At 30.0% G+C, this 203,473-nt stretch overlaps 12 protein-coding genes and 9 long non-coding RNA genes across 56 annotated transcripts; 12 read left to right on the forward strand and 9 right to left on the reverse strand.

Moving 5' to 3' along the window:
* Window positions 1–232: 232 nt before the first annotated feature.
* LOC408889 (large proline-rich protein BAG6) lies at window positions 233–8,013 on the reverse strand. Of its 8 annotated transcripts, none has more exons than XM_026441169.1 (23): window positions 7,866–7,975; window positions 7,695–7,765; window positions 7,534–7,626; window positions 6,728–6,848; window positions 6,439–6,654; window positions 6,073–6,271; window positions 5,877–5,986; window positions 5,584–5,746; window positions 5,362–5,485; window positions 5,077–5,271; window positions 4,771–5,002; window positions 4,557–4,691; window positions 4,269–4,476; window positions 3,907–4,163; window positions 3,682–3,840; window positions 3,408–3,521; window positions 3,223–3,316; window positions 3,003–3,135; window positions 2,565–2,868; window positions 2,319–2,452; window positions 2,025–2,234; window positions 1,855–1,965; window positions 233–1,781 (listed from the first exon to the last, which is right to left on the reverse strand). In XM_026441169.1, the coding sequence occupies exons 3-23, from the start codon at window positions 7,594–7,596 to the stop codon at window positions 1,359–1,361; spliced, it is 3,705 nt and encodes a 1,234-aa protein (XP_026296954.1). In that variant the 5' UTR covers window positions 7,597–7,626; window positions 7,695–7,765; window positions 7,866–7,975; the 3' UTR covers window positions 233–1,358. The 8 variants fall into 8 exon arrangements, with proteins under 8 accessions (XP_026296954.1, XP_006565470.2, XP_003250630.2 ...); XM_006565407.3 differs by having other exon boundaries at window positions 4,557–4,697; window positions 5,083–5,271; window positions 5,877–5,995; XM_003250582.4 differs by having other exon boundaries at window positions 4,557–4,697; window positions 7,866–7,974.
* A 372-nt stretch (window positions 8,014–8,385) lies between these two features.
* On the forward strand, window positions 8,386–11,387 carry LOC102656723. Of its 3 annotated transcripts, none has more exons than XR_410263.3 (3): window positions 8,386–9,186; window positions 9,551–10,141; window positions 10,295–11,387. It is a non-coding gene; the product is annotated as an uncharacterized LOC102656723 (long non-coding RNA). The 3 variants fall into 3 exon arrangements; XR_001703263.2 differs by having other exon boundaries at window positions 9,551–9,884; window positions 9,997–11,387; XR_001703264.2 differs by having other exon boundaries at window positions 8,386–8,871; window positions 8,955–9,186; window positions 9,551–11,387.
* A 1,648-nt stretch (window positions 11,388–13,035) lies between these two features.
* Window positions 13,036–25,884, forward strand: LOC408888 (leucine-rich repeats and immunoglobulin-like domains protein 1). The gene is made up of 8 exons (XM_392419.7): window positions 13,036–14,798; window positions 18,045–18,213; window positions 20,220–20,353; window positions 20,864–21,125; window positions 21,842–22,117; window positions 22,530–22,775; window positions 23,034–23,235; window positions 25,283–25,884. The coding sequence occupies exons 1-8, from the start codon at window positions 14,398–14,400 to the stop codon at window positions 25,498–25,500; spliced, it is 1,908 nt and encodes a 635-aa protein (XP_392419.3). The 5' UTR covers window positions 13,036–14,397; the 3' UTR covers window positions 25,501–25,884.
* LOC107964623 lies at window positions 18,602–21,135 on the reverse strand. Its single transcript, XR_001703470.2, has 3 exons — window positions 21,009–21,135; window positions 20,207–20,403; window positions 18,602–20,085 (listed from the first exon to the last, which is right to left on the reverse strand). It is a non-coding gene; the product is annotated as an uncharacterized LOC107964623 (long non-coding RNA).
* LOC107964622 lies at window positions 21,283–22,314 on the reverse strand. The gene is made up of 3 exons (XR_001703469.2): window positions 22,256–22,314; window positions 21,968–22,147; window positions 21,283–21,597 (listed from the first exon to the last, which is right to left on the reverse strand). It is a non-coding gene; the product is annotated as an uncharacterized LOC107964622 (long non-coding RNA).
* LOC100578675 lies at window positions 22,458–25,318 on the reverse strand. 3 transcript variants are annotated; one of them, XR_003304767.1, is made up of 4 exons: window positions 25,204–25,318; window positions 24,842–24,927; window positions 23,001–23,228; window positions 22,458–22,905 (listed from the first exon to the last, which is right to left on the reverse strand). It is a non-coding gene; the product is annotated as an uncharacterized LOC100578675 (long non-coding RNA). The 3 variants fall into 3 exon arrangements; XR_003304766.1 differs by having other exon boundaries at window positions 25,016–25,276; XR_003304768.1 differs by lacking the exons at window positions 24,842–24,927; window positions 25,204–25,318 and adding an exon at window positions 24,669–24,790.
* A 2,119-nt stretch (window positions 25,885–28,003) lies between the features above and the next one.
* LOC100576836 lies at window positions 28,004–29,461 on the reverse strand. Of its 2 annotated transcripts, none has more exons than XM_026441121.1 (4): window positions 29,147–29,461; window positions 28,580–28,801; window positions 28,272–28,478; window positions 28,004–28,174 (listed from the first exon to the last, which is right to left on the reverse strand). In XM_026441121.1, the coding sequence occupies exons 1-4, from the start codon at window positions 29,283–29,285 to the stop codon at window positions 28,026–28,028; spliced, it is 717 nt and encodes a 238-aa protein (XP_026296906.1). In that variant the 5' UTR covers window positions 29,286–29,461; the 3' UTR covers window positions 28,004–28,025. The 2 variants fall into 2 exon arrangements, with proteins under 2 accessions (XP_026296906.1, XP_026296905.1); XM_026441120.1 differs by having other exon boundaries at window positions 28,004–28,177; window positions 29,147–29,458.
* A 445-nt stretch (window positions 29,462–29,906) lies between these two features.
* Window positions 29,907–33,247, forward strand: LOC725217 (uncharacterized protein PFB0145c). Of its 2 annotated transcripts, none has more exons than XM_006565398.3 (5): window positions 29,907–30,060; window positions 30,324–30,368; window positions 30,693–32,802; window positions 32,908–32,935; window positions 33,073–33,247. In XM_006565398.3, exons 1-5 carry the CDS (start codon window positions 30,007–30,009, stop codon window positions 33,092–33,094), a joined length of 2,259 nt encoding a protein of 752 aa, XP_006565461.1. In that variant the 5' UTR covers window positions 29,907–30,006; the 3' UTR covers window positions 33,095–33,247. The 2 variants fall into 2 exon arrangements, with proteins under 2 accessions (XP_006565461.1, XP_001121093.2); XM_001121093.5 differs by having other exon boundaries at window positions 33,084–33,247.
* On the reverse strand, window positions 33,093–35,749 carry LOC100578546. 3 transcript variants are annotated; one of them, XM_006565399.3, is made up of 6 exons: window positions 35,590–35,749; window positions 35,004–35,183; window positions 34,538–34,760; window positions 33,939–34,435; window positions 33,665–33,856; window positions 33,093–33,600 (listed from the first exon to the last, which is right to left on the reverse strand). In XM_006565399.3, the coding sequence occupies exons 2-6, from the start codon at window positions 35,071–35,073 to the stop codon at window positions 33,347–33,349; spliced, it is 1,236 nt and encodes a 411-aa protein (XP_006565462.1). In that variant the 5' UTR covers window positions 35,074–35,183; window positions 35,590–35,749; the 3' UTR covers window positions 33,093–33,346. The 3 variants fall into 3 exon arrangements, with proteins under 3 accessions (XP_006565462.1, XP_006565464.1, XP_006565463.1); XM_006565401.3 differs by having other exon boundaries at window positions 34,538–34,864; XM_006565400.3 differs by lacking the exon at window positions 35,590–35,749 and having other exon boundaries at window positions 35,004–35,361.
* A 179-nt stretch (window positions 35,750–35,928) lies between these two features.
* Window positions 35,929–37,959, forward strand: LOC725301 (zinc finger protein 888). Its single transcript, XM_001121169.5, has 5 exons — window positions 35,929–36,152; window positions 36,533–36,710; window positions 36,784–36,887; window positions 36,963–37,288; window positions 37,380–37,959. The coding sequence occupies exons 2-5, from the start codon at window positions 36,534–36,536 to the stop codon at window positions 37,829–37,831; spliced, it is 1,059 nt and encodes a 352-aa protein (XP_001121169.2). The 5' UTR covers window positions 35,929–36,152; window position 36,533; the 3' UTR covers window positions 37,832–37,959.
* Window positions 37,960–47,058: 9,099 nt separating this feature from the next.
* LOC413076 (ecdysone-induced protein 78C) lies at window positions 47,059–160,059 on the reverse strand. 5 transcript variants are annotated; one of them, XM_016912743.2, is made up of 8 exons: window positions 159,923–160,059; window positions 155,417–155,499; window positions 68,707–68,831; window positions 51,523–51,664; window positions 48,827–49,224; window positions 48,031–48,330; window positions 47,363–47,759; window positions 47,059–47,235 (listed from the first exon to the last, which is right to left on the reverse strand). In XM_016912743.2, the coding sequence occupies exons 1-7, from the start codon at window positions 160,012–160,014 to the stop codon at window positions 47,367–47,369; spliced, it is 1,533 nt and encodes a 510-aa protein (XP_016768232.2). In that variant the 5' UTR covers window positions 160,015–160,059; the 3' UTR covers window positions 47,059–47,235; window positions 47,363–47,366. The 5 variants fall into 5 exon arrangements, with proteins under 5 accessions (XP_016768232.2, XP_006565459.2, XP_006565460.2 ...); XM_006565396.3 differs by having other exon boundaries at window positions 48,031–48,348; XM_006565397.3 differs by lacking the exons at window positions 155,417–155,499; window positions 159,923–160,059 and adding an exon at window positions 149,274–149,445 and having other exon boundaries at window positions 48,031–48,348.
* Window positions 65,813–67,860, forward strand: LOC102655997. Its single transcript, XR_001703464.2, has 3 exons — window positions 65,813–66,276; window positions 66,854–67,291; window positions 67,383–67,860. It is a non-coding gene; the product is annotated as an uncharacterized LOC102655997 (long non-coding RNA).
* LOC102656019 lies at window positions 78,054–88,031 on the forward strand. The gene is made up of 6 exons (XR_001703463.2): window positions 78,054–78,502; window positions 85,079–85,376; window positions 85,490–85,768; window positions 85,927–85,991; window positions 86,340–86,945; window positions 87,013–88,031. It is a non-coding gene; the product is annotated as an uncharacterized LOC102656019 (long non-coding RNA).
* Window positions 91,124–94,156, forward strand: LOC100578409. 2 transcript variants are annotated; one of them, XR_120246.4, is made up of 5 exons: window positions 91,124–91,786; window positions 91,843–92,109; window positions 92,192–92,534; window positions 92,624–93,139; window positions 93,621–94,156. It is a non-coding gene; the product is annotated as an uncharacterized LOC100578409 (long non-coding RNA). The 2 variants fall into 2 exon arrangements; XR_410258.3 differs by having other exon boundaries at window positions 92,624–93,134.
* Window positions 98,026–99,176, reverse strand: LOC113218820. The gene is made up of 2 exons (XR_003304789.1): window positions 98,928–99,176; window positions 98,026–98,214 (listed from the first exon to the last, which is right to left on the reverse strand). It is a non-coding gene; the product is annotated as an uncharacterized LOC113218820 (long non-coding RNA).
* Window positions 108,421–160,202, forward strand: LOC100578461. Of its 5 annotated transcripts, none has more exons than XR_001703456.2 (5): window positions 108,421–110,402; window positions 110,647–111,852; window positions 112,224–113,689; window positions 137,554–137,665; window positions 141,007–141,668. It is a non-coding gene; the product is annotated as an uncharacterized LOC100578461 (long non-coding RNA). The 5 variants fall into 5 exon arrangements; XR_003304788.1 differs by lacking the exon at window positions 141,007–141,668 and having other exon boundaries at window positions 108,425–110,402; window positions 110,647–111,013; window positions 111,588–111,852; window positions 137,554–138,029; XR_001703457.2 differs by lacking the exon at window positions 137,554–137,665.
* Window positions 160,203–160,508: 306 nt separating this feature from the next.
* LOC100578266 (probable deoxyhypusine synthase) lies at window positions 160,509–166,783 on the reverse strand. Of its 2 annotated transcripts, XM_003250580.4 has the most exons (9): window positions 166,197–166,455; window positions 165,607–165,720; window positions 162,111–162,313; window positions 161,723–161,997; window positions 161,427–161,645; window positions 161,158–161,350; window positions 160,915–161,018; window positions 160,712–160,837; window positions 160,509–160,637 (listed from the first exon to the last, which is right to left on the reverse strand). In XM_003250580.4, the coding sequence occupies exons 3-9, from the start codon at window positions 162,214–162,216 to the stop codon at window positions 160,539–160,541; spliced, it is 1,122 nt and encodes a 373-aa protein (XP_003250628.2). In that variant the 5' UTR covers window positions 162,217–162,313; window positions 165,607–165,720; window positions 166,197–166,455; the 3' UTR covers window positions 160,509–160,538. The 2 variants fall into 2 exon arrangements, with proteins under 2 accessions (XP_003250628.2, XP_006565450.2); XM_006565387.3 differs by lacking the exons at window positions 162,111–162,313; window positions 166,197–166,455 and adding an exon at window positions 166,666–166,783.
* Window positions 166,784–166,888: 105 nt separating this feature from the next.
* Window positions 166,889–172,072, forward strand: LOC413074 (dosage compensation regulator). Of its 2 annotated transcripts, XM_396525.7 has the most exons (9): window positions 166,889–167,225; window positions 167,291–167,783; window positions 168,231–168,277; window positions 168,367–168,608; window positions 168,703–170,344; window positions 170,436–170,803; window positions 170,873–171,142; window positions 171,237–171,482; window positions 171,560–172,072. In XM_396525.7, exons 1-9 carry the CDS (start codon window positions 167,147–167,149, stop codon window positions 171,890–171,892), a joined length of 3,720 nt encoding a protein of 1,239 aa, XP_396525.2. In that variant the 5' UTR covers window positions 166,889–167,146; the 3' UTR covers window positions 171,893–172,072. The 2 variants fall into 2 exon arrangements, with proteins under 2 accessions (XP_396525.2, XP_006565452.1); XM_006565389.1 differs by lacking the exons at window positions 166,889–167,225; window positions 167,291–167,783 and adding an exon at window positions 167,810–168,135.
* Window positions 172,073–172,235: 163 nt separating this feature from the next.
* Window positions 172,236–183,857, forward strand: LOC413073 (JNK-interacting protein 3). Of its 9 annotated transcripts, none has more exons than XM_016912706.2 (20): window positions 172,236–172,630; window positions 173,323–173,640; window positions 173,746–173,917; window positions 174,929–175,339; window positions 175,431–175,625; window positions 175,751–175,786; window positions 176,649–176,666; window positions 176,750–176,807; window positions 176,887–176,943; window positions 177,050–177,385; window positions 177,467–177,646; window positions 178,647–178,694; window positions 179,002–179,203; window positions 179,360–180,234; window positions 180,315–180,534; window positions 180,618–180,903; window positions 181,016–181,213; window positions 181,310–181,399; window positions 181,589–181,649; window positions 182,227–182,428. In XM_016912706.2, the coding sequence occupies exons 2-20, from the start codon at window positions 173,332–173,334 to the stop codon at window positions 182,228–182,230; spliced, it is 3,756 nt and encodes a 1,251-aa protein (XP_016768195.1). In that variant the 5' UTR covers window positions 172,236–172,630; window positions 173,323–173,331; the 3' UTR covers window positions 182,231–182,428. The 9 variants fall into 9 exon arrangements, with proteins under 9 accessions (XP_016768195.1, XP_016768192.1, XP_016768193.2 ...); XM_016912703.2 differs by lacking the exon at window positions 181,589–181,649 and adding an exon at window positions 183,110–183,857 and having other exon boundaries at window positions 172,237–172,630; window positions 182,227–182,317; XM_016912701.2 differs by lacking the exon at window positions 181,589–181,649 and having other exon boundaries at window positions 172,241–172,630; window positions 182,227–183,857.
* Window positions 183,858–187,348: 3,491 nt separating this feature from the next.
* Cat (catalase) lies at window positions 187,349–198,325 on the forward strand. 2 transcript variants are annotated; one of them, XM_026441104.1, is made up of 9 exons: window positions 187,349–187,363; window positions 187,445–187,805; window positions 194,045–194,216; window positions 194,934–195,075; window positions 196,017–196,167; window positions 196,412–196,591; window positions 196,907–197,098; window positions 197,285–197,521; window positions 197,893–198,325. In XM_026441104.1, exons 2-9 carry the CDS (start codon window positions 187,491–187,493, stop codon window positions 198,295–198,297), a joined length of 1,794 nt encoding a protein of 597 aa, XP_026296889.1. In that variant the 5' UTR covers window positions 187,349–187,363; window positions 187,445–187,490; the 3' UTR covers window positions 198,298–198,325.
* Window positions 198,326–201,311: 2,986 nt separating this feature from the next.
* On the forward strand, window positions 201,312–202,840 carry Def1 (defensin 1). Its single transcript, NM_001011616.2, has 3 exons — window positions 201,312–201,448; window positions 202,020–202,200; window positions 202,479–202,840. Exons 1-3 carry the CDS (start codon window positions 201,382–201,384, stop codon window positions 202,516–202,518), a joined length of 288 nt encoding a protein of 95 aa, NP_001011616.2. The 5' UTR covers window positions 201,312–201,381; the 3' UTR covers window positions 202,519–202,840.
* The last annotated feature ends 633 nt before the right edge of the window (window positions 202,841–203,473 follow it).

A 203,473-nucleotide genomic window follows, 5' to 3' on the forward strand; every position in this document is an offset into this window, starting at 1 on the left:
ATAATTTTTTACTTAAATAAATAAAAAGAAATAGAATAAATTTTTTTTAATATTAATTTAATTATAATTTATTTGATATTACATCTACATGAATGAAATCATTAAGATACCATTTATTTAAAACAAATTATATAAAATTGTTAAATTTTATATAAAATTAATTATATAAAATGTTAAATTTTGCCATGATTTTGTTAATATTAATTAATCGATATAAAATTTCAAATTCAAAATCATATTCACGTGAAACTACTTCAATTACTTTATTAACATTATATACGATCTATCAAATATTCATACACGATATTCCTTAACATTAATACGAACGTATAATTTGGAATTATCTATTCTTTGTATTAGGCTATTTGATCTTTTTTCATGTCTAAAATTGATGGATTTCAGTTGTACGGAAATTAAAATAATATTTCATAGATTACCAAATTGTACATAAAATATAATATCTTGATGCGTATAAAAAATCCGCTTTCTAATTATTCAAAATCAAAATCAATTATCTACATAAATTACAAAAAGACACATTACTTGGATAAAGATTATAACGTATTATTCAACAAAGCATGTGGTATAAACTATAGCCTTAGATAATTCGTGATTACATTGGGACGTATTAAATCGCGTCTGATTAATTTCCATTTTTTTAAATACCACAGTGAATGACTCCATATTTGTTTCCTTTTCTTTCTCCTCAAATCGAATATTTAACTACAAGTTAGTACAATTAATATCGATTGATAGTATCATCGATATTAGAAAGATATTTTAATATCGATAACACTTAAAACAGCGCACAATATGCATAGGTCGCAAGATAATACATATTATCACCTGTATAATATCTATACAGGTGTCATTTGATTAAGAATAATACAGTTCATTTGAATAACAATAATTCTACAGAAAACGCAGTTTAATATGAAAGAAGTATTTTAATTATAGTATCATATCGGGCTCACTCTTGATGCTTAGAGTACAATGGGAGAGAACAAGTGTAGCCAAACTTCAGTAATTTTTAATTATATAGAAACGCATAATGTGTGTATATTAATTATTTAATATATATTCATGTATTAAGAAGTCAATAATATTTTGTAAAACTACATTGAATAAACAAATAGTGTATAATATTATGATACTTGAAAACATCTCAGATTTATCAAAATCATCGCATTGCGTTAAATTAACATATACATAATCATAGTAATATTTGTGGTTATATGTTAAGAATATATCTTTGTATTCCTTGGTCATTGCAATTTCTTACATTTTTTTTAAACACTACCTGGTTTCTCCTTTATAAATACTCTAAGCCATTACGAATTGCTTTCTCCTTGTAATTATTATTTTGGTGGCCTATCTTGATCAGCAAAATATTTTGTTGCATTAGGGAAACGCAAAGGATCTGGAAAATCTGGTGTTCCAAATCTATGTGGATTCAAGCAGTCTCTAATTGCTTGACCAAATGCACGTCTAACACCAGGATCAACAGCTACAGCAATTGCAGCACCTTCAACTTCCTCAACACCTGCTCGAGTTACACCTTCTCTCACTAAACGTTCCATAGACGCCGCTATTGCTGAATGATTGGGAGTAGGACTAACTAATAATCGTGGCTTTTGTTGTTCAATAAGCTTACGTCGTTTAGTAGGTAGTGTACCTAAATAAGCGTCACTAAATGTCGCTACACCACCATTTGTTATTCCTTGCATTTGTAGTTGACGTCGTTGCCTTAATCCATCTCGAGCAATTATTGGTACCCAATCCTAAAATGAAAAGTTTTTTATATTATTCAGCAAAATATAAATTCATGTATTATATAGATAGATATATACTTACTGAAGGTAATGCTTCATGACCTGGGAACGTTTCTGGAATTTCTTCTCTATCTTCGGATAAAGAAGATGCTTCAAAATTTGTTCTTTCTTGTATTGTTTCCGTTTCCATAGGCTAAAATAATAATTTAAAATTTTCATATTCATTCATATGTTATAACATATGTTATATACCTCTACTTCAGATTGTGATTGTGAAGATTGATGTGCTGGGACAGAAGATACCGTTGTTGCTTCAGAAGGTGCATCTTTATATATTAAAAGTGGAAGAATTTCTGAATCTGGAGGCTGTGTAACTCGTAAAGAATAAGTACGAAACTGAACAATAAATATGTTCAGCATCCATCGACTTACTGTTGGACGAATATTTTCCAACATTTCACTCTATTTACAAGATAACATTAATTATTAAGATATAAAATATATATATATATGCGTGTTATTCAATAAGTTATATACGTAACATACCACGAAACGTGATGCAAGTACTTCTAATCCTGCCTGTCCACCACGAATAGAATATCGAAGTACTGCACATAATTGCCTTCCCATATTATTCACAATATTAAAAATTTCTTGTCCGAATCTTGCGTCATCAATATCTAAAACAAGAATATACATTTTTATTTTAAATTTGTGATAAATAAAATTAAAAAAAAAAAAAAATATATATATATATATATATATATATTGACAATATATAAGGTTTCGAACCATTATTAAATACACATTGTAATATATCTTTGATATGACGACGAATTAACGCTTCAACAGTAGCACAAATGTCTACACGTGAACCATTTCTAGTATTAGCATCTTCTTCTGTGCTTAAAAGAGTCTGGAAATGTGGTCTTAATTGTGACAAGAATCGTTCTGTAGCTTGTTCCTGAAGTCTTTCTGTTGGAACATTTGGGAAAGAATATTGAAAGAATTCTTGCAATGGTCTTCTAAGATGAGAAATTGGTTCAGATTGACCAATTCGTAATCTTATTAAATCCACTAATGTCAAATTCTGCACCTGAAAAATGATTTTAAAAAATCAAAAATTGTTTTATAACTTAAAAGACATATTTTATATATATATATATATAATATAAATAATATATAATATATAAATATATAAATTTTATAATAAAAATAATTTTTATTTACCACTAGTACAGATAAATTCACGAGGAAATTTTCTGCACTATAAGAATCTTGAGACGTAAAAAGACTCATTTGAATACCTCTACGTTCTAGTAAATCTGCAAGAGTTAGATCATCTCCAGCAGAATTACCTGTCCTAATAATGAAAAATAATATAATAATTAATTTATTTATTTAATGCATTTATTAATGAATACCAATATACTATAAATAATATACATACCCATTTCCAATAATACCCACGCGAATATTTCCACCAGTACGTATTTGCACCATATTACCATATGGTAAATCGCCCACTTCGGATGAATTAAAATCTAATTATAAAAATAACAAAATAACTATCTTATTTATTCAAAAATACTTACTAGTTAATATTAATACTAATTTGTAATTGATCAATTCTACCTCTTAAAATTTGTTGCCAGTACAATAATGGATCGTTGATCGCATTTGTTTGTGATGTCGTTGATGCTGTAGTATTTGTAGAGCTAGTATTACTAGTAGCACTTGAAGTTGTAGCTGTAATAATATAATATTATATAGAGAGAATATTTTCATCACATTAGTAAATATTATATCACATATAGTAAATCATTTATTTAGAATGAATTGAAATATAATAATAAAAACAATAAAAATTTATTTAAAATATTTTAAAAACATATCAATAGATACTTACTATTAATATTAGTATTGACATTGGATTGTGGTTGACCAACTGTACCTCTTAAAATTTGTTGCCAATACAGTAAAGGATCATCAATTGCATTTGTCTGTGATGTTGTTGATGCTGTAGTATTTGTAGAGCTAGTATTGCTAGTAGTACTTGAAGTCGTGGCTGTAATATAATAATATTATTACGTGGAATAATAATTAATAGATAACAATTATTTAAATTAAATACCTGTTTGTGTTTGAGATTGTGTTTCAGCCGTAGTTTGATTTGTTCGTGTTCCTTGTGACATAGATGTAACAGTACTAGAAGTTGCAGTTGTTGTGCGACGAATATGATGTGAATTGCAAGAAAGGAATGGATCAAAATCAAATGCTTGACCAATACTCATGCCAACACCTAAAGGATGAGTTTGTTGATGAAATACGTGTGGACGTGATGTACTTCTAGTTTGTGTTGCTGTAGTAGGATGAGTACCAACATTGCTTCTAAAAAGTTTATAATATGTATAAGTAAGTTTTTTAATATGATTAAAAACAAATATAAATTAATATTGATGTAACTATCACCGTAAAAAATGATAATATACTTACCGTGCTTGTGTACTTTGTCCAGCATTTGTGTTTCCACTATCAAGTGATGCAACAGTTAATTGACTTACTGTTAAAGGATTTCGGGTTATAATTCTTGTATTAGCCGGACCACCTTGTACCATATGACCAGCAACAGCTTGCATCAAATTTCGTATAAAATCAGGCGGAGGAGCTGAACCCCAGGAAAATGGACCACCACTTGCTCTTCCTATAAGGACAAAAATTAATAAATGAATAAATAATAAATAACGATTCAATATGGATCATAATATTAAATATTAAACTTACCACCATTATTATTATTATTGTTGCTATTGTTATTATTTTCACCAGCTTGATTTTGTTCATTTCCAGGTGTAGCATCTATATTTCCTTCAGGACTGACTTCCATTAATACTTCAACATTGTTTGGTAAATTAAACACTGTACCTGCAATATAATTTTTACTTTCTTATCTTAATAATTAATTTTTTGTAATGTAAAAGTTGATTATTATATGTACCAAATGGAGATTGTGTTGAATCTAATGGTGGTGGTTGTTGTTGTTGTTGTTGTTGTTGCTGTTGCTGTTCAGCTTGTTGTTGAACTCCACCAGATTCGGATTCTTGTTGTTGATTAGAATCCTCAGTATTAGCCTCATTTGTTTCTAATTGTGTAGGTGTACTTGCAGATTCTCCGTTTTCTTCGTTACCATTATTATTATTTGCATTACGTCCGTGTAAGCTAATATGTGCCTAAAGAAACATAATATAGAATAATTTTATTATACAAGGAACAGAATTCAAATATTATTGTCACTCATCCTCACCTCTACCTGGATTGGTATACCGGGCTGCAAAATAGCTGAATGTTGAATAATAATTGGTCTGCATCGCAAATTTCTTGGCGGTGCCTGATTCATATCGACAATTATGTCACTTAAAGCATGGCAAGCATGTGACATATAATGTAAGCATTCACTAACATCATCCACAAATGATTGATTTTCAGTAACAAGTCTTCCCTAAATACAAACATTTTTTTATTTCAAATTATTTCAATTCATTTATTTCAATTCTAAATAAGAAATCATTTATAAATGTTATGTACTTACTCCTGGAGGTAATGAAGGATCATCACGCATAAGTTTACGATAACGTTCTATATGAGGTCGTAATCGAGTTTGAGTATCGAGTAACAATTCCAATAATTCTGCTAATTGTGGTGGTCGCGGAAGTCTAAAAATAATAAATTATAAATTATGTAATAAAACTTTATATTATATGTATTATTATTATTATGCATAATTATTATAAGATAATATAAAGATGCTTACTGTACTGATGATCGTCGATTGGATTGTTCATCATTATTTGATGTAGAACCTTGTTGTTCAGATTGAGCTTGTTGTGATTCTTGTGATTGTTGTGGATCTGATTGATTTTCTTCATTTACAGTCTCATTTGCAGATCTTGATTCACCGTTTTCATCACTATTTCCTATATTTTACATGTAATTTATATTTTTACAATTATTTTATTTTATAATTATATTATTTCATTTTATATATATATAATTGTATACATATTTATATTTCATTTTTTTATTTATATTTTTTTATATACAGACCTCTAAGTAATGTAACATTATTTGCTCCAGCTGCAGATAAGGCAGCTGCTATTGCAGCTGCAGCAGCTTCTGCCAATCGAGCACCACCATTTGTTGCATTTTCATTATTACTGAAAAGACTAAATAATTTATCAATTTATTTTACTATTTTATATATAATAGTTATCAGAGCTATTTCTCTTTTTTTTCTACTTACTATTGTTCTGTATCTAATTCTGATTCCTGCATTAATTGACTTAAAGGTGGTCGATTATTTTCAGATGCAGAAGAATTTACAGGATTTACAGAAGGACTTTCAATTCGATCCATAAGTCGGTCTGCACGTTCAAGCATATGTCTTGCAGCAATTAATCGACCATTAGACAAACTGTTACTAAATTGAGGCACTGGTAATCCTAAAAAAAAAATGCTTAAATAATATAATAGAATTAAAATATTTCATGAAATAAATAATATAAGTAAAATAATTAGAAAATATAAAAGAATTTAGAAATTATGATTTATATATTTAGAGATTATATTTTATATATGTATATATATGTATATATATTAGATATAGTACCATGTCCTTCCACAATTTCAGCTGGTACTGACATTGCACCCAAATACATAGCATTACCATGCATTTGAGCACGTGTAAGCCGATAATGTGTTCTTTGCGGATTTTGCCACACTTGTGATCCTTGATTCTGACCCTGACCTTGACCTCCATCATTTCCACGTTGACCAGGTTGAGGTGGTGCACGTTGTACCAAATGAATTACTTTTCCATTAACATCTTATAAAATAATTTAAATTATTAAAATATTTTACTTTATCATAATTGTATATTAAAATACAACATTTTTTACCATAATCATTTAATTTTTTCTCATCTTGAAGAACTCTACCACAATAAATAAGTCTTTGCGAATCTGCTGGTACTGCCACTGTCTCTGCTATATATTCTTTAAAACCTCGAACAGTAATTTGCTATACGAAACATTTAAATTATTTTTTTTTCATAAAAATTTATTTATTTTTTTTTAATAACAATATAATAATGATAATATGATAATACGATGGAAATTCCAAATTTATTACAAAATGATATTAATATAATATCTTAATATAATTAAACAAAAAAAATTAAGTATATTTCATGATATATAAATGAAATATATATATTAATACATAATTTATATATATATTTAATTATTTAATTAGTTTTTAATTGCTATAAAATTAATTGTATTAATAATATTATGATTATAATTTTATATTTTATAATTAATTATAAATGATTGTATATTTTAAATAAAACATTAATAATATTAATTATAAATATTAAAATAATTAAAAAATTAATGAATAAATTAGAAACTAATGTATATATACATATATTCATTTATATACATATATATATGAATAATAAATCACAAGAATAATTACAGATGTAACCTAAAAAAATATTCAGAAATAAAATAATTAATGAATATATTTAAAAAAATCATATTTGTGATAATCATTTCTAAAATATATAATATATAAAAGTAAAAATATAAATAAAAATATGTTTAATCATTGGGTATGTTATTCAGAATTATGAATATTAATGTTAATTACAAACATACAAGATAGGAATTCATTGTCTGAAGATGAAAAAAAGAATACTTACATCATCTTCTAAGGAGAAAGCATGATTTTGTGAATCCAAAGTCTTTACCGTAAGATCAATCATCGTTAATCCGTCTTCACTGCTACGGTAGAACTAAAATTGAAGGAAATGAATAATATTAGGACGAATGTGCGTAATACCAAATTGTCTTCTACACTCACGCAGGCACGTAGATATAAGTCTGTAAACGACACTTGATTAGTAGCTAGTATCGAAGAGAAATATTCAATATCTAAAATACGAGAAATATAATAATTTTAATGCGAATTGATTACGTAATTAAATTTTAGCATTGCGTTTTTATAGTGCAATCGTTTTTTTAATGAACCTACCGATGAAATTTTATAGCGACGATATGACACGATACACGTTATTTTACCCAGAATTCGCTTCAGCGACACCACAGGCGTTGCCAATATATTGGTTCAATTATTCCCTAGATAGAACAGAATTCAGAATTGATAAAAATCATATTTCTGTTATACGCACATATCTTGAAGTTTCTTTAATATCTACTAGATGACACCAGTAAATTAAACAAACGACGAAATATATGAATTAATTACTTATATCATTGATTTGAATCAATAAATTAATTATTTTTATTTAAAATGAACTTTGTTTATAAATAATATATATTTATAAAAAATTAGAAATAAAATATTATATATCAATGAAAGTTTAAGAATTATATTAGATTAATATAAACATTTGCATTGTTTATAAAATTCTCATGCAATAAATTATATCTTTTAATTAAGATCTATTCAAAATACCTTATATATGTAAATTATCCATTTTACATATTTTTTTTTAAATCATACTTCTTTGCAGATTCTTTATATTTATATTTACATGTTACACTATAAATATAAAAAAAAAATATTCAAACCTTACTTCTTAATTTTTAGCAACTTGAAACTTAAGAAAATAAAGATAAATAAAGAAAAATAAAGAAGCTATCGTTGCAATGTTCAGCTTTATCGACGGAATCTCCCAAATACACGATACAAAATTCACTTTCGATTGCATTATTCCTTAAGGTGTCGCTTTGAAGCACGAAGTCGAATAACAAATATCGAAACATCTGTATCGATCTGTACCAGTAACAGAAATCGATGCATCTTTTCGCGGCCAGATGAAAATAATTTGAGTGCTACCAGCTCGAATATCGAAAGCGAGGCATCAACTCGCCATGGACATCGCGTGATCTGTACGAAGATGAAAAAGAGAAGCAGAAAAGACTCATGGCAGGCCGATCGCATTATTCAGATTAGGGCATCGACTGAGCCACGCGAGTATGCGAGTACACGCGTTTCTTTGTATGCGTATGCACGTGTACGTACTTATATCGGTAGAAGATAATACGGCCGATCGTGCACCGCAGAAGAATGTTAATGGTGCTTCAGTTTTGTATGCAGGAAGTGACGGCGCGTCCCGTCTCATACCGTAGCGGGTCCCGGCGCCCCAGCGTCCGAGCAGAAAAAGGCACAATAAGACCGATAGAACTGAAAAACCAAGAGATTCACGTTGCCGTGTTGGAGGAAGGAAAGAGAGATGCTTCTTTAAATCCCATCATAAAGACACATAGCCAGAGGCTCTCAACATTCTTCAAAAATGACGTTTTTATCATATTTTTCAATTTTATGTTTGGTAAAGTTGATATTTTTTATTCTAATAATGAATATTACATATATTATATATATATACATATATTATTGATAAAATTATATAAATATATATATAAATTGATAAATATAATATATATTTATATTAATACATGATAAATTTATATCAATTATAATTATGATTATTTTATAATTCGAACATTAAAGATTAAATAGTAAAATATATGTAATTAGTAACAGAAATAATTTATGATCATTTGATTACGTAATGTATTTAATTATTATATTAGTATATATATATATATATATTTAAGATCATTAATATTAACGATATCATTATTATTAACGTTTATTGCATTTCTTTATGAAAATATGATATATATTTAAAGAATGAAGACTACTGTATCAATGCAGCGTTAGAAAAACTAAGGCTTACGTCTTGGCCCAATGGAACAAGAAATAAGAGGCGCCAGCCAAAGTTACAGCTTCGTAATGATGTAGTTATCTTGATTTAACATACCTCACAATCTTGTCCGTTAGTACACGCTTAACTTGCTTTACTAGTACGAGCTTTGCCGTTCTTGGCATAGCTTAGTCCATCTATATTTCCTTTACTGCTAATAATAATGATAGGATGAGAAGGAAAGAAAAAGACCATTAACTGAATAAAAAGAAATATGGATGAATGGAAATAGAAAAAAAGGAAAATAGAAGTAGAAACAGGTATCTTAAACAATTCTTAATGATTATCTATACCTATAAGATCAAAATGAACCAAATTATTCATCACGCCTAATATTTAAAACAAATAAAATAATACTATCGTTGTTCTTAGATAAACAGATATCGATTATCAATCGCTGAAATACCTGCTCGATTAATAGTTAATAGCGATTCATCAATCTTCGACGAAGAAGAACGTATACCCTCACACGTATATAAGCACGTACATATACATGGTACAAACACAGATGGAACTGGTATGCTCCACATACTGATTTTAAACGAATCTTACGAAGAATTCGAAATGCCAACTTAGCTTTGACCATCTCACACTATCTTAATGCTTTTATATCCTCTAAACTGCTACTGGCTGCTGCTGTCTCCTTTATCATCCTCTTTCTTCCTTTCAGTCGTTCTTCTTTCACGACAAGAAAACGAGGAGTTCGCGTGCGTGTCTTGAAGCTATGCAACGGGGAGAGAGATCCAGGGAAGCTGGTAGAAGAGATAAACCAATACCGAGGCCGGTAGCGAGCAATGCGTGACACGTTGAACCGTGTGTATACGTGTGTGTTGGCGCCAGGCCGCATTCTCGCATTCGTTAACCAACACATCGCGTTGCTCTCTCTCCTTGCAGCTCGTGCCTTGTTTTCCCTCGCCTCCCTTCTTCCCTCCCCCCTACCTCCACCTTCTCGTACACCACCACTCCACTACCCCTTCCTCCTCTAACCCTTTCAATATTAGGAGCGGTCACGGATCCCAAATTTGCCATCCGTGGGGAGGCGGGACACCGATTTGTCCTCGTCCCGTTTGTACGCTACCGGTGGTGGTACCGTGGCAAGATGACCGGTTTCCATCGTGGTGTACATCGTGGCCGCCAATCGTGTTTTGGAATAAAGCGGTTCTCCTAAAGAGGAGGCTATATATCCAGCTATCGAAATTTATTGTCGATCGACGATTATCAATCGCGATATCATTTCATCCTTGAAACCCGATGACGCATGTTTGTCAACTAACGAAGACTAGTTAATAAAACAAGAACTGTCTTTCAGCTCTTCATCGTATATATTTTATGCATAACTTCTTCTTCCAGTATTTTCTCGTTTATCTTTGTGGTCAAGGCAAGTTCCATACTGTGGAATAGTGTGTGTGTGTGTTTGACAGATAGAGCGACGACGATATATTCATGGAACGTGTTAATGATGCAAGTGAGGCCCAGAAAAATAGGCCCAGAAGTTCCCTTCTTCTTCTTCTTCTCTCATCGAAGAAAATCGCAAATGATACATCGTGTCAATGGAATTCATAGAAAACCGGTCGGTGAAAATACGGGAGGCACGCGGGCCGTCAGATATTTACTGTCGCTTCAATGATCCACGAAGAGATGTCTGATCGTTGAGGTCGGTAATTAATCCGTATTGGTTTACAATGAACGAAAGATAGCATTGAAAGATCATTTATAAATCAATACTGCTTGTAATTCAATAAACGAACAGTATGAATTTCGATTCGAGAGATTTTTCTCATTTTTTATTATTATTAATAAGAAATGTTTTGAATTATTTCAATAAAGATTGATTGATTAAATTGTAACAATTGAAATATTGTACGAATTTAACGAATTAGGGAAGCAAAAAAAAAAAGAAAAGAAATGATACAAGAATAATGTTATCGCCTAACATTAGCAATAACTTATTGTAACAGAGATAATTGCAGGATCGTGAACTGTGTTAAATATCGTGTAAAAGACAAGACACGTGTACCACAACTTGACACGTACTTCGATATAGTCGTGTCAGTCCTTGCTAACTTTTTAACATTTACAAAGATTAGTAGTAGTTGAACAGCAAAAACGATAACGGCGAGGATGAACGAAAAGGAAGAAAAAGGAGACCGAGAACTTCAACGGATTAACATTCCAGTAGCGTTCCTAACTGCTTCGAAATTCATCGCGACAACGCAGGCGATAACATCTATAAGGGGATCAAGAGGACTTTTTTAACAGCTCGCGAAATTGAGTGTGTCAACAAAAATGATACGAGGTATGACAATAAGATAATGATGTGAAACGATGAGAATTAATTTTACTCAATTATATTAATATATTTTAGGTGCATTTTTTTTTTTTTTTATGATTTATTCATGGAAGCAATAAAGAAGAAAATGATGAAAAATGTATATATTATACCGAATCAACTTTTTAGAAATATTCCTATACTTTATTTATTTTGAAATTCATCGTGACAAGTAAAAATGATTACTACTAAGGGTTATAGGTTTCATTGAGAGACCTACCACCGGTAGATACATCGATTAACGATTTTCATATTTCAAACTTGAACGCAACAACAGAGATAATAATAACAAGAAGAAGAAGAAAAAAAAAGAGAGCGATGAAAATGTACAAGTTTCACCGAACCAACATTCCACAAGAGCGTTCTTGGCAGTTCACCTACCTCAAAATCCATCCTCCCTCTCTTCCTCTGGGATACCTATGGCGCTTAGCCATGCTTTCTAAAATGCGATTCGATGGAAAGGGTGATACCGATCTCGTTCTCGGTCATTGACAAATTTGTCAGCATAAAAGAAAAGAGGAAAGAAGAAACAAAAATAGAGCGTATTCACATTAGTGATGATAAAAAAGCGTATCGTATTAACGCATCGCAATTAAACGCCTCTTAACGCTTACATGTAATTTTAATAAGTACGTCGTGTATAAATTTGCATATGGGCACATGGAATGTAATAAGCACCTGGAATTAATGTTATCGCCGTTACGAAGTAGCCGGGGGATTAAGAACGTCCACTATCTAGATGAGAGAATGACCAAGAGTGTGTTATGGACCAAAGAGAGATAAAGATAAAAAAAAAAAGAAAGAAAAAAAAAAAGAAGAAAAAAAAAAAAGAAACTTGAAAATATGTAATTCGAGTAAAGATAACGCGTTTACATCGCGTTCAAAATGTTTCATAGTATCAATTGTTTATTAGGTCCGACTGTCGATCGTACGTATCATTTACTAGCTACTACAAGATAGAGGAAGAAAGAGCACGAGGAAGAGAGAGAGAGGTAAGATATCAACGAGCAGAAGAGAAGGAGAGAGGATGAGAAAGGGAGAGGGAGAGAAAGAGTGAAAAGAAAGATAGGGATCCACGAGCGAATTATCTGGTATTTTCTTTCAGCCTACGAACCCTGAAGCGGCTAAGCAAAGGTCAAAAGTTGAGCAATGCTCTTCTTATCGGTGCAAACACGCCTTTGCATATGCAGCGCGCCAGCATTGAGAGATTGACGATGCTTCTTGCTGTCTCGCAAGTGAGAAACAGTGCAGTGGATCTTCTTTCTTAAACGAAATCGATATACTTCGCGATACTCATGGAACGAGTCGAAAGAATCTTTCCATTATCGATATCGTTGAATATCTATCGGGAGGATTCACGAGGATATCGCCTATTCCCTAGACTCCTCTATCGAAGTTGGAAGTTCGAGACCAAGGAAGTACGTTTCGTGCACGTCTCGCGTGTGGAGAAACTTCCGGTTGGCGAAACAATTCAAGCGACAAATTCATCAGCGGTGAACGGTAACCGATAAAAAGATAGGGAAAACGAAAAGAAAGAAGGCGAAAGAAGAGGGAATCGACTCGGTGTACGCACATAATGTACGAGTCCTGAGAGGAGTTGGAGTCCCTCCCGGAGGCGCGGCGCCGCGCCGCGCCACGGCACGACGTTGTGACTATAAGTAAGTCTCGCGCGGCGCGCCGCGGCTTAATGCCGTTGCCGCGTTCGTGGCGCCAAGAGGAGGGCCCATTGGCGACGATAAGCCTCCTTCGTGTCCGGCACGAACGAGAAAAAGAAAGAGAGAAAAACGGAGATAGATACACAGCAGCCAGCTTTCACCCGCGTTTCAGCAGTGAATATATATACCCCGTCGGGGTGTGGATCGCGACAGTGTAGATAATACGTAGCTGTCAGTCGTATCCGGCCAGTGTCAGTCTAGAGTTGGTATCTAACGGTGAACAAGAGAGTGACCAAGAGAGTCGTGTGTCGTTTGTGTGCCATTCGATAACATTTACCCCGGAGGGAGAAAGAAAAAAAGAAACAACCCTTATTGTCTTCTATTCTTTCCTTCGATCCCATCCCAATGATCTCTCCAATTGTTCGATCCAAATTTGAGTTTTGAATGAATATCGATATCGATCCCTTTTAGAACTCGTGTCGCTTTTATTTTACAAGTGTGAGCAAACGCTCTTCGTTAAAAAATTATCTTATAATATTGTGTCGTGTTGCTTGGATATCGATATATATATATATATATAAGATAATAAGACGCGGTGTGAGTGTGGAATACATAGGGTAGTGAGACGGGTGGAGAGGGATCGGTAAGAAGGTGGTTGGTCATCAAAGGGGGTGCGCATGGTCCCTGCGGACAGGGGAAGGATCACCTGTGTGCGGACGAGCGCGGACCTTTCTACTGGCCCGTTTGGATGGTGGATCAGCGTGGCCGTATTTTGACGTTCGTACCACCATGTCAGGGCTGCTGTACACGCTTTTAGGGTTGGCGGCTAGCACGAGCCTCCATTGTGCCGTCCGCCGCGAGATAAGCCCGTGCACCTGCCGACAGGAAGAGTTCTCCAGTTCCGTTATCAACCCGGGCCAGTCCGCCGCTGCTGCAGCGGCTGCGGCGGTCGCCACCGCAACCGCCAACAACGCCGGCCACCATGGAGGGCATGGAGAACGGATCGAGGTCGTGTGCGAGAAAATGGACTCTTTCGAGCAAGTGGCGGGGGCGTTAAGGGGCAAATTCACCGCTGAACAACAGATTACGTTACGTGTCGCGCATTCGAATCTCAGGGATATATCGCGGCACGATTTTAAAGAGCTGCGGATGTCCATCACGAAACTCGAGTTGAATCACGATCGACTAGGGTGAGTGTGTAAGTTTACCTGCATCGAACGGGAGCTATTTTTTTTTTGTATTTATCAGTTTTATACATATATATTGGAGTAAGGAAATTTTTCTGAAGGGACGAATCGTCTTCGTTTCGTTCTTCGTGCGTTCTGTGTATTTCTTTCCAATTATTCTAATCGCTTCTTTTTTTTTTTTTTCTTATCCCAATGTTGTGAAATTTTTTTTTTTTCACTCACGTTTTATCATTGAAGGAATGTTTGAATGTTTTCCCTTTCAGAAGCACGTTGTGTGACTTAAGTTTAAAACAAGTATAACGAATGATAGTATGAATTCATTTTTGCTCTGGCTGAGCGACCTCGCGGTTTCAAGGTATCTTCCTCGATATGTGAAAGACGTAAAAATCATGGAAATTCCTCGAGCTCTTCCATTGTGGACGAAGAAAATCGTGTGACGCCGATAATGACCCGTGGATAAATGATATCAGGCCACGTTTACGTCTAACAACGCGTTTACAGTGATCGAGCAATGATCACGTTCCTAGAAACTTCTATTTTTATTCGTTTATTCTTTTTTCCTCTTCTTTTTTTTTTTTTTTCTATCCAATTTATTCCTCGCGAGAATAATTTCGGGTGAAAAATTTCAGTCCCGAGATGGATCCCGAGTTGTAAAAAAATTTCTGACAATGTACGCGTATTGAAAGTTTTATCACACTATCAATAAGAAATTCTATTTTATATAAATTTATTAATCGAAAAATTTTAAATTTTATTATAGTTATCGACTTCGCGCATCCGTGTTTAACGTGTCGTCTGACCACATCCCTGCTTGTCTGACCATAAAGTTCCTTAATCACTTACGAAATGTCATCACAACTTTCTGTAAAGTATAAAGTATAAACGAATTGTAAGCGTGAAAAGAAAGAAATTCAAGGAACGCGCGTATAGAAAGGATAACAGAAAATTTATGACATTTATGTATTTGTCATTCGAAACTCATAAAAAAAACACGTTTACAAATGTATCGTATACATTATCGATACAAGCGGCAATCTGTTCACAAAAGGTCACCGTTTGATGTTGCGAATAAAGACATTTATATAAAGGCAACAAAGAAACAGATTCTAGATTCCGATAATATTATTTTTATACGTGAAAAATTTTTTCACGATTAAATTTAATTGGAAAAATTCTGTTCGAATCGTTCGAACAGAATGAAATGTAAAAAAAATATTTCATAAAAATCATAACGCGTTTTGCAATTATAAATAACCGCAAAATGTCCTTCAATTTACAATACATTAATTCTAATGCACGTGTTGTATACGTTGGGTATAATTACTATATAATCTTTGTCCTCATTTATCTTTGAAAGATATTATTCGCTTATACATTATATTTTATATTCTGTTCAGATAAAATATTAAATAATACGTCGATAATTAGGCGAGAAATTAAAAATTTTTCAATATATCCTCAAAAATTCTCACATTGTAATAATTCTCTGAATTAACGTATCAAATTTTTATAATAAGATCCGAAGAAACAATGGAACAAAGATTATAAAGGTGATATTCGTGTCTTTGTTCACTCTCAGTCCTTGAGAGAGAAAAAAAAAGAAAAAAAATAATTGCTTTACAGAAAAAAAAACAAAAATAATGTATTTATTATACATCACACAACCGATGAGAGATTTCATCGATCGTTAATTATCGTCAATTTAATCATCGATTAAGAATAAATGTATGAAAAATCGCGAGAATTTCTTTGTCTCTAGTTAATATGCAAATATCGTCCTTTTGTCTCTTCAAATGGGCACGAACGAACGAGCAACTGGTCTTCCTTGATTGTCCTGATACTTGGCCAGATGAGAAAAAAAAAAAAAAAACGAAAGTTCACGTCGGACGAACAATCATCAATCGTGGTCGTTCCTCGCGAAAGATAGAAAAAGAGGCAGAGCTATGGGCGCGAGAATGAAATCTTAATCGTGCCTGACCTCTTCGAATGAGTTATCAAGAAGAAGAAGCCCTGCGCTTATCGTCTTGGAATAATTAAATAACGAAATGCTGTGAGCCAACATTATGTGAATAATTGAACGATAATGACCGTGTCTCATCTTGGCTTTACAGTTAAAATTTTTCACTGGTCCACTCCGTTTTAAACTTGCATATCTTGATAAAGATTTATACAATTCCAGAAGCCAGTGATTGTGTTTGGCAATTTCGATTGTTTGAAAAAAAAAAAAAAGAAATTTTTAAAAATAGAAACGCAGATACGTTAGATATTTCTTTTTTTGATTAAATTTTTATGTTTAATCCCTGATATTTAATATAAATCGTTTATTCTTTCTAGGAATAGATGCTTTATTTTTTTGAAATATAATGATAAAATATAACGAGATATGATATAGATATCGTAAGTCAAGTATTTTTTATAAAACTAAAATATTTTTTCGTACGTTATTTTTTCTATAATTTTAATATAGTTTCGTGAAAATAATATATATTGTATAAAAGTTGTATCGTATAAGGAAAGATATGAGTTTTCTAGAACAACTAAAAAAAATTATAATTTATCGGAAGGGTTTTTATAACTTAATGATTCACGATGAAAATTTGTCGAAATACAAACGCTTTGATAATCGTTGTTATAGCTTGTATTTAATACAACAATCCTTTTCCTTAATTCGACTATCAAGGAAAAATATAAGCCCATTTTGTTGATCCGTGACTAGGACAATAAGCGATAACTTTAGCTTCACTTTAGATAATTGAGAATTGATTGTATATCGCTTGTTAGTTATGTGTTTTCAAGGGCCATCATATGTTGTTCGCTTTCTGTTCGCCTACGTACGTAAGAAGATAACGCATTATCGACAAATGATATTCCAAATTTCTGGAGATGGACGAGAAAATTTTTATTCTTCAAACAAATTTTAAGATATTAATCTTATAAGTTATTTCGATAGAACGTAAATTTCTACTTCCATTCAAGAAAATAACAAAGAATCTGAGTTAATAATTCTTGCGGATAAATTTATTATTTCATCTCGATCAATGAAATTTCTCATTCGATTATGATAAACGTTTCCCTCAATCGAATTGCGGTGCGATGCGTGTGCCTTGTGTAAATATCTGAATTAAATTATCTCCCCGATTATGTACGATTTTGATGCGAAAAATATGATCTTGCGAGCATAAATAAAAGAAGTTTATTTACAATAGAGTTCTATTTACAATAGAATTAAAGAGATTCCATGTTTTGTAGGTTCGTAGATGGCGAAGTTTTTGCGGGGTTGGGAAGAACGCAATATCTTAGTCTCGCGGATAACGAGGTACCGTCGATACCAAGGCATATACTGTCTCATCTATCTTTACTGAGGACCCTAGATCTCAGCAGAAATCGGATAAATCGTATAGACTCGGATGACTTTAAGGTATGCATGCGTATACTAATAAGATACATTTCATCATTCGCCTATTAATTTTCTTCCTCCCGAGTGAATATATAAATGTGCACGAGACACGTGTTCAGAAGAATCAAGAAGTTTTTCTTCGTGCACTTCTGCGATGTGCATAAGAACTTTGAATCATATATATATATACCGTATAGTGTTCAATCGATCATTTATGCGCAAATATTAAACGCGACGTTTCAGATTCCCTGATGCATCGATCACGGTATTTTGCAAAAATACGTTGTTTCAATAATTATCTGAGAATAATTTTTTTCTCGATATCTTGCGTGTAAAATGCTCGTAGGAAAATGTGAATGGGGAAGGATATGTATATATATAATGGAAAAATATCATCACCCGGTAGTGATAATCATCAAAATAGTTTATAAACAGGAAGAAAATAAATTATAAATATACGTCATAATATGTGATCAATATACGAGAGTTGACGTAACCTTTTTTGACCGTTTCAATATTTCTGCAAAGATATGCATTTATCGAGCCGATTAAGCCTGATCTGATTCGAGCGCCGAATGATCGAGCGTTTGCGAGCATAATTCATCGTAGCATGATATTCCTGTTCACAAGGAAAATTTCTCGTATATTATTATTATTATTATTTTTAATATGATACAACGAAAGAGATATTAAAATAAATAAATTATAAATTATACAAAAAATCGTTTCAGATCGTTGAACATTTACGTGATGTTATACATAGAATCCGATCGAAAATATTTTTTTTTGATTTCTATTCGTTTATTTTTATTTTTATTTTTTTTTTCTTTTCTTACTTTTTTTCATTGTAACGAAATCAATAGGATAATTTCTTTTCTTTTAAACACGTTTTGCACACACTATGCGCGACTTCACGATATATATTTGTAACCTGCGTATGAACGAACAATTCATACTCGAAGAGAGGAAGACAGCTAGTAGAGCTTGGTGGGGTTTCCCTGGCGCTTGTCGCGCACGTGACTGGCCACGTGCACAGAATTGTCCGTCAATCGTTCCCCAGACGAATCGTACTACTTGTGAGAATTTTTTTCCTTTTTTTTTTTCACGGTTGCCTCGTGTGATTTATCGCACGTTTCATGAAACGAAAAAAATAGATAAATAAATAAAAAAATAGGAAATGTAAAAAACTGTGTGCAAACTTTTTTTTTTTTTTTTACTACTATTTTTCAATTTTAAGAAGAACAATTTCAAACATATTTAGAGAATCGTGTTAAACACGTATATACGTACGTATGTTTTATACGACGCGTTTGCTCGTAAAGTTAAATCAATTATTATTCGTATTTTTTATGCAAGAGAATAAAAAGAATTCATAACGTTCATCATGATTCTAAAGTAACCGAGACACGCTAAATTCTCTGCTTATTCATGCACTTTATAGTGAATTAAATATCTCTGAATATTCTATTAAATATGTATGTAAATAAGAGAAAAACAGATAAATTTGATGTAACAATAAATTCGCCTATGTGACGAATTATCAGAAGAAAAATGTTTATCGCGTGACAGCCGTAAACAGATGTTGATTCGAATCGATCGTTTCAATAAATGCGAACAACAACATTTTAAACTCTTCCGTTGCATCATGAACTTTTTTAGTACAGTTCAAAAAATTTTCGCTATATGTTGCTTCAGTAAGCCATTATAATATTTATCATGCAACGCCATTCTTGATTAAACGTCGCACATCCTCGTATTTAATCGAGTTTGTCGATACGGCTAAATATTATCTGTTCAAATCATCTTTCATCTCTTCCTTTCCTTCTTGCTTCTCTCTCTCTGTCTCTCTCTCTCGCTCGCTCGCTCGTTCGCTCGCTCTCTCGTTCTCACGCACTGTTTTCATATAAATCAAACGATCAAATTTTATATGAAATAACATATATACGAATAAAAAAATCTATACAATCAAATCCTTCCAATATGTGTATTTTCAAAATTCATTTTCTTTTTTTACCTATGATTTTCAGTACAATCCGACATTACAACATCTTCTTCTGGCCGGAAATGCAATTTCAGAAATGGTGCCAGGCTCGTTACCACCGTTAGTGAAGCACTTACACGTTGGCCGCAATCATTTACAAAGCCTGAATCGAACCTTACGGTACGGACACTTTCTTGATTACCGAAAATTTACGTCCATTCACGAACCACCTAGAATGTATCGGACATCCTGTTTACAATTCCGACAGTGGACTCTTAATTGGCTCTATTCATCGTTGATGCAAAGAACCAAGCTCCTTGGGACTCGGCCGAATGATTAAGCAAACGTGCACGCGTATTATATGCAAAGGAGAGAACAATTAAGCTTGCGATCTAGTCACATATTTGAGATTATGTACAATTTTTAAGAATTTAAGAATTTTCTTTTTTTTTCTCTCTCTCCATCTTTTCTTCTTCTTCTTCTTCTTTTTTTTTTTTAATTGATCAATGGAGAGAGAAAAATAATAATTAATAAGAAAATGAATGATAGAAGAAAAATTAAGAAATATATCCATATTTGATGAAAGCAAGTAACGATTTGTTTTCTCTTTTTTTTCTTTTTTTTTTTTTTTTGGAGCGAATTTTATCGGAACGTGAGGTTCGCCATGCACGTGGCTTAATCTTGTTTCAGAGATTTGAATCAGTTGGAGTGGTTGCTAATTAACGCCAACGAGCTCTCGTCTCTGGATGGCGAGCTACCGTCTTCTGGCCATAATCTGAAGATGCTCTACGCCGTGGACAATAAATTAACTCACTTGCCGGTGGAATTTCGTTACCTGCATCGTTTGGAAAGTTTGTATCTTCAACACAATAAGATCCGCAGTTTGGATGGTACGCTACAAAAGGCACGTCGACTGAAATTTCTCGAACTTTCGCACAACGATCTGCAAGAGGTAATTAATCATGATCAATAATAAAAATACCCTTATAGTTTATTTTTATAATATATCGGAACAAATAATTATTATTTATACGCTTTAAGTATTTTTTTTCTTCCCTCAAAAATATGAGAAATATATTATTCCGTTTAAAACATTATTTAAAAAAATATAAATAGTTTATATTAGTTTATTAAACTATAATTTAATTTAATAAATATCGTTATCTATATGATGTTTATATCGAAGCAATAGCGGTTTATAAAACATGTAGATATCCATATGAAGTGCAAGTGCACGATCGCGATGTATGATAACGCGTGGAGGCGTTCGTTCAATGTTCCGTGCATTAAGTCAATTACTACATCCTAATGTAATTATTATGTCGTGCGCTTCCGTTTCGCGGATTAAATTTTTATTGCAATGGACGGCTGGTATTCGATGGTCTTCTTCGCCATTCGACGTTTGATAGGCATCTTTCGATCGTCTAGAAAGATTTCACATTTAACAAATTAATATAATTTCTCTTCTAATAATAATTCTAAATATTGATATGATTTTCCGAACCGAATAAATTGTTTTATTTCCAAAGTGAAATATATATTTAAAAATAAAATTTGAATTTAAAAAATATATAAATAAAATATATAATAATGTGTATATGGTAATAAGATGATAAATAGAAGAAATATTATCAAAGATAATATTATAAGTAAAATATTTTTTCTCAGTTAACGGAAGAGGATTTCATAGAAGCTGAAATGTTAGAGGATTTAGAGCTTGGCCACAATTCTCTAAAATCGTTGGATAGCGCGGGTGATAATGGCGACGGAAATGGGGGCAACAGTGTCCTTTACCCTCTTAGATCGCTCAAGTGTTTAAATTTGACGCACAACGAGCTTCGTGAATTTTCATTCGCGTCACTTCGTGGTCTGCGCGAGTTACGAATGCTTGATCTCTCGAACAACAGAATCGCGCGGCTCCATAGAGGAAGAACGCCATCAGAGGTACTTTGAGATAGATATATTTTCAAATTTCTATAGAGGGACATTCGATAATTTTTTATTTGTAATATGATTATTATTCTAAAAAAATAGAATCGAAATTGAACTTTGAAGAATTAATTATCGACACTTCTTGCTTACCAATATATTTATGTGTTGAATTATTTAAATATTTTATTGGATATTTTATTTTCATCAAATATATGTGAATGAATTTAATAGAATAATATTTTTTCAAATGAATCAAATATTTATATTGCAAATAAAAAATATTATTACTTATTATTTTTAAGATAAATCCAATATCTGTAAAAAAAATATATTTTAATGTACTTGGTTGAAAATTTTAATCAAATATAAAGAATTATTCAAAATATATATATAACTTTATATCCTGGTTGACTTGTTTTTACAGAATTTAGTGGAAGAGGAAGGAGATGAAACGGCAGGCGGAAATATTCAAGATATGCGACTTCAGCATAACGAGCTACGAAGCTTGGATGGTTCCTTGTTTCTTGGAATGAAGGAATTGCAGAGGTTGAATCTAAGTCATAATGCTTTAGGACCAACAATTGGTCAACGCGATCTACGAGGTCTTGATGGTCTAAAAGTACTCGATCTTTCTCATAATGAGCTCACCACTCTTGAAGATACATCAGAGGTACAATAATATGCATGAAATTAATTCACACACGTATTTTTATCAATTATAATTGTATAGTTTCATCACAATATTTGATTTATTCATTATTATTGAACACATATTGAAATGTTAAAGAATTAAATTTTTCCTACAAATCAATGATTAATTAAAAAACCATGTAATATGTACAAATCTCAAAATAGATGTGTAATAATATCTTTTTTGAAAAGGTTTCCTTATTACCACATTTTATAATCATGATATTTCTGTTTATAGACGTGGCTTCCTTCTCTGGAAGAATTGAACGCATCACATAATCGTTTAGTAACGTTATCCGAAAGAGACTTTCGTGGATTTCCCGTTCTCTGCTGGGCAGACGTGAGCGCGAATCGGATACGTATTCTGATGCCGGAACTCGTGGCAAATACACGGTGTACTGTTCACGGAGTGCCAGATGTGCTTCGTATATATCTGCAAGGTAAGCTCAAATTATTATCAGTATTATTATAGCATATTATCTATATGGTATAATATATGAATATTATACTATTGATGAAAACTTGAATAAATTTGTTTAGCCTTAATTTTATCTCTTTTTTTTACACATCTAATATAAAATTTAAAATAAGTTATTAGAGGTGACATATAAAAGTCACGTGAGTTCATAAAATTTAAAATAAACAGAATTATTTGATTATTTTATTATTTGATTAATTATTTCTTATATCATTTCATTAATAAAATAATTAATATAACAATATTTAAATTTTATTTAATATAAATATAGTATATAAAATAAAAAAATTATTTTTTTTAAATAAAAAATCGCATTATTTTTAAAATGCTTATTTGTAAATTAATAATAACATACAAAGAGAGAAAAGAAAAAGAAAATAAAAATAAAAAAACTTTTTTTATAAATAAGAAAAACTTTTATATACTTTTCTTTTTTATAAATATCTATTGAATTTGGAATAAATTTTTCTTTCAATAAATGAATATCTGCAATATAGTTTGGGAAATTTTATTATATTATTAAAATATTAAATTTTTCTTTTTGATTGTTTTTAAATTTAAATTTGACAAGTGAATATCTTCCAATTAAATTATTGCAATTAGACATTATTTTATGAAATACATTATAATAAATTTAATTTTAATTTTTTTTTAATACAAAAGCTGTTAAATTATTTTCTTAATTATATTTAGCATTTGCAATTGATTTAATAGGAAGTTAATGTTTCGTTTAATAAATAAATATTGATAGATTATAATTCAGAATTTTTTAAATTGCGCAATAAAAAACGATAAACACAGGTGTACATGACTTCATACATTTTAGGAATATCATTTTGTCGAATAAAAATTTTTTTATCGTTTGTTCTTATTTTCCATAAAACATGGAAATTTTTAGTAAATTTATAATCATATTAAACAAAATTGAAAATTTTTCGACTAATTCCAATTCTTAAAATTGAATGATATTAAATAATTCTGTTGACTAAAGCTGATACAATCGGTAAAAAAAATATGTATTTAAACACGATATAAAGAATAAATAATAAAAAATAATAAAGAATAATTTTAATATTGATGTGCTATAAGATCGAAAGAGAAAACAAGCAATGCTTATAATATTCTTAATAACGTATTATGCGCAAATACGCGTAATCGTCTGGTTCGTACAACGTGGAGTCATCCGATCGTACGATATGAACGGTCATTCGATTTCGTTTTCCACCCTCACAAAAGGATAACGTCTTTGTGGAACGCAGACGCGTTGAATGGGCGCCAGTGCGTAATTAATAAACACATCGTTAAATGTCGCGAGGCCAACCGATGGAAGAAGAAACGAGACAGAATGAGGGAACGGGTCATGAGAGTGGTCGGTGTCGGCAGAAAATAAATTACTGCTTGATAATAACGTGGCTCCATTTGGCTCCCAAGCTGTACATTATTTTGTTATAAGTTACATTTTATAATGATAACCTCCGTCGTGGCGCCATCTCGTATTATTTATTGTATACCAAAGATGGATTGTTAACTGTTATTTATTGTTAAACATATACAAGTTTTCGTGGTACCGTTATCACGTTCAATTCTGTTATTTCAGTTAACTTTGTTATTTCTCTTGTTCGGACATTTTCATTGAAGTTTTCTTCTTCATAATCTGCAAATGAACGATATGATAATTCTATTGTTCCTTTTATTATTATGTTTTCGAATTTGTGACACATGATCAAATCATATATATGTACATTTATGAAATTTTTGAAATCCTAAATTCATCATCATGATGCAAATATGCATTTTCTATATCATGATATATTAAATCTGGAATAATTTTTTCAATAAGACTTAAGGAACTATTATGATGTCATAATTGTACGATGATTTTTACTGCTTCAAAAATTCACTCCAGACAGACTCATATCTAGCTTCTTACTTATCTTGTCTTGCTGACGATACATCATAAAAAAAAGAAGAGTTTCCCCTTGCGATATTCCGATGTTTTTTGCTTACAGATAATCCGGTGTTGTGTGATCCTGGACTCGCAGACCTGACCGTGGCTTTCGAAGTTAATCACGCGAAAGTTTATGGTGTTGCCAATAATTGTCCGACTACCGTGGCGACTCCTACCGAACAAACGTCGCCACTTCCGCCATTACCACCGACGCTGTTGTTAGCTGCCGCTGCAGCTGCTTCCGGAGGAAATGTTTCTTTCGCCGCGACACTTGAGTAGTTCATTATAAAATAAAATAATAATTTTAAGATGTGATCAATCGATAGAGAAAGTTTGAATGAAAACGAAGAAAAACGAAGGATTGAGAAGAAGAATTCTTCGATTCATAGTTATTCGTTTGTGTGAAGCTATGCAATATCTACACACGAATAGACACATGTGAGAAACGATAATGTTAAAAGTTCGTTTTATTGGTATTCATTGTGATAAACTAAAAGTGTGTGGAAATGGGCGGTGTAAATCTTGGTGTAACTTCGTTCCCCTTCACGTTCGACAGACGTTTTAGTTCGTTTAATCTAATCCGCTTGCGTGAATTTCTTGGAAGCATGCAAATGAAAAAAAAAATGTTGTATAATAATAATAATAATAATAGAATAATACATACATACACATATATACACAAACAGACATTCATTAACATCATGACATCATAAAAAATTTCATATGCGACTAATCTCATAATCGACAACTGACAATCGTTCGCGATCAGACGTCGGTCTCTAATCGATAGATGTGTTACTACATTTGTTATATGTAGTTATTAAGTAACGAGAAATATATATTTATTTTAGTGAATTTCGATCACATATCATATAGTTCGCACAGAACAATTCCCTATGTGTTCGATATAGAAAAAAAACATTATATATTTGTTTAAACCGAAACAAGAACAACGAGATCATTTTTATCGACAAACAGTTTATCGTTTCTGTTTTTTAATTATAATTATAATTATTAATATGACATTATTACGTTGTAAATAGTCATTAATTTCGTTACTTCTTATACACCCTATTAACACTAGAGCTCGACGTTTCTTCGAATGTTTCACTTCGAATTCCAATTTGCATCTATTGTTTAAAAATTTCATCTATTTTATCTTTTAATATGTTAAAATAATTATATATGTATGTAGTATAAAAAAAACTGCGCTATAGAAACGATATAAATAATTAATAAGAGTACTCAAAGCTCTCGAGATCGATTAACAAATTAATCTTTTAATTGAACTCGAAATCATTATTAATCATCCATACTTCAAAGTATTATCCATAACGCTTATGTGACATACTGTGTATCATTTTTTGTGTTGCTTTAGATTATTCATTAATGACGTCGGTTAATATGTCTAATATCTAGTGTACAATTATATTGTGTAAGATAATATATAGAATTTCCAAAATAATATTTGCACATTTATATTATATTATATTATATTATATTATATTATATTATTATATTATATTATATTATATTATATTATATTATGTTAATAATGAATTTTTAAATTAAATATAATAGATAAAAATTTGTGCACAGGTATTAATCGTATCAAAACCGATAGACAACGTGAATACGGCTAGTATACATCATAATAGTGCATCAATTCCCATCGTCGACGTTTCGATCTTTAATTAAATTCTTGAATGATCGAGTAAATGAACGATCGAGCAGGTCAATAGTGTAAGTGAAATCTGTTAACTTACGTTGTGTATGCGATATGGACTGATTGGCAGTGGGCGATCAATTGACTCTCTCGTTAACTCGTGCCAATAGGGATGAATTGTTATCAACGTGCTGCTACGCATACATAATCAATTGGCCCTTTCCATGTACGAGTAAGACGCGTAAATATTTCGTACGTAGTTATGTTAATATACGAATTAATGTAAAGTATGATAAGCGAAAGATTCAAATTTTCGCAAGATATTAGATGAACTTGAATAAGTAAATTTTTATCATTCAAGATTGTTTGAATAATCAGAACAACAGTGATGTAAATTAATGAATTGAAATATATCTAATATTTTCAAATAAAAATAAAAATTTTAAAAATAAAATTTTTAGAATTTTTCTAATACAAATAAAAAATAATATCTTCCAAAATTTATTCAGACTGTTACATTTCATTCATTATTGTTCATTTTATTCATTATCAAAAGATATTAATATCGATTGCTAATTTTAAAATTGAAACAATTTATCAACCAAATATTTTTTAAATAAAATCAATTTTAAAAAGAAGGAGAAAAAATTAAGTTTAAATCAAGTTAGTTAATAAATAACAATCTAACAAAATTAACAATTCAGCATACATATATAATATTATAGATGCTATGTACACAAATAAAAATCAAATAGAGACTTTTTTATAATTTTAGAATTTAAATTACTGTGATTAGCAATTTATTGTTTTTATAAGAACATAATATATTAAGACATGATATAATGGCACAATATTCATAATAATATCAGAAATATTGTAATTACTAATAATTGAACATTTTAATAAGATCGTATTAATGTTAAATTTTGTAATATATAGTATTGGAAGTTTTTTATATATAATAAAACTATTCAGATATTAATTCTTGTTGTAAAATTTATTAATTTGTATTAATTTTATTATATTATAGTTTTATTAAAACAGTGCTATAAAATAATTAACTACATAAAAAACATTAAAAAATATTAATTATTTAAACAAATATTATTTATTTACTAATATATCTAAGATTTTAGTTTTACTTTATATTTAAATAATACTGAAGAAAAATATGCCTAAGTTTACAAAGAAATGCAATTATATTTGAAATTTCTACTTGCTTAGAAAAATCAATAATTTCTTTAAAATCTGTTAAATGTTCAGTTTTAAGTGTGGGATGAATTTCTTCTACTGAAATATATAAAATTATTTATGTATACATATTAATTATTAACTATTAATTCATATTATAAATTTATAATTTTTAGAAACAAATATGTCATACCTTTCCATTGATCATTATGATTAAGTAATAGTACAAAATATTCATCTTTTATATTAGTATCATTTATAAAAAAAGATACTTTAATTTGTTCTTGTTCTTTGTTATTGATTAAACGTATTCGAAAATCTAAATATTGTTTATAAGTTTGACAAGCACATTTAATACTTTTCCATTTTAATAACTTTTCTTCTTTTCTTTTCTTTGATTCTAAAATAATATATCAAAAGTTGCAATATTGTAAAATTATATATATATATATATTATATTATATTATATTATATTATATTATATCTAATTATAGAAAATACCTTCATTTAATTCAACAATTTCAATAGATAAACTATTTCTTCTTGATTTTGTTTTGTTAACTTCTTCTTCTAAATTTTTTTGTTCTTCTATTATATTGGCAATTTTTTTATCTACGATTTTTTGTTGTAAATCTGTTGCATCTATCTCAGATTTTAAACTTTCCACTTCCTGTTGTAATTCTGATATTTTATTATCATTTTGTGTTCTTTTCTCAATAAATTCTAAAAAAAAAAGGAATAGAGAAATATTATTATTATCAAATTATTATTTATTATATATTAGACAAATTATTTACTTTTAAAAATTTAATAAGAAAAAATAAATCTATGATACATACATTTTTATATTTATTACATTACAAACAGATTAAAAAAAAATATTTTTTTATTACATCTCTAATATGTTTTTTGTATTTTTTTTTTATGAGATAAAATGAATCGATTATTATGTTAATATATATAATATATTTATTATATAAATAAATAAATAATATATACATACATAATATACACACCACACACACACACACACCACACACACACACACACACACACACATATACATACCAATTTTATACGTAGTTGCATCTTCAACTTTAGCGGCAATTTTTGTTTGAATATTAGAATAATATGATTTTAATTTTTGTATTATACTAAAATCTCTATTCTGAAGAATATGTGCGATATCAATATTAAAATCTTCCATTATTAATATGTGATTTTTATGTCTGTTTTAATGTATGAAATTAAAATACATTTTAACGTACAATACTTAGCGTAGCCATTTAAGTTTTGAAGTAACAGTGTTACCACTAAACTGGACTACCACTAAATGTTACTAATACTTATAACCTTAAACTTAAAAATTATTCTGAAATATTCTTCATGTTTAAATAGTGAAATATTATAAAATTGTCTATTTCAAAATATTTTTATTCAATTTCTAAAATAAAATCTAATAATTTTTAACTATATATATAATGAATGAATTACATTATATATCTTAAAAAAAAAGAATGATAATGCGGCAAATTTAAATTTCAAAATCAATTAAATATTAAGAAAAAATACGAAAATATAATTTTAACTTTTAAAAACATTTTTAATAATAAACATTTTTAATAATGATTTCTAATATAATATTATTCACTTTTATTTAACGCATATTTTATGTATTTGATTTTCAAAGAAAAGGAAATTAATGAATTATTTGAATTAGATAAAGCGTATAATTTATCAGTCGTAATAATGAATAAATATTATTATCAAATTCTTTTAATGTTTTAATACCACTTTTAATTGTTTTTTATTTATACAGATGCCAATCATACTCTTATCATATATATATAAATTGTTGTCACATTTGAATCACGGCATACATTTTTCTTACTTCATTTAAAGTTTGAGTACAAGCATAAGCATCAAATATGATGTTTAAATTTTTACCAATTTTCATCATCTTCGGCATTACTGCTGTTTTTGTACGTATAATATCCTATTTTATAATACTGTTGAAAATATTTCGAAAATAAATTACTATATAATTTTTTCATTATTTATTTTTAACTTATTTAACATTGCTTATTTAATATTCCAATAATTTTCCATCTTCCAATATATTTTTCGTAATAAATTGTATCATTATTTTAATTAGTAATTTTTATTGTAAATTAATGATTTTCTTTCCTTTTTAAAAAATATTTTTATATTTAGAAATTATTTTTCATAAAATTTATTAATATAGGCATTTACGTTTGATGTAAAGGGTCAATTAAAAAATGTTGTTAAGGTATGTATTAATTAATAATTCTAACGATTTTTATATATAATAAATTATAATAATTAATAATATTGATAAAAATTTAAATTAATTAATATTTTGAATAATAAAATTCATTTTATATTAATATTAGCTTTCTCTTTCTTTACATTAATAATATCATATTTCATTTAAAATATATTTGTTCATTTTTTATATAGAATTTAATAAGAGATCATATATTAAATAAAGTTTTTTAAATAATCGAATATATTTAGTTTTCTTGAACTGATAATAAAATAAAATAAAATGAAAAATTTTTAATATAAATTTTAATGAAAAATCTTGTCACAGCTTGATGACAGCTCTCAAGCAAACTCGCAGGAAGCTAGCAATGCCAGTAATAGTGACAATGACAGTGACAATAATAGTAATAGTGACAATGATAATGACAATGACAGTAATAGTGGAAGCAATGAAAACAATGATGACAACCAAAATTTATCTGATTTTAAGAAAAAAAATTCTCAGCTTACTGATGATTTGGAAAAACTTATAGAATCTGTAGAGGATATATTTGAAAATGAGCTGAGAGAAGTAGCAAACGAATCTACACATATTTGGGAAAGTGTAAAAGACAAACTTAACTCAATCGAAAATAATTCCAAAGCGAATTTTCAAAATATTACTAGTAATATAAAAAATATTCTAAATAATTTTAACAATAAAACCCATAATGTCTTCGAACATGTTAGAGATATTGTACAAAATGAGACAGAAGCATCTAAGAAGGAACTTTTGAAAGCTTACAGAAAATTGAAAAATGATCTATCTAAACTTGAAGCAAACGGAAATAATATCTCGCAAGAAATACGCGAGGAATTTAAAAAATTCTTTGAAGAAACTTATGAAAAATTAAAAAATACTACTCATTCTCTGGAAAATGCGATAAATGAAGCTGAAAATAAAACCAAATATATTTTAAGTGAAGTGAAAAATGTTACATTAAACGAATTACAAAAGATCGAAAAAAAAGTTGCAGAAATATGGCAAGAAACGAAAAAAGATCTTCAATCAATAGGAAAAAATGCAGAAGATATTATAAATAAGATAACAGATTCGATAAAAAATTTGAAAAACGAAACCAATGAACTTCTTCATAAAGTTTCAGAAGCGCTGAATGAAAATATAGAAGAAATCAAACAAAATATTACCAAAATTACAAATGAAGTAAAAGAGATTGTAAACAATACAGTATTTGAGATCAAAGAGGCAGCAAAAAAATTTCGACAAGAAATTGAAGATGATGTTGAAGAAGTCAAAGAAAAAGTGATTGAAGTTATAGATGATTTGAATGAAAAATTATCTCAAATTGCCAATCAAACTGCTAATACTTTAAAAGAAACTGAAGAAATTCTTGAAGAACAATTTGAACAAGCCAAGCAAAATATTTCTCGACTTGTAGATGAAATAAAAGATGATATTTCAAATATTTATCAATATGCGAAGAGTTCTATATTAGATATTATTGACAATGTCAAGAACGATATTAAAAATATTAAATCTAAAAATGGAGTATTCTTACACAATATAACGCAAACGATTGAAAATAATGTGGAACAAGTAAAACAAGAAGTCACGAAAATTGTAATTGGTCTTAAGAATAAAACTCAAGAACAATTACAACATCTTAAAAATAATCTTGATGAACTAAAAGGAGAAGCTTCACAGGCTAAAAAAATTATTAGAGATAAAATAAAAGAAATTATTAAAAATGTTACCAATGTTCTTGATAATTTGGAGCATGACATAAACGATACTTTGGGATATATCCAAAATAAAACTTCCGAGATTATAAACCACGTAACAAATATAATTAAAGAAAAAATACAGAAAATCATACAAGAGTCTGCTCAAGTTGTAGCAGAAGCGACAAATACAATCGAAGACATTAAAGAAAATACAGCCGTTATTTTGAATAATACTTTGACTGAATTAAGGAAAGATGCCAACAATCTTTTAAACAATGTCAAAGAAGATGTTCATAATATAACTAATCAAGTTGAAAATGAAGTTTTTAATGTTCTTAATAATATTAAAAACATTACAAAAAATTCATTAAAAGATATTGAAAATATTACGTCTTCTTCTGAAAAAAATTTAAAAGAAATAATTCATCATATTTCAAAAGATTCTAGATCTATAATAAATAATGTTTTGAATAATGTTCATGATACTATTGATGTCATTCTCAATGATACTAATGATGCTATTGGAAATATAATTAATAATGTCAATAATGTTACTTCTAATATTTTTCATGATGTAAAAGATGCTATACAAAATGGAATAAATGATACGAAAAATAATATAAAAAACATATTTGATGGACTTCAGAATTCAGTTCACAAGGTTTCCGACGCTGTGCATTATTTCAATGATAATGTAAAAAATATACTTATAGGTAATATAAATATTTTACAATAACTATTAAGCAATAACTATTACATATGTCACGTTAAATATTAAAGAAAATGTAAACGAATTTTATAAATAATTTTTGTTATAGGTAATGCAAAGAATTTTAGTCACAGCAAGTAAGTTTAATATGTATTTTCGAATTTTTCAAATAAAATATACGACATAATATTTATATAATATAAAATTATATATCTTATACTAAAATGTAAAATTCCATTTTTGTTTCATAAATATTGTTTATATTTATGTTTAGTTTCCATTTAGGATCTAAATAACAAACACAAGCTAACAGACTACATCATCTTAAATGGAATCAAAGACAGAGGATTGGAAATTATTAAACAAATAAAGTAGTTTTCAAATAAACAGCAGTGAAAAAACAAAATAAGAAATCAACATATTGAAAGTGCATGCTGATTTTGTTTAAGTTAAAAAAAAACATATATGTTATATTAAATATAAATAACTGTTATTTGATATTAATAAAAATAGTTAAATTAAATATAAATCTAATTTAATAAACTAAATTATTGAAACATTATATTAGATTGTGATTCAGATGATTGTATATCATTCCAACAAGCTATTTCTGCCATTTCCAAATTACCATCTTCTGTTAATGTTAAAATTTGTTTTTCAGAATTGTCTTTAAGTTTTATAGCTAAATCTGTGATACCATCAGAATGTGATGCCATCACTGAGGAATGTGTTGGTGTTTCATTAATTTCAACAGGTTGTAAAATACGTACATATATTGGTTGACCAGTTGCAGAAATATTATCTACAATTAAAAAACATTTTATAATAAAATGTTTTCTAATTAAACATGAACCTTAAATTCTTACCAGAAGTTAAAATATTTTGTATTGATAAATTTTCAGAATTTGATAATCTTATTATAGGAATATTTTCATTACGATTTGAAATTTGTGATTCTGAATATGTTTCAATAGTCATAATTGGTACATTTTGTTGTATACTTTTTTCCAAAATTGGAATATCCAGTATAGTTTCATCAATATCTTTCAAAGATGATTCTGAAAGACATTTAGAATATAATTTATTGACCACAGAAGCAAACAATTATAGAATTATAGAAAAGTAAATATTTTAGAAAACCTGTTTGTTTATCTTGAACTCTAGCCTGATCATTTATATGTTCTTTCACATTACAATCATGTGATTCTTGTTGACTTTCATAAAATTGTACACCACATTTATCACAAAATATTTTTTGTTTAATGTGATCTCTAATGTGATGGACCATAAATGAATTATGAAGTGTGGTATATTGACATTTATCACATTGCAACCAAATATTACTTTTTTTATGTTTGGGCTTTTCAGTAATATTTGAAGATAAAATAACATCTTTCCTATTTTGATAAGTAGTTACAGTTTGACTGTTACATTTTGTTATCTGTGGTGGTTGAGAACGCTTTTGTTTCTCACTATTACCAAGAAGTTCTCCTTTTTCCAAAGAATATTTTTGCTCCAAAAATCTCAAAACATTATCACGTACATTACACATTTCAACATCAAGTCTATCAAGTGTATTAATAAGATTAGCACAACTTCGACAAATTACATCATCTTCTGATATTACTACCATATATCTATATTTTCATATAAAAAGGATAATTATAATACATTTAATTTAAATACAATGATACTGAAATGTGTATAATGCTCACATAATAACTGCAATAAAATACTACCTTTCACCAACTAATTCTCCAAGTTTTTCTATTACTCTAGTTCTTGATATTTGTGTTCTACATGTAGCCAAAGAATAATGACGTCCTTGAATCTTTGCATCACATACAAAACATTGTAACTCTTCCAAAAGTTTTGAATTATTATAGTCATTACCAGTATCAGAAACAGTTACATTTGTGCAATTGTTGGTAATATCTTCAGAACAAATATCATGTCGTTGTCCTATTGACAACATTGAAGTTATATTTGCCATTGGACTAATGACAATAATTTTTTTTAATAGGAATCAAGGTTAGGATACAAAATAGGATATATAAGGTGTATAACTGCAAAAAATAATACAAAATAAAGAATATATAATTTTGTATTATAAATATTACACTGTACTTTTCTTTCCCATATTTTATAATAATATGATAAGATTAATATATCAATATAATATAATTTTTTTCACAAGATTATTACCACAGTATAAGATCATATAGCTAAAATATATTTTATGCCATCTTGTGAAGATTGATGAAAATAAATACATAAATTATGAATCTATATATATATATGAAATACTCAGAATAATAAATATAAGGTAGTATAACAATAAACTATAGCACTTTCTTGTTTAGGGACCAACATTGCTAGAATTCCCTAAAATAGAGAAAAAATAATAAAAACTACTATAGATGAAATATAAGCTAGATTTAACATTTAATGCGATTTTGTGTTCTATGTTTTGAAATATCAATTGTGCAAATCAAAGTTTGATATGTCTTCTATGATTTAGAATAGTTAATATTGAAATTATACTTATTATTTAATCAATTACATTAAAAGTTGATGCAATCAAATATATTAAAAAAATCGAAGAAGACATATCTTTCAAAAATAAGTTTATCTTACGTAAAGATTATTTTAATTTGAATTTCTTATATTTATTTTTATACATTCAATATAGAAATTAAATTTATATAAATATAAAATATATATAACATAAATATATCATTATATAATAAATATACAAAAATAAAATATATAACACGTAACATATACTTACAATATATAAAAATATGAATCGAAAAATATATGAATCGAATATTCTATTAAGATTTTAATTGATAAGTTAGATAAAGGAGATAATAAAATTAGATATCAAAGTCACCACACCTAAATTTTATAGAGCAAGTACAAATAAAAAAAACAAATAGTAAAAAAAAGAACAGAGATAGAATAAAAATTATGGAATCAGATTATGAGAGAACATTAATAAAACTAATATAGACAAGAAAAAAAATAGAAAAAATAGAATTGATAATCAGCGCCATCTCTTGTGTGCTAAAAACATCTGTTCAAAAACAAAGTGTAAAATAGAATAAGAATTAAAAATCAGTATCATTTCTATAATGATATTTAGAAAGATATTTCTATTTATAATATTATATCGCATCATTATATTATCAGTTTTTAAATTCTCACTCAATGATTCTAATCTATTTTTTCATTATTATTGTATTTCATTTATATTTTCTAAATATTTTTTTCTTATTTCTGGCAACCCTGCTTATGATCTCTAGAATCTATTATTATTTAGTGCCATTTTCAATATTAGAAATTTATAAAGTAAGACTGTATACAGATAAACTTTTTTGTATATATATATTTGTACATGCTAAATAATAAAAAAATAATATTTCAATTATTTTTTATAAAAATAAAAGAATAAAATATATGAAATTTTATCATTTGATATTATTTATTTATTATAGTAATGAATTTAAGTTAAAATAATAAAAGAAAATAAATAATAAAAGAAAATTTTTATGATATAAGATAAAATTTATAACATAAATATAACTATATAAACATAAAAATATATATTTATACATAATTGAATACAACAAACAAATATTACTATGAATAATTTCTATGATTAAAATAAAAATTAAAAAAAATTTTGTGTACAATAATTTGTATGTTTTAAAGGAAATAATTTAATGCAGGATGGGACGTAATAAAGATTCAGAAACAGATAGTGTTTTATCTGAATTTGAAAGTGAGGTAAAAAACATTAAAACTACAGAAAGAGAAAAACCATATAAATGTAGTTTTGTTGGATGCAACTTGGCTTTTTATAGACCATCCAGATTACAAAGGCATATTAGATTTCATACTGGAGAAGTAATATTAATATTTTAAGATTTAGATTATTTTAATAATTTAATTTAAATAACTATGATTCATTTATTTTTAGAAAAATTATAAATGTAATTATCCAGGATGTGATAAAGCCTATACTAATAATTGTCACTTAAAACGTCATATGAAGAGCCATAGTATACAAAAGGCATTATATAAGTAAATATATCTATCTTATTAGCTTTATTGTTTTACATTTGAATTTTTGATATATTATTATATTTTCTATTTAAGGTGTCCAGAATGCTCATTATATATTAGTAATCGAGATAATTTGAAACGTCATTATAAAAGAATTCATGACAGATTGACTTGTAAAAAATGTAATGAAACTTTTACAAAAAAATATCAATTGAAGATACATATGACAACACAACATTTAGTTTCATATAAGTGCAATGAGTGTGATAAAAATTTTACAAATTTAACAAAATTTAAAAGACATGAATCAACTCATAAGAAAAATGATAAACAATATTTATGCAATATGCCTGAATGTAATGAAGTTTTTAAAAAATGGTTGCTTCTTTGTGCTCATATAAAAACTCAGCATGTACGTGGTAAGTATTTATATTTTTTATACATAATTTAATTTGAAAAAAATATTTAATTGCAACTAAATATAATATATTTTTTAAAAATATATTTTAGATCACAAATGCAAGGATTGTGATAAAATATTTTTGACCAAACGACACTTAAAAATTCATTCAAAAGTTCATATGGAAAATAGATCTGTTTTATCTTGTCCATATGAAAAATGTCCGCGAGTTTATTATTTTAATTGCAATTTAAAACAGCATATACGAACTTATCATTTAGGAGAAAAATATGAGTGTGATATATGTAAAATAAAGATTGTAAATAAAAAAAGATTAGCTGAACATATTCAGAAATTACACATGTCAGAAAAAAGAATAAAACAATCAAAAAAATTGCGCAAAAAACGAAAAGATGCTGGATTACCTAAAAAAAGTATGGTATCCAAATTAATTGGAATTAATTTATCACCAGAAATGGAAAAGATGATATTAGAAAGAAAAAAAGATATAATATATGAACAATTTAAAATGGTACCAAATGATGATTTAGATTGTGATTAATTTTTTTAATAAAACAAAAAATTATTTATGTATTATGTATTAAATTATTGATTTGTAGTATTTTTATTATTTAACACAGTAGACTTTTTTAATGTATCAATATACCAATAAATCTTAGATAAAATTAGCTGCAATACTAAAATATTGAAATATATCTTTTTCAAAGCTATGGAATCTTATATAGAATCCTGAAGCCTCAATTTGAAAAATAAAATAATTTTTTAGTACTTTTTCTTTTGAATTCACAGAAATTGATTAGCATTTTTTTTTTCTTATTATATCTATTATATCTATATATCTATATATCTAATTTTATTTTAAGAGAATAAAAATATTTTTATAAAGACTGAATTCTTCATAATTATAAAATTTTTTAAAAAATATTTTATATTTTTACTTATAACATAAATATTCTATTTAATGAATAACATGAGAATAAATATATGTATCAAAACTTAGTAGCAATAAGCTAAAGTTAAATTTTAGTTGTGAATCTACAAAAAAGCTATAAATGCCAAAAAAGTCTTTCAATTTATAATTATAAAATAATATATATATATTTTAGTATTTTAATAAAGTTATTTGTTGAAAATATTGAATATATTCAAACATATTTTATATATAATTGTAATTAATATAAATCTATTAATCTATTAATATTAAAATTATTTTTTAATTTTCATTTTATAATATAATTATTCATTATTTTTATTTATAATATTTCTTGTTTTTATTTTATAACTAATAAATTATATTCATATTATTCATTTATAAAAAATTATTTATAATAATTTAAAAATTTTTCATAAAATAATTTTAATTTATATTCTAAATTTAAGTATAGTATTTGTAATTCATTTTATTTTGTGCCATTAATCATAATTTCAAATTTAATTTCTCATTTAATTTAAATATGATATAGTTCATATATAGTAAAATTATTTTTATTTATTTGTTTTTTTACTTAATTATATTAAATAAAAAATTATAATTGGCACAAACATAATAAAAAAATATATTTTATGTAAATATAAACGCAAGAAAACATTCCATTGTTAAGATTATAAAATTAAATTTTTATATATCAATTATTATATAAAATAGTTTAATGCATATTCCAAGCAATGGATACTCATATTATCCGAATAAAACTAATATTCCTAATAATAATATTTAAAATTATATTAAATAATTACTGATTTGGATATAAATTATATTCTTATTTAAAAAATATTCCTTAAATATTTTTTGTTTATTATGTTAAATTCCTGTTTATCTAGTTTTGTAAATAATTTTACATTTCGAAAGCTAAAATAACTCAGGTACTTATTCAGGTAACAAATATTACTTTACACATTTGTATTATATGTATTTTATATCCGGATAGTATGAATATCTAAATATGAATGAATACTCGTATTAGTCCGCTTATGCTATGAAAGCACGCATAGAAAATATAAAACATTGTGATACAAAAAATATTTTTAACTATTAATACTAGAAAAGAAATTAACAGAATATCAATTAATACAATTTTATGGAAATATTTTGACAATAATTACATTTAGTAGTAACTTTCATAATATTATATCTTATTTTTTTGTATATCTTTCCGTTGACACATTTTACAAAAGATATTTCGAGTAATTCTAACCTCTAAAACAATTTTAAATAATTATATTCAGATAATCGTATAAAAAATCGAAATAATTGATAAATTATTAAGATAATTGCACAAATGATTAATAATTTAATATTTCATTTTTTTATAACAAATGAGCAAAAATATAAAAGAAGCAATATAATTATAAATATCAACAATTAGGAAACTTGATGTTTTCTAATTGCCTCCTATGAATATTATATATCTAACATAAAAAATTTTAATTCATTTATAGTATTATTCTATTAGCAATGTTTACTAAAAAATATGCGCTTGATTTTTAGTTAATAATAATAAACTTATTATACTTTACGTTAATTTCAGTCTGATCGTTTTGACTTACTTTGTTTACTGCAAAACGATCTTAACATGATTATCGATCTTGTTATCGCGATAATTGTCGATTGAACCATTTGAGTGCAGAATTATTTTATATGTATTTAAAGTTAAAATTTTAAATAGAAAAGAGAGTTTTAGGAATTAGGATTGAAGGATTTAAGATAGAAAGAAATGTTGCCTTTATTTTTTAACACTATTTAAAAAGTTTATTAATTGATACTGATCAAATAACAGTGAATCACGAACAATTTTGTCAATAAAAAGACAACTGCCGGACGTGCGATATTGCTTAATTGCATTCAACAATTGTTTTATATTGGTAGAAATATGAGAAGCATATCGTGCTTTTCGTATTTTTGTCCAAGTATCGAGGAATGCAATCATGATTATTTGCACTCAAATGGTCAAGCATTCTACCGTTGACAAATTTCGTCCATATATTTTAACTCTCTGCGATTTAATCCATTTTTTATCGCGATTCATTGCAAAACAATTTTATGAGACGAACTATCGGCAGCGTGAATTTTGGATAAAATTAATTTCTAGAAGTTTTACAAAAATACGGTTGATATGCGCACATTTGCAAAGAGCTAAAATGGACAAACTTTTGTCTTACAGGAAAAAATATAAAATATTAATCGATTATTGTGACGGTATGTATTATAAAGATATACATATTTTGTTTCCTTATTTTCTTGCGCATTTATTAGAACGAAATGCATTGCGATAGCATAATTGTTTTCCATTGAATTTCCTTGATATCAAAATTTCAGATAACATAATTGCAATAGATTCAAATTATTATTTCATACGTTTCAATTCTTATTTCAGATAATTATTTTATTTTTTTCATTGCTTTCCCTATTCGTCATGATTTTTTAATTTGAATTAGTTTAAATTGCGTATTTTATTATACTTAATTTTATTTTACAAATCAAATATCATATATAATTTTCTCAAAATTATTATTTATACATCTAATATTTCGCATTAATATAATATTTGTCTGAACATAAGCGTGTATTAATTGTAATGATAAATTAATTCATCTAATAGGAAATAGGGAAAACACATTATATTGGAAATGTATTAATTTAATGGATTGAATCGTTATTTGGATTGGTGAATATATTCTGAAATATTAGAAATCATTCGAATATCGGATGAAATGATATTGATGCGATTAAGTACCAGCATGAGTGAAGCATTATATAAAACAAAAAATATATTTAATAAATATCCATGAATGAATTAGAAATACAACATTGGATATATGATGGAATCAAGCAACGACAATAATAACGTATTTATTGAATATGTATAATATTAAATTTATTTTATGTATTTTTACTTGGAATTATTCACAGTAGAGTAGTAAGATTAGTATCTTTTTTTTTTAATTAGAAAAATATTTTTTTATATTTTTGTTTGATAATAATTATATTTTGAATTAAAACAAAATTTTTTTAAAAATATATATTGCATTAATATTTTGACCATAAATCAATTAAACATCTTACAATAACATAAAAATAATTGAAATCATTCTTTTTTAGGAACAAAGATATTGAATATTGCTATATTTTAAGTAATCTTTTTAAACAATTCGTTGTTTTATAACAAAATAATATTACGTATTATTGTCGTATGTTGATTAAATAAATCAACGTTTCCCAATCTATAAATTTTACAGATATTTTGCAAAAAGTTCTCTTTTATAGAAATGTTCTTTTTATTTTTAAATCAATTTTCAATAATCGAGGCTTTCTTTATATTATATACATTTTTTTTTAAACAACTTTATTCTATAATATTATATCTTCATACGCTTTAGAACGAACAAAATATATTTTCATGATCATAATTGTTATTATAATAGCGAGAGAATCACACACATCAAATATTACCATATCAAGTTAATTGAAAATGACTGGGAAACGTTGTATAGAAAAAAGTATTATTGAAGTTTACAAGTTATATTCCCTGTTCAGTATCGATCGTCAGACATCATTATACTGATTGTCTGTATTATTTGAGACCATTCAAAGTCTGTGTGTGTTACGACGAAAACGACAAATTTTTATATCTTTTTATATCTGTATGCATTCATATTATTACCAAAATATGTTGTATGTTGTATGTCATGCAATTTAAATACATAAGTACGGCAGGAAAGAGTACATGTTGCGTATGAGGTTAAACGCGTAGTAAACGCGAAATGAGTGAATTTGAGCGTATCATTGCGCATGCGTTGTTAAGACACGTGATGGAGGGATTACTATGTTTTATGCAGAGAGAGAGAGAGAGAGAGAGAGAGAGAGAGAGAGAGAGAGAGAGAGAGAGAGAGAGAGGCAAGGAGGGAGTGATTAACAAATAAATATAATTAAACGTACATCGCGCGCCAGAGCGTGCACGTATTAAACCTAATTTCTAACAAATCGATATCTTTTTTATAAAACAATTAAAATGAAACATTTGTACTTTAGCAGTATAGAGCAGTCGTTTTGTCGTACTTATTTATCTTAATATCATTATCGTCGTTTATATTATTTTATACATATATATGTAATATTATATTTTTTTTGCTTTTAAAGAACAATTCCCGCCTCACTTGGCACGCCATCATCCATCGTTATCATTATATTAATCACTTCGATATATTGTATATATCGATTGTTTTATAAATCATAAATCAATGAAAAAAAAATTGAGGATCTTATATCGAATATAAAATGATTATGAATAATTTAACCAATATACAATATATACATATTATTGAGAAGATATTTTTTTAATTTACCATTTTTTTATTATCTGTTTTGTTAGGAATTCTGTATAATATTTAATTTCAGAAATATATTTATTTTAGAATCATAAGAAATATTTAGTTCCTGTTTCATGATTTATAAAACATTCAATATAAATATAATATGCAGTCAATATCTCGCCTATATAAAAAAGAAGAGTATGTATAATATATGTGATACAGCGTACGCAAGATGTACGCTTGAGCACAACTTATCTATAAATATACAATCATAGAATCAATATCAAACAAAATCATGATTATTGCAGAGTCCTGTTTTACGGGCGGAATATACTATATATATATTTATAATATATATATATACATAGCATATATATATACAATATATGCTATATATATTTTTATCTCTTAAAAAAAAATTAAAAGGACCGCCATTTTTTTTTTGTTTGTAGCGTTTCCCAATATTTATATGCAAAAATACGAAACAAATTCATAACTTGGCGCAACGCTCATGTAAATATGAGTATCAATGATATCAAAATAATAAAATAATAATAATAATAACCATATTGAATACGATTAGTTTGAATAATATTAATAATAATGGTACAATGATTACGTAACGATTCCCACAGTATATGTACAGATATTATAGCACCATGACCGAAATCTCAAGGTTAAAAAATAGCATTACACGAGATTAAAGATGAAACGAAAATGGATTAAGAGGAAAAAGTGTAAAAGGGAAAAAAAGTGATCTTGCGCTTCGGTCGGAACACGAGATGAAGGGAAGAAGAAAAAGGGATGTTATATTTTAGCTTAAATGATATAACTTCGTAATTATCATTCTTATTGTTTTGATTATGCCAGTCAATCACTTTCCTATTCAATCTTACTAAAATAGTTGAGCGAATTAGGAAAGAAAATACAAGATACAAGAATGAATGAGCATGTGGAGTTATTTTTCACGTACGAATATAATACATTTTTAAATATTTAATGACATTGAACGATTGATGTTGAATTACTATTGCTTAACGAAGATGATTGACTTGCGCGATTGAATAATAGTTATATTATGTTAATATTGTTATTTAAGTATTTGGCCGTTTCAATTAACGTGTTCCAACAACGTTTACGAGAATATTATTATGTCATACGATTGCTAACTCGGCGAATAAGTCGTGGGGACTAGAAATTTTGAAAAAAAAAAAAAAACGAACGAACAAATCGCAATTCAAATATCACAGGAGGAAAATGTCGCAACTTTTTATCTCTTTTTTCATTTTCATTTTTAGATTAATATAGATAATTAGGATAACCACTAGAATCAAATTACAGAATTTTTTTTTTCGAACATGAAAATTTTCATATATATATATATATATATATATATATACTTATAAAAATCAAATCATTTAATATATATATTGTTGTATCAAATGATTTGATCTTTTCACATTTTATTGAAATTTTCCTCCTTTATGTGTCTCACGACGAAGAGGATAAAATTAATAATTTAAAATATATTCGAAATGACTCGCTGCATATGCTTTTTCTTCTATTATGTCTTTTGGCGCAGATCTTTTTTGGTAGATTGTAAGTGAACCAAGAGAAATATTTGGTTGTTGATTTTTTATCGAAGGAATTAGAATTAGAATAAAAAAAAAAAGATGTGTTGAATTGTGTACACGTATATACGTATGCTCATGTGCGTGGATGTACACATATGTATAATATAATTTCTTTGCTTTAATAGATTGAAAAATGGCCTACCACTTGTAGGTCTACGCTCGTTCGACATAATGCATTTAATAACTATTCTTCTTGCATATAGATTTATAATCTTTATATATATATTTTTTTTAATATATATAGACTCATATTTATATTATATTAAACGATGATATTCCTTCTTTGTTCAATATATTAATTAGGTATGATATGTTTATTCACAACATGATGTGAGCGCTTAGAGTTGGAATTTTTCCGTCCTTCTAGTATCATGAAGATAGTCTTTTTTCATATTTTCTTTCATTTTTTTTAGTGACAGTGATATACCGACGATATATTATATTTAATTTAAGTACGACGCTAGATAAAACATTAATTTCTCTAATAGATAAACTTACATTTTTTTCATTTCTCACAATGAATATGTAATATATACAGTAGCGGTTAAAAAAATTAAAAAACGATATTTTCGTATATTTGTGTAATTATATCTTTAACGCTAGATCTTGACATTATGTTTATATGACTGATTTATAAAATTCTCATACTGATATGTAAACGTTCGTTTATTTGTAAAATTATTATGAAATAGAAACTATTGAGATAAAATTTTAAAAATAATATGATTAATAATAATTTTACAAAATACAAAATTTATAAATCAATTTTTACTATATTTGTTTTTTTATTAGAATAGATAATTATAAAAATAATAAAAATGAAAATGAAAATTGAAGATATTAAATATTTAATATAGAAATAAAAATATATATAATACAATTATATAATATAAATTAATGTACAGATAAAAATTAATATAATTAAACCAAAAAAGGATTTAAAATTTCAGATCTTAAGAAAATTTTAAAAGAAAAATCATCAATTGATAAAAAATATTATATCTCAAATTCAGAAATAAATATATTTGATTATTTGACTATATAAAAAGTTATAAATAAATTTATATAGTTTTTTAATTTCTTATTTTTTAAATAAATTGTTGTGTTCTTTAAATAAAATATATGTTTTCTCATTCTTATATGTATGTTATACTATAATTATTAATTTTATTTTTTTCAGATAATCTATATTTTCATATATTGATTCTTTTTATAAAATATAATTTCTCCTTAATAAATTATAGTACTTTGTAATGTATAACTCTGTAAATTTTTTTTATCCACTACTGTATATATACATATATATATATATATGTATATTAATTACATATTGATACACATTACATGCTAGTCATTGTCAGAGAATTATTAGTATTCAAGAGTTCGAAGATTCAAACATGCTCACTTCAGGATTTCGTTAACAATTAATAAACGATTTTCAACCGTAGGTCAATAACAAATATAATAACAATTTAACACAACAAATACATTGAATACATAACGTTCAATTCTTTCTTTTCTCTTCTTCTTCTTTTTTTTTTTTTTCGTTACGCAAAGATATTATTCACTAAAAATCTCATATCGACAATTTGAGAAATTTTAACAAAAAAACAGCTTCATTTATTATTTTTAATTTTCGTGGAATACCCTGAAGCGATGCAACAATATCTATAAAGGTAATTCACTATACTACTTGTCAAGTAATAAAAATAGAGATTGCATAGATTGAGATTCGTAGCGGATGCATCTAAAGAGATACGTCCTATAAAGATTTCCTTTTGAGCTTTTTATATAGCGTGAAACTTTTTAATTTGTATATGTATATAAGTGTGAAGTATCAGTTTTTTGTACGCGCATGCATTTGTCCATATTTTAGCTACAAAGGACGTGTATCTTTTGCATGTACGTTACAAGCATATTTATTTATTTGTGTGATCGCATAAACGTGCAGCTATCCGTTGAATCTTTAAAGACGGAAACAGTATTTTTGAATGGATTGTATGAAAAAAATACGATATTATATTTTCGATATGTCTAAGTTCAATGTTGCATTATATCTATACGTCTAGTATTTGTGAAATTTCGAACAGTTTTCGACAGATCGCTGCACACTGTTTACTCGTCTTTTTAAATATTCGTATTTAATTTTTTATTTAATCGAGATTTCGAAAGATTCGCTTGAAAATTATTTAACTGGATAAATCGTAATAATAAACGTGCCTGTAAATTGATCACGATTTTGTGCTATTTTTTTACGGCGTGACGCGTATTCGATCACTACGTCACATTATTGCAATCAACGATATGCGCGAAATTTGCATGATACGAAACTTGATTCCCTTCCTTACCGGTTGAGTATTTAAATGCTTTCGTTGGAACAGTGATATTATACACATAGTAAATGATACAAATTTGTTCTGCTTTATTTGAAACTTAGTTTGCACTCTTTATTTACCATTGCACAATTTAGAACAATGGAAGGAGGACTTGCCTTTTATAATTATTTTTAAAGAAAGTATTTTTCTTTCTAAATCTAGTAACTTTTTAAAAGTTATCCATTCACATTGTATTTCCTCCAATACACAATTATCGATCGATTCAATCGTCGATTATCTGCATTGTAAAAATCATTCCTTGTCGATCGAATAAACTTTCTCTTTTTCTTATATCGTCTCAAGAGTGTGTTTCGATTAAGTAATCTATATCTTTCACCTCGAAACGATTCATCTTCCAGCCTGTACGTCAATCAAGCGAGAAGCACACGATAATTGATAATAATAGTGAAATTAAAACGCGATATCGTGCCTAATCGCAACAATCCTTCTTTTCCAAACAAACCGAGCGTCCTCTTGTCATCGTACCGTTGTGCATCACCGCCATCGAGTGGAAATAAATCGTTCTCGAGGTCCGAGCTGCGTTTGTGCGATGAACGCCGGTAATTAAAAAAATTCTTCCGGCAGGGCCGTTCTCGTCGAATTAACTCGATGTACTCTGAAACATTCTTCAAACGCGATCTTATCATTAACATTTTTATTGTCTACATTGTCAGATTGAATTGCAAATCATAGAATAAATATATGAAAATGAAAGCATGGATTTATGAGGCGCAAGAAAAATTATATAATCACCTCTTCACTGAAGATCTTCTTCACACTTGGGAATGTCGAATATCTCAGCAAACAAGGGTGGTAATTTGAGCTTGGTCCAGTTCCTTCTGAACCAGTCGAGAAGATTCGCATGTCTGGCACCCAAGGCCCTTAATTCTGGTATCCTTTGTGAAACGCTCGAGACACCGGAACACCCGCCCGCGGAGGTAGCCTCACCGGAAACTGTATGGTTCCTTAATGCTTGCACCTTCAATGCCTCCAGAAGGCGATCCTGAAGCCTCTGTACCGCTTTCACATCATTCAGGCCTGGCCTTTCGCTCAGAAGAACGGCACCAGAGAAAAGTCCCAACTCGGTATCCGACAGTTGGTGAGCGTTTAAGGCCGATGTAAATTGCATCAAAGCAGATACAAAATCTGGCTGTTTTGTTTCATATCGATCAATTAATGGATTTCGATAATTAATAACTTTAATATGAAAAAGAGTATCGAAAAGTTTCTAATATAAATATTTGACATATATATATGAATATGAGATTCCAATTCAATTTGAAATTTATTTTTAAATACTGTTCTTTAAATAATTTATATTAGAAATAAAATAACGTATGTACAATTTTTTTCACATCCAATTATCATTAATTCTAACCTACGTGATCACGTGAAAGTGATAAGCGATGAATAATTCTTACCTCGTACATCAATTCCATTTGTTGCCTAGTGATATAAGTACCATCCTCGAATGTCATCGAACTGTCGGTGGTCATCTTTGAGATATGGCTTAGCCAGACCTCAAAGAAACCAACTTTAATCAGGATTAGTTGATCATCCTGCGAAAGATCGCAAAATCCAGGGACCTTTTTGGCAAATTCCACCACCCTTTGAACCGACGGTGTTATCCTGGTGGCAAATTGTTGCCAAAGCCAGATCCTTTGCGACTCAACTGTTTCTGCTGTCGAGGATGCCGCCTCTGGATCCTCTGGGCTGGCGGGCTGCGAAGAAGTACTCGCCTAATCAGCAGGATTATAAAAGAAACAGGCGTTGCTGCCAGTTCCAATTCCATCGTGTCATTCTAATGTTAACCAAATAATTAGAAGCGGATACGACAATGACTGAACTTGGACCAACTTCTTACTAAAGTAAGAAAAAGGATTTTATTGAAATATTTTTATCCAATCTTTGTATTTATTTGACATATCTATCTTGAAATTCTTTTGTATAAGTAACTCCTTCACTTGATTTATATTGAAATTCTACATCAGGAATTTTATATTTCTATAAAAATTAATACAAAAGTCGTATCCCCGTTAATCAGTTCAATAAAATAATCAAAAATTAACTTTAAAATAATAATCTATCATAATATTCATAATATTTATATCATTCGCTCGATCGATATTATATCACGTAATTTCTCTACGAATCGTATCCACCGCTAACGTGATCGTGCCTCCTCCAATTTTTCTATCGAATTTTCGGTAAACTCACCGGTATTATCATCGGTTTCCGGACGATACCCCTCGTTGATTCCTCGGTGAAACCGCAGTGAGCGTGGTGCGCCTGAGAAACTTGAAGTATCACATCGTAAACCGCCAACTGTTTCACATCCGCGTCTGATTGATCCGCCTCTACCACTGCAGCCGGTGGTACACACGGTATAGCGTTTTGAGCTTGGCTGTTGTTGTTATTGTTCTGGCTGCTGGTGTTGTTGTTGTTGTTGTTGTTGTTGTTGTTATTGTTAGTGGTGTTGTTATTGTTATTGTTTCCACCAGTTGGGGATGTGAGCTGCTGTACACCGGTGGTGGTGGTCGTTGTCGTGGTGGTCGGTACCGTGTCTTCGGGGCCACGTTCCCTTGAACGTTTCGGCACCCTGCCGTATCGAACGGCTGGAATGAAAAAAAAAAGGAATGGAGTTTAATCGTTTATTGTCAAAGTGTCGTTCTATACATCATTCGTCGTATCAAAGTAATCGTTCCTTAAAAGGATGCTTTCAAGGGTGGAGAAATATAGGTTTCTATATAGGCGATTGATTTGTAAAGGATTTAAAATGAAATTGTCGAACTTTTACGGAACAGAAATTTTAAAATAGATATCAGTATTGATTTTCAAAGCCGCTGGCTTTAGGGTGTAGAATGTAATCGTTAATATTTCAGACGGATTTTAAAATATCATTATTGACTTTTTTAAAGACGGTAGTTTTTTAGATGATCATTGATTTTTAAACTTAGAAAATTAATTAATTCTGAAAAAGAAAAAAAAACGATGAATTGTTAATATCGTGAAATTAGCCATTTCAAATTAACAATTTAAAGTTAAAGTGTTTGAAAAATAAAATGAAAAAATAAATCGAGTGAAATTAAGCAGAGGAGATTGTAAAGTAAAAAATAGGATGTTTGGCATTTTATTCTGGAAGCGTTGAATCAAGAGCAACGTTGATTACCGTATGCATTAGAAGTTTTCATCTCCTGTATTCATTAATCACTTGAAGTTTGAAACACTTCCAAAGTAGTTTCGAATAAATTTCCGGTCTTCTTCGTTACATTTCACAGATAGATTACAAAACGCGCGTAAATGATTGAATGAAGATTTATTTCAGTAATAAATTAATAATAAAATGTATACACGAATGATTAAATTTTTTAATCAGTGGAAAAAATATATAAAACAATATTTCGACCGGAATCGTTTTAATTAACTGACGTATCGTTTAAAAAATATATATATATATGTGTAATTGAAATTTCATTAAAAAAAAAATCATTTTTCGTATTAAATTTGATATTTTCATATTTCACGTTAATTTATGTTGTCCATTCTAACATCTTGTTCCGAAAATGACCATATTTACCAAAGATTAATATTTTACACGATACTCGAGAGAATTACTCCAGACAACAGAGGATGCAGAGGTTTCAGGCAAGCTTTACCCCGGTTACATCCGCTTCTTAAGCGGATCACAAGACTAACAGGGGCTTATTACGATTTTCCCGACAATACGAGCGGGAAGTACGGACGGTTTCCTATTATACACCGCCGCATATTGCACGATGGAACTTTGACATTTAATTATGTACGCAACTTCGTTTCAGTTTACTTTAACTGCTCGACGAACGTCAGAAATTCCGAAAACTGAAAGACTCGCTGGTTATTGCCACTAGATATATGTAAAAGAGTTTTGTGTGATTGCGAATAAATTTAAAAAATCTAAGCAATCTAAGAGAAATGTGAGCAAAATTTAACTTTTTATAACGAAGGAATCAACGAACTTTTGATCTATTTATTTAATTTTTTTGAAAATAATTAAAAATTACTTAGTAAAATTAAAATTTAAATTGCATTAATCTATTGTATTAATTTTGTAACAAAATTATTAAATCTTAATTAATATTAATTTGTATTAAATCATTTAATTTTAGATAATTTTTAATTAATGAAAAAGTAAAATGATATAATTGAAATTGAAAAATTTAATCTTGCGTTATATTAACCCAATAATATTATAATTGATGATTTGAGAGAGTTCATGAACAAGTGAAAATTTTAAAAATATGATATACATAATTATGAATACATAAAAAAAATGATCTTCGAGCAATTATAAAGTTGCTATTGTATTTAAATTAACTTTTTTTTTAACTTCTTTATATTTAAAAATATTTAAAAATTATATTAAAAAATGAGATAATAAATATAAAATAAAATTCCTATTCAATTAACCTACGCACATAATTGATTAGATTTCATTATCATATCTCTTGAATTTAATTGAAATTTATATGTTATAACTCGTATAAATGAATATTTGTTGACTGTTTAAATACGCAATTATATTATTATATGCAGAACATTGATGAATTTGTAGTATATTATATAGTACTACATATTATATATGTAATTATTTGTATAAGCAATGACATTTCAAATTAATTATAGATATATATTAATAATCATAATATAATAACAATTTATTATTTTATTAAAATTACCTTTAAAATTACATTCTATTATTATCTTGTGAAGTATTGAAGACAAGACAAACATCAATTGAACAGAGATAGAAAAATAAAATTATATTTATAAATTATATTATAAAATATATTGTGAATTATATCTTTTGAAATCTTTCAAATATTTTACGTTATTGATGACTTAACAGAAAATATAATTTATAATTGATTACTTACAATCCCTGGACATGCCGACAGCTAGGCACTTCTTGAATCTGCAGTACTGACAGCGGTTCCGACTTATTCTTATGACCAAACAGTTGCCGTCCTTCAGGCACCTGTATTCTATTTGCTTTTGAATGCTTCTCCTAAAGAAACCCTGAAAGGAAAGAAAAAACTTAGCATCAAAATATATTTTACATTATTCAAAACATATTCAAAAAATTTTTTGATTCGATATTATTATCTTAATAGCAATTGATTAAAAATTGAATTGATAATTTAATATAATAATCGAGTTTTCATATAATTTCAATTTCTTTTTTTCATTATTTTTAGTTTAAATTCTATATTTCAGATATAATAAGATATAATATATATATATTATATTTATAAGATAATATATACACAAATAATATATGTACAAATGTTATGATTATTAAATTTTTAATTAATGAAATTTATTCATTTGATCATTTTCAACATTATTTATAATATTGAAATTTATTCATTTTTATCTAGCATAAGTAAAATTTAAATTATTAATTTTTATTTTTATTTTACTAATCTCTTTTATAAAAATTACAATAAAAACAATCCATCAAAATAAAATAGTCATAAGAAAACATAAGGAACGCAATAAAATGATCAAATAATAAAGAAAAAGATATCTTCATAATACAGAAGTAATCTTTAAAACATTTCCCAAGTGACCATCTCTTATTTTTATATCATCCCGCATCGTATAGCATAGGCATCCGAATCGTTCAAAACGAATAGGATTTACCAGTGTACATTGCTTGAAACAGAGAAATCGCGAACGTTCAATTTTCAACCGTAAAGTTTTTCGGATTTCTTAAGGCAATATCACGCGATGAAAAGGGATTTCTCTTTTCTCCAAGAAGACGAAAAGGAGACCGAATCGAGCTATTCGACGGTCGAATGGTCTTTGATGTAAACTTCGTAATCGCTTTGAACTTTCTATCATATCACCAAACGTTAATATTTGTCAGCAATTTTTCTTCTTTCCTTCTTTTGATCGTGTTTGAAGGCGATTATATTGTCAGAATCATTATAATTGAAATCATATCTAACACCTATTACGCAATTATTTAAAAGAAAACAACGATGAGAAAAAAACCGAAACAGAAAATGAAATGACGAATTAAAATCGTTCGATTATTATCGTGCTAAACTTCATATATTTTATATATAAAATCATATATATTTGATAATTTCATAATTTGTTTTCATTTTCATATAATTTTTTTTTCATTAATTTGATAATTTCGATAAATTCGAAGTTGTTACAATGCAATCGAAAAGCCTACCTAACCTAATTTTCCAATTCCTTTTTTTAATCGATTATTGATATAAATTTCACTTACCTTTGTTACTAATTATTTCCAATTATCATGGTAAAAAATGTTTATGACATACTATATATACGTTAAAACGATATTCGATAATTTCGAATGAAAATTTATTGCAATATGATCGAAAAAAATTCACTAACCTATCATAATCCTGATTTCACAATTGCTTTTAATCATTATAAATTTATTTATTTATAAATTCTTGATAAAAATTTTGTCTATTAAATATCTTGTTGAAACACATTTAGCACGTATTTTATATGAAATTGTTAGAATATTCGATAATTTTGAATAAAAGTTTGTTGCAATGCGATCGAAAGAAAACTCTACGAGACATGGGATAACATCGATTTAACTTTCAAGGATACCGAATGCTAGCACGATCGCCGATTAATTCTCTCAGGTCTCAGTCTGGATTTAGGGATCGTAAAAATGTCGTTCGTGGAGAGAAACGATAGGGAAAAAACGAGCTTTCTAAAACGCCAAGATAGTCCCGTACAGCCATTACTGGCGCCACTTCTACTGACTCGACGTCCTTCGTTGATTTACGAGAATCGATTCGTTTATCGCCTTTATGTAAACGTTCGGCAAATAAAGCGTTTGAACAGTCGCAACACGGAAATATAACGCGAATTTATACTATGTTAATTTATCGGGGATTAATCGTGTGCTTTCGAATTGAAGACAGTATATAATTTATTATCTTTGTGCTAAATATATTGATATAGTCATTTTTCTAAAAGTGTGAATAGTTCCTAACCTTTTCAGAATCATGGATTACTTTTGATTATAAGAAAAACTTGCAAAACAATAAAGTGGTTAAAATCATAACGATAGAAATATAAATAATAGGTATGTATATTATTGTTTAGAAAAATTTAGAATATTTATTATTTTTGCTTTAATGTTAATTGTCTTATTTTAAAAGTATTTATTTAAATTGTATCGCAAAAATGGAAAAATGATGAATATATTCATCATATACACAATAATAGGTTAAAATTAAAAAAAACTTTATTTATTATAATGAAATTTTACTTAATACAAAATTAACTGAACTTCAATTGAATCTATATATATTTACTTATCTGTAATCTATTATGGATATTGAATTCAATTAATGTCAATTTTCATTATATAAATTTCATGTAAAATAATAGAATTCTATTGTAATAGAAATTGATATTCAATCTACATTCAATTATCTAGATTCAATTAAGAAAATCAGTTAACGAAATATTAATTAATCCTATGGTTCAATATTTTATATTTTTATCTATTATCAGACAATATATCAGACAAAACTATCATAGCTCGATGTCTTTAATAACGTAAATTATATATTACAACGCAACCACTTAAATATTTTTTCAATAAATAAGGTTCAGGTATATCGTATATATCGTGTATCGTATATAGAATTTTTTTCATACGAAGCAATATAAATTTCTAAGAATATTCTACAAATTCTATCATATTTTCACATCTTTTTCCTTTCAATAAGATACCTTTAAGCCATAAGCCTGATCAACTTCGTATCCTAATACGAGCACACAAAAGCCATTCTCGATGAAAGTACACTTACCATGTAAGTTGCCATGTAAGGTTGCACGATATCTATTCTTATCTAGTTCAGTCATTATCTATTGTAACAAACCATGCATATCCTTATAAAAATGACAATCCACTGGCAATCGCGAAATTTTCGAAAGTTCTCTCTCGCGGAAGTGTTATCGCTATCCACCTTTTCGCGGAGAAAGCGTAAGAGATCAGCAAAAGATCTTACAGACTTCCTAATTCTACGACTGTGCACGTGTAACGGTATTACGAGATCGGGGAAGACCGATATCCTGGAGTCGGGTAACATCGGACTTCAGTTACACCAAGAGAATCTTGCGTAATTAATTTTAAGCCGAGGCCAACGCGGCCTGCAGATTCAGCCTTTGCTTTTCATTTCCGAGTCGATTACCATCCAACTGCATAGGATTTGAATTATGTCGGATTTTTTGCTGACGAATTTTTGAGCTAACGAATTCTGCTTCCTCACAAAAAGAATACGTGTTTCTAAGCCTAATGGAAAAATTAAAAGTAATATCGAAAAAGAATTAGTGAAATAAATTTTCAATTTTTTTAGTTTTTGATCGAGGATGAATAGAATCGTTCGATACATTTTGTAACGTTATTTTAACTATAAATATTGTTATAAATTTTTCAAATTTGAGAATGTAAAATAAAAAAATAGAAATATTTGTATGATTCCAGAATATATCATTATCTATTCATAGATTCAAAGCATAGTTATAAATTTGTTATTTTCCTGTAATTTTTATTTATAATTTTTAAAATGTCATTTAAGAAGACATTTTAAATATTCACGAATTTGCAAAGAAATATTTATCATATCGAATCATTCAATTTAATACTAAATTTAATTATATATTATTCTCATTTAAAAATATAATAAAAGCATATCCATTTATCTTTTCATATTTTAAAATTTTTATCAAATAACGAATATTCAGTTTCGAGTAATTTATCATTCAAAATTAATTTCCTAATTATACAAAGCATAACTTCTTTCCATTATTCAAGTAAAAAAATTCTTTCAATCGATTTCTTGAATAAAGCTACGTTTTAAAACTTTAAATAGAATGGACAAATTCATCGAAATATTTCGTATAAATTTTCCAAACGGAGAGAAAATCACCATTTCGTGATTCTCAAAAGGAAAAAAAAAAAAAAATTAAATAGAATTGTGAAATCGAAACGAGTAATCGAAATTACCTTGTTGAACGACCATCGTTTTCGCGAATTCCATCCTCGAAATCGAATCGTTTCTAACTTAATAGAAGGCACGAGATATTTCTAGGCATTGGATGAATGCATTTTCTCCACCCTCGAAGGGAAAGAAGTCGCAGGAGTATCGATCGTGCAGTAAAATTTTCAAATCGGTGTCGGCAGATATTGAATTATTTTTAGTCTTTCTTTCTTTCTTTCTTTCTTTCTTTCTTGGATTTCTCTAGGTCAATAGAGTAAGGCGTATAATTTAATTTTATATTTTCTATCTTGGTCGAACATTTTTGGATTCGTCGATTTGTTTTTTTTTCTACGAGAATTATCCAAATAATAAAGGATTCAGAATTACTAAACGAGTAAATGATAACGATGTTGATTTGTTGTGTACAGAATTGGATAAAATTTAAGAAAAAAATATTTTAAATTCTTTAAATTTTCTAAATGATTTTTAGACATATTCATTTATGTATATCAATGAATCTCATCGCACAAATGATTTTTTTCGAATGATGGTAGAAGAACGATGAATTTTAATTCTCAGAAATAATGATCGTTTCTGATTTAAAAATATCTAAGAAAAGTATGTTCTTAAAAATTGAAAAACTAATATTTTTAAAAAAAACGAAAGGCGAGGAAAAAGGAAAACTCGAATCTTGCTTGCAAAGCGTTTCGAGTTGACCGAGTTAGAATCGATTGTGACACAGTTGCAAATGAGATTTTCTTTTCTCGTTCTGAAAATATTGACCGAGTTAGCAAGGGATTTTCGTTCGGTTCGTGGATGCCAATGGGCTTTTGGTCGGAGACAATATCGAGGATCGGTATTTCGAGTGTTTGAAAAGTATGTTGAGGTTTGAAATAAATTTATTCGGTTGAATATAGAAGTCGGATATCTTTTTATTATATCTGATATAATATATAGAGATTATATGAAAAAATTTAAATATAAAATTTGTTTTAAAATAATTTTTATTTATATCGAGAATTTAAAAAGAATTAATTTTTTTTCGAAAAATTAATAGATTTTAAAACGATGATAAACGAGGTGGGAATTTTAATCAATTTAAATCATTCCTAACTTCGACATTCTTCAAGCTTTTATATATTTTAAAACGTTAAATTTTTTATCTTTGTAATTTAATTTGTAATTTTGCTTCAATCTTTCAAATCTCCTAAGTTTATAAAATTTTCAAAATCTTTTGAATATCTTAATCTCGTCGAATTCTTTAAATCTTTAATTGAGTTAATAATGTTCAATTATTTAAACATTCTAAATCTTCAGATTTTCTACTTTTGAAATTTTCTCCTAAATTTTTCATTCTTCTCAACTTTCAAAACCATGAAAATATATGAAAATTTGTAATAAATCTGCCAATATTTAAAAGCTTTCAAATTTTTTTAAATCATTAAAAACTTTCTTTAAATCTCAACAAATTATCAAGTATTATAATCTACTATAAATGTTACATGTAACATGATCAACTTGCATTCTCCAATTTTAATTTCTTTTTTCAAGGACATGTTATCTTAGAAAGATAGAAAATTCATTATAATATTTAATGTAATAAGAAGAGGGTTATATTCATATGTGAAGTATAATAAAATAAATTTATCAATATGAAACATGATTTACCATCTCATTTATTTTATCATAGAAAACAATTTTTGTCATCTCTGAGAATTCATGAAATAAGAATCTTTTTTCACGTGTACAAACATAAACACAAAATAGTATTATAACACAAACTATAAAAAGACTTATTTTTTTCATTATTATTTTACATTTATTCATAAAGAGATTAATTGGAAAATATATAACTCTAATTTCAACAGATTCGATAAATTCAAATAAAAATAAACAAGACTTTATCAGTCAAAACAATCACAATTGGACAGATCATATAACACATTTCTTCTCCAAACAATAATGAATATAATATAAATATAAGATTCGCTTGAACGAATTCCTCTTGTCTTCAAGATGTATATTTATTTTTAATTCTCGTTGCACAACAAAAATTCCCTTCATCAACAATATTATCAACATCACCAAACAAAATTTTCAAAAATTGGATAATCCAACTATTACTCTTAACCAACGTTATCTATCTACCGACTTAATTGTAACCAGTGTGTACAATATGCAATATACCGGGTGGTACGCACACGCACATATACGGCTGGAAATTAATCGAGGGGTCGGTCAGAGGTTGTGTTCCGGCATGGGTCGGGATTGACCCCGTTGAGGCGGCCAACAGGACGGCACGTTTAATAAGCGACATATTATGATTAATGCGTACCAAACGAGAAGTAGGAATATACCTCATGACTTGGTGTCCTTTTGTCGTGCTTTATAAAAGGGGATAAACGACTATGAGGGGGGAAGATAATGAATAAAACCTGGATTCATTTATACGATCGATTTATATTCGAAAATGTTGATATATTTATAGATCTTTGGAGAATTCAAGTCGTATTTTTTTTTCTTTAAAAATTATTTACAAATAATGTAATTCTTCTAAAATAAATTTTTAATTAACAAAATTGTTTATATATAATTATACAAATATTGTAAATATTATAGAATTATATCTAATCAAATCATGAAATTGAATAATTATGACCGAGATTGAATAAGGGTTTGTAAAAAGATTGATCGAAATTCATTTATTATAATTTAATTTTGTTTAATTTTGATTTAAATGTTACAAGATAAAATTAGAAGCATAATATCCATTGGAATAAGACATTTTATCGGAAAAAAATCAAGAATGTTAAATAAAAAATGCACTATATTTTTCAAATATCAATTTTTTTTTTATTTTTACTTTATACGAATAAAAACATTATTGAAAAACGGATAATCGTAATGGACCATGAACCGTAAGATCGGAATATCATTCAAAGAGAATCCAATCCAATAAAGAAGCTCGATTGTGCTTGGTCCCTCGCATAAATGGACGCTAAACTGTTTTAACGTTACGCGAAAAATCGATATACGAAACGTTTTCAATGGTAATTTTCACGGAATCCGAAGCTTTTAACCCACCCTTAATTTTCGTGAGCGTGATTTCGAGCGCATGAGCCATTGCTAGTCATTTAGTTTCATTATTCGCCGCACGCCGCGCCACCGGAAATGAAAGTTGAATGGGAATGAATAGATCCGAGTAATTTATTTCGTGGGAATTAATTCGATAAGTTGACGAGCGAAATGTATAACCGACAGATTGAAAATCACGAAATGAAATCGATAGGATGAATGAAAGGTTGAAAAGTTGATTCGATTGGGCTGGTTATCGGCCAATGATTGAGTGTATGTGTATCTTGATTATGCGTTTAATGACACGCGGTGATTGTATTTGTTTGCAAGATGTTTTATGGTTTCGTTTTAAGATAATATAAGATGGATATTTGAATGGATGGATGGATTTTTGCAGATGCAATTAAGAAAATGGTATGGTTAAATATTCTAAAAAATATTTTATTTAAAATATTTGATATATCATTTTCTTTCTTTTAATTTTTTATGAATGAAAATTAAATTAGAATTCTCTATTTTTTTTTCTTTTATTTCCATTACTTTTCATTCTTTATTATCGAGAAATAAATTTAAATTAAAGATGGAGGTAAAAATTACCGATTCGGTTTATACATATCTTATGATTCGTCATTCGTTCATCCAGTTTACTAATTAGATTTAGCTACGAAGCTGGTTTTTTTTTTTATCATTCATTTAATATTTCTATTTTTTAAAATTAGATCGTCCAAATCTTATTCATCGAACATTTGTAATTACATCTCAACCGTAAGATAAAATGTAATTACAATCAATCACGACTTTATATTGTTAATCAAATTTTTAATCCCTCCTTTATAATTATCAATCCAATTTGTACAATTTTTTTGGCGCTCTCAATTTCTCCGCGCTCCATTCCTATCTACGATTCAGATTTCATCGATCCCGCGTTTATTCCCGACGCGATAATTTTATCACGATCGAGAGATTTATTTCTTGCCTTGCTGTCCCTCGAAATTATTAATCGACTATTTCGTCCCCTCTTTCGCTCGTTCACGCGGTGTCCTAATCTCACTTTGATCGTTATTTTAACACAAACGCGCGTTGCACGTGCCCGTGGAAAAATTGTTTTCTTCAATAAAGACTGCGATGCGTTCAAAAAGGGTTGCTTCGTGATGGAAAACGGTGATAAATTTACGTCGTCCAACCTATTATTAGTTAGTTTCGCTTGGGAGAGGAAGGCCAGAGGATGTCGGCTAAGGAGTTTATCCAGAACAAAAACGACATTTTTAAATATTTAACGCGGGCATGCGACGATATACGTGGGAGATGGAATTAAAAATAAGAAGACGCGAGAGAACGTTGTTACATTTTTTTAATCGATTAATTTATTTTATTTTATTTTTCGTTCAATTATTCGATCGATTAATTCTAATCCATCCTTCTTTAAGTAACTTTTATTCGATATTATATAATAGGAAATTTTATTTTTGCGAGAAACAAATTACGATATAGCAAATGAGATAAAAATTATAGACATAGTTGTATAATTTGTATATACAATATTTGATTGTCAATGTTGTTTCATCCATGATCACCTTGAGTTTGCTAATTTCAAAATCAATATCGAATAACGAGAAACATGTTACATGAATATTCCATGTGTTATCTATGATCAATTTTGAAATTTATCGTATTCAAAGAATATTGTACATATATTTATCTAATAAAAAATCAAATTTTTAGTATTTCATACATATATATAGAAATTGTTGAATACATAGACATAAATTTTGTTTCCTACTCTATTCAATTTCAAATATAATTCATATTCATTATAAGTTATATACATAAGAGAAACTTGGAAGCGATCAAGATGAAAGTCGACAATTTTTTTCCAATCTATTCACACGCATGACTTGCAAATCGTATCCATCTGATTAATCGTCTTAAATTGATCCAAATGTGTGAAAGTACGAAAGTTCTGGATAAAAATGTCAAATATACCGAGTGAAACATAAAATTACCATTGATTTGACTGCGAAATAAATTATTTCAGCTAAGAGAAAGAGAAAAGAAACGCCATTTTGACGCGTCCTCTTAATTCCATTGTAATTTTTTCGAATTTTTTCCCTTGAAACTGAATCTCTAGAAATTATTAATTTACAAATTCAAGTATGACACGTCCAATTTTTAATTCATACTGATATAGTCGTTTACATATCGCTTGATTTTTTTTTCTTTTATTCAGACACGAACGTTGAATCGATGCAACTGAACAGACACAAGTGTTTCAAGTGTGCGTTGTCAAAGCTATTTCGGAACACAGACAAGTCATTAATTTACGAGAATTAGAAGATGTTTCTGAGGTCGGAGGAGTATCGACGTATGTACCTAACGTTTTATTTAAACTCTTGATTTTATTCTTGAAACTGATGGATGAAATATTTAAAGAAATATAGAAAAAAAAAAGTAAATCAATAAATTTGTCATTATCGGATTTTTAAAAAAAGTATATTTTTTTAAGATTATTAAAACAGACTTATAAATTCGAAACCATTCATTTTAGGATAATCAATATTTCATTTTTTTGCAAATAATTTTAATATATATATTTTTTTTTATAAATTCGTTTGTAGATACACTTTTAAATTTTTAACACATCCTATTACAATTTTAATATTTTCAATAATATTTTTTTTTAATTTTTAAATATATATACATCCATGAGTATGATAAATATTTCTCTTGTGTAAACTACACTTGTCTATTCGATCCTCATCAACAATTCTTCTATTTCAAAACATCACATTTCATCATATTTCCATCGAAACACTTATGAAAAAAAAAAAAAAAAAAAAGAAGGAATAATTTAATTTAAAATATCATCCTCTTCGCAAACGCATTTATTTATTCGACCACTTTTTCCCCACACCGTTGATACCAAAACAATCAAAGATACGGTTAAAAATGGAGAAATGAAATAAACCAACAGCAGTCGCGTATCAAAAAACAAAAATAAAAAAACAAAGCCAAAACCAAAACCAAAACCAAAAAAAAAACGAGAAGCGAAACGAGAAGAAACAACAGAAACGACGATAAATGACATGGGTTGAAGGGCCCTCTAACCTCGCCACTCCGACAGTGCATCAAAGTAACGAAATAATGGAAGAGGCTGCTAGTACTCGAGCCGTCTGCTCGTTTTACCATGCGAACGTATCGGTTTATTGGCCTATTAACGATGATATTAATTAACGAAAGCGGATCGTAACTGTGCGGATCGACGTCGACGCATATCTGTCGATTGATATCCCGAAACGGGTGGATAGAAAGCGTCCAGTTGTATCCTAAACAACCTATAATACTATTTAGCATTCGATACGGTGGCACGACCTCGTGGTCCGTTGACGGAATCGATATCGTTCCATTCTGTATATCGGTTTATGGCTCCAATAATCGTCCTCGAATACGTACACTTCCGTTCCGTCGTATTTTTAGTTTATCCAATTTTTACGAGCAAGCAATTCGAGAGATTAAACGATTTTTTAGAAATATTGTAAACGGACATATAAATGTGGGATCGCGATATCGGAATCGTGGAAGATTGATTTTTAATTCTTACGCGAGTAATTTTTGATTTATCGATATTCCGTTAATGAAATTCTAAGCTTGAAATGTAGATTAGGAATAAATTTGTTGGATAGGATTATTATTGATCGTTATGAATATGTACAATGGAATATTGGAATATGTATAATGGAATAGAAACGTGTGAATATAATAATATAGGGAAATTGATCTTTAATACGTAAAATTTTCGAAATTAATCTTCAATAATTTTCCGATAATAAAATTCATGAAACGTGAATCAAATGATCGTTTTGATGAAAAGATACATGCTTAAATGATTTAAGTATATGTACGAATAATTTTTTTAAATTTTCAAAATTTCAATACGATGATATACAATTCTGAATGTTTTAAGTTTTAAACGTTTTTTTTTTTTACAATAATACGAATCATCGATTCGTCGATTATGAATGTTTAATAAGATTTTAATTAATTACGATTCCTTTTTTTGGCCGATACAAACAAAATTCCGGTTGCAAAGCAACCCTATTGAATTTATTTGCTCGCGTACACACAAGAGAGCAACACAAATGCACGAATTTTCCACGTTTAAATCACGCGTCACCATTTTCGGTCCGCTTGAATCGAAATTGTAATCGGATCGGGCTTTCCGTCGCATTAGGAAACAATAATAACGATTTTATTTCGACCACCAGTTAATTTCCAAATGGATGCATTATCATTGGGCAACGGTTATTTACGAATTGATTTATACCCACTCGTTTGGTTTATTATTTTGCGACGAATATCGAAATTTTGCGGGACCGATAAAGTATATATTTTTATAAAATAAAAGGAAATCGAAGGAAATAATGATTTTCTAAATGAAATTCTATTAAACTAACTCGTTCGATCGTATAGCTTTATATTAATAAAATATCTATTCTTTCTATCGTGAAAAAAATTCAAGAAGATAATCTTTATACACAATTGAAATATTAATGATAAATAATAAGAAATAGAATAGATAGTTCTAGGATTTTGAATTAAATAGATTTATATTTTATCATAGCTTATCAATCGATTATTAAAATCATCTAATAAATAAAATAAATTTCAAATAAAATCAAATATCATATCTAAATTCTAATATTTAAAAGAAATAATATATTCCTTAATTTTTATCCCAAAAAAACATGATTTGATTTCAAAAATTTAATTTTCATTAAATACACGATATTTCGAAATGAAATTCGTTCAAGAAAAATTTCGTTTAATTTTCTGTTTAATATCGATCAAAAAATTTTTTAGATATATAAACTAAATAAAAAAAAAAAAATATTCCATATAAATCATGTTGAATCATCTTGTTTCAATCTTTATCGTTGATTCATTATAAATCAATTCCAAGTATATCGATTAATCCATCGTAGAATTTCGATGAAGACTAATCGACTAGTAGAACAACGCGTGATAAATCAGGCTTAAAAGGGGCGGCTGACGCTCGATGACCAGTGGTAAGGCTTAAATTTAATCAGACAAGACGAGAATCGTTTATCCCCCTCCCCGCCAAATACCGTTTAACCTTCCGTGATACTAGAAATTGGAAACGCGGTATTAGGCGTGCCAATTCAAAGCGTTCCGGGCTAACTGATTAATTAATTTTCGTTACGCATTTATAATGGGTATTATCACGGGGGAATGATTAAATTATTATTACAACAACGATTCGAGCTCGAGATTAATTCGTTTCGAACGGTTTATCGGAGGTTAAAAAATTTATATTTCACGATGCTTCAATCCATTCGAAATATCGGCGACTGTTAATTAACTGTTGAAGCATGATTTAAAGTTTAAAGTTACACGCATATGTGTACGTGTGCGTTTTCTCGCGAATGGGTTTGCGATAAATGTAAATCAAGCGTTCACAACGATCAATCGTTGCGTGTAACGTGGATATTTTTTGATTTAAAGATTTACGGAGCAGGTTGTTAGATAGATGAGGATAAATGCAGCACAGTAGAAAGGGTCGGTGTATGCTCAGCCACGTTGAATTTTTTTTTTCTTTTTACTTTGAACGTTAGAATAATCGATGACTAATGTGCACATATATATTAGATTGTGATATAGGAAATATATAGTTACACACGAAATATTTTTTATTGATTTTGTTGTATTAATTTTCTCACAATTTTTTTTCCTTTGTATTGTAAATATTTTTACGCGTGGAAATAGTTTTGACGTTGATTAGCCGTTTTATCAAATCCGTTACTCGAAATCGTTCAATCGAAGAAATTGATTCGATAAAAATATGGTACGTTGTAATAGCATAGTTTTTTTTTTTTTGCAGAATCAATTTTTTTTCGTTTGAATTCGCGAATGACGAAACGATAGAACATATTCGCGATTCTTTCATGTTTTTTTTCCATTTATTTCAAATATATTGAGCGCGTTAAATGGCATACGAAGTTTAGTTCGAATTCTATTGCATCGATCTCCAATAGAATCCAACCTATGTAAAAAAAAAAAGTTATTTGAGAATTCATAGAAATGGGAATTTACACTGAATCAATGTTATTATTCATTTTTCTAGGATCTGAACATTTTTATCTATTAATATTTTCTTTTCTGGCAATACGAATAACTACGAAAAATAATAATTAAACAAAAGTAGTAAATATAATTAAAATTTGAACAAAAATGAAGTTAATGAACAATTTTAATATCAAAAAGAAGAAAAAATTATTTGATAAAATTCAAGAACTATAAGAAATTATAAATATTAAATATCAAACTCGTTCAATATTCAATAAATACTTCGTTTTAATTTTTCTTTCGTTTAATAATTTTGACTTCGTTTTTTTATAATTACACATTTTTCTCTAAAACAATTATAAATCATGCAAAAAAAAAAAAAAAATAGCAAAAAAATAGGAAATACGTGAAAAGATGGTTCGTTTTCCGATCAGGAAATTAATTTCACGATATTGGAAACGTGCTTGCACGCTTTTATGTATATCATAATAATCACATTCTTTTTCATAAGTAATAGAATTCTTACGATAATACAAAATTTAATAAATTATTATTTGTTTTAGATTATAAACTAATATACTAATGAATTGTACCTGTACAATAAAATTATTTCACTTGAAAACTCATTATTAAATTAAATAGACTATCTATATAATATATTCAATATCATAATACGACAATCTAATTAGATTAAATAATATAAATACAATAAAATTGTGCAAAATTAACAAGAAAATACACGATCAATATTCAATTATTCTCATAATATTATTCTAATTTTACGTATTTATACGTATTTATACGTATTTATACGTATATCATTTTTCTATGTGAATTTATAACCTAGAATATCTAGCTTGTTTCAGATAAAAATTAAATAGTTTTGACATAAGATAATGTAATTATCTTTTTCTAAATATATATATATTGTATATCTAATATACCTAATTCCAAATATCTTCACAAACAAAATAAATTCGTCACGTCAATTCAATCGATATTATTTTTCAACAAAGTTATAAACTCTGATGTTAAAACTCTTACTAAAAAAATTCCCTCCTTTCAACCTAATTGCACGTACTTATGCATCGATGTTCGCGGCTACCGACAAATTGCACGTATGCTTGCGATCTATGGAGAGTATACCATCTACCAATTCACCGTTAACCATGGCCTTAAGGCTTCCGTGTTTCAATCCGAGCACCTGAGGGGGATGTGCATCTCACGGCAAGATTAAGGCACGTACACATCGCACGATCCCATAAGTGCACTTCCTCACCAGGAGAGACGGTGGTTCCCTCCATGGGGAAATACGAAACGAATCAAGAATTTTGCTGAATCGTTACGCTTTATTCGCCTTTCTCTTCGTTTGTTCTCTATGCCTATGGAAGATTCATCGATGAATTTTCGATGTCTATGTCGATAGAAATTGAAGCTTGTTATTGGTATTATTTATTAGGATTGTCGAGCAATATAGAATAAGTAAGTAGTAAACATTCGATAATAATTTTTGAAAAACTTTTTTTTGTTTATATTTGCCAATGAATTTTTTGAATGCTTTCTTAACGTGGAAAACTTTTGTTCTCTTTTAATTTATTTTTCTGACTGATTGATTATATTCGTCGAAACGAATAATTATTACGTCTTTGTTCAAAGTTTGAAAAGAGGAATGTGAAAGATAATTTGACTAAAGTGTGAATAATTAGGTAAAACGTATTATTGAAAGAATTTGAAATGATCGAGTTAAAACTTTCTTTAAAGCTATTACAAAGTATGAAAGATCCTTGGAATTATTGAACTATCAAGTGACATTGACACTGATTATCACTTAAAGACTTGTCTAAAGTTCTCTTTTATTAGCTCATCAAACCAATTAAAATATTTATGTGAAAAACAACTTTTAAAAAAATTTATGAATATATTCAAGGAAAGATATTTCCATATATGTTCAAAGAATTTTCGTAACAAAATTAATTTTAACATTGAGGATATTAATTTTATTAATATTAAATTATATTATATTATTCCAAATATTTTATATTGTTTTTGTAATTTTTAGCAATATGACACGAAGCTTTCGTCCAAAATATTTGTCATCAACAATTTTAAAGATATTCGAATAAATCGATTTAAATGAAGACCTTGAATAACATAAGTATGTATATATTATCGCTCGATATTTTCAAGTCATTTTTCTTATATACAATAAAACTATGAAATAAGAAAATTACTACTTTACTCTATTTCTTATAGCTTCTTGTTTTTCATGAATTTTTTTTTTAAATTTTATTCTCACATTATTCGTTACATCGTAATTTCGTTGCTTTTTTTATTTATATAATTGATACAATTAAACTATTTATTTTTAACGTAACGAACGTGATAATAATATTATTAAGTGGAAAATGCGAAATCAAAAAAAGGAAAAATATTGGCCGTCTTGAATCTTCGAGTCCACACTTAACGAGAGTGGTTTTTGTCGAAGCGAGTACACTCGGTAAGGTTTCATATAAAATACGAGCGATCATAGGCGTCGTATCGTGGCGGCTATAAATTCGTTTCTCCGTCACGATTTATTGCTCTTTCAGTTCGTTCGAAAGCCGATCGCAATGAGACAGGATCGTTCCTTCGTTTCCGAAACGGAGAATTCATGAAGAAAGGGAGAAAAACTAACGAAAATAAAAATCAAAAATTAAAGAGTCCTAAAATTTCCAAATTTTTTGTTTCAATTTTCAAGACACGAAATTTTCAAATGTAGGTAAAAATTTTGGAAATTCCAAGTTCTTATTTTATAATTTTTTAAATTTAGAGAAAATAAAAATAGGAGAAAATAAGTCAAAAAACAAAAGAAAAAAGAAAGAAGGAATATAAAAATTGAAAGAATAAATATTCTAGTCAAGAAAGGAAGGTACGTAAGTATATATGTATAAAGTATAAAGTGAAAAAGATGGAGAGAGAAAATATGAAAAGAAAATATGAAAAGGATAAAGATAGTAATATTGCAAAAAGAAAATAGAAGGTGAGTAGGAAAAGATTACATCAAAGATGAAATCACATGTTGGTCCAGAAATAAAAAATGAAAGAATGAAAATATGATAGAAAGGATATAATGTAATAAGAAAAAATTGGAACAAAGTTATTGAAAAATGAAAAAAATAAAGATTTAGAAATCATTCTTCAGGAAAAAAAATGATGCATAAATGCAACGTAATAGTAAATAAAAAGAGATAAATAAAATAATAAAAATATAATATTTAATAGAAATTGAGAAAAAGATATGAAAGAAAGAGAAGAGAAGAAAAAGTCAAGAAGTTAAAAGTAACGCAAGAAGAAATAAAAAAAGAAGAGAGGAAAGAAGTTAAAGGAGCGATCGAAAATAATCGATATCAATAATGTGTACAGACTCGATGAGGAAGAAGAATTGTATTTACAATGGCAATAACTTTCTCACAGGAAACGATGCATCGAAGGAGATCTTGCACAAATTGTACTTGGAGATAAAGAAAAGTTTATAGTATATAATTACGTTTCTTGAAATATAGATAGTATAGAAAGTTCTTTGAAAGTATTTCTTCGATTTAATAATAGTCCTACATGATATAGTATATTTGATCTTTCAATAGGATAAGTCTTTGAATCCTCGAATGCAAAAATTATAAAATCTTCCAATTTTTAATCTCGAATTTTTTAAAATAAAGAATTTCTAAATTTCAAACTTTAGATTTTCACATTTTAAAATTAAAAACTTAACGACTTTTAAATTCTTGAAAAAATACTCAAACATCTAAATTTCCAAATTTTCAAAAAACTTAAATCTTCAAATTTCTTTCAAGATTTCAAAGATTAAAAATTTAGACAAATTTTCAAAAATGGTAAAAATTGATTTGAACTCCATTACTTCGTCATACTCACTTTGCAACCCTCGCAACTGGTTACACCGTAATGATAACCGCTCGCTTTGTCACCGCAAACTCTACAGGCCACGAAACTCTTCGCGGGCGTCGAACTGTTCGAATCGGCAGCCGCGTAGTGTTGTTCTGGAAAACAAAATAGTTACATTATGTAACACGATCATCATTCGTGGAATTAAATAAAACGTTTCACCGCAGTACATATCTTTATCTCTTCGTAGAGACGAGAAACTCCTTCGAATAACTTCTGATCGTTGAACCATATACGTGTAAAAACTTAAAATAATTGAATTTAATATATGCAGTTTTAAAATCTTTGAAATATTTTCATTAGAAAATTTCATTGCTGATTTTAAATCGTTAAAAGAAAAATAATTACGCGATCATATTATTTATATTGTATCAACTCATGATTTCTTTATATCTGTATGATTCAATTATTCCTGATGGAAATTTTACCAATTTTTCCACCAACACGCGGATAATGTAACTTTCAATATTTCTCAAACCTCTCAAGAATTCTGACTTTCTTCAACTATGCACAGAATAGATTATACTCCGCCTAAATTATGCACATTAATTTATCACGCAATACCATAACTTAAATATAAGTGCAATTAGAGAACCGTTGATTACCTGTTATTACCAGATAATTTTATCTGAAGACCAAACATTAATTATACGGACCAACGATAATCAATCGAACAAGAAGCAATAAATCTTGCCGCGTTAACATCGTATCTTATTCATTCCGATAATTATTTCGCAGAAATTCGACAAAAATTATATCACCTCTCTCGTTTCGCAATTTTATCTCATCCATCTCCTATATATGTAATCGAATACAGAAGAAAAAAAAAAAGGAAAAGGAGCAATTTTACATCCTCCAATCATCGGTTCGCCACGTTCTCCGACGAAGATCACGTCCAATTGGTCATAAACACGCTTCTCAATTTCGTGTTTCCGCGCGATTATCTTTCGATTCGAGCGAAATGGACGGGATCACGGATCTCGCCGGTGCCTTCCTTCTTTCTAACAATCGAAAAACGAGCACGAAGTGCGTGGACGTAACGGCACCGCCTCTCGATGGAAACGGTCACGCGTACTCAGGATGGGAGAAAGGACGAGGAAAAAAGGACCAGTGTGTCGGGCTCTAGCCAAATAGAGACGAGTTGAAACGGAGATGACAAACAAGATGGAAACAAGTAGAAACGGTTTTTGTATTAATCCTCTGTATGGAGACAGATGACAATGAAGAAATAATTGGAATAGATAATAATAATATTTGTATTATTGTCAGTTATTCTATCTGATTAATTTCATTTGTTTCTATGATGATGTATATTGAATATTGTTTAGATTAATTTCTTGGATTTTGAACAGATATTTCATACATGCAAGAAAAGTGTTAAGGAATCCTTTCATAGATCTAGAATTTCTAGAATCTTTTGATTCATTGTTTTTATTTGTAAAATTTATTTATTTATTTATTTCAAAAGTCTAGAGAATCTCACCTTACACAATATAATCAATTACAAAATATAATCGTATCTCAAAAAAACAAGAGATAGACGAAAAAAGCAGAGCAACGAAAAAAAAGAATGGAAAGAAGAGGAACGACGTCACTCGTCGTGGTTCCATCGACGAGAGGATACACGTCGTCGGTCCACCATGGTGGATCTCTTCCATTCGTCCGACCCGTTGCATCCATAATGCAACGGCGACCGCCACCACAGGAAGGGAAAAGGCTTGCTCCTGCTGGCTGTGCACGCGGTGGTTCGTATAACGGAAAGGCTGCGTCACCGTTACACACGGGGAACACACACACACACCACGGCCGTGGAAAAGAGCAGGCAGGCGAGGAAGGGGAGGAGGGGCGCGCGGGGAGGAGATGGGAGAAGAAAAAGGAAGAGGAAAAAGGCGAAACGGGGCCGTCCGCAAAGGGAGTGCACAGGGAACCGTATAGGAGTAGTCCGGAACATTATAGTGTATACCGTTCGAGTCTCGTGAAATCCTGCCAGAAGATGTCGTTGCGCGGGGGTCAGGGGGTTGGAGAGAGAAGGATGGAAAAGTTGATGGAAGAAATATGGCGGCGGGGAGTGGGATAGGCAAGGAAAAGAGGAGAGCAAGAGCGAGGGGAGTGAGGGGGAGTGGATGGAAGCGTGCAGGTTGATCGTAGTGTGTCTGGAAACGGGGCCCGATCTGTGTATGCGATTTTATGACGGCCGTTAAAGGCTGTCGTCGAGGTTAGGTTAGGTTTGGATATCGATGCCGGCTGCGAGTAGTTTTACGAGATTTTGTTTATTTCGATTTTACGAATGTTTGAACGTGTGTTTGACAAGCTGTAAGGTAATTGATCGTTTTGAAGTGAACGATTCCTTTTTTTCAAAACTGTTCATATATGTGTTTCAATATTGAAAGAAATTTGTTACCACTATCGGAGAAAAGTTTTGTAAATAGTTGGGATATTTCTAGATTTGAAAGTATTTGAACGAATCATTGATATAGTATAGACTTTTTCTCCTAAGATAAGATCTTGTTAAGCTTGGAAATAAGCGTGAAGTAGAAGAATGGTTTCCAAAAGATCTGCTATAAAATCACGCGAGAAATGTACAATCTAAAATATATTTAATGAAGCTTCCAATGAAAAAAGTAGTCTAAATAGAATTAAATTAGAAATCCAAAAGTTTGATTTTCTCATGAAAATAATTAAATTAAAAATGGCTCACGTTTTTTATCAGACCAAGCACGATAAATGATGATTATAAATAATCCGATCAAACAACTCGGGTTATTTTAGACATCTCCGAATTAAATTTTGAAATTTACAAATTAAATTAAAATTAAAACGACGAGAATAATCTTAATATTATTTATTATTCTAGATTTGTTTTCACTTGTTGTCGAAGAACAGAAACACCCTCGAGTTTTAATGAAACCAATTTATATAGTTGAAAGGCCGAACAATCATCCAACTCTGCTAATCAGGGATTTATTCTTAAACGGTGAAACGTACGCGCAAGGTTCGCATGTTCGCACACCGATACATTGTAATTTATCGCAGCCCCGGACGGTCTGTAATTTCCAGGGACGAAGGCGGAAGTGAGCGCGTAATGATGTACACAGCAACTGCTCCACGGTTGAGCCGAAGTTTTTCGGTGCTTCTTCATGGGAATTCGTTAAGGTGTACCGTATTAAACGACGCCTTAAACGGTGGTGCACGAATAAATTTTCCCGCGTTCCAAACTTTTTCTCCCCGACTCTCGTTTCCGTCTTCACGAACACAGACCGAGACTTCCATGTATGCAAATTAGACAGAAAATGATACCGACGTTCTCTTCCATCGTTATTATTATTGTATTTGTACTTTCATCGATTTCTCTCTCTCTCTTTAGCAATCAAATAAGTATATTATCTGATATATTTAATTCGATAATTAAATATTCATTATAAGTAAAATAAAGTATTTGAAAATAAATTATCCAATACGAGTTAATCCAAATATTATTCAAAATAGATAAAATTATATTAATTATTCGAAATAAATCCATTCGTTACAAAATTATATTATTAATAAATATTAAACTCTCCATTATATCTTATTTCTTCGACTCTAAAAAAATATTAAGCACTTTGGCCAATAATTTTTCGCGGATCGCCATCTTGCCCCTCGAGATTTTCACTTCGATGTACCAAGTGAAATATCCTCGGCTATTCGCTGCCACGTACATTGCGTCCATCAATACGAGGTATACTCCCGCGAGGAGAAAGTTGGTTCGACCGAGCGGAATTTATAAGCAGAAATAGAAATTGTGTGCCTCTGTTCTTCTTGTGGAATATCACCGTGGCCCTGTTCGTAAGTGAAATGTTAAGCGGTCTATGATTACGGACAGAATATACGGCCAACTATAAAAGATTTACGCCCGCGATACTCGGTTCGAACTATTCGGTATCTCTCTCTCTCTCTCTCTCTCTCTCTCTCGGCACAGATAGCGAGAAAGTCGAGGCGAAAACGCGAGAACGCGGGGATAAGAAGTTGCATGGATGGATGTATATCGATTGCAACCGCTTCGAGGAGAAGAAACTTATCTTCGATATCTCTTTATTTAACGTGGGACGTTATATAATGGAAGAAACGTGTCTGCGTTTCATATTTTATGACATTTCGTTTAGGAGGAAGAGTTAAGTTTTTCGCGACGCGTAATAATGGGTTATCCATCGGATTGTCATTCTTCCATCGACAATATTTTCCCTGTGTACTATCCGTTTTTATTTCTATTTCTTTTCTATATATTCTTTATACGGTGAGAGGATGAAACAATTAGATTTTAATTATCGAATGTATCGATTGACCACCAATTAAAATAATGTTCATACGAGGAGAAATATGATTGAATAAAAAATATTATGGTAAAAATGAAAAAAATAGAAAATCGGCGGATATACTCATAAGTGAGGAATAATAAAATTGTTATTAAAGCGAAATTAAATCGATTTCGATGCAATTCAAAGCTAATTAATTATTCAATCTATCTCTTTCGTACGGTGTGCGGCAAACAATTTATAATTAAATAATTCGAAACGAAATAAACAACGGATCACCACTCGAAAACCCGACAACTTAGTTAAAGCAAATTGTTTGTCTTCCTTTTCACGTAGCATCTGCGAATCTGGGGGAATCGCTTCGTGTTTTTAACGTCAACAGTTGAAAAACGGAAAACACGAAGCTCCGTTATTCCGTTTCCGTTCTTCTCGAGACAAAAACTTCCACCGATGCAACGGGGACGAGCAAATGTTCTGACTTCTTTCGCAGTTTACCCGCTGTGATTGGATGTAAGGTGAAATTTATCGTTTATTTTACAACGAATAATCTTGGAGAATAACGCTTGGTCGAGCATTGATTGCAATCTCTCGTCTCGAGCTTCTCCAAGCTATCGTGTTTCACTTGTAATAATTGAGAAGATTGTGAAAAAGATGTTCGTGGATGCAATAAGATAAATTTGTCCGTCTCTTAGTTCGTAGTTTCTTGGTTCAAAGTTATAGATTAATGTTATACCTTACCATATCTGTTGATGTTTGGCTATCCATCAAATTTAATTAGAGAAAATAACATTTAAATGACATGTATTATATAAATGAAAATTTAAAATTATTTTTTAATCCAATAATTTTTCAAATTATATAGTTTAATAATTTTTATTTATAGAAAATTTCAAGTTATCCAAGAAACAAATTTGATGTTTATAAATCCTTTATTGTGCATCTATCAAAAAATTAATAATATCAAAATGTATCATCTCAAAATCATTCAAATTGTTTGAATCATCTTTTATTTATGCTTTGTATATTTTTCATTAATTATTAATAACAAAAAAACGAATATATTTATATAAAATATATTTTAGAATGCATTTTTGTATTTCTATATGTTATCATTCTATATAATATATTATGTATATATATTTTTCTATTATAAAAGAAAAATTAAATTTTTTGCTATCTAATATGTATTTGAAAAAAGAAAAAAAAACACGTTTCGAGTTAAAAATTTTTAAAGAGGTGCACTGGTGTCGCGTCATCCAATGATTTTTGTCGATCGTTCAAGCGACAAATATCAGTCCAAGGAGTTTCCCTTTGTCGAAGACGTGATACATTTTCGTGAGAGATACTTATACATATTGAAAAGCGCTTTGAGCCGGGATCCTGTACAAAATCTCGCACGAAAATAAGCCAGAACAAAGTAAACCCTTCTCTGTACTCGCTTCTCTTCTCGCGCTTTCATCCGTCGTTTCATTTTCTCTCCTTATTTCGTTCATGATCTCCGCTTTGCATCCTCAAACTAGGTCGATATGCTACGTATAATCAGGAAACTTCGGTTTTCGAACGAGACTAGTTGTCGTATTTGTATTTTCTGGAAGGAACAAAAAAAGGGGCTTCCTTGTTCACGTTTAGTTGATAGTTAATAAGGATTGAGTTTTGAGCGGAGTTTCGAGTGATCTCTTTTGTAAAAATCCTATATAGAGATTAATTTTAGAAGGAAGAGTTTAACTTTTACAAGATTTTAATCATTTATTACTGATTTCGGCAAAAAATATTATATAATGATGATCTAGCTGGATTAGAACAAAATTAAATGGAATTGATTAATAAAATTATAGAAAATGTAAAGATACTGTCTGGATTTGATAACTTTGATAATAAGATAACTTGGATATTAACTCAATATAAATTTTAATTTTAATATTTTATTTTATTCGTGGATCATTTTTTTTTATAAGATTAAGTAATAAATATTATTAGTTAAAAAGAATAATGGAAAATTATTTATTTACTGATGAATTATTTTATGTAGAATGTATGTAATGCGGCTGGATATTTCTGTGACCAACTGCATATAATTCTTTTATGAAATAAGAGAATGCAGGATGTGGTAGTGGTAGATATTTAGAGAAGACGATAGAGAATGAAATTTAGTGTTTCCAACTTTAGACAAGTACTTTAAATGTGGTATTTTCAAGCAATTTAATCTTAAATTATACTTTTTAATAAAATGAATGAATTTTAATTATTTTTTTAAATATGTAAATATGATATAAATATAATATTGACATAGTAATAATTTGATATTGTCAATATTGAAAGTTATATCAGTATAATATATATGATATAATAATATTAATATAATAATAAATATATACATAAATAAAATTATAAAATAATAAGAAATAAAATAAAAAAGCAATAATAATAAAATAATACTAAATGATTGTACAACAGCATAAAGCGTGGGCATAAGTTTATGATGAAATATCCCGCATAAAGTTCAAAAGTACAAAAGTTGGTCCTTGAATTTGACCTAGTTTTCAAGTTATAACTGTTTTTATGTCTCTGTGCAAACTACTCAGTGATCTTCTTTAAACGGAAAATATTCAAGAGTAAATACAGTATATGACTTTCAACCTCAAATATTTCCATAATTTTAATTAATAAGTGAAAAAAATAACATCTTTTGAAAATAAAATTTTTAGCTTTTTATTATGTAATTTTATAGAATAGCAAGTTTGGAAATAAAAAAGAAAATTCATATAAAATATGATTCATTTTTTAAACATTTGATTGAATTTTTCATATATTTGCATAAATAAAAAACAAATATATATATATGTATTCATATTTAATATAAATATATATATATATATATTTCATATTTTATATGAAAAAATTTTTACTATGAAAATTTTTTATGTCATTGAATAAAGAATATTAAATGTTTAACAATATCATTTATCTTCAAAATATTGTGCATAATTATATTTATGCTTAAGAGAAAAAAGACAATATAAACTTTTTGTTCAAGAAAATGGAAAATCTTGTATATCAAATAGTAATTCTTATCATAAACTCTTAATAATCGAATAACATAATGATTGGACTTTCAAATCAGAATTTTAACTTTGAAAAAAAAAAAAAGAATAAGAAAAGAAATTTCCACATTACGTGATAAATGAACAATCTATCTAATAGTAAATTGTGGAAAATAGAGACACGTGGATCGACAGTGAAGTATAACCGGCGAATAGCAAGAAAGGTAGACAGGATTTCCTGCAGATTAATGCCTCGTTGCATTCTAATTCATTATATAATATTATATTAGATGCAGAAACATAACTTTAATATGTTAAATTCCGATCAGCCTGATATGATTGCACTTTCACATCAGCCTCTAAACTTGTTCGCCATTATACAATTTCATATTACGTGTATCAAGGATTACGTGATTGGAATATCTTATGGGAAATTTCGTTTAATTTTATACCAAAAATGACGATGAAATTAAGAACAATTTAAGAATTTTAAATTTTATCGTTAACAGAATTTAATTTAGAGATATTACATTTAAAAATTAATTCAATAATTGCTAAATTGTAATTAACAAAGAATTATGGTTAGAAAATTACTTTATTATTAACGTTCCAATATTTAAATATGCATTTAACACGAATTATAGAATATTTGACAAAAGATATAATTTTGGATTAAAATAATATTTAACATTAGCGTTACTTTTATATGTTAATAAATATTTTAATATAACATTTATATTTATATCGCTTCAGTGATATTTTTGATGTTTTTTTCGATAATTTTTAGGTTAGGTATATCGAGACAGCGTCGTGCACAACTCATAAATAATCACGTATCAACTAGAATATACATCGAAACTCATCGAACGCGTTAATTACAATCGTTATACATATAAATTAGCTTCTATTGCCTCTTGAAATATTATGGATCATTTCAATCTTCTATAGTTGCACTTGCCATCATTGAAAAACGATCACACCGCGAATTATCGACCGAATAAAATACAAAATACCGTATAATGGCTTCTAGACGAGGATTGCTAACAGCGATTCTTCCTTTCTTGAACAGAAAATAAAACTGCGAAATTATTAATTGGGCGAACTTCAGGTCGGTTTTAAACGTTCAGGTTCGCACGATTTGCTCTGAGCTGAAGTTTGTTTTAATGCATATTCGATGTCGAGCCGAATAGCAAGAGGTCGTCACAGTCGTCGTTCTGGAGTGTAATGGCGATTCGTTCGGCTTGTTTACCAGCGCCGGAAACTGCAGTATTCTTGCATGCTTCCGCTGCTTTCAGTGTCTATGAAACTGCATTCTTGTGAATCAACAACGAGCAACTTTTTGTCGATGTGTTATGTGTTTCTTGAAAAAGTTGCCGATTGCTTCTTCGTGTTTCTGACGTAATAGAAATCAACAGTTGTATGTTGCCTTAGTTTCGTTCAAAACTGTGTATATGAGTATATGTACTAAACACAAATATTTAACTTATCATTAACCTATCACAATAAAAAGATGTATTCATTATTTTGAAACTAATTTGAAATTTTGATTAATGTTGCTTTAGTGTGAACAAAATGTTTTTAAATTGTTTGGTAATATTTGGTGGAAAATATTTGGTTTGTGCAATATTGATCACTTTTGATATTCATGTCTACATTAAAATAAATGAAGTTAAATTGTAAGTTATTGTATTGACGTAAAATTGTAAAATTGTAAAAGAAAAATTTATATAATCCTTTATTTATAATTTATGGATTCAGATTTTCATATCGAGATTTCTATTATGTCATTTATCTACATGAGAAATTATTACTTTTATGTATCTTTTCTGAATCTCATATATTTATAAGTATCTAATATTTTTATTTATTATTTAAAATAAAAAATAATGAAATTTAAATGTAAAAAGTTATTAAAAAAATCTATGTTGCATAAAATATTATGCAACATTGTATTAATAATGAATATCATTTTGTGAAATACTAACGTATCAAATATTTTATTATCACGAAATAATACGAAACGTATTAAATGGATGATGATCTCTATCAATGCTTAAATTAGTTTAATTAAAAATGATAAATATCTTATAAAGATAATATCTATATATAGTTCAATATCCAATTTTCGAAGAATCGCATAAGAAATTTGCATTTTGCTATCATGGTGATATCATAACACGTTCGACGGTCTTAATTATCGTAGAATTCTCGCGACGCGATTATGCAACGAGAAGTGAAAGTCGCTCGATATTTGCGAACACGAAGTGCGGTGCACGCAAGAGATGTCGAGATTTCTCGCAGAAATTCGACCTCGTCGTCCCTTCCCAACACGGCATGTTGGCGGAAATGAAACAAATTGGAATTTCGCCTGTGCATCCGGAAGGAAGCATACTGCCTTTTCGGATTATTAAATGAGACACTGAAATATTCCAGGTTTGGTATATCTTTCATATATTTGATTCATGTTTTAAAATTCTATGTTCCAAGATATTTATATTTATTTTTAATCGATAAACATGAAAGAATATTTAATAAAATTTATCAATTTTGAAGCTAAATATCGATTGGAGAATATTTTCATTTTGTTATTTTTCACAGTGTTTATTAAGGAATTAATGTTTTTCAGATATTTGACAAATAATATTAAAACATTAATATGTCATGTGTTACATTATATATCATTTTTATAAATATTTTTAAATATTAATGAAATAAATTCCATGTCTTATCTTAGATATAAAATACAATATAAAACATATTATTTACGATAACAATTTGATTCTAAATTAATTCACAGATTCAATTTCAATCAGATACAACATATCACTTGTCAATCATAACGTATAAATATACTTTGAACCTGTCATTTTTTGCATAATAAATGTTTTAGATAAAAAATCTTTTTCTACTTCAATTTTCAAATAATAATTTTTACAATTTAATCATTTTTTATGTACTTAATTAATTTTTCAACAAATATTTATAAATATTAAGGATACATATCAAAATATGAAAATCTTATATAATCTTATATAATTTTACATAACCTATACAATTTTGTACAAATTCTTCTTCTGAATCCTCTAAACAATGTTATTCCGAATAAACTACACTACCAACATTATTTGTAGAATGTAATTCTCGAAAGAAAGAATTAGAGGAAGAATACATAAACGAAACGCGTAGACGGAAATGAAACTAAATGAAGCTTCACCTGTGCAACACACATCTAAAAGGGAGCCTTTATAGCACTTACACGCGCTTAAATAACCTCTCTCTTCCTCGTTTTATTTCGTCTGGATACGAGCAAGTCCACGAGACTTATTCGTCGCGTTTCCCGGCACTTAAGAAGTTTATTGCTAGCCACCACGAGGCCGATACGCGATTGGATGTTGGACAATAAAAACGAGCGTTCCCGCGAGCCAGACGTTCCGGAAAACTTCTTTTCCCAACAGGGATGCGGCGATTTCGTTTTTTTCACGCCGTTGTATTTGCTTACGAGCTGCATCGCTTTTCACGAACTCTAGTGGCAGAGTTAGGCATTAACGAGTTGAAAAATTAAAATTTCAAATAGTATTAAAACTTTAAAATGCTCGAATAATATTTATTCGTAGCTATTATAATTGACCATACATTCGACATTATAATTAATCGTTGTGAATAATAAATTATTTGTTAAAAGTAATATTATTCTTAAAGTTAAAATTTAAAATTTTATCCATTTCTATCTAGTGGATTTCTATTTGCGCCTTTTCGCGGTACAATGAATCGTCTTTCATGTTGCACGTTTAACGTTTTTCTCGAGGGATGATTATTACCATCGCCAATCGGTTTGTATAGGAATTGAAATGAAGAAATAAATTTCACGTTGTGGTAATGTAAATATTAATGTTCTATTTTATTGAAACGTTGATATACGTGTCTTCATAAAGATATGATAAGTGTTACAATTTTACTAATGAAAAAAATATTTTATGATATGGATAATTATAGTATCATTTAATGATATTTTTTTAATATCGTGAAATTAATGTCTTGCAGAAAAATACTTTAGAATATGGAGGATTATTGCTTCGATAATAGTTTTGCAATTTTTGAAAATATGAATTAAACGGGTAATAAAAAGATATACAGTTTATTATACAATATATCTCTTAAATTTACTTTTGAATCTTCATAAATCTTTGCATGAAAATTGGTAAATCATAAATTAATATTTTACAGTACTATGTGGACTATTAGAATATTTAAAAAAAGAAAGCAGCTCAATATTTTGTTCGCGTGACAACGAATCTGGATTATCTATGCTCCGTTTCTCATTCGTTGCTTCCATCCTTGGTGATTCGAGCACACTTTTAAAATAGCGCATCGAGCTATTAAACGAAGAGTAGCAATCGCTTTACGGTTAACGAAGTCGCGTTAACGAGCTCTTTCTCTTCTTTTTTTTTTTTTTTTTTTTATTTGCATTGAATGATCGCGAAAATGAAATTCCTTTCTGCGACACGAAGCTCACGTTCGTCTTTTTCCATTGTTACTGGTAAAAATATATTCTTGCATAAATGTTTCAATTATCACGCGTGCTTTCTTCCGTTATGCATCGAAAAGTATTAGCATCCTGAAGAAATATTAGTTATAACTTTTATTACATATTTATTTATAGTACAACTTTTTCTGTAAAAATTTCCTTTATATATATATTCCTATTCCTTTATATATATATAGGAATAGAATACGTTGTAATAAAATACACCTAATTATTTCAATGCAAACACGTTGAAACGTTTAAATTACACGAACGAATTTCGATCGGACAAACGTTGCACGATCCTGAAATTGCAACCAGGCGGAACTCTTAAACAAACTTTGGTAAATGCGCAACATTCTTTGTGCGTTTCGTGCATATTCGAAAGCACAAAGATAGATATGTTGTTTGTTTGCATGTTGCGCTCGCGGCAGCTTTCATATGAACCCGTTCTCCTTCCCTCTGTCTCTTTATTTTTCATACCTTGATGCACCTTTACCAGCCAACCCGCCCCGAGTTTTTCATTTGCTCCGAGCTCCTCCACTTTCCCTTTCCCTCTTCCCACCCTCCCTTTCCTTCACGATCGTTTCCATTCTTATTTGTACTCCTGTATTTTACTTTCATTCTGTCCCACTGATTCGCCCCGACTTTTCACCCCTTTATACCTTTTTTAACGCGCACTTCCGTTTATACGGCCACTTTCCTGCCCTCTTGTTTGTCTCATCATTCGCTTCATCCCCTTCCTTTACCTTTGTGCCATTTTTTCCCCCTCCTCCCCCTCTATCATTTTTATCCTTCCCCTTTGAATCCAATTTTTCACTCTCTACTCTCGAGTTTTACCGATACGTTTCATACGTTTTCTCAAAAAAAAAAATTGATAATTAATTAATCGATCAATTTTTTCCTTATCTCATATCAAACAAATAAAGTAAAGAGTTCTGAGTCTTATATGTTATATGTAGAATATTTGAATCGTGTTAAATGTATAAATTTCAATGATAAACGAATCGAATTACATTGTTTTAAATAATGATCGATCGATCTTTCGTTCCATGGACTAAATCTTTCTTCCATCCCTTCGATCGATCCTCTTTAATTTTTCTCTTGTTTTTTAAATAATGATCGATCGATCTTTCGTTCCAATGCACTAAATCTTTCTTCCATCATCATCCTCTTCATCGATCCTCTTTAATTTTTCTCTTCACCCACACACGCATCGCCCTCGATTTTTGCCAAAATCGCGAACAGATCCGTCGCGCATACGAGATAAGCCACGTTGTCGAATAACACAAAACGGGGACATCGGATACGAAAATCCCCACCCCTCGTGTCGCGCAACGAATGCAATTTGTCGGCACCGTGTTTAATTACAGCCAGAGGATGGTGGCAGGGATGATGAACGCGCGAACACGCTTCTCCCATCAAACTGATCACAGTTCCATCCCGCAGAGGGTTCCTCGCGACAATGTTCAAATATAGGGTACACCAAATCCCTCAACGTTTCGAACGTTTATAGCAATAATAATATTCTGGAGAGGAATATTTTTAAACGATACGTGGCTGAAACACGATTGAACTTTCTCGTGGTATATGTGGTTCAGAATTTAGAATTTTGGAGGAATATTATTTTTAAATGTTTGTTGTTAAATGGTACATGATATATATATATGAAATGGATTAAAACGAATCGTTCGAATGATATGATCGTGTTCTTCTCGTCATTTCATTAATTAAATTCTACTGCATCAATTTGCCACAATTAATTCTTAAATTTGTTCATCTTGCTGCTCGATTCCTCATATTCGTATCTTTAATAATCCGTCGATGGATCACTTCACTCTTCTTTATCGTTGAAATTTCGACGAGCTTTCTTATGAAGAAAGGTTTATCGAGGAATATAAACAAATTGATATGAAATTGTTTAAGATAATTATATGATTCGATTTATATAGTTTTAATAAAGTTTCGATTCGAAATGACAGGGCGACACATAATGGATGAACAACGTCAAAACAGTTCTTACAGAACTGTGACTAATATTGTTGTCATCGATATTCAATAAAAGCGTTTCCATGTTTCGCGCGCTATAATATTCAAAGCGAAATTGGACGGTGGTGATGGAATATGATTCCGGACCTGAATTGTGTGAACTCGATTTCAATGGCAGAGTTGAAAAACTTTTGAGATCCGTTAACTTCGATCGACATCATCGAAATAATTATAATCGTAACAATGGAATTGCTCGGATTATTTCCAATCGTCTTAACTTAATCTTTCCTTCCTTCGGGGGGAAAAAATCTTGTTGTCCTTCTCGGCTATTAATTAAGCGTCAATGGTATCGATAAATTAAGTCCGCGAAATCTGTTATACCGTTAATTAACCGTGCCTTATTTATCTTCATATTTATGATTGTCCACGTTTCTACAGCCCGACAAGTTATTATCGAGTGCTCAAACGTCGAGTTATTTTTTTTGCCGGTGAAATGGTAGTTGAATGAGTTTCTAACGGAAGTACGTGATATTGGAGATTCCACGCTTATTATACTTAATAAGGAGGTAAGAAAAAATCAGCGTGTAATAGGTGAAAATAGTGAAGTTCAAGATGAAATGGTGGAATCTTGAGGAATGTTGTAAAATATATATGATGTTTAAATGTAATTAAGATGTTCCACACGTTTTGAGAGATGTTCCAGGAAAAACAGCTTTTCCAACTGGTATGTGTACGTGTTTAGTAGTGCCAACTATTTGTTATTTTAATATTCATTCGTTTCCTTATTCTGCGTAGCGAAATTTTTCTATTCTTTCAATTATTCTATATAGAATGGGTATGTTTCTTTCTTTCTTTTTCCTTTTTTTTTTTTTTTTTTTTTTTTTGCTATTCATTTTAAAATTTCAAAGATCGGACATTCTTACGTATCGTGTGTAGCTTATTGAAATTATACGAAGAAAAAGGAAAGGAGAAAAAAAATTTAAAGAGTACGAATATCGTGACGATATAAATTCAGATTCAAGCGAGTTATTTTAACTTAATTACTTACTGCGCCAAATATAATTTACAGAGTATCGAATTAAAAAACAAATTATCTCTTTTTTATTAAATATCGGCTTATATAAGTAATGAATTTTCAAAAATATTTTTATTTTTAAAATTTTAAAACATAATAATTCGAGACGCTCCATCCTTTTTCGCGAAGGGACGAATCATCAATATCTCCATTTTGAAACGTTTCAAACGATTTCCAAAAATTATTACATTATTACATCCACGCGCCTATATATATTCGTGTAAACATTTTGCGCGAGGAACCGAAAGCAAATTTTCGCGCGAGTGAAAATGAAACGGGCCGACCGTAAAGTATATTCCATAATCCATCAAAGCGGATGATACACACGCGTCTACGACATTATCCGGGGCCCCGTTTCGGCTTTGTTTCGAAATCAGCCGTGCAGCGAAAACACGGGAGCGTTTGAATAAACGCCGCCACGGCGATATTATCGCGTCGGATGTTATCGATTTCTATCGTTATGCGGGCTCGTTTCCTGTGTATTTATCGGGGAATTTCGCGAGCAGGCTTCGGTGCACGGAATCGCTTTGCCCATTAAGTTCGATCGGGGGGTGGAGGGGGGAAAAAGTTACATTGAAAACGTCCTCTTTCTTCTTCTTCTTCTTCTTATTTTCTTCCTTTGCGAATTACTGGTTTGTAAGTTTGTACAGAACGTTTTCTAGAAAGTGGGACGAACAGTGTTTCTTCTCTGTTATTTCTTCTTTTTATTCTTCTTATTCCCACTTTTTTTTTTTTAGAAGAAAGTTTAATGGAATTTGTTGAGTTATTTTTTTTTAAAGGTTCAAAGTATTGTAGATAGAGAAAATGATATATAAAGTATATATATATATATAGAGAGAGTGAATAAGCGATGGAAATAGATTTTTAAATATTATATTTATTTTATAAAAGTAATTGTAAAAGAATTTATCCTTGGACGAGTTAAATGAACTTTTGCGGAGAAGCTTATATAAATCTTAAGGAAATGTGAACGATTGCAGTTTATAGCAATGTATGTTAAAAATATCTGACGAGGTATTTCGTTTTTCATCTTTGTATGCAAACGTTCCATCTTCCTGTTGAAATTGTATTTACTAGATCACGTAGCACCGATGACCGTAGTATGGCCGTCACGTATTCGCAGTCTTTGGTTTCAATAGATAATACGAAACGTGGAATTAAAATTAATCGTACGAAAATTATTGCCACGTAGAGCGTAGAGATGTAATAGGCAACGTAAAGAATACTTTTTGCATATGCAGGACATTCGATAAAACTGAATTTATGGGAAAAAAATAATAACAGAAATAATGCCATTTGACAAATAAATTAATATACACTTTGTTCTTTGAAAAGTAAAGAATAAAAAAAGAATAAATTTTCTTCTTTGAAAAGTAAAGAATAAATTTGATATTAATCGACATTTTTTTCTTTTTATTTCCAGTTGATTCCTGTCTACATGGAAACCGAGAATTTTCTTCAGAAAGAGGTTTAATAAATACGAATCAGAATAGAAAGAGAAAAACGACGACGTGCTTATTCGCATCCGTAAAATTTCATTTCGAAAATGTATCCTCCTTTTATATACGGAATATTAATAAACGTTCTCTCGTGAGCCAACGTTCCACCTCGAAAATGATAAAATGGAAAATTCCGTCAACGGAGTGTCGTCGTGTATTCAAAGTATATGCTCGAGATACGGACGAGTATCTCGTAAGGATGCTAATTAATTAAGAATCGAGGTAATTAATGGCTTCTGATACAAGTGGCGCCATCTAAGATTTTCATTCACCTGTACATCGCGAATTAATTTCGTCGAGTTTATTTCATTAAATATTACGTCAATTGGTTGTAGATGGGATGCCGGAATATGAATTTCTCAGACCTTGCAGGATTTCCCGCTTTTTATTCGAATTATTTGAAAGCCGTTGCGTTTCTATGGCGGGCTTTTCGAACGAGAGATTCGCTTTATAGAAAGTTCACTTGTGGAAATGTAATTTGGATGGATATAGTACCGTGTGATTCCACGGTAGTGTTAATTAACACGATTGGATGCCACGTGGATGAAATTTAACCAACTTGGATGTCTCGATGATTGCACGTGAACCGAGGAATGAGAAATCTCGATCGATTGGTATATATGTATATATACTTGCCTGTTACACGGCTGGGAATATATTTGCATTTGTGAAAGGATTATTAATACATCTTTCAATTTATATTGATTATTATTAAATAAATGGATATTAATATAAATTGATAAGTTACTTGATAATTTTTTTTTTTTTACAGATAATTCCATAGGATTAAAATTTACAAGGCATAGAAATTGAAAGTTGTGCAAAAGTATACTGAAGGTAATCTTTTTTCATGACAATTGATATAAGATATTTTCTTTTTAACTGAAAAGATGAAAATATTTTATCTATAGCATCTATAGGTAATCACAATTCAGAGGAATTGCAGCTGTCATATTTAAATAACATTTATTTAAAATGTATATAAATCCTCTTACTATTGAATTCAAAAGTCATAACTCTAATCATTCTTAGTTAAACTAATTAAACTATGTTAAAATTTAAAAAATTTTTCTTATTTCCTTATAAAAAAAATTGAATATTTCCAAAGGCGGTTGCAAATCAGAAAGAATTGATACCTATAGAGATTTGTAATATACATTGTATAAAACTTTTGAATAATTTTAGAGTACACACTTCCTTCTTTCCCTCGATAAGAACAAATATGCGATCGTGACTGGAAAACGCGTTCTTGGCGCGAAACGTTATCGTTCGCTCGAATCAACGTGTACACAAGAACCATCAGAGTTTGGCCATTGTCAAGGGGCAACGATGCGTGCTCGCTACGACGCCAGACGTTCCGGAAACGTGGCAAGGATGAAAGGAGAGAGAGAGAGAAAGTTTGGCGAGTCCAAGGAGAAGAGACTCGCCGGTGCACCGGTTCCAGATTTACGTTCGACCCGTAAAAGACACGGGAAACGTGCTCGTGTGTGACCCAGATCGTTAACGAGACGTTTCGTCGATTAAATAATGGGAGCCCATTGCGGATTCGTGAGCGAATAAAATGGTCGAAAGTTGCTCTGAATCGAGGCAAGCGCTTTGCTCGATCCTTTGCTTGATCCTCGTCGAATAGGAAAGTTGTGCACTTTTTTTTTTAAATAATTTATCGTAGAGGTCATTGCAGGGTGAAGAGGAAACGATGATGACGATGATTTCCAGGATATAACTTTCTTTGGAAAGTGTGTTCTATGTTATCTTTTAAGAAAGGTGAAAATTTAGGAATTATTGAAAGGGGTAAGTTTTATTTTATTTTGATTATTTCGATTTTTGATAATGTTGATAAGATTTTGTTTTATTTTAGGTATGAGAGGATGTGTTTTTGCTGTAAAATTTTATGATTAATCCCTGGCCATTCTGATATTTTTGCTATATAAATTTTATCAAATAGTATATGCGGTGTTTGACATGTAATTTATGCCATAATTTTTCCTTCAATTCAGAATATTGATTGAGGATATGTAATCTATCAAATTCAAACTTAAATGTATTAAGATGACTGAAAGGCAATTATGAATTTGCAAGTACGAATACGAATATGTGTGCATGAAAATAATATAGAGAAGAAAGTACATATTAGAAGAGGAATTAGAAAGTGAATGAAAATCATTAACGTTAACGTGAAAAATTATCGTTCACGGGTAAAGATTCGATTTCAAAATTCGATTTCAGGCTATCCAATTACCCGATATAATGTCATAATTGAAGAAACGTGAAACTAAATGATACTCGATAAAGACACAAGAAATATCGTTGTAATAGGCGCGTTAGATTAGTCATGTCTTTCGAATTACAACGTGAAAGGAAACGAATGGTAGATATCATTCAGTCGCGTGTTTATATTTAACGGTACAGGTAATTACGATCAATACAACACCTTATACTTGTACGTTTAACGGTACATGTAATTACGCGCAACAGAAATAGTGCATTCCTACTGTCACAGAAAATACAATAACTTATATAACTTGAATCTCTATAATTCAAAAAATTTTTATAAGACTAAAATTTTCTTTATTCGTATCGTTATACATTATATCATATATCTATAGGAGATTCGTAACAGATATGGACCTATAAAATTTGTGAAATAGATAGCTATCAGCTGATAGGATCAGATAGAGAATTTATGGAATTCGAATCAGATATGAACAAATAACAAATAACTTCTTATATCTGTCATCTATGCTTCATAAATTTCAGTTTACGATGTGTTGTTAAATTATTGAGAGTAATAAACAGAGAAAACTATCTGACAATAATAGCCATAACGTCCATATAAATTTTCTAGATATAAAAAAATATTGAAAATCCATTTTTACGTTAAAAAAATATTCTTAGATTTTTATTTTGAATCAATATATTAAGAGAATTTAATAAGCAATTTTTTATGATAATATAATTATTGTAAATTAATTGTAATTAGTAATTAGATTACATAATTATAAAATAACTTCTTCATTTTATTTGATATTATGATAATCATTATGTCAGAATAAAAACATATTTTCTTGATCATAGTTGATACGATCATCTGGATCATTTATCTTCAAAGTCCTCTAGGCTCAGGATTCTCTTGGTCCCAAAGTCACTGAGATATCAACCTTAATCCTCAGATTAGAGATCAAATAGTGTCAGTGTTCCTGTAGGCCCAGAATTATGCTTAGGATTAATTAATTCAACCCTAGCATTAAAATTAATTTGGATTTTATTTGTGTCAGAGCTTCCCTGTTCTCAGAATTTTCTTTTAGGGTTTTAGTGATCGTATAATCTGAATATTCTAATGACCATAAAATTATCTTTAGTGTTTTTTCTTGTTTTAAGATCTCCCCTTTGACAAGTTAATTTGAGTCCCAAAAATATCTTGGAATATAATTAATTAAATTAATCTTGAGATTAATGCCAATAGATAACTTAAAATATATTATAATAATTTTGAGATTAAGATTACTATAACACTAATTTTGATATTATGAGAATCTCTAATTAAAGTTAAGAAAAATATCTCGTTTTGAATACATATTAATATATTTTCAATAATACAATTATGAATCTATAATAGTTACCAATTATTAAATTATAATTATATAATGAATAATTGTACAAATAAAAAATTTTAATAATGACTACAATTGAATTTTAATCACACGCAAATTAAAAAATTAAAAGATATGAATCACTGGATATATTTACCAAATTTTATTTAAATTTTATTTAATGTATATTTTTATTCGCCAAATATCAAAAATCATATTTATTTTAATTGGAATAGACATTAAATTTAATTCAAAATTTAACATTATTTTAATTAATATCTTTAATATAATATATCTTTAATAAACGCGATGATGATAAAAATATACACATCTAACTATGTTAAAATACAAAGACAAAAATAAATCAAAAAAAGTTTCCATCATAATACGTCAGAAGATATCCAATTTCAAGTAATGAAAAAAAAAGTAATGAATATTCGAATATTCTCGGTATAGATTATTTGACAATTCACCGAATAAAGATTTTAAATTATCACGATACATTTCCGTCCTCACTGTTATTATTATTCGTTCATCCACGTGATTTCATGTTTATCGGTCGTTGTTCTCGGCAGATTAATCATCGCGCATTATATGTACGTATATCGTGTACGTTATCGATCTCTTGACACACATACGACCTGATTTATATTCGGATAACGGTGGAAAAGAATTGGGTCGTGGGATGGGTGAATACGCGAAATCAACGAGCATATCGTTAAGTTCGCGGATTTATCGAGAGAAGAGACGATCTCTCGAGAAACACTGCTTAATTAATTTCAATTTTCGTTCGTGAATAATATCTCGAAAAATAATCGTTGCTATATGGTTAATATTTTTAATTGAGATTTAATTAACGCGAATTGCGTTTTCGATTTGTCGCCATTTTTGCTTGAACGGTTAAATAAAATTGCAAAGTACAATTATAAGAATAAAAAATCTTTGGTTTTTAATTGATTCGTTTTTATCTTTATTATTACTAATATTTTTTTGTTTGTGATTAATTTTTAGAGACTTTGATATTTGTTTTTAATTTTAAAAATGATAATTTCGAAATAAATGAGAATACATCATAATTTCAAAATATATTAACCTATTTAAAATTTTAAAATATATTATTCAATTTTTGGAACTATTTATTTATCTTTCCTTTTTTTATATAATTTAATTAAAAAACTTTCAGGTTATCTACCTTTGCACATAATTTAAATTCTTTGTGTATTACTTAATTAGATATTCAAAGTATTACGCTTTCGTTGGAATTTGCTTCGACAATGAATTCCAATATTCAAGTGCTTAACCTAGTTTCTGAACTGTAACCGTTTTTATTTTCAGATACTGTCTCTGATAAATTTGTCTAATAAGATCTCCTGTATTCAAGTTTATTCCATTACAAATTCATTATGAAGATTTATCTTGATTCAAAAAATAAAACGTTGCTATTATAGTTTATTCGTATCTTTAAATTTTATTTAAAAAAATGAATAATATTAGAAATTTTAAATTATTATATATAAATATTATTAAAATTCATTTATTAAATTTTAATGAAAAAAAACAAAAATATTAAAAATTGTTGATATAACTATAATTTTTGTATTGTACTATCTATATAAAATCAATTTGAAATCAATTAATCAATCAATTTGAATAATTAAAAATATCTGACAACATCCTTTGAAGAAATAAAAATATCAATATCGTAGAAAAGAATTGGACCTGAGTATTAACGAAAAATTATCGTAATAACTGCTTTTAAGAATAATTTTAATTAATAGGATTTAGAATTTCTGTTGTACAGTAAGTAGCTTATTATACAAATGAGACTATTTTTTAATTTAGATATAACGATGATGCAAAATATGCATGTAAATTAACATATAGATTGATTTCGTTAAGAAATGTTAAAAAATGTTAGAAAAGTATTGGATAAAATATTATTTCAAATAATAGATAAATAATATAATTTATTTATAAATAATATAATTTTTATGTCAACAATTACCCAGGTTTACTTATACTTTTTCTTTCTTTATTACAATTAGTATAAATTTGAGATTTAAGTGTTATATAGATGTACAACAGTTTCTTTTGAAGGTTTGAAAAAAAAAGCATATTGAAATAAAAATTAATAAATAAAAAAATATGTAATTCTTATTTGAAAAAAAGAAGTACAAGAAGTAATTTTGTTACATAATTTTATTATTTTTAATTTAATTTATCATAATACGAATTATGAAATTAAACTTTATCAAAATCAAAAAATTTTTAAAGATAAAAAATAAATAATTATTTATAATACAATTAAAAAGTAATATTTAAAGAAGAAACTAAAATTCAAGAGATATATAAAAATAGAAAGATAAAAATAAGCTTTTCAATTTAACAATGTCTTCAAATATTCAAACCTAACCTAAATACTTTCGATTAATACTGCCAATAAATGAAAGAATATTATCCATATTTTCTTCAATAATCAACCAATCAAAACTTTCGCACAGAACAGAAAAAAAATCTCTCAAAATCATAAACGAAGCTATTTGTTAAAGAGTGACAATTTTCAACGAACACAACTCGACAATAAACTAAGAGAGCCGGCCCTGGAATCGGTTGCCTGTTGGAAATACCAGCACGTATCGGCACTAGAGGCACACTCGCACACTGCACTTCTGCATGGCGGAGTACGAACGGACGAACACACAGTCGGCTGGAATACGAATGCTGTGACCCGAGTAAATATATGCGATGCGCGCCGCTTCCTTGTAAACAAGGGCTGCTAAATGCCGTGAAGTGGCTCTCCGACTCGGGTCGAGGCCGCGTTCCAAACTTCTCCGTACAACCGTCGCGTCCTCTACCATCCTGCGAGAACTCTCAAACATTGCGATGCAACTCGAACGAGTTTCCGCTATTGTCAGCTCAACCCTGTAGTCTGTTGCTACTCGCCTGCTAATTTGATTATTCCAACCCGATTCGACGATGTGGTTTCATGGCGCCGGCTGTTTCCTCACCTGACATTCTCCATCGCTTCTCCTTTACGTTGCAGTATGTACTTGACACATGATAAATTTTATCGATTACGATAAGTTGCTATGTTTTAGGTTATGTTGGATCTTCGACGCGATGAATTAAAAGGAACGATAATCGTTTTGTTTGTATAAAATAAAAGAATTAATTTTTCAAATAAGATTCAATTTAAATTAATCTTTTGTTATGTTATAGTAGTGAATCTATGATAAATCCTACGTTGAATTATTATCTTTAAACAATATTAAACCTTCAAAACAATGAATTAAAAAAAAAAACAAAACAACGTTTAAAAGGAACAATAATGGTTTTCTTTGCATAAGAAAGGATTAACATTTTAAGTAAGATTTAGTTTAAGTTAACCTTTCGTTATGTTGTAATATTAGATCTATGATAAATATTATCTACATTAAATTGTTTTAGGTTATATTGGATGTTCGACAAGATGAAAAGAGCAATTTAAAGTTTAAAGTCATCTTTTATTTAATTATATTATTGACGTTGAATTTGATATAGACAACTAAGAAAATAGTTCTAAACTCTTGGCCAGTACAGTACGTCAAAGCAACCGAATTCAAAACAAGATTCCAACAACACGATTCCTATCATTCTCCTGTTTCATCCATCAGCTTCTCAACTTTCTCAATCCCTGAATTGGTTTCTCGCGGGAACAAATCCTCTCTTGGATCTCGTACTTTACTTCAAACTTTGGTCTCTCCACGGTATACCTTTCAACATTATATCATCGATATTTTCAAATCCTAAGGTTATTTAACTTTTATATTTATATTAAAAATATTTAATATCATTCAATTTTAACAATTTCCTAATAATAAAATTGTTTTATTTTTTTAGCGAGTAAGATGAAAAATTAAGTTATTATTAGAAATGAAAGGATATCCTATTGGCATAAAATTTTATTTTATGATCATTTTTCTCTAATAAGAAACAGAACATTCGTTAAAGGACATAGCTAATCTTCACTAAGCCAAAGGGACACCCGAGACAGATTCCATAAGCGTACACAGGCGCGAGTCATAATTTATGGTCACATTTATGCACCTCTTTCGCTTTCCCGATGCACTTTCTACAGACGATCTCTATGCTGCAATGGAGGAGAGACATCGGGTATCTCGTTTTCTTTCTCCTCTCCACATTACCAATTCCCACTTTCTCCTTCTCTGTCTCACGCAGTCTCTCTTATTAACTGTCGTTTCTCTCGTTCCGCCTTTTTCTCTCTTTCCACACGGTGCACTAGGCGCACGTTACGCAATTCCAAAGATATATGGTCGCTTCAGGAATATCTTCGGCCGGTCTCACGCGTGGTACCATTTACTGGGTGGCGATTCTCACTTTTATTCGAGTAGTAAGGTGTAAATCTTTATTCAGAGTGTCTCATTTGAATATTCGTTTATTAAATTATGTTACAAAATCATAAATTTGAACAGAAATTTTTGTTGCCAGATTTTTTGATTTTTTATTCTGAGAAAAAATGATATATAATTTTTCCTGGAATTTAATTCTTAAAATCTGAAATCTTTCCAATATCTGAAACTTTGTAATTTTGTAAGTTATGATAAAAAAAACTGGTACGTGAAGTTCCCTTGAAATTTAAATTTCTAAATTTCTAAATAGATATCCATCTGGAATTTTTATTAATTTTATGTATTAGAAAACTACGATTTAAAACAAAATGCAAAGTTTTTCCATAAAAATATGCTCTAGAAACTTATTTTAAATTTACTAATTTTCTGAAAGATTTATTGGTAGACTTTAACAAAATTCAAATGTTACAATTTTTTTTTATAAGAAAAATATACATGATATAATACTTAATATTTTCTTCTTTTAGCCATCAAATATTTCTAAACAATCTCTATTTTATCTTCTGGAGAAATGAGAAAGTCAAAATATAAAATAATGATTTGAATGTGACGGTATCCTAATCAAAATACGATGGAAGACCAAAGATAAAGACATTCCAATGTCGATTTATTCGTTCGATGTCACAGTCTTTCAAGATGATTATTGGGATGAGATTATATGGACAGTGAACAGGTGTTGTGCAACGAAAACGCGGAAATGCAATGTCGATAAACTCGCCTAAGCGAGAGAGACCCAGACGACCGGCGTCGCCAGACTCTCACTTGCCTTCCCCTATCTCCTCTGCCCGTTTCTCTGGCACGTTACAGAAATACACCGAGAAAATTATGTCACTAATGCGCCTGGATATATCTCTAGGCGTGGAAAAGCCGTTTCGTTGCGTCGTGAGGTTGACTGGAACATCCTGAGCTCAAAAGGCGGTCGCTTCTCCCTATTCCAATGGTCGGTTAAATTTTTTTGCGTTATTCATTTTAACAAAAATATTAATTAGGATACTAAAAAAAGAATTAATATAAAATAAAAATATATTTTTTTTTTATAAAATTGTTATAAATTATAATTTTGTTTTAATTGAGAATATTATTTACTTTTATGGAAAAACTCATAGGGATTTTATTATTAGAATTATTGAAATATTTATAATATATATATATATATATATATATATATATATACCACAAATATGTATATAGATTATTAGATTTAAAATAGTATTATAAAAATAAATAATAATATTTAATCATATTTAGATAAATCTCTATCTAGATAAAAATTAATTTGAAATCAGTCAATTTAATTAATTTTATAATTTTAGTATTAAAGAGTGTTAATACTCTAAATTTATATTGTTTTATCTTTTTTTATTAACATTAAAAAAAAATATTGATTATTATATCTTCAATAAATAAAAATTATGAATTTGAAAATAATATATATATTTTTATGAAGAAAATACTAAAAAAAAGGTAAAAAAATAATAATCATTTATTATGTTATAATATTGTTCATATTATATATTATATTTTTTATAAATTAAAAATGGCAACTGTTAATATTATTACTTTTTATTTTTTAAACATAGGATTATTGGAGATATAATATGTATTGCGTTTTTTTGCATTTAAAATTTCACTTGAATATTTTTTTTCAATCTTAAGAGATAGAAAAAGAAGATATAAAAAGATAATAATATTGGATGGAAGAAATATCAATGCCCATAAAAAAAGCATTGAATGTTTTGTTACAACATAGATATGAAAGTATTAATATGAATTAGAATATATCTTTTGAACAGAATTAGAATATTTTAATAATATTCCAATAATATTTTAATATTCTTGATTTGTGATTATTTATTAAAAAAATTTTTATATAATATAAATAATATTCGAATATCTTGATTTGTCGCTTTTTTTTATTAGAAAACTTGAATTTTTTATTTGAAAATTTTTTGATGAATAAATTATTACAAGATGAAGAAATTATGAAAGTAAAATTTTGTTATTTATATATGTAATTCATACTTTTTTCTTTTTTTTTTCTAAGTCTGAAATAATAAAATTGGTTGCATTCATAAATGCAATGAAATATGAAATTATTTTAATTAAACATACAACGTATTGAAAATTACATAAAATTTTGTACTATAGAAAGCGATATTTTGTACATACAAACATAAAATGGTAAATAATTTCTATAAAATATAATAATATAGATTTTATCCTCTTTTAGTTACAGAAAATAATCATATATCATTAATGCAATGTGTTGAAAGAAAACAATTTTAGAAGAGAAAGCTCTCCGGTCGTTTAGATCATCGTAAAGTCAGAATGAACATTATTGATAAATAAATAATTTCTGGGCTTGTTAATTCTACTAAACATAAACCGTATTACGCACATTAGATTTAAAGGAGAAAGTAGCAAAGTGCCGTACTAATGATGTTAATTTGAATATATATACTTCATTTCTTTCTTTTTGTTTTTATATATTCTATGAACAATAAGACTTAATAGATCTCAAATTCGAATTTAAAACTAATTTTTAACCAATTTAACTATTTTGAATAATTTATATTTTTATTCAATATTTATATATATAATATATATGATATATATAAAAAAATTTTATAAATAATTACTATATAATGAACGATTTCTACTTCTATTTCTTAATATTTCTATTTATATGTTATATATATATATGGAATATTTACTTTTAAAAATATAAAAAATTTACATACTTGTATTAACTTTTATATTAACTACTAACTTTTATGTTTATTTTAGAATCCAAAGATATCCTATGAATTATATTAACACCCCATATATTAAAAACAACTTCTACTTTCTCTCTGAAGCTTTGGAATATAGAAAAAAAAAAAAAAAAGAAAAAAATATTATGATTTTATATTTACATGAAATTCACAGTATATCTTTATTCCCGAAATACAATTTTTTTATCCAACTCAATTTCCATTTTTCAATATTTTCTAAACAACGAGCAGCTTTCGTGTCAAAGAATTTCAAATTCAGTAATTAACACGAACTTCGTGTCTGGTTTCCGCATTTCTCTCTTCAAAAAAAAAAAAAAGAGAAAATAAAAAATAAAAAAACAGAAGAAAAGAAAGAAAAAAAACGAATAAATTAAGAAATCACGCTTTACGCGTCAGCAACATGCACATTTGCATGTTTGAACTTGCTCACCAGTCGCAGGTATTAGTTGCATGTCTGTTTCTTCCCGTTACAATACGCAGAAATATTTTTGCATGCATGCCGCGGTCCGCGGAACACCTCGAGATTTCATAAGCGTTTCCTCGTTAACAAACGCCATATGGATACACAGAGGGAGAAAATGAGAAAAAGAAAAAAAAAAAAAAAAGAAACACGTTTCCCACGATATTTCATCCTTCTGCTTCTGGCATCGATCCATCAGAAAAAAGGTTGGAAACAAATTTTCTTCTATAATGATGTTTTCGCGTATACTATACGTATTTTTCTACGCATCGCGAAAGTTCCTGCACGTCGAAAACCCATGTCGTAAAAGCGTGACTCTCGTGATCGTTCACGGGATCACGCTTATCCACATTTAATGGGAAATCGATAGCATTGAATAAGTTGCGCGTATCTGTGTTTGAATATATCTATGTATGTCGTGAGAGAGCCGAGAATGTTTCGAACACGATCGATGATCGGTGAAATCATAGTACCTAGGTCATTTTGTTGCAGACATTATACATTATGATATCTCATCCTTTTAAAGTTTTTTCTCTGTCATAAAAATAATAGAATTTTCTTGGTTATTCCTTCCTTGATTATTCTTGGTTATATTGATAATTAATAAGAAATATTATTTATTCGATAAACTTTTTTTAATCACACAAACAGTAAATAAAAAAAAAGTCGATTTATATTTTAAATTTAAGATTTTAGAGAATTTATTAGAAAATTACTAAAATAACTATAATTACTAAAATTGAACTATGTCAAATTTACATACCTATGATTTTTTAAATATAAATTAAAAGTTTAAATTAATAATTAAAATCCGTCAATAAATATAACAATTTTTCGCTTATTCATTCATTCTAAGAAACTAAATTACAATATAAATCAAAACTTTCAACTTTATTCAAAATGACATTGGCCATCGCGAGAAGAAGAATTCGTCTAGGGACTTCAAGGCTTGGCCTATGCGCGGGACAAATTGCGCCATGACACAGCCATGCGCGCGAGATATAAATCGTCGTAAACGCGCCCGTTGCCCCGTACTCGCCACTTTAGTTCCGTGCCATTACACGTCCAAGGAACAAAGAGAAAAGTCGATGGAAATGTTTTTTCTTCCCGATGCTAACGGTGAAACCTCTTCTCTAACCACAATTTGCTATGAGCACGAGTCGAATGTATATATATATAAGTTTATGCGTTTTACATTCATGCGAACGAAGTTATGATGATTACATCGGATGAATAGTTGGTGAAAGAAAATCATTTATTATTTATTGCAATTTTCTTCACGATTTTTGTTGTTTTTATTTTCGTATTATCATTGAATTATTTTGGAATTTTAAAACATTCTTTTCATGAAGAAATCAAAAAGGAATATTAAAAACTTCAAAATATGTCTAAAAATTATTTAGAGGGAAATTTTTAAAAAATATATAGCAGCTCAATATTTAATTATTTAAATTAATAATAATATTAATAATATTATTAATATTATAATTAATAATCTTTATTGATAAAATTTCTTTTTTACAACAAATATTAAATTAAATGATAAATTTTATGATGAGTTTTATATTAGTTTATAAAATCTTTAATACAAAAGGAAAAAAAACATAAATAAAATATAAAATATAAGATGCAAAAAGATACGAAGTAGAAAACATGAAATTATTGCAAACGGTCGAACAATAGGAAAATAAATATTAATATCGTAATTGTATAGTCGTGTTCTCCAGAGGTTACGATAATGGAGCTGGGAACTTAGCCTTTATATTTAAGGTGCTCCATCCATTTCCTCCATTAACATACATAAACTCGCCGCTGATCCTTTGAAGACTGCGAATATGATAAGTAATGTTTTTTTATCATCGATGCATTCCAAAAAAATAGTCATCTTTCAAATAAGCAATTTCATTCGTCATACATAATACAAAAGAATACAAAACATATAACAAAATGTAGTTTTTGAATTTGTTTAAGAAATATATCTAGCATTAAATTTTCAATTCTTTCATTTTTATAATAACCGGCTTTAGTTATAAAATTAGAAATCAGATCTAACTATTTTTTTTTCATTTTAATGATACTAGTTTTCTAAATTTGAAAAAACATGTTTAAACTAAATAAAATATTTTTATATTAGAAATAATACAAAACAAATGAAATAGAATTAAAATTTTTTATTTTCAAACTTTTACTCTATCGTATTATTAAGAAATAAAAAATATTTATTTTAAACTTTATATATATATTATTATCAATTATTTTTTAAGAAATAAATTTTACATTTTTTCATAGAAAAAAGGAAAAGCTTTGAGAAATGGATAAAAAAAATATAAGACGAAAGAAAGAGATTATTTGTCAGATTTACCGAGAATCAAAGTTCAAAGTTCGTTGACTAACTATAGTAAGAATGTGAATACAAAGAGAGGTTGATATCGTGACAATACAATGCCAAGGGTGACTGGCTATGAAACGAAACGCACCAAGTGAAACCACAGTAAAGGCCAGAAAAAAAAATCTTAGGACCAAATACACACAACACTTACGAGGTTGGTAACGATCACTTCATGTCATGATTTATGTAGCAACATGGCTGACATCACCCAACAATTCTGCATTCCAAAATAAACGATACTGACGTTGTCCATGGTATAAATATAATAAATATTTCGATTAAAAAAAGAAACAAACAAAATGAAAAATCATGGAAAAGAATTATCCAGATTAGATTCCTAAATAATAAAAGAAAAGAAATATTGTAAAAATAATACGAAAAATAATACAAAATAAATGAAATAAAATATTTAAATTTATATTAACATGTAATATAATAAAATAGAATAGAAGATAACTTAGGAAAAAATTAGAATAAATATAAAAATAATGTGTTATAAAATAAGCAAAAATCTAAATTAATATATAAAAATAATATAAGAAAATTAAAGAAAAAAAAATTGTTATATATTCTTCGATAGAAAAAAAGCTCAAAGATAAATGAAACAAAATATATATAAGATAAAACAAATATAATGAAAAAAATAAAAGTATTTTATAAATCCAAAAAAAAAAATTAAAATACATTCTAATTATATACAAAACAGAACAGAAATTTTAGATACTTCAAAAAAATTAAAAATTAATAAAAAGGAAAAAATCTTTTAAGATAAAAAATTAAGATATATACGAAATATTGTACACATTTCATCCTGACACCTAAATTCTACTTAAAGAATAATCGCAACAATCTTGTAACTATTTCACCATTTATACAAGTAAAAGTATATAAAAACGTACACGACAACCTTCGATTCGAGGCGTTAGAATATCTCGAAGCACTTCAGCACGGTAATTCACGCGGTAAAGCCTCATGTAGGAAGTTACGCAACCAGCTTCTCTCAAGCGTGTCTCGATAAATTACATAATAAATGTCTCATAACTAAATTATGTAAAAGCGAGCGGTACAACGACGCCAAGTGTAAATACCCAACTTTGCGATAAAAAACATTTTCACGTATTCCGATCGTAACCGAACGGAAATGAAGTTGAAACGAAACGAAAACTATCTATCGAATATGGACACCTTTTGCGCCCTCTTCTTGTAAATATTCAAACGAACGACGAATGGGACCAATCAGAATTCGAAACGTGGTTTGAATGTGGGCCATCGAGTACGAATCGACTTTTTTCTCGATTGGTAAACAAGCAAATTCGTACAATTCCGCTTCTAGTTTTTGATCGTTCACGAGTATTTAAACTGATAACGGAAACGGTGAATAAAAAAAAAAAAAAAAGTAGACGAAAAGAAGAAAGGAAAACGGCGGACAAATGGTGATGTTTGTTGAAAAATAAAAGGGAGAAACGAATCGAATTCGACTATTGCGACGTAACTAGCGGAATGAAGCATTGGAGGTTAGGTACAACGAACGAAAGTTGGAATAAGAGAAAGATGAGGACAGAGGATTGAATAGAAGGAAGAGAGATAGATAGTGAAGGCTAATGAATAAAACGAATTATCTGTCGAGAGCAGAGTGTCCCGTTGAAGGAACAAATTGCCACGAATGTGCACGAGAACTAAGTTCTTCGGTCGATGACAAATTACGACAATGCTGGTAAAAAACTGCTAAAACTGGATGAAAAGAAGAGAATTGGAGAATTGAATTCGAATGGCAACAAAGAAGGTTGGATAGGCGTATCCGTCTTGTTTTTCCTTATGCTTTTTTTTCTTGCGGATGACAAAACCAATCCGAATCGCATTTCGGTATTGAATTAAACTACTTCTTTTTTCGCACAAAACAATGTCGAGATTCGACCGAAGAATCCGTTTGAGATTTGCATAACTGTTTCTTGTACTTGTCGGAAGCGGAATTAATCGATTGGTTTAAATCGCTTTCTCGATCGATTGTTGATAAATCGACGAATTTGTAAGCAGATTTTTTTATCGTCGAGAAAAATATTTTCTTTTGAAATGTCATTATTGGTTGAGAGTTTGATATCGAAAGATTATTCGATGGACTATGAAGGTATTAAATCAGCGGTATGTAGTTTAAATTTCGTTCGTTTAAAACCATGTTATTTAATTTTTTTATTTGTTCTTAAAAAATTAATTTAAAATATTTTTCACAAATCAGAGAAAACGTAAAGATAAATCATAGAAAATAATATAAAATAATATAAATTAAATAAAATAAAACTTATATAAATTGAATTTTCAATTATAATATTCAATTAGAATTAAAAAATTTCTATTTCCTGGTTTTTTTTTATTTCAATCATCAGCTAAACTTGTTTTTAGAATTTACTTACAGAATAACAGCTAAGAAATGTAAAACTTTATGCAAAAACTGTACGGGACAATTGTCTAGATAGATGCATCAGACTAATGTTTTTTGTGTGCAGCCGCTTCTCGTTGTCGACGTGAGAAGCGAAGTGCCTTCGACTTCAGGTTCACTGCCATGAGCATTATTACGCAAGAAGAGGCTATGTTCGTTCCTCCTGTTATGTCTTAACCGCACTTAATTAATCACCTAATTGCCGACCTGCCAATTAAACCTCTGGTGTCGGCACGAGTTACATTCGTCGGATCAATTTTCTTTGACTTATGCATATTTTATGGTAGGTTATTCCTAAATATTTATTTGATGAAGAATATGTTTTTGGAAACAAAATGTTGTGTTAAAATCAAATATGCATTTTGCAAACAGAGTAATAATAATTATTTTTTTTATTTATATTTCACATTATAAAATTGAGTTTTTATAAAATAAATATTTTTTTTCCAACGAAGAATTCATTTTATATAATAAAGTATAATTTTTTTTTTAATATTTTATATTGAAAAATCAGAGATAAATATTCCAATATAACAATGTACAATTTTACTGCATGAAGTAATGTCAAAATTGAAATATATTTTTATTCTTAATAAATAAAACTTTTTCTATCATTTGTCTAAAATTTCTAATATTTTTCTATTTAATATATCTTATATCTATATTTATCAAATAGATTTATCTTTATTTCAAACAAATGAATTTATTTCAAAGCGACAAAAAACTCATCAACCAGTAAATATCAATTTCAATTTATAAGCATGAAATTAACTATGTAAACCTACTTACGACAGGAAAAACACCACTTTCGATCAATTGGAAGTGAAATCTCTGTGAGCTAATGGCCAGCAATGAGCAGCGACAATTTTAAACTCGTTAAACGTGAAATGAGAAAAATCCAAATGTCTGGTTTTTAATGCAAATTATAGGAGTAACATTTAACGATGTAAAACAAGAAAAAAATATGGAATGACGGTAATTAAACGACATATAAACTCGACGTATTAAAATCCTTTTACGGTGCAACACATTGGCGAAAATCATGCACACGTAGACATCAAGCAACGTTAGTTTAATCTGAAAGATACCGGAAACTGAAAGTACCGGGTAAATCCCACGTTCGATTCAATGGAGACTTTAGCACGACCTTAAGCCATATACGTAAGTACAACGACCTCTTGCTAATTATTCTCATTAACGGAAAAGCTGGATTCCGTGGTTTCTGGAATGCGAAGGAGAGGTACCTTTTATGTACATCATTAGATGATATACACAATTGTAATAGCTTTTTTTTTTTTTAAAACAATCTACTATAAATTATTTTAGTGAGATAAGATTTTTGTTACAAAATTTATTATAAATGTCAAATTTTCTCCATTTTCTTTAAGATACAATATTTATTTTTCTTTGAATTTATGATAATATACTTCAACATTGTATTTTATGTAAATTTTTTTACCTCGATATTTACTTGGAAAAGATTGAGATACAGATATGAAGAATGTCAAGTTATAATATAGAGAAAATATTTTTAATGCTAATATAAAATAGTATTAAAATTACTAACTTTATTAAGATCAAAATCTATCTTACTATAATGCTAACTTATAAATATTAAAAACTTATAAATGTACAGAATGTCGCTATTCGTTTTCTGATAATAAAATTTTGATTAAAGGTCCGAAGAATTTAAGAATTGAATAATTCAAAGATTTAAGAGATTCAATGATACATAAAATTTTGCACGGTAAGATGAAAAAGTTAAATATCCAAATAAAAGAAAAAAATCAAAGATGTATAATATTTTTTAATCTACTTCATAAAATATTTAATAATTAAAATAATCGATCCAATCATGGATTTGCAGTTTGTATTTCTGTCGCTGAATGAATCTGATATCATGGCACGGCAATTAATTGGAGTCGTTGAGAAGGAGCTCAGGTTATTGCGAGAAGCTGGAACTCCCCCAGGAAAGTATAGCTTCTAGTTAGGTTTAATCTGAAATTCTGGAAAGCACAGTATATTCGCACCGCGTAACGAACCCGCATTAATTAAGTTCCGCTTCCGTCCGCGAACGGAAGTAACGAAGAAAGTTCGGCGGCCAGTTAGTCCTCCCTCTGCAATGCGAATTTCACTACCAAATTTTCGCCTTATACATCAGGTTCTGATTACAATTTTTAAAAAAAAACATATAGATTACTTTAATGTAGATGATCATAAATGATACTTAATATCATACATCATTCAAAATATTTCAAGTAATAAAATTTGTTTATTTAAGTTACAGATAAAATGCAAAAATTCAAAAGTAAAAGGGTACAAGAATCTCATCCAAAGATTTAAGGATTTAAAGATTAACAGATCTCAAGATTCAGAGATTCAAATATTTCAAGATTAAAAAATTGAAAAATTCAGTGATTCAATGATTCATAGATGCAAAAGTTCAGATTTTCAAAGAGTGGTTGCCGAATTTACACTCAGTTTCAGAATTCTATTCAAGAAAAAAAAAAAAAATGAGAAAGGAGAATTAGTCATAATTAAATCTCTCAGTAAATCGAGCAACTTTCGAGTTGCTATCTCAACATTCGTTCATAAACATCAAACTATATACGATGAATATTTTTCAGGTTCAGATCGTCGAACAGTCGATAGTTCAATATTACCATTTCATCAAAACCTCCAACCCGATATTCCGCGTATTCGTCCGGTCTTCGTGATGTTTGCGTGGAATCACGATTTATAGCCATGGATGTAACGTTATTTAACTGAAAAATGTTATTTACGTTCGTACAAAGTAGACGTATACGTACGTTGTTGCTGTTTGTTATCAACGTGCGTCGAAATCTAATATTTGGCCAACGCGTGTATCGCCGCGTTTCTGCGATTGTTCCACATAAAAGTCAGCCAATCTCCAAACAAGTTTTTCCGATTTTTGCGATCGATATCGAAATTTTGAACTTGCCATCTGATAAAAGTTCGAAAAAAATTCTTCGATCAAGGAAATCATTGTGAAAACTATTAAATTTTACGAAATTAAAATTAATCTTATATCTATCTATTTTTATAGATATAGATATAACTTTTTTTTTTAATTTTGGTTTAATTTTACATTCATAGATTTTCATTTTTTTTTATTAAATAAATTCGAGGCGTTGACTTTAAAAAAATATATCATCAGTTTATAAATAGTTGAAAAAAATTTTTAATATAATGAAAATATACAAAGATACTTTCAGTCAAAATATTTCAAAATATCATTTTTGAATGATAGCTAAAATTGAATTATTTTATTTTAAAGATTCTAAAAAATCAAAAGTTATTTCCATATGAAAATCACGCACAAAAGATAACAGTTTATTTTAATTCTTATAAGCACATTTACAAATACAGAAAAACTCTTACATCATTAAAGGATAAAAACTGTAATCTTATTATAACTTATAGTTACCTATAACGTAAGAATACCTGTGAATAAATTACAGTGTAAATCAACGCAATTTAACACAACTTTCATTGCAACTTTCTTCGACTTACATCACTCTTGTTTTCAACAGCTTACGTAAATCTTGTAACTATCCAAGACAAGAAATACGTATTGTATTGCTAATATTTTTAACGTCATAAAATACGATGACGGGTATTATTCCCTTATTTTTTTTTTTTTCCAATATAGGGAAGCAGTATATATATATTTTTTTTTTATAGTAATGGATCATGATTTAAGTGACACAGGAGGACGAACCGTATCTTCGTAATTTAATAGGGGTGGCTATTTTATGGAATTCATGACCTGGAATTTCAAAGGAAAACATATAAGGTTTATCTCGGCAATTTTTCATGGGTAAATGCCCGTGTTGAAAGTTAGAACGAATTGAAGTGTCGTGAAGTAACGATACGAATATTAATGAATATATCACGATATATCGATATACATACATGAAAATTGAATATTTTTCGTTTATTTCGTGTACCAACGATAGGATGAGTATATTCGAAAGAGTATGTTTGAATATGGTATTAAAAAAAAAAAATTCGTGCAAAATAAAATGAATAAAATAATAATAAAAATGACGAAGTAAAAATAATTGATAAAATTTTTATAACTTTCAATAAAAAGTGAAATATTCACTGTCAAAATTGATTGTGACTTATGAAAATATTAAAATATTGCATAATTGATAAAATTTCGTAGCGAGATTTGATTAAACGTTTTACGCAATAAAATGGAAAAAACTTCACATGTTTATAAATGATATTTTCGAGCTTGTTTTTTAATTATTTTTGGTTACTCTATATTACACAATCAAATATTACATAATATATATTGGTCTCGATTTATTTTTATGGGAATTATTATGCACTGATTAATTATTCAAGAAAGGGATTATTATGTTATTTAAATATTAAAATAAAATATATAATTAATAATAATAATTTTTAAAAATAATTTTGGAAAATATATCAGCTTCATTCATTTTGAATAATTATCTAACTTACAATTCTTTTAAAATTAGATATAATTACTTAAGATTATTCGTATATCGTTTAAAATTTCAAAAAATTAATTTTTCCATTCCATTTTTAATTTAAAAAAAAATATTTATAGATTTATAGATTATAAAAAAATTATATTTTCTTTAGACTTAGAATCAAATTTTTTCAGATTCAAACATATTCAAATCTTATATCTTCATTATATTTCTCTAAAAATCCTCCGTATCTTGACAATTAAATCCCCATTTTATCCCCTAATTCGATCTCGATTTAAACGCAAAGTGTTTCCCCTCCCTCCTCGTACCAAATTCCCATACAAAACTCGCGCGTATAAATCCTCCACGGTAAAACCTCCACCTAATCTGGCACAAAGAAACATTCCCGCACGCTCCATCCAACCGACTACAAAAAAAGTAAAAGGAAAGAAAAGAAGAGAAGAGAAAAAAAGAAAGAAAGAAAGAAGAAAGCAAGAAAGCAAGAAAAGAGGGGAAAAAAGAGGCGGACAATTACACGAAACGGGTAGTGGTAATAAGAGAAGCCATTAAGGCACCCACCCCTGCGAATCGCAGATTCCTCGAGCCGGCTCGCGGAACTATTCCACCGGAGAATTTATTCTTAGCAGCCGCCTGTTAGTCCGCGTTTTCCACGATTCCCTCGAAATTCTTCGAGCCTTCGACCTCGTCGAAAACCTTCTCCTCACGGAAAAATTTTTATTCCCTGCCTCACTCGCGTTCCTCTCCTCGATCACGTCCTCCCCCCCTCCCTCCCTCTTTCATTCTCTCCCCCGCTCCGCGCGCGCATTCGAGACCCTGGTCTCGTACCGAGTCAATTACTGGTTACTCGGTTACTCGCCGATGCGTTGTTGCGCCGAAGCGTGGAGATGCCACTCGCGCGGACCCGCGCGCGGACGTTACGTATATAACGCCGGGCCGATACGCCGCGTATCGTAATTCGCAATTTGCCCGAGCATTCACCTTCGAATTCCCGTTACTCGCGTTCCGTATCCGTCGTCCTACACTCGACACCCGGGGCACCGCTCCCGGCGTGCACCATTCGCGAAAACGGCTCGCGTGATCGATGCAGTTTTTCCTTTATTTATTTCCCGTGCTAAGTATCGTGCGCGAGATTTCGAGGGGCGAGAGAGTTAAGGGGTGAATTAAGGGATAAGTGGATGGATGGAAAATCTGCAGCCCAAATCGTGGGTAGCGGAGAGAAATTGAGATTCGATTAAATTTTTTTTCTCGTTTTTTTGTAGAGAGAGAGAGGGAGGATTAAAATAAATATGTGAATTTCGCGATGCGTCAAGAAGCGAAATGGTAGAGGATTTATTATAGAATCTGATAATTATGAAGGTGTTAGGTATATTTCTATCGAATAGAATGGAAATATATTCCATAATTTTAAATTCCTGGTGATTTCATTTTCGATAAAAATTAAATTTCTGATTACTTATTTTATCCGATTCTCCGTTTTAATTGGATCTTGATTGTTCTAATTGTATAAAACGCATAACGATTAATTTATTACAATCTTCCCGAAGTATTCAAATAATTCTTTTTTTTAATTCCGACGAAGAAGATGCTTCAATCTCTCCCATCATTTTAATTAATTTTCTTTACACACGAATCGTCTCGAAATTAAATTTAATTTAGAGACGAGTGAAAAATATCGAAAAAGTCACGTTTCCATAGAAGAGAAAAAAAAAAAAAATAAATAAAACTGAAAATTCGATTGATATATTAGAAATATTCCCCGATAAATCATCTTTAAACGGCAGATATTAAACGTATGCGGTCGCTGATCCTCCCAGGCTATCCTTTTCCGTGTCGCACGATTGTTGCTACTCCCAAGCTGGCAATTAATTCTTACCGACGCCGGCGCTTTGTAATCACCGCTTAATGGACACGCCGCTATTTATCGCCGCCCGGTTTATAATTAAACACCGTCCACGAGCCGATCGGTTGCCTAATGCGAGTAGACGCGGGATGTATTTATTGCCAGCACACGATTCTCTCTCTCTCTCTCTGTTACTCTGAAGCGAAATTTTTGCCGCGTCGCCACGGCCTCCTATTTGTGAAATTATCTCCGATCGTATTGTAACTTTAATCTTGAAAATTCGATCAATTTTTCCTACCTCCTCTTGGGACAGTTTAAAAAGTAATAAGATAAACGTAAGAGTCTATATTGAAAAATTGTTGAAAAATTAAAATGATCGAATTGATGCAAACGTTTAAAAAATTTGAAAAAGTTTTTCAAAGTTTTCGCGTGTAAATTTAACGATAAGGAATTGGAATGTTGCAACGTTATGAGAAAATTGGTTATACGGTTTGGTAACACACGAAGGAATGTGAATTTTATACGTAAGAATCCTTTTGTGTTATATGCGTAGAGTATATCGAATGCATTGTATTAAGCGTTTGATTAATTATACGCTTATACTACTGAAATCGACTCTTGATCTTCTTGTTAGAATTACACTTCTTCTTCTTTTTCTTTTTTTTTTTTAGAAATAGTTTTTATACGTTAAATTAAGGAGAATTAAATGTCTAATTGTGAATTTGGAATTAATATTTTTTTTATATGTATATATAGATAATGTTATCTGTTTTATTTTAAAATATTAATTTTTTATTGAAATGAAAACTGATATTTTTTTATAAAAATAGTAACGAAATTATAATTATTTACATTACTAATGATTAAAAATTTAATCCATCTAGTGTTCTTTAATGTATTATGAAGCTATAAATATATATATTCTGTTCAATCGAATTTCAAGAGTTCAAAATATTGTTAAATCTTTAATTAATTACTTACGAATTTTGTGGGATAAAATTAGTGTTAAAATAAAATTTAAATGAATATGGAAATAGATAAGTAAATTTATATTACGAGAATAACTTGTTGTTGGATCGGAATTTCTAGATTAGTCAATCTAGTGACTTTTTCTTTCTAGAAGGATATTCGATACATTGAACTTTGATTACATAATTCGTAAAATTAAAATATTACGTATCCAGAAATACATATACAAGATTGTACAGATTTTGTGCATAGAATTGTGCACATTATGAAAGATATTATAATGAAACAAACGATAACATTTTGCCATTCTAAGATAAGATATAAAATTTTCAAATGGTGAAATATTTTTTTAGAATTTCGTAACATTTCGAAAGCATAAAACAAAACGGAGAGAAATACACGAGCACGGCAAAGAACATGAAACTTTCCTTGGGAATTGCAACGACATGCACAAGATTGTATAAATTATCGATGTACTTTAACCAACGAGTTGTTCTCAACGCATAGTTTATATAATCCTTAGCATTACACGATGAAGAATAAATTTCTCCTCCAATCTAATCTCGTTTTTTTTTTCTTTTTCTTTTTCTTTTTTTTTTTTTTACACATCTCGACTTTAAATATCAGTATACACTGCTTGATATAAATAGATATGCCCGGTTAGAACATCGTGTTAAGTATCCTCTCACCAAAGAAAGACAAAAACGGGTAGGAAATCACATGGCATTAAGAAAAGCCATTAAGTAGGTTCAGAGAGAAAACCATTTCTCTTTTGACCCCATCGATCTATTCGAACACGCAATCTTAAACATAACCATGTATTTATTTAACTTTCAACGATATAACGACGTTTTCATAGTCACAAAATATCTCACTATTTTTCTAGTAAATGCCGTTAAATGTTGAATTTCATGTGTTGCAAAAAATCTAATTTAATTAGAAAGAAAGAGAAAAAAGAAGGAAAGGGGAAAAAGTATATATTTTTTTTTTTTTTTTTTTCGTTATATTCGTTATAATTTATTCATCCATAGTTTTGATAGAAACTATATTCAAACGCTTCCGCTTGGGCAATCCGGACCTTGCAGTAACATTTAGCTTCGAACGAAGCGAACTTATTATTTATGCAGAGAACTCGATATTACGTTAAGGTTCGAGCTCTCGCTTTTAATGGCGCTATTGTTTGATTCCTTCCAGATACGTGCCTCCCTTTTTTTCTCTCTCTCTTCTCTCGACTCGTGATGAACGTGTTCACTTATCTCTTCCTTCGCGTTATGTAACACCGAAAGGAAAGAATGGTGGGTAACTGAAAAAAAAACCGAGAAAGCGAGAGAGAAGAGTGTTTCGATTCGCCAAACGATGAACCATTTCAGGTTGGTCGAGGAGGATCGATTCTCAGCATAACGAGAGAGCAACTTTCTACTCACGGTATTCGTATAAAGTTCAGCTCCACGTTTGTAATTTGCGGTTTGTTGCGCGCGCAGCAATCAGATCGGTAACGTGGACCGCTAAACGATCTTACCCGAGAAGAGCATCGGCTATTCTCGTCCTTTCGTTTGCGTGAAAACTGAAATGGCGGAACGGCTTTCTAATGTATCACGTGGAAAGAAAGAAATTAGAAGATTATAGTGAATTGCGTTCTCTCGTGTTTTTGTTCTCGAAACAAGAATGGAAATTAAAAATTGTGTTCAGTAAAGAATATACGTGGGACGTAACGAGCGATTTAAAACGATAAAAGAATAATTTTTTTCGAGAGGTTATGTTTGAGATAAGATTGTAACAAGTGATGAATGTAAATGAATGTAAATGAAATCAAGCTCGAATTGTCAAATTGGAAAATATATATATAGATCCATGTGTTGGATAAAACAATATTTTATCCATGGATAAATAAAGGTAAAAATAAATTGATAGTAGACGTATGTATGTCTGTTTGTTCATTGAAACAAAATCTTAATTAATTAAACTTGATTGATTGATTGAATCCACTTTTTTAAACGTATATTTCTATTATTTATCAGTGATTTCTAGTATTTGAACTATTTATGTATCGATTCAATTCAATAAATCTTTATTGTATATAGTAAATGGATTTAATAAGAATTTATTTAATCGAGCACCGATTAAAATTTCGTTTCAGCAAAGTTTCAAAATACTTCGATTTCAATCTCTTTGATCAATCATATACATTTGCATCGATTTATCAGGATTTTATTTTAAAAAAAATAGAGGAAAAATGACAGAGATAGATGACAAATTTCTGCGAGGATTCGATGAATGAACAGTGATATTATTCACGTTACCTCGAGCGTGTCTATATAATTTCTCATTTACACAATGGTGCACGAGCGATGCATTTGCACCGTGTTGCAGCAAATGCAACTCTACTTTAACATATCGATTCACGTACGTCGAAAGTTTCAGAAGGCCACAGCAATACGATTGAACGAGCAAAGCCTCTAAAAGAGACGAGAGAACTTTTACACGAATTTAAACTTTCCATCAAGGTTACGCATATTATTAATTTTTCTAGTAAGGCTTAAACATATTGGTGAAACCGAAAGTATAGATATTTTTATGCATTCATGAGAAATACGAATATACAAAAATGGATATCTTCGAAAGAGTTTATTTTATCGATTCGCAACGAATGTATGATTATTCTCAATGCCATGGTATACCTACACGTGCATAAACTAACAGCCATGAATAAAATAACTTTCATGGTATAATTAAATGTAGATAGATGATATAACAAACACGAACTTTTCCCCTCTCTTCCCCTTTATAACTATACATACAATACGACTAACAACGAATTCTGATACGCATATTTCACATGACTCCCCACTGCATTTCGTATCAAAATAAAAACAAAATTTGATTACATTTAAAGAGAGATGTTATTCTACAACATCAAACGCACAACATTTCCAACTTTTGAACCTCGCAATCAATTACCACGCAACGAGCCTGTCTCATCAATACCATTTACCGCAAAATAAATTTTTCTGTTATGATAAATTTAATTACACTTGCAGTCCAATAGGTGAAATCCAAATTTGTTCGTTTTTTCGATAGAATGAAGAGGATCCCGTCGTTTTGATGAACAACGAACCGATCAAAGGTCGATCCTCGATCGGTGTTAATGAAATTAGCGGGCGATGGCCGAGGGATAAGGCGCTGTGCGGAGCGGAAAACGCGCGGAAGAGTCGGCCCAGCCGGATACCTGATATCGGTATTAACTCGACCATAAAGCATTCCGCAGGCCCCGTCCACAAAGTGATTGCGATTGCGCCTCGGGCATTACAACGCGCAGATTTATGAACAGGGGTTGCCTACGAACGTAAGTCAAATCCCCTCGGGACCCGTTCAACAGAAAATCGTTTGCACATGTGTTGCTCGAGGCACGCATCCCCGAGAAACAGTGCACGGTGTATGCACAGGGTGTCTGTCTTGTTTTAGATTATATATAGAATATTTTATAGTATAGAATATTTTTTAATTTGAAATTTGAAATTTAATATTTTCAATTTTTCTTCCTAAGTTCTATTACACGCCCTTGTATCGCTTGACAAATTTCATTTCTCTTTAGACGAGGATAACATGATGTGTGTGTGTTTATTTATTGATTCGCAGAAATATATTATGTTGCCTCGCGTTTAAATTACATTTCGTTTATACTTAAATTAGTAAATTGAGAATGTTATATTTCAGAAAAATTGGGAAGGAGGTAGGATAAGGGTTTCATTTGAAAGAACGAAGGGAGTAATGATATATGTATATGTAGAAGGGATGTATGTAGGCGATGAAGAATGGTAATGAAGCGGATCTAAAGAGGATCTCAAACGATTCTGCCGGGAGGATTCCGATCCAAATTGCCAGAATCCTTCGAGTCTGGAGGGTGTTGGAGACGTTACAAAATGCGTTCCGCAATGCAGACACCGCGGAACCTTTGTACAGCTCGATGCCAGCTGTGCGGAGTGCCAAGTAAAAACTGAATATTTGTCGCCTTAATATGTCCAATAAATATGCTTCAAATTGTGAGAAAAGACGCGGCAAATGAAAAGCAAGGTATTCGATTCGTATCACACTCAAAATAATTTTAATTAAATAGATGAAGTGGATTTTAATCTCGTCAATAATTATCGTTATTAAAATATTTGCAATATCTTACTTATTCTACAGTCGCCAAATAAAAGCAAAAAAATCACTATACGTTTTCAAAAATTAAAATTTATTCAACCAATAGAAAATTAATATATTTCCGAAAAATCATAGAAAAAAATAAATATATAATACGTAATTATAACAAATAGAATATTTAAACCAAAATATTTAATATCACGGTTTACCTTGCAACAAATAAACACTTTATCTAATTCAAATAGCAAAAAAAAAAAATCAACATTTTCTTTCTATTTCAAAATGACAACAACAGGCAAGAAGAGATTCGAACCAGCATGAAAATAGACAAAACTGCATGCGAAAACTTATTTTACGAAATTTTCGATCAATCGCGAAATAAACTGGAAAGAAAATCGCAACGCAGATTCGAAAAAAAAAAAACAAAAATCACGGAAAAGCAGATTTTCTTCTATTTCACCGCGAATAACAGGAATATCTGGACAATTGGTAGCCCCCGCGGGGGTTAAGCCGCGGCTCGCAATAACCGATCGGCGCACAAATACAATCCCGGCTCTCTCAACCGCCCGTTTCATTTGCAAATATACATACTTCCGCATGCTGGCCGGTAATGGCCGTTCGAAATTGCTCGATCTCAATAAAATGGCCACGAAACTTCGCGAGCACTGTATATAGACCGTGGTGCGCCAATACCAGCGCGGAGAGGGGACGCGTGTGCACCGATACAGGTGAGAGCACACGCACACGCGCACGCGAATATCTCGTTGCAATTTTACAGGGACCCGATCATCCTAGGGAATTTATATTTCTCGTTATCTCTCCCGCGTGCACGCGCATGTGTGCCGCGCATACATCGCAGTGTGCTACTCCGTCGAGACAATTTTCGCGTGGAAAAGTTAACGTTTGCGGCACGCTAACCGAGGAATATTTCATTCTGGAAGATCGTTCGCTTCGTTTCTGGTGTCTTGACTACCTTTGCTTGGAAGACGAATAGGGGACTGAGTGTTGTGTCTCTTGGTCGAAACGAAATTGAGCACGTAAGTTTTCGAGATTTAGGTTAACCAGTTTAAGGTTAACCTAACGGTCGCGTTAAATGATAATCTGCCTGTTTTTATCGTGCAATGGTTTATTGTGGATGCTTATAATTTTTGGAATTTTTAGAATCGTTTTCCTTTTATCATTTATCGAGAATTTTCGATTGAGCACGTTATAAGCACAAAAAGAACGTTATTTTTCGTAACGGTTTGAAGTTCTTTCGAAAACTTGTATCTATCATACGCGACCAACGTTCTAAATCTGATTTTAACTTTTGCTTTTATTTTTTTTGTTATAAATCGAAATGCTTCTTCAAACTTTTTTATCCGGAAAATAATATCGTCGAATCGTCGATAAATCAACTCGTTCCTATTGGATAAAGAAGTAATCTTTACGTTCGAATCTCGAGATCAAATTGATCAAAAGTAGGGAAACTTGTAGGAAAAAAAAAAAAAAAAAAAAAACATGGTTTATCGCGAAATCTTGCAAAGTTTCGTATTTGTACAGGATTACGTGAGAAGTCGTACAGAAAGCGTACATTTGAAAATCAAATTTCTAACTCCGTTTCAAAGAATCTTTCCTTCCAATCCATGAGAAAGCTTCCCTGTGATATCTTCGTGGAAGGTTTGCAAAGATCGAATCATCAGTTTCAGGAATGGAATTACCCAAAAATTTAAGTCAAGGATCAAGGGTATCGAGTTCCATTAACTCTGAAAGCGAAGATTCGTTCGAGATATTAATTAAAAAAATATTTAAATCTTATCATTCGTGCATATATTTGAAGTATTCAATTAAAATTCGATCTTTTATGAACGATATTTATATTTAAAAAAAATGGTACGTATACTTCCCAAATAATAATAGAAATAATACAATTTTTCTTTTCAATTAAATTTCTTTTTTTCTTTTTCCAATTATTAAATTATTCGTATAATTTTTATTTTAATTTAAAAAATACTATATTATATTAAATATAAAAAGAAGAATAGCAAAGTGATGGCTCTTGTGAGATTCTTTGCGATCCAATGTTAATCTTCGGATTTTAAGCGTAACACAACGCCCCTTTTGGTTGCATGCACGACGAATCTCGTCATCGATCGGTCGTACGTATTAACATTCGATCTCCTCTCGATCCGGTCTCTCCCATCTCTCTCTGCTCTTCCTTATCCTCGCTTTTTTCTCTTTTCCCGCGGTGCATTGATCCCAGAGATCGGAGTGTAATTAACTCGTTATATCTATCCTTTGCAACCCAACATTACGTAACGCTTCTATCCTTCCTTCCCTCTTCCTCCTTTCGCCCCCTCCTCCCATTTTAATTTCTCTCCTCCACTTTTTTTTTCAGGATTCATTCTTTCTTTTTCTATCGGATAGGATAGATATACCATGTATTTTTTTTTTCTTTTTTTTACAACTTGTTGTTCTTTCGATTTCACGCGTTTCAAACGAGAAGGTTTTTACGTTTCAGCGATGGGATCGAGTTGATCGCGAGTGAGATTTGAACATTGACGGAAGAAAAGATAGTATCGTAGATAGATTTAGATCTGAAATATTAATTCAGAAGTGAGAAAGAAGTTTTAAATGGGATAACATTGATAGAAAATAGGTTGTATTTTATATAGGTTGTATTAAAAATATTGTCTATTCATTTTGGAATTATATCTTTCAAGTAATTCTTGTAATTGTAATTGTAAAATAACTATATATATATACTTTTCTTTAATTTCTTTAAAAACATGTTATATTATTGGTAAGCAGTTAGAAATGGAAAAGTTAAAATGAAATTAGAGGAAATTTTAATCATTATTCAATAATTCTTTTACGTTTATTGTTTAAAAATTTAATCGAATGTCTTCTCTTTTTTTACGATATTCGAACATTATTTATTTAACAGATTCTAAGTATCGACTTGTATATTATACAAGTAGATAATTCTGAGATTCTACGAGGACGAGATTACTTATTAATAATATTCAAATTTTATGGACTGAATTTTTTTACATTGCATGTACTTTAGATTTATACTGAACTTAATCCTCACACTACTCTTACGGATGAAAGAAAGTTGCCTCGCGTTTTTCCTTTTGCTTTTTTCTAGATAATTCGAGGGGCGGATGTTCTAAATCGAGGAGTTTTTTTTTTTAAGAGGCGAACGACGTTTCTTCCCTTTAACTCGATAACCCTTCGTTTGATCCCTTTCGACACGCTCTGTTGCTTCATAGTTTTTGTTTTGCACCTGATTCACGAAAGAAAGAAGAAACACCGATTATTGTGGACATATCTTGGATCAAAATGTTTTGATCCAAGATATATATTTCTTTAATTTCATACTCTTGATGGATCTTTCGTAAGAGAAAGTGAGAAAAAAATGGAACTTTGATGATGAGATATGGAAGTTTAATCAAGCACGATTACCTTTGAGATATCTTGGGAATATTAGATATTGGAAATTTAGAATATTCAAATTTTAAAAATTGGATATCTTCGAATATTTGAATATTTTAGATTTAATAAGATTTTCAAGAGTTAAACGTAAAAGTGGTCTGAACTGAGGATTGATTCGATCAAGTAATAAAAAAATTTGGTAAATTGAAATTATTGTTTTTTAATATAAATATGAACATTAATTTGGAAACGAATACTTTTATATAATAGTTTTACACCTTTCTCTCTTTCAAATAATCTGATCAAAGACTTAAGAAGGAGAGCAATTCAATTCGAACAAATTACTCGATCGATTAATGCATTTCAACCAGTCACCCTTTCACCTCCTAAAAGCTTTCAATCCAATCTTTTTATATTCGTCCCCTTTCGAGCTCGCAAGCTCGAAAAGAGAGTTCAGATTCGCTGGAAACATTCGATCCCAAGCAATTCCTCCCTCGAAAGGAAACACGAAACAATCGATCGACGAATATAAAATAAATTAATTCCTCCTCTTCGATCAAGACGAGAAAATACGAGATCAATTACTTTCTTTTTTTTTAAAGTTTAAGTTTCTCTCTACTTTTCTACATCTTCAAAAATTCCTATTCCTCCAAACCGCGTCACCGATCAGAATAAATCATCCTCTTCCCATACCGGGCAAACCAGAAAATCCCCATCAACGTGAAAAGAATCCCCCAACGTGGAAAGGAAAAAGAAGAAGAAAAAGAGAGAGAGAAAAAATATCCCCAGATGAACCGGCGCTGAAGAACACGGTGCATTATTCTCGCGTCTCATCTGACGAGGACGCGATAAATCCCGACCCGGTTCCTCCTCCGCTCATCCTCGTCTCTCCTTCAGGTGTTTCCTGCTCGTATCCCCCCGGTTTGTCTATATTTCACCTGGCAGGATTTACGTTTGGTCGCCGCCACCGTCGCCCGGTGTTGTCGTTCGATGACCGGTCTCGCGGTTGCTCGCAGCTGCAGCTGCAGTTTCCTGGATCCCCGGCACCCGAACGATCGGCGGCCATTTCTCTCTCTCTCTTTTTCTTTCCTTCCTTCTCCTTCTCCCTTCATCTCCTCTTCATCTCCTCCATCTTTCCTTCCTTCTCTCTCTCTCTCCTTCTCTCTTCCTCCCCGAGCTCTACGTGTGTCTACGTGCTCCCTCGTACCTACGCAGCAGTACAGGTATGCGCGCACACACCTGGAACACGTAGAACCAGTCCGTGACGTCACGTGAAGGACCCACCGTGAACACGAGATCGTCCTGATTTCCGGGTTCGGCTCCCGGTGCCGGCCACGACGAACGTGCGCCACGACGTCGATTTATTAAATGCACCGCGGCGCGAGGAGGAGGAGGTGGAGGAGGTGGAGGGCTTATATTATTATATATCTTCCCGTTTACACACGGGAGTTAGGTTAGGCTTACACTTGAGTTGGGCTAAAACGCTGTCGCGACGATGACAAAGTCGTTGAGAGGAGGAGGGAGGGAGGGCTACGGTTGAATGGATCACACGAATGGAACACGCGTTCCAGTGCGTTTTATATGGAAGAGGAGAATGAGAGGGAAGGGAAAATTTTTGGAACAATGTTTGAAAGGGATGGGATTGGGAGGAAGGGAGATAGGTTTCGATTTTAAAATGAGTAAAAAGGAAAGGAAAGAGAGAATCGTCGGAGGATCTATTTTTGGAATGGAAATATTAGATTATGGCCGTTGATGGATAGTTACTCGAGGAGAAGGGAGATTTATAAATCTATTGTACGCGGCTTTCTCTTCGCTTCCTCTCGCAAGTTCGAGAGTTTGTAACCAAATACGTGGCGACAAATCAAGTTTCAAATAACCATCATACGTTAAAGTACAATTTCTAATCCTCCGAAGAAATAAATTCCGTTTGCTAAAGATTTTGCCTGAGGCAATATCGGGGAATGATAACCGGTTTTACCCGGAGCCGTGGAGCGAAATTATTAAGTTTGAAATACATGTATTTCGAATTGCTTATTTTTATTTCGCATTCTTCCTTTTTGATTAATTGTGGATGAAATTTTTCTTTTTTAATTTGAAGAGACTCGAGTTTAACAAACTTGAATCGTAATTTATTTATTCATTTTTTTCATTTCGTATTAATATCAATTTCGAAATTTTATCCGTTGAATTGACACGAATTAATGACGACGATTTTTATGAAAATTAATATATCGCGTCGATCAATTTAATCCGATAAAATGTGAGGTAAATATTTAATCATCTCGATCTATGCATTCTTCTTAAGCTTAAGAGGAATTATTTCTAAAATTGTATATAATCGTGTAAACACTGTGTACTTTAGGGATATGGCTAATTTATTTATTATTATTCATACATTCATATATTCGTATTATTAATCTTAATATTATCGTACAAGTGGCGCAGACAGTAGTTCCACTCTCTCTCTCTCTCTCTCTTTCTCTCTGGAATGAGAAAATATTACAAAGAAATTTTATACAGCTCTGACAGCTTTTTAAGCTGAAAGTTCTTTTAAACTTGATATCATTAGTTTAAAAAGGCGCTCATGAATTCTTTATAATCTTGGCTTTCATGCGCGTCATCTTGCTATAGATAGACAGACTCAAACCGAAGAACACTAGTGCTTTATATATTTTACACGCTTTACACGTGTGTACACGTGTGTATGCATCAAGAGATGAATCATGCATGAATTATGATAAAAAAATGTCGTTCATGCCCATACGTACAATAAAATATTTTATTACATAATTATTTCATTAAACGATCGTGATTATCGAGGAAATAGCTTATTTTATGTTTATTACTTATTCCTATAAATCTATAAATAATTTAAGTAATTTAGTTATAAATTCTCAAGTAATTTCTAACATAACTTTTATCTACACAATTTTCCCCCTTCCACTCTTCTCTCTTGATTTCCTTTAATAAAACTTATGATATTATAATTACTCATGAAACACGAAATATTTTTAGAAATTTCCCATCGTATTCTTTAATTCATAATTTTTATACTCGTCTTTTTGATTTCCTTTTATAAAACTCACGATATTATATATATATATATATAAAATTACTTAAAAAAATATGTATATATATATATATAATATTTTTCGTTAGAAATTTCTCGTTAATTTATAAAAATCGTAATCTTTATTTTTTTTCAAAAAGAAAATGAAATTGATACAAATTGATATATCGGACCAATTTCGTCAAATTCGAGAATTACATTCCACATTAAAATTCTCTATCATCGTTACTACTAATATTTTTCGTTAGAAATTTCTCATTAATTTAAAAATCGTAATCTTAATTTTTTTCATAAAATGAAAAAGAAGATGAAATTGATACAAATTGATACAATATCGAACCAATTTCGTCAAATTCGAGAATTACATTCCACATTAAAATTCTCTATCATCGTTACTACTAATATTTTTCGTTAGAAATTTCTCATTAATTTAAAAATCGTAATCTTAATTTTTTTCATAAAATGAAAAAGAAAATGAAATTGATACAAATTGATATATCGGATCAATTTCGTCAAATTCGAGAATTACATTCCACATTAAAATTCTCTATCATCGTTACTACTAATATTTTTCGTTAGAAATTTCTCATTAATTTAAAAATCGTAATCTTAATTTTTTTCATAAAATGAAAAAGAAAATGAAATTGATACAAATTGATACATCGGACCAATTTTCAAATTCGAGAATTACATTCCACATTAAAATTCTCTATCATCGTTACTACTAATATTTTTCGTTAGAAATTTCTCATTAATTTAAAAATCGTAATCTTAATTTTTTTCATAAAATGAAAAAGAAAATGAAATTGATACAAATTGATATATCGGATCAATTTCGTCAAATTCGAGAATTACATTCCACATTAAAATTCTCTATCATCGTTACTACTAATATTTTTCGTTAGAAATTTCTCATTAATTTAAAAATCGTAATCTTAATTTTTTTCATAAAATGAAAAAGAAAATGAAATTGATATAAATTGATATATCGGACCAATTTCGTCAAATTCGAGAATTACATTCCACATTAAAATTCTCCGTATCATCGTTACTACTAATATTTTTCGTTAGAAATTTCTCATTAATTTAAAAATCGTAATCTTAATTTTTTTCATAAAATGAAAAAGAAAATGAAATTGATATAAATTGATATATCGGACCAATTTCGTCAAATTCGAGAATTACATTCCACATTAAAATTCTCCGTATCATCGTTACTGTCGGTGGGCGTAATGCAACACGTTTGTGTTGCGATAAAGTCATAAAGTAGGTTAAATCGATTCGCATTAGAAATCTGGCCATATCATAAACGTGAGTGAATTAACGCGTAAGGAACATAGACGGAAATTGATAAAGCCGATTACGATACGAGTTGTGAATCAATTGAGAATAGAATTCTGTGTCTAAAGACGAGAAATCTGAATAAACACGTGTGAATCGATGAAATCAAACGTCGTATACCGTAAAGAAGAAAAAAAAAGAAAAAGAATTTAATCCCAATATAATTTCCAGATTTCCAGAATATGATAAATTTTAACTTAATTTTAATTTTAAATTTAATAGTTCCATATTCGTGCTCATGTGTAAATATCGTGTTAAAAAAAATAAAAGACATTACGTAAGAATTTTAACGAATAGAAATATTGAAAAATAATTTCAATTTTTTTTTTTATATTTTTTTATATTCCTATAAAAATTATTTCCAAAATCTTTTTTTCGTCAAGATTATCAAATATTCGTAAAATTCAACTTCATACTAATTTGGAACGTTTGTGATACAAAATAAGAGTGCACACAGTTGGTAAGAACGTATTTCCAAGAAATATTAGCATTAATTCCTGAATGTGATCCGATCCGTTATTCGGCAATTACGTTGATTAATCCTCGTTAATTTAACACGGCTCGTAAATCGGGCAGAAAACGCATCTCTTTTCAATTTAGAAGAAACTTTCACGTTCGAAAAATTCGCCATCGCGCCACAAGGCAAACGATAACGTAATAATTTCGCGCCAACCGTCCATGGAATTGCCTTATCTGGTTCCGAGAATAGAAGCGGCTTTATCGACAAAGAGTCGAAAGAACGGAGAGGGGAGGGAAAAAAGAAAAAAAAAAAAAGGCGAGGAGGAAGAAAAGGAGAAACGCGTGTCAGAAGCGGTGGCCAAGCGTTTTGTCACCGTTTTCCATTGTTCACCGGGTGAATTAGGCTGAACGAAGGGAGTAAATGGCTAATTCTAGCGAGCCGTAAAAGCTCGGCTTTATCGCGGAGGGTGAGAAACGGAGGGAAGAGGACACGACGTTCCTTCAAGTTCGAGCTTGAAAGAGGAGATATCGCCCGGGGAAACCGGTGTGGAGAGAGAAATTGTTGGATGTTACGGAGATATGCTATATTTTCAAATATGGAAGAACTTCGTTCATTTTCCCGAATTTGCTCGCCATCTTTTTGATCTTCCTCTTTGGATCGTTACGAAATATTAAATATAACAAATTTTTAGCTTTATAAAATAATATATCTTCGTTTTTACATTCTATTTTCTTCGTTCTTCCTCCTTTTCGAAAAGCGAAAAATTAAAAGAATTAAAGGATTTTTATTAAGTAATGAATTTTGTTAATAATATAATACAAAATTTATTCTTTACAATAATGCTTTCAAATTGTAACAAATTTCAACTATTATTATTCAAGACTTTTAGTAAAAAGTATTCTTTTGCTCAGCACAAAAAATGTATCAAATATAATATATTTTTTCTGAATCAATATTCATCGATTACTTTTCGAATCTTTATGATGGTGTTTCTTAAAAAAAAAAAAAGAAAAAAAATCGTTTAACGTAGAGTTTAAGTTGGAAAGAGTTTCGTGAGGAGGTGTGTTCGGATTTTATCGCGATTTCTTTAATCCAGTAATTGTACGAGGCCTTAAAATTTAGGGTGTTCCCTAGCATGCAGCTGTTTGATAACGCATTATTAATAGACACACGTACACTCCGTATAAAGATAAGTGTTTGCATGCGAAAAGCAAGGGGAAAATAAGGATGGATTTTTTTTTCCCCCTTCTTGAAATACATATATATATATATATATATATATATATATATATAGTCTATGATGAAAGCGAGCTTTTATGTTTTCAAAGTTAAAAACGTTTAACGTTTCTTTACTTACACTTTGAATTATTTAAGAATAGAATTTCAACGACCGAGTTCGAAAAAATTCATTTTAATTCATATGTTATTACGCGAGGTGAAATTTTTATTTCAAGCTCAACATTTTCCACGATAAAAAGAAATAAATTGTTACGAAGTTTCAAATATCTCGAAAATATTATTACTATGATATTATAAGGGGTAAAAATAAAAGTTCAAGCTTCATCTCAAAAATGTGTTTATTTTTAACGGAGATTTCTTCTTTAACTTTTAAAAGATTCGATCGATTTTAATGCAATTAATTGCTTATCTGATTCTTAAAAAAAAATCAATCGATCGTCGGCAATAGATATCTTCCTAGTAATTTTAATCGATATTAATCGATTACCTGATAAATGGAAGGAGATACGGCGGCCAGACTATTTATCTCACGCTTCCACACACAAATCTATTGATCAAACTCTATCTTAGATACACTATCTTAATTGCTTACATGTCCAATTTTCAAAAAAATTAATCGATAGCTAATTCCTCCACCAATTTTAAAAAGATTAATCAATATCCGATATCTGGGAGGGTGGACACGATAACCAGACCCATGTTTACCCCACACGAATTTCCAATACACGAATCTAATATCCAGTTAAGAGTTTTATCTTAAAAATATTCAAATTTTTAAAGAAATTAATCGATGATAACCTAACAGACCTAAAATCTATAAATTTAATCACTTCATTCTTCTTCATTTTAAAAAATTAATTCAAATTCCTCCTTTAAAATCTTTTTCACTTTTTAAAAAATCGACTCAAACTTTTCCTTTTCCTTTCAAAAGATCGATCGATCGTTCGAAGAAGAAGATCTAACGGAGGAGGTTAATCAGCCCCCCTCTCTCCCTATCCTACGCCTCCGCGCACAGATCGACCAATTAAAGGTTTAATCAACGAATTCTATCAAGCCGCTCTCCCGCAGGATGCTATGTCCTATGCCGGTATGGGAAAGTTGTACTTTCTCATCAGCCACCGAAAGAGACGAGACCAGATGAGTCTCGGCCGTGTCGTGCCTCGTACTCGAATTGGCCTTTGCCCGCCAAGTTGCGAGCACCGATGTTAAATGCTCCATACGAGCAACCGGCGCGTGTATCAGATCTCTGCATAAACTGTCGGCCGAACCTCTCCCTCCCTCCCCCTCAGTGCACGCTTTCTAACCTCTGCCATTTCCCATAGATCCACAAGCCAGGCCACACCCACTGTATCCGAGCGACATTAAACGCGTTATGGTGGTTATAGGGAACAAAGAGAAGACCAAGTTGAACGGAGGGAACCTCCTCCTCGAGGAATTCGAAGGTGGACAATTTGCATGCTCGATATTGCTCCAACGATATATAGCACTTCCTATAGTGATATTTGGAACGTTTGGTATTCTTTGTATTGAACGCTATATATATATACGTGCGAGGTATGCATATATTGTAATGAAAAAGTAACGTCGTAGATTTCGAAGGAAAAGTAATAATTCTTTTCAAGCGAAATCTCGTTCTCGTGGAAATCTACTCGAATATTCTGAGTCAAATTCAATTTGAATTAATTCAAAATCAAACTGGAAACTTTTGCAAATGTATATAATATATTCAGAAATTTTTTCTAAAAATATCTATTAGGAAATTTCATAACATTTCATAACAGGGAGAAACGTTGAAATTAAGTTATACAGGGAGGGAAGAAGATTTATTTAATTCGGGAAAATTGTAAGAAAGGACGAGAAAGGAGGCGAGGTCCTTCTACGAAGGAGGAATGGTGAAACGCGGTCCGAAATAACCGTCTAATAATGCAATGCGGAACAAGTTATTCTGGGTAGCCGAGGCCCCCTCACTGGGTTAAGCCGAGTGTTTGCCCGCGTTTTGCTTTGCTTCCTTTTGCCTTAGCAGCATAGATTGGGACAGGCCATGGATCACGGCGTAAGCTCGCAGACGACGCGCAGAGACACTAATCACGCGCCGCACTGCGCACGCGCTCGTTTCGTCGTCGGATTTACAGGGTGTAACGAAACGTACGTGTCGCGTGTCACGTCTCTCGAGAAGTTGTTCCGTCTCTAAATGAAAAAAAGAAAAAGAATTTAAAAGAAAAAGACACTTTAGAGAAGAAAAATCTATATATCTATCGATCGATCGTATTTTTCAAACGGTCGTACTACTTGCTACAGTGATAATGCCGCGCAATTAGCCGGCCTTCGAAAAATTTACTTCGTGCAGATCGATTTACTATTTTCAAAAAAAAAAAAAAAGGAAAAGGAAAAAGATACAACACTTAATAATACAATACTTAAAAACTCTAAGTTTTTAATGATAATAGTGTATGCTATAATTCGAGAGTCTTATCCCTCTCAAAAAGATACGATCCCATCCGCCAAAGATATAAAACTTTCCAATGAGATGGCGCGCGATACCCAACAGCTTTATACACCTTCAATACCAAGATTATTCGTCCATGTAGACACATCTCCTACCACTAGGAAACGTAAGCCTGTCAAATCTCCAATCGTCATCAATGCGGAAATCGCAACGAGCTCTTATAGCAAGTCTTACGGCTCGTCCACGCCATAAACGTAAAATCAACGAACAAACGAACGTGCAACAACGACCACCACGATAGCCCATCTAAAGGCTTTACGATAAACAATTCCCGCCGGTTCGACGCCACGTACGGAACGGTGAAATATTAAACTCTTTCCTGTGAAACTTAAATTGGTATAAACAGGCGAGGAACGAAGATGGTATCTCGCGGGCGAACGCGAGGAGGATTAATTCCGCGTTTTCCTGCCCTGTTATCGAGAGAGATCGAGCCGCGGCTACGCTTCTCGTGGGCGAGCATCGCGTGCAATTCCGCGACGGCACACCGTGTATGAATCCGCGGCCTCGCGTTCAGAGCGTGTGTGGACGCGCGGGCAAAGATAGAAAGCTTTGCACACCTGCACACACCCTTGCTACGTACAGGGAGAAAAAAGAGGAGAGGAGGAGGAGGAGGGAGGGGAAGAGAGAAAGGAGGAATGGAGAGACAAAGAAGAGCGAAGGAGGTGGATGGTCGAAGGGAAGAGGGTTTAAATGGAAAAGGAAGACAGAGAGAAAGAGAGAGAATGCGTTACGTGAGCTTCTCCCGTGAGGAGTAAAAGCGGCAAGTGGCTTCTGCATTAGTACAAGATGATACGCTACTGAAATGTACGTTCCTACGGCGTAGAACGAATGGCAGAAATGGGATACCAGGCGTTTCTTAGATGGATACCTTGATGGATTCGCGTTTCCACCGCCGCTAATGTCCGTGGATACCTTATACGTGAGCGTGCGGATCCGTTGGTGGCGGGCTAGCTACCGGACACTTTAGGCGGAAATCAACGAATCGGTTTAAATCCTTCGCTAATGGCAGAATAAGAAGAGAAGGGAGGAAACGTTGCCACGAACGCGCTGACTAATCGGCCTTAGGCTACGGTTTGACAAGAAACGGGCTCCAATTACGCGAACCGGAAAGCCGTCTTCAAGAATCCCACGTTCCTGGATACCACCGCTCCTATATATCGGAGATATATCGATATATCTCTTCACAAACTTATCGATAAAATTTCATCCAACTTAATTTCAACAAATACGTTTGAACGTGTTTCCATCCAAGTATTCGAGATGCTCGTAAAATCCGTCGCGAAGAATCATTGAGTTCTCTACACGCTTATACGTAACGTGTAATCCACGTCTTCATCGAAGCTGGAACGCCATTCGGTACGACGTTGTTGAAATATTCAGATGGTTCGGTCAGCACATCAAACCCGTTCGTTAATCGACTTCTCAACCTCGTGTATCCTGTAATATTATTTACGACATTTCTTGCGCGTTTCATTCAGACGGTTGTAGCCGGCCCGTCCATCCGTTGGACGGACGTTTGGTTCCGTTTCCGCGTGTTATTTACGACGACGTGTCTCGAGGCGCCACGGGTCATGAAAAAACTCCGCCCCGGCACTTGGAAGTTGGACTGCGCGGCTGGATTGATTTTCTCGATGTACCTTTTCCTGGATCCCTTTACCGGCCGTATCGTTACGTATCGTTTCGGATCGTTTGGCCGTCGAGGAAATCGGCAGAGTCGTGCAGCCATGCCGGTAGAGAAACCGGCCGGGCAATAAGGAGGGATGATGGGACGAAGACGGATGAAGAAGGCAAGAAAGATACGACAGAAAGGGAGTAAAGGAGATGCAAGCTCTTCCGTGTTCGCGCAACCGCTTATGGCTTATACGAGGTGATCGTATATGCATGCCTCGCTGAAAGGCTGCCATGGTAACGCTGTCTCTTTTCTTACGTAACCATATTAAGGCACCTTGCGGCGACTGGGTTCGTTGAAACGTCACGCACAACGACATCCACGTAGCGTTTCTCGTGTTGGCCGATCGAGTTCGCTTTATGGACAATGGGAACTATGCGATTTTCTTTTTTTTTTGATTCTCTCAATCATCCGCGCGAGGCGCCACGATCGCCGTGTCGAAAATGGCCGCTCGCGCGGCTGGTCGTGTCGTGAAAGTTGTGGATTCACTTGTGTTAACAATTACGTAACAAATTGTCGCGCGCACATGTGCGTTAATCTGCGAGATCAGCTCGTTGGCTGTAATAGTCCCGTTGAAGAGATTCGATTAAATAAACGTGGATTAGACTTGCTTTCACGTTAACCTCTTGACACTTTCACTGCACGTGTATTATGCATGGCATGTTTTAAAAGTTGAGTTTCTAAATGGATATATCGTAATATAACATCGAAAAAAAAATTATGATGTGTTGTTTTTCAATATATAAGGAAAACGTATTTCATTTAATTATTTCTCGCAGAAAGATACAATAATAAAATTATAACATGAATAGGAAGCTTTAATTATTTTTTCTCTATTCGACGTTTATTATTACTCGGCGTGTTTATTTTTACGTTGTATTTTGAATGAATTATCGCAAAGGTGAATTAAACTTGTTAATAATCATAGATTAAACTTCAAAGTTATGTATGCAGGTATGTGTTACGTTTAGATGTTATACCCATTTTGTTTAAAGCTGCTGCTATATGCGTTAAACTTGCTGATGCATCGTAACCGCCTAACTAGTTGAACAAACTTTGAATAATTAATCTATCCGCGAGTTTTGAATGTGTTAGTCTTAATGTCAAGCGGATGGAGTTCTTAACACCTTGGGATTTTGTGTTTCAATACCGATTTTGATCCGATATAACGTCATAAGAAATATTTTTTATTAATTTTATTAATCAAAATTTTTCGTTAACCAATCAAAATCTTCTGCTGCTACAATTTTTATATTTCTGTTTAAGATTGATTAATTTTAATGATTGATCAATTCTAATAATAATAGAATAATAAGATATGTTTCTAAATATTTATATATCAGATGCATACAATATCCTTAAATTAAAGTCAATTCAAACAAAATCGGACTAATCGGAATAATGAATTAAAAATATTCAAAGCTATTTTTTAAAAGATCAATTTTTAATCTGATCTTAAAACGCATCATGTAGAATTTTATTTATAATTGTTTCATTCAATACATACGTCATCTTTGTACACCTTTAATTATCAAATTGGATCTGTCAAAAATAACTAATTAAATTTCTTTCAGAGTTGGTACAACAACCTTCCAAACAATTAACTTAATTCTTCGTAACAATTAATTCTGTCCATAAGAAATCGGAAAAGGAAAAAAAAAAGATTCGAACAAATGAAGAAAGATCCATTCGGTTCGATAATAATGTAACGAGTGCATTGGCCAATGACCACGTCACGACAGGTGCATGATTGACCGTTTTGTACCTCTTCTCGACGCAAGCATACCGCGTATCCCAACATTTATCGTTTTCTGCATACGACGCGTTCGATCGTTACGCGAGCAGTTGCCGGCGTATTTAAGCGTTTGTCACGGAAAATGATTAATGGCTGGGGGAATGAGTCATGTGTTTCGGGGGATGTGTCGAAAGTTCTGTTGCATAATGCATGCGCTTCCATCGGTCTTATTGATTGTGATGGAATTTTCATCATTGGGAAAATTATAGTTGATAATATTGTCGCGTAGAAATAAGATGATCAACGATGTGACGACCAAGCAAACGACCATTAACCAAATTTTATTTTCAAAAATTAGCATTATTTGATAAATATAAAGTATTAATATTTTCTCACATTTTTCTGTCAATATATTAAATATAGTTTTGTATCTTCATTTTTCTTTTTTAAGCAATATTAAATTAGTCCAAAATTGGATTACTATTGAATCCACGCGAACACCAGCACATGAAATTAACAGTAGATCCCTAAGCTGCAGCCAAGCGTGACGTATCAAGAATACCTGATTCGAGGACTACGTGATTCGCTTGTTTGGTCTCTTTCGGCCATTGTGTATGACAATTTGAACAAGCACGTCTTCTCTTTTGTATTCCAAACGGTCCATAAAGCCAGCATCGATAACACCACGCACTGAAACGCTTCTATCTATCCCAATTAGGATCGAACTATAATTATGATCGCTGGAGTTTCTTCTTTCGATCCCTCTCGATATAAGAGAAAAATTATATCTCTCCTCCATTTCATATAGCTTTGGGAAAAGAATCACAATGCCGAAATCATGGTTCCCGATTCAAACGCATCCTTTAATGCATCAACGTCCGTCAAAAGGCGGAAGAGTTTGGCGCCCTGCGAAACCGGAGGTCCTCGACCGTCAAAGTAGACAAAGTGAACACGCGCGAAAACCGGTGATTCGCACGTCCCAACGAATGAACGAATCGCTCGAGTCCCCGTGGCTTCTTATTCCACGGTGGTCCTCGCACGGAATCCCGAGTTCAATGCCTCTTTGATGAGCGTTCCCTTCTCCTTCGGCTCCGCGGCCATCGTCGCGAACACAGTCCATCCTTTTCTCCCTACCTATCCGTTCCCATACGATCCATCTATCGACGAATCTGACAGCCATTCGGATTCGGATCGAATTCACGAACGTAATATTTTTGTTTCTTATTTGCATTTCTTTTTTTTTCTTCTTCTTCTCGTCATGTTTGACAGGAATTCGACGCATTTCGGTTTTACGCTGTTCCTTCATCTTTATCGTTTTATTTTCTTTTTTTCGTTAATTTTTCTTCCCGTTGATAGAGAATCACGCGTGCTCGTAGGTGAAACTGCGTCGAATAACTTCCCGTTGATAATCATCGTGAGAGAAGGTGGGGCAAATTTATGTGCGTTGGCTCGAACTGGCTGCGTGCAGGTGGAAAATCAGCGAGTCTCGACGATGCCGTGCATTATATAACACTAAGGCTATTTTCAAGTGTCGAAGAAATTTATACGGGAAATTATTTTTGTCACCAGATGGGAATATCGGCGATCGTTGATGACTGGACTACTCCTTTTTTTTTTTTTCCTATTTAAACGTTTATTTGAATGATTATTAGGAAGATGAGGTAAAATTTATGAGATTCGGGGAAGAAATTGATAAGTAATCGATGTATTGTAGTTATCGTTTGGAAAAGTATTTAGAAAAATTTTCTAAAATTATTTATAACTTTTTCTAGTTAATCCGATTTTATTACGTAATATTGTGTGAAATATTTGTGAAACGAATTCGTCAGATATTTGAAGAACGAAACGATCACTCTAACGAGAATTTATTTGACGAATTTATTTATTCTGAACTTGTCAGAAGGTTAATTGATCAGAAAACTCATCCACTGTGACCAAAGCTTTAATCACAGCTACATGTAACATCTATATTTTAATTGCTTCTTTTACATTACAAATAATATTAAAGATACATAAGCAGCTCATAAAACTGCAATCTACATATAACATTGAAAGCTACCAACCGAATCTTATTTAACAATACCATGTTAAAGAATCATGAAATTATAAAATACATAAATTATATTTCCATAATATAATTAATCTCGGTTCACAGATGTTACAATAAATTTACAAATACATATATATATATATATATATACATATATATTCTGTTGAAAAGTTATTCATTATAAAACACGATGGAAAAACATCAAAAGTGTTTAATTGTGACGAAAGAAATAAGAGATTAATATTAATCGAGCATCGAACGTTAAGCGGAAAATAATTGCCAGTAAATCTTCCCCAATGACGACTTAATTCAAACGGACTTTCTCTTTCGCTTGTGTGATCTTCGACGTGTACAACTTTAGCCCGTAACATCCTGCTAAGATAACGATCAAGATAGAAAGAGAAGGAATTTATGCAAAGGTGTGTTCAAGTGGGTGGAAAATCAGAGCCGGTGGGTGGTAACGGATAATTCATGTTTGTTGTTGGTGGGGAACAACAGGAACCTTTAATTTTTTCGAAGAATCGAACGTGAGAATTAGCTGATAAAAATTAGCAATTTATATACGTAGGAATAAAAGTTTTATATTCAATCTAGAAATTTGATATTTGTTATAATTTTCAATTTAAAAAATGCATATTATATGGCTAAAGTTTTTATCTTTCGAATTAAATAAATCTAAAATTAATTTAAATTTATTTTAGATATAAAGATATAAAATTGCAAATATTGTAATATTTTGAAAATTACGTATTACAATTCATAATGTTTTTTTTTATTAACAAAAATGCTAATTATTGTTAATTATAACTTATATAGGACAAAGGAAAACAGAATTGAAGATGTTGCAGCAAGATACATTCTAAATATATTAATATAATATAATGTCGACGATTCTTTCATCTTTTTTTTTATTTTAAGCACTTGGACGCTTCGGTTAATCCACCTTTTTTTTTTTCTTATTTTCACGAATGTATGTGCTTTCCTGCGAATTGCTGCAATTGTATATTATATTGTATGCATTTCAGTGTGGTTCATCATTCATCACAGTGACGGGAGATTTTCAGAGATTAGAGAAACGCAATTATTACCGTATTACTTTATCACTGAGTAAATCATGTGAAAAAAATCTATTAATTTCCCATCTAGAATTCTATCATAATCTAAGATTTCTTTAGTCTCTTAATATAGTAATTTACTCATCATCAAGCCCATATTTTGAAACATTAACTGAATTATTTATTATTATTTCTTCAAAGTAGTATCTTTTGTTAATTTCTTTCAATTGTAATAATCAATGATAAAAATATTATGTTAATCTAAAGAAATATAATTAATCTAAAATAATACATGTCTATATACATTATAAATATACAATCGTTTAAATCAATGAATTTTGAAAGTACAATAGATTAAAATAATTTTCATTAATAAATACAGAAATAAAATACTTATTAAATTCTTTTGTTTACAAAATTTTTAATTGAATTGGCAAAAATAATGCTCTGAATATTATATCCCTAAGAAATACTCTTGGTTGAAAGAAATCGATGCGTCCAAGATCGTATCGGGCATAAAAACGCACGTGAATTTATAGCGAAAATACATCGATCCACCAGATTTACCATTACGATCTCGCCACGGATTACGACGTCCTTACAAGCCGACGTCTCGCAACCCTCGTTTACTCGCGTTCCATTTCACGAAGGCTCAAAACACCGCCACGAACAGCTGTTTGAAGCTTAAAGGCAAGGTCGCAGCCTTACGTCTGCGTACGCAATGCCGCTCGTTTCAACACGTCGCTGAATGCGTGGTTGTGTGCGCGAGTGCACGTGCGTGCGTGCGTGTGCCCGCGCATTCAAGTACACTCACGTGCAAACACGAGTACGTGACACGTCACGAGTGCAGTGTACTCTACGATAGCATACGTACACAGTTCTTGTCATATATATATATATATAGAAGAATGTTACATTAAAAAACTGAGAAGAGATATACGATATATAGTTTGATTTGCAATAAGTTGTTCAAGAGTGATAATATAATATGGTATTTCTATTCATATATATACGAACATGTATAAATGCGTTAATTTCATTGTACAAGAAGAATTTTTAATAAAAAAATTTACGTTTTTTTTTTTTTCTTAAAAGAAAATACAAATTGTTTCGTGGGTATATATAAAAGTGACGTTTGCACTGTTCGACCCACGTGTGCGCGCGCACATACGCGCCACGTACATACGCTCATGCGCCGTGGAGCTGGATTGTGCGTGCATGGACGCGTTTTACAGTCGCAGGGGAGAGCCACTGTCGTTCCACCGCACATAACTATAGTTATGCAATCCACCAACTTGTATTCATGGTCAAGGCCTGCGTCCTTACCGCTAGATACGTATACTTGCATGCACACACCGACACACACGACGGCCGTGCAAGGAGTTTACGTATGCGGAGAAGAGGGGCGAGGTTGGAGCAGGGGAAAAAATAAGGACCGAACATTATCGAATTCGCACGAGTATAAAATTAAACGAAGCCAATAGGTCGGTATACGAAACCGGATTGTCCAGAAACATTAATGGAACGAGCGTCGAGATTAAAAAATGCGATTCCGTTTGCTCGTTTCAGAAAAAAAAGAAGAAAAGAAAAGAAATGAGTTTCGATCGCTTACCTTAGTCGCTTTTTGCTTAATCTCTCTGATAAACAAACATATAATTTTGCCGATGCCAGGAATGAAATTTGCATAAATGCGAAAATTATATGAAGTAAAACGAGTTCTTTCCTCTAAATGAAAAAAAAAAAATAAAAATAATAAAGATTACTTGCTTAATATAGTTATATCATCTTTTCCCTCCATACGTAAAAACAACAAGCATCATTTTAATAAGTTGTTTGTTTCTGTGTTTAGAATAGAAAATATATAGAGCGAAACGCAAAGTGATGAAGTTTTACTAACAAAGCGTTCACCGATGAACGATATATATACCGAAATAACTAAAAGCATAGTGGGATGGAGATGGAAATATAGGATTGCCGAACGTGGAAGAAAAGGATACGTAGAGGAAACATTCTTTTATCTTTTCACTCGGCGAATGAACGTACATTGTGTTAGTGTGCGCACAGCAAACGCGGTGCGTAGTAAAAGGTAATAGTAATGTATGAAGAAAATGGTAATAATACAGAAATACAGCAATGATTTAATATAACTGAGTTACAGGAAGTGAATATTATTAGCATTTGCTTATAGTGGACATATGCGCGAACATTTATCTTCCTTGTTTCTCATATATTCGTTCGAACGTATGTTCACTGTGTACTTCGATATTTGTAGAGGGAAGTGTATGTACTTCAAGTCCAATATATGTACGTACTTATCTCTATACGCACCTGTATATGTACATATACATGCTTCACGCGACAATGTGCGTAAGTACGTGCAAAAAACAAGTGTACAACAGGCAGAATTACAGCAGGTCAGCAAGAAAGGAAATAATCACTCTTCGCGTGTGTTTAACGCGTTGACGTTTGCGCGTACGCGTATGTGTGAGATGGATATACGTAACATGTGTGATGTAACTTACACAGTGCACTCGAAATGCGCGTGCGATCAAGCCGCGCTTATTTGTGCCCTGAACGAGTTTTGATGCAACGAAATCGCTTCGCGGTAACCACGGTCGCGCCTTTTATCTCATGAATAATGATCCCATTGCAGGAAGAAATCTCTACACTCATGAGAATTCTACACAAAGAGATAGATAGTTCTATCGCGTTTAAACATTATTATTTTGATGTTGTAGAAAAATGGAATACAATTTAGGTTGTGAAAGTTAAAAATCGAATTATAATATAATATTTTTCGAAATTTCAAAGTATTTTAATTTATTTTTTATAATATAACAAAATTTACAAAGAAAATTTTTGTATTTATATAATTCTTTGGATAATATAATTTTATAATTTCGAGATATCAAAGAATTCGCATTAATCAAGAGTGCGACTCTTGCACCAGGAAGTCAGAATGTACGAGTTCGATCAGATACATTTAAAACGACCAATCTTAATCAATTTCCCTTAATTTTACCGTTGCATGACCACTCGTACACTATACATATAGTGGACAGTTCAATGGCGTTGCACTTACCAACGCCAACTCGAATCTCTCTCTCTCCTCTTAAAGGAATCTCTCCTATTTATACCGTCGTGTTATTAGCATTGCCATTAGCCAAGTCTCCCTTTCTTGTAACAAAACCTATCTATAAATAAGTATCTTTTTATAAATTACCGATTAACATGTTATTTAATTATTGATCAGGTTATGAAAATTTATTGAAAATTAATTTTATATATAATATCCTTATAATCAATTTACCCTTGAAATTATACAACATTTTTTTGAACTGAAATATCAATTGCTCTAAACTTTAACTTTACATAATATAATTTCCTTTCTGGAAATATCAGTGATGAATACTAAATCTAATCTTCAAAGTATACACTATTTTTGCAAGAATACTAATTGACAATCTCAAGAATCTCCATCGTTCAAGTTAATTTACTCGAAAAATAATATTCCAGAATTCACTTTGTATTGTCAAGAAGATTGCGCGCAACAGCAATACTAAACAAAGCAACGAATAGCAAATGGATTGCCGGTTTCCGGGCTGACGACTTGCAAGCGAGTCGAGTCGGTTGCAATGAGATTGCTGCATAACGTAATATCGAATAAAATTTTCTTTTCAATTTTAAATCGTGAATCCGTCTATTCAACTGTTATTATCGCACGTGTTATCTTGTTAAAAATGTATTAAAAATATACCTAAAATATTCAATCGATTTACAAGGAGAAAGAGCAAAAAAAAAAGAAAAAAGAAAGAAAGAAAGAAAAAGAAATGGAAAAAGGAGAAACAAGCGATTCGAGACATATCGCGGTTAGGGTTGATGCATGCACTCTACACGTAGCTGTTTCTGACCATTGCTGCACGTGTACCAATCTTGGGTTCACCGCGTATTCTATATGCCATGATTTCATTTTATTCGACGCATATATACAATGAAAAAAAAAGGAAGAGAAAAGGTGCGATGGAAACGCGACTCGATCGCGTTATGCATTGCACACCCGTGCTACACACGCGCGGCTCGCATGCGCGCGCACGTACACATTGACGCACGCGCACACTGGCAGTATCACTTCACTGATGATATACCCTACCGAGAGTTCATTGCTCTTGAGGTGCAACGGAGAACGACGAAGATTCGCTCGAGAATGTTGAAGAGAGAAAAAGCAACGTAGAGGGAGACACAAACTAGCATTGGCGCAATGGAGAGAGAGACAAAAACGAAGACGCACGGAAGACGAAAAGGAACGAGCGAGAGACCGAAGAAAACACTGTCAGGGAGCTCTGAAAAGTCGAAAGAGGAAAACGAGAAAGAGAGAGAGAGAGACGGATCGAGGAGTATTTACCACACGCTTCGATGACTTTTAATAATCCACACGCGATTCCCAGCGCGCCACTCCGAGTCAAGACAACCACTCTCGATGCCTTCGTTTTCTCTGGTTGCACGCACATGTTGTTCGAGAGAAATGGCAAGGCCGGTAGGAAGCGATTGGGTTAAATGTTCGTTCAATGAATATCCGACGGGGTGTATCGTTTTCGTATTTAACCTAACAACATGTTACGCCTTATATCTGTAGCCGATCAACTGCATGCGCTCGCGAGACATCTAGAGAAATCGTGACTGCATACGAACTGCCTCAAGAACATTTCCCTTGCCTGACCGATGATAGTAATCATCGCTAATCAGGAGCCAACTCTTGGACAACTTAGGGAGCCAAGTGCTCGGTATGAAACAATTAAGATCGTGTGTCGGATGATCGCATATAATTTGTAGTAAATTGTTTCTCAAGTTTCGTCGACGACCGAATACCGGGTGCAACATCGAGATCAATTCTAAGTCACGATTCACTTTGAAAGAGAACGAATTATCATAAGAATCAAGATAAATCAAGATCATACCTCGTCTCGATTAAAAAATTGGAAAATATTGGACATGATCGTTCGTCGAACGTACCAACTCGAGCTTGTACCGGACACGTACCGGGTGCAATGTACCTGGATGAGTCACACGGTAACAGCGCACACATTCGCGTACGCACATGCGTCTCCACGCGCGATTCGCGCTCGTGTGCGCGCGCATCTTTTGTCCTTCTCTCTCGCTTTAGGTCGCGGTCGGTGATACTCGTTACTTGCCGCGCGCCAGAAAGAAACGAAGAAACGCTGTAACTCGCGCGCGATACGCGCCACGCAACGAAGACGGAGAACGGAGCAACGAGCAGGATGGAAAATAAAAATCCAATCATTTCGACCGGTTTTGCATCGTGCCGACGAGGATAATGGAATACCGCGTCACTTTTTGCCGGTGCACAGAATATTTTCTCGCGTTAATATCCGCGCATTCTACCCCCACTCTTGGCTTCGTATATGCGCCAGGTACGTATCCAACCATAGTATTACATGCTGTACGCCAAACGTGACTGGCGCCAATGAGGTTAAACGATTTTCAAGTTTTGCGGAAGCGTTAATTTCTATCTACTTCTTTCTTTGTTCCTTCTTCGTATGATTGTCAACTTATTATAAATTAATCTTTTTTTTTTACATACATATGATTGCGAAGTTTAAATGTAAATTAATTATAATTAAAATTCATAGTGGAAACATGATTGGGTGTATATTTTTTTTTTTTTCTTTCGAAAAAGATTATATTATTAATTTTTTCTTTTTAAATAAAACTTCATTAGATTCATCAATCATTTTTCAACTCTAAAAAGTTACTACCTGTTTAACAGGTTCCTTTTTTTCCTCTTTCTATATCGCATTAAAATATTTCCTCTTAACAAATGAAAATTAAAAGTTTCAACGTTAAAATTTATTCTCTCGCCTTCCGATCCGAGATATAATTATAAATAATTAATGTAACAATCCTAATCATGGATTTTTTTAATGCAATTCACCGGCAGTTTAACGAATGGAATAGAAATTTTAAAGACACGCGTTATATAAACGTGTGAAACTGCACAAGTGTCAAAAGTATCTGGTATCTGGTGAGGCTTCGGGGCAAGGAAATGATGCTATAAATCCCTCTCGAATGCGGATAGAAAGTTAAATTTATCCGTAGCAGGAATCAAATTGATCTCGCGGGAATATTATCTTTTTTTTAAGCGTATTAATTACGGATTAATTATTTTTTGCAAATAATTTCAGAATTGTTGATCTGATTTTTTCTTCTTTTTTTTTTACCGTTATTTTCACGCGCGATCATAAAAATGCAACGTCACGATAATATAATCCACCATGAAACGATATACGTCACGGATTCTTGGACGATAATTTTAAAGCACGATTCCGTCTCTTTTCTCACAGAAGAAGAACTGGATTATCAAAGAGACAGGGGACGATTACACACACGCGTGCAAAAAATCCGGAAATGTATCGAAAAGGTGAACGCCATACGAAGACAAGAAACGAGTATCTGGTGAATATAATACATGAATATTAATAAAGCACACACGTTGACTCGACACACGATTCTGACTTGCTTATATTACACTCGGAAGTAACCGGCAATTATTCAAAACCAATGACCACGTTGGGAGAATCTTTTGAACGACCAACCATTTATACGAAAGAATCCAAAACGTTTTGTACAATCGAATATAAAAGAGAATTGTAAATTTTTTCTTTTCTAGTCAAAAAGTTTTCAGTTTTCTTATGAAAATTTTGTCTTCTTGTCTTAACAATTTCTATCAAACAGGATATTCTCCTCTTATATACTTTATTTAAAAAAAAAACATCGTGACTTTTTAAACTTGGATTTTATTACATATACGAAGATTTTACTTTAAAAATTATTAAATATATTCTGTTATACATATATATATTTTTTTTTCTTCAGAAAATATCAAAATTTAAGATCGATCTCCACGAAAATTCATCCATCACGTCTCAATTTAAGGTTTCCATCTACGATAACGGTGTAATCAACACGCGCTGGATCTATTCAAATTTCTCCGAGTATACGAGAAGAAAATAGTTGAAAGTTTCGAGTGGCACGATCAATCACTCTCGAATGCAAAATTACCGACAAAAGGTAGTCGCTATCGATCCTCACCGCGCCACGAATTAATCAAATAATTCGAGAGGCGAGCGACGAAGCGGCGGCGGCGGGGGGGAAAGAGGAAAGAAACGAGAAGGAAGGCGGTCAGAGAAGAAACATCGAGAGACTTTTAAAACGGGGTTGCGTAATCCTTTGGATTTAGTTTACTTTCGTCGGTGTCGATGCCACGCACGTAGCGTGACCGTGGCACTGAACCAGCGGCACGAACTTTCTCGTGGCCTTCGTTCCAGGAAGACGATTTACGTGACACGAGCAGGACGCCAATGACTGCGAACGGTCATCGACGGGGGCCGAGCAACGCCTCTCCCTCTCTCTCTCTCTCTCTCTCTCTCTCTCTCTCTCTCTCTCTCTCTCTCTCTCTCTCTCTCTCTCTCTCTCTCTCTCTCTCTCCCTCTCTCTCTCTCTCCATCAGAGATAGCCGTGAATACAACTCCTCGATTTCGAATTGATTATCGCCGTATAGCCCAAGGGAATCGAGTCCTAGTGAAATGAATTTTTTAAAAACACGGTGACGCAATCTTACGTAATGGTACAAGAATAGAAAAGCTAATATAGAAGCTGAGAACAAACTATTACTTTTCTCTCTTTGCAAAGTATATGATAGATTCCCTTTCTTTTTTTTTTAATCTTATTTTTCCTGATCCTATTTGTTTTTCATTTTTGGAACGAATAGATGATATAATAGCATAAAGATTTTTCGATGAAGAGAAAGGATATTTTCTAATTTTTACAACAGTTTCTAGAACTTGTATAAATTCTTTGTAAAAAGGATCGTAACGAACGAGTTTCATCAATTTTTTCCTTTTCTATGCTTAACAATATCTTTCTTTTCTCCCACAAAAAGTAAATAATATTTAGATTTTACAAATAACATTAAAAATGATTCTATACAATTTTCGGAAATAGTATAAATCTGTATACAATTTCTGTATCCGAAGTGGCATACAATAAGATTCAGTTTACGAATCGATGGGATCGAAGGAGTCCTATATATTTTACATCCCCTTATTCTCTTTAACCCTTTCATTTCTCTTAAGTCAATTTCACAATTATTAATCGGGATGATGGATAGGCACCCACCTCACGTGAAATAACCGAAGGGAAGAAAACTTTCCTGCCTCATAATTCAGCATCGATCAATAAAACTCAATCATTCGACCGACAAATAAACAAGCGGAAAAATAGATCTATCAAAACGAGCAAACATTTAATATCGCCCGTCCCATCCATTCCATCTCCCTCCAAACCTCTCTCTTTCGATTCCTCGTTTTTTTAACTTCCACTAAAACTTCTCTTCTCTCTTCCATCCAGAGGATAAAGACGATTTAAAAAGAGGAGGAGGATGATTAATTCTCTCTAGGAGAAGTTGGTTTCGTTGTTGGGGAAGAGCAACTTTGGCCAACTTTCTTCGAAGCAAAGTTTCGAAAGAAGGGGAGGGGGAGAGAAACCGCGGAGGAGCAACCGTCCGATGCGATACCAAAGGTAAACCGTGCTTTTACTTTAAGGGAGGATCTCCCTTGGAGCCACGGATGACAGGCTCGAAGAAATATTCGCGAGCCTCGAGGAGAGCGCGAGTTATCGACACGAGATGTGACAGAGAGAGAGAGACTTGGAGAGGAAAAGGGAAATTTCTCGCATCGCGCCGCCGTTAACGCGAGCCTCCATCTCAGGGGATAGTCCCGGATAGAATCAGACAAGGGGCAGGCCTTGACCGTTCCCGAGTTTGAAATTCAAAGTTGGATTTTCGGGAATCGTCGAATCTCTCTCTGATCGGCGGACCTTTTAGACGAATGTATAATTTAAACGGGCGGCCTCCATCACGCTTTTTCGACGCTTCTCATGGTCAATGGAAAAGTGGTTGCCTAGCCTGTGTCGATGGTTCTAGAAAATTCGCTTCCTCCACGATTTTTAACGTGACAGTTTTGAATCGATTAAGCGATTTTTCGATATAAAAATAATATTTAATGAATTGTGGATGGCGGATAATGGCACGGTTTTAGAAAATTGGTTTTAGAAAATTTGGAAAACAGAGAATTGCAATTGGATGTTCAATGATTGAATTCTAGAAAAATTTGTGAAAATATTGAACAATTTTACAATTGGATTTTATTAAAAAAGAAAAGTTTATTTAACAGGGATCAAAAATAATATAATAAATTCTTTACTTGCTTTAAATTTAAACGTTTCTGTAAACGTTGATTTTTATTCCATAAAGAAGACGAGAATAGAAACGGATAACTCGTATCGAAATGCCGTGTCACAAACGTGAAATTTCGCCAATTTCGATATCTCGGATGACGGGCAAGAAATTTGAAATCGAAAGATCCAGAGAAACGTATCGTCCCTTTGCAAATGTTTTACATACCAGTTTAACCATCTTCCTCTCTAACATTGCATTATCACAATTTATCTCTAAACCAATCTTCATTATCCTTTTAATCGTTTAATCCCTCGATTAGACCGCGGATCGATATGAAAAACATTGAAACAATTTTCACCCCTACATATAACTTAACTTAAGCCAGTCAAGATCGAAATAACGACTAATCGATTGAATTTTATCGAATCTATCAATCCACATAAACTCGAATAATCGAATTTCAATGCGAATAATTCAAACATCTGTTCCCAACTTTCTCCTCAATCCCTCCTCCTGTTTCATCGAGACATTGATCGATACGATTTTCACATTTTCCCAGGGAACAGATTCGCGGTGGCGAAAGGGCAACGGATCGTCTACGTTGCGCAGTGAAGAGACTCCGAAGAAGAAGAAGAAGAAGAAGAACAAGAAAACATATATATATATATATATATATATATATGAACCGTTCACGAGTGAAATGTCAGCCCTCCATTCTCTTTGTAAATAGGAGGGGTTGGGGGTAGTAGAGTTGGACGGGTAAGAAACCAGTTTTCGATCCGATATTTCCTCCGAACAATGGGGAACGTTGGAAAACTCAATTGAAAGAGAAATCGGTAGGCCGCTGGTAGCGAACCCAAACCTCCGTTGGATTTGTATCGTATATATATATATATATATATATATATATACCTGATAGCATTGTGCTCGCCGCGAGACGAATTGCGAATATTGCCAGATACTCTCGCCGACCTTTCCAATTTGTATCGTAACCTTTAGAGAGGCTTGGGCGAAGGGAGCCGATGGAATCGATGGATAAACAATTCCGAGGAATTGTAAAGCGAGAGAATGATATCGTTGGAACGATTGAAAGTTTCTACTTGAATTAGCCAAACCTCGAAATTTTCTGTAAATCTTCGCCAATTATTGGCTGGGGAATGATTTTGTTATTCGATTCGAGTCTGAAGATTGATGATACGAAAATATATATATCGTATTACAGTTGTGTACAAATACTTGAAATTTAAGAAGAAAATATTTTCCATGTATCACAGTTTCGATAAAGTTCTACAATCTTGTATAGTATCGCTATATTTAAACAAGATCCAAGAATGATAATCTAAATTGCTTTCGATATACGAATCCTCGTTAAAAATCGTAGAAATGAATCAATTAATTTCTTTCCCTTTCGCTTACTGTTCAACGAAACAATCGTATCACTCGACAACTTCTTCTCTCGAACACGATATATGAAAAAAAGAAATCTCCAAAATGAACGATCGCAAATACAGAAAGAAAAGAAGAAAGAAAAAAAATCTGATAAGAGAAAACTGAACGAGAAAGAAAATCCAGCAGGAAGTAAATAATGGTAAAGTAAAAAGTGAAATTAAAGAGATGGAAAAGAAAAGAAAAGAAAAAGAAAAAAACGAAATGAAAAACAAACCTTGCTTAATGACGATGCCAGGGGGCACTTGGACAATCGGTAGGGCGGCGTTCGAGGGATTAACGGGGATGGTGGCCGGTGTTCCGGGCGGTGGCGATGCGCTGGCGCTACCAACGGAGCCTGGATCGCTGAATCCTTGAGTGCTGTTCTCCTCCGGCCCGTCGAAGAAGCTCAGATTGAACTCACTGCCGGCGTCGAACGACACTTCCGGTGTAAGGGTGTCCGGCGCCGGGGCGCTACCCAGACCCGCGCTCAGCGACTGGTCGATTTTGAAAACGTCCATTGTACGAAGAGGAAATGGTGATGATGATGGCGATCGCGCACCTCGCTGAGGTCACCATTCGCGTACCCGACTCTCTACGTGATTCGATTCGCGCCCGGCTCGGATGTCTGATCACTTTCCTTCGTTTACAGATGCGCCCTCTCCTCCCTCGTCTATTTTCTTTTTTCCTTTCTTATCTTATTTCTTTCTATTTCTTCGAAATAAAATATCGAGGAGGGAGGAATATCGATCCAATCGTTCCTTGCTTCCTTCGAATCTCGAGCTCGACTTTAAATCTTAAACCCCTCGTTTAAAGATCGTTTTGATCGCGGAAACTGGGAGAAAGTTGCGAGAGCGGTGGAAAGAAACACACGGTAGCGTGAAGAAAAAAAAAAAAGAAAAAGGAAACAGTCTTCAAAAAAAAAAAAGGAAAAAGGTGTTCACGTGCAGGCTCACTTTCCCGTAAACCGATGGCCACGATGGTTCACACTAATTTAAAGCGGCGCACATCCACGTCGAAATTTCTTCCGTCGAATCGAATGCGAAAAAAAACTTTTCGATTTCCACTCGATTTAACTCGTCGTGTCTTCCCCGAAAACTTCACAAATCGCAAACGATCCTCGACCGCATCCTCGTGCTTTCCCACGAATCGTAGCTCGGCGGCGGCGGTGGCGGCGAGAACGAGGGATAACACGATGACGAAGGAGGCGACGATATCGAAGAAGAGGACGATGACGAGGAGGATGAAGAAGCGTCCGCAAGAAAATCGGCGGTGCTACGGTTTCGCGAAAGCATTCCTCTCCGAGCGGATTCTCAACACTCGAACGGGGGGGTCAGTGGCCGTTACTCTCCTCAGGCCAGATTCTCAATGAAGCTGCCCGCAGCCGACTGACGAACAATTTTGGCACATCCACGGCCAGCGGCCACGCCGGAGCGCGTTTTATCTGTTAATCTCTCTCGCCTTCAAAAGAGACTTGGAGCACATTAGGCGTTGCTCCCGTTCATACTCGATTCTCGTTATTCTCCAGACGCTTGCCGGCCGGCGGGGGCAATGCTTTTCGGTAGCCTTGAGCAGCCTATTATTCAATCTGATACGATTACGGATCGCGGATGCTTTATGAACCTCACCGTGACACGTTTCTATTTTCACCCTTCCGATCCTTATCGACGGACGCCGGTTGGAATCGTGTCGCGACAAATTTCACCGTTTCCAATTGTTTCGTGCCTCGGTATTTATATATATATATATATGTATATGGATGGAAAAAAAGGAAGGATCCAACGATGGAATTTTTTTTTTTTTTCTATTCCTCTCTTCTTCCAATTAGTCGTGATTTTCGTGATTTTTCTCCGCAAATCGGATCGAGCAACAGGCTCCTATTTCCTTTCACACTTAGGGAGGGAATACGATCGATAATCGGTCTGTGTCGAGAGAAAACGCGAAATCGAAAGAATTAGGAAGAGGAGGTGATGGTATGATCCGTTCGTTAATAAGCGTCGAAGAAATTATACGCGGATTTAATTGGAAAGGTTAGTGACTCGCGCGATGCTTCATATTTTTTTTTTCCTCTCTCTTTTCCTTTTTCTCCTCGCGTCGACTGAAAAGCGAAACAGCACCTGGTCGCGATTACGCGAACGAAAAACGTGGAAAAAAAAAGAAGAAAGAAGAAGGAAAGAAATCCACACTTCACTGGCACACCGTGTCACAACAGCAGCATGGGAAGACCCTTCTCTCATTAACTATCTCGCCTGAGGGCTGCGAAAATCCGTGGAAATCCCGATCTTCGAAAGGGTTCAGCATTGTTCGAGAAGACGCGTGGTGTCGTCTTCGTGCGAGGATACGTTCTCATCGACATCGTTATCCCCCCTTCTAGCTTTCCTCTCTTCTAGCTTCCTTCGGATCTTGGAAAAGGAAAACGAGGATTCAACCCATTATTTCTTTTTTATTATTATTATGCGAGATCGAGAGATCGGTCGTTCCTTTCTCTTCCTTCCTCGATCCTTCCTCTCTCTCTCTCTCTGATCTTTTCGTTCGTTGTCACTTTTATTTGCAACTGTGTATATATGTATTTCTTCTTCTCTTTTACTCCTTGCTCGTTCTCTCTCTCTCGTTTTTCTTTTTCAATCGGCCCCCTTCACAATGGAACGTTCTAAGGGGAAAACTTTTTTCGGGTAACGCAAGCACGGCCTTTTCCGCCGATTTTCAGTGGATCCGTGGTCCCCTGGCTTTTCGCGTGATCCATCGCTGAAAAGACAAAATCAAAACGAAACGAAAATCAGAAAAAAAACTAAAAGGGCGTGAACGTGGTTTTGCTCGTTTCGAGAAGCGCGTCGTCCGACAAAAGAGGAAACTTCGTTCCATTCTGTTGTTTCCTCTCTCTGCCCACTGTGTATAAATATAAACTGCGAAGTTCGAGCATGCGCGATCGATCGTTCTACCTTACTAGAAGATCCCCAAGGTGTTTGTGTCTTTGCGAACGCGCGAATCGTGACGGATATTCCGAAGGAACGCGGAGGAACGATCATCTTAAAAAACTTATTCGCGCGAAAACGAAGGCGACCAAAAAAAAAAAGAAAGAAAGAAAGAAAGAAAAGGAAATCGAATCGATCGAATTTGTTCTTTCGATCGATCGATCGTTTTAATCGTCGATATTCGCCGAATATCAAAGGTTTTTTCTCTTTATTCTTATTTCTCTTTTTCTCTCTTTTTTCTTCTTTTCCTCCTCCTCCTCCTCCTCCTCCTCTTCTTCTTTTTCCTCTTCTCTTCTTTCTCTTCTTCTTTTATACTCTTCTACTAGAGGACGTTTTCCGCAAGTGGTAACGGCAAAAGAAAGAGCGAAAAAGTGAAAAAGAGAGAAAGAAAAGTGAATGATGAGAGGCAGGCAGAGATCGGTGGACTTGAAAGAGAGGAAAAGATCCGCGAAAGGGAAAAAGACAAACGAAGCCAAGAGAGGAACACAGAGGAGGAGAGTGAGAAAAAGCGAATGTCATTGCCGTAATCTTCGGACGTTGACTTCCTTCTGGCTCGTCCCTCCTCCTCCTCCTCTCTCCTCCCTCTCATCGCGAACCCCTTCCACCCGCCGCAAACCCTCCCTCCCTCCCTCCCCCCACGCACCTCCCGGCTCCTCCGTTCTCTTTGTCCTCTCCTTCTCACCTGCGCGCTCCTCCTCGCGCGATTCCTCTACTTGGCCTCTCGCTTCCTCCTTCCTTCCCAGCCCCTTCGCCTTTCCTCGCTCCCTCTCTCTCCCTCTCGCGCGCGTTTCGCCCTCCCCCCCTCCCCCCTCGCCGCCGTTTTTCTTCTTTAACCGAGGCTCGTTACGCCGGCTCGTGAGTCTCAAATATTTTCGTAACGATTCGCGCGTCAATGTTTCTCCTCTCCTCGAGTTGGAGAGTTTCTTTTTTTTTCTCTCCCCTCTCCTTCTCCCCCTTTTTTTCTTTTTCTTTAAATAATAAACATCGAATCATCGAGAAAAAAAATCAAGTAGTTGCGAGTCGAGAGACGAAGTATAATATCGGTTTCTTTCTTTCTTTTTCTTTTTCTTTTTCTCGAAACACGGGAGGAGAACGACACGTCGGAGGGACGAGGAGGGACGAAGAAAAAGAAGAAGAAGAAGAAGAGCGTGATGCGAATTTGAAACCGAATTTATATCTGGGATGGGAATAGAGATTTTCAAAACGATTAACCCGTTCTCGAATTGAATTGGCTTTTAGAACGAATTTTCGGGATTACGGATCGTGAATGGTCGGTGTGTGGATCTTGGACCGAGATGGTTCGATACGATGGCGCGTATATTGCGAGATAGATTTTCGGATAAAGTAAATTCAATCCGTGATGTCAGTTTTATCGCGCTTCGTGTTCGAACGAGGCGAGGCGAGGCGACGTCTCTCCTCGTCTCTCGAGAATGACGAAATTAAAAATCGATGGAGAATTAATTTGCAAATGATCGGTCGATATCGTATGTATTTTCGATGCAAATTTTATGTTAGAAAGGAATCTTTTTTTTTTTTTTGGTGAGATGGTAAATCGATAATGGACAAATTCTTCATAATTCTTAGAATTTGGTAAATGGCATTATTTATTAGATTTTTCTTCGTTATAAGAACTTGAAATTTGTGAGCGATTCTGAATTAAAAAGTAGATTATTTCAATCGTGTACACGTTGAGCGAAAAGATTAAGATAGGACGTGTTCGTAAAATAATAAATTCCATGTTTTTTAATAAAAGATTGAAATCTATTAGAAACTGGGATTTATTGAAATAAAGAAGAAACAAACGAATTTATTAACCTTTCCTTCGCTATTTATATCAGAATTAGAAAATTGAATAAAATTAGAATTTAATTATATCATACATTCGTATATTTAATGAGAAATTATATTTAATTAAATGTTTTTGAACTATATTTTTATCATAAAAATTAAACATTTTTATTTTAACTTACTGCTTTTAATTTAATAAATTTGAAAAATGTTTAAATCGTTATTAATTTATCAAAAATTTAAAACCGTTTACATTGTTAACATTTTTCTTTAATTAATACAGATTACGTATAATACATTTGTGCAACAGATGATAAAAAGAAAACTTGTTAAACTGTACATATCATTATTGTATTGTTAACGCAATTTTTCTTTTTTTCAATTTTAATAGACGTGATTTATATCCGACATGACGTAATACTACCATAAAACACAATTTCATTATAATATCTACATTCTAAAAATAAATATAAAAATTTTAAATTCCATTCTATCATTGCACGCACGCTTCACGATATAATAAAATCAATTTCTGATATAAAAATACACACAGATCAAATACCTCTACTATTTTTCAACCAATTCAAACAATTTAAATAGATTTTCCAACGATATCTAAAATGATATCTCTGATTTTCATTTCCAAAAACAAATCGAAACCGAATCGTTCGATTATTTTATATCGTATCGGTTTACATCGATTCGCGAAATTTGTTATATTTTTTTCCCTCTCCAATCGATATCCGTTTATACATCCGTCAATCCACGAGATCAACGAAATCCATCGAATCCGAAACGAAAGCAACGACATCTCACCGGCCGGCCGGTTAACACAAAATTACGACTCCGTTTCCCGCCCACTCTCTCCACGTTGCAACCCGTGTATACATCTCGACAATCGGCTTTTTCCGTATTCCGTATGAAAGAGAAGCCGCGAGAAGAAGAAAGGCGAAAATCACGGTCGCGGAGCGCGGTTTACCGAGGCTATGATTCAAAGTCCCGCGGTGTGCGTGCACGAGAGAGAGAGAGAGAGGGAGGGAGAGAGGCGTACGCGCCGCGGGATATGCATTACCCGCGGCATAATCCGCGGCGAATGATTTATAAATCGAGTGAATCACGATTTGGCACGAAGCAAAAACGGTAATCGCGAATTAACATTTGCATCGAAGGGTTGCCGATGCACGGTAAAGAGGAGTGGGGACGTGCGAGGGAAGTGGGGGGGGGGGGGAAGGGCGAAGGGACGGCGGCGAGGGGAGGGGAGAGGTCGCTCGCTCGCTCGCGCGCGCACACACGACGAAGCCCTTGTCCGACAAATCGGTCGCGTAAAGGCGCGCTTTAAAAAGGGAGAGAGAGAGAGAGAGAGAGAGAGAGAGAGAGAGAAAGAGAGAGAGAGAGAGAAGGCTGGTCCGAATGGCGGTTTCGCGGCCTCGCAGACGGTCATTTGTCTCCTGCAACGCCTGCCTCGGTTCCGCGTTCCATCTGCGTCACAAGTCAGTGCGTTCACCTTGCCTCGAGTTATCAAAATCGGATCCCCGATGCGATAGCCCGTCCACAAGCGTGTATTCTTGGACCTCGATCGTACAGTTGGCCGCAAAAGTATATATATATTGTATATAGCCGATTTTTTAATCGATACGAAAAATTATTGTACCGTCGGTAAAAAAGAAAAATCGATAACGATTTTTACGCGGTATAATTTCATTATTTATCATATAACGGTAACATACGACAGTTTAATTGTTTATTTTTGTAATTGAATGCACGGTGAAAAATCATACGGTTGAAAAGTAAAATAGAGAGAGAGTATATTAGAAATAATACTCAGAAAACTCAGAATATTTTAAAAATCAACTTTACGAGTGCCCGGTACCGGTGAAAAAAAAAACTAATTTTCCAAGTTGAATTATTAATTTTTTCTCTTCTTCGTGTTTTTTTTTTTTTTGTTTTTTTTTAATTGTTTATGCGTGATTCGTTTATTTTTATGGTACTCTTTACGGGCGACTATCATATTTCTTTACTCCGTTGTTAATTTTGATTGGTTGGTGTTTTATCGAGTACTGAATATTCAACAGATTCCTTCCTCAAGTTTAAATATCCCTTTTCGATCCCGAGTTTTCCGCAACCGCGAAAGGGAATTCGAGCGTGACGTAATCTGGCCAAGATGGACTAAAGTAGTCAAGTTTCCTGATGCTTTTTACCCGATTTGAGAATGATATATCGATTAAAAAAAAAGTTCATTCATTTAGAGAAAAAATCGGAATGAAAAAAAAAAGAGATCGCTATCACGCAAGAATTGAAAAAACGCGCGTAACTTCTTCTTCCGTTATCTAAAAATCCTTCTATTCGTTTCATTTTTTTTCACTTTCTTCGATTTATTATACGTAGCAACACTCGTCTTCTTCTTTACGTACATGGTAAATACTTTTTCCCCTCCATTTGCTTTTATTTACACGAAAAGGATTCACACGAAAAATTTGCAAATTTTAAACTTTTAGAGATTGAATCCGAGGCGAAAAAACGCACAACGCCCGATTGCGAAGTTCGCAAGTTTGCAACTTCCTCGGCAATTATCCGAGCGCCGCGCATGCGATTCGATATACGAAAAATAAAAGGCGCGAGAGCCACGCTCGACGAGTTTTACCTGCACGAGACGATGCTGAATACACGCCGGCATCCAGCACGCACGATCTCCTTGCAATCGCGAACAGTTTCGTACGGCGTGGAGCGTCCTCGTCCTTCCAGGATAACAGGACGATGCCACCGTGGTGAGGAGAAGAAACGACGAATCGCCAGAAATCGCGGACCGTGACTTGTTCCGCTTAAAGCCTCGTTCACATCCCACGGACTACTCGCGTGCCTTCATCGGTCATCCAGGGGGAAAAATCAGGTGAGAATCCTCGTTTACGCGCATAACATTACGCGCGACGCGTAATATTTATCCCTTCTTGAAAAATATCCAACTCTCGATATTTCTCGAAAAACTGTTTTCCTCTTCTTCAACCGATGAACACCGATCAACAGAACACCTTCGCGGAAGGAGAGAAACGGGGGAAGGGGGGGAGATCGACGAAATCCACGAAAACACGGAATCGTCGTGTGTCCACTTTAGACGAACTCTGTCCGCCACACTGAAACTGTCACTCGGCCTCCGTAACGATCTCTTTCACTGCGATCATTGTCCCTGCGCGTGGAACCGCGAAGCGAGAAAACAAAAACAACAACAATAACAATAATAACAACGATAACTACGTCAACCTAGGATGACGACGACGACGATGACGACGACGATATTCGACGATAATGGCGTCGCGCGTCGTCATCGAAACCGACCTCCTTCCTCCTCGAACTCGATCGACCTGTTGCGCCGCGGGTATATCGACGATCGGCAAGTGTCTTCCAGTCACCGGCTGGAAGAACGGTGAGAAGTCGGTAAGAAGATCCCACGGTGGTGGTGTGTCCGTGGTGTGGCGCGCGCGAAAAATAATGGGGAAAACGCGGGATCCCCCCACCGATATTCGCGAAACGAGAATATTCGTAAACGAAGGGGGGAGGGGAGGGGAGGGGAGGGGAGGGGAGGGGGCGGGGGATGGAGGCACGAATGGGCGATCGAAAAAAAAAAAAAAAAGGGGGATGGAACCGGTCAAATAGCCGCGAGCTGCCCTGTTACGATCACGTGCGTTTGTCACGAGTCGCGGTGGTGTATACGGAGCCGACTCGCTCGCTCTCGTGCGAGTGCCAAGACCGAGTTCTCTCTGTGTGTTTCTCCGCGCTCTCTGTCTTCGTCTCCGCGAAGACCGGCTCACTCCCTCTCTCTCTCTCTCTCTCTCGCACCCTGCCTGCTTTCTACCTCTTTCTCTTTCTCTTTCTCTCTCTCTCTCCCCGTAGCTCCTCTATTTTCCTTCCAATCCGCCGCACGCACCACGGTGCGGATCCCTCTCGCTCGATCGCGCCCAACTCGCGCTTTCCATCTTTTTCCCGCCCGCGCGCAGCCTCGCGCGCGCGCGCCAGCCAAAGCCTTACCTGAGGTGAGGTAAGTAAAACCGGCGTTCGTTCCGTTGTACGTGTTACGGCATTGCGCGACTCGCCTGACTCGTAGCCCCACGCTCTCCCATTACGCGGGGTTCCGCGGCTCGCTACGGAACCGGGGGAGGGGAATCACGAGCGAGCGAGCGAGCGTGCCGCGAGGGGCGAGGGAGACGGAGAGGTTGACGGTGGAGGAGAAGGAGGAGGTGATGGTAGTGGTGGTAGTGGTGGTGGTGGTAAAGGTGGTGGTACAAAGTGAAGGAAGAGGTGGTAACGATGGTAATGCGGTAACGCAGGGGAAGAGGAGAGGTGGCGCGAGATGGAGGGGGAAGGGTGAGACGAGCGAAAGAGAAAAAGGGAGAAAGGAAGAGGGAGAGAGAGAGAGAAGCGTACGTATGCGGTAGAGGGAAAGTGAGAGAGAAAGAGAGAAGGAAGAATTAAGCGACTGGGTCGGAGGTGAGTTCTGGAAATGGTAGGGGCTTGTGGGGTTTAGGTGCACCAGATGAGGGGAAAGGAAAGAGAGAGAGAGAGAGGAGGCGAAGTTGGTGTAGGTAAGCCGTGTCGTTTGAATCGTCCCGGTGGGGGCAGCGTGGACCGAGGCGAGGGGAGGGGGGCGCACGGTGGAAGAAGCCAGAGTGGGGGATACGAGTGGACCAACTGGGTTCGCCAGCAACCCGCGGTTCATTGACCGAGAAGTGCCGGGAGAGCCGAACGGTCGGCCGTGTGTTCGACCCGCGCTGCTAAAACAGAATTTGTACCGGCACTTTATGCGTCTCATCTACGCGGCTCGCGTGAAACCAACGAAGATGGACGGAACCAGCGACAGTGAAGTCGAAGCGAGGGGAGAGGCGGCGAGAAAACGGCGGAGATAAAGAGTGGGAAACAGGGAAGATTTCGCGATGCACCGCGGGCAATAGTCGACGGGGACCAGGTTTGGAAGGAGATTGTTTCCTCGCCTGACGAGAGAGAGAGAGAGAGAGGGAAGATGGAGAACGCGGTAGCTCGAAGAAATGGGGTTGCAAAAATTTTGGCGGGGAAGGAGGGGCGAGCGTGAAAGAAAGAAGGGTGGGGGAGGCGATGCGCGGCGCGAGCGTCGCGCTCGCGAATTCTGACGATTCAATTAGGCGAGTGCACCTTGAAAGGAGCGATCATTTCCGGCTTCAAAATTGATTTTAATCGGCCCGCTTTCGACAAGAGCGGATAGAAGATCGAATCACGGTAATCACGTACCAATTAGACGAATTAACGATGCTCGTCGATGCTACGTTTTTCAATCGCGGATTCTTTTTCGATAGAAGGATTTACGATTCAAACGTTTCTCCACGAGGAACAACAATCGGAATAGATAGAAGCGGAAAATAATAGATCGAAGACGAGAAACGGCGCATCCTCGACACCACCTCGGGATCTATTATCGTCGATCAAATCGTGACACTGTAATATACTCGCGCTATACGGGAGGGAGAATCTCGTATATGATATACACGGGTGTCGTCGCCCGTCCGTATAACTTGTATATACACATATCGAGCGTGGAAACCGATCGATAGATCGGATTGTTGGGATCGGGCGATGTTATCGTGTATACGGGAACATAAGGAAAGGCAGGGCTCGACGGGATCGACGCGTTACGATCGAGTTAGACGTTGATCGGTTCGATAACTTATCTCCTCTCATTTGCCGGGGCACGCAACGGATAGCCGGCGTGTTTCCCGATCGAATCCGCGGTGCCTCTCGATCGAGGGAACGAAGATGGCCGGTCGGCTCGAGAACGACGGCGACCGGCAACATTTACGAGAAAGAAAGGGATGAAGTTCCCGTGTAAGTAACTAGTCTGTCGACTGCCGGCGACCACACGGCCGCACACTTGTCGGGAAAGGAGATGCGCAACTCGGTGTAATGAACCTGGGAAACCGGTTACATATACGCGCGTGTATATATACAGATCGGTTCGCTCTGTACTTACGTTACATTACGCGGGCTGCTGGTATCCGCGATCGAGCCTATTCCATTGCACACTCGCTCGAGGAGTCGAAAGGATTCCTCCCATCCAATAACTCGATAAGTGTCTCTTTTTGACACGGCCTAATGTGCAAGTTCTTGGAAGAAATGTCGATTATAAATCGCATTGATAAATCGCAAGTGTTTGTGTATTAAATTATGAAAAATTCGCTCTCGTAAGTGTAAAATGAAAATTTGTAGATATATATAGATATATAAGCCTGTTTTCAGTAAATTAATCAACTGAATTGAAAATAGAAAATAAATTTGAAAATATCATTAGAATATACAGTAGTTCACCGTCCAAATGGTCGTCCATTTCACTTTGGGAAAGTCCCTTTGGAAAAATTCCGGGGACAGAAATGGGGCGGAAAAAAAAAAATAAAAGAGAGGCACGTTTGAAATTTCAACTGTTTCTAGCCCGGGTGCAACATTTATTTTCCGGATACGGTCTCCGCATTTTCGTGACGAACATCGAAAGCGCAGGTAATGCAACGGCGCATCCGGCTTGCTCGCTAAATCTATTTTATTCATATTCAATTACCCTCGGCTATGCGCCCGCCCAGTGAAAATAAATTCGCCGCAAATCCCTCGTAACCTACGGGAATAGGGTGGCGAATGATCGCAAACACGCGGAAGAAACTCGCCGAGCGCGAGTTAATCGATATAAAATCCTAAAATATCCCTAGATTAATCCCGAAACAACTCTCTAACGGTTCACGAACGGAATTATTTTCAACCCGTTAGATTTTCTGATAAGCGGTAATTGGATAAAACAAACAAAAAAAAATTAAGAAATAAAATTCTTCGAGAGTAAAACTATCGACAACTCTCTTGAAAAATTGGATACTGCGCGTTCAGAGCGACAATGTTCGACAAGCAGCGTTCGCGGAAAAAAATAAAACTTTCGAGAGCGACACTTGAGAATTTTATTCTCAACCGTGTGTTAAAATGAATTTATATGTAATATAAATAACGCTGATCGAATAATCGCAAAACCCTCCTCGAAATCAATCTACCCTCCAAATTCCTCCAAACGAAAAAATCCCTAAATTAAAAATTCTCGACAATCGTCTCGAATCTTCGTTTCCGGCGAGAAATTCCTTGAATGAACGACGTGTTTCATTGTAAGCAGTAGGAGGGATAGTAGCTCGAGGTAGCGCGGTAGAGGGTGCAGTTTTAACGGGGAAAGGGAAAAACGAAAAGAGAGAGAGAGAGAGAACTAGAGAAAGAAAGAAAAACACCGAGATTCAATTACCGCGGGTCGAAAGCGGCAAGAGCGGAACTTCCGGTCGCCAGAATCTTCCGGTTCGGCATAAAAGGAGGAATAAAGAAAGGGGAGAGAGGGTTGAGAAGAAAGCTCAAGGGGAGAGGTACGTACGTGTCTGGGGGGGTTGGAACAGGAGGAGAGGGAGGGGGAGGAGGGGATTTGGGGGGTTTAGCGCGAAAAGTGGCGGAGAGGTACTGGGATAGCAGAAGAGGTAGGTGGGATTGGTAAGAGGGAGGGTTGAAGAAAACACATAATAGGGTGGGGCGCTTTGCTGCCGCTTTTGAATCGATCCAACGCCGGCTACAGCTGGAGTCTCATCCCACAGCCGGTTCGGCCAGCGGTTCTCATTCTTCAACCCTCCCCCTCCTCTTCGTTTACCTCCATTATCACCGCGAGAAGGATACATCGCACGGAGAGAGAGAGAGAGAGAGAGAGAGAGAGAGAGAGAGAGAGAGAGAGAGGAAGTGCAGTGGAGAGAGATTTCGATTGGATTTGGATTTTAATCGGCTAAGAAGCTAACTAGCAACCGCCTTCACGAGTGGTAAACTGGGTCGTGATACACGTATACGAATCGGGGATGAATCTGTCTATCCGTGTGTGCGTGCGTGCGTGTGTCGAGCACGGATGAACGAGCTTTGAGTACACTCGTTAGACCTCCTCCTCTCCTCTCTCGATTCAAATACACGGATGGTTATTAATCCGTCGTTGTCCTGAGCCTGAAATTCTATAATTCGGGAATCAAGGCTATCGATAAATCAAAATTGTAAATTTATCAAAACTGAGGGGATTTTCCAGGGAATGATATTAACTCACGAACGATCGGTTGATTCCACGGTTCCGGTTCAGGATCGATCTCGAATTTGCTCATCCGTGGCGAGCAAAGACCGTCAAAGAGCGGGGGGTTAAAAATCGAAAAATCTCCTCCGAACGCGATGACGCGAGAATACGAAATTTTGTTCGAAACGTGTGTTGAAAACCTGTGCTCCTCGCTTTCGAGGAACTGGGTAAGCGTTACAGGTGTTATCGATCAATTCCGCGAGTTGCAACAGCTCTACCCCGACAAGTAAACGGCGAGACAAATTTGAAAAAGGGAATTTATACAAATTGAGCCGCGATTATTCTATAAATGCTATAAACGATCCCTCCCTCTAAAATTGTAACTATAATAACTTTCCTCTCCAGGATATTATTCGTATTCCTTGTTGTATAATATATTATCTGAAACCAATATTCCACGAAATACTTCGTCGAGATCGCTAAATACGATAAACGGAATTTAAAACAAACGTTTTCCCTTAAAGAGGCAGTTACTTTCGAACGAACCAAGTTCAACGAAGACTCGCCTTATTCTTTCTTTTTTTTCCTCTCTCTTTTCCTTCTTCACAATAGGTCGCGAGTCGGCGTTCATTTAGCCAGCTCCGCGAAGGAATAACCGGTGGTTTAAATTGGAGCAGGGAGGCTGGGGGATCATATATATAATAAAGACTCACCGTTGTTGTTGCGCAGGATGGAAGCAGGACTCGTTGCCTCGAGAGGGCTGCTGGGTTCTTCCGTGCTTGGCTCCCTCTTCACGCTGAAATGGAAACATCTATTATGTATTCAATCGAATAGAGCGCGGGGGGGGATGGTGTGGAGATCGGTTGAAAGTAGTCCAAGATCGACACGAAAAAAAAGAAAGAAAGAAAGAAAGAAAGAAAGAAAGAAAATCCACGAAACCAAGGCCGTTTCAAGTCCTTCGTTTTTGTCCACGGATGCGTCTATCTTCCTTATCGAGAGCAGAGGGGAGAGATCCTTTGACTACGGCCCTGACTCCATCCGAGCAATCAGGATTGACCCAGTTTTTAGTTCAATTTGCACGTGGAACGCGCGTTTGCCTTAAGCCAACCGAAATGAAAATGGACCGGGAAAAGGAGAAGGGAGAGGGAGAGAAAGTCGAAGATTAACGCAGGGGACCAATTGTCAGGGTCGAATGGACTATTGAAGGGAGGAGATGTAATGGCATGTGATTTTAATGCGATTTTTTCGAGTCGTTTGAGGATGCATTAACGTGGATTAACAATTGTTTTTTCGACGAGTTAAATATAAAGGATTTTGCTCTGTTTTAAATAAATCGAAAGAGCTGTGTTAAAAACGTTTGATCAAGGGAAAATAGTACTGAATTTCTAATACTTTAATCTTCTTGATATTTATCTTAATACACACAGGGTGTGATAAAGTAATTACGTATAATGAAAGATTATTCTACGAAATCTGGGATAACAAACTTAAAAAATTGCAACGATACAATCTAATTCTTTCTTTCTTAAACATCCATTAATTACCACATTTCTCAAACTAATTATTTCTATTGCATTTCGAAAATTTTTACTCGTGCCAAACGATAATTTAAAAAAAATATATCTGCAAGAAAACCGAGAGATTAATATCGATAATGTCGCCAATATCTATCAACTGTCACGAATTAGACGAATTATCTAGATTGGAAAACTCTTGGCGCAAATATTTTCCAGGGGGAACGTCTTTGAGTCTCCCGTTCAAAGAGGATCAGAGTCCATCAATAACCGATAGATCTAAGAGGATGGGACACCGGATCGACACATACACCCCCCCCCCTCCTCCCTGCATTTGGAAAGGGAAGCAGCTCTCCTCTATGAATAGATCTCCTATTTCGGAAGCCGAAGAGTATACGCGTTATCGAGCGTACCAACCAATACCCCCTCCCCTCCTCTGCCGCGACCGCTTTGAGGCGCGACGATGATGACAGAAACCGTGCACGGTTGATGGTGTAGGTGCTGCACTCCTACTATATTCCGAATGTCGTCGATAATAATTGCTCTCCGAGTTTCGAATAGAATGAAGTGGGTCGGACGAAAATATCCGTACCTAAAAGGTGGTTAAATCACGCGTGATCCGAATGCGGGATCCGGGAATGAAGGATGGTGCGTGGACTGTACCAGTCAGTGTGTATATATATATATATATATGTAACGATGTATCATTTCATTATGGAAAATTGAGAATAAAAAAATTGGACAGATAAGAAATTTTTTAAGCGAGTCGATGTATTATTAAATTGATCATCGTTTATCGATTCGAATCGTGAAAGTAATATAAAAATGTCGTACGAGTTGAAAAAGGAAATATCCATGAAATGATTAAATTCTCTCTGATAATTTATATTATGTATAAAATTAGATGAAATGTTTTTTGAAATATAATTATTATCTCCAACGAATTTAAATGTTATTAACGAGTTTAAAAAAATAGATAAAATTGAGATAATAAGAGGCGATATAAGGAGGCGTGTAATGATATATCGTATTTCCCGGTCAAAGATATTGGAGTAGTGCAGGTAACCGATACGAGATATGAAAGAGCGGCGAGGAGGAGAAGCTCTGTCTGGAAAGGAATCGTCTATTGCAAACAACTCTTATTTTTAATCTAGCGCGAAAAGGGAAATGTTTTCGTGTTTTCAAAGTTTTTCACTGGACGGATAAACCTAATTACGCGTTAATGCAAGTTTTTCGCATTTTAATTTCCGCGCGCGCATAAGATTAGAAAGAAGTATTAAGATTAATTTTCACACAACATGTTAAATCAAAGACCTGTTGCGAAACTTGTTAGAACGAAATCTATTATACGCTGCATTTGATGCAAATATATATATATATATATATATATATATATATATATATATATATATATACACGAGAGAGAGAAATAAAGAATTCTTCGTGAATGAATGATCACTGTGAGTAAATCATAAGAGAGGATAATAATGAAACGATTGCTACACTTCGAGAAAGTGGAAAAATAGAGAATCTCTCGCAAGTTCTCCGCTTAGATGCATAGTTAACGGTAATTACTTGTGCCGAAAGTATGCCCGTAAAGGGGGGGAAAAAAAGAAGTTGTTGGAAATACATCGTAAATACATTGAACGGCTTGGAGGGAACTTTCATTTTGAAATAAGGATCGTACGATGAGCAGAGATGGCACGAAAAGATATGGAAATGAATTTTCGTACAACGAAAAGGAAAAAAAAAAAAAGAAATTAGAAACGTGAGAAGGGGAAATGAAAAGTAGATATCAGAGTATAAATCGGAAAATTTATAATTAATACACATGTAAGATGTTTGTAATATCTATTGAATTATATGTGAAATATCGATTGTTCGAATAAAATATATAATTTTTTCGAAACGTTATATATATTTAAACAGAGTATAATTTTATTATAGATAAAGAAGATTAATTTAGACATTAGAATTTAATAAAACTTTTATTTTTTTTTTTTCTTTTTTTTACTTTCTTCGTATTTTTTTTTTTTTTTACATCCATTTATCTCATATCACTTTCAAGAAATGCTATAACGATAATTAAAGAAGATAAGTTGATGACAAAAATAATGAATACACGGTACGTGTACGTTGTGTGTGAAAAAAATAACATGCGTTCATGTGCTCATTGATCCAATCTCGAAGAAGCGCATTCTAATCAACAATATTTCGATTCCCATTTCCCTGACTGAATTGTAGAAATATTGGACGTTGAAAAGGAACGTATAATTTTTATTTTAAAACTCACTTATCCGATCTCTCTTTCGTGCCGGGCACAATGTATTCAATTAAATTTCTTTATTCACGCACTGTAAACCACGAACGAGGTTTTAACGGTTGCTGAGACCTTCTCCACTGCTTAAGTTTAAAAACAATGACCAAAGACGTCGAAATCAACTTGCCCGACCTGCAAAAATTTTACTCAAATTAAAATGTCACATTCATTTCCGTGAATCTTTTCACCGTAACTCGTGCGTCTCGTCAAAACTGGTTATATTCCGCGAACGCATAATAACAGCGATTAATTTCATAAATGAATAGATGGCAATTATAATTTTATGATGAAAAGAAAATAAGAAAAGAGAAACTCGTTAAATTCGTTATACGATACAAAAATTCAAAATATTGGTAAAACAAATTTTCTGGATAAACAAATAAATTGAATAAAAAAAAGGAACTATTGAATCATAATTGTATAAGATTTTAATTTAATCAATTTAATCAATTAATATTACTATATAAATGATCGCAATAATTAAATTTTAATTAGGTTGTCTAATTTATTTAATTTTATATTTTATTAATTTTATTGCTAGGGAGGACTATATTCCAATATCCAATAATTGTTGTATTATAAAAATTAATTAAATAAAGTGAAACGAATGGTAAAAAAAACCATTGAATATTTTTGTTTATATTAAGTAAGAATTCGGAATATATTATGGATTATTTTGTTCATAAATATTGAATTTGACGGGACAGAAAAAATCAATCAACGAGTCTTAGTAATGTTTGACTTTGTATTTTTAAATAGACTGAATAAAAAAACAAGGCTGAATGCGGAGACGAGACGTGATGCTCTTAAAGTTTGCATTATTAAATGATACCTATACAATTGCATTCAATTCCAAAAACATGATATTGTATAAAACACTATCATCTTTCGTAAAAAAAAAACTCTTTAAAAGATTATGTACACGTTTAAAAAATTTCGTGCACTTTATTGAGTTATAAATACAATATAATGATTTCAAAAAACAAAATTTTTTTATATATATGAAACATTATTTTCTTATATTGTTAAATTATATATTAATTTTATACTAAACTTACATGAAAAAATTCGAAGTATGAAAGATAATTTAGTATTTTTAAATATTACCGCCATTATAATATACTTCTTCCAATTGTAATTTCTTTTGTAAATGCATATATATATATATATGTACGTAATTCTCTTAATTCATTTCAAACAGATGAATACATAACCTAATATACTTACATTATACGCTTTACACACTGAATAAATGATATTTTATATTAAATGAGTTATACATTTGGTAACAACTGTTGAACAATTCTTGAATAGTTCTTCGTATGGGATCATTCAAATAGTACTCAACCTAACCTTAAGAAAAACACGAAACTCCGAATTCTTACCTGATAAAAGTCGAATCTGCTGCAGGACTGGAGGGTCTTGGTGAGGAACTTGCAGTGGACGCGGTATTGGTCTCCTCCACGTCCATCATCATTCATACCGACAATGACGGATCAATGCGAACGTTGGAAATTAACGAAGAATTATTTTAACGAGAACAGCAAAATAGGAATTAAAAGGGATATTATATGGAGGATAAGTGATTTTGTCAGACCCGCCAGTCTCTGAATGTCCGATCCCGCGGGGGCAGAAACCATAAAATCGGGAAGCTTGATAAAGGGGTTGGGGGTTGGTTTCATGCGCCCGTCCACGAGCGCGGACTTACGGAAAACAACTGACAAACGATGTTACCCCCACCGTAGATAACCACTATCCGGCGCCTCTAACCCTGCGCCGCAAACACCTGCCGCGCAGGCGCTATATCTTTAAAATATATTTTTTAAACTTTTATATAATTGAAAAAATTTTGCTATTTGATATTATTTGTACGTAATGCAAATTATAAATTAAAAATTTCAACTTAGAAATTACTTATATATATATATTTATATATATATGTATATGCATAGGAAATAAAATATAATCGCATATATTCTTTTTATTTTTATTTAATTCTTTTTAAACATCCGAAATAGTTTTTTCTTTTATTGAATGATAATGTCGAGCAAAAGTTTCTCCTACAAGCAATGGAAACACAAGAGAAGCTTCTGCATATATCTAGAATATTAATGAATATTAATTTAATCTATTTTATTAATTTTGAATAATATGTTTCACAAAAATGTTCTTACTTTAACTGGTTTTGCATCCATTCGAATTTTACCCCATGAAATAGCTTCATCTGGACGAGCACCACTATCACTCCCATCAAATTCTGAAGCTGTATTAATAAATACAGAGTAATCAGCACCATTTCTCTAAAAAATAAATTATTTATTTTAAATTAGTTCATTATTAAAGTTTTTCTATATTTATTTATTTTTTTTTTCTTTACCATAAGATTTGCATTACAAATGTGATGTTTTACAACACCACCTCCAATAATAATCATGCCACTTTTCACAGCTTTCATAGCCATTGTATTTAATCTTCTAAGGTCTGTAATATAATTAGCAATTGAATATATAAATAATATTTATTTAATGAATAAAATAAATCATAAATTATTATATATTAAAAAAAAATAAATCATATATAAAAAATTTGAAATTATTATTTTATAACAATAAGTTAAAACCTGAAATTATATCTATAATTAAGCCTGGATTCCTAAAAGAATGAAAATACATCATATCACCAAGACTCCCATCTGTTAAAGCAGGACTAAACACTGGAATTTTATTTTTCGCAGCCCAATAATATATTGAATCTTCATTATTAATTTTTTCACCAAGTCTTGTTATTACTTTAGATGGTGTCCAAAGTATATCCTATTATAAAAATTATATATTCAAATATTAAATTTGTAAAAAAATAGAATATTAATTTTCTTTTATTAAATCATACTTTTGTTTTCTGTTCAGTTAACATTTCATCTAATATAGGTATGACCCAATCTTCAAACAAACAATAATTATTATTAGGTACTAATAAATTTCCTATTCTATTGATACCGTGTTGTCTAAGACTTTTTCCTTCTAAATGAAAATCTCCTATATATGTTGGTGCTAAGCATTTTATCAAATCTTCTTCTACACCACCTGCTGTAGTTACAATGCAATCAATCTGAATCATAAATGCATAATTAAAGATATTTAAATTATGAATATGATTGAATATGGTTTTCAAATATATTAACTAACCATTTTATGCTGTACAAGAAATCTTATAGTATCTCGAATTCCACACGAAGCCATATTAGATGTATATCCCAAAAATATTGTACATGAAGACTTCCTTTTTATAAATTTATCTTCTTCTAAAGTATCAATTTGATCATCTTCAAGAGGAATATTTCTAGCATTTATCATTTTTTGAATTTCATCCACTGCTAAACCAAAATTACTTGCTTGAAAACCCGAATTTTTATATGTTTCAAATAAAGCATGATAGTTAATTCCTTTATTCCAGTCATATCCTGAAATATATTGATATTATATTATTATTATTTGAAAATTAAATTGTAAATTATATCAATTATTGACTATTCTAAGTTTTTAAATTTCTCATTTTGCAAAAAAATTATACAACCTTTCACAACAGGTGTTCCTATTGGTATAGGAGAACTTTGCATTAGTACAGCATTTTTAACAATTTCTGGAATTTTATCCTGTGAACTTCGTGTATCATCATTCATTTTTATATCAGATTTATTCTATTTTTAAATTAAATTTACATATATATTATCTTCTTTTTGGAATGCTTCTTATATACACATTATAACCTAACATAACCTAATATGAAATCAAAATTTATAATACTATTTATTCACATATAAAAAAAGCAATACTTTTTATAATAAGTTAAGAATTGAATAGTTGTTTAAATATTTATTGTACATAAATTATAATGTTTTAAAAAATTGATTTCCTATATTAATATCAATTCCTACAAAATGCTATGAAAATTTAGAAAAAATAAATACTACATATAAAAATTAGTATTCTTTTTTCTCTGAATGAATTTTTACATTCAATTTACATTTTACAATTACAATCATTATTTAAATTTTCTGTTATGCTGTTGATGATTAATAAATGATTAACTGAGAAATTAAACTATATGAAATAATTCGAAATCGAAATAATTTGTTTTGTTTTAATTCCCATTATTGATATAATTTAATTTTTTAATGGATTTTCAATTAATATAAATTGTTATGCAATAAATTATCTGTCAGATAGAACAATTAAATCTACATTCGTTCTATTAATTTTTTATACTTTAATTAAATTGAGTTATCGGATGTAAACAAAATCATGTGATCTAGAAATCAGGATTATATTCATAATTTTGTTATATAGGAAAATTTTTAATTTAATTGAATTATTTTCGCAATTTTAAGTTTCAAATGATAAAACTTTAAATTTGAATATTTCATCCTAATCATCCAATATTAAATTTATTATAATAGAATGAAAATTATTTTATTAAATTTTATAATAATAGAAAAAAATAAATTAACGAAAAATTATTTATTAATTTTGATAAATAAATATTTATTTATTTTGATATTTCATTTCAATAACATAAGATTATTTTTTTAAAATAAATAATATAAAAAATCATAAATTTTTTAAAACAAATGAATTACATACTTAACAAAATAATTGTAATTGCATATAATTACAAATATTAAACATATATAATATAAAACATTTATAATTTGTGCTCAAATTCATATAGTAAATTTCAAAACTATTAAAGCTAATACACAAGTTACAAATAATTTATTTGATTGTTATAAATTTTCCATATAGAAAGATATTATTAAAATATTATAAAATTTCTATATTAAAATAGAAAAAATTAAACTTGATGATAAAAATAGCTTCTAAATAAAAATATATTTTTATGAAAATATATATCAGTATAACGAAAACTGAAATTTACAATTATAATTATTTTATACCATAATAAGTTTTATTAATATTTTAGTTAGTCAATAACTAAGGTTATATGTATTATATGTATGATATTATTTACTTCCGGTGATTCAATTTGTTAAATGAAATATACTTTGGCAGTAGTTTCAATAAGACAGGTGAGTGGCGTTGTTGTAGATTATGAATTCAAAAGAACAACGGTTAATCGTGTCTCGATGTATGAAGTTTATTTTATTTTCGTAAATAGTGGATGTAACGCGAATTCATTAAAGTTTTTGTTTTAAGTACCAAGCATTATTCTTTCATATACATTTAAAAAAATAATCCAAAAATGGCTGATTTAAGTAAATGGGAACCAAATATACAGAAGACTGTTATAAAACTTAAAAGTACATTGTCTCAATTGCATAAAATATGGGAAGAAATAGGATTCAGCGAAGAAGTACGTGCCACATATTGCGAACAAGCATTTAATCATATAGATGATCTATTTTGCGAGATGGTTTCGGAATCAGAACATAAAAAAGAAACGCTATTAGTTGGTATTAGAGAGTTAATAGAACAAGTTGGTACTTTAGCAAAAGAATTAGGTACTAATGTTATGGTTGCTGGATATGAAGATTTACCTTTAAAAGAAGTAGAACAAGTGCTGCGCACTGATTTACATAAATTACAATATTGTAAGGAACAACGAATAACACATTTAAGAGAATTGCTTACAAAAGAAAGATCCTTATGTAAAATGTTAGGTACTCAGCCAATTAATATAGAAGACAAAGTACCTTCAGAAGAGGAACTTAATAGTTTTAAGCTTTATCTTGATAAACAAGAAGGTGAAAAAAATCGTTTAGAAGTTATTTTTAATGAAATGCGTAGAGCAATTGTTAGAATGATGGATGATTTAGGCATTTCACCATCATCAAATTTTGAAAATTTAGTGTATGAAAATAGTGAAGATTTTGTTTTTACCAGTAATAATATGACCAAATTAAAAGAATTTCGAGATGAACTTAAACATAAAGTAGATACAGCAAAAGAACATGTAGAAGATATTAAGCAAGAATTAATTGCATTATGGAAATATCTGGATGAACCAGAACATATTTGTCAATCATTTCTTAATAGTTACATAGGATATAGTGTAGCAACTATAAATGCATTAAGTACAGAATTAGAACGTTGTAAAGAAAAAAGAAAGCAAAATATTGCCAGATATGTATCACAAGTAAGATCTGAGCTGGTTAAATTATGGGATCTATGTAAATTTAGTGAACAGCAAAGAAGACAATTTATACATTTTAATTCTCATACATATACAGAAGATTTATTAACATTACATGAATTAGAAGTAAAGAGAATTCAAGAATTTTATGAGACTAATAAATCTATATTTGAACTTTTACAAGAACGTGATAATCTATGGACAAAAATGAAAGAATTATTACAACGTGCAAATGATCCAGATCGTTTTTATAATCGTGGTGGTCAATTATTAATGGAAGAAAAGGAACGTAAAACTATTCAAAAAAAATTGCCAAAAATAGAAGAGCAATTAAGAAATTTAATAAAGGATTATGAAAGTATACATGGAGAAGTATTTACTATTAATGGAATGTCAGTAGAAGAATTATTAAAAGAATCATGGGAACATTTAAATGAAGAGAAAGAAACAATAAAGAAAGCTAGAAAAGAAGGAAAAGACAAATCAATAAAGAAAGCAACATTAAGTGCTTCTAAAAAAACTATTTCAAATTCATCCAAAAGAACACCAGGTATATTAAGTACTCGTCGTCATACACCAATTAATTCATCAAAAAGAAAACTTTTATTTAGTCCATCTCCAAATACTTCTGCAAAACGTAGAAATATAAGCATAGGGGGAAGTGGATCTAAAATTAAAAGAAGCAGAAAAATTCCTAAGAAAATATTACATATAAAAAATAGTAATAAAAAAGAAAACTCTATGTCACATAATTCAACTGCTACTGATACAACATATAGTCAATTTAAAGAACATTTAGAAGATAAAAAAGAATTACGTAGTTCTTTATTACCAGAACAAGTATTAACAAATGCAAGTAAATCTAAAATAAAATCCAAACCAGTGCGAACACCTGCTAAGCCATTAAGAAAAAATTTACCATTAACAACTACACCAACAACTCCAAAATTATCACAATCACAATTACATAAATCGCCTCGTAGTCCAAGAATTGCACATTCATCAAGACTTGCTACTGTATCGACACCTTTACCTATAATTTTTTGAAGTAATATAAAATTTTTATTTATATAATTATTAATATAATTGATAAATGAAACTATTAAATATCTTTTAAATATCTTAATTTTATTAATAAACAATATCTTAATTATTAAAAAAATTAAATAACAAATTAAATATTCTAATAGAATTTAATTATTTAATTAAAATAAAATATCCCATAATATTTATGTTCTATTAGAAGGGATAATAATTCATGTTATTTTTCTATGTATATTACTACTTTGTTGGTAATGTCTTTCATGCTTTGATATTAATTGTAATGCATTTTATGCATATATATTCAGTATGAATTACAACATAAAATATTATTGTATACGTTTTAAATTTATCAAATCATAAAATGTTGTAAGTAAATAAACTATCGATTTTCTACATATACAATACAAACATATAATTGTATGATTTCTTTCAAAATATTAAAATTTATTGATTATAATGTTATACCTTATTAACTAAATTGAGTCATCGGAAATGAAAAAATCAATATCGTAATAGATGATTTCAATTATTAGTCGATTAAATGAGGAGACAAGAATCGAAATATTGCATAAAATGTGTCGATGAGCACCGACGACAGTTTTTGCTATTGTTTATTCTTATTAAATTTTTATCTGGAAAGTAATTTATTTACTTGAATTCATATGAGTTTATTATTTGGATATTAATACAGAAAAATTAATAAAAAAATATGTAGATATATAAATACCCGAAACTTCGAACTGTATGAAAAAATGTAATACAGAATTAATGTATTTTTATATATATGGAGAAAGAGTATATTAAAACATTTATATCTATATTATAATTTTTATATCTTGTCTAAGTCTACAATCTTATCTACAATTTATTAAAATATTATTTATAATCCTACATTTAATAAAATGAAAGAAATTTGTGTAAAAAAAAAACTCACTTGGTAGAATAAACATATCGTATACGTATACGTATAACAATAATTTAATTGTACATTATAATTTTTTTTTCATTATTCGAAACTATGATAATATATTGTAATTTAAAATTTTATGATTGGATCGATCCATTAATAGGACAGAAATTAATATCGTTAATAAGTACATTAAAATATTTCGATGATAGAACGATATCGATCGTAATGTAAAATATTAATTTAAATTACAAATATTTATAATAATTACATTTAATTTTACGTTTTATTATTTGAAAGAATGCTATATCTATACATTTATATATATAAATATGTATAAATCGATTTATTCACAAAATCATATGATAGGATGCAAATACTTCCGTTTCCGCTTGACGCCATAGAAGCAGTTGTTTGAGAATTCTCTTTGTATGCAGGTTATATTAATTTTATTGATAAATATTCAGAACTTTATACATTTATTAAAGTGGATAATTAAAATTTCAAAATGGGTGACATAAAATCTTTTTTTCATCAATGGTGTACAAAAAATAGCAAAGAACCACAATTTGATGTGAGACAAACAGGTATTGTAAATAGTTTTGTAAACAATATAAAATTAAAAATTTATTAAAAATTAATAATTTTATAGGGCCGAAACATCGACATCGATTTCTTTGTGAATTGCGAGTACCTGGATTTGATTATGTGGGTGCAGGAAATTCAACTAACAAAAAAGATGCTCAAGGAAATGCAGCTAGAGATTATGTTAATTATTTAGTTCGTACTGGACACGTGAATCCAAATGATGTTCCAAAAGATTCAGGAAATGTTCAATTGAATTTAGGAAATATTAAATCAGAACCTTGTAGTCCAATAAGACCTGTGTTTCAAGATGGAATGGGTCCAAATGATATAGGTCAAGCATATAGAGCTTATAATGAACATGGTCAAAGCAATTATACCTATATTGATAGAATAGCAGATCAGAAAAAAGTTGAGGATGCAGAAGATGTTGATGTAAATTCTAGAATTCATGGAAATTGGACTATAGAAAATGCTAAATCAAAACTTCATCAATTTATGCAAACTAATAAAATTAACACTGATTACAAATATACCCCACTTGGTCCAGATCATACGAGGTATGGATTGTTTCAATGTAGCTGTTTACTTTTACATTGGGTTGGAAATTATTACTACAATATTATGATTGCATTTGAAGTTCCAATTATATTAAAGAACTTGTTTCAAGATGACAAAGCAAATTGCATGAGTGATTTACCATACCATTTGAAATTCCACAAGACCATTTTAGAGTACCCTGTTTATTTACATTTAATGCTGGTACAAGAGAAAAATGTTATTTTCTCTCGTGCACAGATAAAACTGTTTAACCAGAACTTTTATTGAAATGATTCAATAACGGTTTTGGTGCAATCACTCATATAAATTTATTACACTGTACTCCAATGTGGTCTTGGATATTTTCAAATGGTAAGTTGACTTTATGTCATTATAATTTTGTTAGATTTATGTACACAGAAATTTAAAATATGTTTAAAATATTAATAATATAAATTTTTGTATAGGAGTTTCATGGCTGAAATGACATTTTATGTAAAACAACTTGGGAGAAGTATGTTAAATTTTTTAAATAAATATTTATAATTTTTAACAAAAATATTTTAATTTTTAACAAAAAATTTTAATAAAAATAAATTTTAGATATTACTGGTCGTGAAACTGGTTCAAATAAACAAACTGCATCAAAAAGTTGTGCTTTATCTCTTGTTCGACAATTATATCATCTTGGTGTTATTGAGGCATTTAGTGGAACTTTGAAAAAAAATAAGGAAGCAGAACAAATAAAACCATATCCAATTAAAATTTCACCAGATTTGATAAATCAGATAAATGATGTTCTATCATGTTTGAATATAACACCTGTTAAACTGAAATTAAATCAGGTAATTTATTGATTTTTAATGATGACTTCTTGTAAATTTAGAATGCTTTTATTAAATATATTAAATTATAATTTTTATTATATTTATATTATAGCAATTAAATATAAATGAAGGAAATAATCAAGCTAATGTTTCTATCTCTCTATTAACAAATCAAGTGTTAGATGATTTTATTTTATCTGCACCACAACCAGCTGGAGTAGTAAGTTGGTCTCCACCACAACAAAATTGGAATCCATGGACTGGTTGCAATATTGATGAGGGACCATTAGCCATAATGACTTTAGAACAATTGTCAGATGATTTACTACATGAACAACGAGAAAGATTGCAACAAAATGATAATCTTCAAAAAAGTATTAAAGAAAGATCTAGTTTACCAGTTTTCTTAAAAAAGAATGAAATAATGAATGCTATTAATGAAAATTCTATAATTATTATTCGAGGAAATACAGGCTGTGGTAAAACAACTCAAGTATGTCAGTTTATTCTAGATGATTATATTGCATCAGGTCAAGGTGCATTTTGCAATATTGCTATTACACAACCTAGAAGAATATCTGCTGTATCTGTATCTGATCGAGTTGCTTCTGAAAGATGTGAAAATCTAGGACAATCTGTTGGTTATTCTGTAAGATTTGAATCTTGTTTGCCAAGACCTTATGGTAGTATAATGTTCTGTACTGTTGGTGTACTTTTGAGAAAATTAGAAGGTGGTTTAAGAGGTGTATCACATGTTATTGTTGATGAAATTCATGAACGAGACGTTAATTCTGACTTTATTATGGTTGTGCTTCGTGATATGATTCATATGTATCCAGATTTACGAATTATTCTAATGTCGGCTACGATTGATACAACATTATTTAGTAATTATTTTAATAATTGTCCAGTAATAGAAATACCTGGTAGATCATATCCAGTACAGCAATATTTCTTAGAAGATTGTATACAATTAACAAATTTTATACCTCCTATGGATTCTAAAAAACGAAAAAATCGAGATTCAGATGATTTACCAACTGAAGGAGAACCAGAAGAGAACTTGAACAAAATAATTGACCCAGAATATTCTATACAAACAAAAAATGCTATGGCACAACTTTCTGAAAAAGAAATAAGTTTTGAACTTATAGAAGCTTTATTAAAATATATTAATGATCAAAGCATTCCTGGTGCTATATTAATATTTTTACCTGGCTGGAATTTAATATTTGCATTAATGAAACATTTACAACAACATCCCATTTATGGAGGAATAAATTATGTAATTATACCATTGCATTCACAATTACCGAGAGAAGATCAACGTAAAGTTTTTGATCCTGTACCTTCTGGAATAACAAAAATTATTTTAGCAACGAACATTGCTGAAACATCAATAACAATTAATGATGTAGTTTATGTAATAGATTCTTGTAAAGCTAAAATGAAGCTTTTTACTTCTCATAATAATATGACTAATTATGCTACTGTTTGGGCTAGTAAAACAAATTTAGAACAAAGAAAAGGTCGGGCAGGTCGTGTTAGACCAGGATTTTGTTTCCATTTATGTTCCAAAGCACGATTCAATAAAATGGATGAACATATGACTCCAGAAATGTTTAGAACACCTTTACACGAGCTAGCATTGAGCATTAAATTATTAAGACTAGGAAGTATTGGAAAATTCTTATCTAAGGCAATTGAACCACCACCAATAGATGCTGTAATCGAAGCAGAAGTTATATTACGCGGTATATCTTTCATCAAATAACATTTAATCGTTATTAATGTTTAATAATATTATATTTATTAATTTTTTTTCTTTTCAAAATTTTGTTTTAGAAATGAAATGTTTAGATGAAAATAATGAACTAACGCCTCTTGGTAAAATATTGGCTCGATTACCAATAGAGCCTCGTTTAGGCAAAATGATGATTCTTGGTTGTATATTTTGTGTTGGTGATGCACTTTCCACAATGGCTGCAAATAGTACAACATTTCCAGAAGTATATAATATGGGACCTGATGTAAGACGATTATCTGCACAACAAAAATGGTTTGCTGGTGCAAGATATAGCGATCATGTAGCAATGTTACATGCTTTTCAAGCATGGGAAGAAGCTAGAGCTGGTGGAGAATATGCAGAGCAAGCATTTTGTGATTCAAAAAATTTAAGTATGCCCACATTGAGAGTAACATGGGAAGCCAAGGTAAATAATCATAAATAATTACTTTTTTACATCATAAAATAATGTGTCAATAATATATTTTATCTATAGTATCAATTGCAAGCACTTTTGCAAAGTGCTGGATTTCCAGAAGAAACTCTTTGCCCTACACCATTAAATTATCAAGCTGGTGCGGATGTTCGTCTTGACACAATTACTGCATTATTATGTATGGGTCTTTATCCAAATGTTTGCTATCATAAAGAAAAAAGAAAAGTTCTCACTACTGAATCTAAAGCAGCATTGATTCATAAAACATCAGTCAATTGTAGTAATTATGAACAAAATTTTCCATTTCCATTTTTCGTATTTGGTGAAAAAGTAATTGTTTTTCTATTTTAATAGAATATAATTACAATAATATTTATAATAATAATATATCATAGAATAGTGTTAATTTATTATTTATTTTTAGATTCGTACAAGAGCAGTATCTTGTAAACAAATGACTATGGTATCACCTATTCATTTATTACTATTTGGTTCACGAAAAGTTGAATATATTGATAATGTGGTAAAACTAGATAACTGGATCAACTTAGATATGGATCCAATTCATGCAGCAGCAATAGTAGCCTTACGACCTGCATTAGAAAGTCTTGTTGTGAAAGCTGCCAAAGAACCAGAAACTATTTTAGAATTAAGTTCAAACGAACAAAAAGTATTATTTTATAATTTTTTTTTTTGTTTTATCACTTTTCCTCCAAATAATAAAAAATTGCTTCCTTTTTTTTTTAGGTACTAAATGTGATCAAATCATTATGTGGAATGAATGCTTGTCGTTATGAACTAGATCAGATTACAGGTGGTGGTTTCCAATCACGAAGACCACCAAGAGGACATTCAACTGGTTTTCATTTGGATAGCGGTAATCCTTCGAAAATGATGCGCGGAGGTGCTGGTTATCGTGGGAGACCTTATAGTGGAGGTGGTAACAAAGGCGGTTATTCAAGATATGACAATTATGGTGGATACAGAGGCGGTAGTAATAGAGGATATGGAATGAATAATTCACGCGGAAGAAGTGGTGGAAATAGAGGTGGTAGAGGAAGTTTTCGTAGTCGTTATTAATTATAGTTTTAAATGATCTTATTAATGATCTTTAAATGACTGTAATACATTATCTTCTTGAAATGTATAATATTTTTGTTTTTATATTATTTCTTTTAAAATGTTATTACATTTTTAAGTTCAAAAAAAATTTTGTTATCCCTCTAAATAGTACAAATAAAGCCTTAAAAACATTCAAAACTTGGAAGTATTAAATATATATTATCTATGAATGTAGTAGCGTCTTTTTGAAGAATTATTGCGATAATATAGGAATGATTCATTCAAACAGTCTGTATAGATCATACGGGTTAAGGAAACGCTATTACATTATCTAATAAAGCTTTATGGAAATAGAATGAAGACACAGCCATCTAACGGGCATGATGGAAACGGAAAAATAAGTTTTCATCTCTTGTGATTTCATAGGTTTATTTGAGAACACGTCAGGAGCTAACCATACGTCTATAGTATTGGTCGGTATTGAGTGAAAAAAATGGCGAAGGTCTGCGTATAGACGATCGTCAACAGAGTTGACAGAAACTAATGAAATTGGCTAATGTCAAAAGCTACAACGTAATGCATGAAAAATGTATTCTCTAGTCCGCGCCGCCTTGGTGCGTTTCGTATGATCAGGTACAACGTTTTAGTGTTCAAGTGTTCAATCGAGTGAGAAAACAACGAGAGAAAAAAGGAGAAGCAGGAGATCCAGTGGTTGCGAAACGTCACAAATCACAACACGGAACAGGCCACTTCAAGGCAAGACGTTCCACTTTGTTTTCAGAAAAGTTTCTGATATTTAAAAATAGTGATAATACAAATATACCATGGGATTCACCAATTTTTTAATATGAAATCGCAATGACTTAATTTAATTATGTCGTTTTAAAAGTGTATTCTGATTTTGAGTTGTGTATAGTGCAAGGTTATGTGCAGTTATGCGTTTGACATTTGAATTTCTTATAAACATTTATCAAGAATTTTATAGCCGTATTTGGCAACTAAGACATTATAAAATTATGATTAATTTTGAACCATATAAAAATTATGAAATTAATATTTTTTAACCATGTCTTGTTACTTGAATCTTTTTTAACAAAGTTCTTAATTATTATTGAAGTAAAATCGAAGTACTAAAAACTAAGAGTTGAGTGTAACGATCGTTTCTACATTTTTATATTAACATTTTTATATTAATATTGTTTATTCAAATGCGTAATAATAAAAATTTACTTTCTTATGTAGTTGTGCAATGCTGTTTCTGACATGTCATTCTTATCTTATAATATAAACTGCTTATTTGGCAAAATGCCTAAAAAACTACTTTAAGATATAATGTTGTATATTAATGAAAAAGAAAAAATATGAATAGAATTTAAAAGAAAAACTTAGATTATAATAAAAAATATTAAAAAATGTAATAATATTTATTTGAAAATTTTATATTTTAGGTGTAAAAAATGAGTCAAATACAAATGGATCAAGAAACAGTATATGGAACTCATGAGGATAGTCATGTGGTCATGTCAGAAAAAGTACAATCTTTGGCTGGTAGTATTTATCAAGAATTTGAAAAAATGATAGCTCGTTACGATGAAGATGTAGTGAAAGACCTAATGCCCCTCCTAGTCAATGTTCTAGAATGTCTAGATATATCTTATACTGAAAATCAAGAACGTGAAGTTGAATTAGAATTGTTGAGAGAAGATAATGAACAACTTGTTACGCAATATGAAAGAGAAAAACAATTAAGAAAAACATCTGATCAAGTATGATTTCAAATTTTTTAGTATTTTTTAATTTTGATATATCATATGAAATAATATGTAATGTAATTTTTGATGAAAAAATAAACTTTATGATTTTTTGAATAGAAATTATTAGAACTTGAAGATGTAGCAGAAGATGAAAGAAAAGAACTTCTATCAAAAATTGACAGTTTGGAATCAATTGTAAGAATGCTGGAATTGAAGACAAAAAATTCACATGATCACGGTACAAATTATGGCTCTCTCAGTTCATCCCTTCATAGAACATCCCTTTACAGTAGAGTAGAAAGTTTATGTTTTATGTTTATTTATTTATTTGTTTAAAATTATATTGCATCTGGGAAAATATTTGCATGCATATTTCTAAATATTTGTTTTATATTTGATGCTTTATTTATTATTATTTATCATATATTTAACATATGATGTATAATTTATTTTTATTATATTTATATTATATTTAATTTGATGAAAAAAATTTAATAGAATATTTAGATAATTATTTAGAAAATGGATGTTTTTGATTTCGATGATTATTGGATTTTATAACAATCAATACTAAAAACAATTTTTTTCTATATGTATAATTGCTTCAGTCTTAGTTACAATAATCAGATTTACATACAATATTTATCATTACAATTTCATTATCATTGTAACTTGGCCCTATATTTTATTTTAAATTTTATATTTTATTTTCGTATTGTGCAAATTCGTAAGATATACATATGTATAAATTATTTAATGTAATAATAACAATTTTTTATAAATATTTCAAAAAAGCGATAAACAAGCGATAGTTATAAGAAAAAATTGTTTAAAATATTCATATTCAAGAATTATTGAATTTGAAAATAATCTACCCGTTTTTTAAATAATTATTAATATTTGCATTTTGAAATACATAATAAATTTACATATAATAAAAAAATTACATATAATGTATATATAATACATATATAATTACATATATGCATATTTTTTATTTATGAAAAAAATCATTAAAACATTATATAACTAATACAAAATTTAAATATTTTAAATTTCTCTTATGAAATCAAATAATACTCCTATAATAAAAATTTTTTTTGTATTTTTAATATTTAGAAAATTAATAATATATATATATATTTAAAATGAAAATTTATATCTAAGTTTATTTTGAGAATTATATTGAAATCTAGAATATGTTTTATAATATAGAATTATAAATAATATATAATATATAATCTTACAATTATTTGATTATTAGAACAAATATTTAATATTATTTTTTTTATTTATTTAGTTGTTCGTCTTGAAGAAAAAGAAGCCGAATTGAAGCGCGAATATACTCGTCTACATGAAAGATATACGGAATTATTTAAAACGCATGTAGATTATATGGAAAGAACAAAAATGTTAGTTGGAAGTACAGAAAGATTAGAAAATTCGACTAGTGGTCGAGGCCCATCTCGCTTACCATCTCTTGGTTTAACTCATATGTCACGAAGTTCAGGACCATTAAGTTATGGCTTTCAGAGTTTGGAAGCTAGTATAAATGCAGAGGATATTCAACAAGAAAATCCATCAAATGCTGTTGCTAATTTAAGGACTGAAATGTTAGATAGTAGTAGCGAAGCTGCTATTGAGACATCTGATAAAAGTCAATTAACAGATAAACCAGCACAAGCAAATAAAACAACTGCAATTTCTAGACGTATGTTTTTTTTTTTTCTTTCTAGAAATCTTTTAAATCTAATATTTATATTTTTATTATTATTATTTTTATTTTCCAATTTATTTTATAGATGAAAGCCCAGAAACTGAAATACCTCCACCTTTGGTTACACCAACATCACCAACTATAGAAAAGATAGCTACTACTCCAAGTGGAAGAAGTAGAACAGAAAGAGAGCAACGAAGTGGTAACACATTGTATCAGGAACTCAGTTTTCAAGATGCTGATGCATTAGGAGAAATGGATGAAGGAGCAGATATCACTGGTAATTAACATTTTAATTATATTATAATCATTATAATATAATTTTATAGTTTTAAAGTTTAATTTTTATTTTAAATAAAACAATTTTATAGTTTTATAACTAACATTTTATTCTTAATATCTTAGGTAGTTGGGTTCATCCTGGAGAATATGCTTCTTCAGGTATGTCTTATAAAATATATAAATATTTATATAAATATTTGCTTAATCCTTTGAGTTCTTCATTTTTTTATTTGTAAAGAAAGAAAAAGGGAAATTTATATTACAATAAATATAATTATTAACAAATTAAATAGCATAATATTCCTTTGTGTTAATCAAGCATGTTTAATTTTTTTATACTAATGTTGATAAAATTAATATTTCAATAAAATCAAGAAAATTGCATGATTTTTTTAATTTAATAATATCAAATTATCATATATCATATATTATATATGATAATTTTTAAATTAGAACTCTAAGGATTAATTTTAAGAATAAAATAAAATTCATATAAAATATGAATAATATTATAATATCATAAATAATAATATCATTACAACAAGAAAAAATAATAATAAAAAAAATAATTAATTTTGAATATTGAAAAGAAATCACTATGCTTTAATTATTGTTTATACTGTCCTTTTATGGCATTTTAAATTGTAATAATATAAAATATTATATAATTATTAATTAACATGATTTTGATTATAATTATTAATTAATATGAAATTAAATTTGCAAATTTGATATGCGATAAAGTAGTAAAATCTTTATATGAATCAAAATTTAAAATGCATAAAAGAAAAATCAGTATAAACTGAATGAAACATAAATGTTCAATATTTATAAATATTATATATTTGTAATAATTTTTAAAATTGATTATTGTTATTATTTTTTTATATACAATTTTATTTTTTAATTATATGGAAAAGTATACTAATATATTTTTATATTTCATTGCTTGCCTCTTTACTTCTGCTGGCTGTGGTCATATTTTGACTAAATAATTGCATGATATAAATAACTTCTGCAGTCAATGACAATTTCTTTGGTAAGATGATAATATATTTTTAACAATTAAAATAAATTATTTATATTTTAACGAATTATTTATGGAAAATTATATTTCATTAGGAATGGGAAAAGAAGTTGAGAATCTTATTATGGAAAATAATGAATTATTAGCTACAAAGTGAGTATTTTATTTAAATTTTATAACAGCATATAATATTTATTATAATATTTTATATTTTAATATATTTATTTTTCAGAAATGCGCTCAATATTGTTAAAGACGATTTAATAGTTAAAGTAGATGAACTCACAAGGTAAAATCATATTTTTAAAGTGAAATAATATATATAATTATTATAAATAGGATTATTTTATGATATATTATGTTTTATTGAAATATAATATTAATATGTTTTTTAGTGAACAAGAAATATTACGTGAAGAAGTTCGTGCTTTACAACAAGCTAGAGAACGGTTACGACAAAAGGTTGTTGTCCTTGAAGAAGAATTGAAAAAAGTTAAAGAAGAAGCTGAAGCAGCAGCAAAAGCAGCTAAAAGCGATGATGAAGAAGATGTATCATTAGCACAAAGAAAAAGGTTTACTAGAGTCGAGATGGCTAGAGTTCTTATGGAAAGGAATCAATATAAAGAACGCTTTATGGAACTTCAAGAAGCAGTTAGATGGACGGAAATGATACGAGCAACAAAGACTGATCCTTCTAGTATATCAGGTGGAAAAGTATCTGTGTGGAAGTTGTTAGTATTGTTTATATAGCAAAAACATGAAATATTGAATTTGATAATAATTTCTTGGTTTTAAATTTATTTTGTTTATAGTTTTAGTAGTCTCTTCACAGGACCTGCTGATCGAGGAACGTTAGTTCGCGGACCACATACATTACCTCATATGAGATACAGTGCACCAACCAATCAAGTTGTTCCAGCACCACCTCTGGACACCATGCGTAGACGTACGTTGAAAGGTCGCCATGAGTTTTTCGACCAAGGAGACACCATGTGAGAAATCAATCAAATTCTATACACGCACTTAGATATTATCAGAATCTGACAAAAAGTCTGCCAAATTTTTCTCTATCTTTTATATAGAGATTTATTTCTTTATTATCACGCTTTCTTCAATTACAGTTTTAGCATACTGTGATCGTTTCTACAACGAAAATTTTTATAAAAAGATATTCTCAGTACACAAACTTTATGCATAAAGTTTATTTTAACATTTTTATCAAAGCTATTGCAAGATGATAAGAGATTTTTTTCTCTTGATGGGATAGAATTTTATTATGTTGACTTTTGAGTAATATTTTTTGAATCGACATCATCTTTCCAGATTAGAGTCCTCTTTGGTCAGTTGGGATCCGTAATCTTTTGTCGCGAGTCTCAATTACTCTTGATCGTTCTTAAGAAATGTGAGTCATTTCTAAATAATTTGCCTGAGCAATTTTTAAATGTGATGGTTTATAACAAATTGTCGTTACAATTTCTCTATACCTGCCATTTTCTAAAAAAAAAAAATTATGGATGTATATTTTATGCGCAATATCATATGCGCTTAAATAAAGTACTGAAATAGGATTATGGTCCATTGCACATAGATAAAACTTTTCTCATTTGACAATCTTATTCTTATTAATATATCTATTTATCATATATAAATCAAATTATAAATGATCATTTGTATTAAAACGGAATATTTCTTATATATATTTATTATATCAATCGATCTACCACTCATAGTGGGGATATATTTGAAAATAGTAATGATTAATCTTATAATAAATTGTCCGTTATCATTGCAAAATCATGCTTAAAAAGCAATAGTTTTGTAAATAAAAATTTGTACATTTTTAAAAGAAAAATAATATATATGATCATCATTGATCAATAAATAAATGAAATTTTGACTATGTTATAAACTTGGCTTTTATTTCACTCTTGCTCTGCGCTTTGATTTTTCGTTCGGGTTTCGTCCTTGCCTCTCCTTCATGGCGTTGTCAAGAGATACCTGGTTATTCTGGTTTTCGGTGGGGTGCTTTTTGGCCAGCAGGTAAATCTGTTCTGCTCTATGTCTAACTTTTCGCTTCTAAACGTGGATATATATAAATCTTATTGTGCAAGTAATAATGAACCTGAACATTATACAAGATGATGAAAAGTACTATCGGATTAAAACTACATTTGAATTCAAGAAAATATTCTGTGATCAAGAGAGTCTTCGTAGGAATATATGGTTGAACAAACAACAACATTCAGTAAATTTACTAACTTTATAACTTTTTTATAAATTCTGTCTTGATCATATTTTTTTTTTTAAATAATTTAATAATTAACTTAATCTTGATACATTTTTACAGATCTTCTGAGAAACTCGTAGCGAGACGTGCAAATGAACGAAGAGAACAATATCGTCAAGTTCGCGCCCATGTTAGAAAAGAGGATGGACGATTACACGCTTATGGCTGGAGTTTACCTGGAAAACCAAGTGCTCCAGTTAGACAACCTGTTCCTGTGCCTGTTTATTGCAGACCTTTACAGGAATCTGAGCCTGGCATGAAGGTATATTTATTTTTTATTTATATATAAATTAATTATGTATTCATATATATTAATTATATATTTTTTATATAACTAAAATAGTAATATATTATTTGTATTTATAAAATTATAATTTTTTCTTTCTTTTTTTTTTTTTTTTTGTTTTTCATTATTTAGATATGGTGTGGTGCTGGTGTAAACTTAAGTGGTGGTAAAACTCGAGATGGTGGTTGTATGGTTGGAGGAAGCGTGTTTTATGCTGCCGAAGCTCAAGAAATAAGTACGAACACAAAAACTGAAGCAGAAGATGCTATCGAACATTTAGATAAGGAACTTCAAGAAAATGAAAATCAAAGAGTTGAAGCAGAACAATTAGAGCAACATCTTAGCTCATTAGTATGGATTTGTACATCTACTCAAAAGATGTCGAAAGTTACTGTGATAGATGCTAATAATCCAGCTGATATTTTGGAAGTCTTTAGCGTTTGTCAAGGACATTTACTTTGCATTGCAAGTGTACCTGGAGCCAAAGAGAGTGATTATACTCAAGCTATGAATGAAGATTCAATTCGAACTGCCAATGGAATAAATGAGAATGATAATGAAATAAATACAACTTCAAATTCTGAACAGAACATTCAAAAAAACGAACAAGAAGATCAATCATCATTGGAAAAAAATAAAAATGATTCAGATTCTTCAGAAGAACAAAACAATGAAAATGTTAAAAAATCAGATGATACTAATCAAATTATTCCTATTGAATCACAAAGTTTGGAAAGTGTAGATAGTGAAACCACAAATTTAGGCAAAGTACATTTTGTAAAAACTAATTTAGAAACACCAAGCTTACAATTAGATGAAAAAGATGATACAAATGAAGAAAAAGAAAATAAAATTGAAGAAGATACACCTATAGAAAAAATGTCTTCAATACAACCAACAATGTGGCTTGGAGCTCAAAATGGTGCAGTATTTGTTCATTCAGCTGTTGCTAAGTGGTCAGTTTGTTTGCATTCTGTTGAATTGAAGGATGCTGCATTAGCTATTGTGTATGTAAATTTTTACCATTACTTAAAATAATTAATGTCTTTAATTTGTGAAAGATATTTAATATATATATTTTTTTTAGACATGTCCAAGGACGAGTTCTTGTTGCTCTTGCTGATGGAACTGTTGCATTATTTCGAAGAGGTGCAGATGGACAATGGGATTTGTCTCAATATCATGTGATTACTTTGGGTAGTCCACAACATTCAATTAGGTGCATGACTGCTGTTAGTGGCAAAACTGTATGGTGCGGATATAGAAATAAGATTCATGTAATAGATCCAGTATCAATGACTGTTGAGGTACATAAATTTTATCTTTTTAAAATTTAAATATTACAAAATTTAATAATATATAAACAAATTTTTAAAAATTAAATTTCTAGTGCACCGTGGATGCTCATCCACGACGAGAATCACAAGTAAGACAATTAGCTTGGTTAGGTGAAGGAGTATGGGTCAGCATTAGATTAGATTCAACATTAAGACTCTATCATGCTCATACTTATCAACATCTCCAGGATGTTGATATTGAACCTTATGTTAGCAAAATGCTTGGAACTGGAAAACTTGGTTTTTCATTTGTAAGAATTACTGCATTACTCATTTCCTCAAACAGGCTGTGGATTGGCACAGGAAATGGAGTAATAATTTCCGTTCCTTTATCTGAAAGTAAGTTAAAAGAATTAATTAATTATTATAATTGAAATTTTTAATAATAAATGTATATTTATCAATAAATATTTATAAATGTGAATATATATAATACGTGAATATAAAACAGGTGCTGGTGGTTCAATGGCAGTATCCAGAGTTCAAGCAGGAAATGCTAAAAATGATGTACCAGGTGTTGGTGTCAGAATTTTTGCCTCAGATCGTGGCGTTACGCCTGGCAGTTTTATACCTTATTGTAGTATGGCCCATGCACAACTTAGTTTCCATGGGCATAGAGATGCAGTTAAAATGTTTGTTGCAGTGCCTGGTATGTTTATTTATGTGTATTTGATTAATTTCTTAAATTATATAAAAAAATATAAAAAATTTAAAATTTATAAATTTTTTTAAATTAATATTGCAGGTCATGGCGGTCAAAGTGCAGTATCAGATGGTTCTCAACCTGCTATGCTTGTTCTTTCAGGTGGAGAAGGCTATATAGATTTTAGAGTTGGTAAGCAATTATATTAATAAATTTATTGTTCATAATATATATTATGGACAATTATACGAACAAATTAAGTATCAAAACTATTATAATTAAAATGTAAATAATATAAAATATGTTATTCAATTTCTTAAGATTCTTAATATAATATCATTGCTATCAAAATCTTATTTTATACAATTATAACACTTGCAGCGGATGAAGCAGAAGACGAAAGTGATGTGGCGACTCATTTGATTGTATGGCAGTTGGTCAGGTATGCCCCCAGAGAAAAATGAAAATCGGTTAATGGGTTTTTATTTCGATTTACGCAACTGTTTACACAATTAAGTGAATAAATTATTTGTATTTATCAACAAAACCTGTACTAACTACTAAAATTATGTTTTATGCACGATGTAATGAAATTCTAAACTAACAAGTTCGCAAGTAGTTAGATATATCTCTAACCTGATATTAAAACGATTTTTCTTTGTGAAAATATTGAGATATAAAATGTATAAATGTTTGTCTTCAAATATTGTCATTATATTTTTTATTTTATATCAAAAAATATGAATAATTAATCTAAAATCATTTGCTTTTGTATAGCACAAATTATTTTTATAATAATTTTCATTAATATAAAAAAAAATATGTCTGCACCTCCGTTTCTGAAGCAGTTGTATATATTGTACAATTGTTTTGCTTTTTTTCATTCTCTGGGGGTCGGGCATTTCCAGCTGACATGCATCATATTGTATAAAGAATGGCTAATAACTTTACTTCTTATTCTTATTTCTATTATAAATTTTTGTTTGTTATTCATTAATTGTGAATTATTATTTTTTCAGGTGATGGAGAAGATACAGAAATAGAACGTTCTAATAATGCTGTGTCCGCTAATGCTGAAGAACACGGAGAACAAAGTCATCTAATTGTGTGGCAAGTGCAATGTCCTTTATCAGTGCCAATAAATGGCTAGCCTAGAAATTCTAGAAATATATTGATCCCGGTGTATAATTCAGTTTGAACTTTTACGTGTAAATCGAGGCGTTTAAATGGTTTACGTGATATATTATTATGAAGTTGATAAATCAGATTTATCTTTTGATTAAGCAATTTCTGCATCTATTTAATTATAATTACATAATAATTGTAGCGAAATATACAAATAATCGTACAAATAATGTAACAGCGAAAAAAAAAGATATTTTGTGCGACTTTTAAGAATAAGGATCATTTTCAATATTTCATTATGGATAAATCTTAAACAGAAAGTTTTTTTTTTTCTTGTTAAATATTGAAATTAATTTATTTTATATAAGAGACGTTTATTAGGGAATTTTTTTAAAATTGAAAGATATAATTAGATCTCTTAAGGTAACACTTTATAATTTTTAATTCTAAAAACATCTTTTATCGAAATATTGATTCGGTTTCACACATCAATAACGTAATTTTTAATGAATTTTTTTTGATAATTATGCATTATATTTGTTTTGTATATTATTGCGAAGCACGTATGTAGAAACTTTTAAAACGTCTTGAACTCCAGTGTCAAAGAACGTTGGAATTATAATATTATATTTCCACCAATTAATGTGATAAATCAATAGAAAATACGGGATAATGAGTTTCAAAGCTGCCGTGACATTTGCTATCTAGCTGCAATAAAATCAAGATTACTATATTATGGAAGTCAGATAACAAACATTGTACAATGTTCATTTGCAGGGATGAGAGGTGCAACCGACCTGGATAGTATTTAAAAATAATCTATTGTAAATTGTTTCCGTTAGAAAATATATTATTTTCCAAACTTAAATAATTTGATTTGCATAAAAATATATGTATATGTGAAATGTAATATATTTTTTATGTTCTGCTATCAACTCTTCTCTAATATGACAGTGTTTGATTGCGCCTATTTTTTTCAAAATTATAAGATCTTTGAAAAGTATTGCAATGAATTTATATAATTATGTACATAAACTATTGCGAGATATTTGTATAGTGTTTTTCGTAATTTAAGTTTTTATCGATAAACGAAATAGATATGGTTCTGGATATACATATACATACATATACATATGAAATCATATTTAATTTTTCATTGGTCGCTGCAATTTTAATTTATCGTCAATTTCCTTCTTATACAATTACCAAAGATAAAAAACTTATTTGTATTCTTTGTACGCAAGAGATGATTTAAAAATTGTGCGTTTTAGCCAATATATGTAGCGACCTGAAATGTAGTATAATCTCATGCATTGAAATTTAGAAAAAAGTCGCCATGATATTTAAATTTACAAGAATTTTTATAAATTCCTGTGTTATAAATGACGGACAGTGAAATTAAAAATGTACGATATATAAGGGCTGCGCATTTTTTGTGTGTGAGCTCGCTTTTAGTGTCGAGCTCGGAATTGTACCTGGCTCTGATGAAGCTGCAAAGGCGTTAATAAAGAAAGTTGCAAAACAATATGTCTTGATTTACTTCTGTTAGCATGAATATAAGATGTTTCTAATATGCAATATTTATTTTGAAATTGAATTATATATAGAATTTTTTGTTTTACAGTTTTCATAAATAATCTTTGAATTTTTGTTAAAACACGTAAAAGAATTTACAATTAAATCATCTTTACTTATTCATATATATATATGTAAATATTATTATTTCTGCTTTTGGATACTTAATTTAATTTCTATTTATTTGACAAAAAGGCAAATAATTTGAAATATGTATTTTTTTGTAAAAATAATTTTTAATTTTTCATAAAAATTGAAAGATTATTCAAAAGTGAGAATTTTTTTTAACAATATTTTTTATAATATTCATATCATATTAAGAATTCAATTATTAATTGTTTTAATAAAAAAAAACTCGATTATACCTCCATTAATACAGTTCCAATTATAATTTCGAGTTTCAATTCGATTTCAATTATATATATTTACGCGCCTTTTTCTATATGTATTTGTTGAATTTATGTGAAACTGAGTATATTTATGTGGTTAGACATCACTTTTTCTTTTTTTTTTTTTACAAAAGTCAGTTTCTATTAATTTATTGGTTTTTGTAAAATAATTTGGTTTTTAAGAAATTAATTTTGAATACTTATCAGTGAAGTAAAATTTAGCATATATAAAATATATTAATAAATGCAGTTTCTGTGTAAACTTTTGTTAATTTTTGATGGTGGTAGTGAACAAAAATAGGTTAGTAAAACAATTAGCAATTTAAAAGTTATATTATTATTAATTAAAATTATAAAATGCAGTTTATATTTATAAATCAAGGTATGTAAAAAAAAAATACCTATTCCATTTACCTATTCCATTAAAATATAACGTGTTATAATAAATATAAATAAATATTGCATTCATATATAATGATGTTTAATTGAAATTTTATTAATATATATATATTATTAATATATATATATATATATGTTTATATGTTATTAATATATATATGTTTATGTTATATTGATTTAAAGATATATTTTGTATTTATCATCAGTATTTTGTTTTTCAATTTCGATTATCGATAAATTTTTTGATATTTTTTAAATAATTAGAAAAAAAAATTTTGTCATGTATTTAATGATATTAAATAATAATGAAAATAATTTTTGCACGATAAATATATTATTAACAACACGATAATTATTTTGAATAATTAATCACAATTTTTCTTTTTAATTTTTCTTTCAAATGTTTAAATTATTATTTATTTAATTACAAATATTATTGTATTTTTTAATTTCTTTTTAATAATTTTATAATATAATTATAATGTAATACTTAGAAATAGATATATAGATAAAATAATTATATGTAAATAAATTATATGATATATTAAAATACCATTTAATATTTTATTATCTTATTAATTATTATGATTTAAATGATCTATTAGATCGATATAATCATTAATAGTAGTGATTGATTATAAATAGATTATTGATGATGAATACAAAAATGAATACAAATTTATAAATTAATAAAATAAATTTTTAATAAAATTTTTTAATAAGATTAAATTTAAAAATAAAAAAATATTTAATTATTTTGATGTGAATGCAATAATACATAGTAGCATAGATAAAAATAGAAAATATTTTCATAAACTTTATAATGCATATTCATTATTGAAAAATTTGCTATTATATATGTTTGTATTAAAAAATCTTTTTTTTTTCTTATAGTTTTTATTAAAGTATTTGTATGATATTCATCATTTTGATTTTTATGAAATCATGCTAATTATTTTATTCAAAATAATCATCGTATTTTGTACTTGAAAATAAAAAACATTAAATTTTTTTTAAAATTAGACAAAATATTTATTTTATACTAAAAAATATTTCTTCCATTCTTTTATTTGATATAATTCCATTCCTCTGATTTATTAATTCATTGAAAAATATTTAAATCAAATTCATTTAAATAAAAATCCAATTAAAAAAATTATCTGTATACGCAATTATATTATTTTGATTCATTGCGTGAATTCAGTTAAAAATAATGAATTCAGTTATAAATAACTTTTAGTTCATTGATTATCTCATTCAAATATAGAAAATATAAAAAAAAAATTGTAATATTAACTTAATGAGCAGAACAAAAATAGAATAAGAACATGAATATACATTTTTACTATTTCGATAATGATTGGAAATCGTGTTGTAAAAATTATTCAGTGAATTATAGTTATTAATACAACTTTATTACTTGATTATATTTAATAATTATTTGTTAATTTAAAAGATAAGAAAATTTTGAAAATGAATAACGATAGAAATCGTTTTGTTTAAAGAGCGTAAAAATGAAAATATATTTTAACATTACAATAATCTTATTATTACAACAATCAATTAAAAAAGAGTTTTTTTTATATTTTTATGTTTTCTCTTCTCTTATGTAAGATTCTTTGTTAGTTTTTCATGAAACTTTAAGCACATTCGTTACAAAAATTGTAAAACCTTGATTTCTTCGTCGAGAATGAAATTTCTAGTTAATATATTTCATCATAGGATGAAGAACTAAAATGATTTCATAATCTTCTATTGACTCATAGTTTTATTTGAATTTCTCTTAATAACAAAAAATTATTTTTATTATAAAAATTCTAAATTTTCTTTTAATTTTTTTTTGTGAAAAAAGAAATAAACAATTCTTAATTATAAATTATAAATATTTAATGATGAAAAATATGTAAAAAATATAAAAAAAAATTTTTAATATATTATGTATTATTAGAAATCAGTAATATATATATAATAAAAAACTTTGTTTTTTAAATAAAACTGAAATATTTAATTATATTTAAGCATTTTGAAGTTGATAATTATTGAATTAGATTATAATATTTTTCGAATATTTTTCATCAAATAATTTTCTGTATTTAGACAAATTTCAAATCAAAATATATTGTATCATAAAATTTTATTTTTTTGATTAGTATATCACAATGAATAATACATTAATATTAAGTAAATATTAAATAAAATGTTAAAAAAATTATGTTTAATTAATAATGAAATTTACAATTGAAATTAAAATTTAAATATTTTATATTTTTAATAAAAAAATTTCTATTTATTTTATTTATAATTATTGAAGAAATTTTTAAAAATAGAAAGAAAAAGATGTATAAATTAAAAAAAATATATTTATAAAATATTTATTAAATTTTATCAATATTTTATATTTTATTATTTTATTATATTTATTAAATTATTACATAAAAATGTTAATTTATATAATTTAACAAAATTATAATTAAATAATAATAATAATAATATTTCTAGAACAAGCAAAAATGATTCAACAAAAGATCACTTAACTCTTGGTACAATTTTAATCAGATTGACAATAAACAACTAATCGAGTACAATAATACGGAACATTTACAAACATTAACAATAACCCTTTGTTTCAGATCATCCATTTCTGGAAAATTTCAAGGTGTTTTTCAAGGTAACTAAGTTTCTAAATACCAGTTGTAAAAGTACCGAAAAAAAACGAAAAATTAGCAACTAAATACACTCATCAACACAGGACATCGAACTCATTGGTTCATGACCATAACGAATCGTGCCGAAGAATGACGAAGACAAGTTCGGGCCTTATTCCGGTCATTCGACCGTTTTCATTGGATCGAGTGTTGATACGTAATACCGCTACTCTCGCACGTATTTACCACACATCGCTCGACTCGGATGATAAAAGTTCGTTATTATTGAGATTGATCAGTTGTTGTTTGGAACGCACGCGAACAAGTGTGCAAAGCACCCTGGCTTTTCGTCGATTATCATTACGAAGATATTGTTGCAAAAACGAAATTGAAGACGATACGATGACTGAAATAAAACGAAATCCTTCCGCTGACCAGTTAATCGACTACAAGAAAAATTTAAAGGTAAATACAATTCTTCTATGAAAATTAAATAAAAAATTTGAATTTATAAAAATTAAAATATTTCAATAAATGAAAAACTAGAATATTTGAAACATTTTATTTGATACATTTATTTATTATTATAAAAATTGGTTATCATATGATCGATTTTTAAATTTTGAAGATTTTTTTTTTAATTAAAAGAAAATGAAAATATATTCCTAAATTTGAAATATATATTACAAGACTTTGAAATAATTCAATCTTTTATATTTGGCGCGTTTATAGAATATATCAACGAATGATCATTGTACTTATATCACTTTGTCAAAAATTATATGTATATATATATATATATAATTTTTTCGAAATATTTAGTAAAGGATATACTAAAATTAAAAAGCCTTACTTTTCATTTAAGCCTTCATTTTCATTTAATTTTAATAATAAGATACGAGAAAATATGAGGTCAATTAAAAAAATTGAATATTTGGATATAAATATTTAATATTTATATTAATATTTCACCAAATTATTAATATTATAAATATTTTTGTTTTATAAATATTTATGGATAAAAAAATTAAAATTAAAAAAATTTAAATATCAAAAAGAAAGAAATTATTTTTTATTTAATCAAATATTTATAACGTTGAAAATATAATTTATTATGTTAATACTATTTATGTAAAAATTCGCACTATAACGAAAATGATTTATATGATTTGATGAAAATAATAAATAATTTTTTATTCATTTAATATATTTCATTTCTAATTTATATTACAATTAATTTTCTAAATTAAAATGTGAATAAAATATTCACAAAAGCAATTGATAAAATTCATGAAATTGTTCGATTCCTAACCTGAATCAACGATTTTTCATTAAATTTTTGTCAAAGTCAAAGATTTTAACTAAAGAAGTTTGATTTAACAAAAATCGAAAACAATAATAAGAGATGTTTATAATAATTTCTATAAATAATTTTTAACAATCGAATATTGGTCTCTTCACAGAAATTAAGATAATATTATGTTTCTATAAGATTTTGAATAACAAGATATAAGAATAGTAATATTTACCTATTTTAAAGAAAAGAACAAACTTATTATTAGTGTAAAGGCTGCTTATTATTTGCTGTTCATGAAAATTATCCATAAGAATATAATGCGCACGCAACTCACATTTTCTCGTATATTCTCCATAGAAATATTAAAAGTTAAAAGTAAAACATATTTTCATATATTTCATGGTAGATTATATATATGATATGTAATAATGGATTTTTTTTAAATATCCACTAATTACTGACTTCTCCTTATTGAAATAAGGAATGATATTCAATATCTTGTAAATAAAATTGAAATTTCAATTTTTTTATATTATTTAATTATGTGAATTTTTTTATGTTACATAATATTGTAGTATTGGATATGTACATTTCATGTATTTCTAGAGTTTAAATTAGATAGAAACTAAAATGGATCTTTGTGTTAATTGATATATATAATTTACATTTATTATGATTTTTTCATCGACACAATTTTTTTCATTTGGAATAGTACGAAGATAATTTTTAACAAATCAGATTTTATTTATTTTTTTTAAAATAAAATCTTAATAATGATAAATCTTAAAAACTAATGTTTTTCTTTTATATTAAATGAAGAAAAAGTTTTAATAATATATAATTTAGAATTTTTTTTAATAATTCTTTGAATAACTCATTAAATATTAAAATTATTATAATTTTCAATAGATATCTAAAAAATAATTATGAATTGTAAAAATAAAATAAATTTTTTATATGAAATTTCCCTTGAAAAAAATAAAAAGTATATTTATAATGAATAAGTCTTTAAATTTTATTTCTTAATTTTATGTTTTCGATATCATATAGATTGGTATTATTTTAGATTGGTATTCAGTTTGAAGTTTGAATAGATTAATTTTTTTTCATTTTATTTTAAATCTATATATTATTTAAATTAATATACATTAATATACATCTTTTTAGATCAAATATAAATATTCTTTAAAATCATAATTTATTTTCTAAAAATAAAATTTATTATTTTTTTAATTACTATATATTTTTATAATAGAACAATTAAATTTTTTTCCAAAAAAACTTTAATTCTGTTTTGATTTTAAACGAAAAAAATCTGATTATAAAATAAAAATTTTTTATTAAAAATGTTAAAATATATTGCACTTATTTGTATAATAATTCTTTGAAAAAATCGATTCACCTATTTATCTAGAATCTCACGCAATTGTACAATTTGTCTCTGTCATCTAGTTGAATTGACAACAATACAAAAAAAAAATCACTAGATTATTATACTATATTTTATCCTTGAATATTACAATATTATATTACTCAATATTATATTATTCATATATATCTTATAATATGAACTATCTAATCACCACTATAGATCTTTTTTTTTATTTTATATTAATAAATAAATATTGATAATAGAATATGAAATATCTTAAGTATTATGAATTAAAAGAATGATTTTGGATAGAAAATTTGATTAATTTTAGATAGCAAGAAAATTGCACAATGTACTCTTCGATATCTTTCGTTTTAGAAAATTGTGAAATTGAATTATTTTCCTAGAAATAGAAATTTTTTTATAAAATTTTTTTTTAAAGTTTTATGTGTAATTAACATAAGAATGTATATTTATGCATAGTTGAGCGAAATATAATCTATTTAATATTAATATATAACTTTATAAATTAAATTTATCGTTAATTAAATATTTATTACACATTGTTAGATATCATATATATATATACATATATATACATACATACATATAATATTATTGTATTATATATATATCGTAATTAATATTTTATCATATTTATTATTAATATAAATCAATTTTTAATACAAATCTCAATTCCATCATTAAATGAATTTCCTATACTTAAGTATCACAAATGTTTTTATTGAAGTTAAAATTTTTTTAACAATTAATATAACAATCTATAATATAATAATTTTCAAGTTGATAATAATAGTTCATTATTAAAATTATTAAAATTATTTTTATTATATGTTGAAAATATGTAGATAAAAATAATTTAACAATTATTTATATAGTCTGATAATAAACTAATTACAAAAAAAGAATGTGATACAATTTATCGTTTGAAATTATCGTTATGACCATCACTTTTAATGGCTTCGTGTTAATGTCTCGATACTTACAGGAAAATTCCGCGATCAATGTTTATTCGATTACATCATTTTTAACATCCATCAAAGTATTTACCTTTTCTACTTAAAGTAAATTGAAAATGAATGGTAGATTCAAAAAAGGTATTATTCAAAAAACATACATATCAAATAAAACTTCCTGTTTTTGATGGAAATTAATGAATTTATTTTTTAGATTCATTTTTTATGAATTTATATTTGTATAAAACGATATAATAAAATTAGGGAAAGGAGAAACAGAAAAGAAAAAAAAAAAATAGAGAGCGATTCGAAAATTAGACAAAATTAACTCAAGTATTTTATGTAATCAAGCGGAATCAGAATTTTCATAGATTTTTATTAAATTCGAATCCTTTGTTGGCGAATATAAAAAAATTATTACAACTGGAAACTTAAAAAGAATTTATTTTATTTATTTTCATTTTATTTTCATTAAATATTATAATGAATACTTTATTTTGAATAAAGTATATATTTGCATCACATGTATCTTACACTTGTAAAAATATATGCACATGTATTTTGAATCATATGTATCTTACACTTGTAAAAATATAAGTTAATTCGTATGATGAATTGTAAAAAAATGTATATAATGAATTGGAAAAAAAATTGCATATAATGAATTGTAAAATATAACCATTATAAATGACCTTGAGAGAATGTTTTTTTTCAATATGTAAAAATATATATATAAAATATATAATTTATTAAATATATAATATATAATAAAAATAATAAGAATACAAATTTCGATACTTACAAGAAAATTTCACGATCAATGATTATTCGATTACGTCATTTTCAATATCCATCAAGATATTTATCCCTATTTGAGCGTAATAAGTGTGCAAAATTCGAACAATATTTAAATAATTGTATAATATTTTTCACAATAACAAAATCATTATATGTACATATATAAGAATATATTTATAAGAAATATGCAGAATAATTATTTGAAATAATAAATTTGATTATATATTTAAATATATAATATGCAAACATGCATTTATTAAGCGATAGAAAATAAATATCTTATAGATTAAATTACATTAAAATAATTATTCGTATATGTAAATTAATACATAAACAAAATTATATTTTATCATTAAACATAATCTCAGTTTTATACTATCATGGAAATGATACAATGAAGATTATTTTTTATTGATTATACTTTAACTCGAAAAAAAATTAAACTTTTCGAGATAATAAGAATGAGACTCAATTAAAAGATAATTATATTGATTATTGATTAAGTTCTTTAAATAGAGAAATAATCACAAAATATTTATATATATTTTTTTTGAAAAGTCATTATTCGTGAAATTACGATGATTCATAGTATAATGGGAACAAAATTTGAGAAGAATGCTAATGAAACGACTTACGAAATAAATTCTTATAGAATTTGTAAGATGGAACGAGTTCTAGTTATATTGCGCAATTCGTTTTCTAGAAATAAGAAAGGTTACCGGTTACATCATCATAAGTTGAAATATATCAAACATCAAACATTCAAAAGTAATTCAAAAGTTATGTTCTGCATTATAGTAAATGTAATCTACATCTTGTATCTATATTAATGATACGATAAAATAAAATAATAATAAATTGGAACTTTTTTGTGAAACAATTTATTTGATAGCATTATGAATCAAAAAAGGAAACGAATTAGAGATTTAGTTATAATCTAGTTATAATATACTTTTTTTTATCACTCATATTTTTTATCATATTTTATGAGAACATAGAGAATAAAATAGTGAAAATTAACAATGACAGAAATTAAAACATATAGAACATTTTTATTCAAATTATTTATTTTGTAATTAACTATTTAAATATATAAAACTAATAATAATAAATTATAATTAAATAATAATAATAAAACTATTTAACATTTTATAGTTTACTATTAATATATCATGTGTATCCATGATCTTCAATATATATTCAACACTGCGTATTAATGCGTAAGTGATCATTTGATTTTTAATTGTTAAGATTATGACCTAACATTTCGATTTCAATAGTGCACAAAATATTGCATTTACGTACAATTATGTGAAAATATTTCATAATCAATAAATATTGATTAAACTGTTGTTACGAAATGAAATGCAATCATTGAATAGATATATATAATTGATAAAATATTATTTATATATTTATATAAATTTAATTTAATTTTTTCAAAATTTAAAATATATATGTATTAATTTAATTAATTTATAATTTTATTTGAAATATGTTTGATATATAAAATATGATTTTATTTTAAATATGTTTGTTATATTATTATTGCATTTTTTATAATTATATAATACAATAATAATAGACAAATTATATCATACTATTACTAAAAATTTGTTTATTGAATAATTAATGATGATTATTTTTTTTAAATTATTATTTTAATTATTTAATACTTATTATTATTATCTATTTAATTATTTAATCATTTTTATTACTATATCTTTTAAACAATATCAAATAAACTATATAAAAAAATATCATTTCAACAACTTCAACACGGTTTGTATTGATCTAAAACGTGAATACACAGCATTGAATATATATATTTTATTGATTGCTATTATATTTACAATTATTTTCTATTTTGCACAAAAAAGTTAATGATAAAAGGCATATTTTAAAAATTAAGTATTGATACTATATTGTAAAAAAAAATGATAAAAAAATCTATTTCAATATGGATCACAAAATTATGTTTTTTGGATATGTTTAATTTTATTCTTTTTAAATAAAGGTTTTAATAAATATTTCATGAAAATATATTTTTTATTAAATGTATCTTCAAATATTAGAAAAGTATAGATATTAATAAAAATACACATTAATAATATACATTTTTTTCATAATTTATTTTTCTTTTAATAATTATTTTAATTTTTTTTTTATTAATTAAATAATTTTTTATATATGAATATAATAAGATTACATAAAAATAGTTCTTTTTTAACTAATAGTATATATACGTTCTTGTTCTCAGCCTGATTGCCCAATATTCCTTACTGGAAGTGGAACACCGATTTCGAAGAAAGCCAGTTTGACGGTAGGGCCAAACGGTCCTATATTACTTCAAGATTACGTCTTTTTGGATGAACTATCGCATTTTAATAGAGAAAGGATTCCGGAACGTGTAGTCCATGCTAAAGGAGCTGGTAGATTGATTTATTTTATCTTTAAATAAATTATGAAATGTTTATAAAATATATCTACTCAAATTACTTTTAGATAAAATATAAATTAATCCTTCAATTTAAAAATCTTAAAAATTAAAATATATTTAAATAGTTCTAAATGTTTTATCTATTATTTTGTTTTATATTTATCAAAATTAATTAAATGGTCGATAATATTTACATATGTATAGATATCTACAATACATAATTGAAGATAGAATATATAAAACTTTGATATCATATTTAATACATTCAAAAAAAAAATATCGAGAATAAAAAATGATCATATTTGAATCAAAGTATATCAATAATTGACAGATTAATCAAAATATTTGAAATTTTCTTCGATAATTATAATTACTACTAATATGAAAGTTTTTTAATATATTTAAATTCAGATTAAATAGATTAAACAAATTGAAATAAATGTATTAATATATTTTCATTAATCAGATATATTATAAATTATTTATAATATTAATCAGTTCTATATACTAATAAATTAAAATCAAAATTAAATAATATCTGATTCTATTTTGAATATTTGGATATTAATTAAATAGATATTTGATTAATCAAATTTGCTATTAATACAATTCATCCAATTCAAACAATAAGAGTTTTAATTTATAATCGATCATATTTCTATTAGAGTTATTGTATTCGAAATTCTAATGATTTTTCGCTTCGTTTCAGGTGCATTCGGTTATTTCGAAGTTACTCATGATATTACAAAATACTCTAAGGCAAAAGTTTTTTCCTCAATTGGAAAACGAACTCCTATCGCAGTAAGATTTTCTACTGTGGGTGGCGAAAGTGGTTCCGCAGATACTGTCAGGTAATTGCAAACATAAATTTTCATTTTTTCCTAGGATATTATTGATTCTCTAAAATAGAACATGTCACGCGATGCAAAATATTTATTTTCTTCTGTATGAAATTTATTAAAGTGACAACGACAAAGTAGTGATATGAAAGATGTATAGTCATTATCTTGTTTACAGAAACAGATTTTTAAAAATTGAATGATTCGACGCAAATGCAATTTAATATCACAAAAACAATTATCAAAGAAATTATATTATTTAGTTTCTCCAAAAAATTTAAATTTAAATACATCTGACTATTGAATAATATTTTTTTATTATTTTTATTGATTTTATATTATATGTATGAAGTTATTTGTAATCTAAATATATTATTTATCTAAATATATTTATCTTATAATTATATAAAATTAAAATTAAATATTAAAACTATTTTTATTTCAACATGTAATTTTCTTTTATGAATTTATTTTTGTTGCCCAATTAATTTATATAATAGAATTATACACAATCTATCATATCTATTATTTATATTTATTATCTAATTTATTATTTATGAATAATTACTTCCAAGATAAAAACTCGAGCTTCACGGCATAATTCACTACAATTATAAAAATAATGGAAACAAGACTACAAATTGTTTTGTTTGCATAAAAATTATCACTTAGTCATACGAAATTGTATGAGAAACTTGAACATTGGCCTTGCAATTAATTGATCAATTAGTAGTCCTTGGTCACCATAGATAAGTTTTTTCTTTTAATACTGTTGTACTATAAAATTATAAAATTTATATCAATTACGTGATTTTGCGCTATTTGTTATTTTTCTAATTTCATTTTAATTCATTGTTTCATAAACAATTAAAAGAATAAATTAATTTTCTGAAAAACTCATTCTAATAGAATCATTGATTTTTCGATAATTTTTTATTTTGTTTCATTTTCAGAGATCCTCGTGGTTTCGCAGTTAAATTTTACACCGAGGAGGGTGTTTGGGATTTGGTCGGTAACAACACACCAATATTCTTTATTAAAGATCCCATATACTTTCCAAGTTTCATTCATACTCAGAAAAGAAATCCTGTTACACATCTGAAGGTTTGTCATCAATAATATTGTGCTTAAGAATCTCAAAGTTTTATAATTATATAGGTGATCATAAAAATATTTGACTATTTCATATTTTTATTTTTAAAAATTTTCGAAAAATCTATGAGAAATAGTAATTCTTAGTAATTCTAGTCTGCATTTTTATTAAATTTTTAAGATTTTGGATTTTTTAAAAATTAGTTGTAAAAATAATTTGGTTATTTTGATTTCTATTAATGAAATTGTTTTGTAGGATGCTGACATGTTTTGGGACTTTCTCTCTTTAAGACCTGAATCAACTCATCAAGTCATGTTTCTATTTTCGGATAGAGGTATTCCTGATGGTTATCGTCATATGAATGGTTACGGTTCTCATACGTTCTCACTGGTGAATGCCAAAGATGAAATAGTTTATTGTAAATTCCATTACAAGGTACATTTCTTTATATTTTATTATATCTTATTAAGGAAGCTATTTTTAATGATTAAAATCCATATAATTTTATTTTTAAATATAAAAAAAAATATTTCATTTTGCTTGTTATTTAATGTATTATATTTCAATCAAAATCAAAATCAAAAGTTTATATATATATATATATATATATATATAGGTATTTCAGAAATAAAACAATTTATTTTGATTTATTATAGTTTGATAAAAAATAAAAAAAAATATATTATTAACATTTAAATATTTTGAAAAATATAATTTTATTATTTATTCTAATGAAATTATTTCATATAGACCGATCAAGGAATTAAAAATTTACCAGTAGACAAGGCGGCTGAATTAAGTGCTAGTAATCCCGATTATGCGATTCAAGATCTTTACGATGCAATTGCCAAGAATCAATACCCAACTTGGACATTCTATATTCAAGTGATGACTCCAACACAAGCAAAATCTTTCAAATGGAATCCTTTTGATTTAACTAAAGTAATGGATTAAATATTTGATATGAAATTTTAAGTTTTAATTTAGAATTTATATAAAATTTATATAAAATAATTAAATTTCATATCATCAAATTGCTTTAATTGTTAAAAAATTAATAATTTGAAATATAAATCTTGAAATAAATATGCGATAATTCTCTAATTAAATATATTTTAAATTGAATAGGTATGGCCGCATGATGAATATCCACTCATTCCTGTTGGTAAGTTAGTATTAAACCGAAATCCTGAAAATTACTTCGCTGACATAGAGCAAATAGCCTTCGATCCGGCTCATATGGTACCTGGTATTGGAGCAAGTCCTGATAAAATGCTACAAGGTCGAATGTTCACTTACGGTGATGCTCATAGACATCGTCTTGGCCCAAACAATCTGCAATTACCAGTGAATTGTCCATTCAAAGTAATTCTTCTATTTTTATTAATACAAGATATAACATCTACTTTTATTAAATAATAATATATATTAATGAGGTGGTGGTATGAAATACTGATATTCATTTAAAAAAAAAATGCATAATTTTATAATATAATTATAATAATATAATTAAATTCCCATTTTCACTTTTCTTTTTTTATTTGAAATATTTGAATAATATAAAATAATAAAAAATCACTAAATTTTTAATTACAGTATATGTACTTATAATAGATTAATATTTTAATATAATTAATTATATTAATGTTTTATTATTCCTAACAATGAAAAAAGAAAAACAAATAATAAAATAAAAAAAAATAATAAAATAATAAAAAATTTATTTTCTTTTTCAGGAAATTTCTGTAATAAACTACCAACGTGATGGCCAAGCGACTATAAATAATCAAAATGGTGCACCAAACTATTTTCCTAATAGTTTTGGTGGGCCTAGAGAATGTCCAGCTGTAGCTCCTCCGACATACTTTGTGAGTGGCGATGTAGGTCGTTATGATGTAGACCCAAAGGAGGATAATTTTGGACAAGTTACTTTATTCTGGAGAAATGTTCTCGATGATAAAGAGAAAAGTAGATTAGTGAACAATTTAGTACAAAATCTTAGCAATGCATCGATGTTCATCGTTGAAAGAGCTGTAAAGAATTTTACGCAAGTAGATGCTGATCTTGGATTAAGACTTACGGAAGGTCTTCGTAATAAAGGTGTATTAATCAATCGTTATGGCAAGACAGCTAGATTGTGAAAAAATAAAGATTATTTTTTATTTTATATTATAATCATTAATTTAGATTAGATATATACACTATATAATTGTTAATATTTCCCATAATGAAGCACATTATTATTTTAGTTATTTATATCATTTTCTGAAACTAAACATATTTTATGATGTCTGATATTTTTTTCTTTATTATATGATTATTAACGTTCAATTAATTATGTAAATGTATGAAGATAATTAATTAAACTAGTATATAAAGAAAAATTTCTAATAATTATAAAGACCATTAAATGATTTATATGTGCCTTACCTATATTAGATTTTGAAATTGAAAATTTTAGATCTTAATTGAAATATTTATCAGTAACATAATGAATTAAATGTGTGTAATTTGTTTAATTGTATTATGTAAAGATTTAATTTTATCCTTATCGTTTAAAATTTTATATATAATATTCTTAATATTAATTTGAATATGCTTTGAATAATCAATACATATTATATTATAAAAATTATATAATTGGATATCCAACAATAAGAATTTAATTGTTTTTAAATCCTATCTATCAAAATCTAATAGATTCTTTTCATAATTTTACTTACTATTATCTTGTATTACTTTTTGTACTTATATAATATAATTTAAACAACGACGTATATTTTAAAGAACGTTAAGCTTCAAAGTTTGACATTATTCCGAATAATTTATATTAGATATTTAAATTACATATGGACAAAAAAAAAAGTGCAAAAAATGATCATTTATCATAGATTATCGGAAAAGAATTTAAATTATAGAATAATTGAATAACAAAGTTTATAGTATTACCAAAAAATATATTTAACATACTTGAAAATTAAATAATTTGTTTATATAATTTATATATCAAATTTAAAATCTACATCTTTTTTTCTGTAATAAAAAAAAAGGAAATAAATATATCATTCTAAATTCTATCTATCAAAAAATTAAATGATCTTATCTATAAAAAATGGAAGATTTACGTTTTGTAATTCTTATATAAAAATTTAAATTTATTAAATATAAACGTTCATGTATTAGTCCATATGGAACAAAAAATAATCAAAAATGAATAATGAATAATATTTTATTACTATTAAATCAATTATTAATAGAATTATTATAAATAGAAAATACGAATATAAATATATTGCAATATAGTACGTTATCGGTGAGGAAAATCCATAATTTTCTCGGATAATCATTTGTTTTTTACTTGAAAAAACAAGAAATCATTTATCTTTTGTTTGAAAAAACAAGAAGTCATTTATCTTTTGATTGAAGAAATATGAAATATATTTAAATTTATTTTTATAAATTATGTGAAAGAAAATTAACACATAAAACATTTTCTTTTAAGCAGAAACATTTTTTAATATTATTATATATAATTCATTGCTAATATGTATGAATATATGTATAACTTTTAACAAAGTAATATTTAAAAAAATAAATAAAAATATTTTCGAAAACTATTTCCATATTTGTATTGATTTAATGTAAATTAAATTAATTTAAACATATTTGATTTTAAAAATAAATATTTGAAGTATAAGGTACTTTAATTATGCGCATATTTTTGAATTTGATTTTGAAATTATTAATAAAAATATGAGTATTTTATCCATATTATTATTAAAATCTAATATCTGCAAATATAATAGAATTTTTCATTTTTATCTTTACAAAAAAAGCATTATGTTGCTAACTTCAAAAAATATATAATATATTAAACTATATAACAAAAAGTAAAATAACAATAAAAAATTTAGAAATATGAGAAAAATATTTTAATTTTATAAATTAAATTGTTTTTTTTTAAATACAGTATACAGTTTATATATTTTTTTATTAAAATAATTTTAACATATATTATAAGTTATATAGTTAATATTTGCAATACACAAAAATTTTTGAAAGTTTTATTTAAATATTCATTTAAATAATATGTTAGATTATATAATTAAAACAATACAAATATACTTTTACGTTATGAAAATTTAATATAAAATTGTTGATTTCGAAACATCAAACATAAAGATAATAGTGATTGGAAACGGGAAAATCCAGAGTTAAAGATAGCATATACTTACTAGTTTTATATTCGTTTAATTAACTATTTACATTACATATTAAACAGTTATATGTATTAAGATCAAAATATTAGTATATAAAAAATTAAAGATATTAAAAACAATATAAAATTTGTTTATTATTTTAATAAAAATAAAATGGAAAAAATGAAAATATTTTATTAAAAAATGTATTAATTTTGATTAATAAAAATAAAAATACATTTTATAAAATACTAGTATTTCTTTCTTTTTGTAATATGTCTGTTCTGTTATAATTGCGCATTTCTTTGTTTGTAATATGACTGTTCTGTTCTACTTTACACAATGTTCAACATTGACATTTATTTTAATTTTCCTTGGAATCTGATGAAATATCTGATAAAAAAAATATTCTTAAGAAAGAAAATTTCACATTTCAATCTTAAATTAAATATTTTTATATTTTAAATCATGGATTAAAAAAAATGTGATTTTATACAGAAAGAGATAACATTAACAAAAAAGAAATTTTTGTCACACAAATTGTCAATAGAATTAATTTATTAATTTAAATATTTATTTAATGTACAATATTATTTAATATATAATATATAATAATTACTTCTATAATTCTAATTATAATCATTAATCTTTAATTATCAAGTTTGAAAATTATCACAATCAAAACAAGATCGTTTATATCAATTAAAAATTGATCTTAAGATCAATTTGATTTTTATTAATTCGAGTATTAAATAGAATATTTATGAGAAATAATTTATAAAATGGATAATCTTTTCATAAAAAGTGATGAGAAATCAGAAGATTTCAAGTTTCAGGGATTTACCCGTTCCCGTGCGCAGATATATTTACATATGTGTAATTCATTTAAACAACAATACATACGTAATTCAACGAGCAGACAGTTGTATATAAATTGCACGAGCTGTCGTTCAGTTGTCAGACACTTCTCAGTCTTTTTTCGAATAGTTTGAATATCTATTGAAGTTTAACACGTATTTAGCCAATATGAAAATCTATTTTATTGTCGGCCTTCTCTTCATGGCTATGGTTGCTATCATGGCTGCACCTGTTGGTGGGTAAACGTTTTATTTAATAAAATATTTAATTAAATTTTGTATAATTTTACATTGTTGTAAATATTATAAAATTGTATTAATATATTTTATGATATTTTAATGTAAAAAACAATGATGATGATATTATACATCAATGTGTTTCTTCACCAAGTTCTTTCTTGATAATTTTTTTAGTTGATGAATATATTTTTGATTAATATATATGAATATATATTTGATTAATAAATGAAACTTATTTAAATTATTTAAATTATTTAAATTAATATATGATAAATATTATTTGACAAATAACGTTATATTTTAAAAATAATTTTACATATTCGTAAAAATTACTTACTTCATATGTAATAATTTAATATTACTAGATATTTAAAAAATAATTAACAAATTTTTATACATATAAAGAGATAAATCTTCATTCATGATACTATCTGATATTATCATTTTTATTTTTTAATATTCTATTGCTAAAGTATCTTTTATCATTTCATTGTTAATTTATTCATGAATTACACATTTTATCTATATATTGTACGAAATGTTCAATTAAAAATATTCAAATTTTAGAGGATGAATTCGAGCCACTTGAGCATTTTGAGAATGAAGAACGTGCCGACAGACATAGAAGAGTAACTTGTGACCTTCTCTCATTCAAAGGACAAGTTAATGACAGTGCTTGCGCTGCTAACTGTCTCAGTTTGGGTAAAGCTGGAGGTCATTGCGAGAAAGGAGTTTGTATTTGTCGAAAGTATGTATTTTCTCAAATTTAAGTTTCCCAAATTTTTTGAATTTAATTAAATTTTGAATACTTTCAAATTTTGAATCCATTTAATATATTTATCGATTGAAAATTTTCATGAATAAATGAATAATTGGTCACAATCATGTCATTTAAATATGTTTCTATTCAAAATTATTTGCTTATTTATATTACTTTCCTTCGATATTTTCTTTTTATTATTTATCAAATTTAGAATGATTTTATAAAGAAAACTGTAAAATTTCATGCTATTATTCCTATTTCAGAACCAGTTTCAAAGATCTCTGGGACAAACGTTTCGGTTAAGTGCCATTATGAAGATTCAACGATGAAATTTTTTAACAAAAAATATGAAAACGCGAAATGATTAAGAAATGAAAAATGAAAAACTGTATTATCATTGAAAATTCTATGAACTTTAATTTACTTATTTAATAAATAATATAAGTAAATTATCTTTTGGTTTAATTTCTTTAAAGTATTATCTTTTGAATAAATAAATTTTTTTATATAGATAAATTAGATAATAATAGAAAATAAATTTTTTTTCTAAATATACTAATTATTATATTCATTATTTTAATAATTAAATTGTTAAATGCAGTAATTAACAATAGAAATTTAAAAATTAATAATTTATTGATTATTATTATTTATTATAATGAAAAAAATATGCTAATAGAATAGACTGTCAGCGCCATCTCTTGAAAATTAATGAAAATCTCTTCAAAGAAAAAAATAAATTAGAATTGAAGACTAGCGCCATCTCTCTACCATTTCTGGAAATATATTTTATTTTATTCTACTTTACCCTACGTTTGAAGAGATTCCTGCAATCCTCAATAGATAGCACTACCGATCAATTCTTACATCATTTTTTTTATCTACGAGTTTCATTTGCGGCACTCTAGAGATGGCGCTGATTTCCTAATTTTTACCTTATCTCTGTCCTTTTCTCATTATTTACTCTCCTTGTCTACACTTCGAAAAATTTATACGCTCAAAAGGCGAACTCCTATATTTGATTAACTTTATTGTTTCCTTTGCATAAAAATCTATTGATTAAAAATCTGGATAGATAAATAAATTAATATTAATACAATACATACAATACATAATTATGAATTAAAAAATATATTTTGTAATTAATTCTTTCATATATTACAAAGAATCCGTGTAATATATCATTATAATTTTATATATTTTTGTATGTATTTTATAAATCTTTAATTCTATATATATATATTTTATATTTAAAATT

The sequence above is a fragment of the Apis mellifera genome, linkage group LG6, assembly GCF_003254395.2.
Source record: "Apis mellifera strain DH4 linkage group LG6, Amel_HAv3.1, whole genome shotgun sequence".
Taxonomy (NCBI): Eukaryota; Metazoa; Arthropoda; class Insecta; order Hymenoptera; family Apidae; genus Apis; species Apis mellifera.

Coding starts and splice junctions, on each gene's coding strand:
- LOC408888 (XM_392419.7), top strand. CDS start 14,398: ATGTCAGGGCTGCTGTACACGCTTTTAGGGTTGGCGGCTAGCACGAGC. Junction 14,799..18,044: donor TTGAATCACGATCGACTAGG/GTGAGTGTGTAA, acceptor CATGTTTTGTAG/GTTCGTAGATGGCGAAGTTT. Junction 21,126..21,841: donor CGCACAACGATCTGCAAGAG/GTAATTAATCAT, acceptor ATTTTTTCTCAG/TTAACGGAAGAGGATTTCAT.
- LOC413074 (XM_396525.7), top strand. CDS start 167,147: ATGGGTGACATAAAATCTTTTTTTCATCAATGGTGTACAAAAAATAGC. Junction 170,345..170,435: donor AGCAGAAGTTATATTACGCG/GTATATCTTTCA, acceptor ATTTTGTTTTAG/AAATGAAATGTTTAGATGAA. Junction 170,804..170,872: donor GAGTAACATGGGAAGCCAAG/GTAAATAATCAT, acceptor TTTTATCTATAG/TATCAATTGCAAGCACTTTT.
- Def1 (NM_001011616.2), top strand. CDS start 201,382: ATGAAAATCTATTTTATTGTCGGCCTTCTCTTCATGGCTATGGTTGCT. Junction 201,449..202,019: donor TATCATGGCTGCACCTGTTG/GTGGGTAAACGT, acceptor TTCAAATTTTAG/AGGATGAATTCGAGCCACTT. Junction 202,201..202,478: donor GGAGTTTGTATTTGTCGAAA/GTATGTATTTTC, acceptor TTCCTATTTCAG/AACCAGTTTCAAAGATCTCT.
- LOC100578266 (XM_006565387.3), bottom strand. Junction 161,351..161,426: donor TAACTGAACAGAAAACAAAA/GTATGATTTAAT, acceptor TTTTTATAATAG/GATATACTTTGGACACCATC. Junction 161,019..161,157: donor AATTATAGATATAATTTCAG/GTTTTAACTTAT, acceptor ATTATATTACAG/ACCTTAGAAGATTAAATACA.
- LOC100578546 (XM_006565399.3), bottom strand. CDS start 35,073: ATGTATTTATTTTCATCAATCTTCACAAGATGGCATAAAATATATTTT. Junction 34,436..34,537: donor GGAGAATTAGTTGGTGAAAG/GTAGTATTTTAT, acceptor ATGAAAATATAG/ATATATGGTAGTAATATCAG. Junction 33,857..33,938: donor AGTTCAAGATAAACAAACAG/GTTTTCTAAAAT, acceptor AATGTCTTTCAG/AATCATCTTTGAAAGATATT.
- LOC408889 (XM_006565404.3), bottom strand. CDS start 7,596: ATGATTGATCTTACGGTAAAGACTTTGGATTCACAAAATCATGCTTTC. Junction 6,655..6,727: donor GAAAAAATTAAATGATTATG/GTAAAAAATGTT, acceptor TTATTTTATAAG/ATGTTAATGGAAAAGTAATT. Junction 4,477..4,556: donor CAATAATAATAATAATGGTG/GTAAGTTTAATA, acceptor TTGTCCTTATAG/GAAGAGCAAGTGGTGGTCCA.
- LOC725301 (XM_001121169.5), top strand. CDS start 36,534: ATGGGACGTAATAAAGATTCAGAAACAGATAGTGTTTTATCTGAATTT. Junction 36,888..36,962: donor ATACAAAAGGCATTATATAA/GTAAATATATCT, acceptor TTTCTATTTAAG/GTGTCCAGAATGCTCATTAT. Junction 37,289..37,379: donor AAAAACTCAGCATGTACGTG/GTAAGTATTTAT, acceptor AATATATTTTAG/ATCACAAATGCAAGGATTGT.
- LOC725217 (XM_006565398.3), top strand. CDS start 30,007: ATGATGTTTAAATTTTTACCAATTTTCATCATCTTCGGCATTACTGCT. Junction 30,061..30,323: donor TCGGCATTACTGCTGTTTTT/GTACGTATAATA, acceptor TTATTAATATAG/GCATTTACGTTTGATGTAAA. Junction 32,936..33,072: donor AAGAATTTTAGTCACAGCAA/GTAAGTTTAATA, acceptor ATTTATGTTTAG/TTTCCATTTAGGATCTAAAT.
- LOC413073 (XM_016912701.2), top strand. CDS start 173,332: ATGAGTCAAATACAAATGGATCAAGAAACAGTATATGGAACTCATGAG. Junction 177,386..177,466: donor AAAGTATCTGTGTGGAAGTT/GTTAGTATTGTT, acceptor TTTTGTTTATAG/TTTTAGTAGTCTCTTCACAG. Junction 181,400..182,226: donor CTATATAGATTTTAGAGTTG/GTAAGCAATTAT, acceptor TTATTTTTTCAG/GTGATGGAGAAGATACAGAA.
- LOC413076 (XM_396527.7), bottom strand. CDS start 142,393: ATGGACGTTTTCAAAATCGACCAGTCGCTGAGCGCGGGTCTGGGTAGC. Junction 49,225..51,522: donor TGTCGGCATGTCCAGGGATT/GTAAGTAATCAA, acceptor TTTTCATTCCAG/CCGTTCGATACGGCAGGGTG. Junction 47,760..48,030: donor AAATGGAATTGATGTACGAG/GTAAGAATTATT, acceptor GAAACAAAACAG/CCAGATTTTGTATCTGCTTT.
- LOC100576836 (XM_026441120.1), bottom strand. CDS start 29,285: ATGGAAGATTTTAATATTGATATCGCACATATTCTTCAGAATAGAGAT. Junction 28,802..29,146: donor TGCAACTACGTATAAAATTG/GTATGTATATGT, acceptor TTTTTTTTTTAG/AATTTATTGAGAAAAGAACA. Junction 28,178..28,271: donor TCATAATGATCAATGGAAAG/GTATGACATATT, acceptor TATATATTTCAG/TAGAAGAAATTCATCCCACA.
- Cat (XM_026441104.1), top strand. CDS start 187,491: ATGACGAAGACAAGTTCGGGCCTTATTCCGGTCATTCGACCGTTTTCA. Junction 196,592..196,906: donor ATTGTAAATTCCATTACAAG/GTACATTTCTTT, acceptor TATTTCATATAG/ACCGATCAAGGAATTAAAAA. Junction 197,522..197,892: donor CAGTGAATTGTCCATTCAAA/GTAATTCTTCTA, acceptor TTTCTTTTTCAG/GAAATTTCTGTAATAAACTA.